The sequence below is a fragment of the Bos indicus genome, chromosome 7 (genome assembly GCF_029378745.1).
Source record: "Bos indicus isolate NIAB-ARS_2022 breed Sahiwal x Tharparkar chromosome 7, NIAB-ARS_B.indTharparkar_mat_pri_1.0, whole genome shotgun sequence".
In the NCBI taxonomy this organism is placed as follows: Eukaryota; Metazoa; Chordata; class Mammalia; order Artiodactyla; family Bovidae; genus Bos; species Bos indicus.
In genome coordinates this window covers 2,623,164-2,908,421 of record NC_091766.1, presented here as the reverse complement: position 1 = coordinate 2,908,421, position 285,258 = coordinate 2,623,164, and the positions used below count along the sequence as shown (strand labels likewise).

The 285,258-nt window shown below is 49.4% G+C and overlaps 1 protein-coding gene across 39 annotated transcripts; it reads left to right on the top strand.

The window, feature by feature from the left end:
• The first annotated feature begins 42,121 nt into the window (after positions 1 to 42,121).
• On the top strand, positions 42,122 to 272,276 carry OBSCN (obscurin, cytoskeletal calmodulin and titin-interacting RhoGEF). Of its 39 annotated transcripts, none has more exons than XM_070792345.1 (122): positions 42,122 to 42,278; positions 45,670 to 46,678; positions 47,780 to 48,049; positions 48,293 to 48,553; positions 49,319 to 49,627; positions 50,079 to 50,345; positions 50,851 to 51,135; positions 75,748 to 76,023; positions 83,164 to 83,439; positions 87,032 to 87,304; positions 91,234 to 91,509; positions 100,829 to 101,104; positions 104,767 to 105,042; positions 109,388 to 109,663; positions 122,783 to 123,058; positions 128,184 to 128,459; positions 132,162 to 132,437; positions 143,632 to 143,907; positions 149,975 to 150,250; positions 166,303 to 166,578; positions 171,596 to 171,871; positions 173,116 to 173,400; positions 173,554 to 173,820; positions 173,984 to 174,253; positions 175,297 to 175,563; positions 175,841 to 176,107; positions 176,297 to 176,409; positions 176,518 to 176,671; positions 176,855 to 177,016; positions 177,135 to 177,239; positions 177,989 to 178,255; positions 178,688 to 178,957; positions 179,076 to 179,342; positions 179,698 to 179,964; positions 180,072 to 180,338; positions 181,341 to 181,613; positions 182,322 to 182,588; positions 182,805 to 183,071; positions 186,975 to 187,247; positions 187,651 to 187,917; positions 188,823 to 189,089; positions 189,198 to 189,461; positions 189,777 to 190,040; positions 190,585 to 190,848; positions 191,174 to 191,437; positions 193,394 to 193,657; positions 194,823 to 195,086; positions 196,252 to 196,515; positions 196,835 to 197,098; positions 197,891 to 198,154; positions 198,475 to 198,738; positions 203,049 to 203,312; positions 203,636 to 203,899; positions 204,436 to 204,699; positions 205,023 to 205,286; positions 205,610 to 205,873; positions 206,193 to 206,456; positions 206,762 to 207,025; positions 207,706 to 207,972; positions 208,144 to 208,410; positions 208,571 to 208,843; positions 209,461 to 209,730; positions 210,039 to 210,235; positions 210,413 to 210,488; positions 212,684 to 212,956; positions 214,016 to 214,282; positions 216,538 to 216,810; positions 217,571 to 217,846; positions 218,144 to 218,431; positions 218,553 to 218,825; positions 219,636 to 220,009; positions 220,535 to 221,399; positions 222,193 to 222,471; positions 233,306 to 233,384; positions 233,626 to 233,750; positions 233,903 to 234,100; positions 234,995 to 235,027; positions 235,165 to 235,263; positions 235,375 to 235,593; positions 235,965 to 236,037; positions 236,310 to 236,377; positions 237,368 to 237,487; positions 237,638 to 237,777; positions 238,209 to 238,409; positions 238,518 to 238,600; positions 238,824 to 238,997; positions 239,701 to 239,857; positions 240,223 to 240,339; positions 240,423 to 240,587; positions 240,676 to 240,834; positions 240,986 to 241,163; positions 241,700 to 241,813; positions 247,613 to 247,780; positions 248,178 to 248,280; positions 248,628 to 248,757; positions 249,436 to 249,544; positions 258,879 to 259,091; positions 259,780 to 259,876; positions 260,205 to 260,320; positions 260,813 to 260,925; positions 261,082 to 261,250; positions 261,389 to 261,476; positions 261,950 to 262,150; positions 262,838 to 262,898; positions 263,338 to 263,415; positions 263,777 to 263,949; positions 264,101 to 264,127; positions 264,765 to 264,917; positions 265,003 to 265,048; positions 265,189 to 265,266; positions 265,597 to 267,607; positions 268,147 to 268,218; positions 268,537 to 268,647; positions 268,819 to 268,986; positions 269,671 to 269,793; positions 270,044 to 270,214; positions 270,442 to 270,526; positions 270,723 to 270,962; positions 271,205 to 271,428; positions 271,552 to 271,627; positions 271,766 to 271,915; positions 272,014 to 272,276. In XM_070792345.1, the coding sequence occupies exons 2-122, from the start codon at positions 45,694 to 45,696 to the stop codon at positions 272,189 to 272,191; spliced, it is 28,320 nt and encodes a 9,439-aa protein (XP_070648446.1). In that variant the 5' UTR covers positions 42,122 to 42,278; positions 45,670 to 45,693; the 3' UTR covers positions 272,192 to 272,276. The 39 variants fall into 39 exon arrangements, with proteins under 39 accessions (XP_070648446.1, XP_070648445.1, XP_070648444.1 ...); XM_070792344.1 differs by having other exon boundaries at positions 218,550 to 218,825; positions 237,371 to 237,487; XM_070792343.1 differs by having other exon boundaries at positions 218,550 to 218,825.
• Positions 272,277 to 285,258: the final 12,982 nt, after the last annotated feature.

The following is a 285,258-nucleotide window of genomic DNA, read 5'->3' as shown; positions in this document are numbered from 1 at the left end:
TCTCAGGGAAATGAGTGGCAGCAGGGACCCTGTTGATGGAAAAATCTGGAGATTGCTGAGTACTGATCCACGTTTCATTCATTCATTTCTTCAATAATTCAACAAATTATTGAGTGCCTACAAACCATAAAAGTAAAATGCCAAGTCTACTGGATTGCCATAGCTCTGTGGTCAAGAATGAAGCAGAGAATGGTATAGGATATGTGCAGAGATGGGGTGCACTGGGGGGATGGGCTGTCTATTGGTTTATGTGGTGGGGACAAGGCTGTTGGGGGCATGGGGCGTGTACAAGGGTGGGCTGCCTTGGGGGCACTGGGCTTGTGTGGGGTTTGGGTGCATGTGGAGATGGAGCAGGGTTGGGGCACTTAGCGGGCAGGATGAGGAGAGTCAGAATACACTGAGGGGACAGGGGATGCGTGGGGATGGTGCACACTGGGGGATGGAGTGTGGGGTCAGGGGGCATTGGGATGACAAGGAGAGTGTGCTTTTGTGGTACATGCGGATACAGGTGCGTTTGGGGGACAGGGCAAAGCCAGGGTGCATCATAAAAATGGAGTGTGTGTGAGGTTGGGTACATGCAGTGACTGGGTACATTGGCGGGGGATAGGGCAGGGCTGAGGTGCATGGAGAGATGGAGCACGTTGGGAGGACTGGGCACATGAAGGACAAGGGTAAGAGGGGCATGTGTGTTGTGCCAGGCAGAGGACACAGTGAGGAAAGGCCTTGAGACTACTGCACGTCTGGAATATCCTTCAGATAGTCGAGGCCAGTGCAGCTTGAGGCAGGATTACAGGAGACCACGTTGGGGAGAGCCCACAGGGGGTTTGCACGGGGCCTGCGCTATCCTAGGGCAGATGGGGGTTGAAGGAGCACCCTTGCCTCTGGGTGATGGGCGAGGGGGTGCCAGAAGAGTGGGCCGAACTGGGTTTATCTTAAAGCACATGGGGCTTGGAGGAACTGGGGGGTGTGCAGCAGCTGTCCCGATGTGTGTGGGGGCAGTTAGATGTTCAGTAGGGGTGGGTGGGGGTAGTCTGGAGGTCGTGAATGCAGAGGGGTTGCCGCCAAGCGGGAGCAGACTGATGCAGAGGAGCATCAGGGGGCAGGGCTGCTCACAGACACCCCTGGCCCAGGGCCTTGAGTCTGCAGCCTCTCCTGACCTGCCGCATCATCTTGGGCTGGGCTGCTTTATTCAGTGGAGGTTTTTATGGAGATCACTGTGGTTATAAGACATAATACAGAGAGGTGCCAGTACTTTTTACCCAGTTCCTCCCCATGATAACTTTAGCAAAAATGTGCTACTGTATCACACCATCCACTGGCCTTATTCTGACCTCACTCTTTTCTTTGTGCTCATTTGTGTATAGGTGTTGACTTCTGTGCTGTTTTATCACATTGGGAAGTTAGTGTGTCTCCACTAGAGTCAAGATACAGAACATTTCCGTCCCATGTTGACATGTTGACCTGTCCCTAACTCCTGACCACCAATCTTTCATTTCTTAAAATTCTGTCATTTCAAAAATATTATGTTAATGAACATTTCAGTTCAGTTCAGTTCAGTTGCTCAGTCGTGTCCGACTCTTTGCGACCCCATGAATCGCAGCACGCCAGGCCTCCCTGTCCATCACCAACTCCCAGAGTTCACTCAGACTCATGTCCATCGAGTCAGTGATGCCATCCAGCCATCTCATCCTCTGTCGTCCCCTTCTCCTCCTGCCCCCAATCCCTCCCAGCATCAGAGTCTTTTCCAATGAGTCAACTCTTCGCATGAGGTGGCCAAAGTACTGGAGTTTCAGCTTTAGCATCATTCCTTCCAAAGAAATCCCAGGGCTGATCTTCAGAATGGACTGGTTGGATCTCCTTGCAGTCCAGGGGACTCTCAAGAGTCTTCTCCAACACCACAGTTCAAAAGCATCAATTCTTCGGTGCTCAGCTTTCTTCACGGTCCAACTCTCACATCCATACATGACCACAGGAAAAACCATAGCCTTGACTAGATGGACCTTTGTTGGCAAAGTAACGTCTCTGCTTTTGAATATACTATCTAGGTTGGTAATAATTTTCCTTCCAAGGAGTAAGCGTCTTTTAATTTCATGGCTGCAGTCACCATCTGCAATGATTTTGGAGCCCCCCAAAAATAAAGTCTGACACTGTTTCCACTGTTTCCCCATCTATTTCCCATGAAGTGATGGGACCGGATGCCATGATCTTAGTTTTTTGAATGTTGAGCTTTAAGCCAACTTGAAGTAGTATACTAATAACGTATAGTAGGCACCTGTATATGTTGACTTCTCCCCCTCAGCATCAGTCCCTGGAGATCTGTCCAGGTTGCTGCTGTGTCAGTTGTTAATTCCTTTTTGTGGTTCAGTCTAATTCCATGGTATGAACCGCCATAGCCCGTTTAACCATCCACCTGTTCAAGGACATTTGCGTGGTCTCCAGTCAGGAGTGATAACAACTAGAGCTGCTATAAACGTTCGCGTGCTGGTTTCTTGTGAACACGGGTTTTATTTCTTTGGAATAAATGCCCAGGAGAGCAATGGCTGGGCCATTTCCTGTTTAGTTTTATAAGGAACTGCAGACTTTCCCAGAGTGGCTACACCACTTTGCAGCCCTACCAGCAATGTGTCAGAGATACAGTTTCTCTGTATCCTTGCTGGCGTTTGGAGTTTCCAGGGTTTTTAATTTTAGCTGACAGGCATGCAGAGGCATCTCACGGTATTTTTACTTTGAATTTCCTTGATGGCTAATGATGTTGAACCTCCTTTCAAACGCTTATTTGCCACCTGTGTATCCTCTTTGGTGACATGTCTTTTCATGAATTTTGTCTTTTTTCTCATTGAGGGGTTTAATTTTTACTGTTCAGTATATGTTTCAATAGCAGTCATTTGTCGGATGTGGTGGATTCTCATTTGCAGTAGTTATGTTTCATACCTTCCAGCAAACACTGAATTGGTGAATACTAAACCACTTCTTCTGCAGAAAGGATGGAGTTAGATTCCTGCCCATCTCTGGTTACGTTTTTGTCAACTGATCAATAGATATCTTTATTTTGTATGTGTTTCTTTTTGAAGACACCTTATTTCATGTGTATTGGTTCATGAACATTGAACTCACAGCCAACAGCATTATAACTTGGACTTGAATGAAGTTCATCTGATGTATTAACTTTACATCAGATTTTGCCTAACTTTGTAAGGCACATCGCAGCCTTCTCGTGCTCAGGATCATAGAAAACACTTCAGCTGTATGCTTGTCATTTGAAACAGTGAAAACAACAAAAAGTACAACAATTAAAAAAATGTGGCAATAAATCAATTATGAAGAGGATATTTGTTTTCAGCCTGAGCGCTGGGACACAAAGGCAGAGAATGTCTCGTTCTAGGAACATGGGCATTGGGAGAGTTGAGTTTTTACTGCTCTGGGCATGTCTGCAGACTGTGAAGGCACCTCAAGTATTGATTTTGGGGTCACAAGGAAACTTAGGGAGTAGGCAGATTTGAAAATAAGAGTACCAAGGGTAATAAAGTTCGAATGTGGTTTGAAATACAGTTGTTGTTTGGCCCTGGAGGGCTCGGTTCCAGAAAGCGAAACAGAAGGAAGTGAAGTCACTCAGTCGTGTCCAACTCGTTGCGACCCCATGGACTGTAGCCTCCCAGGCTGCTCCATCCATGGAATTTTCCCGGCAAGAGTACTGGAGTGGGTTGCCATTTCCTTCTCCAGGGGGAATCTTCCCGACCCAGGGATTGAACCTGGGTCTCCCACATTGCAGACAGATGTTTTACCTTCTGAGCTACCAGGGAAGCCCTCAAATAACTATCCTAGATTTCATATTGGGCTTCCATGGTGAAGTGAAAGTGAAAGTTGCTCAGTGTCCAACTCTTTGTGACCCCACAACTAAGTCCGTGGAATTCTCCAGGCAAGAATACTGGAGTGGGTAGCTTTTCCCTTCTCCCGGAGAATCTTCCCAACCCAGGGATTGAACCCAGGTCTCTTGCATTGCAGACAGATTCTTTACCAACTGAGCTATCAGGGAAGCCCTTACTTATAGGACCTCCTTGAATACCCACATCTGAGGATGTTCAAGTTCCTTAAATGAAATGCTGCATATAACCTATGCACATCCTCCTGTACTCTTAATTTATTTTCATTGAGGTGTAGTTGATTTGCAATATTATATTAGTTTAAGGTGTACAATATAATGATTCACAATTTCTGTAGATTATGCTCCATTTACAATTATGAACTGTTGGCTGTTTTCTTTGCGTTGTATGCGATATCCTTGTAGCTCATCTTGCACATAGCAGTTTCTGCTCCTTAATCCCCTGCTACTATATGTCTTTCCTCTTTCCTCTTCCCACTCATAACCACTGGCTTGTTCTTTCTATCTGTGAATCTGTTTCTCTTTGTTACGTTCATTCATTTTATTTTTTGTTTTCATACATGAGTTGTAGTGTATACAATATTCATCCTTTTCTCTCTGACTTACTTCACTGGGTATAATACCCTTAGGTCTATCCATGTTCTTGCAGATGGCAAAAATTTATTTCTTTATTTTTTTATGGCTGAGTAGTCTATTGTGTATATGGATGTCTTAGGTTGCTGTCTTACCTTCAGATCAGATCAGATCAGATTAGTCGCTCAGTCGTGTCCGACTCTTTGCGACCCCATGAACCGCAGCACGCCAGGCCTCCCTGTCCATCACCAACTCCCGGAGTTCACTCAAACTCACATCCATCGAGTCAGTGATGCCATCCAGCCATCTCATCCTCTGTCGTCCCCTTCTCCTCCTGCCCCCAATCCCTCCCAGCATCAGAGTCTTTTCCAGTGAGTCAACTCTTCGCATGAGGTGGCCAAAGTACTGGAGTTTCAGCTTTAGCATCATTCCTTCCAAAGAAATCCCAGGGCTGATCTCCTTCAGAATGGACTGGTTGGATCTCCTTGCAGTCCAAGGGACTCTCAAGAGTCTTCTCCAACACCACAGTTCAAAAGCATCAATTCTTCGGTGCTCAGCTTTCTTCACGGTCCAACTCTCACATCCATACATGACCACAGGAAAAACCATAGCCTTGACTAGACGGATCTTTGTTGGCAAAGTAATGTCTCTGCTTTTCAATATACTATCTAGGTTGGTCGTAACTTTCCTTCCAAGGAGTAAGCATCTTTTAATTTCATGGCTGCAGTCACCATCTGCAGTGATTTTGGAGCCCAGAAAAATAAAGTCTGACACTGTTTCCACCGTTTCCCCATCTATTTCCCATGAAGTGATGGGACCGGATGCCATGATCTTCGTTTTCTGCATGTTGAGCTTTAAGCCAACTTTTTCACTCTCCACTTTCACTTTCATCAAGAGGCTTTTGAGTTCCTCTTCACTTTCTGCCATGAGGGTGGTGTTATCTGCATATCTGAGGTTATTGATATTTCTCCCGGCAATCTTGATTCCAGCTATATATGGGCCTTATTTTTGTATCCAATCAGCCAACTTACATGTTTTGATTGAAGCATTTAGTCCATTTACATTTAAAGTAATCTAGTATATACTTACTGCCATTTTGTTAATTTTTTGGGAATTTTGTTTTTGTAGTTCTTTTTTGTTCCTTCCTGCTTTTGTTCTCTTCCCTTTTGATTTGATAACTATCTTTAGTGTTATATTTGGATTCCTTTCTGAACTTTTGTGTGTGAGTATCTATTATTGAGTTTTGGTTTGTAGTTACCATAAGGTTTATATATAGCAATCTAAAGACCTTGCATGTTTACTGCCCTTCCCCACAATCACTGCTTTTGACACCATATTTTACATCTGTTTGTTTAATGTATCTCATAACTACTTATTGGGATTCCCAGGTGGTGCAGTGGTAAAGAACCCACCTGCCCGTGCAGGAGAATCAGGAGATGATGGAGCAGTTTCTGGGTTGGGCCGATCCCCTGGAGTAGGAAATAACAACCCACTCATTATTCTTCCATGGACAGAGGAGCTTGGGGTCTCAAAGAGTTGAACATGACTTATACCACACATACACACACACACACACACACACAGAATTACTATTGTGGATATAGATGATTTTACTGCCCTAGTCTCTTAACCTTCTTACCAGCTTTATCTGTGGATTATTATTATTATTATTTTGGTCATGCCACACAGCTTCTGGGATCTTAGTTCCAGGGATTGAACACAGGCCCTTGGCAATGAAATTGCCTAGTTCTAACTGCTGGACAGCCAGGGACTTCCCAATGTATGTGACTGATTTAATTACTTTATATTTGTTTTTACCAGTGAGTTTTTCCTTTCACAGTTTTCATTTTTCTAAATATAGTCTTTCTTTTTTGTTTGTTTGTTTAGAGAGGTCCCTGTAGCAATTTTTGTAAAGCTGATTTGGTCGTATTGAACTCTTTTAGCTTTTGCTTATCTGTAAAACTTCTGATTTTGCTATTAAATCTGAATGAAAGCCTTGCCGTGTGTTCTTTTTCTTTTTAAGGAAAGTTTTGATTTTTGTCTCTTTTTTTAAAAAATTAGTTTATTCATTTATGTTTGTGGTAGGCCTTAGTTGCTGCACGCGGGCGTTCTCTAGCTGCAACAAGCAGGGGCAGCTCTCTAGTTTTGGTGCTCGGGCTTCCATCGTGGTGGCTTCTCTAGTTGCTGTGCATGGACTCTAGAGTGCACAGGCTCTAGGGTGCATGGGCTTCAGTGTTATGGCACAGAGGCCCTGTAGTTGCAGCTCATGGGCTCTAGAGTGCGGGCTCAATAGTTGTGCATGGGCTTAGCTGCCCCATGGCGTGTGGAGTCTTCCTGGACCATGGATTGGTTCTTGCATTGGCAATCAGATTGTTTACCACTGGACCAGGGGGCAAGTCCAGGGTGGAGTATTTTGGGTTGTAAGTTTTACCCTTTCCTCACTTTAAATAACCCTTCTGATCTGCACAGTTCCTGCTGAAAATTCAACTGATAGCCTTAAATGTGTCCTCTTATATGTAACTTGTTGCTTTCGCCTTGTTGCTTTTAATAGTCTGTTTTTAACTTTTCCCTTTTTAATTACAACGTGTCTTGGTGTTCTCCTCTTTGGGTTAATATTGTTTGGGACTCCTTGTGCTTCCTGGACCTGGATGTGTGTTTCCCTAGGTGAGGGAAGTTTTCAGCTGCTGCTGCTGCTGTTGCTGCTAAGTCGCTTCAGTCATGTCCAATTCTGTGAGACCCCATAGACGGCAGCCCACCAGTCTCCCCCGTCCCTGGGATTCTCCAGGCAAGAACACTGGAGTGGGGTGCCATTTCCTTCTCCAGTGCATGAAAGTGAAAAGTGAAAGTGAAGTCACTCAGTTGTATCTGACTCTTAGCGACCCCATGGACTGCAGCCTACCAGGCTCCTCGGTCCATGGGATTCTCCAGGCAAGAGTACTGGAGTGGGGTGCCATTGTTTTCAGTTATTGTCTTCAAATATGTTCCGTGCTCTTTTCTCTCTCTTCTTCTGTGACTCCTATGAGACAAATATTAGTATGCTTGATGTCTTTTCAGAGGTCTCTTAAACTGTCCTTATTTCTTTTTATTCTTTTTTTTTTTTTTCTCTTCAGCCTCAGTGATTTCCACCACTCATCTTCCATCTCTCTTATCTGTTCCTCTGTATCATTTAATCCATGGTTGATTCCTTCTAGTATATTTTTCATTTCAGGTATTGTATCTCCGTTTCATTCTTTATATTTTCTAAGTCTTTTTTAAAAATGCTGACTTCTCAGTCTTTTCATCCATTCTTCTTCTGAGTTCTTTGATCATTTTTGTGATCACTACCTTGAACTCTTTTTAAAAAGTATACTTTTATTTATTTATTTGGCTGTGCTGGGTCCTAGTTGTGGCATGTGGGATCTAGCTCCCTGAGCAGGGATTGAACCTGGGCCCCTGCATTGCAAGTGCAGTCATAGCCACTGGACCACAAGGGAAGGTCCCCCTTGAACTCTTATTTTTGGGTAGATCACCTATTTCCACTTTCAGTTCAGTTCAGTCGCTCAGTCGTGTCTGACTCTTTGTAACCCCATGAGTCCCAGCACTCCAGGCCTCCCTGTCCATCACCAACTCCTGGGAGTTCACTCAGACTCACGTCCACTGAGTCAGTGATGCCATCCAGCCATGTCATCCTCTGTCGTCCCCTTCTCCTGCCCCCAATCCCTCCCAGCATCAGAGTCTTTTCCAATGAGTCAACTCTTTACCTAGTTATTATTCTGGAGTTATCTTGTTCCTTCATTTAGAACATGTGCCTCTATTGCCTCATGTTGACTAATTTACTCTTTTTATTTCTATGTACCTGGTGTGCTGGCTGTGTTTCCTGACCTTGGATAACCTAGGGTGGTCCTTTGTAGGAGACATCCTATTCGTCCCAGCAGCGCACTCCACTCCGGTCACCAGAGCTGTGTTCTCTAGGGGTGCCCCTTCATGAGTGCTTCTGTTGTAGCAGACCCTTGTGTTGCAGGTGGTCTGATAAGTGTGGCTAGCCCCCAGTCGGGTTGATTGCCAGACTGCCTGTGAGGAGGCTGCTGACTGCTGGCTAGCGGAGCCTAGTCTACAGGTGGCTGGATGAGGAGCCCTGAGGCTTCTGAAGCTGGTGCTGGCTCAGTGGTGGGCACAGCTGGATTCTGGGGTGGGTTGTTCTGGGGTCAGTGTTCCTGGATCTAGTGTTGGCCTCCAGTGAGTGGGGCTGTTTCCTGACTCGGCTGACTGCAGGTTCTGGAATGTCATAAATCTGGTGCTAGCCTGTTGGTGAGTGGGGCTGTATCCTAGGCTGAGGAGTGCACAGTATCTCAGAGCTGGTATTTGCCTGCTGGTTGGTAGAGCTGGGACTTAGGGGCTCCTGTGGCTGGTGTCTGCCCGCTTCTGGGTGCAGCTGGGTCCTGCTGCTAGTGCCAGTCCACTGGTGGGCAGAACTGAGCCCTGAAGCCTCTGGCTGCAGGGGCCTGGTGGTCCTGGAGCTTATGTTGTCCTCCTAGTGGGCAGAGCTGGTTCCTGACACAGCTGCCTGTGGGGTCCAGGATTTCCTGAAACTTGAGTCAGCCTGCTTGTGGGTGGGACAAAATCCTTGGGCAGCTTGCTGATGGGTCCAATGTGTACCAGAGCTGGTATTAGCCTGCTGTGGGTGGGGGCAAAGGCTGCGACCTCTGGGGCTGGTTCCAGCCTGTTGGGGGGTGGTCTGTGCTCTGCTGTGGCAGGCTGCGGGGCTGATGTCTGCACACTGGTGTGTGAGGCTGCTCCTGGGGCTAGTGCTGTTCCTCTGGTGGGTGTGGCTAATGCTCAGGGTGTTCTGAGGCTAGTGCTAGCTCACTGATGTGTGGAGCTCGGTCCCGGCATGTCTGGCTGCAGGGCTGTAGGGGTTCTGGAGTTGGGGAGTGGGACTTGGGCCCAGAGGCTCCTGGGGCTGGTGCCTGCCCACTGGTGGGTGGAGCTGGGTCCTGTGGTCTCTGACTGGACTATTGCCTTTGCACTAGTATGTGGGATTGGGTCCTGGACCCTATGACAGGCAGGGTTGTGTTCCAGGGTAGCTGTGGGTTCAGGGCTCTTAAGACAACCTCCCTGCTAGTGGGTGAGGCTGTGTTCCTACCCAGCTAGTTGGTTGGCCTGAGGGATCCCAGTATTGGTGCTGACCTCCTGGTGGTTGGGGCTGGGTCCCAGTGCTAATGAGTTAGTGCCATTCCCAAATGGCACTTGGCAGCCCCAGTGTCTTCGTGGTAGAAGGAGCTTTCCAAAATGGCTGCCCACAGTGTCTGTGCCCTTCAGGTGAGCTCTGGTTGCCCCCTGTCTCCACAGGAGATGCCAGGGTCAGCTAGGAGGGTGACCAGGCTCCTTTCAAATTACTGCTTCTGCCCTGGGTCCTGGAGCGTGTCAGCTTTTCTGTTCTTCCTTTAGGAGTGGAGTCTCTATGCCCCGTAACCCTCTGGGTCTCCTGAAAGTAAGCCTCACTGGCCTTTCGTTTTTTAATTTATCTTTTTATCTTTTAATTTTTTTGGCCATGCCAAATGGCTTGCAGGATCTTAGTTACTGGACCAGGAATTGAACCTGTGTGCCCTACAGTGGAAGCACAGGGCTCTAACTACTGGACTGCCAGGGAATTCCCAACACTTGTAGATTTTTAAAATGTAGGAACGGGTGCATACACAGCAAGCATCAAACCACGTAACTCATCCAGGCTCTGTCCACTGGCAGAGAACAGGGACATAAATTCAGATCTAGTGCTGTCCGTTGAGATGTAATCATCGTGGGCAGAATCAAATCAGGTGCAAATGCTGAGGTCCGTGAGAGAGAGAGAGAAGGAGGGGGGCAGAGGCAGAGGGCACATGCACATGGTTGAGCTATGCAGGCTGTAGGTCAAGCATTCTAGAAAGAGAGAGTATGGGTGTGGGTGGTGGAAGGAGCATGAAGCGGGGGAAAGACACTGGAGAATTCAGGCAGCCAGCAGGTCAGCATCGGGCTGCTTTTGGCTTCAGGGAACAGATCTGCAGATCTGCAGCTCTTCTGAAAATCTTTATAGTTTCTAGACTTAGTTTTACCTAATTTAAGATCTGGCTGATCTCTATTTTGCTGGGGTTATGATAGGAATTACATTACACCTACAGAGCATCTTGGGGAAAACTAACCTGTCCTGTGAAGAAAAGTGATAGTCATGACCCCAGAGGTTCTGTGCGGCCACGGTAGCCCTGTCCACCCACCCTACGGTGGATCTTCTGTTCTTAGGATTTTTGTGCTGAAAGTGTGGATAAAGCACTTTAAAGTTCTCTCCAGGAATCCACGTCCTCTGGTCACAGTTTTGCTGACTTTCAGTAAGAAGATGACACCACGTGGGGTAAGCCTGGTCCACAGTTCCCGGGATGTCTCTGCATCCTGATTTACCCCGATGGCCCTGCTTGCCAAGTCGGTGTGGAACACACAGCTCCATTGTGCCCACCCTTGTGGGCTGTGAAGATGCTCAGTCTGGCAGTTGGTGGAGCTTTGGTCTGTCCTTGGTGCTTAGCTGCCCCTCTGAGGGTCCCGTCTGACTTTGGAGCCCTTGGGGAGCAGCCTGAGCAGGTGTGTACTGGTTGTCAAAGAACAGGCTACCTGGGAGGAGGGTGGAGGCTCTGCTAGGAATGTACTACCCAGGAGGGGGAGGCCCATAGTCACCACCAGACGGGAGATCACCAAAAGGTACCTGATAGGGGGTCTAAGCAGCTTGGACTCCACTACCTCCCATTCTCCTCCAGATCAGAAGTCGTGTTTCTTCACCAGGTACTTCTAGTATTTATTTTGCTCTCATGCAACCTAGGCATGGGGCAAGGGGCTAAGAAAGAGTGAACTGCATTGTTCTGTGAAGTTGAGGGTGGGGACCACATGGTCAGTGGCAACACTAGAAGGCACTTGGGAATAGGGGCTTGCCTGGGAAGCAGGGGTGGGCACTGGGGAGGTGGGGATAGGATTTTGGAGGCAGGAAATGGCATTTAGGATGGGAGGGGAATTTGGAGGGTGGGCATTGAGGTGGATGAGGGTAATAGAGGAGGGGCAGGGGCAGAGATCAACAGCATTTCCTAGTCTCTGGAAGAGTCGGAGAGTGAACCCAAGTGTGAGTCAGCTCTCAAGTAGGTAGGATCCCTTCAGGAGACGTTCTCAGCTCACCTGGCTGAGTGGATGAGGGTGCGGAAAGGGAGTGGTAGTAGGGTGATGACTAAGGGAGAGGGAGGCTGGAGGAATCAGGGAAAAATGGCAGTCATGTGTTTTTTTTAAACTTAAAAAAAATTGTGGTAAAATATAACAATTACCATTTAAACTATTTTAAAGCATAGATTCCAGTATTAATTACATGCACATTGTCATGCAAACTTTACCATCACCCATCTGCAGAACTTTTTCATCTTCCCAAACTGAAGCCCCGTTCACATTTAAGAATAACTCTCCATTCCCCTCACCCTCTAGTACCCGTGCTTCTACATTCTGTCTCAATGAATTCAACTCCTCTAGGTCACAATGTAAGTCGAATCATTCAGGATTCGTCCTTTCGTAACTGGCTAAGTTGGAATCAAGATTGCTCTGAGAAATATCAATAACCTCAGATATGCAGATGACACCACCCTTATGGCAGAAAGTGAAGAGGAATTGAAGAGCCTCTTGATGAAGGTGAAAGAGGCGAATGAAAAAGCTGGCTTAAAACTCAACATTCAGAAAACTAAGATCATGGCACCCGGTCCCATCACTTCATGGCAAATAGATGGGGAAACAGTGGAAACAGTGACAGACTTTATCTTTTTGATCCAAAATCACTACAGATGGTGACTGCAGCCATGAAATTAAAAGACACTTACTCCTTGGAAGGGAAGTTATGACCAACCTAGACAGGATATTAAAAAGCAGAGACATTTCTTTGCCAACAAAGGTCCGTCAAGTCAAAGCTATGGTTTTTCCAGTAGTCACGTATACATGTGAGAGTTGGACTATAAAGAAAGCTGAGTGCTGAAGAATTGGTGCTTTTGAACTGTGGTGTTGGAGAAGACTCTTGAGAGTCCCTTGGACTGCAAGGAGATCTAACCAGTCCATCCTAAAGAAAATCAGTCCTGAATATTCATGGGAAGACCAATGTTGAATCTGAAACTCCAATACTTTGGCCTCCTAGTGCGAAGAACTGACTCATTTGAAAAGACCCTGCTGCTAGGAAAGATTGAAGGCGGGAGGAGAAGGGGGTGACAGAGGATGAAATGGTTGGATAGCATCACCGGCTCAATAGACATGAGTTTGAGTAACCTCCGGGAGTTGGTGATGGACAGGGAGGCCTGGCGTGCTGCAGTCCATGGGGTTGCAAAGAGTTGGACATGACTGAGCGACTGAAATGAACTGAACTGAACTATTCCACTTAGCATAATGTCTTCATAGTCAATCCATGTCATAGCACATGTCAGAATTCCCTTTTTTTAAGACTCAACAATGTTCCGTTTTGTGTACGGACCACAATTTTTTTTATCTGTTCATCCATGAATGAACATGTGGGTTGCTTTCAACTTTCGGTTACTGTGAATAATGCTACTATGAACACAGGTATGTTAATATGCGAATTTAGTTTTCAGCACAATCCTAGACAGCATTCCATGTGACCCTCATCATCCGCATAGAAGAGGTGGAAATAATCAGCCTAGAATAGACCTGACCCCATAGCTGAAGGCACATGGTCAGGAACTGAGTCTGTGATCTTTCCACTGCAGGGAGTTGGGAGGTAGGAGTGTTTAGAAACTGTCTTTAGAGAAAGACAATACAAGTTTTTGCTCCTGCAGCTCAACACAAGTGCTGTGCTGGAGTGCACGCAGGGCACTTTGGGCCCGTAGTATAGGTGCGTCCTACCACAAGGAAGTTCTGGGTTGGCGGCTGGCAGATTGGAGTCAATGTTTCTTGAGTTTGACTTAATACCCCAGTTGGAAATGGTATTGTGTATCCTTTGCTGGTCAACTACCAGTGTTTCTTTTCTATACAGTGTCTCAAGTCCTTTGTTCTCTGTCTCTGGGAGCCTTTATCTTCTCCTAGATTTTATAGGGCTTATGTGTGAATTTTGAATATGAGTTCAGCAGTTGTATGCCTTACAGGTGTTTTCTCCCCATTTGGGACTTGTCTTTCACTTTCCTCCACCCCCCAATTTGTAACATGAACACGTGAAAATATAAAACACATCGGTAAAAGTAAGTGTATAGTCACATTTATGACACACTAATACTGTGGTCCTCTGGAGAAGGGATGGCAAGCCACTTCAGTATTCTTGTCTTGAGAACCCCATGAACAGTATGAAAAGGCAAAAAGATAGGACACTGGAAGATGAACTTGCCAGGTCAGTAGGTGCCCAATATGCTACTGGAGAAGAGTGGAGAAATAGCCCCAGAAAGAATGAAGAGGCTGAGCCAAAGTGAAACAATGCCCAGATGTGGATGAGACTGGTGATGGAATGCTGTTAAAGAACAATATTGCATAGGAACCTGGAATATTACGTCTGTGAATCAAGGTAAATTGGAAGTGGTCAAACAGGAGATGGCAAGAGTGGACACTGACGTTTTAGGAATCAGTGAACTGAAATGGACTGGAATGGTTGAATTTAATTCAGATACCCATTATGTCTACTACTGTGGGCAAGAATCCCTTAGAAGAAATGGAGTAGCCCTCACAGTCAACAAAAGAGTCCAAAATGCAGTACTTGGGTGCAATCTCAAAAGTGATAGGATGATCTCTGTTCAATTCAAAGGCAAACCATTCAGTATCACAGTAATCCAAGTCTATGCCACAACCACTAATGCCAAAAAAGCTGAAGTTGAACAATTCTATGATAACCTACAAGACCTTCTAGAACTAATACCTAAAAAGATGTCCTTTTCATCATAGGGGACTGGAATGCAAAACTAGGAAGTGAAGAGATGCCTGGAGTAACAGGCAAGTTTGGCCTTGGAGTACAAAATGAAGCAGAGCAAAAGCTAACTTTTGCCAAGAGAGCACACTGCAAACACCCTCTTCCAACAACACAACAGATGACTCTACACATGGAGATCACCAGATGGTCAATCCCGAAATCAGATTGATTGCATTCTTTGCAGCCGAAGATGGAGAAGCTCTATACAGTCAGCAAAAACAAGACTGGGAACTGACTGTGGCTCAGATCGTGAACTTGTTATAGCAAAATTCAGACTTAAATTGAAGAAAGTAGGGAAGACCACTAAACCATCCAGGTATGACCTAAATCAAATACCTTACAGTTATACAGTGGAAGTGACGAATATATTCAGGGGTTGAATCTGATAGAGTGCCTGAAGAACTATGGATGGAGGTTCATGAGTTTATACCGAAGGCAGGGATCAAGACCATCCCTAAGAAAAAGAAATACAAAAAGGCAAAATAGTTGTCTGAGAAGGCCTTATGAATAGCTGAGAAAAGAAGCTAAGGCAAAGGAGAAAAGGAAAGATATATCCATTCTGAATGCAGAGTTCCAAAGAATAGCAAGGAGAAATAAGAAAGCCTTCCGAAGTGATCAGTGCAAAGAAATAGACGAAAACAAGAGAAAGACTAGAGATCTCTTCAAGAAACCGAGAGATACCAAGGGAACATTTCATGCAAAGATGGGCGCAATAAAGGACAGAAATGGTATGAACCTAACAGAAGCAGAAGATATTAAGAAGAGGTGGCAAGAATACATAGAAGAACTATACAAAAAAGATCGTAATGACCCAGATAACTACAATGACGTGATCACTCACCTAGAGCCAGACAACTTGGGCCTTAGGAAGTCAAGTGGGCCTTAGGAAGCATCACTACGAACAAAGCTAGTGAAGATGATGGAATTCTGGTGTTAAAGTGCTGCACTCAATATGCCAGCGAATTTGAAAAACTCAGTGGCCACGGGACTGAAAAAGGTCAGTTTTCATTCCAATCCCAAAGAAAGGCAATGTCAAAGAATGTTCAAAGCACCGCACAATTGCATGCATCTCACATGCTAGTAAAGTAATGCTCAAAATTCTCCAAGCCAGGCTTCAGCAGTATGTGAACTGTGAACTTCCAGATGTCAAGCTGGATTTAGAAAACGAGGAAGAACCAGAGATCAAGTTGCCAACATCCATTGGATCATAGAAAAAGCAAGAGAATTCCAGAAAAACATCTGCTGTATTGACTACACTAAAGCCTTTGACTGTGTGGATCACAAAAAACTGTGGAAAATTCCTAAAGAGATAGGAATACCAGACCATCTTAGTGCCTCCTGAGAAATCTGTGTGCAGGTCAAGAAGCAGCAGTTAGAACCGGACTTGAAACAGTGGACTGGTTCAAAATTGAAAGGACTATATAAAGGCTGTATATTGTCACCCTGCTTATTTAACTTATATGTAGAGTACATTATGCAAAATACTGGGCTGGATGAAGCACAAGCTGGAATCAAGATTCCTGGGAGAAATATCAATAACCTCAGATATGCAGATGACACCACCCTTATGGCAGAAAATGAAGAGGAACTAAAGAGCCTCTTGATGAAAGTGAAAGAGGTGAGTGAAAAAGCTGGCTTAAAACTTCCAGAAAACTAAGATCATGGCATCTGGTCCCATCACTTCATGGCAAATAGATGGGAAAGCAATGGAAACAGTGACAGACTTTATTTTCTTGGACTCCAAAATAACTGCAGATGGTGACTGCATCCATAATATTAAAAAACCCTTGCTCCTTGAAAAAAAGCTCTGAGAAACCTAGATAGCATATTAAAAAGCAGAGACATTACTTTGCCAACAAAGGTCCATAAGGTTGAAGCTATGATTTTTCCAGTAGTCATGTATGGATGTGAGAGTTGGACTATAAAGAAATCTGAGCATCAAAGAATTGATGCTTTTGAATTGTGATGTTGGAGAAGACTCATGAGAGTCCCTTGGACTGCAAGGATATCAAACCAGTCAATCCTAAAGGAAATCAGTCCTGAATATTCATTGAAAGGACTGATGCTCAAGCTCCAATACTTTGGCCACCTGATGCGAAGAAATGACTCTTTGGAAAAGACCCTGATGCTGGGAGAGATTGAAGGCAGGAGGAGAAGGGGACAACAGAGGATGAGAAGGTTGGATAGCATCACCAACTCGATGGACATGAGTTTGAGCAAGCTCTGGGAGTTTCTAATGGACTGGGAAACCTGGCGTGCTGCAGTCCATGGGGTTGCAGAGTTGGGCATAACTGAGCAACTGAACTGAATACTGTAATGTAGTTTGTTAACAACTTAAGTCTAGAATAAATGTTAGAGGACAGAAATATTAAAAATAGCTATAGCTGTAATTGTTAATATATATGCAATATTAAAAAATAAATTATGACAACAAGAACAAAACAATGTGGTGCATGGATTAAAGGGTAGAAGTTTTGAATGTGGATGCGATTATGTTACCAGCTTTAAACAGATTTGTATCTTTAAGATGTTTTATATAAGCCTAGTTGTAACCATAAAGCAAATCCTACAGTAAATTCACAAAAGATAAATAAAAAAGGAAACTAAGCAAACTACTATAGAAAAATCAATTCACAAAAGAAGATAGTAAGATTGGAAGAAAGGTACAAGGAAACTACAAAACAGCTGGAAAACAAGATATTATCATCAGTAAGCCCTTACCTATCAATAAAAACTTTAACTGTAAATGGATTAAATTCTCTAATCAAAAGGCATAGAGTTAAACTATATGCTGCCTACAGTTCAGTTCAGTCGCTCAGTCATGTCCGACTCTTTGTGACCCCATGGACTGCAGCATACCAGGCATCCCTGTCTATCACCAACTTCCAGAAATTGCTCAAACTCATGTCCATCGAGTCGGTGCTGCCATCCAACCATCTCATCCTCTGTCATCCCCTCTCACCCTGCCTTCAATCTTTCCCAGCATCAGGGTCTTTTCCAATGAGTCATTTCTTCGCATCAGGTGGACAAAGTATTGGAGTTTCAGCTTCAACATCAGTCCTTCCAATGAATATTCAGGACTGATTCCCTTCAGGATTGACTGGTTTGATCTCCTTGCAGTCCAAGGGACTCTTAAGAGTCTTCTCCAATACCACAGTTCAAAAGCATCAATTCTTCGATGCTCAGCTTTCTTTATGGTCTAACTCTCACATCCATATATCAGATCAGATCAGTCGCTCAGTCGTGTCCGACTCTTTGCGACCCCATGAATCGCAGCACGCCAGGCCTCCCTGTCCATCACGAACTCCCGGGGTTCACTCAGACTCACGTCCATCGAGTCAGTGATGCCATCCAGCCATCTCATCCTCTGTCGTCCCCTTCTCCTCCTGCCCCCAATCCCTCCCAGCATCAGAGTCTTTTCCAATGAGTCAACTCTTCGCATGAGGTGGCCAAAGTACTGGAGTTTCAGCTTTAGCATCATTCTTTCCAAAGAAATCCCAGGGCTGATCTCCTTCAGAATGGACTGGTTGGATCTCCTTGCAGTCCAAGGGACTCTCAAGAGTCTTCTCCAACACCACAGTTCAAAAGCATCAATTCTTTGGCGCTCAGCCTTCTTCACAGTCCAACTCTCACATCCATACATGACCACAGGAAAAACCATAGCCTTGACTAGATGAACCTTTGTTGGCAAAGTAATGTCTCTGCTTTTGAATATGCTATCTAGGTTGGTCATAACTTTCCTTCCAAGAAGTAAGCATCTTTTAATTTCATGGCTGCAGTCACCATCTGTAGTGATTTTGGAGCCCAGAAAAATAAAGTCTGACACTGTTTCCACTGTTTCCCCATCTATTTCCCATGAAGTGGTGGGACTGGATGCCATGATATTCATTTTCTGAATGTTGAGCTTTAAGCCAACTTTTTCACTCTCCACTTTCACTTTCATCAAGAGGCTTTTGAGTTCCTCTTCACCTTCTGCCATAAGGGTGGTGTCATCTGCATATCTGAGGTTATTGATATTTCTCCCGACAATCTTGATTCCAGTTTGTGCTTCTTCCAGTCCAGTGTTTCTCATGATGTACTCTGCATATAAGTTAAATAAACAGGGTGACAATATACAGCCTTGACGAACTCCTTTTCCTATTTGGAACCAGTCTGTTGTTCCATGTCCAGTTCTAACTGTTGCTTCCTGACCTGCATATAGGTTTCTCAAGAGGCAGATCAGGTGGTCTGGTATTCCTATCTCTTTCAGAATTTTCCACAGTTTATTGTGATCAACACAGTCAAAGGCTTTGGCATAGTCAATAAAGCAGAAATAGATGTTTTTCTGGAACTCTCTTGCTTTTTCTATGATCCAGCGGATGTTGGCAATTTGATCTCTGGTTCCTCTGCCTTTTCTAAAACCAGCTTGAACATCAGGAAGTTCACGGTTCACATATTGCTGAAGCCTGGCTTGGAGAATTTTGAGCATTACTTTACTAGCGTGTGAGATGAGTGCAGTTGTGCGGTAGTTTGAGCATTCTTTGGCATTGCCTTTCTTTGGGATTGGAATGAAAACTGACCTTTTGCAGTCCTGTGGCCACTGCTGACTTTTCCAAATTGCTGGCATATTGAGTGCAGCACTTTCACAGCATCATCTTTCAGGATTTGGGATAGCTCAACTGGAATTCCATCACCTCCACTAGCTTTGTTCGTAGTGATGCTTTCTAAGGCCCACTTGACTTCACATTCCAGGATGTCTGGCTCTAGGTCAGTGATCACACCATTGTGATTATCTGGGTCATGAAGATCTTTTTTGTACAGTTCTTCTGTGTATTCTTGCCATCTCTTCTTAATATCTTCTGCTTCTGTTAGGTCCATACCATTTCTGTCCTTTATCGAGCTCATCTTTGCATGAAATGTTCCTTTGGTATCTCTGATTTTCTTGAAGAGATCCCTAGTCTTTCCCATTCTGTTATTTTCCTCTATTTCTTTGCATTGATCGCTGAAGAAGGCTTTCTTATCTCCTCTTGCTATTCTTTGGAACTCTGCATTCAGATGTTTATATCTTTCCTTTTCTCCTTTGCTTTTTGCTTCTCTTCTTTTCACAGCTATTTGTAAGGCCTCCCCTGACAGCCATTTTGCTTTTTTGCATTTCTTTTCTATTGGAAAAAGCATAGCTTTGACTAGATGGGCTTTTGTTGGCAAAGTAATGTCTCTGCTTTTTAATATGCTGTCCAGGTTGGTCATAGCTTTTCTTCCAAGGATTGGGCATCTTTTAATTTTATGGCTGCAATCACCATCTGCAGTGATTTTGGAGCCCAAGAAAATAAAGTCTTCACTGTTTCCATTTTTTCACCATCTATTTGCCATGAAGTGATGGGACCGTGTGCCATGATTTTAGTTTTTTGAATGTTGAGTTTTAAGCCAACTTTTTCACTCTCCTCTTTCACTTTCATCAAGAGGCTCTTTAGTTCTTCTTTGCTTTCTGCCACATGGGTGGTATCATCTGCATATCTGAGGTTATTGCTATTTCTCCCAGCAATCTTGATTCCAGCTTGTGCTTCATCCAGCCTGGCGTTTTGCATGATGTATTCTGCATATAAGTTAATTAAGCAGGGTGACAATATACAGCCTTCATGTACTCCTTTCCCCATCTGAAACCAGTCCATTGTTCCATGTCCAGTTCTAGCTGTTGCTTCTTGACCTGCATATAGATTTCTCAGGAGGTAGTTAAGGTAGTCTGGTATTCCCCTCTCTTTCAGAATTTTCCACAGTTTATTGTGATCCACACAGTCGAAGGCTTTGGCATAGTCAATAAAGGAAAAGTAGATGTTTTTCTGGAACTCTCTTGCTTTTTTGTTGATCCAGTAAAGACACCTACTGTATGTTTTTAATTTATTTATTTTAATTGGAGGCTAATTACTTTACAGTATTGTGCTGGTTTTTGCCATACAGTGACATGAATCAGCCACAGGTGTACATGTTACCCCCATCCTGAACCCCCTCTCACCTTCCTCCCCATCCCATCCCTCTCGGTTGTCCCAGTGCACTGGCTTTGAGTGCCCTGCTTCATGCATCGAACTTAGACTGGTCATCCTTTTCACATATGGTAATATACAGGTTTCAGTGCTCTTCTCTAATCATCCCACCCTCGCCTTCTCCCACAGAGTTCAGAAGTCTGTTCTTTAAATCTGTGTTTCTTTTGATGTCTCGTGTATAGGATTGTCATTATCATCTTTCTTAATTCCAAATATATGTGTTAATATACTGTATTGGTGTTTTCTTTCTGAGTTACTTCAGTCTGTATAATGGGCTCCAGTTTCATCCACCTCATTAGAACTGATTCAAATGCCCTCTATTTTATTTTTCACTTCCTATAGATTACTACTATACCTTTTTTAAAAAATTTATTTTAATTGGAGGCTAGTTACTTTGCAGTATTGTAGTGGTTTTGCCATACATGGACATGAATCACAGGACATGTACATGGGTGTACATGTGTTTTCCATCCTGAACCCCCCTCCCACCTCCCTCCCCATACCATCCCTCTGGGTCCTCCCAGTGCACCAGCCCTGAGCACCCTGTCTTATGCATCAAACCTGGACTGGCGATCTGATTCACATGTGATAATATACATGTTTCGATGCTATTCTCTCAGATCATCCCACCCTTGTCTTCTCCCATGGAGTCCAAAAGACTGTTATATACCTCTGTGTCTCTCTTGCTGTCTCGCATACAGGGTTATCGGTACCATCTTTCTAAATTCCATATATATGCGTTAATATACTGTATTGGTGTTTTTCTTTCTGACTTACTTCACTCTGTATAATAGGCTCCAGTTTCATCCACCTCATTAGGACTGATTCAAATGCATTCTTATTAATAGCTGAGTAATATTCCATTGTGTATATGTACAACAGCTTTCTTATCCATTCGTCTGCCAGTGGACATCTAGGTTGCTTCCATGTCCTGGCTATTATAAACAGTGCTGCGATGAACATTGGGGTCCACGTGTCTCTTTCAATTCTGGTTTCCTCGATGTGTATGCCCAGCAGTGGGTTTGCTGGGTCATATGACAGTTCTGTTTCCAATTTTTTAAAGGAATCTCCACACTGATCTCCATAGTGGCTTTACTAATTTGCATTCCCACCAACAGTGTAAGAGGGTTCCCTTTTCTCCGCACCCTTTCCAGCATTTATTGTTTGTAGACTTTTTGATGGTAACCATTCTGACCAGAGTGAAATGGTACCTCATCATGGTTTTGATTGGCATTTCTCTGATAATGAGTGATGTTGAGCATCTTTTCATGTGTTTGTTAGCCATCTGTATGTTTTCTTTGGAGAAATGTCTGTTTAGTTCTTTGGCCCATTTTTTGATTGGGTCGTTTATTTTTCTGGTATTGAGCTGCATGAGCTGCTTGTATATCTTCGAGATTATTTGTCAGTTGCTTAATTTGCTATTATTTTCTCCCATTCTGAAGGCTGTCTTTTCACCTTGCTTCCAGTTTCCTTGGCTGTACAAAAGTTTTAAAGCTTAATTACGTCCATTTGTTTATTTTTGTTTTACTTCTATTACTCTGGGAGGTGGGTCATAGAGGATCTTGCTGTGATTTATGTCGGAGAGTGTTTTGCCTATGTTTTCCTCTAGGAGTTTTATAGTTTCTGGGAAGATACCCACTTTAGATGTAAGGATACATACATAGATGTCTTCAATATTCCCATCAGTGTATGTGTTTTTTACTTTATTGGTTAAATTTATTCCCTTGTATTTTATTCTTTTTGATTCAGTACATGGAGTTGTTGTTCTTTTTTGGTTTTTTATTTTTATTTTTTGAAGGATAATTGCTTTACAGAATTTTTTTGCTTTCTGTCAGATCTCAACATGAATCGGCCATAGGTACACGTATCAGTTCAGTTCATTTCAGTCACTCAGTCGCTCAGTCGAGTCTGACTCTTTGCAACCTGATGGACTGCAGCACACCAGGCTTCCCTGTCCATCACCAACTCCCAGAGTTTCCTCAAACTCATGTCCACTGAGTCGGTGATGCCATCCAACAATCTCATGCTCTGTCGTCCCCTTCTCCTGCCTTCAATCTTTCCCAGAATCAGGGTCTTTTCAAATGAGTCAGTTCTTCGTATCAGGTGGCCAAAGTATTGGAGTTTCAGCTTCAACATCAGTCCTTCTAATGAACATTCAGGACAGATTTCCTTTAGGATGGTCTTGTTGGATCTACTTACAGTCCAAGGGACTCTCAAGAGTCTTCTCCAACACCACAGTTCAAAAGCATCAATTCTTCAGCGCTCAGTTTTCTTTATAGTCCAACTCTCACATCCATACATGACTACTGGAAAAACCATAGCCTTGACTAGATGGACCTTTGTTGGCAAAGTAATGTCTATGCTGTCTAGGTTGGTCATAACTTTTCTTCCAAGGAGTAAGCATCTTTTAATTTCATGGCTGCAGTCACCATCTGCAGTGATTTTGGAGCCCAGGAAAATAAAGTCAGCTACTGTTTCCCCATCTATTTGCCATGAAGTGATGGGACCAGATGCCATGATCTTCGTTTACTGAATGTTGAGCTTTAAGCCAACTTTTTTACTCTCCTCTTTCACTTTCTTCAAGAGGCTCTTTAGTTCTTCTTTGCTTTCTGCTATATGGGTGATATCATCTGCATATTTGAAGTTATTGATACTTCTTCTGGCAATCTTGATTCCAGCTTGTGCTTCATCCAGCCTGGCGTTTCACATGATGTACTCTGCATATAAGTTAAATAAGCAGGGTGACAATATACAGCCTTGATGAACTCCTTTTCCTATATTGAACCAGTCTATTGTTCCATGTCCAGTTCTAACTGTTGCTTCCTGACCTGCATACAGGTTTCTCAAGAGGCAGGTCAGGTGGTCTGGTATTCCCCTCTCTTTCAGAATTTTCCACAGTTTACTGTAATCCACATAGTCAAAGGCCTTGGCATAATCATTAAAGGAGAAATAGATGTTTTTCTGGAACTCTCTTGCTTTTTCGATGATCCAGCGAATGTTGGCAATTTGATCTCTGGTTCCTCTACCTTTTCTAAAACCAGCTTGAAATCTGCAAGTTCATGGTTCACATATTGTTGAAGCCTGGCTTGGAGAATTTTGAGCATTACTTTACTAGCGTGTGAGATGAGTGCAATTGTGTGGTAGTTTGAGCATTCTTTGGCATTGCCTTTCTTAGGGATTGGACCTTTTCCAGTCCTGTGGCCACTGTTGAGTTTTCCAAATTTGCTGGCATATTGAGTGCAGCACTTTCACAGCATCATCTTTCAGGATTTGAAATAGCTCAACTGGAATTGCATCACTTCCACTAGCTTTGTTCGTAATGATGCTTCCTAAGGCCCACTTGACTTCACATTGCAGGATGTCTGGCTCTAGGTAAGTGATCACACCCTCGTGATTATCTGAGTTGTGAAGATCTTTTTTGTACAGTTCTTCTGTGTATTCTTGCCACCTCTTCTTAATATCTTCTACTTCTGTTAGGTCCATATCATTTCTGTTTTTATTGAGCCCATCTTTGCATGAAATGTTCCCTTGGTATCTCTCATTTTCTTAAAGTGGTCTCTAGTCTTTCCCAGTCTGTTGTTTTCCTCTATTTCTTTGCACTGATTACTGAGAAAGGCTTTCTTATCTCTCCTTGCTATTCTTTGGGACTCTGCATTCAGATGCTTATATCTTTCCTTTTCTCCTTTGCTTTTTGGTTTGCTTCTCTTCTTTTCACAGCTATTTGTAAGGCCTCCTGAGACAGCCATTTTGCTTTTTTGCATTTCTTTTTCTTGGGGATGGTCTTGCTCCCTGTCTGCTGTACAGTGTCACAAACCTCATTCCATAGTTCATCAGGCACTCTGTCTATCAGATCTAGGCCCTTACATCTATTTCTCACTTCCACTGTATAATCATTAGGGATTTGATTTAGGTCATACCTGAATGGTCTGGTGGTTTTCCCTACTTTCTTCAATTTAAGTCTGAATTTGGCAATAAGGAATTCATGATCTGAACCACAGTCAGCTCCCGATCTTGTTTTTGCTGACTGTATAGAGCTTCTCCATCTTTGGCTGCAAATATATAATCAGTCTGATTTCAGTGTTGACCATCTGGTGATGTCCATGTTTGGAGTCTTTTCGTGTTGTTGGAAGAGGGTGTTTTCTATGATCAGTGCATTCTCTTGGCAGAACTCTATTAGCCTTTGCCCTGCCTCATTCTGTACTCCAAGGCCAAATTTGCCTGTTACTCCAGGTGTTTCTTGACTTCCTACTTTTGCATTCCAGCCCCCTATAATGAAAAGGACATCTTTTTTGGGTGTTAATTCTAGAAGGTCTTGTAGGTCTTCATAGAACCGTTCAACTTCAGCTTCTTCGGCATTACTGGTCAGGACATAGACTTGGGTTACTGTAATATTGGACGGTTTGCCTTGGAAACGAACAGAGATCATTCTGTAGTTTTTGAGATTGCATCCAAGTACTGCATTTCGGACTCTTTGGTTGACTATGAGGGCTATTCCATTTCTTCTGAGGGATTTCTGCCTACAGTAGTAGATATAATGATCATCTGAGTTAAATTCACCCATTCCAGTCTATCTTAGTTGGCTGATTCCTAGAATGTCGATATTCACTCTTGCCATCTCCTGTTTGACCACTTCCAATTTGCCTTGATTCATGGACCTGACATTCCAGGTTCCTATGCAATATTACTCTTTTCAGCATTAGGACCTTGCTTCTATAACCAGTCACATCCACAACTGGGTATTGTTTTTGCTTTGGCTCCATCCCTTCATTCTTTCTGGAGTTATTTCTCCACGGATCTCCAGTAGCATATTGGGTACCTACCGATCTGGGGAGTTCCTCTTTCAGTATCCTATCATTTTGCCTTTTCATACTGTTCATGGGTTCTCAAGGCAGGAATACTGAAGTGGTTTGCCATTCCCTTCTCCAGCGGACCACATTTTGTCAGAACTCTGCACCATGACCACCCGTCTTGTGTGGCCCTACACAGTATAAGGTGGCCCTTATAGGTATACATATAACCCTCCCTTTCGAACCTCCCTCCCATCTTCCACCCCATCCCACCCTTCTAGATTGATACAGAGCCCCTGTTTGAGTTTCCTGAGCCACACAGCAAATTCCCATTTGCTATCTATTATACACATGGTAATGTAAGTTTCCATGTTACTCTTTCCATACATCTCACCCTCTCCTCCCCTCTCCCCATGTCCATATATCTATTCTCTATGCCTGTTTCTCCATTTCTGCCCTGTAAATAAATTCTTCAGTACCATTTTTCTAGATTTTGTATATATGCATTAGAATACCATATTTATCTTTCACTTTCTGACTTACTTCACTCTGTATGATAGGTTCTAGGTTCATCCACCTCATTACAACTCATTTATATTAAAAAAAAAAAAAGTTTGTTGACAGTTGTTTGCTGCCATGAACGTCCTTGTATCTTTATTGCAGTGCATGTGTAAAAATTCCTGCAGTTCATGCATGTGGCAGGCATTCTTTCTGAATTTTTTTTTCTTTACTGAATTAAAAAATTATTTATGTGTCTTTGGCTGTGCTGGGCCTTTGTGGTCACGTGGGCTTTTCTCTATCTGTGGAGAGCAGAATCGACTCTCTAGTTGAGGTGCACGGGCTTCTCATCAACGTGGCTTTTCTTGTTGCAGAGCGTGGGCTCTGGGGTGTGCAGGCTTCAGCAGGTGTGGCTCCTGGGCTCAGTGCTTGTTCCTGGGCTCCACAGAACAGGCTCAAGAGTTGGGGCACACAGGCTTTGTTGCTCTGCAGCATTGGGATCTTCTGGGATCAGGGGTCAAATCTGTGTCTGCTGCACTGAAAGGTGAATTCTTTACCACTGAAGCATCAGTGAATCCCTGAAGTTTGTTTTTGGTGTCTTTTTTTGGGCAACCATCATGAATTTTATTTTATTATTTTTTTAGCTACACTGTGCAGCTTGCGGCATCTTACTTTCCTCACCAGGGACTGAACCCAGGCGACCACACTGAAAGCATGGAGTCCTAACCATTGGACCTCCAGGGAATTCCCCATCATGAATTTTAATATAGTCAAAACAATTATTTTCCTTTTATGATGTCTGTTGTCTTGTTTAAGAAATATTTGCATGTATGTGTTCTCAATTTTCTTCTAAAATTTTTTTGTTTTTGTTTTTTCGCTCTGCTGCTTGGCTTGCAGGATCTTAGTTCACTGACCAGAGATCAAACCTGGGCCCCAGCAGTGAAAGCACCAAGTCCTAACCACTGGACCACCAGGGAATTCCCATGTGTTGTTTTTTTAGCTAGGTTTTTAAGTTCATCTCAGCTTGATTTTTTTTTTAAATTGAAGTAACAATTGCACTCATCTCACACGCTAGTAAAGTAATGCTCAAAATTCTCCAAGCCAGGCCTCAGCAATATGTTGAACCGTGAACTTCCAGATGTTCAAGCTGATTTTAGAAAAGGCAGAGGAACCAGAGATCAAATTGCCAACATCTGCTGGATCATAGAAAAAGCAAGAGAGTTCCAGAAAAACACCTACTTCTGCTCTATTGACTGTGCCAAAGCCTTTGACTGTGTGCATTACAATAAACTGTGGAAAATTCTGAGAGATGGGAATACCAGACCACCTGACCTGCCTCTTGAGAAACCTATATGCAGGTCAGGAAGCAACAGTTAGAACTGGACATGGAACAACAGATTGGTTCCAAATAGGAAAAGGAGTACGTCAAGGCTGTATATTGTTACCCTGTTTATTTAACTTATATGCAGAGTACATCATGAGAAACGCTGGGCTGGAAGAAGCAAAAGCTGGAATCATGATTGCCAGGAGAAATATCAATAACCTCAGATATGCAGATGACACCACCCTTAGGGCAGAAAGTGAAGAGGAACTAAAAAGCCTCTTGATGAGAGTGAAAGAGGAGAGTGAAAAAGTTGGCTTAAAACTCAACAATTCAGAAACTAAGATCATGGCATCTGGTCCTATCACTTCATGGCAAATAGATGGGGAAACAGTGGAAACAGTGGCAGACTTTATTTTTTGGGCTCCAAAATCACTGCAGATGGTGATTGCAGCCATGAAATTAAAAGACGCTTACTCCTTGGAAGGAAAGTTATGACCAACCTAGATAGCATATTCAAAAGCAGCGACATTACTTTGCCAACAAAGGTCCATCTAGTCAAAGCTATGGTTTTTCCAGTGGTCATGTATGGGTGTGAGAGTTGGACTGTGAAGAAAGGTGAGCGCTGAAGAATTGATGCTTTTGAACTGTGGTATTGGAGAAGACTCTTGAGAGTCCCTTGGACTGCAAGGACATCCAACCAGTCCATCCTAAAGGAGATCAGTCCTGGGTATTCATTGGAAGGACTAATGTTGAAGCTGAAACTCCAGTACTTTGGCCACTAGATACGAAGAGCTGACTCATTTGGAAAGACCCTGATGCTTGGAAAGATTGCGGGCAGGAGAAGAAGGGAACGACAGAGGATGAGATGGCTTGATGGCATCACCAAGTTTATGGACATGAGTTTCAATGAACTCTGGGAGTTGGTGAGAGACAGGGAGGCCTGGCGTGCTGTGATTCATAGGGTCACAAAGAGTTGGACACGACTGAGCGACTGAACTGAACTGAAGATTTGTATAACATAAAATTAGTTATTTTAAAGTATACAATTTACAGGCATTTAATCCTTGGTGGCTCAGAGGTAAAGCATCCGCCTGCAGTGTGGGAGCTGCAGGAAATGTGGGTTCAGGTTGGGAAGCTCCCCTGGAGGAGGGCATGGCTATCCATTCCAGTATTGTTGCCTGGAGAATCCCATGGCCAGAGGAGCCTGGTGGGGTACACAGGGGAGTTGGACATGACTGAGGGACTGAGCACGATACATTCACAGTGTTGAACAACCATCACCTTTATGTGGATTCAGAACATTTTCATCACCTTGAAAGGAAACTCTGTACCCGTTTAACAGTCTCCTCCCCCAGATCCTGGTAACTACTGATCCACTTTCTGTTTCTGGATCTGCCTGTTTTGCACATTTCATATGAAGGAATCATATAGTATATGGCCTTTTGTGTCTCCCTTCTCTAACTGAGCATAATGTTTATAAAATCATCCACATTGTAACATGTATCAGTGTTCATTCCTCTTTATGACTGAATAACATCCAATCACAAGGACAGAGCACATTTTGTTCATCCACTCATCAGTTAATCAGTTAATGGACATTTGTGTTGTTTGACTTTCTAGATGCTGTGAATAGTTGCTGTGAAAGTTTTTGTGTGGGCATGCTTCAGTTCTCTTTAAGAATATCCTTTAATGGAATGGAATGGATGGGTCATAAGGTAATTCCATGTTTAATCAGCTTGAATTTTGTGTATAACATTATGTTAGTGTCCTACAGTTGCTGTAATCAATTACCACAACCTGGGTGGCTTTAAAACAGCAGAAATGTATTCTCCTACAGAACTACAAAATCAAAGTGCCAGCAGGTCAACCTCCCTCCAGAGGCTCTAGGGGAGGATCCTTTTTGCTTCTTTCAACTCCTGGTGCCTCAGGAGGTCTGGACTTGTGACTGCATCACTGCAGTCTCTGCCTTTGTCTTAAAGGGGCTTCTTCTTTTGTGTCCCTACACCATCTTCACTCTGTGCACGTATGCCTCTGTCTCTACCTTTCCCCTTATAAGGACACTAGTTATTATCGGGGCCCATCCTAATGACCTCATCTTAACTTGCTTGCACCTACAAAGACTCTACCTCTGAATAAGTTCCCATGCACAGATTCTGGGGGTGAGGACTTTGACATATGTTTCTTGGAGATGCCATTCATCCTATGATAGGTGCAAATTAGTGATCTCACTTCCATTTTTTTTCAGAGGAGAGCTGCTTGTCTAGAAAATTCTTTCCAGTCCTCTGTAGGGACATCACAGTGTCTGAATGTGTGTGTTTCCAGGCTCTCTCTTCTCTTCTGATCTATTCCTGAACCACTGTGTTAATCACTAGTTTCCTAATGGAGCTCTCAGCATATCCAAGAATCAGTGGTTAGAAAAATAGGGTCTGTTTCTTGTTTGGACAGATTTTTCTGTTCTTGTGACCCTTTTACATGTGCTAAACCTTGGCTCTGGCCATTGAAGATCCAACAGTGACCACATGGAGGCCCTGGAACAGCTTTGTGGTGTTCCCTGTAAATGACTTTGTCCAGAGCATCTCCAGTACAGCCTTGGGACAAGATGACAAGGATGTTGTATGAACTGATGCCCAGAATATAATGCCCAGGAGAAAATGAGCTGGGATCTTGAAGCTCTTCAGAAAGGCCAAGATCTAGGGTTGAATGGAAGCAGCTGAGTCACTTTGTAGCAAAACCATGGCCGTGAGAAGGGCCAGTTTCTAACCATGATAAAAGGGCGATTGCCAAATTAAGTCACCCAGTTAATTGTGGCCCTTAATTTCTACTCTAGGAATTTGTGCAACCCTAATATTAGCATTTGCAGGGAGGGAAGGCAGCTGTTGGGGGCAGGAGGTAGCTCCATGTTCCGTGGTGACTCCCAGGCCCCACAGGCTCTAATTTTAAACCATGAGAGGGGGAGGGAGGGCTCACAACTGTACTGCTGACACCAGTACAAGGGCATCCAGAAGTTCATTTTCCTTGGACATGTCAGAGAGATTTTCCATAAGTCTTTTCAAAGGTTTGTCAAATAGTTTTGAGCAAAACAATTTTTTTCATATGCATTTCTTGGCATTCATTTTAGTGGCGATAGAATATATTGTTAAAATCCTTGTGTTTAAGTTGTTTAAATTCTTACATCAGTGTTGCTTCCTGAAACACTCTCTCAAATTACAGCATCATTTTTGGATTTTCACCTGAGTTAGTCATCACACCTGAATTCCTCTCGAACACTGAAAAAACCTCAAGAACCGATGAGAGAATTTCTAGAATTTAACCAATAGCATGACAGTTCCCACTAGCAGGTGGTCTAAAGCATTGCTCAGGTTTGAAGTCAGTTTTAAAGATAGTTACTAATTTGATTAATACACCCCACTCCAGTATTCTTGCCTGGCAAATCCCATGGACGGAGGAGCCTGGTAGGCTGCAGTCCATGGGGTCGCCAGTAGTCGGACACGACTGAGCAACTTCACTTTCACTTTTCACTTTCATGCATTGGAGGAGGAAATGGCAGCCCACTCCAGCGTTCTTGCCTGGAGAATCCCAGGGGCGTTGGAGCCTGGTGGGCTGCCGTCTATGGGGTCACACAGAGTCGGACACGACTGAAGCGACTTGGCAGCAGCAGCAACATAATTTTAAACATGTTGTGTTTATTTTAATGTTCTGATTCAGCATTTTTAAAGATCCTGTTTTGTTTAATATACTGTTTTGGAGGCAGAGAATGATTTACCCAGGATTTACCCACTCTTTGCTACCTATCTCCACTGCCTTGTAGCATCCATTGTTTATGATGAGAAATAAACTATAAATCATATTAGGCTTCTCTTGTATATGATGAGTTGTTTTTATTGTGTGTGCATTGGTGCACTTAATGGTATCCCACATTTCTCCAAGAGTGTCTGTTTTTCTTCATTCTTTATTCTCCCTGTTCTTTGGATTGTGTAATCCCTATCAGTCTCTGTCTTCAAGTTCATCACAGACTCTTTCTTTTGCCGTTGACATCTGCCATTGGATCCCTCTAATGCATATTTCATTTTATATTAATAATTTCTGTCTTTTTATTGCTATTCTCTATGTAATGAGGCATCATCAGGAAACCTTCCTTTACTTCTTTCAGCGTGGCTTCCTTAAGTTCTTTGAACAGTTGTAACAGCTGCTGTGAAATTTTGTTTGCTAAGTACGACTTCTGGGCCCTCTCAAAGTTTCTGTTGTCTGCTTTTCTCCCCCGTGTGTATGGGTCACTTGGCTATTCTTTGCGGAGAAGGCAATGGCACCCCACTCCGGTACTCTTGCCTGGAAAATCCCATGGATGGAGAAGTCTGGTGGGCTATAGTCCATGGGGTTGCTAAGAGTCGGACACAACTGAGAGACTTCCCTTTCACTTTTCACTTTCATGCATTGGAGAAGGAAATGGCAACCCACTCCAGTGTTCTTGCCTGGAGAATCCCAGGGATGGGGGAGCCTGGTGGGCTGCCGTCTATGGGGTCCCACAGAGTCGGACACGACTGAAGCGACTTAGCAGCAGCAGCAGCAGCAGCAGCTGTTCTTTGCATGTTATAATTTTTTGGTTGAAAGCCAGATATTTTAGGTAATATATTTTAGCAACTCTGGATACTGATGCCCTCCTTTTCTCTGGGCGTGTTTTTACAGTTGTTCGTCTGTTTATTTGCTTAGTGATATGGCTAGACTGCTCTAGTGAGTCCGTTTCCCCTGCAGTGTGAAGTCCTTTGGTGTCAGTCTTCAGAGGGTGCACATTAAGCATGAGCAGAGTCACCTGGGCTTTCCAGGGGGCTCTCTGTCTCTTTCCAGATCCCTCCATTCAGCCGTTTCGGTTAATATCACACCCAGTTGTTGGGCTCCGCTAATTGTTGGCTGCCCGGTCTGCTGTTTTCAGCAATGCCCATAAACTGCTGCACAGTCTTCTGGCTACTGCTCAGCTTTGAGGCCAGTCACTGAGGTTTGTTCTTACGCCAGGAGGCTCTTCTTAGTAGTCTATTTCCTTGGTTCTCCCTGGTGAACTGACTTGGTTTAGGTTTTTGCTCTTAATTAATAGAAGAGCTGTCTTTTTTTTTTTTTTTCCCCAAGAGAACCCTGAGGCTTGAATGTCTGTTTCAAATGAGGTCATTTCCTTTGTGCAGAACTTTGCAGCCCTCTGTGAACTGCCTTTCTCCTGGGAAGAATCTTTGGGCCACTGCTCTGCAGTGGTAGCCTCTGCTTTTCGTGACTTGCTTCTCTTGGTATGGAACCTCTGCTCTATAAGTGATCAGCGGTAGGTACAGTCAGGACTCCCATATGCCATGCCTCCATTCAGGGGGTAGGCGCTGCTTGGAGGACGCGTGCCCCCAAGCTCTCAGCCACACTCACCAGGAATTTAGCTGCTTCAGCTTGGAGTTGGGAGGATGAGAAATGTTGGTGTCCTGTTCCATTGGTAAGATGCCATGTCCTTTGATCAGGAGCTGAAAGGAGAGGGAGCCCCATCTTCTTGGCCATACCCACCCCACATGGAGTCTGTCAAGTGGAGCTGGGGGTTGGCTGGGTAAGTTACTTCAGACTCTTACTGTTCTTACCAAGTTTTAGTAGATTTTCTTAAATCGACATCTCTTCTTTTGCTGTGCACACTGAGGACAATTTTCAGAGGTTTGTACTTTTTTTATTGGTAGTGTTCATCAGTTATATGTGTTTTGCTGTGAGGTCTATAGAGCTCCTTATGCTGCTGTCTCAGAAGTGGACCCTTTCAACCTTGTTTCTGAGCTGAGACTGATGAAACCTGTGGTTCCCAGGCCTGCAGGTGTGGGAAGAGGTTTAAAATCCCTGCTGCCTGCCTATTTCACATTGATGTGAAAATCATGGGGTAAGAAATGGGAGATGACAAGAGAGCCCCCTCTCTGTGAAGCCCCATAAGGCTTTGTAGACTTGTTCTGGAGAACTACGAACCTCAGTCTAACAGTTGGACATTTAGCATAGCTGCGGATGCCAATGCACCTTCCAGCATTATTTGTAAAAATATCTGATGGTTCTTTAGTCTTGTTTACAAAATCTTTTAAAGGGCACAAGAATTCTTCCAGAGACACGAGGTTCCAGGGATGTGTAGAGCCTTTTTGCACTAGGTAATTTCTGCAGGTGAAATATAGATATATATATATATTACTAAATTATAAGATTATATATAAATAGTATATATATATATTACTTGAGTCATCTGTATAATTTCATTGTGTAAAGTAAAAGTTTTGAGAATGGCGGCCATGTTTGCATTTTTAAAATACGGGGCTGTGTTGGGTCTCAGTTGTGGCATGCAGGGTCTTCACTGCAGCATGCAGGCTTCTCTAGTCGTGGTCCGCGGGGCTCTCTCTAGTCGTGGTCCGCGGGGCTCTCTCTAGTCGTGGTACGCGGGCTTCTCTCTAGTCATGGTCCGAGGGCTTCTCTCTAGTCGTGGTATGCGGGGCTCTCTCTAGTCGTGGTCCGCGGGGCTCTCTCTAGTCGTGGTCCGCGGGGCTCTCTCTAGTCGTGGTCCGCGGGGCTCTCTCTAGTCGTGGTCCGCGGGGTTCTCTCTAGTCGTGGTCCGCGGGCTTCTCTCTAGTCGTGGTCCGCGGGGCTCTCTCTAGTCGTGGTACACCGGCTCCAGAGCACATGGGCTTTGTGGCTGTGGTGCTTGGGCTAGTTGCCTTGAGGCATGTGACATCTTAGTTGCCCAACCAGGGATCAAACCCCTGTCTCCTGCATTAGAAGGTGAATTCCTAACCCATGAATGACCAGTGAAGTCCCAGCAGGTGACTAGTATTTTGCAAAGCAAAATAGCTAATTAATTTAAATGCTCAATATTTATAATTCTCCAGGCAAGAATACTGGATGGAGTGGGTAGCCATTCCCTTCTCCAGGGTATCTTCCCGACCCAGGGATCTAACCCAGGTCTCTTGCATTGCAGGCAGGTTCTTTATTGTCTGAGCCACAAGGGAGAGGTAGGCAACCTATAAACCTGGAAGCAAGCTCTCACCAGACATCACCATGCCAACACTTTGATCCCAGACTTCCAGCCTTCAGAATTTTGAGAAATATCTGTTGTTTATAAGACACTCAATCTATGGTATTTGGCTATAGCAACCCAAACTAAAGCACCAACTACAGAAGCAGTAGTAGTATTGGAAAGGCCATATCTGCATGCTCAAAATTGTAGTTTTTATATCCTCATGATTTTATAAAACGATTTTAATGGGTTAAACAACTTTAATCCATTAAAGTTGTGTTTTGTTCTGATGTAAAGAGTCTGCCTGCAACATGGGAGACCCAGGTTTGATCCCTGTGTCAGCAAGATCCCCTGGAGAATGAAATGGCTACCCACCCCAGTATTCTTGCCTGGAGAGTCCCATGGATGGAGGAGCCTGGCGGGTAACAGTCCATGGTGTCACAAAGAGTCAGACATGACTGGCAGACTAACACTTTTGTTCGATGAGGTGACTCTGGGTGGGTTCTTGGATGGTTTGGGGATGGAGGCTGGTCATCAGAAAAATCAAAGGAGCCGTGATCAATTATTAAATCCACTTCCAGCCTTTCATTCTTCTCTGGAGAATGGTGTTGGGGTGGAGTTGAAAATTTCAAGTTTCAAGCCATGATTAGAAAGCCATGATTAGAAACTTGAAAATTTCAACTCCACCCCATCCCCATTCTCCAGAGAAGAATGAAAGGCTGGAAGTGGCTTTAATAATTGATCATGCCTCCTTTGATCTCCTTTATTATATAACAAACCAGTAAATACACATAACTGTTTCCGGAGTTCTGTGAACCATTCTAGCAAATGACTGAGAAGCGGGGCGTGGAAACCCTGAATCATAGCCAGTAGGTCAGAAGTTTGGGTAGCTCTGGACTTGGAATTGGCATTTGAAATGGGGGTGGTTTTGTGGGACTGAGCCCTTAACCTGTGAGATCTGATGTTACTGCATCCAGATGGCTAACTCTAAAAATCAGGTACTGTCAAACTGTAGGGGTACCTAGCTTATATCAACCAAGAATGGGAGAATTGGTTGTGGTTGTTGGAAAACACCCCCTGGGTCTATCTATTTCTAAATCGGAAGGGCCATTGTAACAGTAACAGAAAACTTTACTGAGGATTTGGGCTCAGATGGCAAAGAGGCTGGTAAACGTTCAAGCTAAATTCAAGTAATTTAGTATTTCAAGCTCTAATTCTGTTAACATCCTGATTAAATGCTGTCATACAATGGAGGATTCCACGGACAGAGGAGCCTGGCAGACTACAGTCCATGGGGTCGTGGAGTCAGACATGACTGATGGACTAACACTTTCACTTAATTTTTCAACCTCTCACTATGTCCTTCTGTGGTGGAAGGGGCCAGGGCACTCTCTGGGGTTTCTTTCATAAGGACACTAATCCCATTCCTGAGAGCTCCATCTGCATGACCTAATCACCCCAAAGCCTCACCTCCTAATACCAACACATTGGGGGTTAGATTTCAGCATTTTTGGGGGACATGAATGTTAGTCTATGGCAGCTGATTTAGCTCCCAGTATCATGCCATGCTGCCCCTAGTTAATGGATCAACATTTGGTCTGAAACAAGCCCCCTTTGTGAGTCCATTAAGTCTGCACTGTGAGCTCAGAGCTTTCTCAGATTCCTTCTGGAATAAAGGGATCTCTAAGTGTCTCCCTGCCTGGGCTGCCAATGAAGAAAGGCACCAGATTGCTTGCCCCAAACACACGCCTGTTTGAATGGGAGTGGGCACAGCTGATTCCCATGGGAGGGACAGGTCAACTCCCCCCTCCAGGTGAAGGAGCCACCCTTTGTCAATTCATGAGACCACCAGACTATAGGCAGGAGGCTGGTAGGATTTTAAAATCAAGCCATCCACAAGGACAGAAATATAGATCAATGGAACAAAATAGCCCAGAGATAAATCCACGCACCTATGGTCACCTTATCTTCGGCAAAGGAGGCAAGAATATACAATGGAGAAAAGACAATCTCTTTAACAAGTGGTGCTGGGAAAACTGGTCAACGACTTGTAAAAAAATGAAACTAGAACACTTTCTAACACCATACACAAAAATAAACTCACAATGGATTAAAGATCTAAACGTAAGGCCAGAAACTATAAAACTCCTAGAGGAAGACCTAGGCAAAACACTCTCTGACATACATCACAGCAGGATCCTCTATGACCCACCTCCCATAATATTGGAAATAAAAGCAAAAATAAACAAATGGGACCTAATTAAAATTAAAGCTTTTGCACAACAAAGGAAATTATAAGCAAGGTGAAAAGACAGCCTTCAGAATGGGAGAAAATAATAGCAAATTAAGCAACTGACAAAGAATTAATCTCAAAAATATACAAGCAGCTCATGCAGCTCAATACCAGAAAAATAAACGACCCAATCAAAAAATGGGCCAAAGAACTAAACAGACATTTCTCCAAAGAAGACATACAGATGGCTAACAAACACATGGAAAGATGCTCAACATCACTCATTATCAGAGAAATGCAAATCAAAACCACTATGAAGTACCATTTCACGCCAGTCAGAATGGCTGCTATCAAAAAGTCTATAAGCAATAAATGCTGGAGAGGGTGTGGAGAAAAGGGAACCCTCTTACACTGTTGGTGGGAATGCAAACTAGTACAGCCACTATGGAGAACAGTGTGGAGATTCCTTAAAAAACTGGAAATAGAACTGCCATATGACCCAGCAATCCCACTGCTGGGCATACACACTGAGGAAACCAGAATTGAAAGAGACACATGTACCCCAATGTTCATCGCAGCACTGTTTATAATAGCCAGGACATGGAAGCAACCCAGATGTCCATCAGCAGATGAATGGATAAGAAAGCTGTGGTACATATATACACAATGGAGTATTACTCAGCCATTAAAAATAATACATTTGAATCAGTTCTAATGAGGTGGATGAAACTGGAGCCTATTATACAGAGTGAAGTAAGCCAGAAAAAAAAAACACCAATACAGTATACTAACGCATATATATGGAATTTAGAAAGATGGTACCAATAACCCTATATGTGAGGCAGCAAAAGAGATACAGATTTTATTGGAACAATCTTTTGGACTCTGTGGGAGAGGGCGAGGGTGGGATGATTTGGGAGAATGGCATTGAAACATATAAATTATCACATGTGAAGCAGATCGCCAGTCCAGGTTCGATGCATGAGACAGGGTGCTCAGGGCTGGTGCACTGGGATGACCCAGAGGGATGGGATGGGGAAGAAGGTGGGAGGGGGCTTCAGGATGGGGAACACATGTACACCCATGGCGAATTCATGTCAATGTATGGCAAAGCCAATACAATATTGTAAAGTAATTAGCCTCCAAAATATAAATATTTAAAAAATTCACAATTAAATAAACATCTTCAAAATTAAAAAAATAAACTCAAGCCATCACTTCTCCTGCACACTTATGATGAGGCGTGAGGAGACTCAGGAAACTCTCACAGCCACTCGGTTTCCTGGAACTAACGTTTGTCTTTCACTTCTTTTTTTTTGGCCATGCCATGCAGCGTGGAGGATCCTAGTTCCCTGACCAAGGATTGAACCCGTGCTCCCTGCAGTGGAGGTGTGGAGTCCTAATCAGTACTTCCAGGGGAGGCCTGTCTTTCACTTCTTTCCCTTGCAAAGGAAAACATGCTTAGTGTTCAGATTTTAAATCTTATACAAGTACATCCAGTTAAAACACCCCCACTTCTAATGATAACCACAGTTATCAGTTTACCGAGAGTTTTCTTCAGTCCTTTGGTGGTTTCCAACCTTAGAACTTGGGTGGTGGTGAGCTCCATTCCTGCCATGGGCAGGTATTTATTCCCTGGTGATTTTCAAGGCTTCTCTTAAAAGCAGTCTTACCTACACTGACCGTGAATGATGTTATGAACCACTTTATTTTTTTTTGTCTACTGTCAATTCTCGTAACATCTTTGGAGGGTATCAATCACTGAGACAGCCCTTTTGGGCTGTTGCTGAGGTCATCAGGTGCTTCATTTTCCAAGTAACTGTGGTTTCTTGTGTGTTTTCTCGAAAGCAAGTATGGGCTCCCGCTTTCTTATACTGGACATGGCGTGATTTTATAATAACCTTCTTTCAGAAGCACTTGTCTCTTGAGTTTTGCAACTGCCTTGCGGTGGGCCGGCTCCTGGGGAGCTCAGGTCCTCGGACTGGGGAAAGCAGTCCTCCGTCCTGGGACTCACTGTGTTCCTGGGAGGGATGCTGAGCTCAGGCCTGGGGGCGACTGGCATGTATCCTGGGGCAAGGTCCCCAGATAGGGGCCAGGACTGTTCCAGCTTTGGCATGGCGAGTACACTCAGATCTACAAAGAGTTCACTCACCACAGGGGTGGGGAGACAAGCAGGGTGCTGATAGGCCCCTCAGCCCTGTGGTCTCCCTCCTTTGGTTGTGAGTGCCCCTAAGGCTCTGGCTTGGCCTCTCAGCTCTCCTTGGACCCAGGGGCCCATGGATGCCTTCTCCCAGAGGCCTGTCCAGCCCAGAATGCCCAGAGCCCGCTCACTGTTCTTGGTGCCCCCTGCTTCCACTGAGGAGCAAAGGCATCCTCTGTGCGGAGCCAGGCCAGGCCACTCGCCTCTCCTGCTCCTGCGCAGCTGGTGGTCAGCCGTCAGCCCAGGGTCTCCCCTGGGGCCCTTTCTTCCTCCTGGCCCCTCATCCTGGGCCCCCTTCTGGCCCTGCCATGTGGAGGACACCCTGGAGCTGTTTCTAGGGTCTACATTTCTGAGCTTGGAGTCACAAAGGCCCCGTGGGCAGATGAAGACCCCAGGAGGAGTCTGCAGGTCCTGCCGTCCTCACCTAGGCTGTCCTACCTGGCAGAGTCTCCTTCCCTTGTCATTCTGGCACATTCTTCTTCCCTGCTTAGCTCTGGCCTCAGCTCCTTCCTGACTCACCTCCTGCCCCTTCTTCCCTTCCCTTAGCTTCCAGCTGTAGGTTTAGCCTCTTGTGGCCAAAGGGAGGTGGTGGGCACACCAGGAACCAGCAGAGACTCAAGGAAGTGGGAGCCCCCACCTTTCGATTGATTTTTTCCGTTTGAGTACCTACTTTATTTACTGACATTGTGGATACAGTTGCAGTTCACTTTTTAAACTGATGCGTAGCCCTCACTGCCCAACGGCACAGTCATTTCTTTATTTTAATATGGGTGGGCATTGAGGTTCTTCCCAAAGTTTCTCCATTAAAAGCAATTGTTGTTGTTTACAGCCACTCAGTTGTGTCCGACTCTTTTGCAGCCCCATAGACTCGTCTGCTAGGCTCCTCTGTCCGTGGAGTTTTCCAGGCAAGAATACTGGAGTAGCTTGCCATTTCCTTTTCCAGGGGATCTTCCTGACTCAGGAATCAAACCTGCATCTCCTGCATTGGCAGGTGGGTTCTTTACCACTGAGCCACCAAAGACGTCCCTGTTAAAAGCAATAGTATGATTTGAAAACCTTTATCTTCCCTGGTGGCTCAGATGGTAAAGCATCTGTCTACAATCTGGAAGACCTGGGTTCGATCCCTGGGTCAGGAAGATTCCCTGGAGAAGGAAATGGCACCCCACTCCAGTACTCTTGCCTAGAAAATCCCATGGACGGAGGAGCCTGGTGCAGGCTACTGCCCATGGGGTTGCAAAGAGTCGAACACGACTGAGCAACTTCACTTTATCTTATCTTTATCTACCTAAATACACACAGAACTTTGGTCATCTGTCCTCAAACCTTCTGCCTTTGCATCCTCCCCACCCCCAATCCCCTACCCCGTCCCACCCCCCACCCACCTCTCCACCAAGGAATTTTTAACCATTTACATATGTTTTCAAAGCCAAACTTCAGACTTTATTTGGATTTCACCAGCTTTCCCATTAATGTCCCCTTTTTGTTCCAGGATGTTATGCAGGCTGTGGTGATGCATCGAGCTGTTACATCTCCCTGGTTTTACAGACTTTGTCGTTTATTCTCAGGAGAAACTTGGTTAAGCACGGTCAGTTGTATAAACCTAAACAAAGTTCTAGCTTCTCTGAGCCTCAGGTTTCTGCTGTAAAATTAAAAAAAAATTTTTTTGGGGGGGAAGATCCAATAAACTCTTGATACGAAACACTAAGAAGTGTTATTATGTGTGTTTGTTTTCCATATGATGAGAGTTTGCATTTCCTTCATCTGTGTTATTCATAAGCTGATCAAACATCATAAATGTTTTCCCTTTAAAATGTTCAGAAGGGAAATAAAACCCTCTTTCTCCCCAGAATATACGACTTCCATCTTCACAACTGCACTGAAAGCACAGACTTTTGACATGATCACACAAGACTTGTACGTGGTAACATTGGAGACACCCGGGGGACCCACTTGGTTTCGCATTTATTCCTCTGCTCATGGGAACGTTGGTACAAGAGTCTCAGGCTAGCTGAAGAAGACAGGGTCCAGGATCCTTGAGGCATACGGTCCCTCCAGATCGATAGGTAGATGATTTAGTCAAAGAGGTCCTGGTGGGTGACAGTTATCCATTCTCTCTGCCAAAGATGATGAGGGTGACCGACGGGGGTTTCACGGGGTGCAACAAGTATGTGGATTGTTGAAAAATACATTGCTTGGGTGCTAGGCATCTTCCCTGCAGAGATGGAGAATACCCAGGAGAGAAGGCATCTTTCGAGTGCACAGCGGTGTATGGATCCGTTGATTGTAGCTGGTAACCAGGGACTTGTCTGCAAGCAGTGTGGAGTCAGGCTGGTCCTCAGAGCAGCTGAGGCATGGAGGTGGGTCACAGGACAGGGAGGAGGAGAGGGGGAGGAGGGGGAGCTTTGGAGGACCACAGGTAGGGAGGGGCACAGGTCTGGGTACAGAGGGCGTAGATGGGGCAAGGGCATGGATCCGACCCCAGGCTGCAGGTGCTGGGCAAGAGCATAATGCCTGGAGGAGGGTGAGCTGTGGAGGACCACAGGCAGGAGAGTATGAGAGTTGGGAAGACAGAGGGTGTGACGACTGGGGTTAGATGAAGTTAGCGGTGTGTCCCCACGGTGGGATTATTGCCCATGTGAGAAGCAGAGATATCAGAACTCTCTCTGCCAAGTTGGGAGACAGAGAGAATGTGCCATCTGTTTACCAGAAAGAAAGGCTGTTAGTGAACATGGAATCTGCCAATACCTTCATGTTGAACTTGTAGCATCTAGAACCGTAAAATAAATGTTAAGTCCCCTAATCTGTGATGATGGGCAGAGAGCAGCACCCCAGCCCTCCCCTGGTGGGTCAGCCTCTTCCCAGGAGAGGCCCCCGGACTTTTACCAGATCCCTGATTCCCAACCTCTCATTCTCCTAAAGGTAGCAAAACTGCTTTCTCTGGCTCTCCAGTAGACCCCTGCTAAGTGAAGCCCACCTTCTCACCTGGGTGGGCCCAGCATCCTGTTCACCCTTGACCCAGTGCCGGGGCCATGGGGATGGGGGGCAGCCATCCTGGGATGTGAAGTGGCTTGTGTCATCCACACCCCCTGCCGCTGTCCTGTCTGCCCACCTCCCGGGGCTGGGTCCCTGGTCCCTGGGAAGTGAAGGTCACGGGATGGGATGTTAGGGACCCTCACTCCCATGTAAAGATGCCACGGACACCCAGCCAGGCCAGGCGTGGCCGGCAGGGACCAGGGTTAATGAACCCACCCCAGTCACATGTGTGGTTAGGGTGGAGCGGGGGCTGACCTTGGGCACCTGTGCTAGGCTCACAGCTGCTCATCTCAACCTAAAGGTTGCAGCATTCTCTGGTGAGTGGTCATCTTGGGGTGGCTCTGCTCCCCTCTGGGTGGTGGTCCTGGGTGCTCCTATGAGTGGTCCTGGATCCCCCTTTTTCTGTCCCTCCCTGCGCTCCCGGATGCTGGTCTGAGGGGTCCCCACGAGCAGGGGGCACACATCACGGGCACACACAGGCCCCCCTCCCCCAGCAGCCCTGAGCCTCTGCCCGCTGCCTCCCTGGGGCCAGGGGTGAGACCCAATCTGGGGCAGTGACTCCCGGGCTATTTTGGAGCTGGGCTGGGCTGGGCGGGCTGGGGGCGGGGTGGGGGCGGGCCCAGTCCTCTTTAGCGGATAGGATCTGCCTGTCCTTTTGCCCCTGTCCAGTTTGAGGACCGGCAGGCGTGCGGGCTGCTGGGTGGGAAACTTGTCGGTCCTGGGCCCCCGGAGGGAGGTGAGGCCCAGCAGCCCCTGCCGCACCATCTGAGCACCTCGCCTGGGTGCTGCCTCGTGCCCCCGGGAGAGACAGGTGAGGAGGCAGAGCGCAGGAGGGGTGGGGGGCCAGCCAGGGCCCCTGAGGACGGCGGAGCTGAAGGTCACGGCTCTGGGGGATGGAGGGACCTGGGGTAGAATTTCAGCCAGGCTGTGCTGCTCCTGGGGTTGGGGCTGTGGATTGCAGCCCCTGGTGCCTTGCAGAATGGAGCCAGACCCATATGTGGGGAGACAGCAGCTGGGGCAGGTGGGGGGCGTCCGAAGCACCCACCTCCCCTCTGCCTAGTGCCCTGAGGGTCCGGCTGGCCCTGCCCCCAGCTCTGTTGAGATGGATGCCCGCTGACAGCTGGGGCTATTTTGGGCCTGTTGGCTCAGCGGAGGGGACAGCCAGAGGGGCAGTGACACCTGACTCCAGGAAAGAATTTCCCCTGGAGTTTGGGAAGCTGGAAGGCCCAGAGGTCTAGGGAGAAAGCACAGACTGCAGGAGCTGCCCTTTGAAGTCTTTTCTGGAAGGGTGTGGGGGCAACACAGCGGGGAGAGGAAAGCGGGGGAGACGGCCTCTGGGAGGGGGCCGGCCAAGGTTCTTCTGTGTGGCTGCGAACCACTTCTCACCCTGGGCTCATCTGGAAAATGGCCCAAGTCCCACCAGGACCCAAGAGTGGCCAAGTTCTGGAAAAGCGAGGGGCTGTAGGGGTGACATGGGTCAGCCGCAGGCTCCCTGGTAGGCTTGCAAGAGGGGAGGGTCTTGGCCTCAGGGGGAGGAGCCTGGCAATGCCAAGATGGGGGCCCCAAGGGACTGAGGAGCCCAAGCAGGGTCCACAGGTGGGCATCAGAGGGAGGAAGGGGCTTCCCTAAGACGCTGGGGTTCAGGTCCTGGCTTGGTCTCTCCTCCTGAAACTCCCGATTCTGCCCTTGTGGCTGCAGCTCCCATGGCCCCAGCTCCCAACGTGGCAGGGGGAGGAGGAGGAGACTGTGGATGAATCTGGGCCCAGAGGGGCCTTGGGTGGTCCCCACCCCACACGCAGCTTGAAGCAGGGTGGCTCCAGAGTCCTCTGGCATACCTCGGGCTACCTTGGCCCTGCTGCCCAGTGAGGGTGCCTGCCTGGTGTGGGGGTGTCAAGGGGGGGTCTTGTTTTAGACTTCAGTGTTTCTGCTGCATTGGGAGTGGGGCATGCAGGCCCTGGACAGAGGATTCATCTCCATGCCTTTAGAGGATCTTGGAGTCTCTGCCCACTCTTGAGCACCTGCTGAGAGCTGGCTCCCCCTAAGTATGTGCAGAGATGAGATTTCCTCATCCTTCTTTTCTAGGGTCCAAGGGGCTGCCAGCTGTGGAAGTGGCCCCCTGACCCTGCATAGACTTGCTCATGAGCTCAGAGCAGGTGTCTTCCGTCCCACACCTGCTCTGGGTGTAGTAGGGGCAGGGTGCCATGTCCTGCCTTGGGGAACCCACAGATTGACTGTATAATTCAGGAGGCAGTGGTGTGTTGGGAACAGATTGGAACTCAGGCCCCTGGGGAACTGGTGTCAAAGTAATTCTTCCACAGAGGGACGCTGAGGCCCAGGAGGTTGTTCATGGAGGTGGGTGGCCACCCGCCCAGGTCCTTCTCAGGCCAAGAGCCCAGCCAGGCCATGGGGGAGCAAATGAAGGGGGGGAAGTGGGCAGGGCAGAGGTGCTGACTGCACAGTGAGTCAGCAGGCTGGTCCCAGCTCATCTCCTTGAGGGGGATTAAGCGGATTAGGTCCCGAATCACAGGCTGGGGAGCTGGAGGGCCTGGGAACCTTGCCCTGTTTGTCCTACGGTGGGCAGCCCCATGCTGAAGGCCCAGCCCCCGGGGTGAAAAGAGTTAACCCACTTGGGGACAGCCCAGGGCCCATGGGCCCATCTGTGCTGGCTCTCTTACAGAAGCCCCTGTGTAGGCAAGGCCCAGTTTCACCTCACCCACTGGTGCTGGGGGCCAGCGGGATCCAGCCTGGAGTTGGCAGATGCCAGAGTCAGTCAGAGGCGTTTGGCATTGCTGGTGCCAAACCCACCCCTGCAAGGTGTCCAGTTGGCAGAGCCACAGCCAATGGAGCCTCAGCCAAGACCTGAAGTGGCTGGGCTACAGTCCCCCCACAGCCCCCTGGGTGGACCTGGCTAGCTGGCCCACCCATTCTCAGCCCTACTGGACTCTTGCAACATTCTCCATTGTCCTCCACAGACACACCAGTGACCTTCCCCATTTCAACTTCTGATGAAAGGAGGCAGGCACTCATAGCAAGAGCTCGTGGGTAGCCCTATGTGCTGGAGGGGTGCCCAGCCCTCCAGCTGTAGAATTTCCATTCTTTCCTCATTGATGAGCACCCCCCTTCAGGGGTCGAGGGGATGTGTGGCGGGACCCCAGGAGGGGTGAGATGTGACCCAGGACAGTGGCAGGAGGGACAGGCCCTGTGTACTGCACTCTCTGTTGGGCAGTGTCCAGTTAGGACGGCTGGACAGCCTGCAGGGCAGCCCAGTGCTTGAGTGGGGAAAGCCAGTGGAGAGAATGGGGAGCAAAGGGGGAAGGCCAAGCAGGGGGCTCAGAGGAGAGTCTGCTGGAGTAGAGAACACCTCTGGTGTGCCTTAGAGAGGACAGGCCAGCAGTGGGCACCTCATGAGCCTCCACGGCCAGGGCCTGTCAGGGTGCAGCGAGTTGCCTCTCTGTGACTGGGAGACACTAGGTAGATTGGAGTTTCAGGCCCCAGGAAGCACCAGTGTGTGGGGAGACAGGACACCCGATGGAACCTGGAGTGGCCAGGAGGGACGGGGAAGGTCCTGGTGGTGACATACAGCATGGCAGAGGCTGCACAGGGAGGAGGGCAAGCTTGCTGCTGGTGCAGTGTCTGGGGATAGGTGCTCAGCTGGATCTTGAGGTGCAGTGTCTGGGGATAGGCGCTCAGCTGGATCTTGAGGTGCAGTGTCTGGGGATAGGCGCTCAGCTGGATCTTGAGGTGCAGTGTCTGGGGATAGGCGCTCAGCTGGATCTTGAGGTGCAGTGTCTGGGGATAGGCGCTCAGCTGGATCTTGAGGTGCAGTGTCTGGGGATAGGCGCTCAGCTGGATCTTGAGTTGGGGCAGCAGGCCTGGAGCTAGGACAAGAGGGAGGAGATGCTCCAGCCAATTAAAAAGAGCCCATTTTGGGGGTGGAGTTGGGGCCAAACTCCAAGGCCCAGAAAGAGGCAAACTGGCACTTCTGGACCACCATACCAGCTGGTGATGCCACCTGCAGGGACGGGGTATGTGGGAGGAGATGGGAGCAGAATGGGGAGACGTTCACCCTGTATTAAGCTGAATTTTCCAGGCGGCACTGGGCCGGTGAAGTAGCCAAGAGGGACACAGGCAAAGTAGCCAAGTGGGGCTCTAAGCACACCAGGGACTCATCCCCACCATTCCCTCCCCTACTCCACTCACAGGTTCTCCCGCCTCTCCCACCCACCATGGATCACTCCTCCTTCAGCGGTGCACCCCGCTTCCTAACCCGGCCCAAGGCCTTCGTGGTATCGGTGGGCAAAGACGCCACGCTGAGCTGCCAGATTGTGGGCAACCCCACGCCGCAAGTGAGCTGGGAGAAAGACCGGCAGCTGGTGGAGGCGGGTGGTCGCTTCCGCCTGGCCCAGGACGGCGACCTGTACCGCCTGACCATCCTGGACCTGGCGCTGGGCGATAGTGGGCAATATGTGTGCCGTGCGCGCAACGCCATCGGCGAGGCCTTCGCGGCGGTCGGCCTGCAGGTGGACGCCGACGCCGCGTGCGCCGAGCAGGCGCCTCACTTCCTGCTGCGGCCCACCTCCATCCGCGTGCGCGAGGGCGCCGAGGCCACCTTCCGCTGCCGCGTGCGCGGTTCGCCGCCCATGTCGGTGAGCTGGGCCAAGGACGGGCGGCGCCTGGGTGTGCTGGACGCCCCCCGAGTGCGAGTGGAGGAGAGCGGCGAGGCGAGCGCTCTGCGCATCCGGGCTGCACAGCCGAGAGACAGCGGCACCTATACGGTGCACGCGGAGAACCCGCTGGGCGCCGCCAGCGCCGCCGCCGGGCTTACGGTGGACGCGGAGGCAGAGGCAGCCAACCCGCCGGGGGCCTCCACCGCCATGCTCCTGGCGCACCTGCAGCGGCGGCGCGAGGCCATGCGCGCCGGGGGCGCCCCGGCCTCGCCGCCGAGCGCCGGCACGCGCACCTGCACGGTGACAGAGGGCAAACACGCGCGCCTCAGCTGCTTCGTGACGGGCGAGCCCAAGCCTGAGATCGTGTGGAAGAAGGATGGACAGCTGGTGGTGGAGGGCCGGCGGCACGTGGTGTATGAGGACGAGCAGGAGAACTTCGTGCTGAAGATCCTCTTCTGCAAGCAGTCAGACTGTGGCCTCTACACCTGCACGGCATCCAACCTTGTGGGCCAGACGTACAGCTCGGTGCTGGTCGTCGTGAGAGGTGAGCTCCTGGTGGCTGGCACGGAGTCGCTGTGCGCAGTGAGCACAGGCGGAGGTTCTTCCCCAGGCCGCCCAACCCTTCCTTCTAGCGGCTGCTGCTGCCGCCATTTCCCTATCGTGTAGAGAAATCCGTGGCTGGAGGTCTTGGCGGCTCTTGCTGTGGTGTTTCATTGTCTTTGTGAAAGTAACACGCGTGTACAACCAAGTGCTTATCACTAACACCCCCTCCCTCGGGAGGTGGTTGCCCAGTGGCGGAGCCTGCCCTGTCCAGGCTGAGGGTGACCCAGGCTCTCCCCCTCTCCTACAGGATGCTAGGTGGGGGGTCTCCCCAGCTGAGCCGGAGGGAGGCAGGATCAAGGACAGACCTCGTGCTGTCAGAGGCCTCAGGCTGGGACTGCCCCAGGGCGCAGCCTGAACCTGCTTCTGGGTCAGTTTGCAGGTTCTGTCCCCAGCGCACGGGGCAGCTGTGGACAACACCGTCAGAACTTGTTCCTTCTTGTTTCCTAAGACCAGCCTCGATGTGGTCGGAGTCCCGTCTCCACTTTTTGCCAGCTGTGGGATCTCCAGCAGGGCGCTTCAACCTTTGTGTGCGTGTGTCTGCTTCCTCGTTTTTTTTTTTTTTTTGCAGGGAAGTGCGCTGGGGTTGAGCAGTTTTTCAGGCCAGTACTTGTCCAGTGGCCTCTCTGCTGTGTAATCCAGCCTCTCTTGGCTGTCCGGGACCACCAGCTTAGGGGGCTGCCCAGCCATGCTGCTTGCTAGGACTTCACCTGCGGCATTTCTCCTTTTTTGGTCCAGACTTCTCCCTGATTCTTGGGGGAAGGGACTCTTTCCTTTAAGTCCCTCTCCACTGTTCTCCTTCCTCTCCTTTCCCCCTACCTCCCTCTGTCCCCTCTCCCTGAAGCTCCTTACCCACACTCCAACCCCTACCCTGGCTCCCTGCCCCCACCCCAGCCTTATATCTACCTTTCCCTGTCTCCTTCCTTTCTTTCACCTGCCTCCCTGCCCCTCTGCACTGCCCCCTCTTCCCCCAGCCTCTGGCACCCCTCCAACCTGCCCCTCTTCCCTCTCCCCGAACCCGCTCATCTGAGCCCTTCTTCCGCAGAGCCCACAGTGCCCTTCAGAAAGCGCCTGCAGGACCTGGAGGTGCCGGAGAAGGCATCAGCCACGTTCCAGTGTGAAGTACCGGTGCCAGCCATGGAGTCTGCCTGGTATAAGGAGGAAACGCGGCTGTGGGCCAGCGCCAAGTACCTCATCGAGGAGGCGGGCGCCGAGCGTCGGCTGACCGTGCTGAACGTCTCCTCCGACGATGACGCCGTGTACATCTGTGAGACGGCAGAGGGCAGTCGCACGGTGGCTGAGCTGGCAGTGCGAGGTGAGTGGGCAGCGGGCCAAGAGACTGGGCAGGGTATGGGTCTCCCAGGAACTGGGCAAGTGACTGAGGTCCTGGGCGGCGGGGCAGGCTGGATCCCAGGACAAGGGGTGGGTCAGGGAGGGGTGGAGTGGGAGCTCTGGGTGCAGGGGCAGGAAGCAGGTGTGGGTGGGGCAGCCCCATGGGGGTCGCTCTGCCCAGCTCTACCCTCTTCCCCCTCACTCACTGCTCCTCTGCCCACCCCAGGCAACCTCCTTCGGAAGCTCCCAAGGAAGACAGCTGTACGAGTGGGAGACACCGCCATGTTCTGTGTGGAGCTGGCCAAGCCCGAGGGCCCCGTTCAGTGGCTGTGGAACCAGAAGGCGGTGGTGGCTGGGGGCCGGGTGGCCATCACTGCTGAGGGCACGTGCCACACGCTGACCATCTCCCAGTGCAGCCTGGAGGATGTGGGTGAGGTGGCCTTTGTGGCTGGGGACTGCCGGACGTCTACCCAGTTTTGCGTGTCAGGTAAGGGCCGTGAGAGCCCCTGTTGGACGGAGAGGGGGGGCCCCGTCCCTGCCCACTGTGCGTTGGGCCCTGCTCTGACTTTTCGCCTGCTGCGAGGAGCACTGTGCCTTGTAGACTGCCTAGGTTGTAGATCTGGTTCTGTGGGGGGTGTGATTTGTCTGACCCCCCTCCTCCACGATGGTCACACTAGGCGTCCGCAAAGTGGGAGTCCTAGTGGCCCCCCCGACCTGTGAACCAACTTAAACAGTGCAGGTGGTTCTAGAAGCACAGCGTGTAGGGGAACATTGCGTGTGTCCTCCTTCTCAGCCTTTGGTGCTGAGACCAGCTGGCACAGGGTCAGCCCTTTGCTGGGGTCAGGGGTGTGCGGGTCTCAGCACCCTTGGAAGGGTCCTTGTGCCTTGCCTTAACCATCATCCAGCCCAGGATCCCAATGCACAGAGGGGGTCAGGCTGAGAACTGGAAGGAGCTCCTTTCCAGGCCCCGTGGACAGCTCATGGTGGCCCTGGGCCAAGTGTGGCCTCTGAGGCCCGGGTGCTCTTTCCACTGCAGACAGAGAAACGGCCACAGAGCTGAGACCGGGGTGCTGGCCCACAGCACACTCGGGCTGGCAGCCCCTCGGGCTGTGGCCATTCCAGACCACCAGGGCAGTGCCCCCGCCACGGAGGGCTGGGAATTCTGTCACAAGAACTTCTCCCTCCTGTGATATTGGATCCAGGCTTGGGGAGGGGGTTTCCAGTTGGTGACGTGGGCCCATGCTCTGCTCAGCCCCCAGGAGGCCGCCCCTGCATGCTCCTGAAGCCCCCGTGGTGAAGGCCCAGACAGAGAGCTCCGTAACTCTTGGCTGGTCCCCGCCACCTGCTGGGGACCGCCCTGCTGCCATCGAGGGCTACCTGGTGGAGAAGAAGAGGCTGGGTGCCTATACCTGGAGCCGGTGCCATGAAGATGAGTGGGTGACCACGCCGGAGCTGACTGTGGCTGGCGTGGCCGAGGAGGGAGAGTTCCAGTTCAGGGTGTCAGCTGTGAACAGCTTTGGCCAGAGCCCCTACCTCGAGTTCCCAGGAACTGTACACCTGGGTAAGTGCCGAAGGCTCTCGTCTCCACGGCACCCTGACAGCAGTCTGTGGGGCCATCTGCCTCTGAATCGCCCAGACCTAGAGTGTAGCCCAGTGCTGGAGAGGCCAGCATGGCTCCTGCGTCCTCTTTGTGGTAGGGGGGTGCCCAGGATCCTGATGCTCTTGAAGACTCTTTGGTGGGAAGGCCAGGTGACCCCAACACAGGACTCAAGCCCCCAGGAACTGTCTATACCCACCAACCCCAGGGCACTGGGCTACTTACTGGGTCTGTGGGAGCTGAAGGGGATCTTGCGTAGCTCCAACTTGTTCTCACTCCACCCTGCGTCTGGCTTTCCCTCAGGGTCTCCATGTGCTTGCCCAGTGGACTTCCTAGAGGAGTGGTTATTTGGGGCTAGGCATTGGAGGAGAGGAGGGGAGGGGCCCAACTACTTCCTGAAGCTCTCACTCCACAGCTCCCCAGCTGGCTGTGAAAACACCTCTGAAGGCAGTGGAGGCAGTGGAAGGCGGCGAGGTGACCTTCTCTGTGGACCTCACTACGGCCTCATCAGGGGAGTGGTTCCTGGACGGGAGGGTCCTGAAGGCCAGCAGTGTGTATGTGATACAGCGGGATGGCACCCGCCACACTCTCACCATCCGCTCGGTGCCTGTCAGCCTACACGGGGCGGAGCTCAAGTTCGTGGCCAATGGCATCGAGAGCAGCATCCGCATGGAGGTCCGAGGTAGGGACCCTGTCTTGTGACCCCAGGGCTTCTCCAGGCCACGTTTCTTGAGGGATAGGGGTGGGACGGAGTCCCTGCAGTCGCAGGGATCCTGGGAAGTCTGTTGTGGCTCTCAGAGCAGCTGGATAATGTGGGGCCAGGTGGTGGGGTGTGCAAGGCCGTGCAAGGGTGTGAGTGGAGGAAGGTCTAAAGAGTCCGAGCTTCGGTTCTGTGTCTGTGCCCCACCACTTGCCTCCCCTCTCCCCTCCTCCCTTCTTGCTGATTCCTTCTCCTCCTCCACTTCTTGTCCTGTGTCTTCTTTTCTTGCCTCTCGGAGTCTGTTGCATGATATCCGGCTCTTCCTCCTCTGTCCGCTGTCTCTTTGTAACCTCCAACCCCTTCCTCACATCCACACCCTGTTGTCCACACCTTCATCCCACTTCCCCACCCTCCTCCTCTGATCACTCTCCTCCTCTCGCTGCCCTCTTCACTTACCCCCCCTTTGTCACCTGTATGTGACTTCCAGCGCCCCTGGAGCTGACGGCCAAGCGTCCGGCACCAGCAGCGGCTGCTCGGGAGGTGCTGGCCCGGCTGCACGAGGAGGCCCAGCTCCTGGCCGAGCTGTCGGACCAGGCGGCAGCCGTGACATGGCTCAAGGACGGACACACGCTGTCTCCCGGCCCCAAGTATGAGGTGCAGGCTTCAGCTGGGCAGCGGGCACTGCTCGTGCGGGACGTGAAGCGAGAAGACGCGGGCCTGTATGAGTGCGTCAGCCGTGGGAGCCGCATCGCCTACCAGCTGCTGGTGCAAGGTGACACGAGTGTGTGTGTGTGTGTCCCTCTCCCCCCTCAATTCTGGATAAGCCCTGAGTGGCAGGAGCCGCTGTCTTCGGTCCCCGTGGGGAGGGGTGGAGGAGCAGCTCTGCCAAGCCTGTGGGGAGGGGGGGTCAGATGGGCTCAGGTTACCCTGTGGGAGGTCAGAGGTGTGTTGGGGGGTGCTCGGCTCACCCCGTGGCGGCAGCAGGGGATGGGATGGTGTTGGGTGAGCACGTGCAGAGGGCAGAGGTCTGGGCAGCTCTGCTGACCTCCTGAGTAGGCTAGGCCGTCAGGTCACCCCTGAGGGTAGGGTGGGGAACCAGGAGCCCGGCCCACCCTGGTGGCAGGGTGGGGGCCGGACCTCTGCTCAGCAGGGGAGGGCGGCACTTGGTGGTCGAAAGTCAGCCGCGGGGCTGCTCGTCTCCAGGTCTGGGCTAGGGCTGCTGTCTGCTGTGATTCTGAAGCAGGAGCACCTTCGTTTACTAGCTGCGTGGGCATGTGTGTGCTGAGGGCTCTGTCAGCTCCCTGAGCTGCCTGTGTGCCCTTGTAGGCCTCACACCCTCCTTGCACAAGGACACGGCTGTGGGTGCCGTGGCGGGGAGGCCAGCCCACTTGGAACTCGAGACCTCAGACGCCCGTGTGCACGTTCCCGGGTACAAGGATGGCGTGGAGCTCGGTTGCTCCTGCCAGCACTTCTCCCGGGAGGATGTAGACACACGGCACTGCTTGGTGGCCACCTCAGGCACTGTGCAGGGTGAGGGCACCTGTCGGTGCTGAGCGGGTGAGGACTCTGGACTCCTGATCGTGTGTCTGTGGTGAGTGCACTGCCTCCTAGGCTTGGTTTGTAGGGAGCAGTTCTGGCTGCTCCCATGTTGCACTTGCAAGGCCAAGCTCTCTCACTTCATTTCTTCTGAGAATGCTTGGGAGTAGGGGTAGTTACTCCTGGATTTGGGTAAAGAAACTGCCTACAAAACATATGTATGTATGTATGTGTGTGTGTGTGTGTGTGTGTATATATATATATTGAAAGAACACAGGTTTGTAATATAAAAAATAAGGAGGAAATTAAAAACCCATGTCTTCTTTGTAAAGATGAGGAAATGAGGCAGAGCAGACCTGGAAAGTGTTGGAAGTGTCCTTGGAAGGTTAGATTTGGACCTTGGTAAGTCGGAGCCCCTGGCTTTTTCTCGAAGCCGTTGAGGTCTCTTGTCAGATTCTCCAAGTCAGCTCTGCCCCATCCTGGCTTTCAGGAGGGTCTCTGCCTTGTCCCTGATGTGTCCTTACCTCTGAACACAGGCCCTAGGACCATCTGCCCATCAGGGGCACTGAGACTGCTTCCCATCACACCTAGGAGGGCTTGGAGTACCTGGACCACCTGTGCCCATCGAGGGTCCATATGCAGCCACTAATCACAAAGGATTTTCATGGTGGATCTGAGACTGCCAGGGTCTAGAGCACAGCTCTGTCATGACTCCAGGACTTGGAAGACCTCTCCTGGACAGAATCTCTGACTGTGTATCCCTCCCTGTCCCTGGAGTCCTCAGTGGTGTTTCCAGGGAGCAGCCAGCACTCAGGGAGGTACAGGCTGAGGCGGGGGCCAGTGCCACGCTGAGCTGTGAGGTGGCCAGGGCCAGATGGAGATGATGTGGTACAAGGATGGGAAGAAGCTGAGCACAAGCTCAAAAGTGTGCCTGGAGGCCAAAGGCTGCCCCTAGAGTCTGGTAGTGCAGCAGGTAGGGAAGAGAGATGCTGAGGAGTACAGCTGTGAGACCAGGGCCAGAAGGTCTCCTTCCACCTGGGCGTCCCAAGTCAGTGGATGAAGCAGACATCTAGCCATTGAACAGCAACAGGCCTGGAGGAACCATTTCAGTGTGGGTGATGGCAGTGCCCAGCAGACTCAGCAGGTCTGTGTCAGTCAGTTATACAGGTAGCCCTAGAATTTAGTGGCCCAGTGGAACAATCCATGGGCAGGAATTCAAGCAGTGTCAGTATGAGAGGCTCATCTCTGCTCCACATGGTGTTGGCCAGGACAGGAGGATCCAGTCTGGCTTCATCTGTGTGTCTGATGTCCCAGGGGGGCTGGCTGGCATGGGGCCTCTCTCTTCTAGTAATGTCTGTCTGGGACCATGCTTTTCTCTCTCTCCTGAGGCCATGCTCTCCTTGTCACATCTCATTCTGAAGGCCTCTTTCTCCATGTGGGTGGCCTGAGCTCCTTCATATAGTGGCGGGGTTCCCGCCAGGGAGATGGAGATGCTGCAAGGTTTGTTAAGGGTGGTTTTCACCAGACCCAGAGTGTCACATTCTGCATGTTCTATTGCACAAAGCCAGACATAAGGTCAACCTAGTTCCGAGGGATTGGAAAAGAAGACTTTGCTGTTAATGAGGGGTCCCCGACTCATTCGGGACAGTTTCTTACAATCTGCTACAGGAACATGGCTCTATCTGTCTAGATCTTTCTTGAGCATGGGATAAAGATCTTTCTAATGCTTATTACCTCATGCTCACAAGATGGCTTCCACAGCTCCAGCCATCACGTTCAAGGTGGGAAGAACATGTGAGGATTGTATGTTTTTTTTTTTTTTTTTTTTTTTTTTACTTTTCACTACTATGTTGTAAATTATCACAAACTCAGCGGCTTAAATTCATGCCCATATGTTAGATCATAGTCCTATAAATCAGAATTCTATAGATCGGGATTCTCTTTTCAGGGTCTCAAGAGCTGGAATCCATGTGCCATCAGGCTGAATTCTCTCAGGGTCTTTTCCAAGCTCATCCAGGTTGCTAGCAGAATTCATTTCTTTGTGATTCTGGGCTGTTTTCTGGCTGGCTGGCCCCTAGGGGTTGTTTTTAGGTCCTTTCCCACATGGCATCTCATGTCCACTCACTCTTATGGTTAAAATCTCTTTGGCCAGGAAGAGCCCCCTCCCTTGTAAGGTCTCACCTGATTAGGCCAGTTCCAACCAGGAGGATCTCCTTGAGAGTGAGTGAACTCATAGTCAAATGATCTGGGACCTAACTTCCTTCTGCAGAGCTCCTTCACATTAGCACCTGGAGTGGTGTTTGGTGGAATAGCTTAGAGGGGACATGCACACTGAGGGGCAGGGATCTTGGAACAGTCCAGTCTAGCACAGGGTGTCACCTGCTCATTCCTTTCCTCAGAGAACAGATACTCTCTGAGGAACCCACAGCAGAGTTTCTCTATGTCTTCCAGTGTTGCCTGGGTCCGATAGCCATGCCTAGCTCAGGAGCCTGGGAAAGTGAGTCCCTAACCTTCCAGGTTCAGCAGTGTGACTCTGAGGGTGGTGTGGCTGGCCCGACTCTGCTGAGAGACCTGTCTTGCAGGACTGGCCCATGCCCACACCAGGGTGACTGTGCCTTGATTTTAGACACTGACTTCGAGGCAGGCTGTGGAGGGGTCAGGGTGTGGACAGGGTCAGACCTCACCCTGGCTTCTTAGGAGCCAAGTGACCTTAGGCAAGTTGTCAGTGTATATCCCCGTGAAGTTCATGTCATCCTAGAAACTCAGAATGGGGGCTTATCTGGAAATGGGGTCTATGCAGATGACATCAAAGAAGGCATCACAAGGTGAGATAACCGTGGATTAGGATGGGCCTTGAATCCAGTGACAGGTGTCCTTTGAGAGAAAGAAGAGGAATGTGTGCGATACAGAGACACGGAGAAATGGCCAGTGATAGTGAAGGCGGAGGTTGGAGTGATGCAGTCACAAACCCAGGGACGGCACCAGAAGCTGGAAGCACCTGGGGCCATCTGCCCATGTTGCCTCAGGAGGGAGCTCGGCCTGCCCACACCTTGATCTCAGACTTCTGGTGTCCAGAACTGAAGAGAACACATTCCTGTTGTCTTAAGCCCCCTGTCTGTGGTCATTTGTTCTGGCCATTCTAGGACCTCCCACAGTTGCCTCCCGCCCCCTTTTTCTCATCTTTTCGGTCGGTTCAGTCACTCAGTCGTGTCCGACTCTTTGCGACCCCATGGACTGCAGCACGCCAGGCTTCCCTGTCCATCACCAACTCCTGAAGCTTGCTCAGACTCGTGTCTATCGAGTTGGTGATGCCATCCAACCATCTCATCCTCTGCCATCCTCTTCTCCTGCATTCAATCTTTGCCAGCGTCAGGGTCTCTTCCAGTGAGTCAGTTCTTCGCATCAGGTGGCCAAAGTATCTGCGGTGAGGGGCAGTAATAGAACTCCTGGAGCTGTCCTGAGGGCACCCTCGAGGAGTGCTGAGGGCTGGCTCCCTCCCGCACTGCTGGACTGAGATTCTGGGAGTGCGGTAGGTCAAGGGAGGAGGGTGGAGCTTTCATGGTGGGCCAGAGGCCCAGGCATTAGGGCCCCGGGTCTGGTACTGGAGGCGAACCCAAGCATGTCAGGCAGGGTGGCACTCCACCAAACGTGCATCAGGGCCTCCAGAAAGTTCTGGACAGTGATGCGGGAACGTCTGGGCACGTACTTGGCCCCTGATCCTGTTGAATAGTGTGTGCTCCTGTGCCTGGGTCCTGATGCTCTTGCCTGCAGTGGGGCCCCAGGGAAGCCACATCAGTACCTTGTGTGGTATCAGTTTTTCACCTGGGCAGAATGAGGCCCACCCAGTTTGAGGGCTGTCCAGGGAATTAGGTTGAGATGGCGCTTGTCAAGGGGTGCACGCGGCACCCAGTCTGCACTAATGCTCCGTCTGTTCTGCCTGTCCCCAAATTATTCCTCTGGGATGCCCTACGCTAAATGTGAGACAAAAGCTGTGTGTCCACAGGCTTGCATGGCTTTGTCACATTTGTCCACTTGAGTGATAAGCTGTGATGCCCTTTTGCATGGGCCATGGGGGTCTTTGTGGCTGTGCAGAGGAAGCCAGAGCCCTGTAGGCCTCCGGAGTTTTATCCCAAGTTGGTGGTCATTGCATAAGACTTCTTTAAATCGACTCCTTGAAAAAGTTAATGTTGCCCATCTAAGCCCTCCTTAGCAATGGCATCTGTGCAGTTTGGATTTGTTGTTCAGCAGCTCAGTTGTGTCTGACTCTTTGTGACCCCCATAGACTGCAGCACGCCAGGCTTTCTTGTCCTTCACCATCTCCCAAAACTTGCTCAAGCTCATGTCCATTGAGTTGGTGATGCCATTGAAACAGTGACAGATTTTATTTTCTTGAGCTCCAAAATCACTGCAGATATTGACTGGGGCCATGAAATTAAAAGACACTTGCTCCTTGAAGAAAAGCTATGACCAACCTAGATAGCATATTAAAAAGCAGAGACATTACTTTGCCAACAAAGGTCCGTCTAGTAAAGCTATGGTTTATCCAATAGTCGTGTATGGATGTGAGAGTTGGACTATAAAGAAAGCTGAGTGCCAAAGAATTGATGCTTTTGAACTGTGGTGTTGGAGAAGACTCTTGAGAGTCCCTTGGACTTCAAGGAGATCCAACCAGTCAAATCTAAAGAAAATCAGTCCTGAATATTCATTAGAAGGACTGATGCTGAAACTCCAATACTTTGGCCACCTGATGTAAAGAACTGACTCATTTGAAAAGACCTTGATGCTGGGAAAGATTGAAGGCAGGAGGAGAAGGGGATGACAGAGGATGAGATGACAGGGGATGACAGATGGTTGGATGGCATCACTAACTCACTGGACATGAGTTTGAGCAGTCTCCGGGAGTTAGTGATGAACAGGGAAGCCTGGAGTGCTGCAGTCCATAGGGTTGCAAAGAGTTAGACATGGCTGAGCGACCAAACTGAACTGAGGTTTGTCATAGCTTTCCTTCCAAAGAGCAAGTATCTTTTAATTTCATGGCTGCAGTCAACATCTGCAATGATTTTGGAGCCCAAGAAAATAAAATCTGTCACTGTTTCTACTTCTTCTGCTTCTATTTGCCATGAAGTGATGGGACTGGATGCCATGATCTTATTTGTTTTTGATGTTGTTTTTTTTCTTTTTCTTTTTCTTTTAATTGAAGGAAAAATTACTTTACAGAATTTTGTTGTTTTCTATCAAACCTCAACATGAATCAGCCATAGGTATACATGTGTCCCCTCCCTCTTGAACCTCCCTCCCATCTCCCTCCCCATCCCACCCCTCTACGTTGATACAGAGCCCCTGTTTGAGTTTCCTGAGCCATATAGCAAATTCCCATTGGCTATCTATTTTACATATGGTAATGTAAGTTTCCATGTTACTCTTTCCATACATCTCACCCTTTCCTCATTCTCTCCCCATGTCCATCTATCTATTTTCTATGTCTGTCCTGTAAATAAGTTCTTCAGTACCATTTTTCTAGGTTCCGTATATATGTGTTAGAATATGATATTTATCTTTCTCTTTCTGACTTACTTCACTCTGTATAGTAGGTTCTAGGTTCACCCACCTCATTAGAACTGAGTCATATATGTTCCTTTTTATGGCTGAGTAATATTCCTCTTGAGAGTCCCATGGACTGCAAAGAGATCCAACCAGTCCATTCTAAAGGAGATCAGTCCTGGGTGTTCTTTGGAAGGAATGATGCTAAAGCTGAAACTCCAGTACTTTGGCTACCTCATGCAAAGAGTTGACTCATTGGAAAAGACTCTGATGCTGGGAGGGATTGGGGGCAGGAGGAGAAGGGGACGACAGAGGATGAGATGGCTGGATGGCATCACCGACTCGATGGACGTGAGTTTGAGTGAACTCCGGGAGTTGGTGATGGACAGGGAGACCTGGCATGCTGCGATTCATGGGGTCTCATAGAGTTGGACACGACTGAGCAACTGAACTGAACTGAACTGAATATTCCATTGTGTATATGTACCACAACTTCTTTATCCATTCATCTGTCAGTGGACATCTAGGTTGCTTCCATGTTCTAGCTATTGTAAACAGTGCTGCAATGAACAATGGGATACATGTGTCTCTTTCAATTTTGATTTCCTCATGGTATATGCCTAGGAGTGGGATGACTGGGTCATATGGTGGTTTTATTCCTAGTTTTTTAAGGGATCTCCATACCATTTTCCGTGGTATCAATTTACATTCCCACCAACAGTGCAAGAGGGCTCCCTTTTCTCCACACCCTCGCCAGCATTTATTGTTTGTAGACTTTTTGATGATGACCATTCTGACTGGTGTGAGGTGATATCTCATTGTGGTTTTGACTAGCATTTCTCTAATAATGAGCGATGTTGAGCATCTTTTCATGTGTTTGTTGGCCATCTGTATGTCTTCTTTGGAGGAATGTCTGTTTAGGTCTTTTTCCCACTTTTTGATTGGGTTGTTTGTTTTTCTGGCATTGAGTTGTATGAGTTGCTTGTATATTTTGGAAATTAATCCTTTGTCGGTTGTTTCATTTGCTATTTTTTCCCATTCTGAGGATTGTCTTTTCACCTTGCTTATAGTTTCCTTTGCTGTGCAAAAGCTGCTAAGTTTAATCAGGTCACACTTGTTTACTTTTATTTTCATTTCCATTTACTCTAGGAGGTGGGTCATAGAGGATCTTTCTTTGATTTATGTCATATAATATTCTGCCTGTGTTTTCCTCCAAGAGTTTTATAATTTCTGGTCTTACATTTAGGTCTTTAATCCATTTTGAGTTTATCTTTATGTATGGTGTTAGCAAGTGTTCTAATTTCATTCTTTTACATCTAGCTGTCCAGTTTTCCCATCACCCTTTAGAGAAGAGGCTGTCTTTGCCCCACTGTATATTCTTGCCTCCTTTGTCAAAAATAAGGTACCCATAGGTGCATGGGTTTATTAACATTGGGTTTTAAGTCAGCTTTTTCACTCTCCTCTTTTACTTTCATCAAGAGGCTCTTTAGTTCCTCTTCACTTACTGTGGTATCATCTGCATATCTGAGGTTGTTGATGTTTCTCTCAGCAATCTCTATTCCAGCTTGTGATTCATCCAGCCTGGCATTTCCCCTATGTACTCTGCATAGAAGTTAAATAAGCAGGGTGACAATATACAGCCTTGACATACTCCTTTCCCAATTTTGAACCAGTCCATTTTTTCATGTCCAGTTCTAACTGTTGCTTCTTGACCTGAATACAGGTTTCTCAGGAGGCAGGTCAGGTGGTCTGGTATTCCCATCTCTTTAAGAATTTTCCAGTTGTTGTGATCCACACAGTCAAAGGTTTCAGCACAATGAAGCAGAAGTAGATTTTTTTCTGAAATCCCCTTGGTTTCTCTGAGCCAATGAATTTTGGCAGTTTGATCTCTGGTTCCTCTGCCTTTTCTATATCCAGTGTGTACATCTGGAAGTCCTGTTCACATACTGCTAAAGCCTAGCTTGGAGGATTTTGAGTATAACCTTTCTAGCATGTGAAATGACTGCAGTTGTGTGGTAGTTTGAGCATTCTTTGGCATTGCCTTTCTTAGGGATTGGACTGAAAACTGACCTTTTCCAGTCCTGTGCCTACTGATTAGTTTTCCAATTTGCTGACATATTGAGTGCAGCACTTTCACAGCATCATCTTTTAGGATTTCAAATAGTTCAGCTGGAATTCCATCACCTTCATTAGCTTTGGTTATAGTGATGCTTCGTAAAGCCCCCTTGACTTCACATTCCAGGATGTCTGACTCTAGGCGAGTGATCACATCATCGGTTACCCAGGTCATTAAGACCTTTTTAATATAGTTCTTCTTGTGTTACTGCCACCTCTTGTTAATCTCGTCTGCTTCTGTTAAGTCCTTACCATTTTTGTTCTTTATCATGCCCATCCTTGCATGGAATGTTCCCTTGATATCTCCAGTTTTCAAGAAGAGATCTCTAATTTTTTACATTCTGTTGTTTTCCTCTGTTTCTTTGCATTGTTTGTTTGAGAAGTCCTTATCTCTCCTTGCTTTTCTCTCGAACTCTGCAATCAATGGATGTATCTTTTCCTTTCTACCTTGCCTTTCACGTCTCTTCTTTTCTAATAGCTTAGACAACCACTTTGCCTTCTAGCATTTCTTTTTCTTGGGGATGGTTTTGGTCACTGCCTCCTCTACAGTGTTAAGAACTTCTGTCCACAGTTCTTCAGGCACTCTGTCTACGAGATTTAATCCCTTGAATCTGTCACCTCCACTGTATAATCATAAGGGATTTGATTTAGGTCATACCTGAATGGCCTAGTGGTTTTCCTTACTTTCTTCTCCTGAATTTTGTAATAATGTACACAATGTCAAAATGTCAGTCTGAAAATCTCTACCCCTATCCTTTCTAAGGATGGAAGTCAACCAAGTATTTCCACTAAAGTTGCAGTTGCAACAGGAACAAGGAATGTTTAAAAGTCACACTGGCAGAGTGATTCAGATGAGAAGGGCCCCAGGGTTGGGTGGATGAATGGAAACATGGAATGTACTCCGGGAGCCAGCTCAACTCCGCTGCTTTTTCTTCTTGTGGGGAGTCTTTGCGTTCCAGTAGAAGAGTAGCTGAACAGCGATGAGGCTGTTACAGAGAGAAGAGACTACAAAGGTTCCAGACATGAAGGGGTTTCCAGTTTCCTGAATGGAGGTGAAGATTGGGGCCAGGGAATCCCTACAGAGCAGAAAGACTATGATGGCTGAGAGCTGTGCCCATGTGGTACTTCGTGGCTGCCTGGAGCAGCCCTCTCACCTCCACAGCAGGCATGTTGGAGGTCTGGAGCAGCGGAGCGACAGCCTGGGGCGTAGGCGGTGCAAGCAGCAGCAGCAGGGCCAGGGTGTGGCTCGCTAGGAGAGCAGCGCCTCTCACGTCTGCACTCCGTAGCGCAGGCCCAGGACCAGGGCCAGGTGGTTGTCTGGAGCATCAGGAACGGGGCTTCCCCTGAAGAATCTTCCCTGGTGGCTCAGTTGGTAAAGAATCTGCCTGCAATGCAGGAGACGTGGGTTCGATCCCTGGGTTGGGAAGATCCCCTGGAGGAGGGCATGGCAGCCGACTCCAGTATTTTTGCCTGGAGAATGTCATGGACAGAGGAGCCTGGCGGGCTGCAGTCCGTGGGCTCACAAAGAGTCAAACACAGCTGAGCAGCTAAGCACAGACCGTGGTCCCAGTCAGTGCCGCTGGCTCTAGCATTGCTGACCGAAGACTCACCTCTTTGACACTCTGCCCCCAAGATTTTAAACACTTGGAGCAGCTTTACCAGAAGTAGCCCAGCCACAGTGCCCAGCCCCGGGGCTTTGCTCAGGAGAATTCTGAGGCAGGCAACTTCCTTAACGTACAATGGGCCTCACCTGGAGACCACGTTTTTGGACACGCCCTTCCTGCTGCTCATATTTTTAAGCATGCTGAAGCTGTACACATGCTGAGTCCCATCTCTCCTGCCTTTGTTTATGCTTTGGCAGCAGAGTTTATCCTCCCACCCTTGCGCTCCTCCTCCTTGACAGCATCTTGTTTTTTCTGGACTCTTAATGTTACTCTATTGATGTGCATGTCTACTACAGTCCAGATCACTGTAACTTTGTGGTGAGTTTTGAAATTGGGACGTGTGAATCCTTTAAACTTTTTTTTTTCCCAGACAACATTGACTTGGCTATTTGAGGTCTCTTGCATTTGCACATAAATTTTAGGATCATCTTTTTTAAATTTTGCAAAAACAGCAGGTGGTATTTTGATTGGGATTGCATCCAGTGTATAGATCATTTTGGGGAATATTGACATCTTAACAGCATCAGTCTCCTAGTCTACAATATGAAATGACTTTCTATTTATTTTGGTGTTTAAACTTCCTTTCAATTATGGTACAGTTTTTAGTGTGCAGGAATTGTGCTTATTGTGTTAAGTTTGTTGCTAAATATTTTATTCTTTTTTATGTTGCTGTGAATGGAATTATTTTCTTAATTTCCTTTTGAATTACTCATTCCTAATACATAGAAATAGACTTGATCAAGAAGTAGAGTTGATCCAATACGTGCTTGAGCAATAGCAGTTGGTCTGCTGTCCTGCAGCCTTTCTGAATATTTACTGTTAGTTCTTTTGCGAATGCCGTAGGATTTTCCATGTGCAAATCATGTCCCCTGCAGATAGTTTTACTTCGTTTCCAGTCTGGATGCCTCTCATTTTGCTTTTGAATCCTGATTAAATCTCTTTACTTGTTATAGGTCCATTCAGAGTTTTTCTATTTATTCTTGTGTTAGTTTGATAGTTTATGTGTTTCTGGGAATTTCTCCATTTCATCTAGGTTATCTAGTTGGTATGCAGTAGTTTGTAGTATTCTGTTATAATCCTTCTAATTTTTACAAAGTCTTGATTGATGTCCCCTGTTTTTCCCCTGATTTTAATAATTTCAGTCTTCTGTGTTTTTCTTGATCAGCCTAGCTAATGTTTTGTCAATTTTGTTGATCTTTTCAGAAAACCACCTTTTGGTTTCCTCAGTTCTTTCTGTCGCTTTTGTATTCTCTATTTCGTTTATTTGTGCTCTAATCTTTATTTTTTTCATTCTTCTGAGCTTGGGTTTAATGCAGTCTTCTTTTTCTTGTTTCTTAAGGCATGAAGTTAGGTTATTGATTTGTAATTTTTTTTTAACATAGGCCTATAATTTATAGCTCTGGATGGCAGGAAACTCTGAACCCTGCTTTCACTGCATCTCGTGTGCTGTGCTTTATTTTCATTGGTCGCCAAATATTTTCTAATTTTCCTTGTAATTCTCTCTTGAGCGTATTGTTTAACTTTGACGTGTGATTGTGAATTTTCTAGTTTTCCTTCAATTACTGATTTTTAGTTTCATTCCATCGTAGTCAAAAAGACTTGCTATGCTTCCAGTCTTTTAAGATTTATTGAGACTTGTTTTATGGCTTAACATATATTAGAGAGTGTTCCATATACACTTGGGCAAAATATGTCTTTCATTGTTGGGTGGCGTGTCTGCTGTAATTCAGTTAGGTCTAGTTTCTTGGGTTGTGTTATTCATGTCGTATTTCTTTATCGACCTGTTGTTCTGTCCATTATTCAGAGTAGGTTACTGAAGTCTTCAGCTGTTCTTGGAGAACTGTTTATGTCTTTAATCCTCTAGTTTCCACTTCATATGTTTTGGAGCTCTCCTGCTGTGCTGCGGTTACTTGTGCTTATGTTTATAGCTGTGTTACTTCTTAATTAAGAGTCTTTTAATCAACATGTATCATCATTCATCTATGTGCTGTGCTGTGATTAGTTGCTCAGTCTTGTCAAACTCTTTGTGACCCCATGCACTGTAGCCCGCCAGGCTCCTCTGTCCATGGGATTCTTCAGGCAAGAATACCAGGGATCGTCCCACCCCAGAGACTGAACACAGGTCTCCCTCTTTGCAGGCGGATTCTGTACCTTCGGAGCTACCAGGGAAGCCCAGTCTAAAATTATATATATTATAATATAATGTCTTGTAATGTATTTTCTTTTTTTTTTTTGACAAGTATAGCCACCTCACATCTCTATTGACTGCTGTTTGCATGGAGTATCTTTTCACTTTCAACCTATTTGTTTGTATGTCTGGACCTAAAGTGAATCTCTCATAGACAGCACTTAAATTAATTTTGTGTTGTTAATTCTTAAAAAGAAGGGCTTACTTTTGCTATTTTGTTCTCTGTTTCTTGTCTGTCATATCTTTTTGCTGTTGCTTTCTGCATTAGTGTTATTAATGATTAATTGATTTTTTCTTGTGTGCCATTTTGTTCCTTTTTCATTTCTTTATGTATATATACATTCATTTTTTCTTAAGTGATTACCCTGGGGATTTGTCATTAGCATACAGCTTTATAATAATCAAGTTTGAAATTATATGATTTTAGTTTCAATAAAAACTCTGCATATTTACCGCTTGTGCCCCAAGCTGAATGTTCTTATTGTCACAACTTATGTCTTTATACATAGTGTATCCATTAACTTTGTAGTTTTATAATTTTTGTTTATACCTTTTTTAAAGTCATATAAAAAACAAGATGAATTACAGAATAAAAATGCTGCTGGCTTTTATAGTTACTTGTGTAGCTATGTTTACTGTCGTTCTTTGATTTTCATACGGTTTCAAGTTACTGTCTTGTATCTTCCTTTTGAGCTGAAAGATTACTTTAGAATTTTTTGTAGGACGTGGGCCGGCAAAGAGAGCCTTAGGTTTTGTTTATCTGGGACTGTATTAAGTTCTCTTTCACTTTTGAAGGACAGCTTTGGCAAATCTAAAACCATTGGTTGATGGTTTTTTAACAGTTTAAACACATCATCCCACAGCCTTCTGGCCTCTGTGGTTTCCGAGGAGAAATCAGCTATGTGTCTTATTGAGGAGCTCTGGTGTGTGACAGGTCACTTCTTGCAATTTTCAAGAGTCTCTCTTTTCTGACCTTTGACAATTTGACATACTTTGTCTCAATGTGAATCTCTTTTAGTTTATCTTCATGGAGTTTGAAGCTCAACAAACTTCTTAGGTGTATAGATTCATGTCTTGTATCAGTTTTGGAAGTTTTTGACCAGCTCTTCAAATGACCTCTTTGCCCCTTTCTCTCCCCTCCTGTGGACTCCCATTACGCATGTATTGGTACAATCTGTGTTGTCCCGCAGCTGTCTGAGGCTCTGTCCGTTTTCTTCATTGTTTTTTCTTTCTGATCCTCAGACTGGCCAATTTCAAGAGACCTGTCTTTAACTTGAACGATTCTTCTTTTGCCTGCTTAAATTGGCTGTTGAATACCTCATTAGTGAACTTTTCATTTCAATTATTATACTTTTTAAATTTAAGATTTCTATTTTAAAATGTATCTTTTAATGGACATTATTTATTTGCTGGGACATTGTCCTCATGTATTCCTTTATTTCATTGTAAATTGTTTCCTTTAATTTTTTAAAAGCATTCTTAAAATAGCTGATGTACAGACTTTTTCTAATAAGTCCAATATCTGGATTTCCTCAAGCACAGATTCTGTTGACTGTTTCTTTGCCTGCGTGTGGGCCATGCTTTCTTATTTCTTAGCATGGCATGTAATTCTTGGTTGATAACTGGAATATTACATGATAATCTGTGGAAACTCTGGAGTTCAGATTCTCCCATCCTCCCTGGTGTTTCTTGGTGTTGCTATTTGCTTTTGCTGCTGTTGTTTGGACGTTCAGTGACTTTCCTGAATGAATTCTGCAAAGTCTCTGTGTGTGTGTGTGTGTGTGTGTGTGTGTGTGTGTGTGTGTATAAGATACTGAAGTCTCTCTTCAGTTAGCTTATTGGTCAGCTAATGATTTCATAGTGATTTCCTTCGATGTCTGTAACCTGTAAGTCTCCCAGATTTTGCCAGGGGACTTTGCGTGGGAATTGTTAAATGCATATAACTCAAAGCCATATCCACCTTTGCCTTTACTTTGGGCTTTCATGAGGCAGATGTGTGAGTTTAGGACCTTCTCAGGTGTCTCCTGAGTATCATGGATGTATGGCCTTCTAGATGCCCAGGAAGAGGTCAGAGCTTTCCAGAGCCATCTACTAACATCTCATAATCCAGCTTTTCCTTTTAAGCCCATCGCTTAGCCTGTGGTCTGTCAGTTGGTATCCACAAACCCAGACAGCCATGTGTAGTAAGTGCCTGTAATTATTTTTTAACAAATACCCCTGGGGAAAAGCTGTTTTTACTTGGTGAACTTCTGTTCAGACTTGGATAATGAATAAATAAAGACAGCCTTGTGAGTGGGGTTTTGCAAGGAACCACTAGTCAGTTTAGTGAAGTGAAGTTGCTCAGTCGTGTCTGACTCCTTGCGACCCCGTGGACTATAGCCTACCAGGCTCCTCTGTCCATGGGATTTTCCAGGCAAGAGTACTGGAGTGGATTGTCATTTCCTTCTCCAGGGGATCTTCCCAACCCAGGGATTGAACCCGGGTTTCCTGCATTGTAGACAAATGCTTTACCATCTGAGCCACCAGGGAAGTCTACTAGTCAGCTTAAATAATGACTATTCCCTGGGAACGGAACTTTGAAAGAGCCCTCATTTCATTCTTTACCCTACCCAGTGGCTTCCAGGTTACTGGTTTTCATTGTGATAGTGGACTGTTGGTTTTCAGGGCTACGTCAGAACTGGGGAGAAGGGTATGAGGATTGGGCAACTTAAAATGCCACGCCTTGCTGTTCTTACCAAGATGTGGCTGTTTTTCTTGACTGTATGCTCCTCAGATTGCTAAGAAGCCTTTGGTTAATTTCCAGAGCTTTGAGAAAGTTTATCACAACAATTTTTGCAAATGTCTTAATTGATTTCATGGAAGAGAGTTTTTTTTTTTTTTTAAATGGTTATTATTTTGCCATTTTGCTAACGTGTCTTGGGATGATTTTAAAATGTTGAAACCAGCCTTGCATTTATGGATTATGCCCATTTGGTTGTTTGTGGTGTGTTGTTCTTTTTATATGTTCCTGGATTCAGTTTGAAAATATTTGGTTGAGTACTTTCGTATTTACGTGCATGAGGAATTTTGGTTTGTAACTTTCTTACACTGTCTTTGTCTGGCTTTGGTATCAGGATAATGCTGGAATCACAAAATGTGTTGAAAAGTATTCTCTTTGCTTCTGTTTTCTGAAAGAGATTGTGTAGAATCTATGTTGTTTCTATTCCTTCTTTAATTTCTCTTTTAGTTATTTCACTGGGTAAACCAGTGAAGTCATCCTGGCCCAAGGTTTCTTTTTTGGAGGTCTAAATAATAAAATGGAGAAGGCAATGGCACCTCACTCCAGTACTCTTGCCTGGAGAATCCCATGGACGGAGGAGCCTGGTGGGATGCAGTCCATGGGGTCGCTAAGAGTCGGACATGACTGAGAGACTTCACTTTCACTTTTCACTTTCATGCATTGGAGGAGGAAATGGCAACCCACTCCAGTGTTCTTGCCTGGAGAATCACAGGGACGGGGGAGCCTGGTGGGCTGCCATCTATGGTTCAGTCTAAAATATTTACTCATTTTGCTTGAAACTTCTTCGACTTCTGTATTATTCAGAGGTGTGTTGTTTAATTTCCAAGTGCTTAGAGATTTTACTCTTACTCTCTGTTGTTGATTTCTAATCTATACTTGGAGAAGGCAATGGCACCCCACTCCACTGTTCTTGCCTGGAGAATCCCAGGGGCAGGAGAGCCTGGTGGGCTGCCGTTTACGGGGTCACACAGAGTCAGACACGACTGAAGTGACTTAGCAGCAGTCTATACTAGCACATACTTTATGTGTTTTAGATTTTAGAAATGTTGAGAGCTTTCTTAGTAAACCACAGTACGGTAGATGTTGGTGACTGTTCCGTGTATACTTGAGAGGGATGCCTAGTCTGCCCTTGGGTGGAGTGTCTTACACGTGTCCGATCTGCTGGTTACTGGCTCAGCATCTAACGGTGATCTGTCTGCAAGTTCTGCCAGGTATTGTGTGGAGAGTGCTGACGTCTCCAGCTCTAACGGTGGCATTTCTGGCTTTGCTCTCCGTTCTGTCCGTCTTGGTTTCATGTATTTTGAAGCTCTGCTATTTGGTGCTTACTCATTTGGAACTGTTATGTCTTCTTTGTACGTTGACTGGTCTATCTTTAGGTAATACTCCTCTTTATTGCTGGTAATTTTTTTTGGCTCAGAAGTCTATTCTATTTGGTATTAATGTAGATATGCACGATTTGTCTTGATTAATGTTTTCATTGTGTATATTGTTTCATTCTTTTATCTGTACATATTTGATGTGAGTTTCTTGCAGACAGCATAATATTGGATCGTTTTTATACATCCCGACAATCTCTTTCTTATAATAGGTGTGTTTAGACTAGACTTGTTATGAATGCAGTAATTGTTTGAATTCTGGTCTACTGCCTTAATATTTATTTTTGTTTTTTCTCTTTTTACCTTTCCTATCTTTTGGGGTTATTTATGATGTTTTTAGTATTCCATTTTAATTTGTCTGTTGTGACACAGTAGTTAACCCTAGGGATTGCAATAAACATACTCTTCACCATCTGTTTAGAATCCCGAATTTTACTACTTCAGTTGACTTATAGAACTTATATATAAGTACTTTTGTCGTCTCTTCTTTATGTTACTAATTGTCTTATGCATCATCTGTGTGTACATTGTAAACTAATTCAGACAGTGTGATGATCTTTGGCTTTTAACTATCAAACATTTTAAAGAATTCAAGAGGAGAGGTATAGTGTATTTTATTTATCCAGTGTATTAGTCAGCTCAGGTTTTTATAGCAAAATACTACAGATTGTATGGCTTCAACAACAAAATATTTTTCCTTGCAGTTCTGGAGGTTGGAAGTCCAATATCAAGGTGCCATCATAATCAGTTCCTTGTGAGAGCTCTCTTCCTGTATATTCACGTGGCCTTTCCTTGTGGACAAAATGTAGCAAAGTTAGGTTAAGTTAATATCTGAACTGGCAGGGGAAAAAAAGGGAAATTTCTAGGTTGGAAGTGAAGACGGAATGAAAGACTAATGCAGTCAGTGATGAGCTGGTGCACTGATGTTGTTGTGGGGTTTTGGTTTCATGGATCTGGGTCTGACTTGCAAATACACAGAGGAACTTAGATCCAAGAGAGTTGGAGGAGTGGAACTGAGACAACTGTACGAATCTGAGAATCTTATAGAACCACGTATTTAAGGAAAAGTACTATTTTCTATTTTCCTTGGCTTGGGTGCGAAAATAAATGGATTGGAATGTGAATTTATCATATTTGGGACCCCAGAATAAGAAGTTAGGCTAAAAATGAAGCTTTAGGCCAAGGATACTCCTGGAACACCTGACAGGAGTAAATGTAAAGCATTCAGGAGGGATACCCTCCAGAATCAGGCCATACTTAATGAATCCCTGGGGAACTCCTTGGGGGTCCAGTGGTTGGGACTCCTCACTTTCACTTCCAAGGGCCTGAGTTCAATCTCTGGTTGGGGAATTAAGATCCTATAAGCCACGTGGCATGGCCAAATAAATAAATAAAAGTCTTTAAAAAAGAATCCCTGATAAATACGCTCTCACAATAAAAATCTAAGTATCAAAGGTATGATCCAGTATAAATGAGAGTTGGAACTTACAAACATAAGCAAGATTAGACCACCGAGGAACTTCAGATGCTAGAACAACAGTCTGAAAGAGAATATAAGTCTATTTAAAATGATTAAAAAGATGTATGGAGGACTTGAAAACGTAAGAAAGTGTAATATTAGGGAAAAGAACAGGCAGATTTAAAGGAACAAATGAAATTTCTTGGAAAGGAAACATAAAATTTATAATGAACAATTTAGAAGAGGGATAAACAGCAAATTAAACATAGATGAACATAAAATTACTGAGTTAGAAGATAGATCTGAGAAAGTTACTCAGAATGAATCACAAAGAAGTAAAAAATAAGAGTTAGTAACAGAATAGAGATGAGAAGCAGGCCGCATGTATGTCTAAAAAGACTTCTAGGAGAGACTGGAAATAATGAGGTAGATGAAATAAAGAAATAATTGGAGACATTTTAGAAATGGTAAAAGACATGAATCCTAAACTGTAAGATTCGTAAGTAATAATGGAAATTGTAAAAACAGTCACAGCTAGACACATCATAGTGAACTGCAGAAGGTCGAAAACCAAGAGGAGATCTTCAGTTCAGTTCAGTCGCTCAGTCGTGTCCGATTCTTTGAGACCCCATGGACTGCAGCACGCCAAGCCTCTCTGTCCCTCACCAACTCCCAGGGTTTACTCAAACTCACGTCCATCGAGTCGGTGATGCCATCCAACCATCTCATCCTCTGTCGTCCCCTCCTCCTCCTGCCCTCAATCTTTCCCAGCATCAGCGTCTTTTCTGAGTCAGTTCTTCTCATCAGGTAGCCAAAGTATTGGAGTTTCAGCTTTAGCATCATTCCTTCCAAAGAAATCCCAGGGCTGATCTTCTTTAGGATGGACTGGTTGGATCTCCTTGAAGTCCAAGGGACTCTCAAGAGTCTTCTCCAACAGCACAGTTCAAAAGCATCAATTCTTCAGCACTCAGCTTTATTTATAGTCTAACTCTCACATCCATATATAACTACTGGAAAAACCATAGCCTTGACTAGATGGAGCTTTGTTGGCATAGTAATGTCTCTGTTTTTTAATATGCTGTCTAGGTTGGTCATAACTTTCCTTCCAAGGAGTAAGCGTCTTTTAATTTCATGGCTGCAGTCACCATCTGCAGTGATTTTGGAGCCCAGGAAAATAAAATCTGACACTGTTTCCATTGTTTCTCCATCTGTTTCCAAAGAGAAAAAAGATTAATGGGATGATATTTATTCTTCTGTAGGTTTATCAACAGCAATGAAGAGCACAGAGTAAGTGGAAAGAATTTATCATTCACAAAATCTCACTGAAGGAATTACCAATGAATTTATTTTATAAAGAAGAAAATCAAATCTGGAGTAATAGAATGGGTTCTAGAGTAATGTGATATGAAGCAAATACAATAAGTTAATAAAAAAAGAACATCTGATTACAAGGCCAAGAATTTGATTACACGATTTGATTACCCCAATGGTGGTTGGCCTGCTAGAAGCTGTAGACTGTATTAGCATATTAATGTTCCTATGACAAGAGTATCTCCTGTTTTGGGTTATATGGTATAAGAAACTCTCCCTGAGAATGCCAGTTCTTTGATGTGCCAGCCTCAGATTATGCCTCCCTTTGTTAGAGTAATTATGGGATCACAGGTGATGAGTAAACCTGGGTTGTAGCATATATCAACCTGAACAGGATTGAACTGGGAGCATTCAGATTCCAAGACCTATCTTGTTCCCTGCTTTCTGCATCTTCTGCACGGGAAGTTCTCTGCATTGAGAGAGCTAGGAACAGGGCCAGCTTGGGGCCAAGGCATTCTAGTTTTGAGTGCCAGAAGGCGAGCCCTCATCCAGTTCTAGAAATTTGAGGTGGCGGCCGGCGCCACACTAAGCTGTAAGGTAGCCCAGACAGAGATTACATGATTCAGAGAGGGAAGAAGCTTGGAAGTGTATGTGGAGGCCAGGGTCTGCACCTGGAGCCTGGTGGTGCGGCAGGTGGGCAAGGCAGAGCCTGAGGAGTCTGATTGAAAAGTCAGGACTTGGAAGGTTTCCTTCCAACTCAGTGTCACAGGTGGGTTCCTTGAAGTCCTTCTCAATGTTCCTCAAGTTAATTATTAGGGAATGAGGAGTGTGTGATCATGCCACCTAGAAGCCCCTTTCCTCACAAAACTTAGGACACGGCAGCTGACAGGTATTAATTACATGCCTAGGGCCGGATTTTATGAGTGCTTCTTTCTGTTTACTTGTGTAAGCTTCACAGCCGCTTCAGGAAGGGGAATTCCCATTTTAAGATAAGGCACAAAAAAGAAACTCCAGAATTTGCCAAAGTTCATATAGCCAGAGAAATCAGAGCCAGAGTTCAGCCGAATATTCTGAGGGTTATTTTCTCTCAATATCAAATTACAGTTTAACAATCCACCCTTCAAACTATATTACATTTTTTTTTTTAAGAAACTATTTCACCATCTTCCAGATTCCATGTATTTTTTGGCACATCAACTGTCAGATTTATCTTCCCTCAAGGTCCCATTGTTCTTTCCCTTTGTTTTTAAGATACTGTTTTTGACTTTCAGCAGTTTATACTGATGCACCTAGGTATGGTTTTCTTAGTATTCATCTTGGTTAGAATTCCAGAGCATTTTGAGTGCAGAGTTTTGTCTTTGCTCAGTCATGGAGTGAGTTTTTCTCATGTGTCTCTCATGTATCTCTCTTTCTCTCGACCTCATTTCTTTTTTTCTCTCTTTCTCTCTGCCTCAGTTCTTTTTCTCTCTCTACTTTAGTCGGGATATTTTCTTTAGCTCTGTCTTCTAGTTCACTAGTTTTCTGTTCCTTTGTATCTAATCTGTTGTCAAATCCATTTATAGTGTGTTACTTTCAGTTGTATTGTCCCATTTTATAATTTATGTTTGTTTCATTTCTTATAGAGTCTATAGATTCTAGAGTTGGTAGTAAAATGTTTGTATTTGATCTATTTTCTTTTCTTTCATATTAAAGACATATGATCACGCTTATATATCAGCTTCCCCGGTGCAGGAGACACCAGAGACCTGGGTTCAGTCCCTGGGTTGGCAAGATCCCCTGGAGGAGGAAACGGCAACCCACTCCAGGGTTATTGCCTGGGAAGTCCTATGGATAGAGGAGCCTGGTGGGCTACAGTTCATGGAGTCGCTAAGAGTTGGACACAGCTTAGCAACTGAGCACGTGGACACATCATGGTTATATCCTGGTCTGATAGCCATAAAACTGATCGTCTAATATTGCCTTTTTAAAAATTCCTATTTACTCCTGTCCTTGGAATGCCAGTGAATTTTCAGTTGATGGTCAGATATTGGTTTTTTTGAACATGGATGATTTTATCTTACTTTATTTTATTTTTTTAAATTTTATTTTATTATTTAACTTTACAATATTGTATTGGTTTTGCCATATATCAGCATGAATCCACCACAGGTATACATGTGTTCCCCATCCTGAACCCTCCTCCCTCCCTGTACCATCCCTCTGGGTCGTCCCAGTGCACCAGCCCCAAGCATCCAGTATCGTGCATTGAACCTGGACTGGTGACTTGTTTCATATATGATATTATACATGTTTCAATGCCATTCTCCCAAATCATCCCACCCTCTCCCTCTCCCACAGAGTCCAAAAGACTGTTCTATACATCAGTGTCTCTTTTGCTGTCTCGTATACAGGGTTATTGTTACCATCATTCTAAATTCCATATATATGTGTTAGTGTACTGTATTGGTGTTTTTCTTTCTGGCTTACTTCACTCTGTATAATAGGCTCCAGTTTCATCCACCTCATTAGAACTGATGCAAATGTATTCTTTTTAATGGCTGAGTAATACTCCATTGTGTATATGTACCACAGCTTTCTTATCCATTCATCTGCTGCTGGACATCTAGGTTGCTTCCATGTCCTGGCTATTATAAACAGCGCTGCGATGAACATTGGGGTACACGTGTCTCTTTCCCTTCTGGTTTCCTCAGTGTGTATGCCCAGCAGTGGGATTGCTGGATCATAAGGCAGTTCTATTTCCAGTTTTTTAAGGAATCTCCACACCGTTCTCCATAGTGGCACCATGACCAAGTGGACTTTATCCCAGGGATGCAAGGATTCTTCAATATCTGCAAATCAATCAATGTAATACACCACATTAACAAATTGAAAAATAAAAACCATATGATTTTCTCAGTAGATGCAGAGAAAGCCTTTGACAAAATTCAACATCCATTTATGATAAAAACTCTCCAGAAAGCAGGAATAGAAGGAACATACCTCAACATAATAAAAGTTGTCTTACTTTAGAAAGAGGATCAGCATTTCTTTTGCTAGGGATAAAGGAAACAACTAAGAATTTTGGTCTGTCCCGGTACTGCACGGACTCAAAAGGCTGCATTGCAGTTTTGATCAGGGTCGTCTGCCTCTGGTTGGCTTCTAGTCCTGGGCATCCTCCAAGGATTCCTGCAGAGACTTGGGGCAGGGGTGAGGGTCTCTTTCGAAACAGAGGCTCAACCCTATCTTTGTCTCTCTGTTAATGCAAGGTGCTAACATGTCTGCTGTACTTTTCAGAGATCTTCTGCTTAGCTTCATAGCCCCCTGGGTCATGCAGCTGGGGAAATCATCAAACATCTTGGGGGAAATGTGACTGAGTGTGGGGCTCAATTCCTCAAAGTCTCTTTTCCCTGGAGGCTTGCCTCCTCAATCTCTAACTTCGTCTCTCTGTTCACACAAGGTGTCCACAGCATGGTCAGTATTCCTGTTTCATAGTAGTGACCCTGTGGCTTTTATTCTCATGCCGTACCAAGGAGCAGCAATGTCCACAGGAGAAAATCGGATGCCCATTGTGGTTCTAAAGTGCAGTTCCCTTTTACCTTCCTCACTCATTCCATATCTTTCCGTTTAGGAGAGCCCTGGCTCTAGGTCTCATCTCTGTTATAATGACCCTCTCAGTTTTCTTCAAGGCTGCCTCCCTTCTATCATTAAGCCTTCACCTGAACATCACTCCTTAGCAAGGTTTGCTCTGACGGCCATATCTAAGCCACCAATCAGTCCCTTTTCTCTAGCGTATCACTTACTTCATCACAGCACTCAACTTAGCATTACATCATTGTCAGGTTTTTATGTTTGTCTTTCCTCAATAGAAAGTAGGATCTGTAGGAACAGAGGCTGTGTTGTACACATTTCCAGCTGTGTTGCAGCATCCCAAGCCACCACCATAGAGCCTGCAGATAACAGAGCCTTTACTGACATTAGTCTCATCAGTGATTGATGAATAGGTGAATGACTGCATCTATAGCATGGAATCTCTGAGATCCTCTCTGTATTTATTTAAATTTAAGGGCATATGCACAGTTACTAAAATTGGGGATAGAAGCTGTTGGTAAGGATGTGGAGAACTGGAACTCCACACACTTATGTTGGCAGCATACATTGGTAAAACCGTTTTGGTAAACTGGAAATATCCGCGAAAGCCAAAAGCAGATGCTTCTGTGTTCCAACAGTTGTGGTGCTCTAAAAGGTACATGAAAGAATGTTCACAGCAGCTTCACACATCATCTCGCCACATTGGAAGCAACCCAAATGAACCATAAGAGAAAACGGAGAAAATAAATTGTGGTGCCTCCCCATACAACAGATCCTATACATCGGTATGAAAGAACAGGCTGCTGCCACGTGCATAGCATAGATAGGTCTTACAGACATTATGTTGAGTGAAAGAAAACAGACCCAAAGCACATATAATGTTTAATTCCATTCATGTGAAATCACGGAGAAGGCAGTGGCACCCCACTCCAGTACTCTTGCCTGGAAAATCCCATGGACGGAGGAGCCTGGTAGGCTGCAGTCCATGGGGTCGCTCAGAGTCGGACACGACTGACCGACTTCACTTTCACATTTCACTTTCATGCATTGGAGGAGGACATGGCAACCCACTCCAGTGTTCTTGCCTGGAGAATCCCAGGGACAGGGGAGCCTGGTGGGCTGCCGTCTATGGGGTCACAGAGTCGGACACGACTGAAGCGACTTAGCAGCAGCAGCAGCACCATGTGAAATCAAAGAAGAGATAAAAGTAGTTGATGGTGATAAAGGTCAAAAGGTGACTTTTGGGGAGTGGTCAGTAGTGAATGGGGAGCTGGAAGTGCTGTTTGTTGATGTGTTTTGGTCACATGGGATAGGTACACTCAAATTTGATTGAGCTGTAAATGAATTCGTGTACTTTACACGTGTGTTATACCTTGAAAAATGTGGACTAGCTTGTGGGGAATATACCATATGCCTGGTTCTGGGGATACAAGAGCACACAATTCGGTCTGTCCACCAGAGGTGACTGTCATGTGGGAAGGACAATGAACTAGCTGTGACAGATGCTGGGATAACCTTGGCCACCTTCTCCCAGCCTCAGGAATTACTTTTGAGTTAGAACATGACTATAATACACGTGAGGTTCTGACATAGGAGACGTATCAGACTTGTTACCTGTGCACCCTTCCGGGCTTAGGGCATCACTGGCTCCAGGGAGAAACTTTCCTGAACTCTGAGGTTTCGGTCTCATAAGCTGGTTTGAGCTTCCCAGGTGGCGCTAGAGGAAAAGAATCTGCCTGCCCATGCAGGAGACACCAGAGATGTGTATTCTATCCCTGGGTCAGGAAGATCCCCTGGAATAGGGTCCCATTTGTGTCTCTGACCTTGTGTATCCCTCTCTGTGCCCAGAGTCCTCTGCAGTGTTTATCAAGGGGCAGCCAGTGCATAAGGAGGTAAAGGCCGTGGCGGGGGCGAGTGCCACGCTGAGCTGCGAGGTGGCCCAGGCCCAGACGGAGGTGACGTGGTACAAGGACGGGAAGAAGCTGAGTTCCAGCTCGAAAGTGCGTGTGGAAGCCAAGGGCTGCACCAGGCGGCTGGTGGTGCAGCAGGCGGGCAAGGCGGACGCCGGGGAATACAGCTGCGAGGCCGGGGGCCAGAAGGTCTCCTTCCACCTGGACGTCACAGGTCAGTCCTGGAGGAGGACGCTGAGCTAGCCTGCATGCAGGTGATGAGGGGACCCGCTTCCAGCCTCACCAGACTTGTGTGCCTGTGACCTTCAATTCTTCAAGCCTCCCTGTCTTCCATGTCCTGCACGGATACCCATGTGGGCCTGGGGGGGATGATTGGGAAGGGTGTGCCTGGAGAAGTGGGGCTGTGTTTTTCCACTTGTTTGCATTCAGTAAGGCTCGGTCGCAGTGTCTTAGCATATGCCCTGAACCTTCCTGTTGTTCCTAGTGTCGAGACCCCAACTCTCCGTGATAATTTGGGACTGATGTAGACCTAGAGATATGTGACTTTCCTCCCATCATATGTCTTTCTTGACAGCCACCACATGCCCTAATCTGATACCTCGTATAGATTCTTGGTTTGCCTGAGGTGATACAATTTCATTGTTCCCGGATTAGGGGGGATATTGGTCACACAGTCCTGCTTGAAATTCTTCAGGAGTGAGCATTCGATGATCAATTTTTAAGTTTCTGGGTGGTCCTTCCTTCCTTTTCCCGGATATAGAGGCCCAGTTGCCTGTAGGTACCAAGAAATTGGTCCACGTTTTTCTTGTCACCCTTGCAAAGAGAAGAAAGGAAGGATTGGTGGAGAGTTACCGGTGCCATTTAGGGTGGTCTTCTTATATCAGATGTGATTTTGCATTTGTCTGCAAATGATTTGGACGTTCTGAGTCAGTATTCCCCTTGGCATTACATTGATGAATTTAGGAGTGGAAAGGAAAAATTTGCTTCTGCTATATTAGTAGGCTTTGCTAATGAGGAGTTACTGTCCTAGCAGCCTCTGACCAGCAAAGCAGTCTTTTATTTCATTCCATTTTCCTAATGGTGTTTTGCTGAAAGTTTTAGTTTTTGTTTCAGGTTTTAAGGATTTGTTAACAAAAGAAACCACTTGTTGTACACACATACACAATTTCGATATTTAATAGAGAATTATCTATTTTACTTTCAATAAGAAGAAGTGAAGTCGCTCAGTCGTGTCTGACTCTTTGAGACCCAATGGTTCCTCCATCCGTGGGATTTTCTAGGCAAGAGTACTGGAGTGGGTTGCCATTTCCTTCTCCAGGGGATCTTCCCAACCCAGATATCGAACCTGGATCTCCCGCACTGCAGGCAGACTCTTTACCATCTGAGTCACCAGGAAAGCTCAATAAACAACTTTCAATAAACAACCATTACAATAAAAGAGAAATAGAACAGTAAAGGAGGGTAACAGTACATACATCACCAAACTGTGTTTTTACTGACATCCAGATTCAAACAGTGCTAGGAAGTCCCATTTAACAGCGCTCTGGAGTCTCAGTTGGGAACATGTCTCAGGCAGCTCATCTGCTCCATGGGTGAGGCTTCAGATTACAGTTTGGGGGTTCCTGTTTATAATGCCTGGCTGCAAAGGAGTAAATTGCAGCTTTGGTTTTATGTTAATCGTGTTTTACAAAGCTGTTTGCTTTGCAAAGCTTGGAAAGTTGTTAAGCCTCAGGTATGGTTGGCCCGACACCCTCCAGGGCTCAAGAATCCCTCGATCTGCCCTCTTTCTTATCTATGGTGCTGCTGGGCTTGCACTCACATCTGGCACATAGTCAGGCCTATGTCTGGGCAGGTCAGAAGCAAGGTCAGAGGTCTACTTTGCTTTCTTGTCTTTGAAGCCTGAACTAAATTACTTTCATTTAATTTCCCTAACAGATGGTCAGTGAGTATCCCTGCTTCATGGCTGAAACATAGGGCTGTCTAAGAATTGGAAGAGAGCCTTCATGCCGAATAGGGGTGGGCTGCCATCCTCCATTGACTTGTAGGTCCGAACATCTAACACTTTGTGACCATGCCAGATAGGAGGATTTATGGGTGTGTGTATATACCCCAGATCCCACCATGCATCCTTGGAAGATGTGGTTTTCAGAGCATGTTAGAGTATTCTAAGGTAAAACCATTGAGAAGCTGTGAAATGTGGCTAAATCCTAGTAAACTATGAAAATAGGCGCAAGAAGATAGAGAAGAGTTGAAGAGTTGCATGACTTGTCAATCAGTGGGACCAATAATGATAAGTTTTCTCAGCCCCATAGTTCTCTGGTAAACTAATACAAAATGGGAAAAGTATTCTTCCTAGAGAGAGATAAAGGAGATATACTCTGTAACTCTCTCCGTGAACATAACATCAGTACCAAAATCACACAAGAAAGGCAGGAAGAATGAAATTTGAGACCAGTGTGGTATGAGTAACAAGGCCAAAATTGTAAATTAAATGTTAGCAGAAGGAATTCAGCAATGTATCCAAGGGTTAGAGATCGCTGATGGAAGTCCAAGTCCAGGATTGCACTTTGGAGTTAACCTTGACAACATTAATAGATAGAAAGCTTGACTTTAAGAGATTGAATGCAGAACGACGTGATCGTCTCCATGAGTACAGAGTCAGTCTTGGGAGATTGTTCCTGTCTAAGAATTTGTCCATCTGTTCCAAGCTGTTCATTTTATTGGCATACAGTTGCTTGTAGTAATCCCTTATGATCCTTTACATTTCTGTGGTGTCTGATGTAACTTCTTCATTTTCATTCTGATTTTATTGATGAGTTATCTCCCTTTTTTTCCTTGATGAATTCGGCTAAAGGTTTATCAATTTTCTTTATCTTTTCAAAGAACTAGGCTTTAGTTTCATTGATCTTTGCCATAATTTTCTTTGTCTCTGTTTCATTTATTTCTACTCTAATCTTTAGGACTGATTTCTTCTTTACTAAATTTAGATTTTGTTTGTTCTTCTTTCTCTAATTGTTTTAGGTATAGGGTTAGGTTGTTTATTTGAGATTTTTCTTGTTTCTTGAGGTAATATTGTATTGCTATAGACTTCCCTCTTAGAACTGCTTTTGCTGCACGCTTTAGGCTTTGGATCATTGTGCTTTCATTTTCATCTGTCTCTAGATATTTTTCGATTTCCTCTTTGATCTCTTTACTGATTCATTGGCTGTTCAGTAGCATATTGTTTAGCCTCCGTGTGTTTGTATTTTTTATAGTTTTTTTTTCCCTTGTAGTTTATTTCTAATCTCATAGCATCGCTATTGGAAAAGGTGCTTTCAGTTTTGAAATGCTTTCATTGAAAAGATTATTTCCGTTTTCTTAAATTCCCAAGGCTCATCTTGTGCCCCAGCGTGTGGTCAATCCTGGAGAAAGTTCTGAGTGCACTTGAGAAGAATGTGTAGTTTGAGAAGAATGTGTAGCTGTATTGCTACGCAGCTTTTGGATGAAATGCTCTGTAAATATCAATTAAGTCCATGTGGTCTAACGTGTGATTTAAGGCCCGTGTTTCCTATTAATTTTCTGCCTGGATGATCTGCCCATTGACAAAAGAGGTGTCTTAAGTCCCCCATTATTATTATGTTACTGTTGATTTCTCCCTTTATGGTTGTTAGTATTTGCCTTATATATTGATGTGCTCCTATGTTGGATGCATATATATTTACAATTGTTATATCTTCTTTTTAGATTGATCCTTTGATCACTAGATTAGATGAGATGGTTGGATGGCATCACTGACTTGATGGACATGAGTTTGAGTAAGCTCCGGGAGTTGGTGATGGACAGGGAAGCCTGGTGTGCTGCAGTCCATGGGGTTGCAAAGAGTCAAACACGACTGAGCGACTGAACTGAACTTTAATCATTATGTAGTTCCTTCTTTATCTCTTATAACAGTCTTTGTTTTAAAATCTGTTTTGTCTGAGCATTACCACTCCAGCTTTGTTATGATTTCCGTTTGCATGGAATATCTTTCTCCATCCCCTCACTTTCAGTCTGAGGTGGGTCTCTTGACAGCATATACATGGTCTTATTTCTATATCCACTCAGCCAGTGTATGTCTTTTGGCTGATGCATTTATTCCATGTACATTTAAGGCGTTTATCAATATGTATGCTCCTGTTACCATTTTCTTAATTGTTTTTATTTGTTTTGTAGGTCTTTTCCTTCTTTTGCATTTCCTGCCTAGAGAAGTTCCTTTAGCATTTACTATAAGGCTGATTTGGTGGTGCTGAATTCCCTTAACTTTTTCTTGACTGTAAAGCTTTTGATTTCTCCATGAAATCAGAAGTAGAGCCTCGCTGTGTAGAGTATTTTTGGTTATAGTTTCTTCTCTTCCATCACGTTAAGAATATTGTGCTTCTGCTGTCTACCCTCTGGTGGATGAGGCTATCTAAGAGGCTTGTGCAAACTTCCTGATGGTAGAGACTGACGGTGGGTAGAATTGGGTCTTGCTCTGGTTTGCAGGGCAGCGTTCAGTAACTTCAGTCTGCTTGTTTGCTGATGGGTGGGTCTGCACTCCCTGTTAGTTTTTTGACCTGAGGTGATTCTTGCCTGGTATCCATGGGCTCTAGGGTAAGGCTAATGGCAAAGACCTCCAGGAGGGCTCACGCCTACAGATACTTCCTTGGACAGCTGCTGTCAGTACTGTTATCTCTGTGATGAACCACTGCCAACCCACACCTCTGCAGGGGACCCTCTAATGCTAGCAGGCAGGTCTGGTTCAGTCTCCTGTGGGGTCACTGCTCCTTTCCCCCCGGGTCCTGATGTGCCCAGGATTTTGTGTGTGCCCTCCAGGAGTGGGGCTTCTGTTTCCCCAGGGCCTGTGGAAATCTGCAGTCACATCCTTCAGGTTCGATTCCCTGGGGATTACTAGTCTCTTTGGCAGATCCCAAGGGTGGGAAGCCTGATGTGGGGCTCAGCACCTTCACAACAGTGGGAGAACCTCTGTGGTATAATTGTTTTCTAGACCGTGGGTTGCCCTCCTGGTGGGTATGGGATTTTCTTTTATCATGACTGCACCCCTCCTGCCATCTTCTTGTGGCTTCTCCTTTGTCTTTGGACTTGGGGTATCTTTATTGGTGGGTTCAAGCCTAGTCCTGCTGATGGTTGTTCAACAGTTAGTTGTGATTTTGGTACTCTTCCAGGAGGAGGTGAGTGCACATCCACTCTGCTATTTTGACCTAATCTCCGTGAGTACAAATCAAATGGTTGATTAAACTTGAATGTTATACACTAAGAAAAAAATGTTGATAATACTGATCACCAGTTCCTGCCATAAAATTCTTAGCTTCCCTGGTGGCTCAGAGGTTAAAGCCTCTGCCTGTAATGCCGGAGACCTGGGTTCGATCCCTGGGTTGGGAAGATCCCTGGAGAAGGAAATGGTAACCCACTCCAGTATTCTTGCCTGGAGAATCCCATGGATGGAGAAGCCTGGTAGGCTGCAGTCCACGGGGTTGCAAAGAGTCAGACATGACTGAGCGACTTCACTTCACTTTCACATACCACACATAGTCAACTTTTAAAAATTAACATTATATAATTCATTCAACAACAACAAAAACAGCAAGGTGTGTCTGGAAATATTTGATGTGAGAGATGATAAATGTAGGGCTCTCCAACCACTGAGTTGAGTAACGAGGAAATAAAATCAACAGCAAACAGTTCTGAAAAACTCAAAGTGAAATTTGCTGATGACGTGATGATCAACTCAGACAATCTCAGAGATAAATTATTAGACTGTGTATAATTCTAGAGTAGAATTAGTATGTAAAAAATCAATATGCAGAAAACATTTCTACATACAAGTCCTGGCAAAGAATGCTTGGCAAGTGAAATTTGTGTGAAAGAGAGTAGTATAATTGTATCGTGAGTCTGATTTCAGGTCTGATAGAAGTTGCTAAGAGGATGTGTGTGGGGAAATTATTCAAGATTCTTGAGAGGCAGAGGTTGAAATAGATGGGTAGAAGTCTGAGGGAGAAATAAAAAATTATTATTAAAAATCAAGATGGAACAAAATATGTTTCTAATTGTCAGACGAAAGAATAGCAGGCAGATTCCAATGGTATGGTACAGTCAATATGCTGTTTTCTCAAAGAATGTTCAGAGGGAGCATTTACTGGTACCCAATGTTAGAAAATTATCATAAGGCTGCAGTTTTCAAGATAAGGGGATGCCAGTGCAGAGGAGCAGAATAGTGAGCTCAGAAACAGTTCCTTGCATGAATGGATTCCTGCACCAGCCATCCACCTTCTCGACCTTCCTCATGTTCCATTTGCTACTCTGTTGTCTATCAGAGAAGTTGAGAAAGGATATGGTCTTCAAATATTGTGGTTGCATCACTGAAAACTGTACAGAAAACTTAAATTGTAATAGCAATTCACACCACACACAAAAGTAAACTTGTAGTAAATTAGAAACCTCAGCATAAAAGGTAAAACCCCCAAAACCCTGATGATGATGATATTTTTAAAGATGATGATATTTTTAAATCTTTTTAAAGATGATGATAAAGATGATATTTTTAAAGATTTAAGGTAAGGAAAGATTTCTTAAATAGAACACAGTGCTCTACAATGAAAGAGATGAGAAGATGCGAAAACTATTGAAAAGGTGTGATTTATCAGAGGAATCGATCAAAGAGTAAAAATGGTAGTCACATAGTTGTAAAGATCCTTAAATCCTATGTCATTCTCTGGTGTTTCAATGGATAAAGAGCGGCCACAGGTGAAGCAAGAAAAGAGAGAGCCTACTATCGGTAGTTGTAAAAAGCTTTGAATAGTGTTGCTAGGAAGGAGAACACAGTCACAGTGAGTGAACCCAGTGCTAAGGGAAAAGGAGTTCAGCTTCCTCAGTTCTCATGCAGTGTAAAAAGAGCCACTAGGAGGTGTAAGCACTCCCAGCAGATTGCCATCAGCTGACAACAGTAAGAACAGGAAGGGATGCTGAACCAATTCCATGGACTGCAGGCGAAAAGTCCCTGCATAATAGTGGGGAGAAGACTGTGGGTCCATCTAGGAAGGTTAGGGAACAGTTGCCTCATGACCCTGCTGATGCCAGGAGCAGGGGATCTTTTGCAATGGCACCCCCTGGACCAGATCAAAAGGACCCATGGGAGAATGCTTAAATTGTAAGTCTTTTGGTGAGAAGCTCATGGGTCCTCTTCAGGGCACAGGGCTGGAGCCAAGTCAGCAGAAGTCTCCAGCCCCATTGCCCCTTCTCATCACCCCACACCCCTACCTCCCATTCAGGTCTTCTTTGCCCGGGGCTGCCGTCCTGACTGAGATGGGGTCTCTGACCCTGTGTATCCCTCTGTCCCCAGAGCCCTCGGTGGTGTTCGCCAAGGAGCAGCCGGCACGCAGTGAAGTGCAGGCCGTGGCGGGAACCAGTGCCACACTGAGCTGCGAGGTGGCCCAGGCCCAGACGGAGGTGATGTGGTACAAGGACGGCAAGAAGCTGAGTTCGAGCTCGAAAGTGCGTGTGGAGGCCACGGGCCGCGGGCGGCGGCTGGTGGTGCAGCAGGCGGGCAAGGCGGACGCAGGGGAGTACAGCTGCGAGGCCGGGGGCCAGAAGGTCTCCTTCCGCCTGGACGTCACAGGTCAGTCCTGGAGGAGGACGCTGAGCTAGCCTGTGTGCAGGTGATGAGGGCACTGGCTTCCAGCCTCACCAGATGTATGTGCGCTTGCCTGGTGCTTTTATCTCTTCATATCTCCCTGTCTCCCATGCCCCACCTGGACACCTGTCTGGGCTCAGGGGTGGGTGGATGGAGAGGAGGGTGGGGGTTGAAAGAAGAGGGGTTGTTTCTGTCTACCTGTTTCCAGGCAGTGGGGCTCAGTCACACGGTCTTAGCATCTGCCCAGAATGATCCTGTTGTTCCTGGTATCGGGACCCTGACTCTCCCTAGGCTTGGGGCTGAAGTAGATGTGGGGATGTGTGACTTTCTTCTCATTGGATGTCTTTTCTGACAGCCACCACTTGCCCTCACCCAGGACCTCGTGTAGATTTTTGGTTGGTCTGAGCTGTTTCAATTTGATGAATCCCAGATTCATCAAAAATTCATCATTTTGGGGGGGGGGGGTGGTGGAAATATTGGCCACATGATCTTGGAATTATCTCAGGAGTGAACTTTGAATGATCAAATATTAGGTTTCTGGGAGGCCTTTCCTTCCTTTTGCTGGATGTGGAGGCTCTTATTGGCTGTAGGTAGCAAGAAATTGGCCCATGTTTTCTTGTCACGTCCTTGAAAAGGGAATTAGAAAGGGTGATGTGTATAGTCATCAGTGCTATTCAGGGTGATCATCATAGATGAAATATGGTTTTTCCACTGGCTTCAGAAGGTTGGATGACCCAGGTCAGTATTCCCTTGGTGTTACTGATGGGTTTAGGAATGGAAAGCATAAAGGCACTCTTACTGCTCGTGAGGAGTCACTGTCCTCGCAGCCTCTGACTGGCAAAGCAGTCTTTATATATTTATTTTACTTTTTAAACGTTTTTTCCCCTCCAGTTTTATTTTTGTTCCATTTTCCAAATGGTCAGTGATCGTGTGTTCCTTGTGGCTACAACATGGGCCAGTCTAAGAAATCAGGTTATTCTTCTTCTGGAAAAAATGTCTTCATGGGAAATAGAGATGGGCTGCGATCCCACACTGACTCCTAGGTGCCAGCACACACCAGTTTGGGACCATGCCAGTGCAAAGTTTGTATATTCGCGGATTTGTACAGATACTTGTGATCTCACATGGTTAGTTGTTTTCAGAAAATGTCAGTGACTATTCTAAGATAAAAGTATTGGAATATTGTAAAATGTGGCTAGATCCCAGGAAACTTTGTGGAAGTGGACAAAAGAAGATCAAGAAAAGTCAAAGAGTTGTATAACTTGTCAGTCATTAAGACCGATAATGAACAGTCTTCTCAGCCTGTAGTTCTCTGGTACACTGTAAATAATTACCTGGAAAGCTGTTACTCCATTCTTGTGAAGATGGTCCTAGAAGGGAAAAAGAAAGTACTCTCTTCATGGACAAGAAAGCAACTGTCTTCATTTACAGGACATAACATCAATGAAAATCACACAGCGGAAGAAGAGAGAATGAAATTTCTGACCAGTGTACTGTGACTATTCTGGCCCAAATCATAAATTAAATGTCATCAAAATGGATTCAGTATTGAATCTGAGGGTAGAGATCAGCGATCCTAGTCCAGGGTTGCATTATGGGTTTAACTTTGGCCATGGTAATAGACAGAAAGCTTGACATTAAGAGATTGAATGAAAAAGATGTCATCATTTCCATGAATACAGAATCAAGTGGTTGATTCAATTGGAGAGATAAAACATTTGATAATATTGAACAAATAAATTCCTGCTTTAAAGTTCTTAGTGAGCTATGTAAAAGTGCTCTTTTTTTAATGTTGAAAACTTCCTACAAAACGACAACAGCGACAGCAACATCCCCCTTAGGACGTCCCGGGAGAGCTTTGGAGTGAGGGATGGAACGCTTAGGCCACTCTAACCGCCGAGTTCAGGAAGGAGGGGAATAAAGTCACTGGCAAACAGTTTTCAAAAATCAAAATCAAGGTGGAATTTGCTGATGACATGATAATCAGCTCAGATAATCTCCATGATAAACTACTAGACTGTGTATGATTCTTGAGTAGGATTAGTGTGTAAAAAAGTCAATATGCAGAAAACATGCCTACATCTGAGTCCTGGCAAGGAATGCTTGGAATAAGAAATTTGTGTGAAAGAGTTAGACGAGCACAGTTGTACCACATTTCTATTTTCGGGTCTGATAAAAGTTAGTAAGAGGCAGTATCTGGGGAAATTACGTAAGATTCTTGAGAGACGGGATAGCAAGAATTGGATAGAAATCTGAGGGGAAAAATCAAAGATGTTTATTAACAATTAGAATCAAACCAAATGTGTTTTTAGGGTGTTCTGAAGGAAGAATAACAGGCAGATTGCAAAGGCACTGTCCAGCCAATGCTTTGTTTTCTTGAAGAAATGCACAGTTGAGCATTTACTGTACCTAATGTCAGGGATTACCATAAGGCTGCGGTTTTAAAGATCGGGGATCCCAGTACAGGAATAGGTACCACATCAGAGGAACAGAACAGTGAGCTCAGAAAGAGCTCCTCACGAACGGACTCCTGTGCCACCCCTCCCTACGCCTGTGTCTTCCGTTGGTTACTGTGTTGTCTATAGGAGAGGTCGAGAAGGATGTTGTGTTAGTAAACGGTGCTTGGACCACTGAATCATATGGAAGATTAAATTATACTAGCAGTTCACATAACACACAAAGGTCAACTCATAGTGAGTTAGAAACCTTAGTGTAAAAGGTAAAAGCCCCCAAACCCTCAGATGATAACATGGTCTTCTTTGAAGACTTCGGGTAAGGAGAGATTTCTTAAATAGAACACAAATGATCTACGCTCCAAGGCCTATTGGACATTATGACACTGTTGGAAGGAATAGCTCTGGTTTATCAGAGGCCTGGATCAGAGAGTAAAAATGCCAACCACGCAGTTGGGAATATCCTTAAAACCTACCTGTCTCGTCATTCTGTTGTTTTTAAATGGAAAGGAGTGGCCAGAGCTGAATGGAGAAAAGAGAGAGCCTACTACAGGCAAGTGGGCAAAAGGCTTGACTGGTGTCACCAACAAGAAGAGAACAGTGATGGCAAAGCCAGCGCTAAGGGGAAGGGCGAGCCGCTTCTTTATTCCTCAGACAGTGACCCAGACGGCCACTGGAGGGTACAGGCGCTCCCAGCGGATTGCCACAAGTTAACAATAGTAAGAGTAGTGCCAAGCCTGAGACATCCTCTTTGTTGAGTGCAGGTGAAAACTTCCCTGCGTAACCACGTGGAGATCGCAGGGCACCATATAGGAAGGTTGGGGAACACTTGCTTCATGACTCTACACATGCCATAAGCAGAGGAGAAGTATTTTCCAGCAGTGCCCCCACCCTTAGACTAGCTTACAGGAATCCATGGGAGAACGTGTAAATTGTGCCACTCATTGCTGAAAAAGGCAGGGCGTCCTCTTCAGGGCATCAGGCTGGTGCAGAACCTGGAGAAGTCTCCAGTTCTGTGCTTCCTTCCCACCCGACCACCAGCTCCCCATCCAGGTCGTCTTTGCCCGGGGCTGCTGTCCTGACTGAGATGGTGTCTGTGACCCTGTGTATCCCTCTATCCTCAGAGCCCTCGGTGTTTGCCAAGGAGCAGCCAGCACGCAGTGAAGTGCAGGCCGTGGCGGGAACCAGTGCCACGCTGAGCTGCGAGGTGGCCCAGGCCCAGACGGAGGTGACGTGGTACAAGGATGGGAAGAAGCTGAGTTCGAGCTCGAAAGTGCGTGTGGAAGCCAAGGGCTGCACCCGGAAGCTGGTGGTGCAGCAGGCAGGCAAGGCGGATGCCGGGGAGTACAGCTGCGAGGCCGGGGGCCAGAAGGTCTCCTTCCGCCTGGACGTCACAGGTCAGTTTGGAGGCAGTAAGTTAGCCTCATGTGGAGGTGATGGGACGGGCTTGCACCCCTGACAGAGCTGATGATCTTTCCACTAGACTTCATCTCTTTTGGTCTTCTGTCCCCCCACCCCCATTTTCATACCCAAGGCTGGGCAAAGGGAGCTGGATGGGAGGGTGTGAGCAGAAGGGAGAACGGCGTCCTGTAAACCCAGAGTGGCATTTCCACACAGTGATGCACGGTCGTCAGTTCCCAGCATCTGCCCAGGGTTGTCTGGGTGTTCCCTGATGTCTGGGCCTCTGGTTCTGTCTTGCACTTGGAGTCTGATGTAAACCAGATGTCTTTCAACTGTGGGTATGTGACTTTGCTCCTCTTGGCTGTCCTGACAGCTCCTAGATGCCCCACCCAGCAATGCGTGTGGGTTCACACTAAGAGAGATGGTTGAATTTCATTAAAGTAGGTGCAACACTGTCGTACTTGATTTATCTCAATACTGAACTATGGATTACCAAAATTTTAGGTGTTCTGGATACTCTTTTTTCCTTATACATGGGATTAGAAGTTATCTGTGCAGCTACATATAACAAAATCTAGGTACATTTTCAAAGCAAATACTGATTTTATTATGTCTTCTGTAAGAACATTCTGAGTCAGAATTCTGCTTGAAGTCTGATTTATATATTTAGATTTGGACAGGAATGGTAGCTTCTCCTATACCAGCATGCATATATTTTTTTAAATGGTATTTTAGAAGAATAGACAATTTTTTCATGACGATGAATATGAATGGTTTTACAAATTGATTAGTTTCTTGGAAAACTCTATGAAAAGTGACTCAGGAAATATTCAACTACTTAAATAGTCCTAAAACCTTTAAAGTAATTGAAACCATAATGAAAAATCTTCTCATAGATCTAGTCCTAGTAGTTCCACTGGCATATTATATGGAATACTTTGGAAATAAAGTCTTGTTCATGGAGAATTTTTTAGAAAACAGTAAAAGATATAGGCTCTGTTTCTTGTTGATGATGTAACATTGATACTAGTATCTGACAGGGAAAGTAGTAAGAAATTAAAATTGTAGACCGATCTATTATGGATATCAAAGCCAAAATCTGGAACAAAATATCAAAATTAAAAATATAATAAGAGGAAAATTGGTAATATGCTGTGATGAAAGTCATACTCCAGAAATACAAAGTTCTTTACACGCTACAAATGTTGGCAAGCAATCTCGTCATGATATGCAGAATAAAATATTTGATAAGATTTGGCATTTTAAATACAGAAGAAATGTTTTATAAAGTTAGCATCAAATCATGCCATAAAGTTCGTTATGAATTATACAGAAAACAATTCTTTCTTAATTTGATAAACAATGCCGCAGGCAAATCAGCTGTCTGTACACAAAAAAAGTGAGTTTTAAAGCTTTGCCTATGAGATAGGAAACCAGACAAGGAAGCCAACTGTTACTGCTTTTGTCCAACATTCTAAAACACAGGACAAAAATAAAGTGAAAGATATAAAAGTGTGACAAAGCAAAAGTGGAATTCATGAATAATATGATTTATCCAAAAGATAAAACATGTGACATAATAAGATAGTTAAAAATAATTACCATGTAAAAAATCAGTATGGAAAAAAAAACATTTCCATGTCTAAGAGTAGCAGCAGACATCTCGAAAATGAAATTTTGAAAGTTACAATGGCATGAAAAGGATCAATATCTAATTCCAAGTCTAATAAATGTGCTGAGAGGCTCTGTAAGGGCAGGGAGAAGTTAAAAAAAAATTTAAGAGACAGTCAAGAAGTTCTAAGATGTTGGGTAGAAATCGATTGAAGAATAAAACATGTTCAATACCCATTAAAATTCAAATAAATGTTTGTTTAGTGGGACTTTGAAAATTGACACATAAATTTCAAAGACCATGTACAGTGAATTCACTCTTGAAGAACAAAAGGAGAGTTATCTGCTATACTAGATATCAATACTGTTAGAAAGCTACAGTAATGAACACAGTAGTGTCGTGTTCCAAGGACAGGTATTGAGACCCAAGGACCAGAATAGGGAGCTCAGACACAGACCGATGAGTGGATGACCACGTTCCCCTTCTTCTTAAAAGAAAACTGTGGAATAGTGCAAGGGGAAAGGCAGCATGTTCTTAATAAATGGTACTTAAACATTCAACTGTAGTAAATCAATAGAAAAAAAAAAGATCAGACTTGTAACTCATCCTACACATAGTCAACTCCCTTTTGGAGTTGAAGGGAATAGAAGGGAAAATCATACAATTCTTTTTTAAAAAATTATTTGGTTTTGGTTGGGTTGGGTCTTTGTTGCTAGATGTGGACTTTGTCTGTGGTCAGCAGGGGCCATTCTTCACTGCTGGGCACAGGCTTCTCATTGAGTCACTTTTCTTGTTGTAGAGCCCAGGCTCTGGGCACACAGGCTCCAGTAGATGCAGGAGGCGGGCGCGGAAGTTGCAGCTCTCAGGCTCGGTAGTTGCAGCTCGGGGGCCCTAGAGTGCACATGTTTCCGTGGTCGTGGCCCACGGGCTCGGTAGTTGCAGCTTCTGGGCCCTAGAGTTTGAGCTCAGTAGTTGTGGCACATGGGCTTGGTTGCTCTTAGAGCTCACATGTGAACTCTTCCTGTGTCCCCTGCGTTGGCAGGCAGATTCCTCTCCACTGTGCCACAAAGGAAGTCCTCATAAAACTCTTAGATGAAAACATAGATGATTTTAATTATTTAAAGGTAGAGAATGATTTCTCAGACTGTTCACCAACCATAATGAGTGGGGTGCCCTTTCCTTCTCCAGAGGATCTTCCCGACCCAGGTACTGAACCCCGGTCTCTTGCATCTCCTGCATTGGCAGGCGGATACCTTGTCACTTGCACCACTTGGAAGCTCTCAACCATACTGAAACAAATTTAAAATACTTGACTACATTAAAACTAAACATGAAGATTCACCAGAAGATAGCATAAGTTCGTAAAAGGCAAACCACACAGATATGGAAGATACTTAGAACACACAGACTTGTCAGTGCCTAGCATTTAAATATATATAAATAAACAGGTCCTTCAAATGAACAAATAATCGACAGACGCCGCTATTGAAAATAAGGCAAAACCTTTGAACAGGGACAATACAGAAGAGCAAACACTGTTGAGCGAAAACATCAGAAAGGGTTTTTTACTTTGACTCATCAGAAAAAATGCAAAAGAGCGTCACAGGAGGTGCACTCAATCCCATCATTTTGCCAACAGTGAGAGTAGGTGAGGGTGGAGCCTCAGCAAGTCTCACTCACTGCAGATGAGAACATGGCTTACACAGTACTGTGGGGAAGGCTCTGGCCTCATAGAGGAAGGCTAGGAATGCACCCATGACGACCCATCTGTTTCGGTTTGAATAGTGTCACCAGGAAGAAAACAGTAATGGTGAACCCAGTCCTAATGGTAAAGGTGGTCAGTATCTCCACTCCTCAGACAGTGAAAGGGAAGACCATGGGGAGGTGCAAGCGTGCACGTTGGCAATAGAACTTATAGGCGTGGGTGCTGAGCCTAAGGCATCTCTGTGGACTGCAGGTGAAACATTCCCTGCATAACCATATGGGGAAGACTGGGGCACCATCTAGGAAGGTTGGGGAACACTTGCCTCGTGAACCTGTGGATGCCATGCACAACAGACCAGTCTTTTCCAACGGCCCCCCTGACAACTGAGCCAGCTTACATGGAGAATGCATAAATTGTGTGACTTTTGCTGAGAGAGGCAGGGGACCTCTGCAGAGCACAGGGCTGGTGCAGAGCCTGAGAAGTCTCAAGCTGTGTGCCTCCTTCCCACCACCCCAAATCCCAGCTCCCCATCCAGGTCTTCTTTGCCCGGGGCTGCCGTCCTGACTGAGCTTGGGTCTCTGACCCCATGTATCCTCCTCTGTCCCCAGAGCCCTCGGTGGTGTTCGCCAAGGAGCAGCCGGCACACAGTGAAGTGCAGGCCGTGGCGGGGGCGAGTGCCACGCTGAGCTGCGAGGTGGCCCAGGCCCAGACGGAGGTGACGTGGTACAAGGATGGCAAGAAGCTGAGTTCGAGCTCGAAAGTGCGTGTGGAGGCCACGGGCCGCGGGCGGCGGCTGGTGGTGCAGCAGGCGGGCAAGGCGGACGCAGGGGAGTACAGCTGCGAGGCCGGGGGCCAGAAGGTCTCCTTCCGCCTGGACGTCACAGGTCAGTCCTGGAGGAGGACGCTGAGCTAGCCTGTGTGCAGGTGTGAGGGAACTGGCTTTTGGTCTCATCACACTATGTGTGCATTCGCCTATAACCTTCATCTCTTCTTGCCTCTCAGTCTTCGTGTCCCATCTTGATACCCATTTTGGCCTGGAGGAGGATGAATGGCAAGCGTGCATTGGAAAGAGGCGCAGCCGTTTCCGCCACCTGTTTCCAGGCGGTTAGGCTCAGTCCCACTGTCTTCTCACCTGCCCAGAAGCTTTTTGTTTTCCCTGGTGTCAAAACCCATTTTACCAAAAGTTTTACTTTCAGTTCCGGTTCAAAGAATTTGTTTTCAAAAGAAACAGCTCATTACACACAAATAAGCAATTTAAATATTTAATAGAGGTTTATTTAACTTAATTTCAATATAATCATTAAAAGAAACAAACAATAGAAAAGAGTAACAGAGTGTTGGTGGGAATGCAAACTGGTACAGCCTCTAGGAGTACAGTGAAAATTCCTTAAAAAATTGGAAATAGAACTGCGATATAACCCAGCAATGCCACTGCTGGGCATACACACCAAGGAAACCAGAATTGAAAGAGACACATGTACCCCAGTGTTCATTGCTGCACTGTTTATGATAGCTAGGACATGGAAGCAACCTGGATGTCCATCAGCAGATGAATGGATAAGGAGTTGGAATACAATGGAGTATTTAGTTCAGCTCAGTCATGTCCGACTCTTTGTGACCGCATGGACTGAAGCATGCCAGGCTTTCCTGTCCATCACCAACTCTTGGAGCTTGCTCAAACTCATGTCCATCGAGTCAGTGATGACATCCAACCATTTCATCCTCTGTCATCACCTTCTCCTCCTGCCTTCAATCTTTCCCAGCATCAGGGTCTCTTCTAGTGAGTCAGTTCTTCACATTATGTGGCCAAAGTACTGGAGTTTCAGCTTTAGTATCAGTCCTTCCAATAAACATTCAGGACTGATTTCCTTTAGGATTGTTTGGTTGGATCTCCTTGCAGTCCAAGGGATTCTCAAGAGTCTTATCCATGTCCACAGTTCAAAAGCACCAGTTCTTCAACACTCAGCTTTCTTTATGGTCCAGTGCTCACATCCGTACATGACTACTGGAAAAACCATAGCTTTGACTAAGATGGACCTTTGGTCAGCAAAGTAATGTCTCTGCTTTTTAATATGCTGTCTAGGTTGGTCATAGCTTTTCTTCCAAGGAGCAAGCACCTTTTAATTTCATGGCTGCAGTCACCATCTGCAATGATTTTGGAGCCCAAGAAAATAAGTCTCTGCTGTTTCCACTGTTTCCCCATCTGTTTGCCATGAAGTGATGGGACTGGATGCCATGATCTTAGTTTTCTGAATGTTGAGTTTTAAGCCAGCTTTTTCACTCTCCTCTTTCACTTTCATCAAGAAGCTCTTTAGTTCTTCGCTTTCTGCCATAAGGGTGGTGTCATCTGCATAACTGAGGTTATTGATATTTCTCCCTGCAAGCTTGATTCCAGCTTGTGCTTCATCCAGTCCAGCATTTTGCATGATGTATTCTGCATGTAAGTTAAATAAGCAGTGTGACAATATACAGCCTTGACACACACCTTTCTCAATTTAGAACCAGTATGTTGTTCCATGTTCAGTTCTAACTGCTGCTTCTTGACCTGCATAGAGATTTCTCAGGAGGCAGTTAAGGTGGACTGGTATTCCCATCTCTTTAATAATTTTCCACAGTTTGTTGTGATCCATATAGTCAAAGGCTTTGGCATAGTCAATAAAGCAGAAGAAGATGTTTTTCTGGAACTCTCTTGCTTTTTTGATGATCCAACAGATGTTGGCAATTTGATCTCTGGTTCCTCTACCTTTTCTAAATCCAGCTTGAACATCTGGAAGTTCACGGTTCACGTACTGTTGAAGCCTGGCTTGGAGGATTTTGAACATTACTTTTCTAGCGTGTGAGATGAGTGCAATTGTGCGGTAGTTTGAACATTCTTTGGCATTGCCTTTCTTTGGGATTAGAATGAAAACGGACCTTTTCCAGTCCTGTGGCTACTGCTAAGTTTTCCAAATTTGCTGGCATATTAAGTGCACACTTTCACAGCATCATCATCATTCTGATTTGAAATAGCTCAACTGGAATTCCATCATCTTCACTAGCTTTGTTCATAGTGATGCTTCCTAAGGCCCACTTGACTTTGCATTCCAGGATATCTGGCTCTAGGTGAGTGATCACACCATTGTGGTTATCTGAGTCATGAATATCATTTTGTATAGTTCTTCTGTGTATTCTTGCCACCTCTTCTTAATGTCTTCTGCTTCTGTTAGATCCATACCATTTCTGTCCTTTATTGTGCCCATCTTTGCATGAAATATTCCCTTGGTATCTCTAGTTTTCTTGAAGAGATCTCTAGTCTTTCCCATTCTATTGTTTTCCTCTATTTCTTTGCACTGATCACTGAGGAAGGCTTTCTTATCTCTCTTTGCTATTTTTTTTGGAACTCTGCATTCAATTGGGTATATCCTTCCTTTTCTCCTTTGCCTTTAGCCTATTTTCTTTTGTCAGCTATTTGTAAAACCTCCTCAGACAACCATTTTGCCTTTTTGCACTTCTTCTTGGGGATGGTCTTTATTCCTGCCTTCTGTACAGTCTCATGAACCTCCATCCATAGTTCTTCAGGCACTCTGTCTATCAAATCTAGTCCCTTAAATCTATTTCTCACTTCTACTGTATAACTGTAAGGGATTTGATTTACGTCATACCTGGATGGTCTAGTGGTTTTCCCTACTTTCTCCAATTTAAGTCTGAATTTTGCCATAAGGGGTTCATGATCTGAGCCACAGTCAGCTCCCAGTCTTGTTTTTGCTGACTGTATAGAGCTTCTCCATCTTTGGCTGAAAAGAATATAATCAATCTGATTTCAGGATTGACCATCTGGTGATGTCCATGTGTAAAGTCTTCTCTTGTGTTGTTGGAAGAGGTAAGCTAAAAAAAATCCAGGCTTAAACAGGACGCTGTGAAGTCTTTCGTTAACAGCAATCTGGAGTCCCAATTGGGAAGAGGGCCTCAGCGGCAGTGCACTCCACAGATGAGACTTCAAATTGCAGTTTGAAGTTTACCTCTTCCAACAACACAAGAGAAGACATATACACAATGGAGTATTACTCAGCTGTAGAAAGGAACGCATTTGAATCCGTTCTAATGAGGTGGATGAAACTAGAGCCTATTATACAGAGTGAAGTAAGTCAGAAAAAAAAACACCAATACAGTATATTAATGTGTATATAGATGGAATTTAGAAAGATGGTATCAATGATCCTATATGCAAGGCAGCATAAGAGACACAGATGTAAAGAACAGACTTTTGGACTCTGTGGGAAAAGGCAAGGGTGGGAAATTGTGAGAGAATAGCATTGAAGCATGTATATTACCGTATGTAAAATAGATGACCAGTGCAAGTTTGATGCATGAAGCAGGGCACTCAGAGCTAGTGCTCTGGGACAACCCAAAGGGATAGGGTGGGGAGGGAGGTGGAAGCGGGCTTCAGATGGGGGGACACATGTGTACCTGTGGTTTATTTGTGTTAATGTATGGCAAAAGCCACCACAATCTTGTAAAGTAATTATCCTCCAATGAAAATGATTAAGCAAAAGCAAAGAGTAACAGCACATATATCACCAAATTGGGCTGACCAACATCCAGACTTAAACATCATGCTGAGAAGTCTCTTGTTAACAGCAATCTGGAGTCCCAGTTGGGAAGAGGGCCTCAGCGGCAGTCCACTCCACTGATGAGACTTCGGATTGCAGTTTGGGGGGCCCCCGTAACCCCAGGCTGCATCAGTTTGCATGCAAAAATGCAGCTGTGATTTTAGTTTAACATTTTTATGGTGCTGTTTGCTTTATCTTGTGAGTCATAGGATTTCATTAAACTCAGGCATGAATCCAGGGGCTCAAGAATTCCAAGACCCACTCCCTTTCTTGTCTAAAGTGCCACCTAACTTGCTGTGCTTGCAGACAGGCAGGAAATGCGGGCAGTGTCCTAGCAGGTCAGAAGGAAGGTCAAGGGCCTGCTCTCCTGCTTCTGAAGCCTGAACAATACTTCCTCCATTGTAATATCCCTAAGGGGACCCTGGCACTCCCTGATGCTTGGAGGGCTAAGGCAGGCCTGTGGATACCTGACTTTCCTCCCATCATATGTCTTACCTGAGAGCAATCGCATGCCCTCATCTGAAACCTAGTACTGGTTCTTGGTTGGCTAGAGGTGTTTCAATATGATAGATCCCAGATTAGGGTACATGTTGGCCACAAAATCTTACTTAGAGTTTTTTCAGGAGTGAACTTTGGGTGATGAAATTTGAGATTTCTGGGAGGCCTTCCTTCCTTTTCCTGGATTTAAACGCTCGGGTTGCCCAAAGGTAGCAAAAAATAGAGCTGTGTTATGTTGTCATGTCCTGGCAAAGGGAAGAAAGAATGATTAGTGGAGAAACACCTGTGCTGTTTAGGGAGATCTTCTTAGATCAAATATGAGTTTGTTTTCGTCTTCAAAGAGTTTGGATGTTGTAGGTAAGTATTCCCCTTGGCATTACATTGTTGAATTTAGAAGTGGAAAGGAAAAAGTGGCTTCTGTCACACCATTGCTGCTGCTGCTACTAAGTCACTTCAGTCGTGTCCGACTCTGTGCGACCCCATAGAGGGCAGCCCACCAGGCTCCCCCGTCCCTGGGATTCTCCAGGCAAGAACACTGGAGTGGGTTGCCATTTCCTCCTCCAATGCATGAAAGTGAAAAGTGAAAGTGAAGTCGCTCAGTCGTGTCCGACTCCTAGCGACCCCATGGACTGCAGCCTACTAGGCTCCTCCGTCCATGGGATTTTCCAGGCAAGAGTACTGGAGTGGGGTGCCATTGCCTTCTCCAGTCACACCATTAGGCATGGCTAATGAAGAGCTACTGTCCTAGCAGCCTCTAACTGGGGAAGCAATCTTTTAAAAAAATTTTTTTAATTGGTGGAAAATTGCTTTACAGTTTTGTATTGGTTTATGCCATAATACAACATGAATCAATCAGTACTCTTTCCTAGAAAATCCCATGGACAGAGGAGCCTGGTGTCCACGGGGTTGCAAACAGTTGGACACGACTGAGCGACTTCACGTTCACGTTAAGTCTTTAATCCATTTTGAGTTTATTTTTGTGTCTGGTTTTAGGAAGTATTCTAGTTTCACTCTTTTACATGTAGCAATCCAGTTTTCTCAGCACCACTTACTGAAGAGGCTGTCTTTTCTCGTTGTATATTCTTGCCTCCTTTGTCAAAGATAAGGTGCTCATAGGTGTGTGGGTTTATCTCTTCGCTTTATATCTTGTCCCATTGATCTATATTTCTGTTTCTGATCCAGTACGGTACTGTCTTGATGACTATTAGCTTTGTAGTATAGTCTGAAGTCAAGAAAGTTGAATTTTCCAGCTCTGTTTTTCTTTCTCAAGATTGCTTAGGGATTTTGTGTTTCCATACAAATAATGAAACTTTTTTGTTCTGGTTCTATGGGTGTACCATTGGTAGCTTGATAGAGATTACATTGAATCTGTAGCTGGCTTTGGGTGGTATGGTAACTTTCAAAATATCGATTCTTCTAATCTAAGAACATAGTATATCTCTCCATCTGTTTATGTTGTCTTTGATTTCCTTGATCTGTGTCTTATAGTTTTCAGCATACAGGTCTTATGTTTCTTTAAATAGGTTTATTCCTAGATATTTTATTCTTTTTGTTGCAATGATGAATGGAACTGTTTCCTTAATTTCTCTTTCTGAATTTTCATTGTTAGTATATAGTAATGCAAGGAATTTCTGTGTATTAATTTTATATCCTGTGACTTTACTAAATTCATTGATTAGCTCTGGTAGATTTTTAGTGGTCCTCTTAGGGTTTTATATGTATAGTATCATGCCATCTGCAAACAGTGAGTTTTACTTCTTCTTTTCCAATCTGCATTTCTTTTATTTCTTTTTCTTCTTTGTTGCCATGGCTAGGACTTCCAAAACTATATTGAATAATAGTGGTGAGAGTGGGCACCCTTGTCTTGTTCCCAATCTTAAAGGAAAAGCGTTCAGTTTCTCATCATTGAGAATAATGTTTGCTGTGGGTTTGTCATATATGGCCTTTATTATGTTGAGGTGTATTCCTTCTATGCCAATTTCCTGGATGGTTTTTTTTTCCTATCATAAATGGATGGTGAATTTTGTCAAAAGTTTTCTCTGCATCTATTGAGATGATCATGTTTTTTCTTTCAATTTGTTAACATGGTGTATCACACTGATTGATTTGCATATATTGAAGAATCTTTGTATCTCTGGGATAAATCTCACTTGATCATGATGTATAATTCTTTTAATGTGTTGCTGGATTCTGTTTGCTAGAACTTTGTTGATGACTTTTGCATCTATGCTCATTAGTGATATTGGCCTTTAATTTCCCTTTTTTGTGATATCTTTGTCTGGCTTTGGTATCAAGCTGATGGTGGCCTCATAGAATCAGTTCAGGAGTTTTTGTCCCTCAAGCAGTCTTTATTTTGTTGCATTTTCTTAACGGTCTGTTTCTTGTGGCTGGAACTTAAGGCAGCCCAAGAAATCAGGTTATTCTTCTGGGAAGAGAGTCTTCACGCCAAATAGGGCTGGGCTACCATGCCATTGACTCCTAGGTGGCAATACCTATCAGGGTAGGATGATTTATGGGTGTGTATAGACATCCCAGGTCTCACCATGCATCTCTGTAGAATGTGGTTTTCTGAGAATAGGAGAGAGTGTTCTAAGATAAAACCATTGAAAAATCGTGAAATTTGGCTAAATTCTAGTAAACTATATGAAAGAGGACAGAAAAAAGTAGAAGTCAGAGTTGTATGACTTGTCAATCAGTAGGACTAATAATGAAAAGTCAGCCCTGTAGGTCTCTGGTACGGTATACAAAATTTCCTGAAAAACTCTTCTTCCTTATTTGTGGAGATGATCTTAGAGACAGAAAAAGGAGATACCATCCATAACTCTCTTCATGTACAGAACATAGCATCAACACCATAATCACACAAGAAAGGCAGGGAGAATGAAATCCAGACAAATCTACTGCAAATATCAAGGTCAAAATAATAAATTATAACATTTGCTAACAAAATGAATTCAGCAATGTATCCACAGTTAGAGACCTGTGATGAAATTCCAGGATTGCACGTTGAATTTAATGTTGGCAGTGTGAATAAATAGAAAGCTGGACAGTAAGAGATTGAGTACAGAAAGATGTGACCATCTTCATGAGTTCAGAATCAAATGGTTGATTAAACTTGAAGGTCATACATTGAGACAAAAAGTTTTCTAAATTGAGTATCAGTTCCTGCCATAAAACTATTGGCGAACTGTATAAAAGTGTTCTTAATTATTAACGTAAAATTCCTGCAGAATTACAGCAACGTCTCACTTGAGATGGGCAAGGAAATCTTTGACATGAGGCACAATACAGATTGGCGACTAACCCCTGAGTTGCATAAGGAGGAAAATAAAATTACTTGCCAACAGTTTTGGCAAAAACCAAAGGTAGAATTTGCTGATGATGGGATGATCAACTCAGACAATCGCAAAGATAAATGATTAGACTGAATAGGATTCTTGAATAGGATCAGTGTGCAAAAAAATTAACACGCAGAAAACATTTCTATGTCTTAAGGGGGCAAGGAATGCTTGGAAAATGAAATACGTGTGAAAGAGTTAGACCAGCGAAAGTTGTTTTTTTTTTTTTTTTTTTGTAATTTCAATCTGATAAAAGTTGCTAAGAGACTGTGAGTGGGGAAAGGATTCAAATTCTTGAGAGACAGTCAGAGGTTGCAATAAAGGGGTAGAAATCTGGGGGGAAAAATCAAAGGTGTTTTATTAGCAATCAAAATGGAACCAAATTTGTTTTGTGAGTGGTCAGATGGACGAATAGAGAAGGAAATGGCAACCCACTCCAGAACTCTTGCCTGGAAAATCCCATGGACGGAGGAGCCTGGTAGGCTACTGTCCATGGGGTCGCAAAGAGTCAGACACGACTGAGCGACTTCACTTTTCAAAGGCAAGATGCAGCCAATACACTGCTTTCTTCAAGAAAATCATGGTGGGGGTATATACTGGGACCTGATGTCAGGGATTATCATAAGGCTGCAGTTTTCAAGATAAGGGGATCCCAGTGCAGGAATAGTTACCACATCAGAGGAATAGAAGACTGAGTTCAGAAGGAGTTCATGGCATAAATGGGTTCTCACCACCCATTCCCTCTCAAGCCCCTGTGTCCTCCTTTTGTTATTGTGTTGTGTGTCAGAAAAGTCAAGGAAGGATGTTGTCTTCATAAATGGTGCTTGGACCATTGAACCATAGGGAAAAAATAAATTGTAACAGTTCACACCACACACAGAAGTAAACATGTAGTAGGTTAGAAACCTCAGTGTAAAAAGTAAAACCCCCAAAAACTCTCAGATAAGAGTGTGGTTTCTTTAAAGACGAAGGTTAAAAAAAAATTTCTTAAATAGAACAGAAATACTTTACACTCAAAGGGATGGAAGGACAATGTGACCCTGTTGAAAGGAAAAACTTTGATTTATCACAGGTTTTGATCAGAAAGTGAAACTGCGAGTCACACAGTTGGTAATATCCTTAAAACTTACCTATGTGTCATTCTTTGGTATTTAAACCATAAAGAGTGGCCAGAGGTGAATCAAGAAAAGAGAGAGTCTACCAAGGGTAAGTGGGCAAAAGATTTGAATAGTGTTACTGGGAAGAAGAAAACCGTAATAATGAACCCAGTCCTGAGGAAAGGTGCTCAGCTTCTCCATTCCTCAAACAATGACAAAGAAAGCCATGGGGAGGTGCAGGCACTCCCAGCAGATTGCCACAAGTTGACGAGAGTAAGAGTAGGCATGGGTGCTGAGCCTAAGACATCTCCATTGATTGCAGATGAAAAGTTACTTGCATAACCATATGGAGAAGACTGGGGCACTATCTCAGAAGGTTGGCAGACATTTGCATTGTGAACCTGCAGATGTCATGAGCAGGGGTGATGTCTTTTTCAAAAGCCCCTTTCCCAGGCCAGTTGACATGGATCTGTGGGAGAATGCATGTCTTGTGTGACTTGCTGCTGAGAAAGAGTTTTCCTCTGCAGGGCACAGGGCTGGTGCAGAACCTGAAGAAGTCTCCAGCTCCATCACTCTTTCCCACCACCCTGCTTCCCAGCTCCCCATCCAGGTCTTCTTTGCCCGGGGCTGCCATCCTGACTGAGATGGGGTCTCTGACCCTGTGTATCCCTCTATCCTCAGAGCCCTCAGTGGTGTTCGCCAAGGAGCAGCCAGCACGCAGTGAAGTGCAGGCCGTGGCGGGGGCGAGTGCCACGCTGAACTGCGAGGTGGCCCAGGCCCAGACGGAGGTGACGTGGTACAAAGACGGGAAGAAGCTGAGTTCAAGCTCGAAAGTGCGTTTGGAAGCCAAAGGCTGCACCCGGCAGCTGGTGGTGCAGCAGGCGGGCAAGGCGGACGCCGGGGAGTACAGCTGCGAGGCCGGGGGCCAGAAGGTCTCCTTCCACCTGGACGTCACAGGTCAGTTTGGAGGTAGTAAGTTAGCCTCATGTGGAGGTGATGGGATGGGCTTGCACCCCTGACAGACCCGATGATCTTTCCACTAGACTTCATCTCTTTTGGTGTTCTGTCCTCCCACCCCCATTTTCATACCCAAGGCTGGGCAAAGGGAGCTGGATGGGAGGGTATGAACAGAAGGGAGAAAGGCATGCTGTAAACCCAGAGTGGCGTTTCCACACAGTGATGCACGGTCGTCAGTTCCCAGCATCTGCCCAGGGTCGTCTGGGTGTTCCCTGGTGTCTGGGCCTCTGGTTCTGTCTTGCACTTGGAGTCTGCTGTAAACCAGATGCCTTTCAACTGTGGGTATGTGAATTTGCTCCTCTTGGCTGTCCTGACAGCTCCTAGATGCCCCACCCAGCAATCCATGTGGGTTCACACTAGGAGAGAGGTTTGGATTTCATTAAACCAGGTCCAGGGGGAGTTTCTACCACACTGTTGTGCTTGCTTTATCTCAGGAACGAGCTGTGGATTTACCAGAGTTTCAGTTGTTCTGGACACTCTTTCTCCTTGCACTGGATATTGAAAATATCTGTGTATCTACATGGCTTCTGAGGTGGCTTAGTGGGTAAAGAATCTGCCTGCAATGCAGGAGACGCAGGTTCCATCCCTGGGTCAGGAGGAGGGCATGGCAACCCACTCCAGTGTTCTTGCCTGGAGAATCCCAGGGGCAGAGGAGCTTGACGGGTTATAGTCCATGGTGTCACAAAGAGGCGGCTGAAGGGACTGAGCCCACACGCGCATACACACATCTAGGTCTGTTTTTCTTGAAATATGTGTGCAAAGTAAACAGGGAGCAGAGGATTGGTTGATGTGTGCCTGAAATATGCACATGTGAGATCTGGAATTCTCTTTTCAGAGCAAATATTGATTTCCTTTGTCTTCTGTTGGAACATTCCATGTCAGAATTCTAATTGGACTCTGATTTATTGATTTAGACTTGAAGAGGAATAGTCACTTCTCCTATACCGATATGCATGTATCTTTAAAAAATGATATTTTAGGAGAATATGGCAATTTTTTTCATTGCAATACATATGAAAGGCTTGACAAATTAATCAAGTTCTTAGAAAATTATATACCAAGTGACACAGAAACACTGGACAACTCAAATAGTCTTAAAACCTTTTAAGTAATTGGAATCACAATGAAAACTCTTCCCATAGAGAAATATTTAATTCCTGTAGTTCCACTGGTAAATTATATGAGCTACTTTAAAAAGAAAAACCGTGTTCGTGGAGGTTATTCTGGAGAATAGAAAAATGAGATACAGTCTCTGATTTGTTTCACGTAGATAGTGTAACACTGATACCAGTATCTGACAAGGAAAGGGGTAAGGATTGAAATTATTATCCATCTATTATGGATAGCAAGGCCAAAATCTGAAAGAAAACATTATCAGAATAAGTTTAATAATATATTAAGAGGATAACTGGTGATACGCTGTGATGAAAGTCATAGTCCAGAAGTGCAAGCTTGTTGAAATACTAGAAATGTTAGCAAAACATTCTGTTCATGACATGCAGAGTAAAGTATTGGATGAGATTTGGCATTATAAATAAAGAAAAAATGTTTAATGAAGTTTGCATCAGTTTTTGCCATAAAATTCTTAACGATTTATAAATAAAACAATTCTTTCTTAATTTGATCAACAACTCTGCAGGCAATTCAGCTAATTGCACACAAAAAAGTGAAAGTTTGAAAGCGTTGCTGTGAGATAGAGAACCAGACAAGGAAACCCACTGTTACTGCTTTTATCCAACATTTTACAGCACAGTTAGGGAAAAAATAAAGTAATATAAAAGTGTGAATAAACAAAAGTGGAATTTACAGATAATATGATTTACCCAAAGATAAGTTATGAGACAATAGGATAGTTAAGAATGATTACCATGGAAAAAGTTAGTAGGAAGAAAACAAACTTCTGTGTCTAATAGTAGCAACACATGTGTTGAAAATGAAATTTTAAAAGAGTTAAAATAGCATCACAGCAATCATTTTTTAATTATAAGTCTAATAAAAGGTTCTGAGAGGCTCTGTGGTGGGGAGGATTATTGGAATTTTTTTGAGAGACAGTCAAGAAGTTCTAAATAGTTTGGTAGAAATCTACAGAAGAATCAAAAATGTTCAATACAAATTAAAATCCAAAAAAAAGTTTGTTTAGAGGGGACTTTGAAAATTGACAAGTAAATTGCAAAGACCATATACACAGTCAATGCACTCTTGAAGAGAGCAAATATTTGGTGGTATTACCAAATATCAAGACTACTATAAAGCTACAGTAATGAACACAATAGTGTCTTGTCGCAAAGATAGACACACAGGCCAAAGCATCTGAAGAGTGGTTTCAGACACAGACCTGAATGACATTTCCCTTCTGCTTTTTAGGAATTATGCAATGGTGCAAGACATAGAGGCAACGTAGTTTTCATAGATGATACTTGAACCATTCAACCACGTAGAGAAGAGATTAGACCAGTAAGTCATACCACACACAGTCAGCTCCTGTTGGGAAGAGACCGCAGAATAGAAGGGAAAATCATAGACGTAAATTACTGTAGGATAAAGAATGACTTCTTAGAATACAAGTGTTCGAGCGACGGAGCAGGAGCAGGAGCCATAATGAAACAAATTTGAAATACTTAACTAAAACGAACCATGAAAATTCATCAGAAGTTAGTATAAGTGACTAAAGGGCAAGCCACACAGACGTGGAAGACATTTAGAACACACATACTTCTCCGCGCCTTGCATTTAAATATATAAAAATGTCCTCAATATGACAGAAGATGCTATTGAAAACAGGGCAAAATCTTTGAACAATGACGATGCAGAAGAGCAAATACCAGTGAGCAAAAATATCACAAAGGTTCTTTTCTTTGTGTCATGAGAAAAATGGCGAAGAACGCCACAGGAGGCACGCTCACTCCCACCAGATGCCCAACGTGAGAGTGGGCAGGAGTGGAGCCTCAGCAAGTCCTGGTCACTGAGATGAGAACATGCACATTTCTGTGGGGAAGATGGGGCTTCATCTAGGAACGCCCCCATCATGACCCCACAGTTCCCATCCTATTAGTAAGTGGGTAAAAGATCTGAATAGTGTCACCAGGAAGAAAAAACAGTAATGCTGACCCCAGTGCTCAGGGGAAAAGGTGCTTGCTTACTCGTTCCTCAGACAATGACAGAGAAAGCCGCAGGGAGGTGTAAGCACTCTCCCCAGGTTGCCACCAGTTGGCAATGGTAAAAGTAGGCAAAGGTGCCAGCCTCAGACATCTAAACAGATTGCAGGTGAAAAGTTCCAGGGATAATGTTATGGAAAGGACTGACACCATCTGGGAGGACACAAGCCAGGCATGAGCAGGGAACAAGTCTGTTCCAGTGGCCACCCCTTCCTCCAATAGCTCACATGGATGGACCCAGAGGAGAATTCATAAATCATGCTACTTGCTGCTGAGAAACTTGGGTGACCTGGGCAGAACACAGGGCTGGTGTAGAGCCTGAGAAGTCTCTAGCTCTGTTGCTCCTTCTTACCCCACCCACAACTAACTCCCCATCCTATTCTTTGCCCAGGGCTGCCGTCCTGACTGAGATGGTATCTCTGACCCTGTGTATCCCTCTGTCCCCAGAGCCCTCAGTGGTGTTCGCCAAGGAGCAGCCGGCACGCAGTGAAGTGCAGGCCGTGGCGGGGGCGAGTGCCACGCTGAGCTGTGAGGTGGCCCAGGCCCAGACGGAGGTGACGTGGTACAAGGACGGGAAGAAGCTGAGTTCCAGCTCAAAAGTGCGTGTGGAGGCCACGGGCCGCGGGCGGCGGCTGGTGGTGCAGCAGGCGGGCAAGGCGGATGCTGGGGAGTACATCTGTGAGGCCGGGGGCCAGAAGGTCTCCTTCCGCCTGGACGTCACAGGTCAGTCGTGGAGGAGGACGCTGAGCTAGCCTGTGTGCAGGTGTGAGGGCACTGGCTTCCAGCCTCACCAGACTTGTGTAGTCGCCTGTAACCTTTAGGACTTCACACCTTCCGATCATCTATGTCCCATCTTGATACCCATTTTGGCTCCAGGGAAGGCTGCATGGGGAGGGTTCTCGTGGAAAGAGGAGGGCCTGTTTGTGTCCCTCTGTTTCCTGCTGATGAGGCTCAGTCACACTGTCTTATTAGCACCTGCCCAGAACCTTCCTGTTGTTCCTGGTGTTAGGACCCTGGCTCTCCCTGATGTTTGAGGGCTGAGGTGGGCCTGGGGTATGATTGTCTCCTCCCATCATATGTCTTTACTGAGAACTAGTACTCACCCTCATCTATAACCTCATGCTGGTCTCAGCTGGCCAGGGGTGTTTCAGTTTGGTCGATCCTGGATTAAGGAAAATATGGGCCACACAATCCTACTTGGAATTCTCTTAGGAGTAAACTTTGGATGATGACATTTGAGGTTTCTGGGAGCCCTGCCATTCCTTTTCCTCTGTAGAGAAGGTCTGGTTGCTGGTAGATACCAAGAAATAGGCTGCTTTTCGTTGTCACTGCCTTGTGAAAGGAAGAAAGAAATGATGATGGTAGAGGGTCACCTGTGCTATTTAGGGTGATCTTCTTAGATAAAATATGATTTTCCCTTGTTTTGAAAAAGGTTGCATGTTTTAGATCAGTATTCCTCTTGGCATGACACTGAAGAATTTAGGAATGGAAAGGAAAAAGTCATTTCTACCTCATCAGTGTGGACTGTTAAGAAGAAATTACTGTCCTGCAAGCCTCTGACTGGCAAAGCAGTGTTTATTTCCTTGCATTTTCCTCGTGGTCACTGAGTGTCTCTTTCTCATGGCCGAAACATCGGGCAGTCTAAGAAATCAGGTTATTCTTCTTCTGGGAACAAAGGCTTCATGCAGAATAGGGGTGGGCTTCCGTGCCACATTGACTCCTAGGTGGCAACCCCTAAGGGTTTGAGACCGTGCCAGTGCAGCAGGATGTATGGGTGTGTATGTACCCCAGATTCCACCATGCGTCTTTGTAGATTGTGGTTTTTGAAGCACATTGAAGAGTACTTTAAGGTAAAAGCCTTTGAAAAATTGTAAAATGTGTCTGCTGCTGCTGCTGCTAAGTTGCTTCAGTCGTGTCTGACTGTGCAACCCCATAGACGGCAGCCCACCAGGCTTTCCCATCCCTGGGATTCTCCAGACAAGAATACTGGAATGGGTTGCCATTTCCTTCACCAGTGCATGAATCTAAAACCTAGTAAAATATCTAAAAATCAGACATGCAAAGATAGAGAAAACTCAAAGAGGTGGAGGACTTGTAATCAATAGGACAAATAATGAAAGGCTTGTCAGCCTTGTAGTTCTCTGGTAAACTGTATAAAATATTCAGGAAATTGTTATTCCATACTTGGAGATGGTCCTAGAGAGAGAAGAATGAGATACCCTCCATAAATGTTCGGTACAGAAGATAACATTGATACCGAAATCACTCCAGAAAGCCAAAGGGAGGATGACATACCAGACCAATCTACTAAGAGTATCAAAATAATGAATTACATGTTAACAAAATGAACTCACCAGTGTATCCAGGGGTAGAGATTAGTGCTGAAAGTCTTAGTTCAGGATTGCATGTTGTATTTTTTTTTTTTTTTTTTTTTTTATTCTTCCAATTTTATTTTATTTTTAAACTTTACATAATTGTATTAGTTTTGCCAAATATCAAAATGAATCCGCCACAGGTATACATGTGTTCCCCATCCCGAACCCTCCTCCCTCCTCCCTCCCCATACCATCCCTCTGGGCCGTCCCAGTGCACCAGCCCCAAGCATCCAGCATCATGCATCGAACCTGGACTGGCAATTCGTTTCCTACATGATATTTTACTGTTGACAGTGTTGATAGAAAGCTTGACGTTGGATTGAATGCACAAAGATCATCTCGTGAGTACAGAATCAAATGGTTGATTACACTTGCATGTCTTACACTGAGACAAAATGTTTGATAAAATTGAGCATCAGTTTCTGTCGTAAAATTCTTAGTAGACTATATAAAAGATATCTTCTTTTTAATGTTATTGCATTCTGGCAAAAACAACAACAACATCCCACTTATGGTATACCTGGCAATCTTTGATGTGAGGGACGGCACACTCAGGCCACTCTACCCACTGAGTTCAGTAAGGAGGAGAATAAAATCATTGGCAAGGAGTTTTGAAAAAGTAAAGATGGGATTTGGTGTGATGATCAACTCAGACAATCCCAGAGATAAGTGATTAGGTTGCATCTGTTTCTTGTTTTTAATATGAATTTATTTATTTTAATTGGAGGCTAATTCCAATATTGTGTTGGTTTTGCCATACATTGACATGAATCTGCCACGGGTGTACATGTGTTCCCCATCCTGAATGCCCCTCCCACATCCCTCCCCATCCCCTCTGTTTCTTGAGTAAGCTAAGTGTGGAACAAAATCAGTATGCAGAAATTGTTTCTACATCTGAGTCCTGGCAGGGACCACTTGGAAAATGAAATGTGTGTGAAAGAGTTAGACTAGCACAGTTGTATCATGTTTCCAATTCCCAGGCCTGACGAGAGTTGCTAAGGGTCTGTGTGTGAGACATGATTCAAGATTCTTGAGAGGCAGTGAGAGGTTGAAATCGATGGATAGAAATTCAAGGGGAAAAAATCAAAGATGTTTATTAACAATCAAAATCGAAACTGGTTTTTTGGGGGTTGGGTCAGATGACAGAAAAACAGGCAGATTCGAAGGTAAGGCACAGCCAATGTGTTGTTTTCTTGCAGAAAATCAGAGTGGGAGTCTTTACTGGGACGTGATGTCAAGAATTATCATAAGGCTGCAATTCTCAAGACAAGAGGGTCCCAGTGCAGGGATGGTTACCACATTGGAGGAACAGAAAACTGAGTTCAGAAACAGTTCATAAATGACTTCCCGGCACCACCGTCCCTCCCTTGCCCAACACCTTTCGATTGTTCCTGTGTTGTATGTTCAGGAATTCCAGGGTGAATGTTGTAGAAAGAAAGGGTGGCTGGATCACTGAACCACACAGAACACTTAAATTGTACCAACAATTCACACCATACACAGAAGTCAACTCAGGGTGGGTTAGAAACCTCAGAGTAAAGAGTAGCACCAAAAAAAAAAAACAACCCTCAGATAATATCATGGTTTCTTCAAAGACTTAGGGTAAGGAAAGATTTCTTAAGTAGAACACAAATGCTCTAAACTCAAAGGGAAGAAATGGACATTGTCACACTATTGGAAGAATAAACTTTGACTTAACAGAGGACTGGACAGAGAGTGAATATACGAGTCACACGGTTGGGAATATCCTTAAAGTTTACCTGTTTGTCATTCTCTGGCACATAAATGTGTAAAAATTGGCGGGAGTTGAATCAACAAAAGAGAGCGCCTCCTATTGGCAAGTGGGCAAAAGATTTGACTCATGTCGCCAGGAAGAAGAAAACAGTAATGGCAAGCCCAGTCCTAAGGGGAAGGTGCTCCGCTTCTTCATTCCTCAGACAGTGACAAAGAGAGCCACGGGCAGGTGCAAGCACTCCCCCAGATTGCCCCAGCTGACAGTACTAAGAGTAAGCAAGGGCGCGAGCCTCAGCCATCTCCATGGGCTGCGGGTGAAAAGTTCCCGCATAATCGTATGGAGAAGACTGGGGCACCATCTAGAAAGGATGGGGAGTCGTAGCCTTGAGACTTGCAGATGTCATGAGCAGAGAACAAGTCCATTCTCAGGACCTCCCACCCGGGACCTGCTCTCAGGGACCTGTGGGAGAATGTGTGAATTGCGTCACTTGCTGAGAAAGGCAGGGAGACCTCTGCAGGGCACAGGGCTGGTGCAGAGCCTGAGAAGTCTCCAGCTCCACCATCCTCCTGCCCAGCCCCCTCCCACCTCCCCATCCAGGTCTTCTTTGCCCGGGGCTGCCGTCCTGACTGGAGAAGGCAATGGCACCCCACTCCAGTACTCTTGCCTGGAAAGTCCCATGGATGGAGGAGCCTGGTAGGCTGCAGTCCATGGTGTCGCGAAGAGTCAAACATGACTGAGAGACTTCACTTTCACTTTTCACTTTCATGCATGGGAGAAGGAAATGGCAACCCACTCCAGCATTCTTGCCTGGAGAATCCCAAGGACGGAGAAGCCTGGTAGGCTGCCATCTACGGGGTCGCACAGAGTTGGACACAACTGAAGCGATTTAGCAGCAGCAGCAGCAGCTGTCCTGACTGAGATGGGGTCTCTGACCCTGTGTATCCCCCTCTGTCCCCAGAGCCCTCGGTGGTGTTCGCCAAGGAGCAGCAGGCACGCAGTGAAGTGCAGGCCGTGGCGGGGGCAAGTGCCACGCTGAGCTGCGAGGTGGCCCAGGCCCAGACGGAGGTGACGTGGTACAAGGACGGGAAGAAGCTGAGTTCCAGCTCGAAAGTGCGTGTGGAGGCCAAGGGCCGCACCCGGCAGCTGGTGGTGCAGCAGGCGGGCAAGGCGGATGCCGGGGAGTACAGCTGCGAGGCCGGGGGCCAGAAGGTCTCCTTCCGCCTGGACGTCACAGGTCAGTCCTGGAGGAGGACGCTGAGCTAGCCTCTGTGCAGGTGATGAGGGGACTCGCTTCCAGCCTCACCAGACTTGTGTGCCCTTGCCTGGATCCTCCATCTCTTCAATCCTCCCTGTCTTTCGTGTCCCAGCGTGGTCCCCATTTTGGCTGGGGAAGCATGTAAAGGGAGGGTGCACTTGCAGAGAGGAGGGATTGTCTCTGTCCACCTGTTTCCAGGCAGTGAGGCTCAATCGCAGTGTCTTAGCACCTGCCCGGAACCTTTCTCGTGTCCTGCCTTTCCCTGATGCCTGGGGGCTGAGGTAGGCCTGGAGATGACTTACTTTCCTCCCATCATCTGTCTTTTCTGAAAACTAGCACACGCCCTCATCCATCCCCACATGCTGGTCCCGGTTGAGCAGTGGGGTTTCAGTTTGAAGGATCTTGGATTGGGGAAAGATTGGCCACACAGTCCTCGTTGGCCTTCTCCCAGAAGTGAACTTTGAATTATGAAATTTGAGGTTTCTGGGAGCCCCTTCCTTCCTTTTCCTGGGTGTAGAAGCTCCAGTTGGCCATAGATAAGAAAAAAAATAGACATGTTTTAGTGTCCCTTCCTTGCAAAGGGAAGAAATGGGGGATGATTGATAGAAGTCGCTTGTGCTATGATGGGTGATCTTCTTAGATCAAAGATGATGTTGCCTTTGTCTCCCAGCAGACTCTGTTCCATGTCAGTATTCCTGTCGGTGTTACATAGATGAATTTAGAAATGGAAAGGAAAAAGTCACAGCTGCCACGTCAGTTGGCATCGCTAACGAGGAGTTAGTGCCCTAGCAGCCTCTGACTGGCAAAGCAGTCCTTACTCTGTTGCATTTTCGTAGTGGTCAGGAAGAGCCTCTCCCTGTCCCTTTAGACAGGACAGTCTAAAAAATCAGGTTACTCTTCTGGGAAGAGGGTCTTCCTGCCAATATAGAGATGGCCTGCCATCCCACATTTTTTTTTCCTTTTTAAAAAAAATGTTAATTTTTAATGGAAAGATAATTGCTTTATAGAGTTTCGTTGTTTTCTGTCAGACATCAACATGAATCAGCCATAGGTATACATGTGTCGCCTCCCTCCTGAACCTCCCTCCTATCTCCCGCCCCATCCCACCCCTCTAGGTTGATACAGAGCCCCTGTTTGAGTTCCCTGAGACACACAGAAAATTCCCGTTGGCTATGTATTTTACATATGGTGATGTAAGTTTCCGTGTTACTCTCTCCATACATCTCACCCTCTCCTCCCCTCTCCCTGTGCCCTTAAGTCTGTTCTCTGTCTGTGCCTCCATTGTTACCCTGCAAATAGGTTCATCAGCACCATCTTTCTAGATTCCATACATATACATTAGTGTACGATATTTATCTTTCTCTTTCTGACTTACTTTACTCTATAGTAGGCTCTAGGTTCATTCACCTCATTAGAACTGACTCAAATGCGTTTCTTTCTATGGCTGAGTAGTATTCCATTGTGTGTATGTACCACAACTTCTTTATCCATTCATCTGTCAATGGACATCTAGGTTGCTTCCATGTTCTAGCAATTGTAAATGGTGCTGCAATGAACACTGGAGTATATGTGTCTTTTTCAGTTTTGGTTTCCTCAGGGTATATGCCTAAGATTGCTGGGTCATATGGTGATTTTTTTTATTCCTAGTTTTTTTAAGGACTCTCTATTACCATCCTCCATAGTGGCTGTATCAATTTACATTCCCACCAACAGTGCAAGAGCATTCCCTTTTCTCCACACCTTCTCCAGCATTTATTGTTTGTAGACTTTTTGATGATGGCCATTCTGATTGGTGTGAGGTGATATCTTACTGTAGTTTTTATTTGATTTCTCTAAGAATGAGCGATGTTGAGCATCTTTTCATGTGTTTGTTAGCCATCTGTATGTCTCCTTTGGAGAAATGTCTGTTTAGGTCTTTTTCCCACTTTTTGATTGGGTTGGTTGTTTTTCTGGCATTGAGTTGTATGAGCTGCTTGTATATTTTGGAAATTAACCCTTTGTCAGTTGTTTCATTTGCTGTTATTTTCTCCTATTCTGAGGGATGTCTTTTCTCCTTGCTTATAATTTCCTTTGCTGTGCAAGAGCTTTTAAGTTTAACACGGTCACACTTGTTTACTTTTGTTTTTATTTCCATTACTCCAGGAGGTGGGTCATAGAAGATCTTGCTTTGATTTATGTCATCGAGTGTTCTGCCTATGCTTTCCTCTAAGAGTTTTATAGTTTCTGATATTGCATTTAGGTCTTTAATCCATTTTGAGTTTATTTTTGTGTATGGTGTTAGAAAGTGTTCTAATTTCATTCTTTTACACGTAACTGTCCAGTTTCCCAGCACTACTTACTGAAAGAACTGCTACATTTGTACCATTGTATATTCTTGCCTCCTTTGTCAAAAATAAGGTACCCGTAGGTGCATGGGTTTATTTATGGGCTTTCTTGTTCCATTGGTCTATACTTCTGTTTTTGTGCCAGTACCGTACTGTCTTGATGACTGTAGCTTTGTAGTATAATCTGAAGTCAGGAAGGTTGATTCCTCCAGCTCCATTCATCTTTCTCAAGACTGTTTTGGCTGTTTGGGGTCTTTTGTGTTTCCATATGAATTGTGAAATATTTTGTTCTAGTTCTGTGAAAAAATGCCATTGGTATGACAGGGATCACATTGAATCTGTAGATTGCATTTGGTAGTATAGTCATTTTCACAATACTGATTCTTTCTATCCAGGAACATGGACTGTCTCCCCATCTGTTTATGTTGCCTTTGATTTCTTTCATCAGTGTCTTATGATTTTCTCTATACAGTTCTTTTGTCGCCTTAGGTAGGTTTATTCCTAGATATTTTATAATTTTTGTTGCAATGGTGAATGGGATTGATTCCTTAATTTCTCTTTCTGGTTTTTAATTGTTAGTATATATGAATGCACGTGATTTCTGTATATTGAGTTTGTATCCTACGACTTTGCTAAATTCACTGATTGGCTTTAGTAATTTTCTGATAGTATCTTTAGGGTTTTCTATGTGTAGTAGCATGTCATCTGCAAACAGTGACAGATTTACTTCTTTTTTTTCTGATTTGAATTCCTTTTATTTCTTTTTCTTCTCTGATTTTATAGCTAGGACTTCCAGAACTGTGTTGAGTAATAGTGGTGAAAGTGGACACCCTTGCCTTGTTCCTGATCTTAGGGGGATGCTTTTAGTTTTTCACCATTGAAAATAATGTTTGCTGTAGGCTTATCATATATGGCCTTTACTGTGGTGAGGTAGGTTCCTTCTATGCCCTTTTTTTGAAGAGTTCTAACCATAAATGGGTGCTGAATTTTGTCAAAGGCTTTTTCTGCATCTATTGAGATTATCATGTGGTTTTTATCTTGCAGTTTGTTAATATGGTGTATCACATTGATTTGTGTATACTGAAGAATCCTTGCATCCCTGGAATAAACCCAGCTTGATCATGGTTATGAGCTTTTTAATGTGTTGTTGAATTTTGTTTGCTAGAATTTGTTGAGGATTTTTTTATCTATTTTCATCAGTGATATTGGCCTGTATTTTCTTTGTCTGGTTTTGGTATCAGGGTGATGGTGGCCTCATAGAATGAGTTTGGAAGTGTTCCTTCCTCTGCAGTTTTTTGAAAGAGTTTTAGAAGAATAGGTATTAGCTCTTCTCTATGTGTTTGATTAGAATTCACCTGTGAAGCCATCTGGTCCTGGGCTTTGTTTTTTTGGGAGATTTTTGATTACCGTTTTGATTTCAGTGCTTGTAATTGGGTTGTTTGTTATTTCTATTTCTTCCTGGTTCAGTCTTGAAAGATTTAACTTTTCTAAGAATCTGTCCGTTTCTTCCAGTTTATCCATTTTATTGCCATAAAGTTGCTCATAACAGTCTCTCATAATCCTTTGTATTTCTGCATTGTTGGAACCTCTCCTTTTTCATTTCTAATTTTGTTGATTTGTCTCTTCTCTCTTTTTTCTTGATGAGTCTGGTGAAAGGTTTATCAATTTTGTTTATCTCCTCAAAGAATGAGCTTTTAGTGTTATTAATTTTTACTATTGTTCTTTCATTTCTTTTTCATTTATTTCTGCTCTGATCTTTGTGATTTCTTTCCTTCTGCTAATTTGGGAGTTTTTTTGTTCTTCTTTTCCCAGTTGTTTTAGGTGTAAAATTAGGTTGTCTATTCAAAGTTTTTCTTGTTTCTTGAGGTAGGATTGTCTTGCTATAAACTTCCCTCTTAGAACTGCTTTTGCTACATGCCTTAGGTTTTGAGTTGTCATGTTTTCATTGTTATTTATTTCTAGGAATTTTTTGATTTCCCTTTTGATTTCTTCCGTAACCTGTTCATTATTTAGAAGCATATTGTTTAATCTCCATGTGTTTGTGTTTTTTGCAGTCTTTTTCTTATAATTGATATCTAGTCTCATAGAGTTGTGCTCAGAAAAGATGCTTGATATGATTTCAATTTTCTTAAATTCCTGAGGTTTGATTTGTGACCCAAGATGTGGTCTGTCCTGGAGAATGTTCCATGGACACTTGAGAAGAAGGTGTATTCTTCTGAATTTGGATGGACTGTCCTGAAGACATCGATGAGATCCATCTCATCTAATGTATTGTGTTTCCTTATTAATTTTCTGTTTTGATGATCTGTCCATTGGTGTAAGTGGGGGTGTTAGAGTCTCCTGCTATTATTGTGTTACTGTCAGTTTCTTCTTTTATGTCTTTTAGTGTTTGTCTTGTGTATTGAGGTGCTCCTGGAGCATAGATATTTATCATTGTTATATCTTCCTCTTGGATTGATCACTTGATCATAATGTAGCATGCTTCCTTATCTCTTGTAATATTCTTTATTTCAAGGTCTATTTTGTCTGATATGAAGATTGCTATTCCAGCTTTCTTTTGCTTCCCATTTGCATGGAATATATTTTTCCATCCTCTCACTTTCAGTCTATATGTCTTTAGGTGTGAAATGGGTTTCTTATAGACAGCATATGTTTGGTTCTTGATTTTGTATCCATTCAGCCAGTCTGTGTCTTTTAGTTGGACCATTTAATCCATTTACATTTAAAGTAATTATTGATATATATGTTCCTATTTCCATTTTCTTAATTATTTGTGGTTTGTTTCTGCAGATCTTTTTCTTATTTTGTGTTTCCTGACTATTTAAGTCCCTTTAACATTTCTTGTAAAGCTGATTTAGTGGTGCTGAATTCTCTTAACTTTTGCTTGTCTGTAAAGCTTTTGATTTCTCCATCAATTTTGAATGAAATTCTTGCCAGGCAGAATAATCTTGGTTGCAGATTTTTCCCTTTTAGTACTTTAAATATATCCTGCCATTCCCTTTTGGCCTGCAGAGTTTCTGCTGAAAGATCAACTCTTAAACGTATGGGGTTTCCCTTGTATGTTACTTGTTGCTTTTCCCTTGCTGCTTTTATTTATTTTTTTTTCTTTTAGAAAATATATTTATTTGCCCTTATTTTTGATAGTCTTTATTTATTTATTTTTTTCTAATTTTATTTTATTTTTAAACTTTACATAATTGTATTAGTTTTGCCAAATATCAAAATGAATCCATCACAGGTATACATGTGTTCCCCCTTGCTGCTTTTAATATTCTTCCTTTGTGTTTAGTCTTTGTTAGTTTGATTAGTATGTGTCCTGGCATGTTTCTCTCTGGGTTTATCCTGTATGGGAGTCTTTGTACCTCTTGGACTTGATTGACTATTTCCTTTTCAATGTTGCGGAAATTTTCAACTATAATCTCTTAAAATTTTTTCTCATACTCTTTCTTTTTCTCTTCTTCTTCTGGGATCCCTATAATTCAAATTTTGACACCTTTAACATTGTCCCAGAGATCTCTGAGACTGTCCTCAGTTCTTTTCATTCTTTTTACTTTATTCTGCTCTTCAGCAGTTATTTCCACCATTTTATGTTCCAGCTCACTGATCCATTCTTCTGTTTCAGATATTCTGCTATTGATTCCTTCTAGAGTATTTTTAATTTCAAGAATTGTGTTGTTTGTGTCTGTACGTTTATTCTTTAATTCCTCTAGGTCTTTGTTAACTGATTCTTGCATTTTCTCCATTTTATTTTCAAGGTTTTGTATTATCTTTATGATCAATATTCTGAATTCTTTTTCAGGTAGTTTGCTTATTTCCTCTTCATTTATTTGGACTTGTGTGTTTCTGGTTTGTTCCTTCATTTGTGCAGTACTTCTGTCTTTTTATTATTGTTTTAAACTTATTATGTTTGAGGTCTCCTTTTTCCAGGCTTCAGGGTTGAACTCTTTCTTTCTTTTGGTTTCTGCCCTCATAAGGTTGGTCCAGTGGTTTGTGTCAGCTTTGTGTAGAGTGTGACTCGTGCTTGCATTTGGTGGGAGGCAGTGAGTTTTTTTTTTTTTTTTTCCTTCCTCTGATGGGCAGGACTGAGTAAGGTGGTAATCCTGTCTGCTGACGATTGGTTTGTATTTTCGTCTTGTTCGTTGTTGGGGTGAGGCACCCCGCACAGGGTGCTACTGGTGGTTGGGTGATGTCGGGTCTTGTATACAAGTGGTTGCCTTTGTGGGAGTTCTCGCTACTGGATACTCCCTAGGGCTAGTTCTCTGGCAGTCTAGCCTCTTGGAGTCAGCACTCCCACTCCAAAGGCTTGGGGCTTGATCTCTGGCCAGGAACTGAGATTCTACAGGTGGGTGGTTATGGCATTAAATGGGATTAAAACAAATACCCCAAAAGGAGAAAACAAAGATGAACCCCAGACAAATGGCAATTACAAAATCAGGCAAATAATCATTAAAATAATGGACAATACACACATACATAAACACCCATGAGCAAAATCAAAACAGTCCAACAAAAATAGAGCACAGCAGACTGGCCCAGTGAACAGAGGAATCCAAAAATGATACCCACCAGCTGAGAACAAAACGAACTGAAGCACAAACCGGAAAACAGAACTAAAGCAAGGTACCAACTGGGCGATAAAGCAATGAAAACAAACATAACAAATATGGTGAGAAAAAGAAAAGAAAGAATAGAAATGCAAAGTTAAATAGAGGTAGATACGGATTTATATCTATTAAAGATTAACTGCAAGGGGGAAAGAACAGGAGGAAAAGCAAACAAATAAATGTAGAAAAAATCATAAGTTTAAAAAAATTTAAAAATTGAAATTGAAGAAAAAAAAAAGAAAACTGCAGAACTGCAAAAGGCCAAAGTTCTGCAAAAGGCAGAAGTTTATAACAGAAATAAAAAGAGTGGTTGAAAAAGAAAATCTCATAAGCTTAAATAGATTTCATAGTGCTAATAAAATGGACAACTACAGCAAGGTGGGGGAGGTAGGGAAAATAAGAGAAAAAGAAAAAAAAATCCAGAAGCAACTATAGAGCAAGTCAAAATATAAGAATAATAAATGTTTTTCTTGAGTCCCTGCTGCCAGCGTTCTTTCCCTCACTGTGAGTCACAGCCCACGTTGCCTCCCAAGGATGCTCTCTAATATGAGGCTGGTCTCTGGACCTGCTGTGGGGGCAGCTCAGACTCTAATCTGGTCCTACTCCTGTATGTTCTTGCCTCCAATGTCCACAGCTGTCAGAACTAGTGGGTTTTCTTTTGTGGAAGCTCTCAGTGTCCTTTTATATATATTCCATAGAGACAGAGTCTGCCTAGTTGATCGTGTGGATTTAATCTGCAGCTTGTACAGCTGGTGGGAAGGTTTTGGGTCTTCTTCCTTAGCCACACTGCCCCTGGGTTTCAGCTGTGGCTTTATTTCCACCTCTGCATGTGGGTCGTTCACTGGGGTTTGTTCTTGAGGCTGCCCTGGAGGGCTTGGGTTTGCCCCAGTGAGAGCCAGGAGTGGAAGTGGTGCAGCTGCTTGGTTCGCAGGGAATCTGACAGTACCAGGTATTCAGGGGAGTTGGTGGCTAGGGCAGCAGGAAATATAGTGCTCTAAAAGGATATAGCGCTCTAGAAGAAAATAAATGCAAAAAGGCAAAATGGTTGTCTAAGGAGGCCTTACAAATAGCTGAGAAAAAAACCACTACAATATTGTAAAGTAATTAGCCTCCAATTAAAATAAGTAATTAAAAAAAAAAAATCCAAAGAAAAGAGAAGAAAAGCCAAAGGCAAAGGAGAAAAGGAAAGATATACCCACCTGGAGAAAAGTTCCAAAGAAAAGCAAGGAGAGATAAGAAAGCCTTCCTCAGTGATCAGTGCAAAGAAATACGGGAAAACAACAGAATGGGAAAGACTGGAGATCTCTTCAAGAAAATTAGAGATACCAAGGGAACATTTCATGCGAAGATGGGCACAATAAAGGACAGAAGTGGTAGGGACCCAACAGAAGCAGAAGATATTAGGAAGAGGTGGCAGGAGCACACAGAAGAGCTGTACAAAAAAGATCTTCACGACCAAGATAACCACGATGGTGTGATCACTCACCTAGAGCCAGACACCCTGGAGTGTGAAGTCAAGTGGGCCTTAGGAAGCAGCACTACGAACAAAGCTAGTGGAGGTGATGGAATTCCAACTGAGCTATTTCAAATCCGAAAAGATGATGCTGTGAAAGTGCTGCACTCAATATGCCAGCAAATTTGGAAAACAGCAATGGCCACACGACTGGAAACGGTCAGTTTTCATTTCAATCCCAAGAAAGGCAATGGCAAAGAATGTTCAAACTACAACACAATTGCACTCATCTAACACGCTAGCAAAGTAATACTCAAAATTCTTTTGAAGAAATCTTCAACAGTATGTGAACACTGAACTTCCAGATGTTCAAGCTGGATTTAGAAAAGGCAGAGGAACCAGAGATCAAATTGCCAACATCCGCTGGATCATAAAAAAGTAAGAGAATTCCAGAAAAACATCTACTTCTGCTTTGTTGACTACACCAAAGCCTTTGACTGTGTGGATCACAACAAACTGTGGAACATTCTGAAAGAGATGGGAGTACCAGACCACCTGACCTGCCTCCTGAGAAATCTGCATGCAGGTCAAGAAGCAACAGTTAGAACTGGACATGGAACAACAGACTGGTTCCAAACAGGAAAAAGAGTACCTCAAGGCTATATACTGTCATCCTGCTTATTTAACTTATATGCAGAGTACATCATGCGAAATGCCTGGCTGGATGAAGCACAAGCTGGAATCAAGATTGCCAGGAGAAATATCAATAACCTCAGATATGCAGATGACACCATCCTTATGGCAGAAAGCAAAGAGGAACTGAAGAGCCTCTTGATGAAAGTGAAAGAGGAGAGTGAAAAAGCTGGCTTGAAATTAAACATTCAAAAAATTAAGATCATGGCATCTGGTCCAATCACTTCATGGCAAATAGATGGGGAAACAATGAAAACAGTGACAGACTTTATTTTCTTGGGTTCAAAAACCACTGCAGATGGTGCCTGCAGTCATGAAATTAAGACACTTGCTCCTTGGAAGAAAAGCTGTGACAAACCTAGACAGCATATTAAAAAGCAGAGACATTACTTTGCTGACAAAGGTCCATTTGGTCAAGGCTATGGTTTTTCCAGTAGTCATGTATGGATGTGAGCGTTGGACCATAAAGAATTGATGCTTTTGAACTGTGGTGTTGGAGAAGACTCTTGAGAGTCCCTTGGACAGCAAGGAGATCCAACCAGTCAGTCCTAAAGGAAATCAGCCCTGAATATTCATTGGAAGGACTGATGCTGAAACTGAAGCTCCAGTACTTTGGCCACCTGATCCAAAGTCGTGACTCACTGGAAAAGGCCCTGATGCTGGGAAAGATTAAAGGCAGGAGGAGAAGGGGACGACAGAGGAGACAGTTGGATATCATCACCGACTTGATGGACATGAGTTTGAGCAAATTCTAGCAGTTGTTGATAGACAGGGAAGTCTGGCGTGCTGCAGTCCATGGGGTCACAAAGAGTTGAACACAACTCAGCAACTGAACTGAACTGAGAAGGGTCTGGCAGCCCACTCCAGCTTTCTTGCCTGGAGAACCCCTGTGACAGAGAAGCCTGCCAGGCCACAGTCCACAGGGTTGCAGAACTGGACAGGACTGAAGCACTCTGCGTGCATAGATGCAAGCCTTTTTTTTTTTTTTTGCCTGTGGCAGTTCTGCCCCAGTGGGGTTGAGCGTGAAGGTGGCGCAGCTGCTTGGGTCCTGAGGACCCTGGCAGCGCCAAATGCACAGGGACATGGACTGTGTTGGCCATAGGAGTTATGGCCCTATCGGTGTTTTTCTAGCCCCAAATGGCAACCCACTCCAGTGTTCTTGCCTGGAGAATCCCAGAGACGGGGGAGCCTGGTGGGCTGCCATCTATGGGGTCGCACAGAGTGGGACATGACTGAAGCGACGCAGCAGCAGCAGCAGCAGCTGGCAATCAAAAGACCTCTTTGTCTAGTCTTTCTGCACTGCTATGCCCATTCGGGGTCCTCCTCTAGATGGGTACATCAGGCACATAAAGGGGCACCCTCGGTGGGGTCCTACTCTGTAACTTGGTGCGTCAGGCGTTTGATGGGCCAGCCTCTCTATTGTTCAGCTGCCAGTGCTTGCGTGTGCGGGGAGAGAGGTTGTGGTGATGGCTCCACCCCCTATGCATGACTCAGTAGTGTCACCTTGCTTCCGTGGCTGCCCGGCTTTCCTCCACAGGCATTTCCCACAGTCTCCTCCCTCACATGCCCTCGGTCCGTCTCTCTCTGCAGTCCACAGCTGCCCTCGACCTGGGATTGCGCCACAAGCCCTGCTCTCCAGTTCCCAGCTGCTGCGCCTTCCAGGAGACGCGTGTCCCTGTCCAGGGTCTGTATGGCTGCAGCAGGGACTGTCTGATTCTCATTCCATTTAGGCTGTCACAGATCAGCTGTTTCACTCTTAGCCTCAAATGTTTCTCCTCTGGCTCAGACAGTTGCCCCGATGTGGGGATCGGACCCCGCTTCAGTTCTCCCACCCGCTGAGGGCAGGTCCACTCCTTCTAATGCTCCTGTTTTTCCCTAGTTCCTTCCTCCTACTGAGTTTTGTGTGTTCCATGTATTCTTTCCCGGTGGTCAGGCACTCGTGCCTGCTCTCAGCTGGTGTTCCGCATGCACTTCTGTGTCTGTTGGTGCATTTCTGATGTATCTGTGGAGGAAGATGCACTCCACATCCACCTGCTCCTCTGCCACCCCACATCAACCACCAGGTGCCAACCTCTGACATTCTGTGATCATGCCAGGGCAGGCTGGTTTGTAGGTGTGTGTGTTCCCCAGATCCCACCACGCAACTTTGTTAAATGGTTTTTGGAGCATGTTAGTGAGTATTCTAAGGTAAAACCATTTAAAAATAGTGAAATGTGGCTAAATCTTAGTAATCTCTATGAAAACCAGATACAGGAAGATAAAGAAAATCAGAGATATGGCATGTGAATCAGCAGGCCTACTGATGAAAATCTTCTCAGCCCGGTAGTTCTCTGGTACACTGTACAAAATATCTGGAAACTGCTATTCCGCTGGACATGGTTTCAAAAAACTAAAGGTGGATTTGCTGATAATAGGATGATCAACTCGGACCATCCTAAAGATAAACTATTAGAATGCATATAATTCTTGCATAGGATTAGTGTGTAAAAAATTAACGTGGAAAAACACATTTCTGTGTCTAAGTCCCTGCAAGGTGTGCTCGGAAAACGAAATTTGTGTGAAAGAGTTAGACTAGGTCAGTTGTATCATGTCTCTAACTCCAGGTCTGATCAATGTTGCCAAGAGACGGTGTGTGGGGAATTATTCTGGATTCTTGAGAGACAGTTAAAGGTTGGAAGAGATGGATAGAAATCCCACGGGAAAAAAATCAAAAGATGTTTATTAACAATCAAAATGGAAGAAAATTTGTTTTTTGAGTGGTGTGATGGAAGAATGACAGGCAGATTGCAAAGGCAAGATACAGCCAGGACGTCATTTTCATAAAGAGCATGGTAGGAGCATTTACTGTTACCCAATGTCAAAAATTATTACAAGGCTACAGTTTTCAAGATAAGGGGATCCCAGTGCTGGGGTGGTTACCACATCCAAAGAACAGAATGGTGAACTCAGAAACGGTTCTTGCAGAAGTGGAATCTTGCATCACCCATTCCTGCCGACCCTCCGCATCTTCCGTTTGTTTTTGTGTTGTCTATTGAGAACTAGGGGAAGGATGTTGTCCTCAAAAAACGGTGGGTGGACCACTGCACCATACAGAAAAATTAACTCGTACTCGCAGTTCACACCGCACTCATAAGTCAGCTTGAGGCGGGTTAGACACCTCAGTGTCAAAGATAAAACCCCAAAATCCACAGATGCTAATGTGGTTTCTTCAAGACTTAAGGTAAAAAGATTTCTTAAATAGACACATATGCTCTATGCTTTAAGCGGGACAAAGTGGCTGTTGTGACACTATTGGAGGAAAAACTATTGCAGACCTGGATCAGAGTGAAAATGTCAGTCACACAATTGAGAATGTCCTTAAATCCTACCTATGTGTCTGTCTCTGGTATTTAAATTGACAAAGAGTGGCCAGATGTGAATTGAGAGAAGACAGAGCCTGTTGGTAAGTGGGCAAGGGATTTGATTGAGTACTGTCATCAATGAGGAAAAAACAGTAATGGCAAACCCAGTCCTAAGGGGAAGGTGCTCCGTTTCTTCATTCCTCAGACAATGACAAAGAAAGCCACGGGGAGGTGCGAGCACTCCTGCAGATTGCCACCCGCTGACAATACTGAGAGTAGGCAAGGGCGCCGAGCCTCAGCCATCTCTGTGGACTGCAGGTGAAAAGTTCCTGCATAGTAGTGTGGAGAAGACGGGGGCACCATCTGGGAATGTTGGGGAACAGTTGCCTTGAGACCTTGCAGATGTCATGAGCAGGGGACAAATCTGTTCCAATGACCGCCCACCCCAAGGTTTACTCCCAAGGACCCATGCGAGAATGCATAAATTGTGTCCCTGTTGCTGAGAAAGGCAGGGGAACCTCTGCAGGGCACAGGGCTGGTGCAGAGCCTGAGAAGTCTCCAGCTCCACCATCCCCTTTCCTGACTGCCCCCCCACCACCTCCCCATCCAGGTTGTCTTTGCGCAGGGCTGCCGTCCTGACTGAGATGCGGTCTCTGATCCTGTGTATCCCCCTCTGTGCCCAGAGCCCTCGGTGGTGTTCGCCAAGGAGCAGCCGGCACGCAGTGAAGTGCAGGCCGTGGCGGGGGCGAGTGCCACGCTGAGCTGCGAGGTGGCCCAGGCCCAGACGGAGGTGACGTGGTACAAGGATGGGAAGAAGCTGAGTTCCAGCTCGAAAGTGCGTGTGGAGGCCACGGGCTGCGGGCGGCGGCTGGTGGTGCAGCAGGCGGGCAAGGCGGACGCCGGGGAGTACAGCTGCGAGGCCGGGGGCCAGAAGGTCTCCTTCCGCCTGGACGTCACAGGTCAGTCCTTGAGGAGGATGCTGAGCTAGGCCACGCAGGCGATCAGAGGCCGGCTATCTGCCTCCCCAAACTTGTGTGCCTTTGCCTGTGTCCTTCGTCTCTTCAAGCCTCCCTGTCTTGCATGTCCCATCTTAGTCCCTGCAGGAGGGTGATTGGGGAAGGTGTGCTTGCAGCGAAGCGGGGCCGTTTCTGTCCACATCTTTTCCTGGCAGTGAGGCTCAATCACACTGGCTTAGCACCTGCCCAGAACCTGCTGGTTATTCCCGGTGTTGAGACCCTGGGTCTCTTTGGGGTTGGGGGCTGAGGTAGACCTGGAGATACGTGACTCTCCTCCCATCATAAGTCTCTCCTCAACACCCAGCACATTCCCTCGTATTGCCCCTCATGCCAGTTCTCAGTTGTCAAGAGGTGTTTCAGTTTGGTGGATCCCTGATCATGAGAAATATTGGCCACACAATCCTACTTGAAATTCTCTTAGTGGTGAACTTTGGATGATGAAATGTGAGGTTTCTGGGAGGCCTTTTCTTCCTTTTCCTGGATATAGAAGCTCCAGTTGCCTAGAGGTGGCAGGAAATATGCGCATGTTTGTTGTCACAGATTCAAAGAGAAGAAAAAAGGCTGGTTGGTAGAGAGTCATCTGTGCTATTTAGGCTGATCTTAGATAAAAGATGCTTTTGCCTCTGTCTTCAAACAGGTTGGATTTTCCCGTCGGTGCTCCTTTTTGTGCTCTGCTGAGGGAGTTAGGAACAGAAAGGAGCACGCTCACTTCTGCCATGTCAGTAGTCTTTCCTAAGGAGGAGTTGCTGTCCTAGCGACCTCTGACTGCAAAGCGCTGCTTATCTCCTTGCAGTTTCCTGATGGTCAGTGAGTGTCTCTGTCTTTCTAAGACAGGGCAGTCTTAGAAATCAGCTTATTCTTCTTCCAGGAAGAGAGTCTCGTGCCAGAGAGGGATGGGCTGCCGTGTCACATTGACTCCTGGGTGCTGACACGTGATTGGCGACTGTGCCGATCTAGAATGATTTGTGGGTGTGAAGAGACACCTCAGATCCCACAGTTCATCTTTATAGAATGTGTTTTTTGGAGCACATTAGAGAGTACTTGAAAGTAAAACTTTTAAAACCTTGTGAAATGTGGCTAAATCATTGTAAGCTCTATGAACACAAGAAGAGAGAAGTCAACGTGCTGTAAGACTTGCCAATCAGTAGGACCAATGATGAAAGTCTTCTCGGCCCTGTAGTTCTCTGATTGTTTTTGTTTATTGGCAAGTCACGTCTAACTCTTTGGTGACCCTGTGGACTGTAGTCTGCCCCGCTTCTCTGTCCATGGGATTTCCCAGGTAAGAATACTACAGTGGGTTGCCATTTCCTTCTCTAGGGGATCTTCCTGGCCCAGGGATCAAACTTGCATCTCCTGCATTGAAGGCAGATTCTTTATTGCCCAACCACCAGGGAAACCAGTTCTCTGGTACACTGTGCAAAATGTCCTGGAAAACTGTTACTCTGTGCTTGTGGAGGTGATCCTAGAGAGAGAAAAAGGAGATAGACTCTGTAACTTTCTTCATATACAAAACATAGCATCGATACCAAAATGACCTAGAAATGGCAGGGAGAATCAAACTTCAGGCCACTCTACTGCGAATATCAAGGCCAAAATAAAAAATCATAATAATTGTTACCAAAATGAATTAATCAATGTATACAGGAGTAGGGATCCGTGATCAAAGTCATATTCTAGGGTTGCACAATGAGCTTAACGTTGGATATGTTAATAGATAGAAAGTAGAAAGCTGGATATTAAGAAATAGAGTGCAAGGACTTCCCTGGTGGTCCAGAATGCTAATGCCAAGGACAAGGGTTTGATCCTTGTTCTATGAAGATCCCAAATGTGATTATCTCCATGAGTACAGAATCAAATGGTTAATTAAATTCAAACATCATACATCAAGACAAAATATTTGATAACATCAAGCATCTGTCCCTGCCATAAAATACTTGGGAAACTATATAAGATATTTTTTCTTTTAACATAGCAAAATTCCTGCGAAAAGAACAACAGTGATAACATCATCCCGCTTAAGGTGTACCTGCAAATCTTTAAGTGAGGGATAACAGACTGGTTCCAAATAGGAAAAGGAGTACGTCAAGGCTGTATATTGTCACCCTACTTATTTAACTTATATGCAGAGTACATCATGAGAAACGCTGGGCTGGAGGAAGCACAAGCTGGAATCAAGATTGCCGGGAGAAATATCAATAACCTCAGATATGCAGATGACACCACCCTTATGGCAGAAAATGAAGAGGAAATAAAGAGCCTCTTGATGAAAGTGAAAGAGGAGAGTGAAAAAGTTGGCTTAAAGCTCAACATTCAGAAAACTAAAATCATGGCATCTGGTCCCATCACTTCATGGCAAATATATGGGGAAACAGTGGAAACAGTGGCTGACTTTATTTTTCTGGGCTCCAAAATCACTGCAGATGGTGACTGCAGCCATAAAATTAAAAGACGCTTGCTCCTTGGAAGGAAAGTTATGACCAATCTAGACAGCATATTGAAAAGCAGAGACATTACTTTGTCAACAAAGGTCTGTCTAGTCAAGGCTATGGTTTTTCCAGTGGTCATGTATGGATGTGAAAGTTGGACTGTGAAGAAAGCTGACTGCTGAAGAATTGATGCTTTTGAACTGTGGTGTTGGAGAAGACTCTTGAGAGTTCCTTGGACTGCAAGGAGATTCAACCAGTCCATCCTAAAGGAGATCAGTCCTGGGTGTTCATTGGAAGGACGGATGCTAAAGCTGAAACTCCAATACTTTGGCCACCTGATGCGAAGAGCTGACTCATTTGAAAAGACTCTGATGCTGGGAAAGGTTGAGGGCAGGAGGAGAAGGGGATGACAGGATGAGATGTTAGATGGCATCACCGACTTGATGGACATGGTTTGGGTGGACTCCAGGAGTTGGTGATGGACAGGGAGGCCTGGCGTGCTGCAGTTCATGGGGTCGCAAAGGGTTAGACATGACTGAGTGACTGAACTGACTGAATACATGGAGGCCACTGCAACCCATGAGTCAAGCAAAGAGGAGAATAAAATCACCAGCAGATAGTTTTGAAAAACTAGAGGTGAAATTTGCTGATGATGTGATTATCAACTCAGAAAATCTGAAGATAAATTATTAGACTGTGAATGATTTTTGAGGAAAAAAAATCAACAAGTAAATCAACAATAATTCCTACATCTAAGTCATGGTTAGGAATGCTTGAAGAATGAAATTTGTGTTAAGAGTTGGACTAGCACAATTATCATGTTTCTAATTCCAGGTGTGATCAAAGTCACCAAGAGGCTGTGCATGGGCAAATTATATTCAAGATTCTTGAGAGACAGTGGGAGGTTGCATTAGATAGAGCAATCTGAGAAAAAAAGTCAAAGATGTTTATTAACAATCAAAATGGAATTTTCTTTTTGGGGTGGTCTGATAGAAGAATAGTAGTCCGATTTCAAAGGCAAGGTACATCCAATACACTGTTTTCTTGAAGAAAAGCATGGTGGGGACATTTACTGGGACCTGTGTTAGGCTAAGTCACTTCAGTAGTGTCAGACTCTTTGCAACCTTGTGGACTATAGCTTACCAGGCAGGCTTCTCTGTCCATGGGATTCTCCAGGCAAGAATACTGGAGTGGGTTGCCCTTTCCTCCTCCAGCGGATCTTCCTAACCCAGGGATCAAACCCACATTTCTTATGTCTCCTGCATTGGCAGGTGGACTTTTTACCACTAACGCCACCTGGGAAGCCCTCTGAAACCACAGAGTATCTACAAAAGCAGGCTCCTGCTCAGGACACTCTTGGCTGCAGAAGCAGACACACACGCAGGCGCACCAGCTCTGCACACGGCTGCAAGGCCACACGTGTGGGCGCGTGATCCCTGCTCCGCGGGGGACCAGCCTGACTGGTTCCCATGTATCAGGAATGATCCTAAAGCTGTAGTTTTCGAGATAAGGGGATCCCGGGGCAGTGATAATTTCCACATCAGGGGAGCCGAATGGTGAGCTCAGAAGCAGTTGCTTGCATAAATGGCTTCCCACACCACCCATCCCCTGTCCCCCTACACCTTTCCACTGTTACTGTGTTGTCTATTGAGAACTCAAGGAAGGATGTTGTCTAATAAATGGAGTTGGACCACTGAACCATACGGAAAAATTAAATTGTGCTAGCAGTTCACACCACACACAAAAGTCAGCCCAGCGTGGGTTAGAAAACTCAGGGTAAAAGGCACAACCCCAAAAAACCCTCAGACGATAATGTGGTTTCTTTAAAGACAACATAAGGAGAAATTTCTTAAATGGAACACAAATGATCTATGCCTGAAAGGGCTGAAATGGACATAGTGAAACTATTGGAAGGAAAATCTTTGATATATCAAAGAACTGGATCTGAGAGTGAAAATGCCAGTCATGCAGTTGGAAATATCCTTAAATCCTAAGTATGTGTCATTCCCTGGTATATAAATGTATAAAGAGTGGCCAAAGTTGAATTGAAAAAAGAGCCTACTATTTGTAGATGGGCAAAAGATTTGAGTTGTGTCACCATGAAGAAGAAAATAGGAATGGTGAACCCAGTGCTAAGAGGAAAGGTGCTCAGCTTCTTTATTGCTCAATGACAAAGAAAGCCATGGAGAGGGGTGGGAGCGCTCCTCCCAGATGGCCGCCAGCCGACAGCAGTTAACAGTCACAAGGGCACTGAGCCTCAGCCATCTCCATGGACTTTAGGTGAAAAGTTCCTGCATAACCACATGGAGAAGACTAGGGCACCGTCTAGCAAGTGTCGGGGACATTGCCTCGTGACCCTGCAGATGCCGTGAGCACGGGAGAAGTCTTTCCCAGTGGCCACCCTGCCACCTGGCCCAGCTCACGTGGACTCAGACGAGAATGCACAAACTGTGTGACTTGTTGCTGAGAAAGGCCGGGGACCTCTGCAGAGCACAGGGCTGGTGCAGAGCCTGAGAAGTCTCCAGCTCCACCATCCTCCTGCCCAGCCCCCTCCCACCTCCCCATCCAGGTCTTCTTTGTCTGGGGCTGCCGTCCTGACTGAGTTGGTGTCTCTGACCCCATGTATCCCCCTCTATCCCCAGAGCCCTCGGTGGTGTTCGCCAAGGAGCAGCCGGCACGCAGTGAAGTGCAGGCCGTGGCGGGGGCGAGTGCCACGCTGAGCTGCGAGGTGGCCCAGGCCCAGACGGAGGTGACGTGGTACAAGGACGGCAAGAAGCTGAGTTCGAGCTCAAAAGTGCGTGTGGAGGCCACGGGCCGCGGGCGGCGGCTGGTGGTGCAGCAGGCGGGCAAGGCGGACGCCGGGGAGTACAGCTGCGAGGCCGGGGGCCAGAAGGTCTCCTTCCGCCTGGACGTCACAGGTCAGTCCTGGAGGACGCTGAGCTAGGCTGTGTGCAGAGGATGAAGGGATTGGCTTTTGGTCTCAACAGATGTGTGTACTCACCTGTAGCTTTATTTCTCCGCATCTCCATGTCTCATCTTCATATCATCTTGGCCCTAAGGAAGGGTGGATGGGGAGGATGCACCTTCAGTGAAGAAGGCCCATTTTTGTCCGCCTCATTGGAGGCAGTGAGACTCAGTCACACTGTCTTACTACCTGCCCAGAACCTTCCTTGTGTTCTTGGTGTCGGGACCCTGACTCTCCCTGATGCTTGGGGGCTGAGGTAGACTTGGGAATATGTGACTTTCCTCCCATCATCTGTCTTTCCTGAGAGCTAGCACATGCCCTCATCTGGTACCTCATGCAAGTTCTTGGGTGTTTCAATTTGATGGATTCCAGGTTAGGGGAAATACTGGTCACACAATCCTACTTGGAATTCTTGCAGGAGTGAGCTTCGGATGATTGAATTCGAGGTTTCTTGGATGCCACTCCTTCCTTTCTCAGGATATAGAAGCTTTATAGCCTGTACATTGCAAGAAAAAAAAAACCATGTTTTGCTGTCAGGTCCTTACAAAGTGGGGCTTCCCTGGTGGCTCAGCAGTGAAGAATCTGCTTGCACTGTAGGAGTCACAGGAGACACGGGTTTGATCCCTGGGTTGGGAAGATCCCCCAGAGGAGGACATGGCAGCTCACTCCAGTATTCTTGCCTGGAGAATCCCATGGACAGAGGAGCCTGATGCGCTACAGTCCAAAGGGTCACAGAGAGTTAGACACCAGTGAAGCGGCTTAGCATGCACACACGCCTTACAAAGGGAGGGAAGAAAGGATGATTGATAGTCACCTGTGCTATTTAGGGTGATCTTCTTAGATCAAATATGATTTTGCGTTTGTCTTCGAACAAGTTTGTATGTTGCAGGTCAGTATTCCCCTTGGCATTGGTTGATGAATTTAGAAATGGAAAGGAAAAAATCTCTTCTGCCACATCAGTAGGTGTTGCTAATAAGCAGTTACTGTCCTAGCAGCCTCTGACTGGCAAAGCAGCCTTTATTTCCTTGCATTTTCCTCATGGTCATCGAGTGTCTCTTTCTCGTGGCTGAAATGTCAGGCAGTCTAAGGAATCAGGTTATGCTTTTTCTGGGAAGAGAGTCTTCATGCTGAATAGGGGTGGCTACCATGCCACCTTGACTCCTAGGTGCCAGCATGTGAGGGTTTGAGACCATGCCAGTGTAGCAGGATATGTGGGTGTATATATACTCCAGATCCCACCGTGCATCTCTTAGAGTGTATTTTTTTGGGAGCACATTAGAAAGTATTTTATGGTAAAACCTTTGAAAAATTATGATATATGGCTAAATCCTAGGAGATTGTGAGATAATCAGACACATGAAGACAGAGTAAATTTAGTGTGTGACTTGTGAATCAGTAGGACCAATAATGAAAAATCTTCTCGGCCCTGTAGTTTTGTAGTGAGGTATGGAAAATATTTGGAAAATTGTTATTCCATGTTTATGGAGATGGTCCTAGAGAGAGAAGAATGAGATATCCTCCATAACTCCTTCATGTCCAGAATATACCATCAATACCAAAATCGCACTAGAAAGGCAGGGAGATGAAATTCCAGAAAATCTACTGCAAGTGTCAAGGTCAAAATCACATATTAAAGGTTAATAGAAAGAATTCAGCAGTGTATCCACGGGTAGAGATGAGTGGTGGAAGTCGTACTTCAGGATTGCACGTTGTGTCAACGTTGGCATCGTTGATAGGTAGAAAGCTTGACATGGGATTGAATGCAGAAAGATGTGATCGTCTCCATGAGTACAGAATCAAATAGTTGACTGAACTTGAAGGTCATACATTGGCCCAAAATGTTTGATAAGATTGAGCATCAGTTTGTGCCATAAAATTCTTAGCCAACTATATTAAAGAGTTCTTTTTAATGGTATCACACTCCTGCAAAAACAAGAACAACCCCAACAACAGCATCCCACTTAAGGAGTACAAGGAGATCTTTGACATGAGGAACAGCACTCAGGCCAACTCTAACCTCTGAGTTCAGTAAAGAGGAGAATAAAATCACTGGAAAACTAAAGGTGGAATTTGCTGATGATGGAATGATCAACTCAGACAATCCCGGAGATAAATGGTTAGATTGCATCCGATTCTTGAGTAAGATTAGTGTGTAAAAAAAATTAATATGCAGAAATTATTTCTACATCTAAGTCCTGGCAAGGAATGCTTGCAAAATGAAATTTGTGTGAAGAGTTAGACTGGCAAAATTGTATCATGTTTCTAATTCCAGAACTGATAAAAGTTACTCAGAGGCTGTGTGGGGGACATTATTCAAGATTCTTGAAATATAGTTAGAGTTTGCAGTATGTGGATAGAAATTTGAGGGAAAAATCAAAGATGTTTATTAACAATCAAAATCGAAACCCAATTTCTTTTTTGGGTGGTAGATGGAGGAATAACAGGCAGATCAAAGGCAAGGTACAGGCAATATGTTGTTTTCTTGAAGGAAACACAGTGGGAGCGTTTACTGGGACCTGAAGTCAGGAATTATTGTAAGGCTACAGCTTTTTCAAGATAGTGGGGTCCCAGTGCAGGATAGTTATCACGTCAGAGGAACAGAATAGTGAGCTCAGAAACAGTTCTTGCATAAAAGGATTCCTGCACCCACCATCCCCACAGATCCTCTTTATCTTCTGTTTGTTATTGTGTTGTCTGTTTGAGAAGTCGAGGAAGGATGTTCTAGTCAAAAATAGTTGCTGAACCAGTGAACCATGTGGAAAACTTAGAATGTCCTAGCAATTCACACCACACACAAAAGTCAACTCATGTTGGGTTAGAAACCTCAGGGTATAAAAGACCTCAGATGAGAAAGTGGTTTCTTTAAAAACTCAAGATAAGGAAATATTTCTTAAATTGAACGCAAGTGCTCTAAACTCACAGGGCAGAGATGGGCCTTGTGAGACTATTGGAAGGAGAGAGTTTGGTTTATCAGAGGCCTGGACCTGAGAGTGAAAATGCAGTCACACAGTTGGGAATATCCTTCAAACCTCCGTGTTTATCATTCTCTAAATGTTTGGAGAGTGGCCAGAGTTGCAAGAAAAGTCTGAGCCTACTGTTGATAAGTGGGCAAAAGATTTGACTAGTGTCACCAGGAAGAAGAAAACAGTAACGGTGAGCCCAGTCCTAAGGGGAAAGGCGCTCGGATTCTTCGTTCCTCAGACACTGATGAAGAAAGCCGCAGGGAGGTGCGAGCACTCCCCCAGATTGCCGTCAGCTGGCGATGCTAAGAGTGGACTAGGGCACTGAGCCTCAGGCATCTCCACAGACCACAGATGAAAACTTCCCTGCTGTTAAACAGTATGGAGAAGACTAGGACACCACTGAGGAAGGATGGGGACATTTGCCTCGAGATCTGGCAGTTGTCATGAGCAGGGGGCAAGTCTGTTCCATTTGTCCTGTGCCATGGACCTGCTCGCAGGGACCTGAGGGAGAATGCATAAATTGTGTCACTTGCTGAGAAAGGCAGGGGACCGCCGCAGAGCACAGGGCTGGTGCAGAGTCTTGAGAAGTCTCCAGCTCTACTGCCCCAAGCCCCTGTCCAGGTCGTCTTTGTGCAGGGCTGCCCTCCTGACTGAGATGGTGTCTCTGACCCTGTGTATCCCTCTGTCCCCAGAGCCCTCGGTGGTGTTCGCCAAGGAGCAGCCGGCACGCAGTGAAGTGCAGGCCGTGGCGGGGGCGAGTGCCACGCTGAGCTGCGAGGTGGCCCAGGCCCAGACAGAGGTGACGTGGTACAAGGACGGGAAGAAGCTGAGTTCGAGCTCAAAAGTGCATGTGGAGGCCACGGGCCGCGGGCGGCGGCTGGTGGTGCAGCAGGCGGGCAAGGCAGACGCAGGGGAGTACAGCTGCGAGGCCGGGGGCCAGAAGGTCTCCTTCCGCCTGGACGTCACAGGTCAGTCCTGGAGGAGGACGCTGAGCTAGCCTGCGTGCAGGTGATGAGGAGACCCGCTTCCAGCCTTGCCAGACTATGCGTGCCCTTGCCGGTGACCTTCATCTCTTCATGCCTTCCAGTCTTCCGTGTCCCATCTTGGTACCCATTTTGGCTGGGGGAGCATGCGTGGGGCGGGTGTCCATGGAGAGAAGAGGGGCTTTTTGGTCCATGTGTTTTCAGGCAGTGAGGCTCAGTCACACTGTCTCAGCACCTGCTCACAATCTGCCTGTTGTTCCTGGTGTGGAGACCCCGCCTCTCCTGATGCTTGGGGGCCAAGGTAGGCCTGGGAATAACTGACCTTCCTCCCATCATCTCTTTCCTGAGAGCTACCATAGGCCTTCACCCAGTACCTCTTGCTGGTCTCGGTTGGCCAGAAGTGTTTGAATTTGATGGATCCCAGTTTAGGAGACATATTGACCACACAGTCCTACTTGGAATTCTCTTCGGAATGAAGTTTGGATGGTGAAATTTGAGGCTTCTGGGATGCCCTTCCTTCCTGTTCCTGCTCTGGTTGTCTGTAGGTAGCCAGAATAGGCCCATGTTATGTTTCAGGTCCTTAAGGATGATTGGTAGAGCTTCACGTGTGCCATTTAGGGTGATCTTAGATTGCAAAATATGATTTTTGCCTTTGTCTTCAAACAGGTTGGATGTACAGGTTGTATTCCCCTTGGTGTGCTGCTGGTGAATTTAGGAATTGAAAGGGAAAAGTCACTTCTGCCACATCACTAGGCTCTGCTAATGAGGAGTTGCTGTCCTACTAGCCTCTGACTGGCAAAGCAGTCTTTATTTCATTGCGTTTTCCTGATGGTGAAAGAGTCTCTGCCTTGTGCCTGGAACACAGGACATTCTAAGAAACCAGATTATTCTTCTTCTGGCAGGAAGTCTTCATGCTGAATGGAGTTGGGCTGCCATCCTACCCTGGCTTCTAGGTGCCAACACCTAACAGGTTTTGACTGTACTAATAACGTGGGATGATTTGTGGATGTGTACAGATATCCCAGATCTCAGCATGCATCTTTCTGGAATGTTTTTTGTCTTTGAGAATGTTAGAGTGTATTCTAAGAAATATCATAGGAAAGTTGGGAAATGTGGCTAAATAGTTGTTGTTCAGTCATGTCTGACTCCTTGAGACCCCATGGACTGCAGTACCCCAGGCTTCCCTGTCTTGTACTATCTCCTGGAGTTTGCTCCAATTGATGGCCATTGAGTCATCCACCCATCTCATCGTCTGTCGACCCCTTCTCCTCCTGCCCTCAATCTTTCCCAGCATCAGGGTGTTTTCCAGTGAGTCAGTACTTCACGTCGGTTGCCAAAGTATTGGAGCTTCAGTTTCAGCATCAGTCCGTCCAATGAATATTCAGAGTTGAGTTCTTTTAGGATTGACTGGTTTAATCTCCTTGCTACCAAGGGACTCTTAAGAGTCTTCTCCAGCACCACAGTTCAAAAGCATCAATTGTTTGGTGCTCAGCCTTCTTTATGGTACAACTCTCACATCCATAAATGACTGCTGGAAAAACCATAGCTTTGACTAGATTGAACTTTGTTGGCAAAGTGATGTCTGCTTTTAAATATGCTGATATGCTGTCTACGTTTGTCATAGCTTTTCTTCCAAGGAGCAAACATCTTTTAAAAAATTTCATGGCTGCAGTCACTGTCTGCAGTGATTTTGGAGCCCAAGAAAATAAAGTCTGTCACTGTTTCCACTGTTTCCCCATCTATTTGCCATGAACTAATGGGACCGGATGCCATGATCTTAATTTTTTAAATGTTGAGTTTTAACCCAGCTTTTTCACTCTCCTCTTTCACCTTCATCAAGAAGCTCTTGAGTTGCTCTTCACTTTCTGCCTTTAGGGTGTAGTCATCTGCATATCTGAGGGTATTGATATTTCTCCCTGTGATCTTGATTCCAGCTGGAGCTTCCTCCAGCCCGGCATTTCACATGATGTACTCTGCATAGAAGTTAAATAAGCAGGGTGACAGTATACAGCCTTGATGTACTCCTTTTCCAATTTGGACCAGTACACTCTTCCTTGTCTTGTTCTAACTGTTGCTTCTTGACCTGCCTACAGGTTTCGCAAAAGGCGGGCAAGGTGGTCTGGTGTTCCCATCTTTTTAAGAGTTTTCCACAGTTTGTTGCAATCCACACAGTCAAAGACTTTAGCATAGTCAGTGAAGCAGTAGAACTTTTTTGGAATTCCCTTGGATTTCCTATGATCCAACGGATGTTGGCAGTTTGATCTCTGGTTCCTCTGCCTTTTATAAATCCAGCTTGTACATCTGGAAGTTCTCAGTTCATGTACTGTTGGAGCCTAGCTTGAAGGATTTTGAGCATTACCTTGCTAGCATTTGAAATGAGTGCAAATGTGTGGCAGTTTGAACTTTCTTTGGCATTGCCCTTCTTTGGGATTGGAATGAAAACTGACTTTTCCCAGTCCTGTGGCCTTGGCTGAGTTTTCCAAATTTGCTAGCATATTGAGTGCAGCACTTTCACAGCATCATCTTTTGGGATTTGAAATAGCTCAGCTGGAATTCCATCACCTCTACTAGCTTTATTAGTAGTAATGCTTCTTAAGGCCCACTTGACTTCACACTCCAAGATATCTGGCTCTAGGTGAGTGATCACACTATTGAGTTGTCCAGGTCATTAAGACCTTTTTTTGTACAGTTCTTCTGTGCATTCCTGCCACTTCTTAATATCTTCTGCTTCTGTTAGGTCCATTCCATTTCTGTCCTTTATTGTGCCCATTTTTGCATGAAATGTTCCCTTGATTTCTCTAATTTTCTTGAAGAGATATTTAGTCTTCCCCATTCTATTGTTTTCCTCTTTTTCTTCGCATTGTTCACTTAGGAATGCTTTCTTACCTTTCTTTGCTCTTCTCTGGAACTCTGGATTCCAATGGGTATATCCTTTCCTTTTCTCCCTTACATTTTGCTTCTGAACTACATGAAAATGGAAAAAAGAATATAGACGTTAAAGACTGTGTAACTTGTCCTCAGTAGGAGCAATAATGAAAAGTCTTCTCAGCACCTGTACTTCTCTGGTACACTGTGCAAAATGTACAGTTCCAGAAACAGATGCTGCACGCTCATGGAGACAGTCCTAGAGAGAGAAGAATGAGATACATTCTATAACTCTCTTCACATACAGAACATAACGTCAGTACCAGAATTGCACTAGAAATACAGGGAGAATGAAATTCCAGACCAATCTTCTCCGAGTGTCAAGGCCAAAATCATAAATTAAATGTTAGCAAAATGAGTTCACCAGTGTATCTGTTGTTAGAGATTAGTGATGAAAGTCAGAGTCCAGAATTGCACATTGTTTTTAAGGTTAGCATGTTAATAGGTAGAAAGCTTAACAGTAAGTGATTGCACATATATAAGCAAGAGAGTGAAGAAGTGTAATCCCCCCATTTGCCCAAAACTAACTAAATAAACTGGAGAAGGCAATGGCACCCCACTCCAGTACTCTTGCCTGGAAAATCCCATGGATGGAGGAGCCTAGTAGGCTGCAGTCCATGGGGTCGCTAAGAGTCGGACACGACTGAGTGACTTCACTTTCCCTTTTCACTTTCATGCATTGGAGAAGGAAATGGCAACCCACTCCAGTGTTCTTGCCTGGAGAATCCCAGGGACGGCAGAGCCTGGTGGGCTGCCGTCTCTGGGGTCGCAGAGTCGGACACGACTGAAGTGACTTAGCAGCAGTAGCAGCAGCAACTAACTAAACACTTATAACAACCCTAATGAGAACCAGACCAACCTCAGTGAACCTTCTGGTTGGACTGAATAAGTGAAAGGCCCCAGTGTGGAATGAAGTGATTCGGGAGCCTCTAACAGGCCAAACTACCCCTTATGACATCTTGAAATTTGTGTTTGTTGTGCCTAGAACTGCACTTCTGAAGACATTATGTGTTTTGGGAAATTTTTTTCTTCCTAAATATCGCTTAAGACCTCTGCTCTGAAAACCGTTGTTGTTTCTTGCAACATATGATTCAAGACGGTTTTTGGAGGTGAGTTGCTGACTATAAACAAAGCATCTTGTCTTGTGCAAGAAGGATCCTAACGCGGGCTGCATTGTGCATGCCCAGATTTACCCACCACCTTTCTTCTGCTCTATAACCTGTTGTCAGATTATTGGGTAGTGATGGCTTGTTGAACATGTTCAAGCTCTGGCTATACGCCTTTCATCGGCTTTTACAACCCCATGTCCTGCTGGATTTCTTTCTACCTACCTGAATATTTTTTCTTGGCATCATTTGCTGGCTTAAGGCCCTCCTTCATTCTCATTCCACACCCTGTCCTTAGTAGATCAGGAACCTAGGAGTTTTAACTTCTACCCACATCCAACTAAGTGCTAACTTCTGGCAGTTCTACCTTAGCTTTAAACATCTGTTTATTTTGCTGTCTACCTGAAGTGTCCTGTACCAGGGCCCCACCATCTTCCCTGGGAGGCATAACAACATACTATCTGGATTCCTTATTCTGCTTTGTACCCAGCATCCTTCCAAACACCCCGTACATCAGACAGCATGAACATCTGAAAGTACAACATGGATAATGTCAAACACCCCATTTCTCTGGCTGGTCCCACTCTAACAGATGACAATCTTTTCAGTTATCCTTACAGTAGTTAGGACTGCCAGTGTCTGCCACATTCCACTCTTGCTAATCTCACCACCCTTATCTTCTCCCACTTGCCCTCTTTTTCTCCAACTTCAGTCACTGTGGCTTTTTTTCAGTCACCCGCCCAGGAACCAGCTCTCCTCTTCCCTTGCACAGACTGTGTTCTCTGCCAGCAGTGGTCTCCCCCACCACCCTCTTTTCTCTTCAACTGGTGCTTCATAACATAGCTCGCATCTCATCTCCTCATGAAAAACTTTTTGACCCTCAGGCTAAGGTGGGCCCCTTGTAATATGCCTCTTTCCCAGGAGACTTGTCACAAATTATAATTGAATATTAATTGAATTAACCCTTGAAGAGCTGTCTGTCCCTCTTAAATGTCCAGCCGAACATCTCCCATTCCCTTCCTTTGTATTCCCAGCATCTAATAGTACCTTGTACGAAACAGAGCCTTAATATCTATTTGTCGAATGTTTTAATACAAGACATGATTAATTAACAATTAATAAAGGAGGTGTGAATGGCTATTACAGTGGTCAAGAGTCCTGGACAAAGAGAGCTCTAGGAACAGAAGTATTCAAGGAGAGATAATGGACCTAGAGTTTGGGGGGCTCAGGACTCAAATGTGTGTTGGTAAAGGTATGTACCCAAGCTTGGTAGACAGGCAGGAAGCAGGTCTCCCAATCCTCTCCCACCCCTACCTGCTGAGTCAAAGTAGAGGGAACAACGTAACGTGAGTGAGAACAGGGGCTCAACTCCTCCCTGCTAGCCAGCAGCATGGGAGGAGGCCCATCATGGACAGGAAGACCACGCTGGGAACAAGACAAAGCACTGAAGCGCCCAATACACTTGAAAGAAGGAATTGGAAATACTTGAAAGAGAAAGCTAGACGTGGCTGGGGATAGACTTAATTTTATTTTTCTTCTGTTAGAATCAGTCTTTGTCAAAAGGAAAATGTTTTTCATGAAGAGGACAAGGAGAAGCAGAACTACTCTGCAATACTCTTTTTCTAATAAGTTCAAAGTAAGCTAGAAACTTACTTATGAAGTCTAATTAGAAGATCAGTTGGAGTTTATCTCAAGCTCATTTTTAGAATACTGTTTTACCTTCAGTGCTTTTGTTTTATTTATATTAACAATTTTAGTCTATATTAACTAGGCCAGCAACTCGATTGCTAAAACCCTTGGTTTATCAGTATGGCGCACGAGCCCCAGATGAACAATTATGACAAATTCCTGTTTATTGGCACTGTTTTTTTTTGGTAGTTTTATATTTTAATTAGTTAATTTTAATTGGAGGATACTTACTTTACAGTGTTGTGGTGGTTTTGCCATGCACTGACATGAATCAGCCACGGGTGCACATGTGTCCCCCATCCTGAGCCCCCTCCCCCCTCCCTCCCCACCCCATCCCTCTGGGTTGTCCCAGAGCACCAGCTTTGGTTGCCCTGCTTCAGGCATCAAACTTGCACTGGTCATCTATTTTATATATAGTAATATACGTGTTTCAGTGCTGTTCTCTCAAATCACCCCACGCTCACCTTCTCCCACAGAGTCCGAAAGTCTGTTCTTTACATCTGTGTCTCTTTTGCTGTCTTGCATATAGGGTCATTGTTACCATCCATATAAATTCCATATAAATTCCATATATAAATTCCATATATATAAATTCCATATATAAATTCCATATATAAATTCCATATATATATATGCCTTAATATACTGTAATGGTATTTCTCTTTCTGATTTACTTCATTCTGTATAATGGGCTCCAGTTTCATCCACCTCATTAGAATTGACTGAAATGCATTCCTTTTTATAGCTGAGTAATATTCCATTGTGTATATGGATCACAGCTTCCTTACAGCTTCCATCCGTCTGCCAGTGGACATCTAGGTTGCTTCCATGTCCTGGCTGTTGTAAACAGTGCAGATAAATGTACTTTTATTACTTTTTGGAATATTAAAAAAGACAAACTGCAAAAAGATGTCATCATTTCCAAGAGTACAGTATCAAATGGTTGAGTAAATTTGAATATCATACATTAAGACAAAAAGTTTGATAACATCAGTTCCTGCCATAAAGTTCTTGGCAAACAGTATAAAAGTGTTCTTTTTAAAAAATATTATAAAATGTCTGCAATAGCGTCAACAACAGCAACATCCCACCTAAGGTGAACCTGGAAATCTTGACCTGAGGGACAGCACACTTAGGCCACCCTGAGCACTGAGTCAGGTAGAGAGGAGAATAAAATCACTGGCAAACAATTTTAGGAAAAAAAAAAAAAAAAACCTCGAGGTAGAATTTACTAATGATAGGATGATCAACTCAGACAGTCTCAAAGATAAATTATTAGAATGTGTAGATTCTTGAGTAGGATTAGTGTGTAAAAAAAATTATACAGAAAGCATTTCTTTGCCTATGTCTTGGCAAAGAATACTTGGAAAATTAAATTTTATGTTAGAGTTCAGTTCAGTTCAGTCACTCAGTCATGTCCAACTCTTTGTGACCCATGGCAGCACGCCAGGCCTCCCTGTCCATCATCAATTCCCGGAGTTCACTCAAACTCATGTCCATCGAGTCGGTGATGCCATCCAACCATCTCATCCTCTGTCGTCCCCTTCTCCTTTTGCCCCCAGTCCCTCCCAACATCAGAGTCTTTTCCAATGAGTCAACTCTTTGCATGAGGTGGCCAAAGTACTGGAGTTTCAGCTTTAGCATCATTCCTTTCAAAGAACACCCAGGACTGATCTCCTTTAGAATGGACTGGTTGGATCTCCTTGCAGTCCAAGGGACTCTCGAGAGTCTTCTCCAACACCACAGTTCAAAAGCATCAATTCTTCGGTGCTCAGCTTTCTTCACAGTCCAACTCTCACATCCATACATGACTATTGGAAAAACCATAGCCTTGATAAGACGGACCTTTGTTGGCAAAGTAATGTCTCTGCTTTTGAATATGCTATCTACGTTGGTCATAACTTTCCTTCCAAGGAGTAAGTGTCTTTTAATTTCATGGCTGCAGTCACCATCTACAGTGATTTTGGAGCTCCGCCCAAAAAAGTCTGACATTGTTTCCACTGTTTCCCCATCTATTTGCCATGAAGTGATGGGACCAGATGCCATAATCTTTGTTTTCTGAATGTTGAGCTTTAAGCCAAGTTTTTCACTCTGGTCTTTCACTTTCATCAAGAGGCTTTTTAGTTCCTCTTCACTTTCTGCCATAGGGTGGTGTCATCTGCATATCTGAGGTTATTGGTATTTCTCCCGGCAGTCTTGATTCTAGCTTGTTCTTCTTCCAGCCCAGCGTTTCTCATGATGTACTCTGCATAGAAGTTAAATAAGCAGGGTGACAATATACAGGCTTGACGTACTCCTTTTCCTATTTGGAACCCGTCTGTTGTTCCAGGTCCAATTCTAACTATTGCTTCCTGACCTGCATACAGATTTCTCAAGAGGCAGGTCAGGTGGTCTGGTATTCCCATCTTTTTAAGAATGTTCCACAGTTTGCTGTGATCCACACAGTCAAAAGGCTTTGGCATAGTCAATAAAGCAGTAGATGTTTTTCTGGAACTCTCTTGGTTTTTTGATGATCTAGTGGATGTTGAGAGTTTGATCTCTGGTTCCTCTCCCTTTTCTAAATCCAGCTTGAACATCTGGAAGTTCACGGTTCACATACTGCTGAAGCCTGGCTTGGAGAATTTTGAGCATCACTTTACTAGCATGTGAGATGAGTGCAGTTGTGCGGTAGTTTGAGCATTCTTTGGCATTGCCTTTCTTTGGGATTGGAATGAAAACTGACCTTTTCCAGTCCTGTGGCCACTGCTGAGTTTTCCAAATTTGCTGGCATATTGAGTGCAGCACTTTCACAGCGTCATCTTTCAGGATTTGAAATAGCTCAACTGGAATTCCATCACCTCCACTAGCTTTGTTCGTAGTGATGCTTCCTAAGGCCCACTTGACTTCACATTTCAGGATGTCTGGTTCTAGGTGAATGATCACACCATCGTGATTATCTTGGTCATGAAGATCTTTTTTGTACAGTTCTTCTGCGTATTCTTGCCACCTCTTCTTAAACTCTTCTGCTTCTGTTAGGTCCATAGCATTTCTGTCCTTTATTGAGCCCATCTTTGCATGAAATGTTCCCTTGGTATCTCTAATTTTCTTGAAGAGATCTCTAGTCTTTCCCATTCTGTTGTTTTCCTCTCTTTCTTTGCATTGATCACTGAAGAAGGCTTTCTTATCTCTTCTTGCTATTCTTTGGAACTCTGCATTCAGATGTTTATATCTTTCCTTTTCTCCTTTGCTTTTCGCTTCTCTTCTTTACACAGCTATTTGTAAGTCCTCCCCAGACAGCCATTTTGCATTTTTGCATTTCTTTTCCATGGGGATGGTCTTGATCCCTGTCTCCTGTACAGTGCCACGAACCTCCATCCATAGTTCATCAGGCACTCTATCTATCAGATCTAGTTCCTTAAATCTATTTCTCACTTCCACTGTATAATCATAAGGGATTTGATTTAGGTCATACCTGAATGGTATAGTGGTTTTCCCTACTTTCTTCAATTTAAGTCTGAATTTTGCAATAAGGAGTTTATGATCTGAGCCACAGTCAGCTCCTGGTCTTGTTTTTACTGACTGTATAGAGCTTCTCCATCTTTGGCTGCAAAGAGTATAATCATTCTGATTTTGATGTTGACCATCTGGTGATGTCCATGTGTAGAGTCTTCTCCTGTGTTGCTGGAAGAGGGTGTTTGCTATGACCAGTGCGTTCTCTTGGCAAAACTCTATTAGCCTTTGCCCTGCTTCATTCCTTACTCCAAGTCCAAATTTGCTTGTTACTCCAGGTGTTTCTTGACTTCCTATTTTTGCATTCCAGTCCCCTTTAATGAAAAGGACGTCTTTTTGGGGTGTTAGTTATAAAAGGTCTTGTAGGTCTTCATAGAGCCATTCAACTTCAGCTGCTTCAGCGTTACTGGTTGGGGCATAGACTTGGATTACTGTGATATTGAATGGTTTGCCTTGGAAACGAACAGAGATCATTTTGTCGTTTAGAGTTAGACTAGCACAATTATAGTATGTTTCTAATTCCAGGTCTGATAAAAATTGCTAGGTGGCTGTGTGTGGGAAAATTATTTAAGATTCTTGAGAGACAGTAAGAATTTGGAATAGAGAGAAAGGAATCAGAGAGAAAAAAATCAAAGATTAGCAATCAGAATTGAAACCAAATTTCTGTTTGGGTGGTCTGATGGAAGAATAACAGGCAGATTCCAAAGGCCAGGTGCCATCAATACACTGTTTTCTTGAAGGAAAGCATGGTGGGAGCATTCACTGGGACCTGATGTCACAAAGCTACAATTTTGAAGATAAGAGGATCCCAGTGCAGGGATAGTTATCACATCAGAGGGACAGAAGTGAGCTCAGAAATAGTTCCTTGCATAAATGGATTTTTGCACCACCCATTTACCCACCCTCACCTTCCACTTGATACTGTGGCGTCTATTGGAGAAGTTGAGGAAAGTGCTGTCTTCATAAATGGTACTTGGACTGTTTGACCATTCTGAAAACTTAAATTGTACCAGCAGTTCACACCACACACAAAAGTCAACTCAGGATGGGTTAGAACCTCAGTGTAAATGGTAAAACCCAAAATTCCCTTGGATGATAATATGATTTCTTTAAAGACTTAAGTAAGGAAACATTTCTTAAGTACAAACACAAATGCTCCAAACTCATGGGGCTTTGAAATGGACATTTGACACTATTGGAAGGAAAAAGTTTGATTTAACAGAGGACTAAATCAGAGAGTGGAAATGCAAGTCACATAGTTGGGAACATCCTTAAAACCTACCTATGTATCATTCTCTGGTATTTCAATGGATAAAGAGTGGCCAGAGGTGAATCTTGAGAACAGAGAGCCTACTATTAGTAGGTGGAGAAAAGATTGGAATGGTTTCACTAGAAAGAAGAGAACAGTAATGGGGAACCCAGTTCTAAGGGGGAAGGTACTTCCTCATTCCTCAGATGATGACAAAGAAAGCCACAAGGAGGTGGAAATACTCCTCCCAGATTGCTACCAGTTGACAATAGTGAGAGTAGGCAAGGGCACCGAGCCTCAGCCATCTCCATGGACTTCAGGTGAAAAGTTCCCTGCATAAGCCCGGGAAGCCTGGAGAAGACTGGGGCATCATGTAGGAAGGTTGGGGGACACTTGCCTTGTTATCCTGCAGATGTCACAAACAGGGAGATGTCTTCTCCAACGACCTCCAAAGGTCTTCTCCAAAGGTCCAATGACCCTTCCCGTGTGGGACCAGCTCAAACAGGTGGACCTGTGGGAAAATGCATAGACTGTGTCACTTGTTCCTGAGAATGTCTGAAGGACCTCTGTAGGGCACAGGACTGGTGCAGAGCCTGGAAAAGTCTCCAGCTTCACTACCTGCATCTGGACCCTCCCAGCTCCCCATCCGGGTCTTCTTTGCCCGTAGCTGCCCTCCTGACTGAGATGGTGTCTCTGACCATGTGTATCCCTCTGTCCCCAGAGCCCTCGGTGGTGTTTGCCAAGGAGCAGCCGGCACGCAGTGAAGTGCAGGCCGTGGCGGGGGCAAGTGCCACGCTGAGCTGTGAGGTGGCCCAGGCCCAGACGGAGGTGACGTGGTACAAGGACGGCAAGAAGCTGAGTTCCAGCTCGAAAGTGCGTGTGGAGGCCACAGGCCGCGGACGGCGGCTGGTGGTGCAGCAGGCGGGCAAGGCGGATGCCGGGGAGTACAGCTGTGAGGCCGGGGGCCAGAAGGTCTCCTTCCACCTGGACGTCACAGGTCAGTCCTGGAGGAGGACGCTGAGCTAGCCTGTTTGTATGTGATGAGGGGACTGGCTTTCAGACATGAGTGCCTTGAACCTTCATCTCTTCAGCCTCCCTGCCTTCTGCATCCCATATGGAGGCCCATTTTGAGCTGGAAGAGGATGGATGGGGAGAGTGCATGTGGAAAGAAGAGGGGTTGTTTCTGTCCCCTGTTGCCAGGCAGTGGGGCCCAGTCACACTGTCTTAGCACCTGCCCAGAGCCTTCCTCTTTTTCCTGGTGTCAGGACCCTGGCTCTCCCTGATGCCTGGGGGCTGAGGTAGGCCTGGGGATGTGTGATTTTCCTCCCACCATGCGTTCTTCCGGAGAGCCAGCACATGTCCTCATCAGGCACCTTATGCGAGTTCCCAGTGGGTCAGCTGTTTCAGTTTGGTGTATCCCTGACAATCTTCTTTCGCATTCTCTCAGGAGTAAAGTTTGAATGCTCAAACTTGAGGTTTCTGGGAGGTCTTCCGTCCATTTTCCTAGATACAGGAGGTCAGTGGGAGAATGTTGCTTGCTACTGAGATGGGCAGAGGGAGCTCTGCAGCACAGAGGGCTGGTAGAACGCCTGTAGAAGTTCCCTTTCCCTGGCACCATCCCGGCCTTGTGCTCATTGCCTGTCTCAGTCTCATGGTGTCTTTTGTCCTGTGTATCAGTCCTCTGGCTTAGTCCTCAGTGGTGTTCGAGGAGCATCTGGCATATAGAGTGCTGTGGGTCAAAGTGGTGCTTTTTCCTGCTGAAATGTGGGGTAGTGCATAACTAGGTTGAGTGGGTGGTATAAGGATGGGAAGAAGCTGAGTCGAGTTTGAAAGTGTGTATGGAGTTAAGGCCTTTGGGATGTAGCTGTCTGTACATCACTTTGGCAAGATTGACATCAGGTAATACTCTGTTTTTTCCTAGGACCTGAATGTATTTTTTCATCTATCTAAGTGAGTTTTCTGGGGATACAAATTATCATAGTTTGCAATGAGGATCGGACAGCTGTATAGCCAAGAGATTCTGTGCTCTTTTTTTTTTTTTTTAATTGATTTCCTGAATTCTCTTATCCTGTATTCTTCCATCTTTAGTGTCAGTGTTGAGCCAAGAAAGCATGGGTGAGTGAGTGTATTCTGGAGGGAGAAAGGCAGTTCTTTTATACCGTCCATGTAATAATGCTCAGTCACATTTTCCCAACAAGTGTTCAGACTCCATTGGTGATCCTGGGTGTCTATTACTCGGGCTCTACCTGATCTACAGGGCTGAGATAGACAAGATATCTTTCCCCTGGGGTTTTCCTGGCAGATTCTTACCCAGAACACTTGAGAGTTCCTGTTAGCAAGAGATAGCTGAATTCACTGAACCAGAATAAGAGAAAATTTTGGCCACACAGTAATGCATGGAATTATTTTATGGCAGAATTTTGGCTTATAAATCTTTAGATATTCTGGGTTAGCAATTTTCACATGGATAAGTAAACTCCCTGAACACAGATGTAGCAAAATCTAGTCCATGTTTTGTTGTAATGTGTGCACAAAATTTATGAAAATAGAGAAGATTGCAAATTGATCAGTTCCTAGAAAACTATGTCAAAACTCACAAAATGGAAAACAAGCAAGTTGTAAAGACCCCAGAATTTTAAATAAATGGAACCATAATAAACAATCTTCTCACAGCAGAATGTCTAATCCTACTTGCTCTGTTGTTAAATTGTACTGAGTATTCTGGTAAGAAATTATCCCATGTTCACAGAGATTCTTCTGTAGTATTGAAAAATGGAATGCATTCTCTAATTTATCTTACATAGAGAACATATCATTGATACCAAAATCTGACAAGGTAACTATGAAGAAGTAACACAGTTTAATCTGTTGATGATATTAAGGCTAATATCTTCCACAAAATAATAGTAAACTGAATTCAGCAGTTTATTAAGAGGAAAATACAGTACAGCAACAGCTATATTCCAGGAGTGCGAGGTTGGTTTAAAACAAGAATCAGTAGAAAATTTGATGGAAAGCTTAATGCCAATAAAATAAAAGAAAAATGATATGATTTCCCCAATAAATGGAGAATAAAAATACTCAGTAAAATATAGCTACATATATCCAAGAGAAATACTTGATAAAATTGAGCATTAATTCCTGCCATAAAATTCTTACCAAAGTATAAGGATTCTTCTTTTATTTAATAATTGGCAGTATAGAGAAAAACTGGCTATCCTCATCCATAAAGTGAAACCTTGAAGGCACTGCCTTTGCAGTAGGAAACAAGATAAGAAAGCCAGTTGTCACCACTTTGATGCTGCATTCATAACACACTAAGGAGGGAAATAAAAGATTAAAAGTTAGAAAAATAAAAATGAAACATGCAGATGATATGATTAGCAATTTAGAAAATCTAGAAACGTTGATTACTATACTTAGTAAGAGAATTGGTAAACATCACTGCATACAAAAACAATTTACAGAAAACAATTCTATATCTATATATCAGAGACAAACAACTGGAAAATGAAATTTAAAAGAATGGCAATAAAAGGTCTTGAGGACTTTGTGAAAGTATTAATATTAAGCATTGCATAGAGGCAGGAAACAGATATAAATAAATGTATACCAATCTATGGAACTCAGAGACATTCACTTCCCATTAAATGCCAAATCACAGTTCTTTGGGGTATTAGAATATTGACAACTTGATTGCAACGGCCAAAGAGAACCAAGTGAGTTTTAACAAAATGAGGATATTTGCTCCAACCTAATCATGACTTAAAAAAAAAAAGTTACAGCAATTTAGACAAGTGGGTCTCAATGCAGATAAATAGCCCAAAGGAATGGAATGGTGAACTCACACTGAAGTGTAGAGAAGGCAGGATCTTATCATCATTGATGGTAAGGCCAATAACCATATGGAAAAATAAAATAACATTGGAATCTACCTCCTACCACACAAAGAACTAACTCCAGGCAGGTTAGAGACCTCTGTGTGAAAGGTAAAACAAGTTTTTATCTGATAATAAAGATTATTTAATGACCGCTGGATAATGAAAGATTTTTAAACAGATCATATATGCAGAAACCACCAAGGACAAACTGATATATTTGCCTTAATTAAATAACTTAATCTCACCAGAAACATTATTAAAAAATGAAAAAAATAGAGCACAAAAGTGGGAGGACAGATAAACACAACAACACGTTTTCACTCTCCTCTTTCACTTTCATCAAGAGGCTCTTTAGTTCCTCTTCACTTTCTGCCATAAGGGTGGTGTCATCTGCATATCTGAGGTTATTGATATTTCTCCCAGCAATCTTGATTCCAGCTTGTACTTCATCTAGCCCAGAGTTTCTCATGATGTACTCTGCGGGGTGACAATATACAGCCTTGACGTACTCCTTTTCTTGTTTGGAATCAATCTGAGATTCCATGTCCAATTCTAACTGTTGCTTCCTGACCTGCATACAGATTTCTCAAGAGGCAGGTCAAGTGGTCTAGAATTCCCATGTCTTTCAGAATTTTCCACAGTTTATTGTGATCCACACAGTCAAAGGTTTTGGCATAGTCAATAAAGCAGAAATAGATGTTTTACTGGAACTCTCTTGCTTTTGCGATGATCCAGCGGATGTTGGCAATTTAATCTCTGGTTCCTCTGCCTTTTCTAACACCAGCTTGAACATCTGGAAGTTCACGGTTCACATACTGCTGAAGCCTGGCTTGGAGAATTTTGAGCATTACTTTACTAGCGTGTGCGATGAGTGCAATTGTGCGGTAGTTTGAGCATTCTTTGGCATTGCCTTTCTTTGGGATTGGAATGAAAAGTGACCTCTTCCAGTCCTGTGGCCACTGCTGAGTTTTCCAAATTTGCTGGCATATTGAGTGCAGCACTTTCACAGCATCATCTTTCAGGATTTGAAATAGCTCAACTGGAATTCCATCACCTCCACTAGCTTTGTTCGTAGTGATGCTTTCTAAGGCCCACTTGACTTCACATTGCAGGATGTCTGGCTCTAGGTGAGTGATCACACCACCGTGATTATTTTGGTCGTGAAGATCTTTTTTGTACAGTTCTTCTGTATATTCTTGCCACCTCTTCTTAAGCTCTTCTGCTTCTGTTATGTCCATACCATTTCTGTCCTTTATTGAGCCCATCTGCGTGAAATATTTCTTTGGTATCTCTAATTTTCTTGAAGAGCTCTCTTGTCTTTCCCATTCTATTGTTTTCCTCTATTTCTTTGCACTGATCACTGAGGTAGGTTTTCTTAACTCTCCTTGCTATTCTTTGGAACTCTGCATTCAGTTGCTTATATCTTTCCTTTTCTCCTTAGCTTTTCACTTCTCTTTTCACAGCTATTTGTAAGGCCTCCTCAGACAGCCATTTTGCTTTTTTGCGTTTATTTTCCATGGGGATAGTCTTGATCCCTGTCTCCTGTACAATGTCATGAACCTCCATCTGTAGTTCATCAGGCACTCTGTCTATCAGATCTAGTTCTTTAAATCTATTTCTCACTTCTACTGTATAATTTTACGGGATTTGATTTAGGTCATACCTGAATGGTCTAGTGGTTTTCCCTACTTTCTTTAAGTCTGAATTTTGCAATAATGAGTTCATGATCTGAGCCACAGTCAGCTCCCGGTCTTATTTTTGCTGACTGTATAGAGCTAATTCATCTTTGGCTGCAAACAATATAATCAGTCTGATTTCGGTGTTGACCATCTGGTGATGTCCATGTGTAGTCTTCTCTTAAAGAGGAGAGCCAAAAAGTTGGCTTAAAGCTCAACATTCAGAAAACTAAGATCATGGCATCTGGTCCCATCACTTCATGGCAAATAGATGGGGAAACAGTGGAAATAGTGGCTGACTTTATTTTGAGGGGCTCCAAAATCACTGCAGATGCTGACTGTAGCCATGAAATTAAAAGACGCTTACTCCTTGGAAGAAAAGTTATGACCAACCTAGACAGCATATTAAAAAGCAGAGACATTACTTTGCCAACAAAGGTCTGTCTAGTCAGAGCTATGGTTTTTCCAGTACTCATGCATGGATGTGAGAATTGGACTATAAAGAAAGCTGAGCACCAAAGAATTGATGCTTTTGAACTGTGGTGTTGGAGAAGACTCTTGAGAGTCCCTTGGACCACAAGGAGATCCAACCAGTCCATCCTAAAGGAAATCAGTCCTAAGTGTTCATTGGAAGGACTGATATTGAAACTGAAACTCCAGTACTTTGGCCACCTGATGTGAAGAGCTGATTCATTTGAAAAGACCCTGATGCTGGGAATAAGATTGAAGGCAGGAATAGGGGATGACAGAGGATGAGATGGTTGGATGGCATCACTGACTCAATGGACATGAGTTTGGGTAAACTCCAGGAGTTGATGATGGACAGGGAGGCCTGGCGTGCTGCAGTCCATGGGGTCACAAAGAGTTGGACATGACTGAGCAACTGAACTGAACTGCACTGAACCATCAACACAATATAACATTTAATTATATAAAGAGCTCCTAAATGAATCTGGAAAAAACAGACTGCAAATTTTGAAAATTGTACAAAACTTGAACCACAGAAGGTTAAACTACAGAATAACTGTAAAACTCATATTCTTCAGTTTGTGAATCATTAGGACCATGCAACAGATAGCCACAGTGGTGTAGCTTCACTCCCATCAGGTTGCTAACAGCTGACAGCACTGAGAGTGTGGTTAGGGTGGAGCCTCAGGAGCTCTCATTCACTGCAGATGAGAACGTGCCCTGTACAGCTGTATGGGAAGGACTCTGGCCTCCCATAGGAAGGTTGAGGACTCTGCAGTTCTTCTTCTAGAAGATTTGCGTGAGAGAATTCTTTCGCAGCTTCTCAATGGAACAGCCTCCACAGATCAGGGGTGGAATATAGAAATAAATTGTGTTGCTTGTTGCTGAGAAGGTGGTGGAGTTTCTCTAGGTCACAGAACTGGTGCAAAGCCTGGAGAAGTTTCCTGTCTTCTTGCCCCCTGTTTAATCATTCTTTCCTTAGTGTTGCATCTTGACATAGATGGGGTCTCTGACCTTGTGTATCCGCCTCTGTCCCCAGAGCCCTCGGTGGTGTTCGCCAAGGAGCAGCCGGCATGCAGTGAAGTGCAGGCCGTGGCGGGGGCGAGTGCCACGCTGAACTGCGAGGTGGCCCAGGCCCAGATGGAGGTGACGTGGTACAAGGACGGCAAGAAGCTGAGTTCCAGCTCGAAAGTGCGTGTGGAAGCCAAGGGCTGCACCAGGCGGCTGGTGGTGCAACAGGCAGGCAAGGCAGACGCTGGGGAGTACAGCTGCGAGGCCGGGGGTCAGAAGGTCTCCTTCCGCCTGGACGTCACAGGTCAGTCCTTTGTGGTACTTAGTCTTGTTCGGAGATGGTGGTTGAATTGCATTAGGCCCTGATGCTGTCTCATTAGACGTCATCTCTTCAGACCTCCCATCCTCCTCCCTCCTATTTTCATGCCCGTGACTGGGCCAAGGAAGACAAAGTAGAAAGGGTGTGTATGACAAGAAGAGGGCTGTTCTTGAACACCTTGTGGTGTTTCCATAGAGTCGTGTTTAATCACACATCCTGAGCGTGATTAAACCTGCCCAAAACCCCTGTCATGTTTCTTGGTGTCCAGGACTGTGGCTCTGTTGGATGCTTGAATTCTGAAATAGACTAGTCATCTCACACCTGAGTTATGTGACTGCTTTTTTGGATATCTGGGTATGCCCTCTCTTAGAACCATACTGGGGTTCTCACTAGTCAGAGACACTTGCATCTCTTTGTATAAGGTTGACTAAACTTTGGGTTATTCATATTTTCTTTAAGACCCTCATGTACATTTATGTATAGGAATGCCTAGGAGATATTGTGGATTTGGTTCCAGGTCACTGTAATAAAGTGAACATGCAACCCACTCCAGTATTCTTGCCAGGAGAACCCCATGGACAGAGGAGCCTGGTGGGCTGCTGTCCATGGGGGTTGCACAGAGTCGGACACCACTGAAGCGACTTAGCATGCATGCATGATTGCAATAAAGTGACCTAACAGATTTTTTGTTTTTCCAGTGCATATAAAAGTTATATTTACGCTATACTGTAGTCTGTTAAGTGTGCAATAGAATAATGTTTAAAAATGTACATACTTGAGGCAAAAAATGCTTTATTGCTAAAAATTGTTAACCATCATATGAGCCTTCAGTGAGTAGTAGTAACATCAGAGACCATTGATCAAAGATTACCATAGCATATATCTGTTCAGTTCAGTTTCTCAGTCATGTCCGACTCTGCAGCCCCATGGACTGCAGCACACCAGGCTTCCCTGTCCATCACCAACTCCTGGAGCTTACTCAGACTCATATCCGTAGAATCGGTAATGCATCCAACCATCTCATCCTCTGTTGTCCCCTTCTCCTCCTGCCTTCAGTCTTTCCCAGCATCAGAGTCTTTTCAAATGAGTCAGTTCTTTGCATCAGGTGGCCAAAGTATTGGAGTTTCAGCTTCAGCATCAGTCCTTCCAATGAATATTCAGGACTGGTTTCCTTTAAGATGGTAATGAAAAAGGTTGAAATATTGCAAAGATTACCAAAATATGCCACACAGACATGAAGTGAATAGATGCTGTTGGGAAAATGGCAGTGAAAGCTTTGTTTGATGCAGGGTTGTCAAAAACCTTCGATTTGTACAAAATGCAAGAATATCTGCCAACCTCAACAAAGTGCAATAAAACAAGGTGTGGCTGTAGAAGTTGTCTGTGCTCCCATTTGTAACAAAATCTAGATATGTTTTCCTGCAGTGTTTGTGGGAAATAAAAAAGACCAGAGAACTGGTAGGTATGTATCTGAGACATGCACATGTGAGGTCTGGAATTCATATCTTGTTGTTAGACCATTCTGTGTCAGAATTCTTCTTGGAGTTTGATTTATAAATTTAGAAATGGAAAGAAATAAGTAGCCTAAGCTATATCAGTACACTTTGTTAAAGATGAGTCCTTATAGTAGCAGCCATTTACTGATAAGTTGGCATTTATTCTACAGCACATCCTGAGGAGTGTGTGTCTGTACCACTCTGGCAGGTTCATGGAGAAGTCTGATAACAATTTATTTCCTTTTGTTAAGTGGATGTCAACATTAGAGAGATGTGGGTGATGGTATTATATTACGTACATGTAACAGTTTGGTTGTATGCTGGTATATTAATGATTTGTGGGTGAGTACAGATAACTAAAATATTTATGTATCTTCCTAAAATGGTTTTTAAGAGACTAAGTTATTTTATGGTAATAATTCTGAAATTTTCAACAACTTGATCAAATGTTAGAAAACCATATGAAAAAGTCACACAAGAAGAAATAGATAATTGAAATAGTCCTATGGAAATTTTAAAATTGGGTTATAACTGCTTTACAGTGTTGTCTTGGTTTCTGCCATTCCAGTTCAGTTCAGTTGCCAGTCATGTCCGACTCTTTGCAACTCCATGGACTGCTGCACACCAGGCTTCCCTGTCCATCACCAACTTCTGGAGCTCGCTCAAACTCATGTTCATTCAGTCAGTGATGCCATCCAACCATCTCATCCTCTGTCATCCCCTTTTCTTCCTGGCTTCAATCTTTCCCAGCATGAGGGCCTTTTCCAATGAGTCAGCTCTTCACATCAGGTGGCCAAAGTATTGGAGCTTCAACTTCAGCATCAGTCCTTCCAATGAATATTCAGGACTAATCTCCTTTAGGATGGACTGGCTGGATCTCCTTGCAGTCCAAGGGACTCTCAAGAGTCTTCTCCAACACCACAGTTCAAAAGCATCAATTCTTGGGTGCTCAGCTTTCTTTATAGTCCAACTCTCATATCCATATATGACTACTGGAAAACCATAGCTTTGACTAGATGGACCTTTGTTGGCAAAGTAATGTCTCTGCTTTTTAGTATGCTGTCTGGGTTGGTCATAGCTTTTCTTCCAGGGTCATGGAAGCTTTTCTTCCTTAGCATTTCTGCCATAAAACAGTGCAAATCAGCCATAAGCGTGTGTATATATATCCCCTTCCTCTTGAGACTGCCTCCCACTGCCCCCTCCCATTGCTCCCCTTAGATCATCACAGAGCACCAAGCTGGCTCCCTGTACTGGACAGCAGCTTCCTGCCAGCTCTCTATCTCACACATGCTAGGGCATATACATTGGTGTTACTCTCTCAGTTAGCCCCTCTCCTCCCCCTCACCCCCCCACAAGTCCATTCTCTGTGTCTGCATCTCTGTTCCTGCCATGCAAATAGGTTCATCACTATCATTTGTCTAGAGTCCATAGATGTGTTACTATATAATATTTGTTTTTCTCTTTTTGACTGACTTCATGCTGTATGTCAGGCTCTAGGTTCACCCACGTTACTACAAATGACTCAATTTTATTCCTTTTTATGCCTAAGTAATATTCCATTGTGTATATGTACCACATCTTCTTTATCCAGTCATCCGTCTATGGATATCTAGGTTGCTTCCATGTTTTGGGTATTGTATACAGTACTGCAGTGAACACTGTGGTATATATGTCTTTTTAAGTTATGGTTTTCTCAGGTATATGCCCAGAGAAGGCAATGGCAACCCACTCCAGTACTCTTGCCTGGAACATCCCATGGGTGGAGGAGCCTGGTGGGCTGCAGTCCATGGGGTCGCAAAGAGTTGGACACGACTGAGTGACTTCACTTTCACTTTTCACTTTCATGCATTGGAGAAGGAAATGGCAACCCACTCCAGTGTTCTTGCCTGGAGAATCCCAGGCACGGGGGAGCCTGGTGGGCTGCCGTCTATGGGGTCGCAGAGAGTCAGACACGACTGAAGCGACTTAGCAGCAGCAGCAGGTATATGCCCAGTAGTGGGATTGCTGGGTCATATGGTAGTTTAATATTTAGTTTTTAATGAACCTCCATACTGTTCTTCAAAGTGGTTGTATCAATTTATATTCCCACCAGTAGTGTAAGAGGCTTCCCTTTTCCCCACACCCTTTCCAGCATTTATTGATGTGGAGAATTTTTTTGATGCTGGCCATTCTGACTGGTGTGAGATGATACCTCATTGTAGTTTTAATTTGCATTTTTCTAATAGTGATGTTGAGCATCTTTTCATATGCCTCTTGGCCATCTGTATGTCTTTTTTGAAGAGATGTCTATTTAGGTCTTCTGCCCATGTTTTGCTTAGGTGGTTTGTTTTTTGAGCTCCGTGAGTTGCCTGTATATTTTGGAAATTAATCCTTTGTCTGTTGCTTTGTTTGCAAATATTTTCTCCCATTCTGAGGGTTGTCTTTTTGTCTTATTTATGACTTCCTTTGGTGTACAAAAGCTTTTAAGTTTAATTATATAGCATTTGATTTTTTTTTCTTTTTCTTTTCATTGCTCTAGGAGGTGTGTCAAAAAAGATCTTGCTGTGGCTTATGTCAAAGAGTGTTTCTCCTGTGTTTTCCTCTAAGAATTTTTTTTTTTTTGCAGTTTTATTTTATTTTATTTTTTTAATTAATTTTATTTTATTTTTAAACTTTACATAATTGTATTAGTTTTGCCAAATATCAAAATGAATCCACCACAGGTATACATGTGTTCCCCATTCTGAACCCTCCTCCCTCCTCCCTCCCCATACCATCCCTCTGGGTCGTCCCAGTGCACCAGCCCCAAGCATCCAGTATCGTGCATTGAACCTGGACTTTTATAGTGTCCAGTCTTACATTTAGGTCTTTAATTCATTTTGAGTTTATTTTTGTGCATGGTGTTAGGGATTGTTCTGATTTCATTCTTTTACATGTAGCTTTCCCAGCACCACTTATTGAAGAAGCTATGTTTTCTCCATATTCTCAATATCTCCCAGGTATATTCTTGCCTCCTTTGTCAAAGATGAGGTGCCCATATCTTACCTCTGGGATTTGTATCTTGTCCTGTTGGTCTATATTTCTGTTTTTGTGTCAGTACCATGCTGTCTTGGTGACGGTAGCTTTGTATTATAGTTTGAAGTCAGAGAGCCAGCTCCATTTTCCTGTCTCAAGATTGCTTTGACTCTTTGGGGTCTTTTGTGTTTCCATACAAATTATACAATTTTTTGTTCTAATTCAGTAAAGAATGCCATTAGTAATTTGATAGGAATTGCACTGCAGTTGTAGATTGCTTTGCATAATGTGGTCATTTTCACTGTAAATTGATTCTTCCACTCCAAGAACATGGTCTGTTTCTTCATCTGTTTGTGTCCTCTTGGATCTCTTTCATCAGTGTTTTATAGTTTTGTGAGTACAGATCTTCTGCTCCTTAGGTAGGTTTATTCCTGGATATTTTATTCTTTTTGTCTTGATGGTAACCAGGATTGTTTTCTTAATTTCTCTTTCTGCTCTTTCATTGTTAGTATAAAGGAATGCAAGAGATTTCTGTGTATTAATTTTGTATCCTGCAACTTTACTAAATTCATTGATCAGGTCCAGCAGTTTTTCTAGTGGCATCTTTCAAATTTTCTGTGTGTGATAACCTGTCGTCTGCGTACACTGACACTTTTACTTCTTTTCCAATTTGGATTTCTTTTGTTTCTTCTACTTCTGTGATTGCCATAGTGAGGACTTCCAAACCTATGTTGAATAAGAGTGGTGAGAGTGGGCATCCTTGTCTTGTTCCTAATCTTAAGGGAAGTGCTTTCAGTTTTTCACCATTGAAAATGATGGCTTGCTGTGGGTTTGTTGTATACGGCCTTTATTATGTTGAGGTAGGTTCCCTCTATGCCAATTTTCTGGAGAATTTTTATCATAAATGGTTATTGCATTTTGTCACAAGCTTTTTCTGCCTCTATTGAGATGATCGTATGGTTTTTATTCTTTAATTTGTTAATATGGACATTGATTGATTTGCATATATTGAAGAATCCTTGCATCCCTGGGATAACCGCTTGATCATGATGTATAATTCTTTTAATATATTGTTGGCTTCTGTTCGTTAGTAGTTTGTTAAGGATATTTGTGTCTTTGTTCATCAGTGATATTGGTCTGTAATTTTCTTTTTTTGTGTGATATCTTTTCTGGTTTTGGTATCAGGGTGATAGTGGCCTTATAGAATGAATTTATAAGTGTTTGTGATTCTGAGACTTTTGGGGAAGAGTTTGAGAAGGATAGATGTTATCTCTTCTCTAAAAGTTGGTTCAAATTGCCTGGGAAGCTGTCTGGTCCTCGACTTTTGTTTGTTGGAATATTTTTAATCACATTTTCAATTTCACTACTTGTGATTGGCCTGTTTATATTTTCTAATTCTTCCTGGTTCAGTCTTGAAAGCATGTATCTTTCCAAGAATTTATCTATTTTTTCCAGGTTGTCTTTTTATTAGATTACAGTTGTTTATAGCAGTCTCTATGATCCTCTGTATATCTGTGGTGTCAATGCTAATGTCTTCTTTTTCATTTCTAATTTTACTGAGTCCTCGCTCTTTTTTCTTGAGGAGTCTGGTTGAAGGTTTATCAGTTTTGTTTACCTTCTCAAGGAACCAACTTTTACTTTTATTGACCTTTGCTCTTGTTGTCTTGTTTCCTATTTCATTTATTTCTGGTCTGATCTTTGTGATTTCGTTTCTTCTATTGACTTTGGGTTTTCTTTCTCCTCTTTCTCCCGTAGGTTAGATTGTTAGTTCGAGACTTTTTCTTGTTTCTTGAGGTGAGAGTGCGCTGCTGTGCGCTTCCCTTTCAGAACTGCTTTTACTGTGTCTGATAGGTTTTGTGCTGTCATTTCAGCATCGTTTCTTTCTGTGCATTTTTAAATTTCCTCTTTAATTTCTTCAGTGATCTCTTGGTTATTTAGCAGTGCACTGTTTAGCTTCCATGTATTTGTGTGTGTGTGTGTGTGTGTGTGTGTTTTGCATTTTTACCCCTGTAATTGATTTCTAATCTCATAGCATTGTGGTAGGAAAAAATGCTGATACGATTTCAATTTTCTCAAATTTTCCGAGGCTTGATATATGATCCAAGATGTGGTTTATCCTGGAGAATGTTCCATGTGCGCTTGAGAAAAAAAAATTGTTCTCCTGCTTTCAGGTGGAATGTCGTATAAATATCAATTAACTCTTTTTGGTCTGTTGTGTCCTTGAAAGCTTGTGTTTGCTTAGTTATGTTCTGTTTGGATGATGTTTCCACTGGTATAAGTAGGGAGCTGAAGTCCCCCAATACTAATTGTGTTATGGTTGATTTCCCCTTTTATGGTTGTTAGTGTTTGCCTTATGTATTGAGGTACTCCTATTTCTATGCATAACTATTTGTAATTGTTTTATCTTCTTCCTGGATTGAGTCTTTGATTATTATGTAGTGTCCTTCCTTACCTCTTTAACAGTTTGTGTTTTAAAGTCTATTTTATCTGATATGAGTATTGCTACTCCAGCTTTCTTTTGATTTCCATTTGCATGGAATATCTTTTTCCATCTCTCACTTGCAGTCTGCATGTGTCCTTAGGTCTGAAATGGATCTCTCGTAGGCAGCAGATACACGGGTCTTGTTTTTGTATCCATTCAGTGTGTCTTTTGGTTGAGGCATTTAATCCACTTACATTTATGTATGATTCATATTTCCTATTACCATTTTCTCTACTGTTTTCTTAATTGGTGTTGAATTCTCTTTGCTTTTCTTATCTGTAAAGCTTTTTATTTATCTGCCAAATCTGAATAAGATCTTTGCTCTATAGTCTTGGCTGTGGGCTTTTTTCCTTTCATCACTTTACGTATATCCTGTCACTCCATTCTGGCTGGCAGAGTTTCTGCTGAAAAATCAGCTGATGGCCATATGGGGACTCCCTTGTATGTTATTTTTTGCTTTTCCACTGCTGCTTTTCATAGTTTTTCTTTGTATTTAATTTTTATTAGTTTGATTATTATGTGTCTTGGTATGTTTCTCTTATCCTATATGGGACTCTCTACACTTCCTGGATTCTGGTTGAGTCTTTCCTTTCCTATGTTAAGGAAGTTCTCAACTATAATCTCTTCAAATATTTTCTCAGACTCTTTTTCTTTCTCTTTTGCTGGGACCCCTATAATTCAAATGTTGGTACATTTAATATAATATTGTCCCAGAGAACTCTGAGACTATCTTCAGTTCTCTTCATTTTTTCCTTTATGCTGCTCCTTGGAAGTTATTTCCATCATTTTATCTTCAGTTCACTTATTTGTTTTTCTGCCTCAGTTATTCTGCTATTGATTCCTTCTAGCATATTTTTAATTTTAGTTACTGCATTTTTCATCACCGTTTGTTCATTCTTTTGTTCTTCTAGGTGTTTGTTTAATACATTTTCTTCTATTTCTGCGATTTTGGATCATCTTTACTATCACTACTCTGAATTATTTTTCAGATAGTTACATATTTCCTCCTCATTTATTTGATCTTGTAGGTTTTTACCTTGCTCCTTTGTCTGTAACATATATTTTTGTCATCCTATATTTTTTTTTTTTTTTTTTTATGAGTAGGAATGTGTTCCTATCTACTGTTTGTTTGGCCTGAGGTTTCTGGCAGTGGAGTTTGCAGGCAGTTGGGTCGAGCTGGGTCTTGGTGTTGAGATGTGGACCTCTGGGAGACCTTACTCTGATTAGTATTCCCTGGGGTCTGAGGTTCTCTATTGGTTCAGTGGTTCAGACTCGGTACTCCCACCACTAGAGCTCATTTCTAATCTCGCCCATGAACTGAGATCCCACAAGCCACAGAACACGGCAAAAAAAAAAAAAAAAAAAAAGAGCAGAACAAAAACAAAGAATAAAAATTACAATTTAGAAAACCAGCAGATATATTAGAAAAAATAAGAATATATATGAAACAAACACCAGAAGGTAAAACAGAACTCCAGTAGCAAAGGAGAAAACCAAAAAGCAAACCAAACCAAAACAAAAAGGACCCGAAAAAGCCTTGGCTGTGGAAGGCAGGGCTTAGGCAGGGCAGCCTTAGGCAGGGTGGGGTTTAGGCGTAGGACCCAGGCCAGGAAAGGCCCTAGGTGGGTGTCAGGGTGGCGCCCGGGCTCAGCCTGGCCGGTAGGGGCCCTCTGGAGAGCCTCTGGCCTCACGGTTTAGAGGCCCAGGGCCTCAGCAAGCTCCCTGGAGCTGAGTGACCAGGGATGGAGAATGCTAGATGTGTTTCCCCAGTCCTCCAACCCCTCAGGTCCCTCCTAGTCCCTGCTGATCCCCAGAAGGTAAATGTGTCTCTTAAGGTGTGTAAACCCCTCCCTTTACACAGCCGCCCCGCGGGTATACCTGCCACGTCCAGCCTCCACTTCTCCTCCCCCATCGCTACCCACCCCCACCATCCTACCCAGTTGCTCAGGGGTTCCTCTGGTCTTCCTGGGTGTCCAAGGTCCTCCACCAGCATCTGGTAAATATCCTGTTGGTGAGGAGACATGGACTCTGCATCTTCTCTCCCCATCATCTGGGCCCCACTTCCCCTAAAACTTAAATAAATGGGACCAGTAATAAAAAAAAAAATCATAAAGATCTAAGCCCATTGGTTTGTCGATGAAGTGAAAATGTTAGTCATTCAGCCGTTTCCAACTTTTTGTGACCCCCCTGGACTGTAGCCTGCCTGGCTCCTTTGGCCATGGAATTCTCTTGGCAAAAATACCGGAATGGGTAGCCATTCCCTTCTCCAGGGGATAGTCCTGACCCACGGATTGAGCCCAGGTCTCCTGCATTGCAGGCAGATTCTTTACCATCTAAGTCACCAGGGGAACCCTGTTCTATTGATAAAATTATGCCAAATTTCTGTTAAGTAATTATTCCATGTTCACAGAGATTCTAGAGAATAAAACAAGGAGATATACCCTCTAGTTTGATTCGTGTAACTATGGGATAACATAGATACCAAAATATGACAAGGAATGTAAGGAGAATTAAAATTATGGGCCAATATCTTGTGGAGGAAAAGGCGGCAACAGGATGAGATGGGTGGCTGGCATCACTGACTCAATGAACATGAGTTTGTGCAAACTCCGGAAGATAGTGAAGGACAGGGAAGTCTCGTGTGCTGCAGTCTATGGGTCACAAAAACTTGGACACGACTGAGCAACTGAGCAGTAACAACAAATCCTGTGGATGTTGAGGCCCGTATCTTCAACAAAATACTGGCAAAGTCACTGAACAATATATGAAGGTGAGAACGGATTAGGATGAAACACATGGTCCAGGCGTGCAACATTGATTTAAAATTCTGACCATTAGAAAACCAGTATAATGCATGACATTAACTGATTGGAAGTGAGAAATGATGTGATTTTTCTCAGTAAATGCAGAATAAAAGTTTGATCAATTTTAACACCATAATTTTGTCATCAACTTAGGCCATAAAATTCTATCAATAAACAGATTTTCCCTTACCTTGATAAATGGCACTCTAGAAAACACCAGGCGATGTCACAGTTAAAGTAAAACCTTGAAGGTTTTAATTTGAGTTCACAAACAAGAGAAGGAGGCCAACTGTCACCACTTCTGTCCAACGCTGCACAAAACAGAAGGGAGGCCAATGAAGTGCAGAAATGCAAAAACATGGTGGGATTCAAAGATGACATGGTTATGGATATTGAAATTTCAAGGATAAGTGATTTGACTTAGAGCATTTGGAAATATAAATGCACACAAATATTAACATGCAGAAAACACTACTATATTTATATACTAATTACAAACAGTTATTTTAAAACAGAATTTTAAAACATTAATAATAGCATCAGAGGTATCATGTTTCTAATTCCGAATATAATGCAAGGTGCTTAATGGCTGTGGGGGAGGGGCGCAGTGGGAATAACATTTTTAAGAGATGATAAAGAAGGTCCTAAATAAATGGATAGAAATCCATGAAAGAATCTAGGATGTTCAATAACAGTCTATATCCAAGCAGATGTTCTTTGGGAGGGGAGTACTGAGAATTGACAGTCAAATTCAGTGTGAGCATTTGCTCTATCAATATTAAAAACTATTATAAAACTACAGTAATGTAGAAAGATGGGTCAGTGAAGGGACAGTTATCAGACCAGAGGAACAGAAGAGAGAGTTTAGCGAAAGACCTGTCCACAGACAGACCTTTGTTCCACCCCCACTTTTTTTTTTTAAGTATGGTGGCTGTGCAAGGAGTGGGAAATGATGGTCTTTTTGTAAGAATTTGTTTTTCCATTTGACCATGTAAGGAAAAAAAGTTCATCTGATAACACAAACCACACGGAACCAACTCCAGGTTGGTAAGAGACCTCAGGGTAAGAGATAAAACCATGAAAACTCATAGATGATGACTTAGATTGCCTTGTGGCTTTTGGGTAAGGGGAGATTCCTGACATGGAACAAGAATGACACATTTGACTGCATTAAAGCTAAAAGCTTTACAATAATAATAAATAAAAAAAAAACTAAAAGCTTTCAGTAGATTCATTTGGTTCAGTTCAGTCACTCAGTCATGTCCAGCTCTTTGTGACCCCATGGACTGCAGCACGCCAGGCCTCCCTGTCCTTCACCATCTCCCAGAGCATGCTCAAACTCATGTCCGTTGAGTCAGTGATGCCATCCAACCATCTCGATTCATCAGAAGACACCATAAAAGAGTGGCATGCAAGTCACACAGATATGGGAGAGGAAAGCTTTAACATGCAAATAGAAGTCCTAAAAATGAATATGAAAAAGGCAGACAGTGCTGTTGAAAATCAGGCAAGTTCTTTAACTGTGACACCACAAAAGAGCAAATGATGAAAAAAATGACCATAATGACAAAAAAGATTAATAAAGCTGCTCCACTTTGTGGGTCACCAGAACCATACAGGAGACAGCCACAAGAAGTACCACCTCACTTCCACCAGATTGGCAGCAGTTGACATGCTGAGAATAGGCAAGAGGGTGGAGCATCAGTAATTTTCATGCACTGTGGGTAGGACCGCTCTCCACACAGTTGAGTGGGAGAGACTGGCTTCATCTAGGAAGGGTGAGGCTTTATCTAGGAAGGAGAGTCTGGCTTCATCTAGAAAGGTTGCATAGATCATGACTCCGCCCCCCTCCCGCCCCCCACAGATCCTATATACAGAGAAGTCTTTTGCAATGTTCTTACTTAGAACTGCCCACTTGGAGCTGTGGCCAAATGGATAGATAAATTGTGTCACCACTGCTGATAGGGTATGGGGCCTCTTGGGCACATATCTAGTGCAGAGCTTAGAGAAGTTTCTAGCCCTCCTACTTCCCTATTTAGTCCCTTCCGCCCCACCTCCCCCCCGCCACTGTTGCTTTCCTGCCTTAGATGATCGCGTCTTTGACTTTGTACTTCCCTCCTTGTCCCCAGAATCCATGGCTGTACATCATTTGCCAGGGAACAGCCAGTGTTGAGTGAAGGGCATACTGATTGGGGGGACAGCCATGCTGAGCTGCAAGGTGGCCCAGACCCAGAAGGAGGTGAGATGGTTCAAGGATGAGAAGAAGCTGAGTGCCAGTTCAGAAGTGCAGGAAGAGACCCAGGGCCATGCCCAGCGGCTGGTGGTGCAGCAGGCGGGGAAAGCAGACACTGGGAAGTACAGCTCTGAGGCTGGAGGCCGGAAGGTCTCCTTGTGTGTGGATATCACAGGGGGTTCTAACTGAGAGCATTTGGAGGAGACGATGGGACTGACTAATAGACTCACTGCACCCTAGTGCTCTCTACATTAGACTTCTTCTCTTCAAGTCTTCCGTCCCTCCACGTCCTAGTATTATGCCCATGGCTGAGCCAAGGGAATTTAAATTGGAGGGGCATGTATATGGAAGAGAGTTTGGCCATTCTTGTAAACTTCAAGTACTGTTTGATGTAACACTTATTCACATGTCCCAGCAGCTGTGTAGAATCTTCCCCATATTGAGGACTCTGGAATCCACCTGGTACTTGAGGTTTGAAGTACATGAGATGTCTCTTACCTGGGAATATGTGCATATCCTTCTGCTGAATGTATTAGCTGTTCTCACATCCCTCATCTAACATCACATGAGAGTTCTTACTAGTGAGACCTGTTTGAATTTCACTGAACCAAAATTAAGGGGATTTTTTTTTTCAGCACATAATCATGCTTGGAATTTTCTCAAAACTAAAATTTGGTTCATGATAGTTTAGGTGTTCTGGGAGGCTCTTTTCTCTTTCACTTCGTGTACCAAATTCTAGATCCAGGTTTTGTCTCAGTGCCTGTGAACAGTGAAAAAGGAGCTGACTGTTGGTAGGTATGCACCTGTGATATACGCCTGAGGTTTAGAGTGCTCTTTTCAAACAGCATATTGTTTTCCTTTGTCTTCAGTTAGAACATTTGTGTCAGTATTCTTGGAGTTTGATTTGTAAGCTTAGAAATGGAAACAAATAAATAGCTAATACTATACCACTACACTAAAAGATGAGTTTTTATAGTAGCAGCAGCCATGGTCTCATAAACCAGTATTTACTTTATAGAATTTCCCTCATGGTTAGTGTGTTTGTGCCTCCCTGGCTGGTTCATAGAGAAGTCTGAGATCTAAATTTCTTTTCCTTTCATTAGGAGTTTGTTACAGGTAGATAACTGATTGGGAATGTATTAGTTCTTGAGTGGGTAGTGGATTCAGTGTTCATTATACTATTAAAAGCGTAAGCACTTTAAAAAAAGAGGGTGTTAATATCAAATAACTAAGGCTGTGATCCTACACTGGCCTCTGGTTGCCAATCCCTAACAGTGTCGGACTGTACCTGTACATAATAGTTTGTGGGTACGTATAGATACCAGAAACCTCAAAGGTCCGTCTAGTCAAGGCTATGGTTTTTCCAGTGGTCATGTATGGATGTGAGAGTTGGACTGTGAAGAAAGCTGAGCGCCGAAGAATTGATGCTTTTGAACTGTGGTGTTGGAGAAGACTCTTGAGAGTCCCTTGGACTGCAAGGAGATCCAACCAGTGCATTCTGAAGGAGATCAGCCCTGGGTGTTCTTTGGAAGGAATGATGCTAAAGCTGAAACTCCAGTACTTTGGCCACCTCATGCGAAGAGTTGACTCATTGGAAAAGGCTCTGATGCTGGGAGGGATTGGGGGCAGGAGGAGAAAGGGACGACAGAGGATGAGATGGCTGGATGGCATCACTGACTCAATGGACATGAGTCTGAGTGAACTCCGGGAGTTGGTGATGGACAGGGAGGCCTGGCGTACTGCAATTCATGGGGTCGCAAAGAGTCGGACATGACTGAGCGACTGAACTGAACTGACAGATACCAGAAACCTCACTCTGTACCTTTGTCAAATGTTATTAATATTTTAAGAGAATATGACACATTACTTTATGGTAGTCAATTTGAAAAATTTTGACAATTTGGCCAGTTCCTAGAAAACTATTATCAAAAGTAACACAGGAGAATTAGACAACTCCAACAGTTCTAAACCTTTTAAGTAAGTTGAACCACAGTAAATCATTTTTCTCAGAAAGATCTAAGCCCAGTGACTTTCCTGGTAAATTATATTAAATATTTTAGAAATAAATTAATCCATGTTCATGGGGATTCTTCTAGAGAATAGAAGGAGAAACACTCTGCAGATGGTTTTCTGTAGGTAACATATCATGGACACCAAAATATGACAAGGACTGTACCAAGAATTAAAATTACAGGTCAGTTTATTATAGCTGTCAAAGGAAAACCCTAGACAAAATATTAGCAAACTGAATTTAGCAATATATCCAGAAGATAATACACTGTGATAAGGTTGTACTCCCGTATTGCAGGGCTTATGTAGCTTCAGAAACAAAGCAGATCAATGCAAAGCATGAAACGTAAGAAGGAATAACAGATTACGTGGATATCAACTCAGAAAATCTAAAAGATCAGTTAGACTTAGTATAAGAATTGAGAAAATTGCCATGTAAAAAGTCAATATGTGAAAAACATATATTTCCATATAGTAGCAGCATAGTTGGAAAATGAAATTATAAAAGATTTACAGCATGGTGAAAAGTATGATCTTTCCATTTCCAAGTAAAATAAAGATGTTTAAGACATTAGTGGGGGGAAATGGTTAAACATTTTTGAGAGAGAGAGTAAAAAATGCCTAAAGAAATAGATGGAAATGTATGGAAGACTCAGATATATTCACATCCAGTCAAAATCTAACAAATGTTTTTCTTTGGATAGTTGAAAATTGAGCAGCAGATTCCAAAGGTCAAGGAGAGCCAACATGCTCTTGAAAAAGAATTATCATAAAGATACTGGGGTTACAATACAGGGATAGTTATCAGATCAAAGGAACAGAATAGTGAACTCACAATCAGACCTGTGAATAAATGAACTTCCAACTCTGCCGCCATCCCCACCACTTTTGTTTTTAAACCGGTGAGCTTGTATAGGCAATGGAGAAAGGATGGTCTTTTTAATATGTTTTCAACATTTAATCATAAAAAAAATTGCATAGGTAACTGGAACAGCACTTAAAAAGAAACTCCAGGTGGGTTAGAGACCAGAGTATGAAAGGAAAACCATAAAACCTCAGATGATGACATAGATTATCTAATGGCTTCAGGGTAAAGGAAGTCTTAAACAGAACAACTGAACGATATCCTGTATTCGACTGCATTAAAACTAAATTTGGGGGCTTCCCTGGCGGTCCAGTGGTTAAGAATCTGTGCTTCCACTGCAAGGGGCACAGGTTTGACCCGTTGTTGGGGAACTAAGATCCTACAAGCTGTGTGGTGAAACCAAATAAACAAACAGATTTAAAACAAAAACTTGAGTGAAAAGGCAAGTGATGAAGATGGGCACAGTATTCGCAAGCTGCATCATTTGTCAGATCTCTAGCACTCGAGCACATAAAGAGATCTGGGTAATAAATAAAGGGCAGACAGAAAACGCTATTGAAAATCAGCTGAAACACTTAAGAGTACCACCACAGGAGTGCAAACAGTAATGGCCGAAAGACTGAAAACGCTGCTCCACTTTCTGAGTCCTGAGTGCCATGCAAGAGGGAGCCAAGGGGATACGACTTCCCTCCCACCTGACTGGCCACAGTTGGCACGCTGGGCATAGACCAGAGGGTGGAGGCTCAAGATCGCTTCTGCACTGCAGGTGGGAGGGCACCCCTCCCCGAGCGGGCCTGTGGAGAGCGTTAATGTCAGATAACTGTGGCTGGGGTCCTGCACTGCCATTTGGGTGCCCACCTAGACAGGCTGAGGAACCAATGCCTCAGGACCCTGAAGTTCTCCCAGAGTAGTGTGTACACTGAAGTCTCTGGCAACGTCTTCTCCTGGAACAACAGGCATGGATCAGTGGGAGAATATATAGGTAAACTGCGGTCACTCGGTGAGAAGGAGGTAGGGTTTTCCAGGCCACATAGCTAGCCAGGATCTAGAGAAATTTCCAGTTCTCTTGCTTCACCATTTAGTCCTTCCTCCCCAGTGCTGCATCTTGACTTAGATAGCATCTCTGACCCTGTGTATCCCCCTCTGTCCCCAGAGCCCTCGGTGGTGTTCGCCAAGGAGCAGCCGGCACACAGTGAAGTGCAGGCCGTGGCAGGGTCGAGTGCCACGCTGAGCTGCGAGGTGGCCCAGGCCCAGACGGAGGTGACGTGGTACAAGGACGGGAAGAAGCTGAGTTCGAGCTCGAAAGTGCGTGTGGAAGCCAAGGGCTGCACCCGGAAGCTGGTGGTGCAGCAGGCGGGCAAGGCGGACGCCGGGGAGTACAGCTGCGAGGCCGGGGGCCAGAAGGTCTCCTTCCGCCTGGACGTCGCAGGTCAGTTATTTGAGAGGATCTTTTGGAGACGATGTGACTGACTTACAGCCATGACAGGATCTTTTCATTGCATTTAACCTCTTCGTATCTCCCATCTTCCCACCTCCCATTCTCGTGCTCATGGCTGATCCCAGGGACGCTGGGTGGGAATGGTGTGTGTGTGAGGAGGGGGGGCCTCTCTTGTGCACCCCAAGTGGTGTTTCCGTGTTGTAATGTTCCAGCTGATCTTTGGTGCCCAGGACCCTGGCTCCATCTGGCCCTTGGGGTCTCAAGTGGGCCACATGTCTCTCACCTTGGGAAATGTGAAAGTACTTTTTGGATGTTTTAGCAATGTCCAAATTCTCTCACCCAGCGTTGTATGAGGATTCTCCCTAATCAGAGATGTGTGTAGTTTTTTGAACCTGATAAGAGGATTTCAGCCACATAATCATGCTTGGCATTACCTCAAGTCTGAATTTATGTTAGTTGTTATGGGACACACTTTCTTTCTTGCACATTGTTGTAGAAGTTATCTATCTAAATGTTGCAAAATCTAGGTTTCTGTTCTGTTGCAACGTCTGTGCAAAGTAAACCAAGAGAAGAGGATTGGTGCCTTTGACATGCGCCTCTGAGATATGGTACATTCTTTTAAAAGCAAATTTTGGTTTTCTTTTGCCTCCAGTTAGTACATTCTGTGTCAGGATTCCCTTTGGAGCTTGATTTATAAATTTAGAAATGGAGAGTAGTAAGGAGCTTTCCCTACACCAATAGGCTTTCCTAAAGATGAGGCACTGTAGTAGCAGTACTGACTGGTAGAGCAGCATTTGTTTCATAGCATTTCCTAAGGACGCGTGTCTTTCTGTACCTTCTGAGCTGGTTCACAGAGATGTCTGCAGACTACCTTTAGTTTCCTTTTGTTAAGAGAGGTTAACTTCAAACAGAGGTGGGCTGTGGCTCTGTCTTGACTCCTAAGTGCCACCACATAACAGTTTGATATTGTATTAGTATATACTGATTCATAGGTATATTATCAGTTCAGTTAGTATAAGTTCAGTCACTCAGTTGTGTCCGACTCTTTGCGACCCCATGAATCGCAGCACGCCAGGCCTCCCTGTCCATCACCAACTCCTGGAGTTCACTCAGACTCACGTCCATTGAGTCGGTAATGCCATCCAGCCATCTCATCCTCTGTCGTCCCCTTCTCCTCTGCCCCCAATCCCTCCCAGCATCAGAGTCTTTTCCAATGAGTCAACTTAGATACCAAGAAATCCACTGTGAATCATTTTGACATTATTATAATCAAAACCTGATATTATTTCACACAAGTAAATTTGAAAAGTTTTGAAATATTGGCCAATTCTTAGAAAACTATATCAAAACTTACACAAGAAGAAATAAACTTGAACAGTCTTATAATCTTTTAGATAAATGGAACCATAATAAAATAATCTCATAGAACAAGATTAAGCTCAGTGGCTCTACTGGCAAATTATATGAAATATTCTGGAAAACTATTTCCTATTCACGGAGATTCTTTAAGAGAATGGAAAAGGGATATATATGTGTGTGTGTCTATTTATATGTGTGTGTGTGTGTATAACACTCTTCAACTCATTTTATGTAGCTACCGTAGTATTGATACCCAAATCTGACAAAGTATAAAGAATTGAAATTACAGGTCAATCTTTTATCGATGTCAATGTCAAAATCCTATACAAAATATTGGCAAAGTGAATGGAGCAATACACGAAGATCTTAATCCAGGAATGCAATTGTTCAACATCAGAACATTAGAAAAATCAATCTATAACATTAAGAAGCTAAAAGAGAAAAAGCATATTCCTGCCTTTAAAAGTACAGAATAAAAGTACTTGAAAAAATGTTTACATCATATCTAGATTGAGTTTTATAAAATACAGCATACATTCATTTTGATAACTTCTTACTGAACTAGTAATAAACGGATAGATCCTTAATTTGATACAGAGTACTAAAGAAAACGACATCAAACATCACACTTGCAGAGAAACCTTGAAAGCTTTCCTTTTCATTGGGGCATTTCAAGTGGCTCCACTATCACAACTTATGTCCAATATTGTAGAGACTGTCAGGAAAAATATAAAGTAAAATTTAGGTAAAGCAAAAAGTGGAGTTCCTAGATGATAACATTATTAATGCAGAGAGTAGAAAGAATTTTTAAAGTTAGTAAGAAAGTTAAGAATAATCGCCACATACAAAATACACAGAAAACGCCTCTAAGTTGATGTACTAGCAACTGAGAGTCAGAAAATAATATTTTAAGACAGTTACAATAGCATCAAAAGTATCATGCTTCTAATTCCATGTCTAGTAAAATTTGTTTAAGGCTTCCAAGAGAGGATATTAAACATTTTAGGGAGGCAGTGAAGATCTAAATGAATGGTGAGCTATGCATGGAAGGCATGAAGGTGTCCATTCCCACTCAAAACCCTGGAGGAGGAAATGGCATCCCAGTCCAGGCATTCTTGCCTGGAGAACTCCATGGGCAGAGGAGCCTGGCCAGCTACAGTCCTTGGGGTTGCAAGAGTTGGACACAACTGAACACGTACCACCAATCAAAATCCAAAGGGAAGTTCTTCTGTGTGTCTGTCAAAACTGACAAGTTGATTCCGAGGGCCAGGTGGAACGGAAGCACTCGTAAAATGAGAGCCTTTGATCTGCAAGATATCAAACATTATAAAATTACAGTAGTGAACAGCTGGGTTTCAGTGCAGGAATAAATACAAAGAAATAGAATAGTGAGCTCTGAAACAGCCCTGCATTTAACCAAACTCTCCCATCCCTTTTCTGTTTTCTATGTAGTGCTAGTGTGTAGTGTAGAGAGTAATTTTTTCATAAACTGTGCAAATGCCATATAACCATATATATATGTGTGTGTGTATATATATTTATATCTGTTCCTCTATAATAAAAATTGACGTCTCTCTCACAGCACACATGGACACCAACTCCCGGTGGGTTAGAGACTCCAATATAGAAGTTTGGAGAAGGCAATGGCACCCCACTCCAGTACTCTTGCCTGGAAAATCCCATGGATGGAGGAGCCTGGTGGGCTGCAGTCCATGGGGTCGATAGAGTCGGACACAACTGAGCGACTTCACTTTCACTTTTCACTTTCATGCACTGGAGGAGGAAATGGCAACCCACTCCAGTGTTCTTGCCTGGAGAATCCCAGGAACAGGGCAGCCTGGTGGGCTGCCATCTGTGGGGTCGCACAGAGTCGGACACAACTGAAGTGACTTAGCAGCAATGACCTGATGGTAATAAAAGATTTAAGCAGTATATAAATGTATTAATCACAAAGGATACATTTTTAAAAATTAATTAGTTTTAATTGGAGTATACTTCCTTTACAATATTGTGGTGGTTTTGCCATACATCGACATGAATCAGCCACGGGTGCACATGTGTCTCCCCATCCTGAACCACACTCCCACCTCCCTCCCCACCCCGTCTCTCTGGGTTGTCCCAGAGCCGTCGGCTTTGAGTGCCCTGCTTCATGCATCCAACTTGCACTGGTTATCTGTTTTACATATGGTAATGTACGTGTTTCAATGCTGTTCTCTCAAATCTTCCCACCCTCACCTTCTCCCACTGAGTCCAAAAGTCTTTACTTTACATCCGTGTCTTTTGCTGCCTTGCATATAGGATCGTTGCTATCATCTTTGTAAATTCCACATACATGCATCAATATACTGTATTGGTGTTTCTCTTTCTGACTTACTTCCACTCTGTGTAACAGGCTCCAGTTTCATCCACCTAATTAGAACTGACTCAAATGCGTTCCTTTTTATAGCTGAATAATATTCCACTGTGTGTATGTACCACATCTTCCTTATCTGTTCATCTGCCAGTGGAGATCTAGGTTGCTTCCATGTCCTCGGTTCAGTTCAGTCACTCAGCTGTGTCCAATTCTTTGTGACCCCATGGACTGCAGCACTCCAGGCTTCCCTGTCCATCACCAGTTCCCAGACCTTGCTCAATCTCATGTCCATCGAGTCGGTGATGCCATCCAACCATCTCAACCTCTGTCGTCCCCTTCTCATCCTGGCTTCAATCTTTCCCAGCATCAGGGTCTTTTCCAGTGAGTCAGTTCTTTGCATCAGGTGTCCTGGCTGTTGTAAACAGTGCTTCAGTGAACACTGGGGTACACATATCTCTTTCAGTTCTGGTTTCCTCAGTGTGTATGCCCAGCAGTGGGATTGCTAGGTCATATGGCAGTTCTATTCCCAGTTTTTTAAGGAATCTTCATACTTTTCTCCATAGTGGCTGTACTAGTTTGCATTCCCACCAACAGTGTAAGAGGGTTCCACAAAGGACATTTGACATACTTGCCCGTGTTAAAACTGAGAACTTTATGTCAACAGAAGACACGCAAAAGATAAGGAAGCAAGTGACAAAGATGGAGAAAATATTTACACAGCCATAACTGTGAAGGTTCTAATATAAATATATGAAGAGCTCCTGAAAATGAAGAAGGAAAAGACAGACAATGCTACTGATAACTCGGTAAATGTCTGGCAGTGATCCTGAAGAAGGGCAGACTCCAAAAGCCAAAAAGATGAGAAATGGTGCTTCACTTTGTAAGCCGTTAGGACTGTGCAAAGGAAAGCTCAGGAAGTACAACCATGCTCCCTACTGGCTTGCCACCAGTTGATGACACTGAGAGGATGGAGCCTCAGGAACGCACATGCACTGTGGGTGGGAGAGTTCTCTGTGTGAGAAAGACTGCATTATCTAGGAAGGTTGAAGGGCACGTGCATCCTGATCCCACATTTCCTTTCCTAGAGGAATCTGTGCAGGGAAGAAATCTTTCCCAGAGCCCCCACTTGGAGCAGGACGCACGGAATGTATAGATCAATTGTGGGCACTTATGGGACAACACAGAGCCTGGAGCAGGGCCCAGCCCCCTTCCTACCTGCCCAGCCCTTCTTTCCATACTGCTGCATTCCTGACTTAGATGGCGTCTCTGAGCCTGTGCATCCTTCCTTGTCTGCAGAGCCTATGGTGGTGTTTGCCAAGGAGCAGCCGGCATGCAGTGAAGTGCAGGCCAAGGCAGGCGCCCGCACCACACTGAGCTGCGAGGTGGCCCAGGCCCAGACGGAGGTGACGTGGTACAAGGATGGGAAGAAGCTGAGTTCGAGCTCGAAAGTGCATGTGGAGGCCAAGGGCTGCACCCGGCAGCTGGTGGTGCAGCAGGCGGGCAAGGCAGACGCCGGGGAGTACAGCTGCGAGGCCGGGGGCCAGAAGGTCTCCTTCCACCTGGATGTCACAGGTGGGTGCCAAGGCTGGGTGGGGGGGTGTGAGTGCGGGGGATGCTGGGTCCTCTGCTGGGTTCTCCACGGATGCAGTCAGCTCCAGGGCTCTGTCTCCCCGCAAGGCCCTTGAGTGGCAGGACGCCTGCCAGAGCCCCGAGTCCAGGACACTCTTGACATCTGCTCCCCCAGATTCCCGCTTCTCTCCGCCACATCCATACCTTTCCCAGTGTGAAACCTGCCACAGAGGCTTTCTCAGCCATCTGCAGGCTGCTGAAATGGCCATTCTCTGTCTGTGGTCAGCAGGGGGCACTATTCCCATATTAAGTCTTCCTGGGCAGCTGTGGAGCCCTGCTCTGGGGCACTTCTGGCCTTGAACGCCCCTGCCTTCACTGGGTCTGGCGCCCCGTCTCGGCTCGGGCCCCTGACGGTCCAGCTGTATTTAGGTCAGCCTGTTGTGTTGGCCTCTGCTCAGATGCCCATTCTGTCCTGGGCCTGAGCCAAGCCGGTATATTGCCTGCTTGCTCCTGTCCCTCCTGCTCCTGGTGACATCACTGGGTTTCGGAGTCCTGAGCTCAATGACCCTGTCTCTGTCCCCAGCTGTGGTCCTGGCATCTGATCCTGCAGCCAGCATGGTCTTTCCAGGTGGTCCCCTGGATCAGCCCTCACAGGGACCCTCTTAGGCCCCCTCCCAGGGCCTCCCTCTCCCCCTTCTCGGCCCTGGCCTTTCCCCTGCTGCTGGAGGCACTCAGGCTATTTCACAGTCTCAGTCTTTGCCTGGCCTCTCCCCTCCCCACAGGGGGTTCCTCTACTGAGCTTGTCCTCCTCTGCTGCCCTTCCTGGCCCCGCTCCCTCCTGCCCTTCTGGAATGCTGGCCCAGCCCCAGGCTGCATCAGGGTCATTATGTGCCCCGCTTTCCCTGCCTTAGCTGCTCGTGGGGCCCAGCGCCCCTTGGGGTGGGGCAGGGATCCTGGACTCTGAGCTCTTGGTGGACAGAACTTGTGGCCCCCAGGCCTGTGGTCCCAGGTGGCTCCTCCTCACTGCCCTGTGCTGCCCCTGGGAGCCTGGATGGTGCCTGGCAGGCGGAGTGTGGCCCTGAGGCGTTCCTCGCTGGCTTGCTCAGAAGAGAGGCCGGGGTGGAGAGGCGGACAGCCTAGGCAGTTTAATTTCAAGTCTCCCACCGCGTGGCCTGGAGGGGGCTGGTATTCAGGTCAAGGGTGAGAGGGTCCCCTGTCTAATGCTCCTTTGTTATCCCCCTGCCCAGAGCCGGAGTTTGAGACCCCGGCCCCAGAGAAACCCAGACGCAGGGAACCGCTGGTGGTCAGGGAACACGAGGACATCATCCTGACAGCCACTCTGGCCACGCCGTCTGTGGCCACGGTGACGTGGTTCAAAGATGGTGTGGAGATTCGCCGCAGCAAGCGGCACGAGATGGCCAGCCTAGGGGACACCCACACCCTGACCATGCGTGGGGCACAGACCCTGGACAGCGCTGTCTACAGCTGCCGCGTGGGCACAGAGGGGCAGGACTTCCCGGTACAGGTGGAAGGTGAGCAGCTCCATGGGGTGGTCCTCTGGGAACCCCTTGTTGGCAGCATCCTGGAGTGGAGACTGGGTGCGGCTCCGGGCGTGCAACCAGGCGGCTCGGAGCTGGTTCTGCGGCCTGAACCCTGCCAGGCTGACGTCCCCTCCCCTCCCCTAGAGGTGGCTGCCAAGTTTTGCCGCCCCCTGGAGCCCGTGAGCGGGGATCTGGGCGGCACGGTGACGCTGGTCTGTGAGCTGAGCCCTGCGCAGGCTGAGGTGGTGTGGCGCCGCGGAAGCACGCAACTCCGGGCCGGCAAACGCTTCCAGATGGCGGCTGCGGGGCCTCGGCGCTCGCTCACGGTGTCGGGCCTGCGGGCAGAGGATGCAGGGGAGTACGTGTGTGAGAGCCGCGACGACCACACCAGCGCCATGCTCACTGTTATCGGTATGCGTGTGCCAGGTCTGCGGGCTGAGTCGCCGGGGAGGGTGGGTAGCTCGGCGGAGCATTCTTGGGAGGCTTCCGGAAAGAGGTGTCCTTCCGCGGAGTCTGCAAGAGGGGGAGGCCCCGCCTATCCTGTCTGTATCTCAAGTGGAGCCCCTGTCCACAGTACCCCGTGTGGTCAAGTTCACGTCTGGGCTGAGTGCGGTGGTTGCGGAGGAGGGGAGCGAGGCCACTTTCCAGTGCGTGGTGACCCCCAGCGACGTGGCAGTCACATGGTTCCGAGACGGTGTCCAACTACAGTCCAGCGAGAAGTTTCTCATCTCGCAGAAGGGTGCCAGCCACAGCCTGACCATCTTAAGCCTGGCCCTGGAGGATGCCGGCCAGGTCACTGCGCAGGCTGAGGGCATCCAGTCCACAGCTGCCCTCCGGGTCCGAGGTGAGCTTGTGGGGCGGCAGGGAGGGCGCCACAGCTTCTTATACCAGCTTCTCCTAGTGAGCTGGTTCCCAGGTGGCTGTACTGATACACCCTGCTGCCAGCCTGGATCCAGAGCCTTGGGCTGACTTCAGAGGATGTGGGTTTATCAGCTGCAGAGTGGGACCATGGGGCCAGGCACCTGCTCTGAAGGGGAGATGGTAAACTCTTGCAGTGCACACCTGGAGGGAGAGTGGGCAGAGGTCGTGATCCAGGGGGTCTTCCTAGGGAAAGGACCCTTGCTGAGCCCAGAGGTGGGAGAGGTGGCAAGGTGGGCAAGCATATGCAGGGGATGGGGATGCGCTTGGCTCACTGAAGCCAGGTTGTGTGGGGAGAACCAGAACTTTACCCCAGGGGAGCCAAGCCATCTCATGCGGAAGGGAGTTAAATGGGCAGATTCACTTCTGCCCATGGCACAACCTGAGTCTGGGAGGAGGACTCAAACATTTCTCTTCCTTAATGTGGTGCACCAAGGGCCTAGTTGAACAGGGTGCAGCTGGTCTGGGGGCTCGGAGTCTGCCTGTCTCAAGAGCTCTCTGTGTCCCTATGCTTCTGCTCACCAGCCACACTGAGGAGTTTCAGGCTCTTATGGGCGTGGCAGGAGGGTGTTCAGAAGAGGGGAGCAGTATGTGGGAGGGGGACTGGGCAAGAAGAAGCCCTCCTGAAGTGTGGTTGTGTGTGTGCTCAGTCGCTCAGTCGTGTCCGACTCCCTGTGACCCCGTGGACGGTAGCCTGTCAGGCTTCTTTGTCCATGGGATTCTCCAGGCAAAAATGCTGGAGTGGGTTGCCATGCCTTCCTCCAGCTGAAGGGCTCTTATCCACCCATAAAATCATACCTGCGCACACGTGCAGCTGAGCGCTGAGAATGGCCAAGGTCTTCCCTAGCTCGGAATCAGAATGTGGTGGAGGGCAGGTCTGCTGGCTAGGGGTCAGGGGCCGGGTCCCTCTGCCTTGCTTTTCCGAGAGTAAACAGTGGCTCTGGTGATCTCCTTCTCTCATGACTGCAGAGGCTCCAGTGTTGTTCAGAAAGAAGCTGGAGCCACAGACCATGGAGGAGCGGAGCTCAGTGACCATGGAGGTGGAGCTGACTCGGCCGTGGCCGGAGGTCAAGTGGACACGCAATGCTGTAGCACTCGCGTCGGGCGAGAAAGTGGAGATCCACGCCGAGGGTGCACGCCACCGTCTGGTTCTCCACGGTGTGGGTTTCGCTGACCGTGGCTTCTACGGCTGCGAGACACCAGACGACAAGACACAGGCCAAGCTGACTGTGGAAAGTGAGCAGCTAGGCGAGCTTGGTCCAAGGGTTGAGCATTGAGGAGGTAGAGAGGGTAGGAGGAGAGGGACCTCCGTCTGGGGGCAGAGCCTTGGGAAAGGGGGAAAAGGGAAGAAGACCCTGCACTTGGCAGGGGCCGGGGAGGAGGGGAAGGGAGTGAGGGGCGGGGAGGCCTCCCCCACAGGGCACCGTGAGGCTCCCTGGGGTCATGACAAGGGCTGGCCCGAGGGTCAGGGTCTTGCTGCAGTGGCTCATCCTTCCCCTTATTTGTCCCGTAGTGCGCCAGGTCCGGCTCGTGCGGGGCCTGCAGGCCGTGGAGGCGCAGGAGCAGGGCATGGCCACTATGGAAGTAGAGCTGTCCCACGCTGACGTGGAGGGCAACTGGACTCGAGACGGTCTTCGGCTCCAGCCAGGACCCAACTGCCAGCTGGCGGTGCACGGCCCCACACACACCCTCACGCTGTCACGGCTGCAGCGGCAGGACGGTGGCTTGGTGGCCTTCAGGGCGGAGGGCGTGCACACCTCTGCTCATCTGGTGGTCACTGGTGGGTGCTTATGGGTGGGGCAGCACTCACTCCAAGGTGTCTGCCCCTGTCCCTACGGTGCCAGGGAGGCAGGTGGGGCATCGTAGGGGAGGGGACTCGTTCCTAAAACCAGCTGAGTGACTCCAGCCAGTTCAGACTCTGCCCTGCACGGAGGCCCTGCTTCTCAGCACTTCCCTCTTGTCTTCCCAGAGCTGCCTGTGAAGTTCGTCCGCCCTCTGCAGGACGTGGTGGCCACAGAGAAGGAAAAGGTGGCCCTGGACTGTGAGCTCTCACGCCCCAATGTGGATGTGCGCTGGTTGAAGGTGCCCGCAAACTCCTCTGCCCCCTCTTGCCTCTCACCGGGGGTGGGCAAGTGTCAGACCGCTCTGCTGGGCAGTACCAGCCCTTGACTCGGCCTCGTTCCTTCACAGGACAACGTGGAGCTGCGGGTAAGCAAGACCATGGGCATGATGGCCCAGGGGGCCTGCAGGAGTCTCGTCATTTACCGATGTGAGCTCGGAGACCAGGGCGTGTATGTGTGCGATGCCCACGATGCTCAGAGCTCGGCCTCCCTGAAGGTGCAAGGTGAGGGCTGGGCGGGTGGCTGCAAGGACCTTCTGGCCCCCTACTGCGACCCCCAGCAAGTGCTTGGCCCTCTAGTTCTGCCCTTGTGCCCAGCCTGTACCCCGTCAGCAAGCTGGGCCAGGGGTGGCGGTCAGATAGGACGCCTGTGCCTCGGGGTGTAGCAGGGCCTGCTCTGTGCCCCAGGCCGGAATGTGCAGATCGTGAGGCCTCTGGAGGATGTGGAAGTGGTGGAGAAAGAGGGCGCCACCTTCTCCTGTGAGGTCTCCCACGATGAGGTGCCTGCGCAGTGGTTCTGGGAGGGCAGTAAGCTGCGGCCCAGTGACAACGTGAGGATCCGCCAGGAAGGTGAGACGGGGACAGTGGGGGGCCAAAGCAGGGGTCCTCCCCACTTCCTGCCCCCAGGCCACCCCTCCCCATCCCCGGGCCACCCTGCCCTTTAGTCCTGAGTGGGCTTTGTCCCCAGGAAGGACATACACTCTCATCTATCGGAGAGTCCTGGTGGAAGATGCAGGGGAAATCAAGTTTGTAGCGGAAAATGCAGAATCGCGAGCCCAGCTCCGAGTAAAAGGTAATGGGAGCCCCGAACAAGGCATGGGCTGGACAGTGTCTGTGTGGACAAGTACATGTGCTGAGTCTTACGGGGCTGGAAGGCCCGCTGTCTTTGTCCTGGGGTCCCTCCCGGAATGAGGTTAGAAATGACCCAGGAGGAGGGAAATGGGTATTCCCTCCTCAGCAGGAAGAAAGTGGACTAGAGGAGGCAGTCTTGCGGTCTCCTTCTTTGTTGAACATGTAGTTACCAGTAAATTCTCCCTCCTGGGACCTCAGCAAATGCTGGAGAGAAAGGGTGTGAGGCCCGGCAGGAGGTGAGCGTACAAGCCTTTTGTCTGGTGAACTTGGTGACAGTCAAGGTGACGGTGGGGCAGGAGGGAGAAAGGGCCTGGGAACAGGCTGCAGGTAGGGGCCCGGGTATTGGATACGTATGGAGGGGACAGGGTGCAGAGGATTCGGGGTGTGCAGGGTGAGGGTAAGGCCGTGTGGCGAGGGGATGGATGGGATGTCTGGGTGGGGCAGGCACGCACATGCCAAGGGCCCCCTGGATAAGTCCTTGTGGTCAGAGGTGAGCAGCACGTCCCAGGCCAGCCTGAGGGTGAGACTCTGCTGCGCTGCCCGCTAGCTCTGGTGGGCGGGTCGCTGGGCTCTTTTTAGCCTGAGCATGGGGTCCCAGGTTGGCTGGTGGGAAGATGCACAGCCCAAGCACCCCGTCCTGGGGGTTTGGGCTCACTGTGCCCACTCTGACCCCGCGGGCTATACTCCCAGAGCTGCCTGTGTCCATCCTCCGCCCGCTGCGGGATAAGATTGCCATGGAGAAGCACCGCGGCGTGCTTGAGTGCCAGATGTCCAGGGCCAGTGCCCAGGTGCGGTGGTTCAAGGGTAGCGTGGAGCTCCATCCCGGAGCCAAGTACGAGATGGTCAGTGACGGCCTCTACCGCAAGCTGGTCATCAACGCCGTCCAGCCCGAGGACGAGGACACCTACACGTGTGATGCCGGCGATGTGAAGACCAGTGCACAGTTCTTCGTAGAAGGTTTGGGCGGGGCCAGGTGGAAGCTGTTCCTTTTTTCCCCAGGAGAAGGGTTGTGGCCTTTGGCACTTGGAGGCTCGGGCTTCCCAGGTCGCGCTAGTGGTAAAGAACCGCCTGCCAGTGCAGGAGACATAAGAGGCCTGGGTTCGGTCCCTGGGTGGGGAAGATCCCCTGGAGGAGGGCAGGGCAACCCACTCCAGTATTCCTGCCTGGAGAATACCATGGACGGAGGAGCCTGGTAGGCTACAGTCCATAGGGTTGCATAAAGCTGAACACAACTCTGAGAAGGGCCTGATTGGTGGCCTCAGGGTGCTCCCAAGAGGATGTGACTGTGCTTGAGAGAGTCTGTTCCCAGGAGCAGGGCCTGCAGAGGTGCAGGGGCGGGGCTCACGACCCTCCCGTGGGACTGCCCCACTGACTGGCCCTCATCCACAGAGCAGTCCATCGTGGTCGTGCGGGGCCTGCAGGATGTGACGGTGATGGAGCCGGCGCCCGCCTGGTTCGAGTGTGAGACCTCCATCCCCTCAGTGCGGCCCGCCAAGTGGCTCCTGGGGAAGACGGTGCTGCAGGCGGGGCCTGACGTGGGGATAGAGCAGGAGGGCACGGTGCATCGGCTGACGCTGCGGCGCACCTACTCCACCATGACGGGGCCGGTGCACTTCACCATCGGCAAATCGCACTCCACCGCCTCCTTGGTGGTCTCTGGTGAGAGGGTGCTGCCCAGTGGCTCGGCTGAGGGTGGACAGGGCCTGGGGGGCGGGGGTTCCGGCCTCGTGGTCTGGCCCACTTTATGCCTGCTTCCCTCTTTGCTTTCCCACGGCAGACATTCCTGTGGTGCTCACACGGCCCCTGGAGCCCAAGGTGGGGCGGGAGATGCAGTCCGTCGTCCTGTCCTGTGACTTCAAGCCTCCCCCCAAGGCTGTGCAGTGGTACAAGGAGGAGACGCCCCTGGCGCCATCCAGCAAGTTCAAGATGAGGCTGGAGGGCCACATGGCGGAGCTGCGTGTCCTGCGGCTCACCCCTGACGACGCTGGGGTCTACCGGTGCCAGGCTGGCAGCGCCCAGAGCAGCGCGGAGGTCACTGTGGAAGGTAGAGAGAGGGGGCGTGGGCCCCAGAGGGTCTCTAGGAGGTCACTGTGGAAAGTAGAGAGAGAGGGGCGTGGGCCCCGTGGGGTCTCTAGGAGGTCACTGTGGAAGGTAGAGAGAGGGGGCGTGGGCCCCAGAGGGTCTCTAGGAGGTCACTGTGGAAGGTAGAGAGAGAGGGGCGTGGGCCCCAGAGGGTCTCTAGGAGGTCACTGTGGAAGGTAGAGAGAGAGGGGCGTGGGCCCCGGGGGGTCTCTAGGAGGTCACTGTGGAAGGTAGAGAGAGAGGGGCGTGGGCCCCAGGGGGTCTCTAGAGGAAGCAGCAGAGGCGATCATGCTGACGCCGCCTCATGCTCCCGGCAGAACGGAAGGTGACGGTGACGCAGCCGCTGGAGGACGTGGAGGTCGCGGAGGAGGGCCGTGCCTGCTTCTCCTGCGAGCTGTCCCACGAGGACGAAGAAGTGGACTGGTTGCTCAACGGGACACCGGTCTTTAACGACAGCTTCCATGAGATCACCCACGAGGGCCGCCGCCACACACTGGTGCTGAAGCGGGTCCGGCAGGCTGACAGGGGCACCGTGAGCATCTCCTCCCCCAAGGTTGCGGCCTCCGCCCACCTGGCGGTCAGAGGTGAGGTGGCTGTGTGTGGTCCGTGGGGACCCTTGGGACACGCACCCTTTACCCAGGGGGCCAGAGGCGGCAGTTGGTCCCCTGAGTCGCCCACGCTCTTCCTGCAGGGAAGCCGGTGGTGTTCCTGAAGGCGTTGGACGATGTGTCTGCAGAGGAGCGGGGCAGACTGACCTTGCAGTGCGAGGTTTCTGACCACCAAGCCCACGTGGTGTGGCGGAAGGACGGTGTGGAGTTGGGTCCCAGTGACAAGTACGACTTCCTGCACACGGCGGGCACGCGAGGCCTCGTGGTGCACAGCCTGACTCGGGAGGATGCTGGCCTGTACACCTGCCACGTGGGCACTGATGAGACCCGTGCCCGTGTCAGCGTGCATGGTGCGTGCTGCGGCCAGCTGCAGATGTGGGGCCAGGGCACCGGGGCGTGGCTCTGGGCGTGCCTGTGCTCAGGGCACCCACCCACTTCAGAGGCCAGGGTCTGCTCTGCTGAGCCTGGGGAGATCAGGGCAGGCTCCTGAAGGAGTGGCCTCGACAGGGTCTTAGAAGGCCCAGGTGCAGGCAGGTGGGCCAGGGGTAACAGGCAACAGAGCAAAGCCTGGGAGATAGACTGGCCCTGCTTGATCAAGTCCCAGGGGCTAAAGGATTCAGCGGAGGCTGGAAGCTTCCCTCTGCACCTGGGGATGTGTGGGCAGGCACAGGAGCCCCAGAGGGAGGCGTCAGGAGGGTGGTGCATGGGAGAGGCTGTGATGTCAGGCAGAGGATGCCCCCGGAGGACGCCCAGGCCATGGCACCGCCTGGTGAAGGTGGCTGTGGGCAGGTCACCTTTCTCTTCCCAGGCTCCTTCCCGTCTGGGCATGGTTCTGGCGGGTCCCCGAGGTCCCGTGTATGTCTGTCCTGACTCCACTCCCTGAGTCCTTTCCCCTCTCATGTGTTTGGCAGGCGTGTTGCCCAGTGACCCCCTGGCTGGTCCCTGATGGTCTGGCCAGTTTGTGATGAGACAGGAAGGGGAAGGGTGGTGTGGTGGGTTTGTCTTAGAGCTGGATTCCCCTGCATTTGGGGGAGCTGTTCTTTTTAATGGAGCGTGTAAGCTGGTGGCAACTGGGTGGTGCTTATTCTCGCCACGTTATTCTCTAGCAAATGTGAAGGGAGTCATCCTGGTTGCCACTCACAGCCATCAGCCATCTGACTTCCAGGGTGTGGCCAGCGGGAGGCCGAGAGAACCCTTGCTGAGAGAGGCAGGAGGCCTCCTGGGAGCGGGGCTGGAGAGGGGGGTATGCGGGTCATCCAGGGGCGTGCCCCCTCCTGGGGTCTGCCTGAGGCTGCTGTCGGTTGATGGTGCCTGTCTCGTGGGGCGTGACAGCTGTCTCCCGTGGCCCGCAGAGCTGCATGTGGGCATCACCAAGAGGCTGAAGACAGTGGAGGTGCTGGAGGGCGAGAGCTGCAGCTTCGAGTGCATCCTGTCCCATGAGGACACTGGCGACGTGGCTGAGTGGACAGTGAGCGGGAAAACAGTGGGCAGCTCTGGCCGCTTCTGTGCCACGCGCCAGGGCCGCAAGTACACTCTAGCTATCCGAGATGCCGTGCCAAGTGACGCTGGGGAGGTGGTCTTCTCTGTGCGGGGCCTCACCTCCAAGGCCTCGCTCATCGTCAAAGGTGGGTGAGTGGTGGCAACGGGGACTGACTGGCTGGGGCAGGTCAAGGGGGTGTGTCCAGGGGCTGCTTTGGGAGCTCCTGAGCCTGGGCTCTTCCCAGGAAGCCTGGAGCCGGGGTCCTGGGCTTGGAAGCTGCAAGGGTTTGTGTCTAGGCACTGCCTCCCCAGGCCCTGCTGAGCACCTAGAGGTATCTGTTGGAGTACTGGGGGGTTCTGGTCATCCAGAACTGCGTGGACGACCAGGATTACCCTTTAGGATGAGGTTCTGGAGCCTTTGGGCAGGAGCAGGGTTTGTAATCTTCAGTCCGTGGTTCAAATGCTGTGGTAGCTTCCAAGGTGTATGGCTCATGTTGGTAGTGAAATTGCCACTGAAATTTATGAGCTGCTACTTCCAGCATAAATACTTGGTGACAGTGGGTGAAGCTCAGCTCATGGCCATGCTTTGAGTTACAGAGCTCTGAACAGTGATGATTCTATAGTCTAACAGCTCTTTTTCCCAGGGTCCTCCCCTGGCATTCCAGGGCTCTGAGGTCCCTGGGCCTGAGGTTCCAGAGTTGGAAGTTTTAGAGCTGTGGGTTCTGTGGTCTCAACATCCAGAGCTTGATAGCTCTTGAATGCTTGCCTTGTCTTAACCCCAGCCATGGCTAGGGCCATGGTCATGGGTGGAGCTATGGCCAGGCCTTATCAGGCACCGTATCTGTTCTTTTCAGAGAAGTCAGTTGACATTATGAAGCCACTGGAAGACCAGCAGGCCATGCTGGGTGAGGATGTGGTGCTGAGGTGTGAGCTGTCACGGGAGGGGACCCCGGTGCGCTGGTTGAAGGATGGGAAGGCCATCCGCAAGAGTCAGAAGTATGACCTGCTCACTGAAGGCACTCGGGCCTCGCTGGTCATCCATGCAGCCACACTCAAAGACTCGGGCAAATACACATGTGAGACGGAGTCTTCCAAAAGCACAGCCAGTCTCCAAGTGGAAGGTAAACCCCGTGAGAGCCTGGGGCTGCCCCCTGGGAGCCGTTCTGTCCCAGTTAGGAAGGGAGAGGCACCCAGCAGATAAGGGACTCACCCAGGTCCCTGAGGGTCTGTGGGTGGGCCAGGAGAACCACCTGTGATGGGAATGATTTCCCGTCCTGAGGGCCTGCATGGCATCTGCACAGGCCTCACCCTCGCATTCATTCTTACCCCTCCACCAGAAAAGGCAAACCGGTTCACGGAGCCGTTGGCTGACCTGCACGTGGAGGAGAAGGGCACAGCCACGTTCACCTGCAAGACGGAGCGCCCCGCGGTCTCCGTGGCCTGGCGCAAGGGCCTCACGGAGCTGCAGGCCTCGGGGAAGCACGCGCCCAGCCAGGAGGGCCTGACCTTGCGGCTCACCATCAGCGCCCTGGAGAAGGCAGACAGTGACACCTACACCTGCGACATTGGCCAGGCCCAGTCCCAGGCGCGGCTCCTGGTGAAAGGTTAGGCCTGGGCACCGTGCTGTTGCTCGCATTTGCCCACTGATTTCAAGGCCTGTGGTGTGCCCAGGTGTAAGCTATGTCTAAAGTAGATTTGTAGGTGGGCAGTCAATGGCACCCCACTCCAGTACTGTTGCCTGGAAAATCCCACGGATGGAGGAGCCTGGTGGGATGCAGTCCATGGGGTCGCTGAGAGTCGGACATGACTGAGCGACTTCACTTTCACTTTTCACTTTCATGCATGGGAGAAATGGCAACCCACTCCAGTGTTCTTGCCTGGAGAATCCCAGGCACGGGGGAGCCTGGTGGGCTGCCGTCTATGGGGTCGCACAGAGTCGGACACGACTGAAGCACCTTAGCAGCAGCAGCAGCAGAGATCAGAGCTCTGCCTGGCCCTGGACTAACTCAGCCTCGGTTTCCCCTCTCCAGGAGGCTTGCCCTGGGTGGTCTTGTCGCTGGGCCTGGTATCAGTGAGCTGGCAGCCCTCGTCTACGTGTGCATTTGTTTGCCGGGTGAATGTTTCTGGAGCCCTTCCGGCATGTGTTCACACATGGGCTCTGCACGTACTTACACATGAATGTACCTCCTCCACCCCTGTGGAGAGTCACTGGCTCAGGGATGTCTTCAGGTTTGAACAGCAGTTTTCACCGGGCCGGCAGGATGAGGGTTGTCATTCTCCTACTTCACTGATAAGGAAACCGGGGCTTCACTGCGGCTTATTGGCTGCTCCAGGGTTGCAGGGCAAGTAGGCATCAGGGCCGGGTTGAGCCTAGCCCTTCTGATCCCAGGGCTGGCGTCAGGGTGAAGTCAGCTGTAGGTCCTTCCCGGGATCTATCCATAGAAAATAACAAAGAAGCCCCACTCTGGAATTTTTTCCTCTTTTTCAGTGAAATACAGTGAATCCACTGAGCTCAGTGAAAACATTTCATTGGTGCAATGGAATCACAGCTGTCTAATCTAAAGGGAATGTTAATGCTTAAAAAGGGCAATTAAAGCAAGTGTCCAGACTTCCTTGGTGGTACAGTGGTTGAGAATCTGCCTTGCAGTGCAGGGAATGTGGGTTCAATCCCTGCTCAGGGAACTAAAATCCCACATGCCTTGGAGCAGCTAAGTCTGCCTGCCACAATTACTGAAGCCCCCATGCTAAGACCTAATGTAGCTAAATAGATGGTAAATAAATAAACATATGCGTTATAAAAGTGGGGCTTCCCTGGTAGCTCAGTCTGTAAAGAATCTGCCTGCAGTATAGGAGACCTGGGTTTGATCCCTGGGTTAGGAAGATCCCCTTGAGAGGGAAATGGCAACCCATTCCAGTATCCTTGCTTGGAAAGTCCCATGGACAGAGAAGCCTGCCTGGCGGGCTGCGGTCCTTGGGGTCGCAAAGAGTAGGGCACGACTGAGCGACTAACACAGTTATACAAGTGAGTGTACTGTAATAGCAACATATAGTCTTTGGACAAATCCAGAACACAGGCTGTGCCAGGCTGATGCTTCCTGCCAAAGCCTCCTCCTTGTGTGTCAGTTCATGAATCACAACTGACACACAAAGATAAGGAGGTCAGTGCCTGTCTCCTTTTGAATAAATCACCCTCCGGATGCGCCATCTCATGTTGCCAAAGTGCTATGCTCAGTAGGCCAGCAAATTTGGAAAACTCAGCAGTGGGCACAAGACTAGAAAAGATCAGTTTTCATTCCAATCCCAAAGAAGAGCAATGCCAAAGAATGTTCAAACTACTATACAGTTGCCCTCATTTCACACTGGGCTCCCCTGGTGCCTCAATGGTAAAGAATCTGCCTGCAATGCAGGAGACCTGGGTTCGATCCCTGGGTCACAAAGATCCCCTGGAGGAGGGCAAGGCAACCCTCTCTAGTACTCTTGCCTGGAGAATCCCCATAGACAGAGGAGCCTGGCGGGATGCAGTCCATAGAGTCGCACGGAGTCAGACACAACTGAAGCGACTAAACAGCAGAAGCAGTAAGGTTATGCTCAAAGTCCTTCAAGCCAGGCTTCAGCAGTATGTGAACTAAGAACTTCCAGATGTACAATCTGGGTTTAGAAAAGGCACAGGAACCAGAGATCAAATTGCCAACATTTGCTGAATCATAGAGAAAGCAAGGAAATTACAGAAAAACATCTGCTTCATTGACTACGCTAAAGCCTTTGATTATGTGGATCACAACAAACTGTGGAAAATTCTTTAAGAGATGGGAATACCAGACAACCATACCTGTCTCCTGAGAAACCTGTATGCAGGTCAAGAAGCTGCAGTTAAAACGGGACATGGAACAATGAACTGGTACAAAATTGGGAAAGGAGTGCATTGGATATTGTCACCCTGCTTATTTAGCTTATATGCAGAGTACATCATGTGCAATTCCAGGCTGGAAGAAGCACAAGCTGGAATCAAGATTGCTGGGAGAAGTATCGATAAGCTCAGATATGCAGATGACACCCCTCTAATGGCAGAAAGGGAAGAGGAACTAAAGAGCCTCTTGATAAGGGTGAAAGAGGAGTTTGAAAAATCTGGCTTAGAACTCAACATTCAAAACTAAGATCATGGCATCAGGTCCCATCACTTCATGGCAAATAATAGAATGGGGAAAAGTGATAGATTTTCTTTTCTTGGGCTCCAAAACCACTGTGGACAGTGACTTCAGCCATGAGATTAAAAGACGCTTGCTCCTTGGAAGGAAAGCTATGAGAAACCTGTTGCTGCTACTGCTGCTAAGTCGCTTCAGTCGTGTCCAACTCTGTGCGACCCCATAGACGGCAGCCCACCAGGCTCCCGTCCCTGGGATTCTCTAGGTAAGAACACTGGAGTGGGTTGCCATTGCCTTCTCCAATGACAAACGTAGACAGCATATTAAAAAGCAGAGACATCACTTTGCTGCCAAAGTCCACACAGTCAGAGCTATGTTTCTCCAGTGGTCATGTACGGATGTGAGAGCTGGACCATTAAGATGGGTGAGCGCTGGAGAATGGTGCTTTTTAATTGTGCTGAAGAAGACTCCTGAGAGTCCCTTGGACCGCAGGAAGATCAAACCAATCCATCCTAAAGGAAATCAACTCTAAATATTCATTGGAAGGACTGATGCTGAAGCCAAAGCTCTAGTATTTGGCCACTTGATTTGAAGAGCCGACTCACTGGAAAAGACCCTGATGCTGAGAAAGATTGAAGGCTAAAGGAGAAGGCGGTGGCAGAAGATGAAATGGTTAGATAGCGTCACTGACTCAATGGATGTGAATTTGAGCAAACTCAGGAAGACGGTGGAGGACAGAGGAGCCTGCTGTGCTGCGGTCCACGGGGTCACAAAGAGTCAGACGTGACTTAGGGACTGAACAACAGCAAGAACCGATGTGCCATCTATGGTTTCTGGTATGCAATAGCTTCAAGACACCTGTGAATGCAGAAGGAATCTGGCAGCCAATCAGTACTTAGGACTTCTTAAGCTTTCATTATGCCTAAGACAGCAGCAAAAGAAATTTTTTTTTCTAGAAATTCATGTTGTCAGTCCTCCAAATCATTCAATTTAAATGTTATCGTAGCCGCATGGCTCTTTTTTCCCCCCACACATCTGTTAATACAAAATTGAATGGCATTAAGTGATTTCTGTGGCAGGGACCACGGGTGTAGACGTTACGGAGCACAGCTTGATGGAGGGGCCGTGCTGTGGGTCAGCGTGTGTGCTCTGCAGAAAGCCCCAAGAGGTGGATTAAGGGCTCACTGCTGGGCCTAAAACAAATGCTTTTGGGCCGTTCAGCTCAGACCCACTTAATGTTTTTTTTGTTAGAGTCATTTGCTCGCTCTCTGCTGAGAGCCTACCCCAGATCTGGCCTTGGGGAGCACCCCGTTTCCCTTGGCAGTGATCCAGGGGTCCCTGACATGCCTGTCTGTGTCTCTGCAGGCCAGAAAGTGCTCATCATAGAGGACTTGGAGGACGCGGAGGTGCAGGAGGGCTCCTCGGCCACCTTCTGCTGCCGTATCTCCCCTGCTGACTACAAGCCTGTCCACTGGTTCTTGGACAAAACGCCCCTGTCTGCCAATGAACTCAATGAGATTGAGGCTCAGCCCGGTGGATACCATGTGCTCACCCTGCGGCAGCTGGCGCTCAAGGACTCGGGCACCGTCCATTTTGAGGCAGGTGACCAGCGAACCTCAGCTGCCTTGCAGGTCACAGGTAGGTTGCAGGGCCAGGCCCAGTGCATGGTGGGGACCAGTCCATATGGCTGAGCGTGCAACCTCAGGGCAGTGGCTTGGCCATCTCCTGGGTGAGGCCCTGGGGCTCCCAGAGAAGGAAGGCACCGTAGGCTTCCCTTGGGCTGGAGCCTTGGATCCCAGGGCTGAGTGGTGCTGTCTGAAGACATGTTGTTGTCCATGGTATGCAGAGGTGAACCCAAGGTCAGTGTGGGGGCGGGGCCACACAGAGCCCATCCTGTTCTCCCAGCAGTCCTGTCTGCAGCCCAGAATGGGGGCGTAGCGGCAGGTGGGCACTGACTAGGAGTGCTGCTGGTGTATAGCAAGACCTGGGGCTTCTCCTGCAGGAGCCCCCAACAGTCTTACGCATCCCTCTCTCTCTGCAGAGAAGCCAAGTGTTTTCTCCCAGGGGCTCACGGATGCCACAGTCACGGAGGGGGAGGATCTGACCCTGGTCTGTGAGACTTCCGTCTCAGACAGCCCTGTGTGCTGGACCAAGGATGGGAAGCCCCTGCGGCCATCGGCCCGGTGCCGGCTGACCTATGAGGGCCGCCGGGCCCAGCTGGTCATCACTGAGACCACCCTGCAGGACAGCGGGCGCTACAAGTGTGAGGCTGCGGGCGCCTGGAGCAGCTCCATTGTCAGGGTCCACGGTGAGCCCCGGGAGAGGGGCGCTGGGCAGCCTCCAGCCACCCCTGACACGTCTCTCGCCTCGCTCGGGGCAAGGGGGACTCCAGGACACGCTCTGTCCTCTTTGTGTGGGTGCGGGGTGTCCTAAGGCTCCTTCCGTCCACCTGTATCTTCAGCAGTTCATCCATCTCACTCTGCCCACTGTCTGCCCTGTCTCTGGGTTTCTTCTGCTCCTGAAAGTCTCTCTCACCCTCTCTTGGTCTTCTGACCAGCAGTCTTTTTTTCTCTTTTTTTTAACTTCATTGCTGACTCTCTTGTGTGCTTACACTGCCGTGTCTGCCTTCTCTTGACTTGGCTCATCTCCATCTCAGTTGGCTTGGCCTGGCTACCAAATATCACAGACTGGGTGGCTTAAAAGACAGACATTTGTTGTCTCCTAGGTTTGGAGACCAGAAGTCTGAGATCAAGGTGTTGCAGGCCTGGTTTCCCTCAAGGCCTTTCTGCTTGGCGTATCGATGGCCATCTTTTCCCTGTGTCTTCACCTGGTCATCCCTCTATGTGTGTCTCTGTGCTAATTTCCATTGCTTGTAAGGACACCGATAATATGGGAGTAAGACCCATTCTACTGACCTCATTTAACTCAATCATCTCTTTCAAGACCCCTATCTCCAAATATGGCTCCATTCTTTGGTCCTGAGGGTTAGGGCGCCAACAGGTGAATTCGGGGCATTAAATGTACCCCATAATGCCCCACCCTTCTCTGCTCCATGCGGTTCGGCTCACCCTCCTGGACAGGTAGCATTCTCGGGGCCCCATCCCCAGCCCCCAGTGCAGACAGCGAGGTGGGCCTGCCTGCCTCTGCCGGTTGCTGCCCTCCACCATCCTCAGCCGTGCGGGCTGTGCTGACGGAGCTCATGCCCGTCCGCAGCTCGGCCAGTGCAATTCCGAGAGGGCCTGAAGGACGTGGAGGTGCTGGAGGGGGGCGCTGCCACGCTGCGCTGCGTGCTGTCGTCTGTGGTCAGGCCTGTGGAGTGGCGGCGTGGGGATGAGCTCCTGCAGCCTGGAGGCAAGTACAGCTTGCGGCAGGACGGGACCGTGCTGGAGCTGGTGGTCCGAGACCTGCGGCCTCAGGACAGCGGGCAGTACTTCTGCAGTTTCGGGGACCAGAGGACGTCGGCCAGGCTCACCGTCAAGGGTAAGCATCTCAGCCACCCTGCCCACGTGACACTCCGCAGTCCCACACCACCCCTTTCATCCTTCCGGGGGAGGATGAAGGTGATGTGTCCATTGGACCTTGTTGCAGCTCTGCCTGCTGAGTTCATAGGAAGACTGAGAAGCAAGGAGGTCACGGAAGGGACCACATCCACATTCCGCTGTGAGCTCAGCAAGGAAGCCCCCGTAGAGTGGAAGAAGGGGCCCGAAACCCTCAGAGCCGGGGACAGAGTGAGCCTGAGGCAGGACGGGGCCGTGTGTGAGCTGGAGATCCGTGAGCTGACCGCCGAGGATGCTGGAGAATATTCATGTGTGTGTGGGCAGGAGAAAACCTCAGCCACGCTCACCGTCAGGGGTAAAGACCGCATGTGGCCAGGCAGAGCTGGGTTTGGTGTCCAGTCACTGACTTCGTGTCGTCTCCCTGCAGTCATCCCACCTTCCCTCCTCGTCTCAGCGTCACCCTCTTCCCATAACTCCCCAGAACTCCTTCCTCCTCCCTGGGCTGTTGTATGGACCACAAGAAACCAGCCTCTGAGCTGCTTCCCACCTCTCGGGTCACTGCAGGTTCTGTCCTGTGTCCTGTGGGAGCTTATGCCTTTTTCTCTGTCTTGTCACATCCTGCCTTCAGAGTTCTCCCAAGACTCTGATATTCGTGTCTCTCTGTCCTCAGCTTTGCCTGCTGAGTTCACAAGAAGACTGAGAAGCAAGGAGGCCACAGAAGGGACCACAGTCACGCTGCACTGTGAGCTGAGCAAGGCGGCCCCCGTGGAGTGGAGGAAGGGGCCCGAGACCCTCAGAGCTGGGGACAGAGTGAGCCTGAGGCAGGAGGGAGCCGTGTGTGAGCTGGAGATCCGTGACCTGACCGCCGAGGATGCTGGGGAGTACTTGTGTGTGTGCGGGCAGGAGAGGACCTCGGCCACACTCAGCATCAGGGGTAAGGACCATGTGTGGCCAAGCAGAGCTGAGTTTTGGTGTCCAGTTATTAACTTCATGACATCTCCCTGCATTCATCCCACCTTCCCTCCTCATCTCAGCCTTACCCTCTTCCCATAACTTCGTGGATTTCCTTCCTCCTTTCTGGGCTGTTGTGTGAACCACGAGAAACACGCCTCTGAGCTGCTTCCCACCCCTCGTGTCACTGCCGGTTCTGTCCTGTGTCCCGTTGGCGTCTGCATCTTCCAGTCCATCCTGTCACGTCCTGTCCCCCAGTGACCTCGGGAGGATTGAATGTCCTCCAACCTTCTAACCTCTCCTGCCCTGCCACCAGATGCGCAGACGTGAGGCCTGAGGAGTCTGTGGAAGGGGTCCCAGGCATGCTGAACGGACTGGGCTGAGGGGCCACAGTCCAGTGTGTGAGCCTGGGGCACCAGCCTGTGACCTGTGTCCAGTTGGGTGTTGCGTCTTTTCTGTGATGTCCAGGACCTATCTACCCTGTGGGTTCAGAGAGCATTATAGTGTTTGTGTCTTTCTATTTCCAGCCCTGCCTGCCAAGTTCACAAAGGGTCTGAAGAAGGAAGAGGCCGTGGAAGGGGCCACAGCCATACTGCGCTGTGAGCTGAGCAAGGCAGCCCCCGTGGAGTGGAGGAAGGGGCCCGAGACCCTCAGAGCCGGGGCCAGAGTGAGCCTGAGGCAGGAGGGAGCCGTGTGTGAGCTGGAGATCCGTGAGCTGACCGTGGAGGATGCTGGAGAATATTCATGTGTGTGCAGGCAGGAGAAGACCTCAGCCACACTCGCCGTCAGGGGTAAAGACCGCGTGTGACCACATGGACTGGCATTTGGCGGCTGCCCTTCATCTCTCTGGTCTCAGTTCCCTTTCCTACGTTGCTGACTCACTATCCTGCTCCTTTTCTTTCCATGATTATTCCGTTCTCCCTGTCATGTCCCGTGTCTGTTCCGTGGCACATGTACCGCTGGACCTTTTAAGGTCACAGTCGCAGTGTGTGCTGGCACCCCAGCAGGTGGGCCAGGTCCAGTTGGGTTTTATGTCTTCTGTGCACTGTTCACATCCTGTTGCTTCTGTGTGTTCAGAAAGTGTGATAGTGTTTGTGTCTTTCTGACCATCTCCAGCCCTGCCTGCCAGCTTCACAAAAGGTCTGAAGAAGGAAGAGGCCACAGAAGGGGCCACAGTCACGCTGTGCTGTGAGCTGAGCAAGGCGGCCCCCGTGGAGTGGAGGAAGGGGCCGGAGACCCTCAGAGCCGGGGACAGAGTGAGCCTGAGGCAGGAGGGAGCCGTGTGTGAGCTGGAGATCCGTGACCTGACCGTGGAGGATGCTGGGGAGTACTCGTGCATGTGTGGGCAGGAGAAGACCTCAGCCACGCTCGCCGTCAGGGGTAAAGACCGCGTGTGGCCTGTGGAGCAGCGGCTTCGTGTCTGCGGGCTTTAGCGTGTCCTCCAGCTCTGCCCTGTCTGTCTGCAGTCCTTCATGTCTCTGCACATCTCCCGCATTCTTGCGGCAGGAGTCTCCACAGTCTCCCTCCCTTCTCTGAGGCCCACCTCAGATAACGAGCAGAGGTTGAGGTCCTCACTGTCCTCAGCGGCTCGTGTCTGAGAAAGAGGAGGCGGACAGCCACATAGGGAGAGAACAGAATTATAGTCCCCTCTCGAGGGAGCATGACAGGAGAGAAGCTGGGAAGTAGATGAGAGCGTGGCCCTTGAGGGTGGGATGTTGAAGGGGTGGTGAGAGGGTAGTCTGTGAGCGAGCGTGATGGGAGGGCCTCGGGGCTTCCGTCCAGCGTCTGGTTGTTATGGGAAGTGAGCTTGGGGTGTGGGGGAGGTGGAGACGTGCTGGAGGTGGTGTGGAGGTGGTGTGGAGGTGACACCTCGGTGTGGAGGTGCGGCGGCGTTTGAAGCAAAAATGAAGTGAGTGTGAAGTGGCTGCTGTGGAGGGTGAGGTGGAGGTAAGCCAGGAGGTGAGGTCTGGGTGGAGAGTGGAGTGGAGGAGAACTAGGTGTGGACAGTGCTTGACCACGGCGGGCAGAGGAAGCAGGGACGGGAAGCTACACTGGGGAGCAGAGCCAGGTCCAGGAGGGCAGCTGGGCACCCATGCTGGACTGGGGTCAGTGTCTGGCATCTGTGGTGGGTGAGCTGACTGTAGACAGCGGCCACAGGAGGGGTTCTGTCAAGGTGTGACGTGCCCTCCCAGAGCTCTGCAGGTGCTCAGAGGCCTCACATCCTGGGCCCTGTTGGGCTGTACTCATGAGACAAGGTGGGACAGTAAAGAAGAGGATCCAGAGGCTGGCAGGGCCGTTGTGAACACACATGCTCAGATCTCTGGGGAGAGGTCAGGCCACGATGCCATCTTCATGGATGAACTTCGTGAGTGAAGCATAGCATTTCTAGCACAGAGACGCTGGTACCCATGCTGTTCAGACTCACCAGGAGACCACAAGGGGTGTGGGCTCGGAGGCTGTCACACAGTCAGGAGCAGCTTCCATTGCAGGGAGGAAGCATCGCCAAGGGCCGAGGACCAGAGAGCCCAATGGCGCTCGTGGTAAAGAATCTGCCTGCCAGTGCTGGAGACATGAGACTCAGGTTTGATCCCACCCACTCCAGTATTCTTCCCTTGGAAATGCCACGGACAAGGAGCCCAGCGGGCCATAGTCCATGGGGTCGCAAACAGTCGGACACGACTGAAGCAACTGGGCACGCCTGCAGAGCGCTCAAGCTGACCAGCTACAAGCAGTCCAAGAGAGCGGCTTCTCAGAACGTGCAGATCCCAGGGACACCTACTCCAGGGCGACAGGGCAGGAGTGGGGTGGCTGTGCTCCCCTTCTGGCCGTGGTGCTCCAGGCCCTGTCAGCCCTGGGCTCTGGCCCCAGCAGCAGTAGGAGCTGACAAGGCGGGTATCCTGGGGTAGACACGTGGGATAGTTTAGATAGCTCTCTTTGTGTCTCCGTTCCCAGCTATACCCCTCAAGATCATAAAGTCACTAAAGAATGAAGCCTGGAGGGGGCCATGGCCATGGTGTGGTGTAAGCTGGGCCATGGAAGATGCTGGAGGACATCCGTTCCAATTTATCATCACTTTCTGCGGGCACTGTGGCCATTTCCACGTTCTGTCCATGGCGTGAGGTCCTCCCTGAGGACTGTTTCCTTGCTGGTTTGTCTGTGCTCTGCACACACTGCCCCTCCCCAAGCACTGCTATCTGCCCATGTGTCTACGGGTCTAGGCTTTTATTCCTCATTTGCTCCAACGTGTGACTGTTGCATTGTCAAGTGTCCACATTCTGACCCCTCTACATTTTCCAGAGAGTCTGATGTTTCCCTTGTCACTCTGACCCTGCCCAGCCCTGCCCGCCAAGTTCGCAAAGGGCCTGAGGAAGGAGGAGGCCACAGAAGGGACCACGGTCACGCTGCGCTGTGAGCTGAGCAAGGCGGCCCCCGTGGAGTGGAGGAAGGGGCCCGAGACCCTCAGAGCCGGGGCCAGAGTGAGCCTGAAGCAGGATGGAGCCGTGTGTGAGCTGGAGATCCGTGAGCTGACCATGGAGGATGCTGGGGAGTACTCCTGCGTGTGCGGGCAGGAGAGGACCTCAGCCACGCTCACCGTCAGGGGTAAAGACCGTGAGAGGCCCCAGGGACCTGTGGCTTCGTGTTTGCGTGTGGTCTCTGTGTCACTGGCTCCACTGTAGGATTCTGTGCCTTTTTGAATCTTTGCACCTGGGTCCCTGCAGATGACTGTTGGCTCCGGGTTCCTCGTTCAGTAGATGTCAGTGTCCAGTGCTGTGTCTGCTGTTCCCTCCGGGACATTTGTCTCCCTCACCATCTGTGCATCTCTTTACTTGTTCGTGCTGTGGTCTTTTGCAGTTTGTGGGGTTTTGTGTCCTGGAGAGAGTTACCCTGAGAGTCTGATGTTCTCAGGGACTTTGTAGCCCTCCTCAGCCCTGCCTGCCAAGCTCACAAAGGGTCTGAACCATGCAGAGCCCGTGGAAGGGAGCACGGCCATACTGTGCTGTGAGCTGAGCAAGATGGTCCACGAGGACTGGAGGATTGGACCGAAGCCCTTGAGATGGAAATAAGACTGCCTGGGGCAGGACGGGGCAGCGTGTGAGCTGGAGATCATGGCTCGCCTATAATGGTTGCAGGGGAGAGTGTGGGGGCAGGAGAGGTCTTTGGCCAGGCTCGTTGTCAGGAGTGAGGACTGCATGTGACCACATGGACTGGCGTTTGGTGGCTGCCCATCTGAGGCTCCAGCACTTTGGCCACCTGATGCAAAGAGCGGACTCGTTGGAAAAGACCCTGATGCGGGAAATATGAAAGGCAGGAGGAGAGAGGGATGACAGAGGATGAGATGGTTGGATGGCCTCACCCACTCAATGGACATGAATTTGAGAAAACTCCAGGAGATGGGGAAGGACAGGGCTGCCTGGCGTGCTGCAGTCCACGCGAGTGCAAAGAGTTGGACACAATTTAATCACTGAACAACAACATAAGCATCTCTCTGCTCTCAATTCCCGTTTCTACCTTGATGACTCACTAGTCTGCTCCTTATCTTTCCATGATTATTCCGTTCTCCCTGTCATGTCCCGTGTCTGTCCCATGTCTGTCCCATGGCACATGTACCGCTGGACCTTTTAAAGTCACAGTCACAGTGTGTGCTGGCACCCCAGCAGGTGGGCCAGGTCCTGTTGGGTTTTGTGTCCCTGTGTACTCTCTGTATCCTGTTGCTTCTGTGAGTTCAGGACGCGTGATATGCTTGTGTCTTTCTGACCACCTCCAGCCCTGCCTGCCAAGTTCATGAAGGGTCTAAAGAAGGAAGAGGCCGTGGAAGGGGCCACAGCCAAGCTGCGCTGTGAGCTGAGCAAGGCGGCCCCCGTGGAGTGGAGGAAGGGGCCCGAGACCCTCAGAGCCGGGGCCAGAGTGAGCCTGAGGCAGGACGGGGCCGTGTGTGAGCTGGAGATCCGTGAACTGACCGTGGAGGATGCTGGGGAGTACTCCTGCGTGTGCGGGCAGGAGAGGACCTCAGCCACGCTCACCGTCAGGGGTAAAGACCGTGAGAGGCCCCAGGGACCTGTGGCTTCGTGTTTGCGTGTGGTCTCTGTGTCACTGGCTCCACTGTAGGATTCTGTGCCTTTTTGAATCTTTGCACCTGGGTCCCTGCAGACGTCTGTTGGCTCCGGGTTCCTCGTTCAGTAGATGTCAGTGTCCAGCGCTGTGTCTGCTGTTCCCTCCGGGACATTTGCCTCCCTCACCATCTGTGCATCTCTTTACTTGTTCGTGCTGTGGTCTTTTGCAGTTTGTGGGGTTTTGTGTCCTGGAGCGAGTTACCCTGAGAGTCTGATGTTCTCAGGGACTTCATAGCCCTCCTCAGCCCTGCCTGCCAAGCCTACAAAGGGTCTGAACCATGCAGAGGCCACAGAAGGGAGCATGGCCATACTGTGCTGTGAGCTGAGCAAGATGGTCCATGAGGACTGGAGGATTGGACCGAAGCCCTTGAGATGGAAATAAGACTGTGCCTGGGTCAGGACGGGGCAGCGTGTGAGCTAGAGATTATGGCTCGCCTATAATGGTTGCAGGGGAGAGTGTGGGGGCAGGAGAGGTCTTTGGCCAGGCTCGTTGTCAGGAGTGAGGACTGCATGTGACTACATGGACTGGCGTTTGGTGGCTGCCCATCTGAGGCTCCAGCACTTTGGCCACCTGATGCAAAGAGCGGACTCGTTGGAAAAGACCCTGATGCCGGAAATATGAAAGGCAGGAGGAGAGGGATGACAGAGGATGAGATGGTTGGATGGCCTCACCCACTCAATGGACATGAATTTGAGAAAACTCCAGGAGATGGGGAAGGACAGGGCTGCCTGGCATGCTGCAGTCCACGCGAGTGCAAAGAGTTGGACACAATTTAATCACTGAAGAATAACGTAATCATCTCTCTGCTCTCAATTCCCGTTTCTACCTTGATGACTCACTAGTCTGCTCCTTATCTTTCCACTATTATTCCGTTCTCCCTGTCATGTCCCGTGTCTGTCCCGTGTCTGTTCCGTGGCACATGTACAGCTGGACCTTTTAAAGCGATAGTCACAGTGTGTGCTGGCACCCCAGCAGGTGGGTCAGGTCCAGTTGGGTTTTGTGTCTCTGTGTACTCTCTGTATCCTGTTGCTTCTGTGAGTTCAGGACGCGTGATATGCTTGTGTCTTTCTGACCACCTCCAGCCCTGCCTGCCAAGTTCACAAAATGTCTGAAGAAGGAAGAGGCTGTGGAAGGGGCCACAGCCAACCTGCGCTGTGAGCTGAGCAAGGCGGCCCCTGTGGAGTGGAGGAAGGGGCCCGAGACCCTCAGAGCCGGGGCCAGAGTGCGCCTGAGGCAGGAGGGAGCCGTGTGTGAGCTGGAGATCCATGGGCTGACTGTGGAGGATGCTGGGGAGTACTCCTGCATGTGCGGGCAGGAGAAGACCTCAGCCACAGTCGCCGTCAGGGGTAAAGACCACGTGTGACCACATGGACTGGCATTTGGCGTCTGCCCTTTGTCTCTGCTCTCAGTTCCCTTTCCTACCTTGCTGACTCACTAGTCTGCTCCTTTTCCTCCCATAATTGTTCTGTTCTCCCATGTCCTGTGTCTGTTCCGTGGCACATGTACAGCTGGACCTTTTAAAGTCACAGTCGCTGTGTGTGCTGGCACCCCAGCAGGTGGGCCAGGTCCAGTTGGGTTTTATGTCTTCTGTGTACTGTTCACATCCTGTTGAATGTGTGTGTTCAGAAAGTGTGATAGTGTTTGTGTCTTTCTGACCACCTCCAGCCCTGCCTGCTAAGTTCATCAAGGGTCTAAAGAAGGAAGAGGCCGTGGAAGGGGCCACAGCCAAGCTGCTCTGTGAGCTGAGCAAGGCAGCTGCCGTGGAGTGGAAGAAGGGGCCCGAGACCCTCAGAGCCGGGGACAGAGTGAGCCTGAGGCAGGAGGGAGCCCTGTGTGAGCTGGAGATCCGTGACCTGACCGTGGAGGATGCTGGGGAGTATTCCTGCGTGTGTGGGCAGGAGAAGACCTCAGCCACGCTCGCCATCAGGGGTAAAGACCACGTGTGGCTAAGCAGAGCTGGGTTTGGTGTCCAGTTACTGACTCAGGCATCTTGCACTCACCCCACCTTCCCTCCTTGTCTCAGCATCACCGTTTCCCCACGTGCAGTGCTGTGCTGGGCTTAGTCACTTCAGTTGTGTCTCTTTAGTGATCCTTTAGTGATCCTATGGACCTTAGCCCAGCAGGCTCCTCTGTCCATGTGATCCTCAAGGCAAGAATACTGGAGTGGGTTGCCATGCCCTCCTCCAGGGAATCTTCCCGACCCAGGGATCAAACCTGTGTCTCCTGTGTCTCCTGCATGGCAGGCTTATTTTTTACCATTGAGCCACCGGGGAAGCCCCCTTCTTCCCATAACTCCGTGGATTTCCTTCCTCCTTCCTGGGCTATTGTGTGAATCACAAGGAACCAACCTCTGAGCTGCTTCCCACCCCTCGTGTCACTGCCGGTTCCGTCCTGTGTCCCGTTGGCATCTGCGTCTTCCAGTCCATCCTGTCACGTCCTGTCCCCCAGTGACCTCTGGAGGATCGGATGTCCTCCAACCTTCTAACCTCTCCTGCCCTGCCACCAGATTCACAGACGTGAGGCCTGAGGAGTCTGTGGAAGGGGTCCCAGGCACACTGAACGGACTGGGCTGAGGGGCCGCAGTCCAGTGTGTGAGCCTGGGGCACCAGCCTGTGACCTGTGTCCAGTTGGGTGTTGTGTCTTCTCTGTGATGTCCAGGACCTATCTAACCTGTGGGTTCAGAGAGCATTATAGTGTTTGTGTGTTTCTGACCACCTCCAGCCCTGCCTGCCAAGTTCACAAAAGGTCTGAAGAAGGAAGAAGCCGTGGAAGGGGCCACAGCCAAGCTGCGCTGTGAGCTGAGCAAGGCGGCCCCCGTGGAGTGGAGGAAGGGGCCTGAGACCCTCAGAGCCGGGGCCAGAGTGAGCCTGAGGCAGGAGGGAGCCGTGTGTGAGCTGGAGATCCGTGACCTGACCGTGGAGGATGCTGGGGAGTACTTGTGCATGTGTGGGCATGAGAAGACCTCAGCCACGCTGGCCATCAGGGGTAAAGACCACGTGTGATCATGTGGACTGGCATTTGGTGGCTACCCTTCGTCTCTCTGCTCTCAGTTCCCTTTCCTACCTCGCTAATGCACTATCCTGCTCCTTTTCCTCCCATAATTGTTCTGTTCTCCCTGTCATGTCCCGTGTCTGTTCCGTGGCACATGTACCGCTGGACCTTTTAAAGTCACAGTCGCTGTGTGTGCTGGCACCCCAGCGGGTGGGCCAAGTCCAGTTGGGTTTTGTCTTCTGTGCACTGTTCACGTCTGTTGACTCTGTGTTCAGAAAGTGTGACAGTGTTTGTGTCTTTCTGACCATCTCCAGCCCTGCCTGCCAAGTTCACAAAAGGTTTGAAGAAGGAAGAGGCCACGGAAGGGGCCACAGCCAAGCTGCGCTGTGAGCTGAGCAAGGCGGCCCCCGTGGAGTGGAAGAAGGGGCCCGAGACCCTCAGAGCCGGGGACAGAGTGAGCCTGAGGCAGGAGGGAGCCGTGTGTGAGCTGGAGATCCGTGACCTGACCGTGGAGGATGCTGGGGAGTACTTGTGCATGTGCGGGCAGGAGAAGACCTCAGCCATGCTGGCCGTCAGGGGTAAAGACCGCGTGTGGCCACGCAGAGCTGTGTTTGGTGTCTGGGTACTGACTCACGGCGTCCTTCGTACTCCCTCTGTGTTCCCTCCCTGTCTCAACACCGCCTGTTTCCAGAAGACTGTGGAACCTCTTTGGCCTTCCTGTGCTGATGTGTGAACCACAGGAAACCAGCAGTTAATCCACTTCCCCCCATTTGTGTCAGCACTGACGCTGTTCTCTCGTCCTGTTGGCGTCCGTGTCGTTTGCTCCATCTTGTCACTTCCTTCCCAGCAGTTCTCCAGAGAATCTCATGGTGTCCATGTCACTGGTGCTCCCAGCCCTGCCTGTCAGTTGGATGCCAAGGCAGGGGCCTGGGAAGTCCACTGAAGGGCTGCGCTGGGGGCAGCCCCAGGCACGGCGTGTCCTCGGCCCAGCCTGTGTGCGGCCTGTGTCCTCTTGGGTGTTGTGTTCCCGCTGCTCTCTTCACCTCGTGTCTTCTCTGTGTGTTCACCCCGTGTGATGGCCTGTCTATCTTTGTGACCAGTCCTGCCCACCAGTTTCACAAAACACCTGAGGAACAAAAAAGCCACAGAAGGGGCCACAGCCACCCTGCATTGTGAGCTGAGCAAGGCAGCCCCTGTGGAGTGGAGGAAGGGGCCTGAGCTCCTCAAATACACAGACATAGTGAGCCCGGGACAGAACGGGGCCGCGTGTGAGCTGGAGATCTGTGACCTGGGGGGCGTGGACTCTGTGGTGTGTGTGTGGGCAGGAGGGCACCTCGGCCACACTGATGTCCAGGGTGAAGACTGCACGTGGCCGCGTTCGTGACTCCTCTCTGCCATGTGTGATGTGCTCTCCCCGTGTTACTGCTGTCTCAGAGTTAGAACCCACTTCACAGAGACACTGGCCAACTGTGTCTAGGCCTTGTGGGTACAGACCCCAGGGGTGCCCAGTGCAAGGACACCCTCAGGGAGGCACCGGCAAACAGGCAGTATGGTTTAGAGCGCTGCCCTCAGCCACGGCTGAGGCTGAGGGTGTGTGTGGGCTCTGGAGCCCAGGTGTGCAGCGGGGCCGTTCATGCGGGTGACAGAGCTGCCCCGAGGACTGAGGCGCAGTGTTTGGGAGTGCAGCGAGCAGGTGGCGGCCAGCCCAAGCCCTCCGGTGCTGCGCTAATCAGACAGCATTTGACTGACCTTGGAGCCTTTGTGAAGCCTCTAAAGAGCTCTGTCTCAGAAAACCTGGGCTGCGTAACGAATACCACATACGGGTGACTCACAACACACATTCGTTGTTTCGTAGTCGTGGAGGCTGGAAGTCCAAGATCCAGGTGTCTGCGGGAGACCTCCCCCTTTGGCTTGTAGATAGCCACGCTCGCTCTTTGTCTGCACCTGGTCACCCTTCTGCGTCTGCTGTATTCTAATCTTCTCTTCTTATAACAATACTTATAAGTCAAATTGAATTAGTCACTCTCCTGGTAACTCCATTCTACCCTAATTACCTCTACAAAAACCTTACTTCCAAATAAATTCACATTCTTAGTTCCTGAGACTAAGACTTCAGTGTATAAATTTGAGGGGAGACATGATTCAGTCCATAAAGATTTGGACCATAAAGAAAGCTGAGCACCGGAGAGTTAATGCTTTTGAACTGTAGTTTTGGAGGAGATTCTTGAGAGCCCCTTGAACTGCAAGGAGATTAAACCAGTCAGTCCTAAAGGAAATCACTCCTGAATGTCCATTGGAAGGACTGATGCTGAAGCTGAAGTTCCAATACTTTGGCCACCTGATGCGAAGAGCTGACTCATTGGAAAAGACCCTGATGCTGGGAGAGTTTGAGGCCAGGAGGAGAAGGGGGCAACAGAGGATGAGATGGTTGGATGGCATCACTGACTTGATGAACATGAGTTTGAGCAAGCTCTGAGAGTTGGTGATGGACAGGGAAGACTGCTATAGTTCATGGAGTCACAAAGAGTTGGACATGACTGAGCGACTGAAAAGCAAAATGATTCAGTCCATAATACTCGTTTTCTTGCTCTAAAAATGCATGTTCTGACGTGCAGAGTACATTTACCCCAAACCCCAAAATTTTAGCCTATTTTAAGGTCAGGCTAAATCCAAAGTCTAATCTAAATCTCATCTAAATCAAGTGTGTGTGAGATTGGAGGTATGATTCATCCTGAGGCAGAATTCCTCTGCAGTTGTAAACTTGAAACATCAGACAAGTTGTGTGCTTCCAAAATACTTCAGTGAAACAGGCATGGGGTAGATGTCCCCATTGCAAAAGAAAGAAGTAGGAAAGAAGAAAGAGGCCCCTGGTTCCACAGAGATCTGGCACCTACTAGAGACAAATTCTGGGAGATTTTCAAGATTGGAGAATGATCCTCTGGCTCAAAGCCCTGTCTTCTGGGCCCTGCACAGAGGTGGCCCCCTGGGACCATGGATGCTGTGGCAGCCTTGCTGACTTCTGATTGCCTTTGGGGTTATTCCCAACTGTGAAGGATAGTACATGTCCCAGCTGCATAGCTATATTGGCCCACCCGGTAGACATCCCATCTTCCATCCTGTCCCTTCTGAGTCTGATTGTCACGGCTGGCATTGTTTCTGCTGATACAAAGTTCTCAGAAGCCTTGTTGGTCTCCTTTATAATTCACAGCAGTCCAAGATTTCAGACAAGAGAGTCTTGCACACAGCCTCCTGAGTGATTCCATTTCTGTTCCTGGCTTTTCTAAGATGGCCGATTGGATCCGAGACACACTTAAAAATCTCTTTACCAGATGGTTTCCAGCCACACAGTATTCTCTCTAGAACAGGTGTTCTCTCTCTCTTTTTTTTTTTTGAAATTTCAATGGGCTGAAAAATTTCTAAAGTATCCATGTTAGGTTTCTCTTTGTTTAAATACTTCCTTCTTCAATATAACTCTTTTGTCTTACATTTTACCATGAACAAGGAGCTGTCATTCTGCCTGCAATGCTTGACTTACGAATTACCTCAGCTGAAAATACCCAAGTTCACTTGTAAGTTCTGCCTTCCATAAAACTCTGGGACACACAATTCAGCCAAATCCTTCACTGCTTTATAGAAGGATTGCCTTTCTTCCAGTTTTCAACAACACATTTCCATATGAGGACTCGCCAGGAGCACCTTTAGAATCCATATTTCTACTGGAAATCTCTTCAAGTGATCTAGATTTATCTAACGTGCACCTCAGAACTCTCCCAGTTTCCACCCATCACCAGTTCCAAAGAGAATTCCATAATTTTAGGTATTTGTTACAGTAGCAGCCCACTCCTGGCACCAAAATCTAAATGACTTAACAGTATCGTAGTGGCTTAAACCTCAGAAAATGGTTTTCTCCTAGCCCTAGAAGCGGGAGTCTGAGGTCAGGATGTGGCAGGGCTGGTTTCTCTTGAGACCTCTCTCCTTGGCGTGTAGACGGCTGTCTTCTTTCCATGCCCTCACATGGTCATCCCTCTCTGTGCATCTGTGTCATAATATCTTCTTTTTATAAGGAAACCAGTCATGTTGGGTTAGGTTCCACCCCATTGAGCTTGTTCACCTCAGTTACCTCTTCAGATACATCTCCATTCTGTGCCCTGGGGTTAGGGCTCCAACGTATGAATTTTTGAGGGATGTGATTCAGGCCACAGCAGGGTGTAATCAGGATGAGCCGTGATCAGCTGTAACTTGTGAAGCTCGTGCTCTGCCTGGAATTGGGATGGAAGAGTGGACTGCAGGTTGGAGGGCTAGGGGGCAGGGTTAGAAGGCCAAGGCTGGAATCCACTGGGGTCTAAGAGATGTGAGTCAGGAGAGTGGGGTCCAGTGGGGTCAGGACAGGAATGTGTAAGGTGAATGAGGTGGGACCTGGTGAAGGCAGGGAAGGCCTGCAGTGTGCCCAGATGTGGGCAACACGTGATTGATGCCTTACCTGGGATGGGAAGCACAAATGAGGGGTGTCAGTGGGGCATTGGTTGTCATGGCTGGAAGGTGCCTCCTGGCCATTCTCCCAGGAGAGTTGTCTATTGCGTTGTTGCGTGTAAGTTGTGAGCTGGGAGAGCATGGTTTGGACTCTGGGTGTAGATGAGTAGGCCATTAGACAACAGGAAAAGGTGTAAGTAGGACAGATGAACTCTGAGAAGAAAAGAGGCCTGGATGGAACCAGTCTCTTGCAACCTGCAACTTAGCAATATGGAGAGGATTGCACTGTCACACATGCTCTGGTCTGCATCATGGCACGTCCTCCACCCATCCTGCATCTACCCCATCCTGAATGTTCAGGTGAGACCCCCAGTCCTTTATGGGGGTTGATGGCTTCTGTCCATCTAACTCTCTGCAGCCATGCCTGCTCGGTTCATCAAAGAACTGAAGACCAAGGAGGCCACGGAAGGGGCCACAGCCACACTGCGCTGTGAGCTGAGCAAGGCGGCCCCCGTGGAGTGGAGGAAGGGGCCTGAGCCCGTCAGAGCCGGGGACAGAGTGATCCAAAGGCAGGAGGGAGCCGTGTGTGAGCTGGCGATCCGTGAGCTGACCGTGGAGGATGCTGGGGAGTACTCGTGTGTGTGCGGGCAGGAGAAGACCTCAGCCACGCTCGCCGTCAGGGGTAAAGACTGCGTGTGACCACGTGGACTGGCATTGGGCGGCTGCCCTTCATCTCTGCTCTCAGTTCCCCTTTCTACCCTGCTAACTTACTGTCCCGTTCCTTTTGCTTTCATAATTATTTTTGTCCGTGTCACGTTTGCTGTCTGTTCTGTGGTGCATGTACAGATGAGCACTTTTAAAGTCACAGTCACAGTGTGTGCTGGGCACAACCCGCGGGTGGTCCGATCCATCTGGGTTTTGTGTCTTCAGTGTACTGCTCATGTCCTGCTGCTTCTGTGTATACACAAAGTGTGATAGTCCTTGTGTCTTTCCGACCATCTCCAGCCCTGCCTGCCAAGTTTGCAAAAGGTTTGGGAAAGGAAGAGGCCATGGAAGGGGCCACAGCCATACTGTGCTGTGAGCTGAGCAAAGCAGCCCCTGTGGAGTGGAGGAAGGGGCCCAAGACCCTCAGAGCTGGAGGCAGAGTGAGCCTGAGGCAGGAGGGAGCCGTGTGTGAGCTGGAGATCCGTGACCTGACTGTGGAGGATGCTGGAGAATATTCATGTGTATGCGGGCAGGAGAAGACCTCAGCCACGCTCGCCGTCAGGGGTAAAGACCATGTGTGGCCAAGCGGAGCTGTGTTTCGGTGTCCAGTTATTGACTCATGGCATCTTGCACTCGTCCCTCCTCATCTCAGCCTTATCCTCTTCCCATAACTTCGTGGATTTCCTTCCTCCTTCCTGGGCTGTTGTGTGAACCATGAGAAACACGCCTCTGAGCTGCTTCCCACCCCTCGTGTCACTGCCGGTTCTGTCCTGTGTCCCGTTGGCATCTGCGTCTTCCAGTCCATCCTGTCACATCCTGTCCCCCAGTGACCTCTGGAGGATCGGATGTCCTCCACACCTTCTAACCTCTCCTGCCCTGCCACCAGATACACAGACGTGAGGCCTGAGGAGTTTGTGGAAGGGGTCCCAGGCACACTGAACAGACTAGGCTGAGGGGCCACAGTCCAGTGTGTGAGCCTGGGGCACCAGCCTGTGACCTGTGTCTAGTTGGGTGTTGCGTCTTTTCTGTGATGTCCAGGACCTATCTAACCTGTGGGTTCAGAGAGCATTATAGTGTTGGTGTGTTTCTGACCTTTCTAGCTCTTCCCACCAAGTTCACAAAGGGTCTGAAGAAGGAAGAGGCTGTGGAAGGGGCCACAGTCATGCTGCGCTGTGAGCTGAGCAAGGCGGCCCCCGTGGAGTGGAGGAAGGGGCCCGAGACCCTAAGAGCTAGGGACAGACTGCGGGTGAGGCAGGACGGGGCCGTGTGTGAGCTGGAAATCCATGACCTGACCATGGAGGATGCTGGGGAGTACTCATGCATATGTGGGCAGGAGAAAACCTCAGCCACGCTCGCCGTCAGGGGTAAAGACCACGTGTGGCCACATGGGCTGGCGTTTGGCGGCTGCCCTTTGTCTCTCTGCTCTCAGTTCCCTTTCCCACCCTGCTAGTTGGCTAGTCTGCTCCTTATCTTTCCATGATTATTCTGTTCTCCCTGTCATGTCCCGTGTCTGTTCCGTGGCACATGTACCGCTGGACCTTTTAAAGTCACAGTCACAGTGTGTGCTGGCACCCCAGCAGGTGGGCCAGGTCCAGTTGGGTTTTGTGTCCCTGTGTACTCTCTGTATCCTGTTGCTTCTGTGAGTTCAGGACGCGTGATATGCTTGTGTCTTTCTGACCACCTGCAGCCCTGCCTGCCAAGTTCACAAAAGGTCTGAAGAAGGAAGAGGCCACAGAAGGGGCCACAGCCATACTGCGCTGTGAGCTGAGCAAGGCGGCCCCCGTGGAGTGGAGGAAGGGGCCCGAGACCCTCAGAGCCGGGGACAGAGTGCGGGTGAAGCAGGAGGGAGCCGTGTGTGAGCTGGAGATCCGTGGGCTGACCGTGGAGGATGCTGGGGAGTACTCGTGCATGTGCGGGCAGGAGAAGACCTCAGCCACAGTCGCCGTCAGGGGTAAAGACCGCGTGTGGCCATGTGGGCTGGCGTTTGGTGGCTGCTGTTGCCTCTCTGCTCTCAGTTCCCTCTCCTGCCCTGTTCACTCACTGCCCGGCTGCTTTTCCTTTCATAACCATTCTGTTCTCCTTGTCACGTTCCCCGTCTGTTCTTCGGCACGTGTACAGGTGGGACCTTTTAAAGTCGCACTCACGGTGTGTGCTGGCAGGCCCAGCACACCTGTGTCCAGTTGGGTGTTGTGTCTTCTGTGTACTCTTCGTTTCCTACTTCATGTGTGTGTACAGAGAGCCTAAGAGTCTTTGTGTCTTTCTGCCCACCTCCAGCCCTGCCTGCCAAGTTCCTGAAGGGTCTCAGGAAGGAGGAGGCCACGGAAGGGGCCACAGCCAAGCTGCGCTGTGAGCTGAGCAAGGCGGCCCCCGTGGAGTGGAGGAAGGGGCCCGAGACCCTCAGAGCCGGGGACAGACTGCGGGTGAGGCAGGACGGGGCCGTGTGTGAGCTGGAGATCCGTGAGCTGACCACGGATGATGCTGGAGAATATTCATGTGTGTGCGGGCAGGAGAAGACCTCAGCCACACTCGCCGTCAGGGGTAAAACCCATGTGTGGCCAGGCGGAGCTGGGTTTGATGTCCAGTCACTGACTTCATGTCGTCTCCCTGCACTCATCCCACCTTCCCTCCTCATCTCAGCATCACCCTCTTCCCGTAACTCCCCAGAACTCATTCCTCTTCCCTGGGCTGTTGCGTGGACCATGAGAAGCCAGCCTCCAAGCTGCTTCCCACCTCTTGTGTCACTGCAGGTTCTGTCCTGTGTCCTGTGGGCATCTGTGTCTTTTCCTCTGTCTTGTCATGTCCTGCTTCCAAAATTCCCCCAAGACTCTGATGCTTGCATCTGTCTTATTGCATTCAGCTTTGCCTGCTGAGTTCATAGGAAGACTGAGAAGCAAGGAGGCCACAGAAGGGGCCACAGTCACACTGTGCTGTGAGCTGAGCAAGGCGGCCCCCGTGGAGTGGAGGAAGGGGCCCGAAACCCTCAGAGCCGGGGACAGAGTGAGCCTGAGGCAGGAGGGAGCCGTGTGTGAGCTGGAGATCCGTGAGCTGACCGCGGATGATGCTGGAGAATATTCATGTGTGTGTGGGCAGGAGAAGACCTCAGCCATACTCGCCATCAGGGGTAAAGACCGCGTGTGGCCAGGCAGAGCTGGGTTTGGTGTCACTGACTTCGTGTTGTCTCCCTGCACTCATCCCACCTTCCCTCCTCATCTCAGCATCACCCTCTTCCCGTAACTCCCCAGAACTCCTTCCTCCTTCCTGGCCTGTTGTGTGGACCATGAGAAGCCAGCCTCCAAGCTGCTTCCCACCTCTCGTGTCACTGCAGGTTCTGTCCTGTGGGCATCTGTGTCTTTTCCTCTGTCTTGTCATGTCCTGCTTCCAAAATTCCCCCAAGACTGATGCTTGCATCTGTCTTATTGCATTCAGCTTTGCCTGCTGAGTTCATAGGAAGACTGAGAAGCAAGGAGGCCACAGAAGGGGCCACAGTCACGCTGTGCTGTGAGCTGAGCAAGGCGGCCCCCGTGGAGTGGAGGAAGGGATCTGAGACCCTCAGAGCCGGGGACAGAGTGAGCCTGAGGCAGGACGGGGCCGTGTGTGAGCTGGAGATCCGTGAGCTGGTTTCGACGGACGCTGGGGAGTACTCGTGTGTGTGCGGGCAGGAGAGGACTTCGGCCTCGCTGATGGTCACGGGTAAGGATGGGCTTGCAGGCTCGTCTGGGAGCCTGTGTGTGTGCCCCTGTCTCCTGTGCCCACGTCAGCCCCGGTGGGCACCCGTCTCCTCTGTGTCTTGTGCAGCTTCTGTCTGTCGCCCACGTGCTCACCTGCCAAACTCTCTGTTCAGTGTCCCCATGTCTGGGTTCTGCTCTCCAGTCAGGTGACCTCCGCGGTTAGCCTCATGTGTGGATGGAATTTCCACCTTGTTCCCCTCCCCTGCCTGTCCTAATGCAGTCCACACTTCCCCCATACTCCATAGCCTCTAGTCAGGATCTGGGGGTCGTGGCCCTGCCCTGGGAGTCTAAGCAGATCCCTGCTTTCCCACCTCAGTGGCTGGAGGGACACGGGCTTGCCTGTGGGCTTCCTGGGTGGAAGTCAGCATGCGAATCCCCTGGGTCAGATCCAGGGTCCCTTTTGCAGCCCCCACTGCATTCCCTCCTCTACCTTAGAGTAGACCCCGGCCCATGACCCTACTCCCACTCCGATCCTCCAGAGGAGCCTGAGGCAGTGGGTCCTGTGGGCAGGTGAGGCAGGCCTGGTTAAGGCCCTCAGGGGGTCTGACTGGGTTTGGGGTGCCAGTCTCCTGTCTGGGTGACTGGGCCTCAGGCTTGGGGATGGCCTTCCCTCTCCCCTTCACCCCGATCCCCGCTCCGCAGCCCCACAGGTGGTGTTCCGGAAGCCGCTGCAGAGCCTGCAGGCTGAGGAGGGTACCTCGGCCAGCCTGCGGTGTGAGCTTTCCGAGCCTGGGGCCGCCGTTGTCTGGAGTAAGGGGGGCCTGGAGGTGCAGGCCGATGGGCGCCGGGAGCCGCGGCAGCAGGGCCACGTGGCAGAGCTGGTGCTGAGGGGCCTGCGCCGGGAGGACACGGGAGAGTACACCTGCAGCTGCGGCTCCCAGGCCACTAGCGCCACCCTGTCCGTCACAGGTGGGCGCCCAGCGGCCCCACACACGGGGGGTGACCCTGGCTCCCACGGGGTGGGCAGGCCTGGGGTGACGCCCCCCGCCCCCTGCCCGCTGCCGCCCCCTGAGAGCTGCGTCCCTGTGGACCCCTGCCCCCATAGCTGCTCCCGCCCTCACGTTCTGCCTCCCCCTGTAGCTGCGCCTGTGAGGTTCCTTCGAGAGCTGCAGGCCCAGGAGGTAGACGAGGGCACGACGGCACGCCTGCGCTGTGAGCTGAGCCGGGCGGGCAGCAGTGTGGAGTGGCGCAAGGGCTCCCTGCAGCTCTTCCCGTGTGCCAAGTACCAGATGGTGCTGGAAGGCACAGCCGCTGAACTGCTGGTGCACAGGGCCGAGCAGGAGGATGCTGGCCTCTACACCTGTGACACGGGCCACGCGCAGAGCACCGCCAGCCTCTCTGTCCGGGGTGAGCCTCCCACTGGCCCCTGCCCCCCCCCAGTCCCTGGGCCCCCCTAAAACCAGCAGGCCCCTTGATTATCAGCTCTGAGCGCCCCTCCGTGGTCCACCCTGCCCGCCCTCAGGCCCCTTGCTCAGCAGCTCTGAGCACCCCTCCCTGCTTCCCCCAGCCCCCAGGCCTGTATTTAAGACAGAGCTGCAGAGTGCTGAGCAGGAGGTGGGCGGCGTGGCCAGGCTGTGCTGCCAGCTGAGTGATTCCGAGGCTGGGGCCCCCGTGCTCTGGCTCAAGGAGGGTGTGGAGCTGCACATGAGTCCCAAGTATGAGATGCAGCGCCAGGGAGCCACGTGTGAGCTGCTGATCCATGGGCTTGAGGCCAAGGACATGGGCGAGTACAGCTGCATGGTGGGCAGCCAGAAGACCTTGGCCTTCCTCAAAGTCAAAGGTGAGCGCCCCCTGCCTCACCCGCTGCCCTTGAAGCTGCCGCGGGGGCACCCCGGTTCCCTCAGCAGCCCCTCTCACCAGCTGCTGTTCCGGGGTGCCTCTCAGGCCTTTGGGGTGCCGGCTTTCTGTGCTCACCTCTGCACTGCTCTGTGCTGGTGTCCCTACAGAAGAGTGTCGCCTGAGGGGATTGTTGCCCCCACTCACTGCCCTGCCTCCCACCCCCACCCCCCGCCTGCAGGTGGGGCAGCCAGGCCTGGGCCACTCTCTCTGCACTCCTGTCTGTCCTGAAGATCTCGCTTCCATCATGTCCCAGCCGGGGCAGGGTTGGCCACAGGCTGGGAAGGGACACGAGCAGTCCCCCACCCCACAGCCGCCTGCTTCCTCCCAGCAGAGGTGCCCCCAGCCCAGCCCCTATCCCAAGGAGCTCAGTGTCACGAGAGGGAGCTGTGTTTGTGAGCACAGTGGGTGCTGAATCCCCCACGGGGCAGGCAGAGGCTGTGGCAGGAGACGAGTGTGAGAGTGCCTAGGAGGCTTCCTGGGGAGGAGTTGGGGTCGGGGACATGGGAGCTTGGCTTGGGTGCTCTGACCTGTCTGGTGAAAGCCCCCTTCACCCGCCAGAGCCTGAGGTGACCATCGTGCGGGGCCTGGTTGACACCGAGGTCCAGGCTGATGGGGAAGCAGAGTTCAGCTGCGAGGTGTCACAGGCTGGCGTGGACGTGGAGTGGCGCCTGCAGGGCCTGCCGCTGCAGAGCAACGAGGTGACCGAAGTGGCGGTGCAGGGTGGCCGCACCCACATACTGAGGCTGAAGAGCGTGACCCCGGAGGACGCCGGCACTGTCTCCTTCCACGTGGGCCGCCACACGTCCTCTGCCCAACTCACCGTCCGAGGTAGCAGGAGCCAGGCTTCACTGCACTTGGGGGCCGGAACGCCCCCTCAGTTAAGACCTTGTCAGGGGACAGTAATAGATGGCAAGGCTTCCTGCCTTTGAGGGTGGGAGCTGGTGCTGAATGACTGATTCTGGGGTGACCCAAGATGTTGCAGTAGAGCGGCCCCCAGTGTGCCTGTCTTCAGGAGTTGGGGCTGGGATGCTGGGGGCAGGCCCAGGGGCCTGGGAGGTGGCTCTGATGGTGCGGGGAGGGGCATCTCTGACACAGAGGCTGATACCGTGCCTCTACCCCGCCCCCACCCCGTGCAGTTCCTGAGGTGACCATCCTGGAGCCCCTGCAGGACGCTCAGCTCAGCGAAGGCCAGGACGCCCACTTCCGGTGCCGACTGTCGAGGGCTTTGGGCCAGGAGGCCCACTGGGCCCTGGGAGGCGTGCCCCTGCAGGCCAACGAGATGAACGACATCACCGTGGAACATGGCACACTCCACTCGCTCACCCTGCACAAGGTGGTGTTCCCCAGACCTTCTGTGCCCTGCAGTGCTTCCAGGGGCCTCCCACCTGCTCCCCCAGAAGCTGGGAGAGAGGGAAGGTTCCAACTCCAGTGCAATTGGGCTGGGGACTTGCAAAGTCGGGGTGGTTGAAATGGCAGTGCCAGCCTGACACGTGCATCTCTGTTCCATCAGGTCACCCTTGAGGACGCTGGAACCATCAGTTTCCAAGTGGGCTCGTGTCGCTCAGAGGCCCAGCTGAAGGTCACAGGTGGGCAGCCCCCTCCTACAGCCAGCCTCCCACTTGTGCATGTCCATGTGTCCCTACTTAAGGGACTGTTGGCAGGTGCTGAGGCCAGGAATCTGAGCCTTCCAGCAGTGGTCTTGCTGTGGGCTGGCAATTTTGCACCCTTGACCACTAAAGCCACGGGAGGTGGGCTAGTGAAGATAATAAGCTTGAGAAATTCTGGTGTGTGAGGGAGTCCTCACGTAGGATCAGGGCTGTGTGTAGGGGGAAGGTGGGGAGGCTGGTTGCTGGGGACTTGGGCCCTGAGGTCGAGGCAGGGTTTTCTGGGCTTCTACCCTCCACATAGCTACTCCTGTGATTTAGGTCCTGTGCTCTCATTTATACACACCTGCGTACCTGACAGCTCTCGGATGTTGGTCCAGTAGCTCACCTGTGGCACGTGAATGCTTTGGAAGATGGTGTGCCAGGCGTGGGAAATAAGATTTAAGGACCTTCAACTTGTTATACTTTGTCCCCAGAATTGGTCATCTCTGATCGCCTCCCCCTCGCCTGCTGGCCTGCTCCTGGTTTTTGTACTGGTTCCATCCATCTGCCATCTCTTGACCATCAGCCCGTCCACCACTTATCCATTCATCTATCTGCGCATGCATCCATGCATCCATCCATCCCTCCCTCTATTCCATCTGTCCATCCATTTGTCCCGCATCCATTATTCAACGACCCATCCATTCATCCACCACCCATTCTCTATCCATTTATCCAGCCACCATCTGTTATCTATCATGCACGCGTTTATCCACCCGCCATCGTCTATTCATCATTATCCATACATCCATGCACCATCTACCCATCTGTCTACCATCCACCCACCATCAGTCATCAGTCCATCCATCTAACCATCGTTCTACTGCTGTCCTTCATTACGTCCGTCTGGCCACCCATCCATATGTCTCCCATCTACCTGTTCATCCACCTATCCATCCACTATCCATTCTTCCATCCACCATCCACCCATTATCTGTCCATCATATGTTTATTATTACCTTGAGAGGGGCCAGATGCAGCTCTGCCCTCAGGGAGCCCCCAGTCTGCTGGGGGAGTGGGGCAGGAAGACAGTGTGCCCTGAGTCCCAGCTGTCCCCACCGTGAGTCTTCATGTGCCAGCTCTGTGGCCTCTAGGGCTGGGGAAGGCTCCAGAGTGCAGCATCCTCAAGCTGGACGCAAGGAGAGGGCCGTATCCTGGGTGTCCTGAGCAGAGCCGGGTGGGAAGGGCCTTGTGTGTCGTCAGAGTGGGCATCTGTGAGGGGCAGCATGGAGTGGGGTTGGGTCTTGCAGGCCCCACTGAGGGTCGTACTTTGGCCCTGCCCGTTTGTGGTGAGCTGGCTCACATGCAGACCCGAGCTGCGGCTTCAGACAGAGCTGTGAGCCTAGGGTGGCGAGGATGGGCAGACTCGGGAACCGTGTTGGAGATGGAATAGGGAGCTGGCGGACAGGTTAGGGGTGTGGTTAGATGTGCACACCTGTGAGAACACGGAGTGACTGGTGTGGGCCTGGGACAGGCATGTCGATGTGCACGCCTGGGAGGGACATGGGGTGCTCTGGGGAAGGGCCTGGCTGGGGTGGGTGTGCCAGCACAGAACACGGTCTGGGAAGCCCCCTGAACTCACACCCTGTGTAGCAGGTCAGGGAAGGATGCCATTCTGCACTAGGGCCCCAGAACCTTAGGAGACCTTAGGGGACATCTGGACACATGGCCCTCTGAGGATGGGAGAAGCATCTGCTTCCAAAGCCCCAGGAAGTAGGGCTCACTTCCCTAGCAGACCCCCTCCCTCTCAGAGAGGTGGGCCCCATGACTTCACCTTTCTGTCCTGCCCCAAACCCCTTAAGGATCGCGTCCATGGGACTCGAGGCTTGTCAGTTCTCCCTTACTGAAAAGGGTGTAGATGCGGGACATTGGTCTCCTTTGATGGAGTCAAACATGTCATGAAGGGCGCTGTGGGGTGTAGGGGGGCTGAGATGGCTCTCCACAGACTCACTGTGGGCGGTTTCCTTGTCTCATCCCGTGAGCCCCAGGTGCCAGCTGGCCAGGGTTGATCTCTACACCCCATCCCCAGGCTGCCTCCAGCATGGTGGACCCAGGTTAGCCCCAAATGGTAGACCCTGGTGTGGCCCCACAGACCCAGGGCACCCCATCTCCCCTCCTTTTGCCCTCTTGCACAGAGGCAGCACCGTGCCTGGTACGTGGCTTACAGAATGTGGACGTCTTTGCGGGGGAGGTGGCCACGTTCTCCTGCGAGGTGTCCCGTGCTGGTGGGCCGGAGGCCCACTGGTGGCTGGATGGGACCCTGCTGCAGGACGGCCCCCAGAGTGCCATCTCCGTGCGTGATGGGACCGTCCACTCCCTCACGCTCTCAGGCCTGGGGGTGGCTGACTCAGGCACCGTCACCTACCGAGCAGGGTCCCTGGTCTCCAGGGCCAAGTTGTTGGTCAAAGGTACCAGCCAATGGAACCCTGCCCTGTGCTAGAACTTCTGCTCTGCTGCCCCTGCACGCTTCCTGCGGGCTTCCTGGGTGGGAGTTTGGGGACTGACCCCCAGGATGCAGGGGGCATCTTTCCATGTGTGCCAGGGGTGGGCGCTGTGAGCAGGTAGCAGTCCTAGCTGGTGGATGAGAAAGAAGGTCGGACTCAGCAGTGATGCTGGAGGCCGACCCCGTTCCCACCTGCTCACAGGGCCCTGGGCCTGGCTGCCCACCCAGCTCCCACTCTGTGGCTGCCCCTTCCTCAGGCACGTATCCAGAGAGCAGCCTGGAGGTGACGGCAGCCTTCCCAGCCCCGGGCTTGGCCTGCACTGTCCCTGCTTGTAGCTGCTTCCGCTGCTGTGGGTTTGGTCAGGGTCTTGTGCCCTTCTGGGAGAAAGGTAGCCATTGGAGAGGGTAGCGGACTTCCAGGAAGCTCCCTCAGCCCGCTCTCAGTAGCGGTATTGGGCATTCTTGGCACGAGAGCCCAGTGTGGTTTCAACCACTTGGGGCCCAGTTTCTCAACTGGCCTCCTCTGTGCTTTTGCACAGTAAGCGTGGGCACTTGCCCAGATCCCGGGGCAGCCCATTTGTTGAATGGGATGTCAGCAAGTGGAGGTGGGGTGGGCTCCCCGAGGGGGCGGGTGACAAGGCCCCTGGAGAAGGGGTGAGTTGGACTGGGGAGGCCCCGTGCCCAGCAGAGCTTTGGATCCTGAACAGGCCCAAGGGCTTTCAGATGTGGGTTTTGTGTCCTGTTGGGGCACCACGTGTCCCGGGCTAGAGGAAGTTGGGGCTCAGAGGGACCAGTGGTAGGGAGGGCCCAGCAGATAGAGACTGAACCAACAGTCTGCTACAAGCGGGGGCCCGTGGGGGCAAGGTTGGCCCCACGCGGAGGGCCCTGGGTCACGGTGCTGGGTCCCCCTTGCCCCACAGCCCTGCTTCTGCTTGCCTCTGAGTCGCTGACGCTGACTGCAGAGGGTGGGTGGGCCGCAGCCACGCGGCTCCGGCTGACACGTGCCTGGCCTGTCGGCCGACAGATCCCACAGTGGAAGTGGTCAGTGCCATGCGGGACCTGGCAGTGGAGGAGGGCGGCCCGGCCGAGCTCCTCTGCCAGTACTCACGGCCCGTGCAGGCCACGTGGAAGATGGACGAGCATGCGGTGTGTGCGGACGGGCACCGTGTCGTCATAGAGCAGGACTGGACCGTGGCCAGGCTGTCTTTCAGGCCGGCCTTGCCCTGTGACAGCGGCATCTATTCTTGCGAGGCCGCGGGCACCCGCGTGGTGGCCCTGCTGCAAGTGCAAGGTGAGGCCGCCTGGCGGGCAGCCCCGGGCCCAGGACAGCTGCGCTGAGGCCCACGCCAAGCCGTGCTGGCCGAGTGGCAGGCAGTGACAGGATGCGCAAAAGAGGGGCTCCCAGGAAGCAGATCCTAGGCCCTGAGCCCACCCACCCAGACCCCTTCTCGTCCCCAAGCAGTATGATGGAACAGCCGGGAAACACGGGGCAGAGGCTGCTTGAAGGATCTGCATCCCAAACACCCTCTCGGGGAGGGATGGAGGCCGAGGCTGGAAGGTCTGGGGCCTTTGGGAACATAGACTCTGGGGCTGGGTCCTAGAGCAGAGGAGGGCCACTGGGCTGAGCTCCCTGAGTCCCGGATTCAGACCCCAGCGCTGCCCCTTCCTGGGCTGGTCACTCAGAGGACACTCTGAGCCCCACATCCCCGTTTGCAGCACAGCAGGGATACCCCGTGGGGGACACGGAGCAGCCCCGCAGGGGAGGGGGTGTCATTTGGCCACAGCCACGTTAGGTTGGGAAAACCTGAAATGTTCCCAGTGGTGAGAGCTGGCAGTTGTCAGGGTCCTTCCAAAACAGGAAGAGCAGGTGGGGCCTGGTCTGGGCCACAGTCCCCCTGAGGTCACTCGGATTCCATTCACAGACTACTTCAACAGCTACATTGTTAAACACTTTTTGTTTGGCCCCTGGGGGCCCAACAGTGGACAGACAAAGCTCCCTCCCTCCACTGGTGGCTTTGCTGTGGGAGGTGAAGGAACGTGATGGGAGCTGTGGGAGGTGAAGGAACGTGATAGGAGCTGTGGGAAGGAGCTGCAGTGTGAGCTGGTCTGAAGGAGGCAGCTGGGGCGGGGGCTTGGGGACATCTGGGGCAGAGCCTTTGGGTCCCAGGCGGGGAGTAGAGAAGGAAATGCAGGAGACGGCAGGAGGGAGGCCTCAGGGGCTCACCTCTGCTCCTGTAAGATCTGGGATTGTGTAGAAATAGGAGTTAAGGAGGGTGAGCTCCAGCAGTGACTGTAGGCCCAACCTTCCCCCTCCCCCCACCCCCACCCCAACCATCTCATCGCTGCCGAGAGCAGCCGCAGCCTTGATCTGGCTGGGCGCAGCCATCCAAGCACAGCGCGATGTGGGACACATGCATCCCTAAGTCCCTATTGGTTCTGTCAGTTCTGACTCAGGGAATAAAGGAGCCAGGGATGTGGGGGAGTCTGGTCTATGACGTGAGCAGACCTGGGCCAGGAGGGCAGCAAGAGAAGGATGTGGATGGGCGCTGTGGGGCCTCTGCTCTGGGGAGGTCCCTCCCCAGCATCCTGTGCAGCCTTGGGTGCCGTTGTGCTCCGTTCCTGCCCGACTCCACTCGTCACCTTGTTTTGTGTCCTTCGCTCCACTGGCCTGGCTCCCTGCTGCCCCCCACCCATCCCTCTTCATTCCCACCGCAGTGTCCCCTCCAGGTGCTTCTGCTTCCTGGACACCTCCCCTTCCTGGCTCAGTCATGCCCATCCTCAGAGATCTGCCTCCTCCAAGAAGCCCCCCGGAGCTTGAAGGCACCGGTGTTGGTACCAGGGGCCCATCATGGGAATGGGCTCTCGGAGGTGGCAAGCCCTTGGGGCCCAGGTGCTGAGCTGAATCTGGGGTCTGGCATGCCCAGGCCTGACACCCTGGCTTCCGCAGAACATGCATAGCTTCTCGTCACTGACTCCTGGCCTCTGTGTACGGGAGAACTGGAGCAGGCTGAGAATGAGGGCAGAGATATGTCTGGTCCGAGTGAGTGAGGGGAGCAGCCCAGTGGGTCTGTTAGCCCTGGCTGGGGGAGGAAAGGAAGGGAACAGTTTTCCGGAGGCCTGTGCTGCAGCAGACCTGAGAGGCAGAAGCCTCTGTCTGCGTTTGAGCCTGGCCGCAGCCTCGGGTGAGTTTTCAGTCTGAACATTTTTGAGGCTTCTTACCTGTTAGGTGGATCGTACTCTCCTTCCTAACCAAGGCCTGGTGACGGCGTGGGGATGGCCAGGGCCTTAGGACGTCCCTGTGTGGGGATGGCCAGGGCCTTAGGACGTCCCTGTGTGGGGATGGCCAGGGCCTTAGGGCGTCCCTGTGTGGGGATGGCCAGGGCCTTAGGGCGTCCCTGTGCGGCTCCTCCTGGTGGACACCCAGACACCCTCCCCCTGGCCGCATCCTCTGAGGCCCATCGTCCTGAGGGGGGCTCTCCCACACGACTCCTGGGGTGCTGGGTAGGAAAAGCCCTGAGCACACCTTGAGCCACTGTTTTTCTGCAGCCAAGAACACGGTGGTGAGGGGCCTGGAAAACGTGGAAGCGCCCGAGGGCGGCGAGGCGCTGTTCGAGTGCGTCCTGTCCCAGCCGGAGGTGGCCGCCCACACCTGGCTGCTGGACGATGAGCCCGTGCACACCTCTGACAATGCCGAGGTGGTCTACTTCGAGAACGGCCTGCGGCACCTCCTGCTGCTCAAAAACCTGCGGCCACAAGACAGCTGCCGCGTGACCTTCCTGGTGGGGGACATGGTGACGTCTGCCTTCCTCACCGTCAGAGGTCAGACTTGTGGGCTCAGGAGGGCGGTTCTCTGGGGTCCCTCAGCTGATGTCCCCCTGTGGGAGTGTGGGAGGGTAGGGGTGGAGGGGGCTGGTCTGAGACCCCTCCCACGGGATAACCCGCATCAGGGGTGCTGGGGCTGATGCTGGGACCACAATGGTGCGTTTTCTCAGACCTATCCCCCTAAATACTGCACGCTGCCGCGGGGTGGGACAGGGTGGGCTAGAGCCCCTGTGTGAGGACTCGGGACTCTTCACCTCTCTCACCAGATCCCACGCTGCTCGGGCGCAGGGTTGGTGATGAGGCTGGGGACACAGGGCACATGAGCCTCTCAGAGCCCTCCCAGGAGATGTCACCTTGTGGGGGTATGGGGTCAGGGGTCACAGGAGAGGGCCTAGGTTCCTGAGACCCCCCCTCCCCGTTGGATATTTGGCTGGGGGTCATAGGCAAGGGCTGGGGCAGCAGGGGTCATAGGGACTCCTCCACTGGGCACCTGGCTGCTTGGTGGGGGGTGGAGGGAGCTGGGGGAGCTGGGGCCTCTGGGAAGGGCATTGATTTCTGAGACAGGAGAGCACGGGGTGGTCGTGCTGGGGACGTTGATCTCTGAGGCTGCTCCCAGAGGTGGGAGGAGTGGGAGGCTAGGCGCCCTCCTCTGCTCTGGGGCTGTGGGACGAGGGTGGCATGGGTGTCTCTGAGTGCCCCCAGGACCCCCCCCCCCCCAGCCCTGTGCTCACACTACCACCCTACCCCGCCCCCACAGGCTGGCGTCTGGAGGTCTTGGAGGCGCCCCAGGACGTGACCGTGCGTGCCGGGGGGCAGGCCAGCTTCAGCTGCACCCTTAGCGAGACGGTGCCTGTGGGCGAGGCGACCTGGTACATAAACGGAGCCTCCGTGCAGCCCGATGACGCGGACTGGACCGTCACGGCCGACGGCAGCCACCACGCCCTGCTGCTGCACCGGGCCCAGCCGCAGCACGCCGGCGAGGTCACCTTTGCTGCTCGCGATGCTGTCGCCTCTGCGAGGCTCACTGTGCTGGGTGGGTGGCTTGGGCCTGCCTGCCGCAGCTCGGGTCCAGGGCTCTGGGGGAGGTGGGTGGGGGGACGAGGCATTTCCGTTTCAGAAGCTGTTGGGGGCTGTCTGTGGCCCCACACATGGAGTGGGCTCGGGGCACACGCCCTTCCTGTGACTCCAGTGCACCTTTGCAGCCCCGCAGAAAGACGGGGCTGAGGGGCACAGCTGCTCATAGGACTCAGGGGAGCAGACACCAGCGTGGGCGGGTCTGCGGGTGCAGGCTGCCCGCTGCTGCACTGACTGCCTCCTCCCTGCCCCACAGGCCTCCCCGACCCCCCAGAGGACGCAGAGGTGGTGGGGCGCAGCGGCAGCTCCGTGACGTTGTCCTGGGTGGCTCCCACGAGCGATGGTGGAGGGGGTCTCCGTGGCTACCGGGTGGAGATGAAGGCAGCAGCCACGGGAGAGTGGCAGCTGTGCCACGATCTGGTGCCCGGGCCCGAGTGTGTGGTGGCTGGCCTGGCCCCCGGGGAGACCTACCGCTTCCGCGTGGCTGCAGTGGGCCCGGCGGGCGCTGGGGAGCCCGTTTACCTGCCCCAGATGGTGAAGCTCGGTGAGTGGCTGCCTTAGTCTTGGTTGGCGAGGGTGGGGGTCCAGCTTGCAGCCCTCAAAGCCTCTCTCAGCTGAGGGTCCCCGCCCGCACCCTTGCTGACCCTGATCCCTGTTCCCAGCAGAGCCCCTGGAGCCCAGGCCTGCGGCCCCCGCCCCCGAGAGCCGGCAGGTGGCGGCCGGGGAGGACGTGTGTCTGGAGTGCGAGGTGGCCGAGGCGGGTGAGGTCGTCTGGCTGAAGGGGACGGAGCGCGTCCAGCCGAGCGGGCGCTTCCAGCTGCTCCAGCAGGGCCAGCGGCAGATGCTGCTGATCCGGGGCTTCTCCACGGAGGACCAGGGCGAGTACCGCTGCGCCCCTGCACGGGACTCAGCCTCTGGGTCAGCTGCTGCTTTCCAGGGTATGTCCCCCGGGGCCCGCTGTGTGGAGGGGAGGAAGGAGCCCTGGGGTGTGGAGTGGGCCAACCCGCTTCCTCACTGGCCCTCTCTTGAGAAACTGCTGGACGGACATCCCTCACATTAAGGACTGAGGCCTGGGCTGGGGAGATGCAGCAATCGGTGTAGCTCAGCCTCCTGTCAGACCCTGGGGCGATGCAACAATCGGTGTGGCTCAGCCTCCTGTCAGACCCATATCACTGACACCTGAGGTCACGTTGTCCCCTGGTCGATGCCCCTCCTTGGTGCCCACTGCTAGCTCTTTGAATCCTTGCTTGCCTGCTGTCTGAGCCCCCTGCACCTGCTCTGCCCCTGGCCTGGGGTTTCCTGTGTGGGAGAATGAGGCCTAGAGAGGGCCGTTCAGAGCCCCTAAAACCTTGTCAAGATTGTGCATCAGAGCTCTCGGGGCCCAGGCAGGCAGCTGCTGCTGCTGCTAAGTCGCTTCAGTCGTGTCCTCCTCTGTGTGACCTCATAGACAGCAGCCCACCAGGCTCCCCTGTCCCTGGGATTCTCCAGGCAAGAACACTAGAGTAGGTTACCATTTCCTTCTCCGATGCATGAAAGTGAAAAGTGAAAGTGAAGTCACTCAGTTGTGTCTGACTCTTCGCGACCCCATGGACTGCAGCCTACCAGGCTCCTCTGTCCATGGGATTTTCCAAGCAAGAGTACTGGAGCAGGCAGGCAGCAGAGGCTTCTAAAGGGAACTGTGGTCAGTAGCCAAGGCTGGCCTGGGGTTGCTGTGCTTGTCTAACTGACCAGTCTCCTGCCCTCCTCAGTGGTGCTGACCCCAGAATCCGGGGAGGAGGTCCCTGCTCAGCCCAGCCTGCCCCCTGAGGCAGCCCAGGAGGGCGACCTACACCTGCTGTGGGAGGCGCTGGCCCGGAAGCGCCGCATGAGCCGCGAGCCCACGCTGGACTCCATCAGCGAGCTGCCCGAGGAGGACGGCCGCCCACAGGGCCCGAGGCAGGAGGCCGAGGAGGCCGTGCCTGACCTCTCAGAGGAGTACTCCACGGCTGACGAGCTGGCGCGCACGGGCGAGGCCGACCTTTCGCACACCAGCTCTGACGACGAGTCCCGTGCAGGCACGCCTTCGCTGGTTTCCTACCTCAAGAAGGCTGGGAGGCCCAGCCCCTCGCCACTGGCCAGCAAGGTGAGTCTGCTTGACCTGCAAGGAGAGGCCCATGCTTCTTAGATTTTTGCCACTCCATCATGCATCCGATACGTGTCATCTATCCACTGTCTGACTATCGGTCCATCCAGCACTCATTTATCCAGTCCTTTTCCCATTCACCATCTGCCCATCTATTGGTCATCCAGCTGCCGATCCAGCTGCGATTCACCTACCCATCCATCCATCCATGTGGCTGTTAAAACGCTTTTCCTGAAGAGCTGGAACCCGTCTTTCTGTGGTATTCCTCACAGCTCTGTCTCCCTCTGCGGAACGCAGTTTCAGGGAGGGTAGACTTGCTTTTTGGCAGCAGCAGAAGCCCTCGGGCACTTGGCCTCAGTGAAGGGAGTGTGGTTGACAGCAGGCAGCAGGCACGAGGCATGCTGGAGCAAGGCCTAGAGCTGGGGCGGGAGACCCGGGCTCTGCTTCTCCCTGCCCTGTGTATGTCCCCGCCACATCCTTTGCCTGCCCTGGGCCTCAGGTACCCTACCTTACCTGTGCACACAGGTTGGGGCCCCAGCAGCCCCCTCAGGGAAGCCACAGGAGAAGCAGCAGGAGAAGCCACCTGCAGTATACCCACCACCAGGAGACCTGAGCGCTGGGGACCTGAGTGACCCGACCTTGGACCAGGCCGCAGTGAAGATCCAGGCGGCCTTCAAGGGTTATAAGGTCCGGAAGGAGATGCAGCAGCAGGAGGGGCCCGTGCTCCGCTGCACATTTGGGGACACTGTGGCACAGGTGGGAGACGTCCTGCATCTGGAGTGTGTCGTGTCCAGCAAGACAGATGTGCGCGCCCGCTGGCTGAAGGATGGTGTGGAACTGACGGACAGCCGGCACCACCACATTGACCAGCTTGCGGACGGCACCTGTTCTCTGCTGGTCACTAGCCTGGGGCGGGCCGACGCTGGCCGTTACACCTGTCAGGTGAGCAACAAGTTTGGCCACGTGGCCCACAGTGCCACCGTGGTGGTCAGTGGCACGGAGAGCGAGAACGAGAGCTCCTCCGGGGGTGAGCTGGATGACACCTTCCGCCGGGCCGCCCGGCGGCTGCACCGCCTCTTCCGCACGAAAGGCCCAGAGGAGGTCTCGGACGAGGAGATCTTCTTCAGCGCTGACGAGGGCAAGGCAGAGCCTGAGGAGCCTGGGGACTGGCAGACGTACCGCGAAGATGAGCACTCCATCTGCATCTGCTTTGAGACGCTGGCGGAAGCCCGCCAGGCAGCCAGCCGCTTCCAGGAAATGTTTGGCGTGTTGGGCATCAGTGTGGACGTCAGCCTGTCCGAGCTGGGACCACGCAGGGTGGAGATGCGCATTGGCAAGGTGGCACCCGCCCCTTCAGCCCCGCTGGAGCCAGTGCTGGCGGCAGAGGCTGGTGAGTCTGCAAGCTGTATGCGGGGAGGACGAGCAAAGCCAGGCTGGTGATCCAGCGTCAGCTGAAGACTCAAGGAGGTGGCTGGGCTTTAGCTTCTGGCTGTGCACAGATGCGGCCCACTGAGCTGGAAAGAGCCCTGACTTTGGGGTGAGACAAAGCTCAATTTAAATTCCAGCTCTGCCTCTTTGAGCCTCAGAGTCCTATTCTATGAAATATGTTCAGGAATACTGACTTCCTAGAGTTTAGGGATTTATTTTTTCCCCCATGAGGGTTTGAGATGTAATCTGTATAAAAGGTAGGGTCGCACATAGTCCAGTCTGAACCCTATTTCCCACTCCAGCAACTAAAGTTAATTGAAAAGTCATTTCGCTGTTTACTTCTGTCTCCCTAACAGGCAACATCATTACCGTCATAATGATTACCATCATGATGATACCCTAAAGGGGGTGTCGTAAACAACCACAGCATCATTTTTCCTCTTTAATTCCGAGCTGCTTGTGTGCTTCCAATCCCAGACTGCCAGCCTTGGTCTTCCCTTTACCTCCCCTTCCTCCCCATTTCTTGTCTGCTATCTCTCTGACCTCATGGGAGCTTGGGAGGCTGGCAAAGAGAGGATTCTTGTAAGGCATGGGGAGGAGGGGATAGCTCAGTTGACAGAGACAGAATTCTGTTTGGCCACCAGTCTATGAGCACTCACGTGAATGGGTGCCGTGCAGCATTGAACTTCTGGCAGCTGGGGTAGCTGAGGGGAGCCCAGGGCTGACGTGCTGTATGCCCTGCCCTTCTCTTCTAGCCCCGGTGTTCCTGACCGAGCTACAGAATCAGGAGGTGCTGGATGGGTACCCTGTGAGCTTTGACTGTGTGGTGACAGGCCAGCCTGTGCCCACCGTGCGGTGGTTCAAGGATGGGAGGATGCTGGAGGAGGATGACCACTACATGATCAGTGAGGATCAACAAGGTGGCCACCAGCTCATCATCACGGCTGTGGTGCCAGCAGACATGGGTGTCTACCGCTGCCTGGCCGAGAACAGTGTGGGTGTGTCCTCTACAAAGGCCGAGCTCCGTGTGGACCGTGAGTGCACATTTGGGTGTGAAGATTCAGGCAGGGCAGGGATCCTGGCAGTGAGAGGCAGTGCTGAGCTGGAGGATTCCCAGCCCAGCATTGGTCTCAGGTCAGGCAGAATTTGGGGCCGAAAAGTCTTGTGGCAGATAGAGAGTTCCCTTGGAGCCCCCCCTTGGGAGGTAAATGGGATGGGGAAGAACCTGGGAAGATTTGGAGGTACCCCATGGGCACAGTGGGTGGTTAATGGCACTGTGGCAAAATAAGAAATATATATATTTGATCTTTGTTCCTGATTCCTGGTGGGCCCCTAGATAGCTTCAGTACGAATAAATCCATCTGATTTTTGACAAAAATCCAAAAACAAATAGAGGAAACACAGAATTTCAGATTCAAGGATGGAATTTCAAATAGTGCTGGCGTAATTTGAGCAATTGTAGGCACGACTGAGCGACTTCACTTTCACTTTTCACTTTCATGCATTGGAGACGGAAATGGCAACCCACTCCAGTGTTCTTGCCTGGAGAATCCCAGGGACGGGGGAGCCTGGTGGGCTGCCGTCTATGGGGTCGCACAGAGTCAGACAACGACTGAAGCGACTTAGCAGCAGCAGCAGCAGGCAAAAATATGAACACACCAAGGAAACCAGAATTGAAAGAGACACATGTACCCTAACGTTCATTGCAGCATTGTTTACGATAGCTGGGACATGGATGCAACCTAGATGTCCATCGGCAGATGAATGGATAAGGAAGTTGTGGTACATACACACAATAGAATACTACTCAGCTATAAAAAGGAACATATTTGAGTCAGTTCTGATGAGGTGGATGAACCTAGAACCTGTTATACAGAGTAAAGTCAGTCAGAAAGAGAAACACCAATATTAACGCATATATATGGAATTTAGAAAGACAGTAACGATGATCCTATATGCAGGACAGCAAAAGAGACACAGATGTAAAGAACACTTTTGGACTCTGTGGGGAAAGGCGAGGGTGGGATGATTTGAGAAAACAGCATTGAAACATGTATATTACCAAATGTGAAATAGATGACCAGTGCAAGTTTGATGCATGAAGCGGGGCACCCAAAGCCAGTGCTCTGGGACAACCCAGAGGGAGGGAGGGGGTGTTCAGGATGGGGGAAACATGTGCACCCGTGGCTGATTCACGTTGAGGTATAAAAACCATCACAATATTGTAAGTATCCTCCAATTAAAATTTACTAATTAAAAAAATAAACCAAAAATAGGAAGTTCAACCTTGTATGAAAATTACCTTAGAATGGATTACATACTTAAATGTAAAATATGAACCTATCAAACTTTTAGGGAAAACGTGGGGAGAAATCCTCAGGATCAAGGGCTAGGAAAAGACTACTTTAAGACTTCGCCCTAAAACGAAAAATTGGTAAAGTGGACCTCCTCAGACTTAAAACCATTTGCTCTGAAAACTCAAGTGTTGAGGATGAAAAGCCATGGGCTGGGGAAAAGTACCTGTATCATTTGTTGTAAAGAATATTTTCCCTTATGACATCGTCTTGGAACTCTTTTTGCCAGAAATGAATTTCCATTAAATGTATAGATTTATTTCTGACTTTCATTTCTCTTCCATTCGTCCAGATGTCTGTCATTATGCCATTACTACACTGCTTTGACTATTGTAGCTTTGTATTAAGTTTTGAAACTGTGAGTCTGCCAACTTGATTGTTTTGACCATTCTGAGTCTCTTGTATTTTTTAATGCATATTAGAATCAGCTTGTCAATTCCTGCAAACATAATCTCTGGGTACTTTTTATTATTTCCTTTTTATCAATGATTTTTGAGTAATCATATTTTTTGGTGCACTTGTCTTTAAGTTCCTTATCTTGCAGTTAATTGAGCTTCTTGAGTTAATGGGGCTTCCCTGGGGGCTCAGATGGTAAAGAATTTGCCTACAATGCAGGAAACCCAGGTTTGATCCCTGGGTCAAGATGATCTCCTACAGAATGGAAGGGCTACTCACTCCAGCATTCTTGGCTGGGGAATTCCATGGACAGAGGAGCCTGGTGGGCTGTACAATCCATGGGCTCGCAAAAGAGTTGGACACAACTTAGCAACTAACACTTTTAATATTTTTCATTAAGTTTGAAATTTGTGAGGCATTATTTCTTGAAATATTTTTCCTTTCCCCCTTCATTTGGGGACTTACAAATAATCGAGGCACTTGAAGTTGCACCTGTTGTTCAGTCGCTCAGTCACGTCCAACTCTTTGTAACCCCATGGACTGCAACATGCCAGGCTTCCCTGTCCTTCAGTATCTCCTGGAGTTTTCTCAGACTCATGTCCATTGAGTCAGTGATGCCATCCAACCATCTCAACCTCTGTCATCCCCTTCTCCTCCTGCCATCAATCTTTTCCAGCATCAGGGTCTTTTCCAATGAGTTGGCCCTTCGCATCAGGTGGCCACAGTATTGGAGCTTCAGCTTCAGCATCAGTCCTTCCAATGAATATTCAGGGTTGATTTCTTTTAAGATTGATGATTTGATCTCCTTGCAGTCCAAGGGACTCTGAAGAATCTTCTCCAGCAGCACAGTTCAAAAGCATCAATTCTTCTGCGCTCAGCCTTCTTTATGGTCCAACATTCACACCCATACTTGATTACTGGAGAAACTATACCTTTGACTATATGGACCTTTGTTAGCAAAATGATGTCTGCTTTTTAATATGCTGTCTAGGTTTGTCATAGTTTTTCTTCCAAGGAGCAAGCGTTTTTTAATTTCATGGCTGCAGTCACTCTCTGCAGTGATTTTGAAGCCCAAGAAAATAAAGTGTGTCACTGTTTCCATTGTTTCCCCATCTATTTGCCATGAATTGATGGGACCAGATGCCATAATCTTAAGTTTTTGAATGTTGAGTTTTAAGCCAGCTTTTTCACTCTCTTCTTTCACCTTCATCAAGAGGCTCTTTAGTTCCTCATCACTTTCTGCATATCAAAGGTTATTGATATTTTTCCTGGCAATCTTGATTCCAGTTTGTGAGTCATCCAGCCTGGCATTCCTCATGATGTACTCTGCATATATGTTAAAAAAGCAGGGTGACAATATACAGCCTTGACGTACTCCTTTCCCAATTTTGAATCATTCCGTTGTTCCATGTCCAGATCTAACTGTTGCTTCTTGACATACATACAGATTTCTCAGAAGACAGGTAAGGTGGTCTGGTATTCCCATCTTTGTAAGAATTTTCCACCATTTTTTGTGATCCACACAGTCAAAGTCTTTGACCTAGTCAGTGAGGCAGAAGTAGATGTTTTTCTGTAATTATCTTGCAGAATCTTGTGATGAATCAGCCTGGCAATGCAGGAGATGCAAGAGATGCAGGTTCACTCCCTGGGTCGGGAAAATCCCCTGGAGAAGGAAGTGGCAACACACTCCAGTTTTCTTGCCTGGGAAATGCTATGGACAGAGGAGCCTGGTGGGCTACAGTCCATGGGTTCACAAAGAGTCATACATGACTGAGAACTGAGCACAGCTGAAGTTGTACCACAGCTTACTAATAATCCTTTTAAATTTTAAAACTCTTGTTTTCTGTGCATTTCATTTTTCATAGTTTCTATTGCTATGCTTTTACATTCACTATCTTTTTTTCTATAGTATCTAATTTGCTGTCAATCCTATCCATTGTATTGTTTATCCCTAAAAGTTCCACTTGAATCATTTTTCTTAAAAATGACTTATTTGTTTACCTTTTAGTTTTTGACTGCGCTGGGCTGTCACTGCATGTGAGCTTTCTCTGGTTGCGTGGAGCGGGAGCTGCTCTTTGTTTTGGTGTGGTGGTTTCTCTTGTTGTGGCCCACAGGCTCGAGAAGGCTGGCTCAGGAGTTGTGATGCGTAGTTTAGTTGCTCTGCAGAATGTGGGAGCTTCCTGTATCAGGGATCAAACCCATGTCTGCTGCATTGGTGGGTAGATTCTTAAGCACTAGACCACTGTGGAAGCCACCCTACTTGAATCTTTTTGATATGTTCTAGAGAGGAGCCCAGCAGGCTCCAGTCCATAGGGTCGCTAAGAGTCGGGCTCGATTGATCGACTTCACTTTCACTTTTCACTTTCATGCATTGGAGAAGGAAATGGCAACCCACTCCAATGTTCTTGCCTGAAGAATCCCAGGGACAGAGGAGCCTAGTGGGCTGCCGTCTATGGGGTCGCACAGAGTCAGACACGACTGAAGCGACTTAGCAGTAGCAGCAGCAGATCTCATCTTAACTTCTTGAACACATGGAATACAGTTCTATTGCTTGGTGAATCTCCTTCTCTCTCAGTTCTAACATCTGTGTCAAGTCTGAGTTGGTTTCAACTGACAGATTATTCTACATGTTATAGGTTGTGTGTTTTCTGACTCCTTGCATGTCTTGACAGTCTTGCCTGAATGCCTGACAGTGTGAATTTAACCCCATTGGGAGGTGAGTATTTTGTGTTTCTGCATGTCTTCTTGAGTAATACAATGAGTCACTTGGAAGCAGCTGGATCCTTTTGGATATGCCTTGTGTGATTTGTTAGGTGGGGCCAAGGCAGTGCTCAGTCCAAGGCTGACTGTCTTTGTCTGCTGAAGTAAGTTTTCCTGAGCACTCTACCTGATGCCTATGAATTATGAAAGTGCCCAATCTGCCTGTAGACAGACATTATTTCAGCCCTTGTGCTCCTGTGGCCCTGTCTTCTCTGGCCCTTTCAGATGGCTCTCCTGTATGCATGTACCAATTGGTGCTCTGGAGGGGGCCCTCTCTCTGCACAGCTTTCTCTTCTCTGATTTTCTGTTCCATAGACAAAGACTGCCTTTGTCTCTCAGGACATCAGCTCTTGTTTCCTCTACTCAGGATCTGCTTGGCTCTGCCTCAGTTTCCCCTTCATGTAAACTTCAGGCAGTAAGCTGGGGCAATTATAGGGCCCACTGTTGTTTCCTGAGGCTTCCCTCATAGCTCAGTTAGTAAAGAATCTGCCTGCATTCCTGTCTCTAACAGATCACTGTCCTTCACTTGCATAATTCCTGTGATTTGAAAACCATTCTGCTCATTCTGTACCCAGTTCTAACCTGTGGGTATTTTCTCTCCCACAAAAAGAAATTCTCTGAGACACCAGATGAGTGTCCTATCAGTTCAGTTCAGTTCAGTCACTCAGTCGTGTCCGACTCTTTGCGACCCCATGAGTCGCAGCACACCAGGCCTCCCTATCCATCACCAACTTCCAGAGTTCACTCAGACTCACGTCCATCGAGTCAGTGATGCCATCCAACCATCTCATCCTCTGTCATCCCCTTCTCCTCCTGCCCCCAATCCCTCCCAGCATCAGAGTCTTTTCCAATGAGTCAACTCTTTGCATGAGGTGGCCAAAGTACTGGAGTTTCAGCTTTAGCATCATTCCTTCCAAAGAAATCCCAGGGCTGATCTCCTTCAGAATGGACTGGTTGGATCTCCTTGCAGTCCAAGGGACTCTCAAGAGTCTTCTCCAATACCACAGTTCAAAAGCATCAATTCTTCGGCGCTCAGCTTTCTTCACAGTCCAACTTTCACATCCATACATGACTACTGGAAAAACCATAGCCTTGATAAGACAGACCTTTGTTGGCAAAGTAATGTCTCTGCTTTTGAATATGCTATCCAGGTTGGTCATAACTTTCCTTCCAAGGAGTAAGCGTCTTTTAATTTCATGGCTGCAGTCACCATCTGCAGTGATTTTGGAGCCCCAAAAAGTAAAGTCTGACACTGTTTCCACTGTTTCCCCATCTATTTGCCATGAAGTGAAGGGACTGGATGCCATGATCTTAGTTTTTTGAATGCTGAGTTTTAAACCAGTTTTTTTCACTCTCCTCGCTCACCTTCATCAAGAAGCTCTTTAGTTCTTCTTCACTTTCTGCCATAAGGGTGGTGTCATCTGCATATCTGAGGTTATTGATATTTCTCTCGGCAATCTTGATTCCAGCTTGTGCTTCTTCCAGCCCAGCATTTCTCAAGATGTACTCTGCATGTAAGTTAAATAAGCAGAGTGACAATATACAGCCTTGACGTACTCCTTTTCCTATTTGGAACCAGTCTGTTGTTGCATGTCCAGTTCTAACTGTTGCTTCCTGACCTGCATACAAATTTCTCAAGAGGCAGGTCAGGTGGTCTGGAGTGTCCTATAGTTTAACTCAATTCTGATCCCATCTTCCCAGAGATAGCATCAGATCCCGTAGGCTAAGGGCTCACTCCCACAAAGCTGCCTCTCACCACTTCAGATATCAGCTGCAAGTCCAGGTTCTCACCTGTGCTTCTGGCCAATATGCTATAAATTAGAGATTCCGGTGATTCGTTCCTTGGATTTGATTAATTTACTAAAGTGGTTCACAGAACTCAGAGAAGGATGTTACTTACTATGTTAGCAGTGTATTATAAAAGGATATAACTTAGAAACAGCCAGATGGAAGAGATGTGTAGGCCAGGCAGGAGGGAAGGGCCCAGGTCGAGCTTGCCACTCTCCCCTGATCGTGTGCTCACCAACTGGAAAGCTCTCTGAACCCTATTCTCTTGGGTTTTTATGGAGGTTTCATTATACAGACACACTGATTACATCATTGACCATTGGTGATTGAATTAAATCTCCAGCCCTTCTCTCCTTCCTGACGGTCAGAGGTTCCCAAACTTCTAATCCTGTGGTTGGTTACCCTGGCTTATGGAAGAATCACCACATCCTTAGGGGCTTTCAGAAAAAAAATCACATCATTAATGTAAAATCCAAATCTACCTAAAGAAAAAAAAGACCTATATATAAAAACTATAAAACACTGATGAAAGAAATAAAAAATGACACAAATAGATGGAGAAATATACCATGTTCATGGATCAGAAGAATCAATATAGTGAAAATGAGTATACTACCCAAAGCAATCTATAGATTCAGTGCAATCCCTATCAAGCTACCAACGGTATTTTTCAGAGAACTAGAACAAATAATTTCACAATTTGTATGGAAATACAAAAAACCTTGAATAGCCAAAGCAATCTTGAGAAAGAAGAGTGGAACTGGAGGAATCAACCTGCCTGACTTCAGGCTATACTACAAAGCCACAGTTATCAAGACAGTATGGTACTGGCACAAAGACAGAAATATAGATCAATGGAACAAAATAGAAAGCCCAGAGATAAACCCACGCACTTATGGACACCTTATCTTTGACAAAGGAGGCAAGAATATACAATGGAGAAAAGACAATCTCTTTAACAAGTGGTGCTGGGAAAACTGGTCAACCACTTGTAAAAGAGTGAAACTACAACACTTTCTAACACCATACACAAAAATAAACTCAAAATGGATTAAAGATCTAAATGTAAGACCAGAAACTATAAAACTCCTAGAGGAGAACATAGGCAAAACACTCTCCGACATAAATCACAGCAGGATCCTCTATGACCTACCTCCTAGAGTAATGGAAATAAAAGGAAAAATAAACAGATGGGACCTAATTCAAGTTAAAAACTTTTGCACAATGAAGGGAACTATAAGCAAGGTGAAAAGACAGCCTTCAGAATGGGAGAAAATAATAGCAAATGAAGCAACTGACAAATAATTTCAAAAATATTCAAGCAGTTCCTGCAGCTCAATTCCAGAAAAGTAAATGACCCAATCAAAAAATGGGCCAAAGAACTAAACAGACATTTCTCCAAAAAAAACATGCAGATGGCTAACAAACACATGAAAAGATGCTCAACATCATTCATTATCAGAGAAGTGCAAATCAAAACCACAGTGAGGTACCGTCTCATGCCAGTCAGAATGGCTGCTATCAAAAAGTCTACAAACAATAAATGCTGGAGAGGGTGCAGAGAAAAGGGAACCCTCTTACACTGTTGGTGGGAATGAAAACTGGTACAGCTACTATGGAGAACAGTGTGGAGATTCCTTTAAAAAAAGTGGAAATAGAACTGCCATATGACCCAGCAATCCCACTTCTGGGACTTCTGGGCATACACACCGAGGAAACCATAACTGAAAGAGACACATGTACCCCAATGTTCATCGCAGCACTGTTTACAGTAGCCAGAACATGGAAGCAATGTAGATAGATGTCCATCAGCAGACAAATGGATAAGAAAGCTGTGGTTCATAATGGAATATTACAGCTATTTAAAAGAATGCATTTGAATCAGTTCTAATGAGGTGGATGTAACTGGAGCCTATTATACAGAGTGAAGTAAGTCAGAAAGAAAAACACCAATACAGTATACTACCGCATATATATGGAATTTAGAAAGATGGTAACGATGACCCTATATGCGAGACAGCAAAAGAGACACAGATGTAAACAGACTTTTGGACTCTGTGGGAGAGGGTGAGGGTGGGATGATTTGAGAGAATAGCATTGAAACATGTATTAATATATGTTATGTAATGATATGTGAAACAGATCGCCAGTCCAGGTTCAATGCATGAGACAGGGTGCTCAGGGCTGGTGCACTGGGATGACCCTGAGGGATGGGATGGGGAGGGAGGTGGGGGGAGGGTCAGGAGGGGAACACATGTACACCCATGGCTGATTCATGTCAATGTATGGCAAAAACCACCACAATATTGTAAAGTAATTAGCCTCCAATTAAAATAAATTAGAAAAAAAAATCCCCACCTCTATGCCTGTCCAGTTAGGAAATTCCAAGTGTGTAGGAACTCTGAGTCAGGAACAGGAGGAAGACCAAACTTCTGTTTCTTATTATAAATCACTGCATCGTGGCCATTATTTTCTTTATTGTGTTTGTTTTCCTTTGGTTGTTTTGGGGGTGGGTATCTTATTTCAGGCTGTTATAACAAAGTCCCATAGACGGGGCAGCACTGCCTGAAGTTATGGAAACGGAAGGGTGCTGGTGACAGTCCTCTTCCAAGTGGCCAACAGCTGTCTTCTCTCTGTGTTCTCACGTGGGGGAAGGGAGAAGGCTGCTGGGGACCAGCCCCGGCTGATCCAGGGTATTTGAAGCGGGGACGGCGTCGGCGACCTATTTATTTAAATATTTTATCAAAGATATAAAGAGTAATAGGATGAGGATAGCTCAGTAGGAAAATTCAGTGGAGAAAAGAGGCTGAGTAGCTTGGTTTATGCGGGAGACCAATAAAACTTCAAGACAAGAAGTTTGCACCACTTGCGTAGGCCGCAGGCATCCTTCCATTCTCCCAAAAGAGAGGAGACACTGAGGCCTCCCCGGTCGGATCTTAGAAGCCCAGGCATAATTAGCAAGCATGGCAGGTTCTGCGCTCCAGATGGAGACTCAGCCAGAATTTGAGAGAGAGCGCGACATGGGGAGACCAAGTTTCAGTGAACAAGGCCCGCACTTTATTTTCCAAAGTAGATTTTATACCTTAAGTTATGCATAGAGGATAATGGGGGAAGGGGTGGAGTCAGGCAGCAAGCCAGGCTTTCTTCCTGCAAACTTATCATATGCAAAAGCTTAGGTGATTTACATCATCTTCTGGCCCGGAGGCCTGTTAACATTTTAAGACCCTTTCTTCAGAAAACTTATTTTTCTTTAAAGGTGATTGGTCAGGAGCCACCCTCCAAAAGCATTAGATAAAGTTGCATTCCTACAGAGCAAAGGTGTGGTGGGCTATAACAAGAAAAAGAATTAACTCAAGGGTCCCAGGTTACAAACATTAAAGCTACTACTTACACCAATTATATTAATCAATACACTGCCAGGGACACAGCAGGTAAGGGATATGGAGACTTAGCAGCAAACATTGGCCCAACAAGTGAAAATCCCTTCACCAATACAATTTCTAATTAATCTTTTAACTACTCAAAAGAATCTGTGTTTAGACAGTTTAGAACATCTCCTGCCTCTCACAGTTGGGAGGCTCTGAACAATCACGTGTCCGGAAAAACCTATTCAGGCAGGCTAGAGGATTTCCAAAGGAGTTTGTAGGTTAAACACTGTCACACCCAGGAATTATTAACTGGAGCTGTAAGCTAACTCATTTTTTCAGAGAGAGGTAGTGGGGGACAGCCCCCCGTAAAGTCAGAGGTGTAGGTGAGAGCACAAAGCAGAAAGTAGGCAGACTCTGGTTTTGGGGGTAGATGGGGGACTCCTGAGGCTCGATCCCGCCTTTGCGTGTGCCAAGCCTCCTTCCTCATGACCTTTGTCATGGGCGGAGTTCCTCACGCTGGCTCCTGGCAGTGATAGAATTCCAGTTGAGCTATTCCAGATCCTGAAAGATGATGCTGTGGAAAGTGCTGCACTCAATATGCAATATGCACTCAATATGCAATATGCCGGCTCCCGGCAGAAGGCGTCCCTTCTTATTAGGGCACTAATCCTATTCATGAGGCTCCACCCTTATGACCTCATCTAAGCCTGATCACCTTGAAAAGGTCCCAACTTCAGACACCATCCTGGTAGGAGTATGGACTTGAACATATGAATCTGGGGGGCGGATACAGCACTCAGGCTTCAGCAGAGGATAAATTTAGCCCTTATTCTCCATTGTGGCTCTAAGAGAAAACCAGCTGCTGGTTTTGAGACCTGGGTCACCCTTGTTCCTTAGTTGGTTGGAACTAAGGAGTGAACTGTTAATTGCCACTGTCTGCTATTATGAAGCCCAGTATTGATAATTTGTTGGGTCTTGAAGTCAGTTTCAGGCCTGGAAACATGGGCTGGTAAGTAGCCTGGGGACAGGGAGGGGCCGCAGGTAGCCGCATCCCCGGTTCCTTCTGACTCAGAAGTGCAGAAGTGTGAGTGTCCCCGGGGAGTGGCTGCACAGTGAGAATTGGGTGCCCTCTGGGGGTGGGGCTCGTGCCTGGGAAGAAGATGAGGCTCAGGCCTTGCTTCAGCCCCACCCTTCACCCGCAGTGACCAGCACCGACTATGACACTGCTGCAGACGCCACGGAGACCTCGTCCTACTTCAGTGCCCAGGGCTACCTGTCCAGGTAGAGGGCCAGGAAGAGGCGGGCAGCGCCCAGTGGGCTGGTGGTCCCGGGTCCTTGCGGGGGTGGCAGTGGTGGCTTGGACTGACAGCATCCCAGGTGTGGTGGCTTCAGCCAGCCCACCGTACCCTCCACCAGCACAGAGGAGAACTCAGGACTGACCCACCCCAACCCCACACCCCTCCTGTCCCGGAGCCCTCACTCGTCCTCCTCACAGCTTCCACTTTTTTGTTCTCCCCGCCAGCCGGGAACAAGAGGGTACAGAGTCTACCTCAGAGGAGGGGCAGCTGCCCCAGGTGGTGGAGGAGCTGAAGGACCTGCAGGTGGCCCCAGGCACGCGGCTGGCCAAGTTCCAGCTCAAGGTGAAAGGTGAGCGGGAGAGGGACGGAGGGCATGGCGCTGTCTCCTGCCAAGTCACGGTTGCATGGTCACCGATGACCCCGGGCTCTCTGAGGATCTGTGGAGGGCACGGTGCCCACTGGGCTGGGGCCCTGCACTCACCACTCCCCTTGTGGCCTCAGGCTACCCCACACCTCGACTCTACTGGTTCAAAGACGGGCAGCCCCTGACCGCATCTGCGCACATACGTATGGCAGACAGGAAGATGCTCCACACCCTAGAGGTTGTCTCTGTCACCAGCGAGGATGCAGGGCAGTACTCGGCCTACATCAGCAACGCCGTGGGTGCTGCTTACTCCTCTGCTCGGCTCCTGGTCCGAGGTGGGTGCCCAGTGATGTGGCAGGGCCTGGCGTCCACACCTGGGTTGCTGTGGCAGGCCTGAAGCCAGGACCCAGTGGTCACTGCCCCTGTGTACAGAAGTCACAGGTGCCCAGAAACTGCTTCCCAGAGAGTGTGTGCCCCTAAGAGTTGAAGTGTGTGTATGTGAAAGTGCTAGTCCTTCAGTCATGTCCGACCCTCTGTGACCCCACGGACTGCAGTCCACCAGGCTCCTCTGGCCGTGGAAGTTCCATTCAAGAATACTGGAGGGGGTAGCCTTTCCCTTCTACAGGGGATCTTTTCAACCCAGGGATTGAACCCAGGTCTCTTGCATTGCAGGCAGATTCTTTACTGTCTGAGCCGCCAGGGAAGCTGAGAGGGCAAGGGGCCCATGAAATCTGACTAGCTAGAAGGCTAGTTAGCTGGTGGAGTTGTCCCAGGCGAGCGTGGGGCCTTCAGTAGACTCTGGGGAGGAAGAGGCACATAGTAATTTTAGAAGTAGAAGTCTGAACTTCCTTACTTTTCCAAGTTGTGAGCACTGAAAGGTGATTCCCGGGCTTACCCAAGTCTGCACTGGTCTAGGGAGCCAACATTGCCTGTGGCTTGGCTTCAGTGTGACTTTTTGAGCAGACCTCATCCTGTGTTGGTTTCAGTGCCGTGCCCCAGACCCCTGGGCTGACATGGGGTAGCATTGCATCTGGTCCGTGGGGCCTGAGTGCGAATCCCAGGTCTGCATGGCCAGCCAGGTTTAGGAAAGGTGCTGTGTGTGGTGTGTGGAAGTGGGTGGGGCCCCCCCTGGGTGAGGCTCCCCCTTGAGACTCCCACCCTGATAGGCAGGCTTGTTCAGGGGAGCGGGCACCTTGGTGCTATAGATCTGACTTGTGTGCTTTTTTCAGGCCCCGATGAACCAGAAGAGAAGCCAGCATTAGGTGAGCTGAATCCAGAGGGCAGAGAGAGGGAGGCCCTGGGCATAGATTCAGTGAGGGAGTGTGAGGGGGAATTGTGGAATTCCCATGCGGAACTAGGGATCTGTGTTGTTGACCACCAGTGCCCTGTGTCTTTCCAGATGCACGCCAGCAGCTGGTCCCACCCCGGTTCCTGGAGAAATTCACCTCCAAGAAGGTGAAAAAAGGTTCCAGCATCACTTTCTCCGTGAAGGTGGAAGGTAGGCGGTCCCGCTTCCCTGCCCCCACACACAACCCTTCTAGAGAGGCTGGGAGGTGAGCCGCCCTCCTGGTGTGGGGAAGGGCCGTCCACCGTGCACTCCTGCCCACAGGAAGCCCACCGCCGGCTGTGCACTGGCTGCGAGAGGAAGCGGAGCAGGGTGTGCTGTGGATCAGCCGCCACACGCCAGGCTACACGGTGGCCAGCTCTGCCCAGCAGCACAGCCTGGTCCTGCTGGACGTGGGCCGACAGCACCAGGGCACCTACACCTGCATCGCCTCCAACGCCGCCGGCCAGGCCCTCTGCTCCGCAGGCTTGCACGTCTCTGGCCGTGAGTGGGCATGGGAACCGGGGCAGAGTGGGCAGCGTGCCGCCTCCGAGCTCCTGGGCCAGTCCCTACCCGCTATCCCTTGGGCTCTGCTCAGCTAGACCCTCCTAGAAGCCCCCACCACCCCGAGTGGTTTCTTCCCGGGCCTCTCAGCTCCTCCGAGGGCTGGTGAATCAAGTGCACACTGCTTCCATTTCCTGCCACTGGTGGGGTGACTGTGGACAAGTTGGGGCAGCGGGCACAGGCTTCCTTGGGGCCCCAGGGGACAGGGCCCCTGGTGGGTGGTCCAGGCATCACTGGCAGGGGTGCTGGCCAGAATCCGCACTCAAGGGTGTGTGGTGTCATTCCGGGGGCTCACCCTGTTCTCCCGACAGTGCCTAAGGAGGCGGGGGCCACGGAGGAGCAGCCCGAGGTGAAGGAGGCCCTCATCTCCACCTTCCTGCAGGGGTGAGTGAGGGGCTGCTCCAGAGCCAGGGTCAGCAGAGAGGGCCCGAGAATGTGGGCCCTAAGGGTGCAGGTCCTGGGAGTGGGGGGTGGTGCCACCACTGGGGAGGAGCCCCATCCTGCACCCCCACCCAGCTCTGTTCTGCTGGGGTCGTGGGGCTCGGCTCCCCACTGGAGAGGAGTCCTTCCCCAGGACCCTGACCGTGGTGTCTAGCCCCACGGTCCCCAGACCCTCCTTTCTGTCAGGCTCCTCAGGGTATCTCCTCCCCGTCTAGGACCCAAGCTGTTGCTGCACAGATGTCAGAACCTGCAACTTTCACAGACCTTGCTGGGCAGAAGAAAGGTATGAGCAGGGTGGGCACACATCTGTGCAGGGGGGGCGGGGGCATGCAGGAGGCTGCTCGGCGGGCCGCCCCCGGACTGTGGGGCTCCTCCGGACTGTGTGGCCCTAGGAACACCGCTGGCCCAGTGAGGCCGGGGCTCCCTGCCCTCTTGTGGACCCAATTCTGACCTGCGCAGGGCTCCAGCACCTTGGCGTGTTTTAAACTTGTATTTTATGGAAAATACTGAGTCTGCACAGAAGTCGGGAGGAAGGAGCCCTGCATCCCACACGCCCACTGCCTGTAGGATCACTCTTCACTGACCTGCTTCGTTAATCTACCCACTCCTCCCTTTCCTGTGCTGCCTACCATTGGTCATCCTCATTGCCCCTTAACCCCAACACCTCTGCTGACCCATCAGCCCCGCAAAGGATCCCATGTCCATCAAGGTCAACCTGAACCTGCCAGGGTTCTGGCCCCCCAGCCCTTGAACCCACTGCCTTTAGTGTCCAGAACCTGTCCTCATATTATACTGCCTGGTGGGGCTCCCTCTGACCACTGTCCCTCCCGAGCCCCTTCCCAGACCAAAGGCCAAGTGGACAACAGGAGTAAAAGTGGCACGGACACCCCCGGGGAACCCCTCAGCTCCAAGCTCCAAGCCTAGCCTGACCACTTGCTCAGCTTTGCGCTCAGCTCCCCTGCACCCACCGCCCTCCACTTTGCAGGCTGCCTGCTGCCCTCTGAATGCCTGCTCTCCCTCCAGCCACCTACTGCCTCAACTGACCAGACCCTGCTTCCCCAAGTTCATGGTCCCCTAAATCACACCTTGGCTCAGATGCTTTTGAGCCAAAGAGACCCCTAGTCATGGTCAGAATTTCTTGCTTCTGGCAGTGCTGGCCCAGCTCTGTGTGTCTGTCGGCACTTCTGACCCCAAGCCCAGGATGGGTCTGGGGGCAGGTGTTCAGGCACGTCTGTGGAGCACACAGCTGGCTGAGCCAGGCTCTGGCCCCCAACAGAGCTCCTGGCAGCAGAGGCCCGTAGCCACCTGTCCTTGGCCGAGGTGGGCACGGAGGAGTTCCTGAAGAAGCTCACTTCGCAGATCACAGAGATGGTGTCGGCCAAGATCACACAGGGTAAGGCTGGCTGATGATGGAGCAAGCTCCAGGGGAGGCCGAGACCGCACCCCCAGGCTGGGCCCTCCCCACCCGCATGCCCTGGAGACCCGGGGGAGACGGCCGGTTGGGCAGGCCCTTTGAGGGCCTCACGTGTCTTGTGTCCCTCAGCGAAGCTGCAGGTGCCTGGAGTTGACAGTGACGAGGAATCGAAGACGCCATCCGCATCCCCCCGGCACGGCCGTTCACGCCCGTCTTCCAGTGTCCAGGAGTCGTCCTCAGAGTCCGAGGACGGGGACTCCCGAGGAGAGGTGTGTGGGCAGGCGAGGGGTGGGGGAAGGGGAGGTGAGAGCCTGGGGCAGGGTACAGGTCCAAGCTGGTACAGGGGGAAAGGAGGTGTGGGGAACACCTGTGCATGGCCAGCATCGCCACCCTGACTCAGGACATGCCCAGAACCCCGCAGACTCCTCCTGATCCCTTTGGAGCAGGCTGCCTGCACCCCTGAAAGGAGTTCCCTACCCGGACCTGGGTCAGGCCTGTTCTAGAGCTTCGGAGAATCTCAGGATGGCTGTGTCTTCTCCACTGAATCCTCGGGGCCTTGTAGCCTGAGGCCTTGGGAGGCCCATCGGGCCTCTCCCAGCCCCGCTCCCCTCTGCTGTCTGCACGGGATCCCTGGGGCCTTGGGAGACATGGCTGGCCCCAGCGCAGGCCCAACACAGCAGCTCCTCCCTCTCACCTGCAGATCTTTGACATCTATGTGGTCACTGCTGACTACCTGCCCCTGGGGGCTGAGCAGGATGCCATCTTGCTGCGGGAGGGCCAGTACGTGGAGGTCCTGGACTCTGCCCACCCTCTGCGCTGGCTCGTGCGCACCAAACCCACCAAAAACAGCCCCTCTCGGCAGGGCTGGGTGTCCCCTGCCTACCTGGACAAGCGGCTCAAGGTAACTAGGTGGCTGGAGGGGTGGTCCTGGGGTCGCAGGCAGGAGCCTGACCCTCGAAGGGCAGGCCAGTGCTCAGGCTGCCTGTGACTCCACCCTGTTTCGCACCAGCTGTCTCCTGAGTGGGGGCCAGCAGAGGCCCCTGAGTTCCCTGGTGAAGCTTTGTCAGAGGACGAGTACAAGACGAGGCTGAGGTGAGGGCCCCCAGACAGGTGCTGTGGGAAGGTGGGTTTCTATGGAGGAGCTCTGAGATGCTAATTTCCTATGGTGGGGCTGTCGGGTGGGGGTGGGGGTGCCTTCCTTCCGTTGTCTGGCCTGGCCCATTCTGAAAGCGGTCAGCACAGTGCATGCGACTTGGAAGTGCCCTGTTGAGCAGCTGACTCCTGGGTCTCCCCTTCACGGCTGTCGCCCTGCCAGTGCCATCATCCGGGACCTGCTGAGCTCAGAGCAGTCCTTCGTGGGCGAGCTGCAGTTCCTGCAGAGCCACCACATGCAGTACCTGGACCGCTGCCCCCATGTGCCCGCAGCCGTGGCCAGCCAGAAGGCAGTCATCTTCAGAAACGTGCAGGACATCGGCCACTTCCACAGCAGGTGGGCCTGGAGGCGTTTCCTTTGGTCTGTATGTGTGTACGTGCGTGTACATGTGTGCGTGCTCAGACACAGATACATGTGTGCACACAGCAGTCACGCGTGCACAAGACACACTCACGTGGATGCTCACACTTGCACACATGTGTACTGGCAGGCCTGGGCCTCAGGGGAGTGGGCAGGGGTTGAAAAGAGACAGAACCTTGGATGACTTGATTGACCCATTGGTGCACCATAGCCATGCCCAAGGACACACATGTCCCCAGGAACACAGGCACATGTGCCCGGCTTACCCCCAGAAGTGCCTGCAGTGCACCTAGGCACTGCAACCCAAGAGCACAGGCATGCCCCAGAAGTGTGCACACATATGTACGTGGGCACATACAAGTACATGTGCATACCTGCACACACACACACCCTTTCATGTGTGGGCATGCATGTGCATGGTACACACACATACACATGTACACCCACAGACATGTCATTCCTTACATATTTACACGCCCACAAACACACGTGTACATGCAGGACACGTGCAAACATGTGTGGCCATCACAGCCTAGAGCACTGACTTTCAGCCATAGGAGCTCGGGCCTCGGTAGCAGCCTGTTCCTTCCCAAACCCTCAGGTTTGGGGCTGGATTGTGGGTCCTGGGTGGGGGCCCCGATGGCAGCCCTCACCTGACCACGGTTCCCCTCTGTGGCAGCTTCTTACAGGAGTTGCGTAGCTGTGACACAGATGACGACGTGGCCATGTGCTTCATCAAGAACCAGGCAGCCTTTGAGAAGTATCTGGAGTTCCTGGTGGGCCGAGTGCAAGCCGAGTCGGTGATGGTCAGCACGGCCGTGCAGGAGTTCTACAAGGTGACTCCCTTCCCATCAGCCCTGCCTCCACTCCCCAGGCTTGATGCTGGCTCCTGGCTTTTAGATCATCTTCCCTGACCCTACTCAGGCTCCGCTTCACCTTCCCAGGACCCCTGACCTCCAGGTTAGAAAAGCAGGCAGGGTCTCCCTGCCAACCGTGCTCTCCCAGCAACCCTGCTCACATGTTAGGCAGTGACACCGACCACCCCCTGGGGCAGCAGTGGGACCCACCTGGGGAGGAGGGTCTGTGGGTACGCATGCAAGCTCCCCTGGGCCCCCGGTCCACCAGCTTTCAGACTCTGGGGACACAGGCCCTCTGGAGTCTGCACACTCCTGCCCTGAGCCCAGCCCTGTGGTTCCCACAGAAATACACTGAGGAGGTGCTGTCAGCCGCGGACCCCTCGCAGCCACCGCCCCCACCGCTGCAGCACTTCCTGGAGCAGCCGGTAGAGCGGGTGCAGCAGTACCAGGCCCTGCTCAAGGTAGGCAGTACGGCCCAGGGGCTGTGGGGCCGCCCCCGTGCCCAGCCACCCCAGGCCTTGCCTTGACCTGCAGTCTTCCACAGGAGCTGATCCGCAACAAGGCGCGGAATGGCCAGAACTGCGCGCTGCTCGAGCAAGCCTACGCGGTGGTGTCGGCCCTGCCGCAGCGAGCGGAGAACCAGCTGCACGTGTCGCTCATGGAGAACTACCCTGGCACCCTGGAGGCCCTGGGCGAGCCCATCCGCCAGGTGGGGCTGAGGGTGCGGGGAGGGCCCTGGGCGGCGGAGGGTGGACACCAGGCTGGGCCTGGCTGACCGCGGCCAACCGTGCTCCCAGGGCCACTTCATCGTGTGGGAGGGGGCGCCAGGCGCTCGGATGCCGTGGAAAGGCCACCACCGGCACGTCTTCCTGTTCCGGAACCACCTGGTGGTCTGCAAGCCCCGGCGGGACTCCCGCACCGACACCTTCAGTTACGTCTTCCGGAACATGATGAAGGTTTGCAGGGTGCCGGTGGAGCCTGGGTGGGCAGGGAAGGCCCTGCAGGGTGTGCAGGCCAGGAATCCCAGGGGTCAGTCCTGCCATCCCGGCCTTGGTGACCACGGCTTGGTCTGCGGCCCGGCAGTCAGCCTGTGCCCTCCTCCCACAGCTGAGCAGCATCGACCTGAACGACCAGGTGGAGGGCGATGACCGAGCCTTTGAGATCTGGCACGAGCGGGAGGACTCCGTGCGCAAGTACCTGCTGCAGGCACGGACGGTCATCACCAAGAACTCCTGGGTGAAGGAGATCTGTGGCATCCAGCAGCGCCTGGCCTTGCCCATCTGGCGTGAGTGCCTGGGCTCCTGGGGCAAGGCTGGGAGGGAGACTGAACCTTTGCCTGGGTGCCTGGCTTGACGAGGCACACGAGTCAGCAGGTCCTGAGCTCTGGGCCCTTGTCCCCACCTGGGCACACACAAGGGAAGATGCTCAATTCTAGGGCAAGTGGCACGCTCTACCCTTGGTTAGCCAGATTTGGTGGGGGCCTCGGGGTCCACGCTTGGCTGCCCAGCGCAGGGCAGGCAGGCTGTGTTAGGGATGTGAAGGGCCCAGCAGTCTTGGTTTTGCTTCCTCACTTAGAATGGGAGAGAAGATCCCATTTCAACATACCCTTCTTTCCCGCAGTCCCTACCGGGCTCCCCGACACATCCTGGGCCTGTGTCCCATCCCCTGAGTCCCGTCCAGCTCCCAGTTTGGTACTGCGGATAAAGGCTCCTAAGGGGTGGTGTCTGTTGGAACCGTTTGTTGGTCTTGGGGCTCTGGTCCTGCCACATGGACACCTGAGGGAGGGAGGGAGTGATCAAGGCCCTGTGTTTGTATCCCCAGGCCCCCCCGATTTTGAAGAAGAGCTGGCTGACTGCACAGCTGAGCTGGGTGAGACAGTCAAGCTGGCCTGCCGTGTGACGGGCACACCCAAGCCCATTGTCAGCTGGTACAAAGGTAAGCCTTTGGGTGCTAATCCTGCAACAGGCAAGAGCCACCCAGAGGGAATCAGGCTGGGCAGGGGGCCAGGGGTCCAGGGTGGCGTCTGACGGAGGGGCTGGGCACAAGAGACAGGCCTCCTGTTCTGGTTGCCTGCTCCTGAATCAAAGCCAGGCTGGCGGGTGCACAGCGGGGTGAGGTGGGGCAGAGGCGGAGCTTGCTCCCATGAGTGTCATGCTTTTGACACAGTGACTCTGCCCACCCCTGAATCTCGCTCATTCGTTCCCTCATTTGATCATGTTTGTGCTGAGTGCCCAGAACCATTCCAGGTGTGTGGGAAATAGCAGTGAACAGGCAGGTCATCCTTGTCCGTGGACAGAGGCTGGCCTTCTTGGAGAGGAGACAGATGACAAGCACGTAGACACATATGCAATATCAAGTCCAAAGTGGCATGACCAGCCAGAGACATACGGCAGGACGAAGGGCAGACCGGTTGGGGGAACTCCCAGTGGGCAGCGAGGCTCCAGAGGAACAGCAGGCAGAGGGGAGCCGAGGCGGGCGTGGTGGGGCATGAGGCTGGAGAACGCTGGGCCTTGAGGGCTGCCGTGTGGTTCTCAGGTTTGACTCCCCTGTGTGGTGGGAGCTGCAAACTCTGGGGGTCCCCAGGAACACCTTCACTTCTGACATCAACTTCAGGATCCCAAGACCATTCTCACTGGGTACCAACTGCACGCTTGGGTGTCCCCAACCACCTTCAGGCTCAGTGACTGACTAAATCTCAGGGACTCAGCGGAACTCAGCACAACCATCCCAGTCAGGGTTCTGGTTTACTGCAGTAAAAGGGGAGCGGTACGTGGGGTGGGATCCATTTGAGGGTCCAGGCGTGGCCCAGATGTCCCCACAATAGAGTGGTGTGGACGTGCCTGTTTCCGTCACCTCTCATGTGTCCCAGCACAGGTAGTGTGGCCACCCAGGGACACTCCCTTGTTGAGCCTCGTTGCTCAGGTCTCTGCCGGGGCGCTCACACAGACTGCCTGCCTGCACGACTGGCCTCCATCTGTGGCCCCTCTGAGGCCCAGCTGATGCCATATGACCTAAAGCCCCCCACCCCACCAAGTCACAGTGTAGCCTAGACCATCTGGTGAGTCTCAAAGTCTCAGGTAAACCATGATGCTCTCACTAGGTCTCATCTGGGCTGAAAGGTAAGTCCTGAGTTCTAGTTGGGTCCCAATAGCCTGGTTTTGGGGGACGGTCCCAGGGAAGTCCGCCCTCCCATCCTGCTTGTCCACAACCAGTCAGGCGCATGTGTCCATCACAGATGGCAGAGAATGGGGCTGGAGCAGATATGCAGGCCACTTTGCTGGGACATGCAAGAAGGGCCATCCCAGCCCAGGGTTAGGGCTTCAGAGCAGAGTCAGTGGATAAGTGACTGGTTCCCCCAGCACCGTCTTCCTTCCAGAGTCTGTGGGGTCCTGAAGTCTTCAGAGTTCCCTGCCACCTCACAGAACCCGGGCAGTGCAACCCCACTTCCCCGCCATCCCTTCTCATACCAGACCTCTCACCTGTGAGGGTGGGTTCAGAGAGACAAGCCCAGTCAGTAAAAGTAATTGAGAAGAACACGCCTGTCAGCCCCACCCCTTCAGCTAGGCTGCCCTCAGGAGCGTGTGCCAGCGGGGCTGTGTCTGAGGGAAAGGAGGGTTGCACCATGCCCAGGAACAGTCAGGGTGGGATCCCGGGTTCCCAACTGTCTCCAGACCATCCACTGTCTTTTTCATCTGGACCTTTACCCGGTGAGCAGCTTACAGGCTTAGACTCCTCTGAGGACAGCTGTGTCTGGGGAGTGGAGGAAGCAGTAGCCAGCTGGTGGTCAGTTCATGTTGGGCAGCCCCCACGACAGACAGGTCCTCAGACTGCTGGTGGGCCGGGCGGCACACACAGCCCCGTGGTGTGGCCAGAGCCGGCGGTTCACTGACCTAAAGCACCCTCACAGTTGGAGACACCTGAGAGATGTCTCCTGAGGGACACCCATCTGCCAGGTGAGAGCGTCATCCTTGGCAGTCCCGGGTGGCATGCACTGGAACTTGGCCCCACACGCAGGGCAGCAACTCTACACAGGGACTCTGCTGGTCTGGAGCCCGGTCTTGCTCCCGTCTTGTCTCCATGGTTCATGGACCAAGGAGGAGTGTCTTCAGCCCACCCATCTGTAGTTACGTGTCAAACTGAATAGCCAGAGTGTTCACAACATCTCACATAACCTTTGCCAGGAAAAATAGCATCTGGCAGGAGAAGTCAGACTCACCCACCAGCAAAAGATCATTCATCGGGTGGAAGTTTAAGTGTCGGGGGCAGAAGGCCAACTTCTAATTCACCCCTGGGGCAGGGAGCCCCAGTGATGCTCTGGTCTCGGTCCCTGCATGCCAGCAGGAAGGAAAAGCAGTTGGCTGCAATGCCCAGGATTCCTGCCAGGAGCTGTTCGCCTGTACAGAAGACCCCATTGTGGCTGTCCTGTCCTCGCCAGCTGGAGCCACAGGGGCAGTGACTGGACTGGGCTGGTGGTGGTCTCCCGCCAGCTTCCACTCTCTGTGGCTGTACATGGCTGTTGATTTTGGACTCGGCCTCTCCTCTTACCTGGCTGCTTTCACGTCTCCCAAGAGGCCTGCAACTTCCTTTCTCCCGCTGGGGTTCTGCTGGCGGTCTTGGCCAGTGACACGTTGCTGGGCTGGAGCTGGTTACATGCTCCATAGCCTCTCCACATGTAGGGCCTCGCCACCCTCATGTGGAGCAGGGTGTTCCAAGCAGCAGACACCAGGGTCCAGAGGTGGAAGCCACAGTCACAGCACCCTGACTTGGCCCCAGGGTGACAGTTTTCTTCTTGCTCCGTGGGAACCTTGCTCAGATCCCATCAGTGGAATCCAGACACCTGTATCCAGCAGAGCCATCAAAATCTAAGCCCTCCCCCTGGCTGCATGCCTGGCGTATCAGAGGGGCATGGTGGGTCCCTCTGAGCCCAGGGAGACCAAGGCCCACTTCTGATGATTTTTCTCTTAAAGCAGTGGTAAGGGTGGAGGATGAGGAAGGGCTCAGGGATGGAAGGAGACATACTTCTGTAGCTCAGTAATACCTAGTGTTTTGGGCTCACTCAGATGAGGCGGCAGGATTGTCACTACAGATATGACCTGTTTTAGCTTCAGGGGCCCCTTGACTTAACAGCCACATCACTTTGTTCTCAGGGGCTCTGTGTCCCTTGCCTGGCATGATGGTGACATTTTGGGTGGGGTCCACTTAGCAGAGGTTCCCAGTGGCCCAGAGCCATCGTAACATCTCCCGTCCCCTTTCTGGTTCTTCCCATGAGGGCTGAGTGAGGTGTCCAAGGAGGCAGGACCACCTGTCAGGAGGCACTCATATCTCTGGATCAGCTTCTCCAGAGTGTTACCAGGTGCCACGAATCCACGTGCCAGCTGTTGACAGTTCCCCATAGAGGTTTGTCTATGTCAGGGAGTTGTCCCAAGCCAGGGTTCACAGCAAACACCAGGGTCCTTTCCTGTTATCTCTAAAAGAATCCTTCATTTTTTGGTGCCCGTGCCTCTCATCCCTGAGTTCTAGCCCTGCTCCTGCCTGCCTTCTGCCCCCCAGGGTTGGCGATGGCTTTCCCTTTGCACCCAGTGTGGGTGTGTATGTCTGTGACTGGACTCAGAAATGCCTCCTGGGATTCAGCATGGGCTCTGATGTTTGTTGGGAAGTGGGGCTGAACAGCAGCGTCCCCGCTGTAGAGAGAGAGAGTGTGTCAACCAAGGCACCATCCAGGAGACTTTGAACCCACTTCTCAGTGCTCGGCTTGGAGCTGCCTGCTCGGTTTCCCTCCATTCACAGGAAATAGCTGTTTCTTGCACAGCCGACCGTGACGTTTGGGCAGTATGTCCACCACTGATTCTTATGGACATCCCTTCCCTCCAGTCTATTAACTGGTCCACAGGCCGACACCTTTCTCTTGTGGAATGGTGTGTCTCTTACAGTGTCCCTTCCTTGTTGCCAAAATTGCAAATCAGAAACTGTTAAGGACCTGAGCTATTTCTTGGCTTGCAACCCAGCAAGCAGTCAGCCAGCCAGATTACAAATACAAGACCCCAAGTCAGAGACAAAGGTTGTTTGTCACAGCAAAAGCAGCAGCATTTTGCACGGGCTTCCCATACCTTGATCTCCACATCCAGGCACCAGATGTCAGCTTCATGCAGTGAACTGTTCCACAAGAGAGGAACCTTGAGTTTTAGGAGATACTGAACTTTCATGGGGCTGCTGGCACATCTTCCCTTCCTTCCCTCCAAAGAGAAAAGTGACTTACAGCCCTAGAAGGCAGTCACATGTCTCACAGGGAAGGAAGCTGAGGGCTTTGCCTCTGCTGACGTGGATGGCTCCTGGGGGAGGTTTCCAATGAGGCAGGACCACCTGTCAGGAAGCACCGACACCTCTCTGGATCACTTTCTGCAGCGTGTCATCAGCACCCTAGACACCATCCAGGTGCCACGAGCCCACGTGCCAGCTGTTGACAGTCCCCCTAGAGGTTTGTCCATGTCAGGGAGTAGGTGACAGGGAACACCTAGCTGTAGGTGTCTTTGCCCAAAGGGTCTGACTGTGCAGGAATGCCGGAAGTCCAAGGAGAAGTGTTTTCTGACAGCAAGATGAAGGCTGAGAATTGACCACAGGTTGACAGTGGGTCTCCCTGATAGCTCAGTTGGTAAAGAAAGAATCCACCTGCAATGCAGGAGACCCTGGTTCGATTCCTGGGTCAGGAAGATCCGCTGGAGAAGGGATAGGCTACCCACTCCAGTATTCTTTGGCTTCCCTTGTGGCTCGGCCGGTAAAGAAATCGCCTGCAATTTGGGAAACCTGGGTTCGATCCCTGCGTTGGGAAGATCACCTGGAGAAGGGAAAGACTACCTATTTCAATATTCTGGCCTGGAGAATTCCATGGACTGTCTAGTCCATGGAGTTGCAAAGAGCACACGACTGAGCGACTCACTTTGACTGACAGGGTCACTGGTGTCCTTGCCAAGGGCTGTGTTGTGTGAGGTGAAAGCCAAGAGGTGTGGTTTGGGAAAAGATGGAAAGGGAAGCTCCTGGAGACAGAGAATGAGAAGAGCTCTTTCTTGGAATTACCATACAGGGATGCAGGGAAATAGGGTGACAGCTGGAAGCTTTTTTTGGGGGGGGGTTATGTTTTTAAATTGTTAAGTTTCTCTGTGAATCAGATGTCAAGATGTTTTAACTTAAACAACCTTGTTCAGAACGTACAGAGCTATTAGAAATCTATGAAATTTTACATATTTATGGAGGAAAGATTTATTCATAATGAAAGATGCATAGCTCCCCACCCCTCTCACAGGAAGGAAACGTGGTACAGCTGGAGATGTTAGTCAGGTGGGCATTTGGGTGAGGATGATAAAGAGACAGTGCTGTCCAAGTATCTGCTAGGTGGGGTCAGTACCTTGGGGGAGTTGCAGAACCACTGGCAAGGTAGTTGAGGGTCTTATTATCAGAGGAGACGTCCCCCAGCCTGGCCCCTGCCTCCAGCTAAGAGCTGGCCTTTTGGAGGCCACACTGCACAGTGAGGTCTGGGGGAGTAGACGGTGCGGGTCAGTACCACCGCTCCACCCAGGGCTCCAGGTCAGCTTGGCCAGCTAGACCCTTGGCAGGGAGTCCACTGGCTCTTGTGCGATAGGGGTAGCTTCCTCCGTCAGATCCTGTGACTGTGACCCCCAGACAGGTCCGGCCTTTTGTCCCTGCTGGTGTTGCCCCTGATGGCCCTCCCCTCCTTTCCAGATGGGAAGCCAGTGGAGGTGGACCCTCACCACATCCTCATTGAAGACCCCGATGGCTCGTGCGCGCTTATCCTGGACAACTTGACTGGTGCCGACTCTGGCCAGTATATGTGCTTTGCAGCCAGTGCTGCTGGCAATGCCAGCACCCTGGGCAAAATATTGGTGCAAGGTGAGCCCTGAGGGGAAGGCCAGGGTATACGTGCCCAAGCCCCACCCTACGGGCATTATAAAGGTATCAGCCCTGGTTGGGGGCACATGGATGGAGCTGCAGGGATGGTTGTGCATATCTGACAAGTCTGGGAGGCTCACTGGTGGGGGTGGGGTCCTGGTGCATCATGGTGTCTCTCTCTGTATCTCTGTGTCTCTGTCTGCATCTCTGCCTCCACCTCCTTTTCTATTTCTTTCTCTGTATCCATCTCTGTTTATCTGTTTCTGTCTCTCTTTTTGTCCCTCTGTCTCCATCTCTGTGTCTCTGGTTTTCTTTCTGTGTTGTCTCTGTGTCTCTGTTTCTTTTCCTCCATCTCTCAATCTCTCTCTTGTCTCCCCACATTCCCTGGGCCCCGCAGTCCCGCCTCGGTTTGTGAACAAGGTCCGGGCAATGCCCTTTGTGGATGGAGAAGATGCCCAGATCACCTGCACCATCGAAGGTGCCCCATATCCTCAGATCAGGTGGGCCACCAGCTGGCTTGGGGGTGGGGCAGCAGAGGGCACACGGGCCTGCCCTGGGGCTGTCCTGCCTGCCTGAGAGGTGCGGGTGGGCAGCCTGTTAGCTGGGTCAGGGCCAGCTAGGCACAGAACTGCCACCTGTCCTGTGAGGAGTGGGCGTGAGAGGGCTGCGGCACATTCTGAACACGGCTCTAGCTGCCGTGACAAGGACATGGAACCGGCTGTTCGTTGGGTGGGTGGCGTCCAGGAGGGTGGGCTCTGTGAGGATACTTGGAACTATGGGATAGGTGAGGAGAGGGTCCTGAGCATGGGCGGGAGACCCACCTGACTGCCCTTGGGGCTGGCTGCAGGTGGTACAAGGATGGGGCCCTGCTGACCCCTGGGGGCAAATACCAGACCCTGAGTGAGCCCCGCAGCGGCCTTCTGGTGCTGGAGATCCGGGCAGCTGGCACGGAGGATCTGGGCATCTATGAGTGTGAGGTGAGGTGGGTGGGGCTCGGGGAGGGGGTTGGGGGCCTTGCCTGGGGAATCCCGCCTGGTGACTATCACCCTTGACCACAGTGAGAGAGGGGACCCTAGGCCACTGTGGCCCACTGTCCATGTGGAGAAGATAGGGACTGAGGAGCAGGCCCTGGGCGGAGCCCCCTTGGTCCTCATGGTCTGGGGGCACTGGTGGGGGTCAGGGGGAAGGTATGTGCTAGCCTTGGCGCTTCCTGACCGCCAGCCTCCTCTGTGCTGTTGCTCCGGGCAGCCTGCAGGGGACATTGCGGTGCCTGCTCCCAAAGGCAATTCTCAGAGAAAAAAACAGACCCCCAGTCAGCTCTGGACCTATGCTGGCCACACACGGTGATTTAAATGTAAATCAGTTAAAGCTAACATTTAAGTAAAGATTCACTTCTAATTCACGTACTCAGAGCCCACGTGGCCACTGTGCTAGACAGAGCAGGTGGAGAGTGTTCCGCCTGTCTCAGGGAGCTCCTGGTCATGGGACTCGGTAGCTGGCCTGGTACCCTTACCCATGTGGCCAGGCTCTGCGGCTCTTGAAATAGCTGCGGTGGGCCCTGCATGCCACCGCTGGCCTGTGTGGCCTCACAGAGACTGCCCAGGCCCCCTGGGGAGCCACAGGCTGGAGGTGAGCCCCTGCTCTATGCCCTGCAGTTGGTGAACCGGCTGGGCTCCAAGCGGAGCCGTGCGGAGCTGCTCATGCAGAGCCCCGTGCTGCAGGCCCGGGAACAGCACCGTGTGGAGCGGCTTGCGGCCGTGGAAGGTGAGTGCCTCTGCGTGCGGTCCAGCCTGAGCTGAACCCCCACAGGCTGGGGCAGGGCCAGGAGGGGTAGAACCCTCAACCCTTCTCGTCAGAGCACACTTCCAGGAGGAGGGGAAGCACGATCGGAGGAGGGGACTCGGAATGGGGGCCAAGCGCTGGCGGCCCATGCCTGACTGGAGCCACATATGTGGGGGCCAGAGAAGGGTGGGCTGTGAACCAGAGCCTGGGAAAGGCTGATGGGGTTGTCTGAAGGGTCAGGGGACCCCCTAAGCCTGCTAATAACCATTCCTGGGGGGAATAACAAGTGCATATGCAAGCCAGACCTGGGCCTGGAGCTGCCTGCCAGGCAGTGTTCAGAGAGGTCTTACAGGATGGGTGGCAGGGGCAGCTACACAGAAGCAGGCTGATGGGTCCCAGCTTGGCTCCTGGGAGAAGGAACAGTGTCAGGGGCACGATCCTTCTGCAGCAGGCGGCCCTGGCTAAGGAAAGGACAGGGTGCTGTGGCTTGGCCTGGGCCAGGCTGGGAGGGGTCTGGGCTGCAGAATGGGCCTCACTAGGGAGCAGCATGCTCCCAGGCAGGTGGTGAAGGATGACAGGACATCTCCCTCCGTGGCTCCAGGGTCCCAACCAGGATGGCTGGGATGGCGAGGAGGGCAGTTGGTGTCTGTTCAGTTCAGAGAGTGGCCTTACAGAGCTTGCAGGGTGGGTGACAGCCTCAGGGAGAGTTTCTCCTGGTCTGAGCTGACTTACCTGGAAGGGGCTGCCAGGACAGAGATTGAGCCTCCCATCCTCGGGGGCATGCAAGCAGAAGCTACACTGAAACACCTGGGGGAGCTCCAGCTCTCACAGTAGGGCTGGGTTGGGATCTGTGTCCTCCCAAGTCCTGAAAGTTGGCTCCTCTGATGCCTTGAGCCCCCAGACCCAGTGCCTCCCAGGGTCCAGCGTGCGGGGCTTGCTGTCTGTCTAGACTCTCACTGAGTCAGCCATCTGGTGCCAGAAGGGCGGGCCTGGGACCTCTCCCACTCTGTAGGGCCCGCCCAGAGACCCTTCCTCCCTCGTGGGCAGGGGTCCTGTTCATCAAGCCCCAAAGGGCACTGGTCAAGCTGGCTCCCACTGGAGGCCCCCACGGCGTCTGCTGGCACCTCTGCTGTGCCCCTGGTGGTCTTACGTGGCGCACGGCAGGGCTCAGCACCCTGTCTCGGCGGCGACAAGTGCATCCCACAGAGCTCTCAGTCCACCGTCACAACGGGCCTCTGTCTGGGCCCTGTGGATGGAGGGTCTGGAGGAGGGCGGCGCACCCACGCCAGGAATGGCCTTGGCGCCTCACAAGGCGAGGCCAGTCTTCACAGCCCCTGGGACTGGAGCCTGCCGCCTCCTGCTTCCTAATCCTGACCTGCTGCTTCATCATTAACCCGGTGGCTCTGCAGCCAGGACGGGCCCTGGCTGGCCCCGTGGGGTGGGGCGCTGCCCCCTCGCTTGTGAAACTGCGCCGGGCCGAGAGCCCCGCTTGGCATGGCTGTACCCCTTCCATAATCACCAATACACACTGGATCCCAGAGCCCCCCCGGATGGCAGGTTAGATGAGGAACAAGGTGCCAGGAGAGTAGCAGCCCACGGGGGCCCTGGTCACCACCCCCAGAAGCAACAGAATGAGTCCCGCGTCAGGGAGGAGCAGGGAAAAGGCCCTGGATCGCTCACTGTTGTGTGCGCAGGGGGCGGCCTCCAGGCCACAGACAGGTTGGTGTTCTCTGGGCCCAACTTCGTCTAGATACAGGGCATTGTGGCTGCCTCCCATTCTCTCTCCCAGTAGGCTGCCCTCTCTCCAGGAGGCCGCTTGCACAAGCACATGCAGGCACACACACAGTCACACACATGTACATGCACACACATGCATTATGGACACACATGTGCACGCATGCACAGTAAATGCGGCACCCAAGTGCCATACAGACACAGCTGGGACATTTAACTCATGTTCATTGGGAACAAGGCTAAAATAGTCACGGTCATCTAAAGAAGTCCTTTTGCACGTGGCACAAAGTCCCACAGACCGCAGACTAGGAGGCTGTGTGCCCTGGGCCACGTCACCCCCTCAGCTTTCCCCCAGTCTGGTGAGAGGGACGTTGAGATGTATGGGTGCTGGTAGCTGGCGGGCTGCCTGCTCGCCCGCTGACGAGGCTGGGAGGGAGCATATCTGTGCCAAGCTTGGCCCTGCCCAGAAGCTACAGAGGAAGAGGCCTCCAGATGGTGGGGAGTAGGTGCTGCCGGGTCCTGGATGCGTCCCGTGCTATCTCTGGGATGTGGGTCCCTGTCAGCAACATGGGAGCCACAGGGCTTATCCTGTTGGCTCCGGGGAGGAGGACAGCCAGGACAATCAAGAAATAGTTGAGTGTGTGGGATGCTCCTGGCTCGCTCAGAGCTCAGGACGCTGCTCAGACATCCTCAGGTTGCTCCCAGAGGGCCTTCTGTGGCCTGACGCCCAGCACTCAGACGGGCTACCTCTAGGACTCCAGAGTCACTCTGCCCTGGAGAGAGGTCCTTTGGTCTTAGAATTCTTTGTGAACTAGGCACCAGCCCTCCACCTCCCGGTTTGGCTGCCAGACACAGGCCGTTCCTTTCCCCTTTCTAGGCCTTGGTTTCTATGAAAAGAGGAACTTCAGGGCCTGCCAAATACCCAGGGCTCCCTGGGTACATGGACTAAAGGAAGAGCTTGGATTTCTGTGTGGGCAGCCTGAACAAGGCACTTATTCTCATGAAGCTCCTGCAAGACCCCTCAAGGGGGACAGGGCTTCTCGCCCCACGTGGGACGCATGGTCACCGCAGCGCCTCATCCCCAGACCCCCGGAGGAGGCACTGTCACCGTTTCAAAGGTGAAGGGCCTGGGGCTCTACGCCGAGACATTCCTCCTGGGGGATCACACAGTCCAGCAGGGTTTGGAGCCAGTGTCCTAAGCTGAGCGAGTTACCACACTGCCGGCCCACTCGGATAGCTCAGCCCCCAGCGCTGGCTGATCTGTAACCCTCGCTATTCCGACTGTTTTCTTTGTAGTCACTGAGCAGGAGACTAAGGTCCCCAAGAAAACCGTCATCATGTAAGTGCAGGCGTGTTCCTAACCCTCCCTCTGACTGCAGTGCTCCCTGCATGCCCACTAACCTCCCCGGATCTTGCCTGTGTAGCCTGGCCCCTGGCTTGCCTGACTGCTTGCTCCCGAGGTCTTTGTTCACCACACAGACTGCCAGCACTTTGCAGACACTCCCAGAGCATTCACCTCCCCTTGAGACCTTGCCTACCACATTTCAAAGCTGTCTGTCCTAGGGTCTAGGTACCCTCTCCATGGCTCTGTTGTCTCAGCAGGGTCGACTTATTCTGCACATCCCAGGGCTCACCCAGGGCTTGGACTCAGAGTCATACTAGTCAGGGAAGAGCAAAGCCTGAAAGTTTCTTCTCCAGTGTGCTGGAGGCAGAATGCTGCCATCTAGTATCCTAGGATCTAGAGCATTGTCCAAGGGAACTTTCCGTGATGACAGAAGTGATCTATGTTTACACTCCACTCCAGCGGCCACTAGCTGCGTGTGGCTACTGAGCATTTGTCTAGTGTGGCTGAAGAACTGGATTTTAAAATTTATTTTAGTTAATTTGATTTTAATTAAAATAGTGTAACCTTAGTGAACAGTACAGCTCTAGGGTCCTTAGGGGTTTCCGCACTCAGCCCTCACACTGAGAAGGTGGGGAAACTGAGGTTCAGGGAAGAGAGAAGCCTTGCTCGGGGTGCCTCCCAGTCGGAAGCTGGCTGAGAACTCATTCCCTGGATGCCACAGCCACTGTCCCCTTCCCCACGCTTCAGTGCCTCCAAGGCTGAGGAAACACCATACATGTTGATAATTGAAGAATACAAGAGGCCCAGAGCAGTCCAGGGCTAGGTGAACGGGCAGAAGGCAGGTCTGGTTTTGACCTGGATGATCTGGAAGGACTTGCAGTAGGAGGTGAATGAAGTGGAAGGGTGGAAGAGCTTGCAAAAGCTAGGAGGCAGTCAAAACTATGATTTCCTAAAGCCAGATGTCTGGGAGGCTCTAAGATGGGGAACCTCTTAATTCCCCCGAGGCAGAAGACCTCCTGTAGGGGCCTGCAGCTGGTGATGTTGCTGCAGAACCCATCTTCAGACATTGGATATGTCCTGGATTAATCCTTCCCTGATTTTCTCCCTTCTCCCCCAGAGCATAGTGCAGCCTCACAGTAGATGGGGCTGCCTGGGGCAGAAAGACGTCCCATCCCTGGAGGTATGCAGCCATGCCAGAGTTTTTCACAGATCAGCTCTACATTTCATCTGTGAGGGGAGCATTGTTATCTATGTTTTATGAGTGAAAACATGAAGGAGCAGAGATGGGGCCAGGCTGCCCACTGGGGACTCATGCATGTGGGAGCCTAGACTAGGTAACTCACAAGGCACCCTCACGACCAATCTGTCCCAGGCTTAAGGAGGCAGTAACCCTCCCCCTGCAAGGACATGTACCCCCTCACATGAGGAATGGAGAGAGGCAGCTGCCTGGCACCGCATCCCCCAAGGGCACACCACACAGTGAGGAGCTCTGGGGAGCCAAGGGGTACCAGAAGGAGACCGGGCTTGGAGAGAGGCTCCTGCCACCTGGCAGCCTCAAGTGGTGTGCCACTGGCCTCAGGGCAGGGGGCCTCCATGTCCTCATGGGGGCAGCAGTGAGCCGAGCAGGGGGTTGCATTTAGGAGGCGTGGACTCACTGTCCTGCCTCAGCAAATCAGGCCACTTGAGGCCAGAAGATGGGTCCTTGCCCAGGTTCCCCTGACATGTGGGCAGTCTCTGACTCAGGAACAAGCCTTGCGCCACTGAGCCTTGTGTGAAGCAGGAAGGCAGGCCTGCGGCCCTGAACAGACCACATCTCCATGCCTCGGCTTCCCCACCAGTTAAGGGGGCACAGCGTTTCCCCTGTACCAGGGGAGGGCCAGTGGAGGCAGGGTCTGTCATCGCTGTGCACCCCGAGGTGTGGCCACACAGCTCTGTGCCCATGCCCACGAGTAACGGCTCCCAGTTGGAGCTGTGGGTTAGCCAGAAGTAAAGCTGAACAAGAAAGACAGAGTCCTAGTCATTGCAGGCAGCTGGTAGCAGCACTGAGTTGTCACCACATGCATGCCAGATCCCTCTTCCTGAGCCCAAGAGGAAGAAATGCAGGTCTAGGGCCCAGGAGAGCTGTGTTCCTGGACGTGTTCCTGCTCCCTGCCTGTTACTCATTTCACCCTCAGTACCTGGCAGAGTTAGGGTGCTGGTTGGCGGAGGAGGGCCTGGGCTGACGGGGGGACTTCTGACTCTTGGCTCTGGGAAAGTCTCAAGCCCTTTTCCAAATCTGTCTGCACATGTCTGCGAGGCCCCTGGCCAGAGCCCCATGCATACTCACTCACGTGCACACGGACTTGAGTTCTCGCCCCTCATCCCCCTGCGGCCCCACCGGACCTCGTGGGCTGAGCTCACACCGCCCACGTCGGCAAGGCCGTGCCCAGAGCCAGGAGTCTTTGCCAGGCCTCATATCCCAGACCCGGAGGCCCAAAGCACGGGCTGCATGTCCCAACTCTGGCGTCCCCCTGCTCCGCAGTCCCTGACTGGCAATCTCTGAGGCACCTGCCCTCTGAGAAGCCACCCAAACCCCCACCGCCTCCTGCCATGATACAGAGCACAGAGCAAGCGTGAGACTGACAAGGAAGGCGATGTGGCTTGTCCCTCAGCTCTGTAAGGAGGGCTGGTGTCTCTAGAACGGGACAGCCACGCACAGGAAGGGATACCGGCGCATACGTTACAGACCCGCTGAGTGACACTGCACGCGCCCCCCCATGCCTCACCTCTCTCTCTGAGGTCTGCACACTGGGTCCCAAGTGTACACAGATGGCCAGATGGAACTCTGTGCTTCGGTGCTTTGGTTCTCTGGGTGGGCATCTGGGGCCTGGGCTCAGGCGCATGCGTAGGAGTTTGTCTATGCGGTTTCGCCACTTGCCTGCTTGGACACTAACCTGATCTCCCTTGCTGGCCCGCGAATGTGCTGACGGCAAGGGCACCGGGTGAGGCTGTGGGGCTCTGTGCCCATCTCCTCTCGGCCCTCTCCCCACAGAGAGGAGACCATTACCACTGTGGTGAAGAGCCCCCGTGGCCGACGCCAGTCCCCCAGCAAGTCTCCCTCCCGCTACGGTCACACCGCCAGCCTGCCCAGGCCAGGCCTGCTGGCCCCTGAGCTGCCACCCTCGCCAGAGGCCAGCAGACCCTCCAGGCCTGAGGCGGAGCCAGGCTGGCGGCCCGCCGTGCCCACTCTGTTCGTGACGGAGCCTGAGACCCACACAGCAGGCCCGCCGGGGGGCACTAGGCCCCCGCCCAAATGGGTGGAGGTTGAGGAGACCATTGAGGTCCGGGTGAAGAAGACCGGCTCAAAGGGTGCGTCTCTGGCCAGAGAGACGCCTGGCAGCTCTGAGCAGCTTCACTTCACGCTGCCTGGAAGGGTGTCTGGAAGAGACCCCAATACAAACAACTCCAATAACAAGCTGCTGACCCAGGAGCCCCCGGCCGCGGTCACCGTTGGAGAGCCCCTAATTGTCTGCGTGGAAACGGGGCCAGAGAGCCCTGAGCCGTCCCCTCCCTGGGGTGCTGAAGAGGGAGCCCTGCTGGAGGAGGGGGAGAGAGATGCCTACGAGGTGGAGGAGCCGCTGGGTGCTGATGGTCTGCAGGGCCGTGATCCCAAGATCCTCACACACCACGGCCGTGCCCTCACCCTGGCCGACCTGGAGGATTACGTGCCCCGGGAAGGGGAGACCTTTGGCTGCAGTGGCCCCAGGCCGAGTGCCGCTGATGACCCGCCCTGCGAGATCTCGGTGCTGCAAAGAGAGATCAGCGAGCCCACCGTGGGCCAGCCCGTCCTGCTGAACGTGGGGCGCCCCCCAGACTCCCGGGCCCCCCCTGGCTGCTTCGGCCGCATGCCCAGGTCCCGGGAGGCATTTCCATCGGGGCCGCAGGGCCGGGGCCCCACGGGCGTCTCCTTCTGCTTTCGGGAGGCCCAGGCCGGAGGCGCCGCGACCCAGAAGCCTTCCTTCTGCACTCAGGTTCAGCGGTCTGCGGACAGCGGCCAGAGCAGCTTCAAAACCGAGGTTTCAACCCAAACGGTCAGCTTTGGGACTGTGGGGGAGACTGTCACCCTACACATTCGCCCAGACAGGGACATGGACCCCAGCCCCTCCCAGGGCTGAGGCCAAGACCCTCAGGGACGGGATGGCTGGGGCTGAGATGAGAGACTCTTGGACCTGGGACCCCCTGACGAAGCTGCCGTGCTTGCACGGGGCAGCAGGAAGAGGAAAGCGGCGTTGGGACCCCGCCCGGCACCAGCATCAACTCACCACACATCCACCTTGGGTTTTCAATCAGGAGAGTCCCAAAGCTGGCACGCCTCGGACACGGGTGCTCTGACCTCCCCTGGCTGTCCACCAGCTCAGGACTCCAGCCTGCCCTCCCGTTCCAAACCAGGCGATTCCTACCTCACAGGATTGGTCGTCAGCTGAGGACGGTGCATGCATCCGTGATCTCAGAGGCTCCTCAAGCTGCTCTGAGAGCATGGGGCAGATTGACTCGCAGGCTGCCACTCCAGGCTCGGGGCTGCAGACACAGGGAAGGTGCTTGGGCATCCTTCCTGCTCCATTCACCAGGCAGGGGCCGCACGGGCCTTGTGTGTGCCAGCTTAGGCCCCCATCCCAGTGTCCAGGCCTGGCCCAGCCCTGGCTCTCACCCAGGCTGGGGGTCCCAGGCTCCTGCTCAGCAGGGGCTCCCCCCCCAAAACCACATCTTAGCCCTGAACACCTTTCTTGGCCTCCAGGAGGCCTGTGTGGGGCCCAGCTCTACAGGCCCTCCTAGGCCTTCTCAGCAGGTTGGACCAGGGTCTGTGCATGGGAAGCAGTCCCATCCGTCAACCCTGATGATGCTAATAAACCGGTTCCTTGCACTGCCTCTGCTTTTCTCATTTTTGCTTCTCCACCTGGTGGTTCCAGCATCTCAGGAGGGAGGGACCCTCCTGGCCCTGGAGACCAACAATGGACAGCCCAGGCCCCTTCCATTGGCAGCCGGGGTGGGCACCCAGCATCAGCCTGTGGGTGCTGGCCAGTCCCACGGATCCTGGGTGGAGGCGTGATGATTTGCCTGTCCAGCTTGCTCACATGTGGGCTCAGGGGCTGTCACAGCGTGGCTGCGGCGTCCACAGTAGTTGCCCCCAGTCTGCTGGGGGTCAAGCAGGTCATCCTGTGTCCTGTGAGCCTGAGTCCTTTGTCAGGACAGCCATGGGGGCATGATGGGTCGGGGTCCTGACAACCTCCTTGGAGTGGGGGCAGCACAGGATGGTCGCCCCAGCGCCACAGACTGCAGACAGACAGCACCCTGCCCAGTGGCCTCTTCAGCCTGGGGGGCCCAAGAATACAGCAGATCACCAGGAGGGAGGCTCTGGAGCATGGGAGCGAGCTCCATAGAGGGGGCCTTTTTGGAAATGGAGCGGTGGGTGTCCCAGAACAGCCACAGGGGGACTGGCAGTCAGGTGGAAGAGGAACTGAATTGGGGGCTGAGGGCAGGAAGCCAAGGGCCTGGAGGGTCGAAGGTTCCCTTGGGGAGTTGTGTCGGGGGCTGGGCAGGGACCAGGTGAGAGTGTGGTGGTCTGTGTTGGGCTGGGTGGGGAATGGGGGCTTCCCTGGGAGGCAGGAAGGCAGGGTCTCTCGGCTCCTGATCGGGCATCAGGCTGTGCTTAGCTTTCCTAGAACGTGGGGCTGGACCCTCCTGAGCCTGGGTGACCCAGTACCCTCAAATCCAGAGTGGGCTACAGAGCAAGGCGAGCCCCAGGATGATGGGATGGGACTGAGACCGAGGGGCCACCCAAAGTGGACGGTGGGGGTCCAGGCCCTGCTGTCCCCGTGGGAACTGACGTTCTCATGAGGGCATCTGGGAGACACCCTGGGGGTGGACCAGTCTAGCACTTGCTGGAGTGCCATCTCTGGCACAGACCCCTTCTTCTCTCAGGGGCCTCCACCTTTGGCGCTTCCTGAACCCAGCGGGTGGCTGGAGCGGGGAGGGGTGGAAAGGGTGGCCTCATCTGGGCAGTGTCCCACTCCCCTGAACCCAGCAGGTGGCAGGAGCGGGAGGGTGAGGAGGGTGGCCTCATCTGGGCAGTGTCCCCCTCCCCTGAACCCAGCGGGTGGCTGGAGCGGGAGGGTGGGCAGGGTGGCCTCATCTGGGCAGTGTCCCTCTCCCGGGCCCCGGCCCCCCTCACTCCTGTGCGTCGACCTGCCTCTCCTACAGATGCTGCCGTCCCAGCCCCAGCTGCCCCAGGGCAGGAAAGCACGTCCATCCAGAGGACACAGACGTGCCCTGAGGCTCCAGGACCTTCCACAGGGGATCACAGCAGCCCCAGCCCCAGCCCTGGGGGGCTACCTGCACTCCAGGGGGCCAGCCCGGAGCCCCCAGCTGTGGAGGCTGGGGCCGCATCCAGTGAGGCCTGGCAGCAGGTTGAAGGCAAAGTACCCCTGCTTCCGGGACCCCTGTCCCCACCCATAACCGCCCCTCCTTTCTGACCCCACTTTGGTTACTTTGGGTGCCCATCCCACGGGGGTGAACTGGCAGAGCCTGAGACCCCTAACATTCTGTTGGCTCTACATGTCGGGGGTCCTGGACAAGGCCTGCCCCTCGCTCAGCCTGTGGAACTAGTTGCCGGGATGGGCTCCGGGAGGTCCTTCCCACTCTTGGCATGTGGCCTCCTGTGGTCAGCCCTCAGCCGCCAGCTTGGAGTGCTCCTGGGGAGGTGGGGAGGAAGGGAGAGAGGAGAGAAAGGGTGTGGGAATGGGGAGACTAGGGAAGAGCAGGGAGAGGGATGGGGGGCAAGGAGGAGGAGGGGGGGACCAGGAGGAGGGGAAGAGGGGGGGACGTGGAGGGAAAGGAGGATAGGAAGGGGCAGAAGTGAGCCGTACCTGGGTGGACCAGACCCTGGGGGTGTGCTGCGGGGCCCTAGCCCCAGTCCGGGGGCAAGGTGCCCACACGCAGTTGGAGTGCTGAATCTGTTCTCGAGGACCCTGTGCACTCAGAGCCCCTGCTCTGTCTGTGCTCCTATCTGCTGGGCCTCAGGCTGATGCAGCGGCCTGTCCTGGGGAGTTGTCCCCAGCCCTGTCCTGGGCTCCATCTCACCGGGCCCCTTGCCTCCCACCAGGCGAGCCTCCGAAGGCACCTCAGCCTCTCTCCCATGAGGGCCTCAAGCAGACGGCTCAGGCACGCACTGAGGTCCTGGAACGCACAGTGCCCATTCGGTAACCTCCCAAGCTGGCTGGGGGGTGAGGGGACGTGCTGGGGGCAGGCTGGGGCGTGGGAGAAGGAGAGCAAGGGGTGGGATCACAGCAGCCTGCACTCTCCTTACCAGCCCCACCCTTAAGCTCAGGGCAGGGGGAGGCCACCTGGGGCAAGGAAAGCGGGGGAGCTCCCTTCTTCACCTAGGACTGGGGCCTCGGGCTGTATGTCCCCTCCCAAAGAGTCTGCTGCAGCCCCCTGAGTAGGCGGGGAGCAAGAACCCAATCGCGGCCTCCCACACCCCAAGAGTGGAAGGGTGAGGCAGACAGCTAATTCCACTCCATGCCCCAGGATGGAGGGCGCTGCCTGGCCAGGAGCAGGTGAGCTCTGGGACGTCCACAGCCACGTGTTCACGGAGACCACACACAGGACATACGTGTACCAGACCAGCGACACGCCTGCTGCAAGTAGGTGGGGGCCTGGCGGGTCACACGTGTGCCTTCCATGCCCCAGGCTAAGGAGGGATTTCCGGGGCGGGGCCGGCACAGCCACCTGGCACACCCCAGCCTTACTGTGGCCAGGGCCCCGGCTGCCTCTCTCCCTGCGTGCCCTCAGAAGGCAGCAGTGACCAGGACGTCAGGGCCCTTTACCCCACGCAGAGTTGGCATGTTCTTGTGCCCACAGAGAGCTGAGGCTGAAGCAGCAAAGACAGGGGGTGCATTTCTGGACCATCAGGGGTGGGATCCCTTCCCTTGGAGGCAGCTGGGCTCTTTCACCCTGGAGTATGTCTCAGGGCCTTCCTGCCCAGCTCGGGCAGCAAGACACACGTGGCGTTGCTGCCATTCCACCCAGGTCTGGGTGTCTGTGCATGGAGGCCAGGCATGAGAAGATTTCAGCGCAGAGTAGGCTGTGGCGAGCACAGCCTGGCTTCTGCCCACCGGCTCCTTCCCCCACCCCAGGCCCCCCGTCCATGCAGGTCACCATCGAGGACGTGCAGGCCCAGAGGGGCAGTACGGCACAGTTCCAGGCTGTCATCGAGGGCAACCCACAGCCCACAGTGATCTGGTACAAGGTAGGGGCAGGCCTGGGTGAGGGCCTGCCTGCGGGAGGGGCAGTGTGTGGTGCCCCCGCTGGCCTGGGCACAGGGCTCACGGAAGGTCAGGCTGGGCCGTGGCACTGGGGTCCCCCAGGGTGTATTGATGGCCTCCCCGCGCTCCCGTGTCTCCAGGACGGCACCCAGCTGGGAGCTGACCCCCGGCTCAGCCAGCAGCAGGAAGGGACCACCTACTCCCTGGTGCTTAGGGACGTGACCCAGCACGATGCGGGCGTCTACACCTGCCTGGCCCACAACCCTGGCGGCCAGGTGCTGTGCAAGGCAGAACTGCTGATCCACGGGGGTGAGTGGGGGACCCCTTCCATGCTGGTGTGGGGGTCCCCTGAGCTCTCACAGGTTCAGGCACAGGAATCTGCTCCAGCAGATACTGTGAAGTTGGGGGACAGAGGCGCTGGGTGATCATCTTTACTCATTCTTACAGCTTCCCCTTCTCTGGCTACACGGGACAGTGAGCACAGCTCTAGGAGGAAACTGCACTCCTTTTATGAGGTCCTGGAGGAAATTGGAAGGTACCGCCTCCATCCCAGCCCCAGGAGCCTCCTCCGCTGGAGCCCCACCTCCTAAGACCCTCAGCCTCAGCCTCCCAGAGTTCCTATGTGCAAGTTTCCGACCAGGAGCCCCCAGCCCTCCCGCCCATTGCACCCCTACCATCCCCCGCTTAGAGCTCGCTGAACTCCCTCAACCCAGAGCCCTGCCCCCACCGAAGACCTGCTTCTCCAGCCCTCACCCTCTGGAGCCCCTGCCTCCTGCAAACCCCCATGTACAGAGTACCTGCTGGCCTTGCCAACTTGGCCTCCTCCAGTGCCCACTCCCACAGCTCCTGCTCTCCTGGCACCTCTCCTCTCAGGAAACCGCCTCCCCCAGGAACCCCGCCCCCAAGCTCTGCCCCCCAGGGGCCCCGCCCCCAAGCTTCTGTCCCCCAGGAACCCCGCCCCCAAGCTTCTGCCTCCAGGGCCCCCAGCACGCTGTCCCCTCCCCCCAGGGGTGTGTTCGGCTTCGTGAAGAGGGTGCAGCACAAGGGCAACCAGATGGCCTGTGCTGCCAAGTTCATTCCACTGCGGAGCAGGACGCGTGCCCAGGCTTATCGGGAGCGGGACATCCTAGCAGGCCTGAGCCACCCGCTGGTCACCGCACTGCTGGACCAGTTTGAGACGCGGAAGACCCTGATCCTCATCCTGGAGCTGTATCCCACCTCACTCTGAGGGTGTCAGGTGGTGGGGCGGGAGGTGGGGGGGAGTGCCCCCGGCAGACAGTGGTCTGCAGGGCTGGGTGGAGTCTGCGGTGCTGATGGTCCCAGGCCCAACTGCCTGATGGGGGCAGCCCGTGCCGCTGGCATTGCGATGCTTCCGGACTATCTGCACGACCCCGGCCCCTCCACCCCCACTTACTGCCACTGCACATAGCTCCCAGCTCCCAGTCCCTTGGGTAAGGAATTTAGGCAGGGCTTCATCCAAAAGTCTGTCTCCTCCTGCTCCCCCATTGGCCTCCAGCAGGAAACTTGGGCTTCTTACCTGACTTTGGCATGCCCCAGGCACTGATGCGTCTTTGCATGCCAACACACGCTCCAGGGAGGGGCACACGCCCCACCCGACCCATCCTGGGTCCTGTATGCCTACCACACCCCCACACCCCGTCAGCATCCCCTGCAGGAGTCGGGGTCGGGGGGGAGGTGGCATGCCACTCCCACTCTGCTGCCTCCCACTGTCCTCTGTCCCTCTACTTGGGGGGCTTTGTCCCTCCCATCCTCCTCAACTGCAAGCACCAGCCTCCCCAGCATAGCCCCCACCCCCACCTGGAGATAAGACTGCCCCCAGGCGGCGCGAGGCTTCGAGGGTTCCAGAGCCTAGAGCTTTCCTTGACGGACTCCCAGGTGTTCGTCGGAAGAGCTGCTAGACCGCCTGTTCAAGAAGAGTGTGGTGACCGAGGCCGAGGTGACTGCTGCCCGGCTGCCCACCCGGGCGCAGGGCTGCGCGTGGGCCTGGCCAGGCCTCCTGTCCCTCAGACTAGCTTCCCAACAGAGCACTCCCCCTCAGAGACCCTCACGGGCTGCTTCAGCTCCTGTCGGCTGGCCGGGTCTCCCTGCTTCTCCACCCCCGACGGCACTGACCGAGCCACCCAGCCCTTGCCTGCTCCCCTGGCCCCTTCCCGCTTTGCTCAAGCTGCTCCACACACCCAAACCCATCCACCTGGGTGCCCAGAGGAATCTCCCAGCTACAGGGCTCCCTGGGGCTTTGCGTGGAACCTGTCCTGCAGGAGCCCCCCAACCCCCAGGCTCAGATCTGGAAGGAAGTGGAGGTCCTGTTGGTGGGAGCAGGCAGGGAGGTGAGGAGAGGGGTTCTGGAGGCTGGCTGAGCACCAGCTCTGCCACAGGTCAAGATCTACATCCAGCAGCTGGTGGAGGGGCTGCAGTACCTGCACGGTCAAGGCATCCTTCACCTGGACATAAAGGTACGTGGCTCCCTGCTGCCCCGAGCCCAGGGAGGAGCTGCTGGAAGCCTGGGGCCTAGGGCTGAGGGCGAGAAGGCCCAACACTCCCAGTTCCCTCTGAGGGCTTCCTCATCTCTGGGGACAGGGAGCTCACCGCCTTATAGCAGCCCCTTCACCTTCAGGTGGGGGGCAGCTCTGATGGAGCAGAAGCTATCCCCAAGGGCGCCAAAACCTGCTCCCGGGGCTGCCTGTGGCCTCATGCTGGCCTCACCCTCCTGCGGGGGCAGCCCCTCAGAGACCCCTGAGTGTCCTCCCCAGGCCTGGGAGCCCTGGGGGTTCCTTCCTCAAGGTGTGCTCAGCCACTCCCGACTCTGCCTGACAGCCCCCCAACATCCTGATGGTGCATCCTGCTCGGGAAGACATTAAAATCTGTGATTTTGGCTTTGCCCAAAAAATCACCCCGGGAGAGCCACAGTACAGCAAGTACGGCTCCCCTGAGTTTGTGGCCCCCGAGATCATCGAACAGACCCCCGTGAACGAGGCTTCCGACATCTGGTGAGTGGGTGGGTGGGGGTGGGTGAGGGTAGGGGTGGGGGTGGGGTGGGTGAGGGTAGGGGTTGGGGGGGGTGGGCCCGCCCGCCCTCTGCCTCCTCCTTCTCATCGGACCAGGTCTGGAGAGACTCACGGCTGTGATTTTGTTCTGCAGGGCCATGGGGGTCATCACCTACCTCAGGTGAGCAGACCCCTGCTCCTGTCAGCTCTCTCTTCTAAAACCAGCCCAGACCCCTCCTCAGCAGGCCAACGGGAAGCTGTTGAATCGCTGACTGCTCCTTAGCTCAGAGACGCAAGACCCAGGGGGCAGCTATGTTGGGAACATGCCGTCAGCCAGTTCTGATATGGGGTTTCTGCCAAGCACTGCTCACTCACACCCTGTCACAGAGGACCTCTGCTAGGTCATGGGGCAGAGCACGGAGCTCTTCCCCTAAAGGGTCCCAGCTGTTGCTGCCCCGAGGGCATCAGTGGTGTAGACTGAGCCTGGATTCACTGTCTCAGGCTAAGTCCCGGTGCCCACTCAAGATGACGCTTGATCCCTTATCCCAGGCCAAGACTGGATCCTCACCCCAGCCTAAGACCAGATACCCACTCCAGGCTTAGCCTGGATCCCAGCTCCAAGCTAGATCTCTGAGCAAATCTGAGACGCATGCTGGGATTCTCAGGGCTGAAGGCGAGAGGTGTCAGGAGGCATCTCCAGTCAGGGCTGGGGGCCCCCAGTCACTACATCCCCATGAGACCCCTGTCCTGGCAACCTGCCTCCCATGGGCCCAGAAATTCAGGTCACAGCTGAAGGCTAGCCATGTTTCTGCTTCCAGCCTGACCTGTTCATCCCCATTTGCTGGAGAGAGTGACCGAGCAACCCTTCTGAATGTCCTGGAAGGGCGGGTGTCCTGGAGTAACCCCATGGCCACCCACCTCAGTGAGGACGCCCAGGACTTTATCAAGGCTGCTCTGCAGAAGGCTGTGGGGTGAGTATATACATCTGAGGTCCTGCGCCTGCCTCAGTGACCAGCTGACCTCTTGGCCTGACCTGGACCTTCCTCCCCCACCCAGGGCTCGGCCCAGTGCTGCCAAGTGCCTCGCCCACCCCTGGTTCCGGGTAAGTAGGCTGAACATGGGCTGGCCTGGCTCAGAGGGAGGGAGAGTGAGGCCAAGAGGAGTGGGGGCCTGCCTGGGCTGCAGGGTGCCCCGGGGGCTCCCCCCACCCGCAACGTGGCTCTCTCACCTGGGCGCCCCCAGAAGTCTGTGCCCGCGGAGGAGGCCCACTTCATCAACACCAAGCAGCTGAAGTTCCTCCTGGCCCGCAGTCGCTGGCAGGTGGGCTGCACTGCCTCATGGAGGGGTGAGGGGCTGGGTGCAGAAGCGGCCGGAGGCCAGAGAGGGAAATGAGGCCCAGAGGGCTGGCTCTGTGTCCCTTCTGGGTCTGCAGAGCAAGGGAGTGGGGCCGGGCACCCTTCATTTCAAGTCTTTGCTCCCTGAGCCAGCGGGGTGAGGCGGGGCAGCATGCAACATTTCTGCCAAGGTGGGGACAAGATGACAGAACCCTGGGGACCATGTGTTTTAAGGCCCACTGTTTCCTGAGATCCCCTCTGGCCTGGGAAGGCAGCGGGTCCCCTGCTGACAGGCCCCTGTCCTCCACGCCCCCAGCGCTCCCTGATGAGCTACAAGTCCATCCTGGTGATGCGTTCCATCCCAGAGCTGCTCCAGGGCCCGCCCGATAGCCCATCCCTCGGGATTGCCCGGCATCTGCGTGGCGACGCCAGCGCCTCCTCCAGCAGCTCCTCCTCCTCCGACAACGAGTTGGCCCCGTTCGCCCGGGCCAAGTCGCTGCCATCCTCCCCGGTGACCCACTCCCCACTGCTGCACCCCCGGGGCTTCCTGAGGCCTTCGGCCAGCCTGCCTGAGGAGGCCGAGGCCTGTCCACCTGCTGCAGCCTCGGCTCTGCCTGCATCGCTGCAGGGCGAGGAGCCAGCAGCGGCCCTGGGTTGTGTGCCCCGGCAGAGCATCATCCGGAGCCTATTCTACCAGCAGGTGGGCGAAGGCCCAGAGCTCGGGGGCCCGTCCACAGGGGGCAGGCGGCACCCTGCCCGCCGGCGGCACCTTCTCAAGGGTGGCTACTTCTCGGGCGTCCTGCCGGGACTTCGAGAGCCACTGCTGGAGCACCGGGCACTGGAGGAGGCGGCTGCCATGGAAGAGCAGGCTGCCCAGCAGGCCACAGCAGCCTCCTTGGAGACGGCCGTGCAGATGCCCAGAGCAAGCACCCAGGAGGCCTCTGGCTCCAGCCACTCCCGGGACCGTGACCCACCAAACACTGCCAGTTCCTCCACCAAGGCCTGCAGCAAGGGGCAGTGTCCCGCTCCGGCTCCCCTGAGTCCTCAGGATGCCCAAGGAGAGGGCACGCCTGGAGGAGGTGCACGTGCCAGGGAGAAGGAGCATCCAGAGGGGACCCCGCGGGGGCTGAGACTGCCCTCCGCCAGTAGTGATGGGTGCTCCATTCAGCCACAGGAGTCGTCCCAGGACCGCTGTGGAGGGCAGGCTGCCCCTTTCTCTAAGCCCCAGTGGGTCCCGGCCCCCCAGGATACTGTCCCCCCTGCGTCCTTGGCACCACAACCTTCTGGCTCCTTCCCTTCAGGGCCCTGCACAGAGGCCCTCTTGTCATCCCCTAGCCCTTCCTTCCCAGGAAAGCCACAGGCGTGTCTGCCCCCTGCCCAAGCGAGCCCCCAGGTAGACTCTCAGAGCGGGCTGAAGGCCGTCCCTCTCACCAAGAGGCCTGGATCACCCAGACCCCCAGAGCCAGCCTCCCAGATGGGCACGGAGCCTAGCCCCTCCCTGGATGCTGAAGGCCTGGTCCAGGAGACAGAGGACCTGTCCCCGTCGTCACCCAGCCTACAGCGGCCTCAGGAGCAGGCGACCACACGGAAGTTCTCCCTGGGGTGCCGTGGGGGCTACGCAGGGGTGGCGGGCTACGGTACCTTTGCCTTTGGGGGGGACGCCGGTGGCATGCTGGGGCAGGGCCCCATGTGGGCCAAGATGACCTGGGCCGTCTCTCAGTCCTCAGAGGAGCAGGATGAGGCAGCGACCGAGAGCCCACCGCCCCAGGCCAGCACAGCGCCTGCACCCGAGGGCGACGGAACCCTCCGGAGGGCCTCCCAGGAGCTGAGCTCGTGGGAAGACATCGGTGGGAGCTCTCAGGTGTCGCTCGTACAGATCCAGGACCTGTCCAGGGACCCAGAAGCAGCAGACACCGTGTCCCTGGACATCTCAGAGGTGGATCCTGCCTACCTCAATCTGTCTGATCTGTATGACATCAAGTATCTCCCATTTGAGTTCATGATCTTTAGGAAGATCCCCAAGCCGGTGGAGCCAGAGCGTCCATCCTCCCCTGAGTCTGAGGCTGGGGAGGAGCTGGCTGAGCTCCCAGAGGCTGCGTGGCCCTCGCCAGCCAGCCTGGAGATCACAGAGGAGCCAGAGGACATGGAGGCCCTGCTCGGGAAAGCTGCCGGCGGCAGGAAGCGCAAGTGGTCACCCCCTTCGGGCAGTCTCTTCCACTTCCCTGGAAGGCACTCACTTCTGGAGGAGCCCACAGAGCTGGGGCTACGCCAGAGGGTGAAGGCCTCGGTAGCCCACATCTCCCGCCTCCTGAGGGGCAGGCCTGAAGGTTACTACCCCTACCCTACCCTGGAACTGGGCACATCCATGTTTCCCGCTCTGCACTGTGGGGCTCCTTGGCCAAAAGGATAGCTCCAGAGCTCTCCTGGGTGATGCAGGAAGCCCCCCATCCTATGCTCCTTCCCTGACCCGGTGCTGCCCACACCTCCCAGGACACATTGGCTTGTTTCTGAGGTCACCTTTGCGGCCTCCAGTCCCTCCCCATGTGCATCTGAAGCCCAGCGGTAATGCAGCTGCAGTTACACCCCCACGGAGATAGGAACTGGCCCGGCCCTCCTTGATCCTGATCCCAGAGCCCTCAGCTGGCCCGGTGGCCCCTGAGCTGCTGGCCTAGCTGCCTGCAGTGGCTGACACATGGGGTAGGGAGGGGTGGTGCCCTCTGCCGTGGATTTAGCTCATCGCCAATAAGACCCCCTGGGACTGGGCTTTTCTGCCACATGGGGATCCCCAGAGCCTTCCCCTCATGCTCCCAGAGAAGCCAGGCCCCCAGAGTATGACCTCCCTCTCGTGGCCACTTCCTTACTGCAGGTCTGGAGAAGGAGAGTCCTCCCCGGAAGAAGGCAGGCCTTGCTTCCTTCCGCCTGAAGAGCAAGGACCGAGGTGGGTACACTGCCCAGAGGCGAGGCCCCTCACTGCAGCCCAAGGGACCTGACTGTGGGGAAGGGGAACCCTGTCAAGACCAGTGCAGGGTGGCGAGGGGGAGCTCACATCCACAGGGGCTCAAGTGCACACGGGGGGACTCTGGTGCCCCTGCAGTCAGGAGCCGGCAGTCCTGGAAGCCTTCCTGGAGGAGGCGCTGGTGTTGGAGATGAGCCGGGTGGGGATGGGGCTCATCTCCTGTATCCCTGCAGTGGGGGTCGGGCCTTGCTCTCAGGCCTAAGGCCACCTCTGAAGGCTCACGTCCCCTCCGTTCCCCAGCACCGTCGTTCCTAAGGGAGCTCTCGGATGAGACGGTGGTTCTGGGCCAGTCTGTGACTCTGGCCTGCCAGGTGGTGGCCCAACCAGCTGCACAGGCCACCTGGAGTAAAGGTAAAGAGGTCTCCTGAGGCTGAGGGCCAGGGAGGCAGGGTACTCCTTCCGGGCATTCCTCTCACTGTATAGACGGAAACTGAGGTTCAAGAGGGTGTGGGTCCTGGGCGTGACCCCTAGGCAGGGCACCTGCTGGGAGCTTATCTTGAGGCTCACTCTCTGCTGCTGCAGATGGGGCTCTTCTTGAGAGCAGCAGCCGCCTCCTCATCTCCTCTACGCTCAAGAACTTCCAGCTTTTGACCATCCTGGTGGTGACTGCTGAGGACCTCGGCATGTACACGTGCAGTGTGAGCAATGCGCTGGGGACGGCGGCCACTACGGCCATCCTCCGGAAGGCAGGTGGGTCGGCCGTGAAGGGCCCAGGTAACGTGAGGCTCAGCGCCCGGGCACCCACAGCCTGCCCCTACCAGGGTCTGGAGGCATTGGGAGGGGACGTGGGAGAGGGTGACACAGCTGGCCAGGCTCCCTCCCTGACCCCTCTTTGGGGGCTCTCCTCCTTGCATTCCCACAGTACCTCCCTGTCTCTCCAGTAGTGCAGGAGGCGGTGACTTCCCTTTTTGTATCTCTATTACAGTCCAACCATGCTCTCAGAACACAGCACCAGGGTGTGTTTCTGGGAGACCCAAAGCAGAGGCTGCGAGCCTAGCTTTCAGACCTCTGACCTGATCCCCAGCCCCTACCTGCCCTGCACCACAGTCTGGCAAAGCAGAGGCCCCCCTGACTAGAGCCTAGGGTTGGTGGGGGGCTGTGAGCAGGGGCCATTCCATGGGGCTCCTGGGTGGGCACTAGTGGGAGGGGAGCCTGGTGGGGTTGGGCAGGGCAGACACCTCCCAAGGCCCCTCATAGGAGAGGCACTGGGCTCTTCCTACCAGTCAGCCTTGGAGAGGACCCCGAGAGAACTGGACCAGGGGCGGGTGGGCCTGATAGTAGGGTGAGGAGGATGAGGCAGGCTGGCTGGGGCTCAGAGCTTCCATGGAGAGGTCCTGCAGGCCCACCCCGGACTGCTGACTGTGGGCCCTGCAGAGCGCCCCTCTTCCTCGCCACGGCCGGACATTGGGGAGGTACATGCGGACGGGGTGCTGCTGGTCTGGAAGCCTGTGGAGTCATACGGCCCTGTGACGTACATTGTGCAGTGCAGCCTGGAAGGTATGGGGCCACTCCCGAACCCGCCCCTCCTGTGGGAGGTGTGGGGCCGCTCCTGAATCCATAGCTCCTGGGGGAGGTGTGGGGCCGCTCCTGAACCCGCCCCTGCTGGGGGGTCCCAGAGTCACTGTGGGTGGGGGCAGGGGGCTGGGGATGCGCCTGGCCGCTCTCTGCCCCTGTCGGGCCTCTCCACCCTGACAGGGAGTGGGCGGCCGTGGCTGGGCTGCCTCTCACTCGCTCCCGTGTGGTCCAGGCGGCAGCTGGAGCACGCTGGCCTCGGACGTCTTTGACTGCTGCTACCTCACAGGAAAGCTTTCTCGGGGTGGGGCGTACACCTTCCGGACGGCCTGCGTCAGCAAGGCGGGCATGGGCCCCTACAGCAGCCCCTCGGAGCAGGTCCTCCTGGGAGGGCCCAGCCGCCTGGGTGAGCCCCTGGGCAGGCCTGTGTGGGAATGCACTTGCCACCTCCACCAGTCACACACTCACTTGAGGTGGTTCGTTCTGCCCACTAGGCCCCCCACCCACAACAGCCTGAGGAATGAGAGGGCAGAGTGTTGGGGGTTCAAAGAGGGCCTTCCTGTCAGGTTGGGAAGGGGTGATGGGAGAAGAGACTGGGGGAGATGGCGGTGCAGGGTTGCCCTCTTCCTACAGCCTCTGAAGAGGAGAGTGGTGCCACGGGGCCGGCCCGGCCCCTGCCCAGCATGCAGACCTTCGCCTTCCAGACGCAGATGAGAAGGTGCAGGGCCTCCACCCCGCTGGCTCTTCGCGCTCTCACCCCAACCCCGTGCTTTCGCCCCTCTGATCACTTGCGTCCACATTGCCTCAGCGTCTGCCACCCTCTCCCCGACCTCCCTGCTGGGCTTGCTTCTCCAGACTGGGGGGGAGGGCGGGGTCTGGCCTGAGCCACCAGCCTGGCCTGCGCTCCTCCCCAGGGGCCGCTTCAGCGTGGTGCGGCAGTGCCGGGAGAAGGCCAGTGGGCGCATGCTGGCTGCCAAGATCGTGCCCTACCACCCCGCGGACAGGGCTGCTGTGCTGCGGGAGTACGAGGCCCTCAAGAGCCTGCGCCACCCACACCTGGCGCAGCTGCAGGCTGCCTACCTCAGCCCCAGGCACCTGGTCCTCATCTTGGAGCTGTGCTCCGGGCCTGAGCTTCTCCCCTGTCTGGCCGAGAGGTGAGGGCCACCCTGGCCTGGATTCCAGGCTCAGGACCTGGCTGGAGCACTGTGGTCTGCCTCCTCACCCACCTCCTTGCCCCGCCTCCGCCCGTCAGCCCACCAGAGTCACTCAGTAGATCTGGGACCTCCTTCCTAAGCCCACAGGGAAGGCTGGTGCTTCCTGATTGCCCTGGGGCTGGCTGTGGACAGAGCCTGGGTGCCCCTCCCCATGTGCCCCCTAACTGGCCCTCTGCCCCCAGGGCCTCCTACTCGGAATCAGAGGTGAAGGACTATCTGTGGCAGATACTAAGCGCCACCCAGTACCTGCATGCCCAGGGTATCCTGCATCTAGACCTCAGGTCGGAGAACATGATTGTCACAGAGTATAACCTGCTCAAGGTCATCGACTTCGGAAACGCCCAGAGTTTGGCCCAGGAGAGGGTCCTGCCCTCAGAGAGATTCAAGGACTACATGGAGACCATGGGTGCGCAGGGCGCAGACACCAGGCCTGATCTGGGGGAGGGGTGTGCCGGGAGCAAGCCCCAGTCCTGTCCCCCTGCCTCGTCTACCGCAAACAGCCCGTGACCCCCACCTGTGCCGTCCCCAGCTCCGGAGCTCCTGGAGGGCCAGGGCGCTGTCGCGCAGACTGACATCTGGGCCATAGGTGTTACAGCCTTCATCATGTGAGTCTCCACGTGTGCTCTGCGGGGTGGGCGGGCAGGAAGGAAGGGCGGGCCTGGAGTCTGTTGGTGGTGACCCCAGGTCTCTGTGACTCCCGTCCATTGAGGGTAACGTCAGTCACGTGACCACCACGCACACAGGTTGAGCGCTGAGTACCCGGTGAACGGTGAGGGAACGCGAGACACGCAGAAGGGCCTGCGCAAGGGGCTCATCCAGCTGAGCCGCTGCTATGCCGGGCTGTCTGGGGGCGCTGTGGCCTTCCTCCGAAGCACACTGTGTGTGCACCCCTGGTAAGCAGCTCCACAGCTCTGCCTGGCCCATGCCCCTGTGCGCTAACCTGCCCGTCGCGGGGGGAGCGCGGTAAACGCTGCCCTTCCGTGTGCTCCAGGGTCCGGCCGTGTGCATCCAGCTGCCTGCAGAGCCCGTGGCTGACGGAGGAGGGCCCAGCCAGCTCCCAGCCCGCGGCGGTGACCTTCCCGACCACTGGTCTGCGCGTCTTTGTGCGAGAGCGCGAAAAGAGGCGGGCACTGCTGTACAAGAAACACAACCTGGCCCAAGTGCGCTGAACCCCTGGCCCTTCAGGGCCCCGCCTCCCGGTCTTTCAGGACTCCCTGCGTATGCACGCACACGTCAATAAAAAGCAGCACTCGATGAAGTGTCCTCTGTTTCATTGTTTTGTGTTGCGGAGAGGGTGAGGGCCCTGCCACCTTTCTGGTGTTTGGGGGAGAGCAGGGCTGTCCTGGGCTATGTGCCTGCAAAGGCAGCATTAGAACCAGAGCGCTCTGAGCCAGTGCGGTGTGCAGGCAGCTCCATACTCTCACGGGTGGGTGTGTTTTTTTTTCTGTGTCAGTGTTGCTTCAGACATGGACACACGCCCAGGTAATTTGCAGAGAAATGACTGTGGGCAGGTATCCAGGATTCCAGCTTGTTCTACCACAGCATCGTTCCTGGCAGTGTGGGGGTGAGGGGCTCAGGCTGGAGCAGGTGGATAGCAGACACTGCCCTCTTTTCTCAGCAAGTCTCATGGAACGGGCAACCGAGACAGGCTGGCGAATCCAGCCCTCCTCGCTTTCCCCGTCTCCAGAGAACGGTGTCTGCACACTGGACATCCACCACTTAGCTCTTACTTGGACCCAAGAGCCCTCATCGAAAAACCAAACATTTCCAAAAGTGAACTGACACCTCCCCACCCCCACCCAGCCACTAACTTTCCCTTCCCCCTGCTGTGTGAGCTGCCACCTGGCTCCTGGGCACTGACACCTTACGTTGCCACATCAGCTGCTCCCCCCACCCCACCCCCTCACTGGCTCACTTGGCAAGGCGGGAAGGGAGCCAAGGTGGGCACAGGCCCTGCGCTTTCTTGGACTGGCAGGGTTCTGCTGTGACCAGAGAGGCTTCACCATCGTGCTCCTGCCTTACCCCCGGCGTGGCCCTGAACTGGCCCGTCAGCAGCTGCATACCACTCTCCTGTCGTGTGGAGTGGTACCACTGCTGGAAGAATCCTCTGTGCTCTACCTATTATCCCTCCCTCTCTTAACTCCTGAAAACCGCTGAAAGGATTTTTATTTTATTTTTTTACTATCTCCATAGTTTTGCCTTATCCAGAATGTCATATAGTTGGAATGATATGGTATATAGACTTTTCAGATTGACTTTTTCACTTAGTAATTATTTCATTGTCTTCCATGTAGTTTTGTGGCTTGATGGAAAATGTTTCTTCAACTTTACTTTTGTAGTAATAAAAACTAATCATTTTAAGTATTTTAAGAGTATAGTTCAGTAGTTATAGATTTGTACTATTTACAACCATCACCACCACTCATCCCCAGAAGTCTCTTCATCTCGTAAAACTGAGTTTATAACCATTAAACACCAACTCCTCAGTCTGCCCTCTCCTCAGTCCCTGCACCTGCCATTCTACTTTCTATATCTATGAATTTGACTAATCTTTGTTGTTTAGTCACTTAAGTCATGTCTGACTCTTTTATGACCCCATGGACTGTAACCCTGCCAGGCTTCTTTATCCATGGGATTTCCCAGGCAGGAATACTGGAGTGGGTTGCTGTCTCCTTCTCCGGGGTATCTTCCTGACCCAGGGATTGAACTTGCATCTCCTGCACCAATCCACTTGGGAAGGCCCATGACTATTCTCTGGAGAAGGAAATGGCAGCCCACTCCAGTACTATTGCCTGGAAAATCCCATGGACAGAGGAGCCTGGTAGGCTACAGTCCATTGGGTCGCAAAGAGTCGCACACGACTGAGCGAGATAAGTGGAGTCATACATTATTTGTCCTTCTGTAACTGGCTTAGTCACTTAGCATGATGTCCTCAAGATCCATCCATGTTATAGCATATTGCAGAATTTCTTTCCTTATAAAGGTTGAATAATATTCCACTGCATGCACATATCACATTTCACTTATCTATTCATCAATGTACACTTCAGCTGCTTCCATCTTTCAGCTAGTGTGGATATTGCTGCTATGAACATGGGTGTCCTTCCTCTTCCAGACCTTGCTTTCAATCTTATTGATTACATATCCAGAAGAAGAATTTCTGGGTCATATGGCTATTACATTTTTAATTTTTTGAGGAAATTCCCTTGATTTTCTACATGGGCTGTACCATTTTACCTTCTTTCAAACACCACAGAATTTTTCAGCTTCTTTACATCCTCATCAACATCTGTTGTTTTCTGTTTTTTGTTTGTTGTGTTTTTTGTTTTCGACAGTAAGTCATTCTAATGGGTATTAGGTGGTATCTCATAGCTTTGATTTGCATTTCCCTAGTGATCAGTAATGGAGAAGGCAATGGCACCCCACTCCAGTACTCTTGCCTGGAAAATCCCATGGATGGAGAAGTCTGGTGGGCTGCAGTCCATGGGGTTGCTGAGAGTCAGACACGACTGAGCGACTTCACTTTCACTTTTCACTTTCATGCATTGGAGGAGGAAATGGCAACCCACTCCAGTGTTCTTGCCTGGAGAATCCCAGGGACGGCGGAACCTGGTGGGCTGCCGTCTATGGGATCACACAGAGTCGGACACGACTGAAGGGACTTCGCAGCAGCAGTGATCAGTAATATTGAGAACCTTTTCATGAATTTGCTGGCTGTTTAAATATCTTCTTTGGAGAAATGTCTATGCAAGATTTTTGCCCACGTTTGAATCACGTGGTTTGTATTGCTGTTGAGTTTTAGGAATTTTTAATATATTTTGGCTATTAATTCTTTAGATATGTGATTTGCAAATATTCTCTTCCTTCTGTGAGTTGCCAGTTTACTTTGTTGATATTGCCATTTGGTGCACAAGTCTTTAAGCTTTCTCCTAAAGTCCAGTTTGTCTCTATCATCTTTTGTTGCTTACACTTTTTGTACCATATGCAATAAATCATTACCAAGTTCAATGACAGAAGATTTTACCCTAAATATTTTCTCCTAAGAGATTAATAGTTTCAAATTTTATCCGTAGTTCTTGGGTCCATTTTGAGTTAATTTTTGTTTATGGTATTAGCTAAGGGTCCTACTTCATTCTTTTCCATGAGGATATCCAGTTTTCCCAGCATTATTGTTGAAAAGACTGTTCTTTCCCCATTGAACAGTTTTGGCACCCTTGTCAAAAATCATTTGACTATATATGCAAGAGTCTGTTTCTGGGATCTCTAGTCTTTTCTGTTGGTGTGTCTGTCTTTACGAAAGTACTACATTGTTCAGATTACTATAGATTTTCAGGAAGTTTAGAAACCAGGAAATGTGAATCCTCTAGTTTTGTTTTTTCCAGATTGCTATACCTATTGGGCTCCCTTAAGATGTCACTGGATTTTAGGATAGGTTTTTCTATTTTTTGCAAAAAAAAATGTCATTAGAATACTGATAGGGATTCAATCGAATCTATGGATTGCTTTGGGTATTATTGACATTTTAAAAATATTAGATCTTTCAATCGATGAACATGGAATATGTTTCCATTTGTTTATGTCTTCCTTATTTCAACAAGATTTTTGAGTTTTCATTGTCAAGTCTTCCACTTCCTTTGGAAAGTTTATGAAAGTGAAAGTGAAAGTCACTGAGTCATGTCCGACTCTTTGTGACCCCATGGACTATACATACAATCCATGAAATTCTCCAGGCCAGAATACTGGAGTGGGCAGCCTTTCCATTCTCCAGGGGATCTGCCCAACCCAGGGATCGAACCCAGGTCTCCCACATTGCAGGCAGATACTTTACCAGCTGAGCCACCAGGGAAACTCTTGTAAAGTTTACACCTAAGTGTTGATGCCATTGTAAATTGAATGTTTCCATTATTTTCTTTTCAGACTGTTCATTGTTACTGTATAGAAATGCAAATGATTTTTGTGTGTTGACTTTGTATACTGATACTTTGCTGAATTCATGTATGAGCTCTCACAGATTTTTTGGTGGAATCTTTAGGGCTTCTTACATATAAGATCTTCCCCTTCATGGATCACAGCCTTGTTGTGGGGAAGCGGCTTCCTTAACTCAATGAAGCTATGAGCCATGCTGTGCAGGGCCACCCAAGATGGGCAGGTCATAGTGAAGAGTTCTAAGAAAACAGTGTCCACTGGAGAAAGAACCAGCAACCTACTCTAATATTCTTGCCTGGAGAAGCCCACGGATAGTATGAAAAGGCAAAAAGATTTGACACTGGAAGATGAGCCCCCAGGTCAGAAGGTCTTCAGTATGCTCCTGGGGAAGAGCAGAGGGCAATTACTAATAGCTCCAGAAAGAATGAAGCAGCTGGGCTGTGGGAGACAGCAAATGGGCAAGATGACGTGTTCAGGCTCTCTCACTCCATGTTTTGTAAATAATGTCTATGGAACAGCTGAGATCATTTGTAGCACTGCACATGAGCCTTACGAGGTGTTCATTTGGTCACGGGTTGTGTGCGGTTCGCATATATAAGCTTCACCTGGACAAGCAGCAGCATTTACTACTATGTCACGGCTATGTCCATTGGGTCAGCCACAAGAGGAGAGAGTTGAGCTGCTGCGTCAGCCAGGAGAGAGGCTGTGTTGTGTTAGGTTATGCTATGGCTGCTGCACCAGCCAGGAGAGAATAAACGTGTCTGCAGTTCCTACAGCTCCTTGCGTCTCGTTCCAGCCTCTTAGCTTGAGCCTTGCCTACCCTGGGTTCGGCGAACAGTGTGAACAGCAAAACAATTGGCATCATGAACAGGATGAAGAGCTATACCTGGGCCAAACCAAAGAGGACACTCAGTTGTGATGTACCTGGTGGTGAAAGTCAAGTCTGATGCTGTAGAAATGTTAGTCATGATCTCAAATGGCCTCAGCCTGCAATGACTTGGAGTGGGGCCTGGGTTCCCAACCAGAGACTGGGCTGGGTCATGGCAGTGAAAGCACCAGACCCTAACCAGTAGACCACTGGTCAGGACAAGGGCCCTGGTCATTCAGCTTTGCAGAAAAGAATTTCCACAAAGACAGAAAGTAGTGAAACAAGTAAAGTATTAGGAGGGAAAAAAGTACAGTACGTGTGGATAGACACATGGGCAGACTCAACAGGAGAGTCCCTGAGTTGCTGAGTCATGCCTGCGTGGCAATTTGAATTACTTTTACGGGGTATTTCTTCGAGCTTTCCTTTGGCCAATCATTATGATTTGCCTGGTTTACAATCCATATCTCAGTATCTTTCCATGTGTGTGTACGCATTGCTTAGCCAAAATGGATTCTACCAAAAAGGCACCTGGATGTGACCCCTCTTTGGCCTTCAAGGAGTCTTTTCTGTACATGTGTGGTCAGAGAGGTCTCCTGATTTCCCCAATGAGAAATATGTGGTCTCTGCAGAGTCCAGCCTCCTCAATTGCCCTGCTATTCTTGTCTTCGAATTTTGGTCAATAATGAATCTCCAGTTGATCTACCCTGGGGGCGCCCATCTGCCCACTCCCTTAGGCTCTTGAACCAAGGTAAATTGATTGGATGTGGTCAAGCAGGAGATGGCAAGATTAAACACCCACATTTTGGGAATCAGTGAACTAAAATGGGTTGTTGTTGTTCAGTTCTCATTTGCATCCAACTCTTTGCAACCCCATGGACTGCAGCACACCAGGCTTCCCTGTCCTTCACCATCTCCTGGAGCTTGCTCAAACTCATGTCCATTGAGGTGGTGATGCCATCCAACCATCTCATCCTTTGTTGTCCCCTTCTCCTCTTGCCTTCAATCTTTTCCAGCAACAGGGACTTTTCTAATGAGTCAGCTCTTCCCATCAGGTGGCCAAAGTATTGGGTGGGAATGGGCAATTTAACTCAGTTGTTACTGTTCATCGGCTAAGTACTGTCCGACTTAGGGAGGGATGGTGGGTGGGGGTTGCTGGCCTCAGGCTGGGGCCCTGCATGTCTATGTGGGCTGCAGTGACCCCACTGCAGGCGGAGGTGGCGCTTGGGCGCCTGGTCCCAACTCCCCAGTCCAGCAGCCGCCAGGAGCCAGTCAGGCGTGCCTTCCTCCCCAGTTTTAGCTGATGGCAGAGTGCAGGTAGGTACAGGTAGGTACAGGTAGGTACAGGTTGGGCCACCTCGCTGGGGAGCGTTTCCCGGACGTGAGCCCCAGGGTCGGGCTAGATGAAGAGCGACCTGCCGAGGACGAGGACGGATGGATGATGGATGGCCCGGGTGGCGGGGCCAGGTGGCAGGAGGCCCCCGTGTAGGGTGGGGCCGCGCGCTTGTCTCCCTGGGGGCCCGCGCCTGAGCCCCTGCCTCACGGCCCTCCCTGTGTGCGCGCTGCCTTTCCCGGTGGCCGCCAGCCCTCGCCTGCCTGCATGGGTGACCAGCCATCGTCCCCTGTCTGGGAGCTAACTGGCTCTGCCCCGTGCGGGTGTCACTCCCCGGCCGCCATGGCCGGCGTCACCGGACAGAGCGCTCTCCCGGCCTGAGGGGGCAGCTGGGCGCCGCGCATGCGCGTGACCAGCGCGAGGGCGCAGGGACACGTGTCACAGAGTATTCTCGCTGGCCAGTGGTCAAGAGCCCCGCGAGGCGCCCTCCCCGGCCAAGGAGGACCCTGTGCTGGCGGCCTCTGGTGAGACCCCACCTCATTCCCTGGCGGACCACTCACATCTGGATCTCGCGGTGCACGGCCACCCGCTCCACCTCCGCTTCTGAGGTCTTTATGGTGACCAGACCCCATCCTGAAGCTATCTAGGGCCCACTGTAGCTCTCAATAGCCCTCATTAACATAATAGGCAATATATACATATATATGTATAAAGTATGAAAATATAGCCTACAATGCTAAGAACTGTTCAAGGCAGTAGAGATACAGAGATAAGAATATCTACCCCAAACCACTAACTTCATACTGGTTATATTTCCTTTTTCTTTTAAATTTGGTTTTGTTTCTGTCATTGAAAGATACAAAGGTTGAGACCCCGAGAGACTGATGCGGTTTTTCCTTGACCTGAGTAAGAATGCTGGGCATTTCTCACGAGAAAGAGGTGGAAATGGTTGGCTGCATCGAGTAAGCAGCACCCAGGTGAGTAAGTGAGACTTGAAATTAAAAGGAGGACTTGGCCTCCAAGCAGGTGGATTTGGAGATGTGGAAAATAACTTTCCAAGAATAGCTGCCGACTAGTGAGAGTGACTCTCAAATGTAGGAGGAATTGAGGAAGGGAGGAAGGGCTCAGTATCTGCACAGCATTAAGCGTTCTGCATCTGCCTGGGGCTTCATACCTGTGGTATTGTAAATGTCCTTGCCCTCAGTTCCTGGCACAAAGTTTCAAAATCTGAAATTTCCCAACTGACAGAAGCATCTTGTGATGCTAATGAGTGACCCTGAGGTCTCTGAATAACTTAGAATGGGGGCTGGTTTCCAGAAAGACAGGAATGTGACTAGAGGCTTGGAACTTTGATCCCCCAACCCCAACATCTTGGGAGGGGAGGAGGCTGGAGACAGTTTAATGATGAGGCAGTGATTTAATCAATTGTGCCTATTTGATGAGACCCCAATAAAAATACTCGACCCCAGGGCTAGATGAAGCTTCCTGGTACCACACTGATATGCTTTGATGCTGGGAGAGGGCTGTGCCTGATTCCATGTGAGGGCGTGGAAGCTCTGCTTCTCCCTGCATGCTGGCCGCCTGCACCTTGTCCTGTGCATCTCTTCCATCTGGCTGTATCCTTGCTGGTATGTATCATAAGTATAGCACTTTCCTGAGTTTCGTGAGTCATTTTAGCAAATTTTTGAACCTAAAGGTGTCATAGGAACTCCTGAATTTATAACCAGTTCATCATAAGTGCAGGTGGCCCCTGAGATTTGAGACTAGTGTCACAATGCAACTCCTCTTATGGGACCGATCCTCTTCCCTGTAGGGTCTGTGCTAACTCCAGGTAGTGAGGGTCAGACTTGTCCAGCTGCTGTGGAAGATAACTCTCACAGGAGTATGGGGATAACTCCCATTAGGAGTCCACAGCTTTGGAATTTCAGAAGGTTGAGCCCCCAATGTTGACTCCTCAAATTTCCTGATTGCCATTGGCATTGCTCATCCCATTTATCCCAATAATCTTGTAAACATACATTTTCCAATACTGGATGTGTTTATGCTTTAAAACTAGAGAGTAGTTGGTTATTTGGTTGAATCTTGAATGACACTGTGTCTTCTTCAGAAGATCTTCCTGATGCTTGAGATAAACAATGACAGACACAGTTGGACATCTACTGACGCACACACTTGCCCCGTAGCCTCTTTCTGGCAAAACCTTAGTGTCTCTTCACATCCTCCTGCATCCACAGTGGGAGGCTCCTAGCTCTGCATTTGGTCCTTAGCCCAAATGTATTGGTGGCTGGTTCACTTGATTACTAGTGGAAAGAAATGACCTGCCTGAACCAGAGCAGAGATCATAGGTGTGAGAGTGGGCTGCCACAGGAATTACTGTTGAAATATATGAGATCTGAATCTGAGGGCTCTCAGTGATCATAGCATTTGCTATGTTTAGAGAATGGAGTAGGTCCAGACTCCTGTCCCCAGTAACTTTTCAATAAGAATCAGTATAACATTGTCTGGGCACCAGTGGGCCAAAATGACGATAAGTGACAGCAAATAACCTTAAAGATGGTGATTTACACCTTTACAGCATCTCATATGGTTAAGTGCAAAACTAATACAATTATGTAAAGTTTAAAAATAAAATAAAATTAAAAAAAAAATAAATGTGATACATCATAACTTCTTATAAAGGAAGAAGAAAATTATGAAAATCAAAGGCAAAATTGATGCACTGGTATTCACGGTAGAAGATTTTAATATACTATGTTTAGAAACCATAGATCAGATGTGTAAAATACTTAAATTTGTAGAAGTTTTGATATCACAACTGGAAACATTTATGAGTTAGAAAGATGGACACATCGGTGGCATTTTGTATTCATGAAATGGAGCAGCCATATTATTTTCAGATGCCTACGTGCCATCCTAAAAAATGAGAAGCCACTCGGTCACAAACCCCTCAAAGCAGAAATGATGCAGGCCATATTTTCTAACCACTGTAAAATGACACTGCTGACTGTTGATGAAAGGATAAACAAGTTATAGATAACCACCTGGAAGTCTTAGAAATCATCCTAAATAATTTCTGCATTAAATGGAAAGCTGAAATGATGATTAAGGCATGAAGGTAGCAAGAAAGGATGCCCCTTTGTTCCCCCAACTCTCAGAATTCTCAGGCAAATATGGGAAAATAATTCATTCTGGTCATATTCAGGTTCTCTTCACTAAAATGGGGGTGAGATTACTGCAGAACACAAAATTTTAAATGAGAAGTTAACTTCTCATATGCTCACACTATACAAACTGTTGTTACCAGATGGTACCTTAGAAAAAATAGCATTCAGAATGCACACTCTTTGGGGTTTCTTCTAAGACCCCATTCTCTGCAGCCATGAGTCAATGTACCTTCAATACAGGTTTTCCCATGCTCCTCTGCATGTAAGGTTGCTGGCCCCTTGGCAGCTTGGTCAACAGATATGACAGCTAGCTAGCAGATGGTGATTGCCACCATGAAATTAGAAGACAAGTTGTTTCTTGGCAGGAAAGCTATGACAAACCCAGACAGTGTATGAAAAAGCAAAGACATCACTTTGCCAACAAAGATCTGTATAGTCAAGGTTATGGGCTTTCCAGTAGTCATGTACAGAAGTGAGAGATGGACCGTAAAGAAAACAGAGCACTGAAGAATTGATCCTTTCGAACTGTGTTGCTGGAGAAAACTCTTGAGAGTCCCTTGGACAGCAAGGAGATCAAACCAGTCAATCCTAAAGGAAAATCAACCCTGAATACTTATTGGAAGGACTGATGCTGAATACTTTGGCTACCTGATGCAAAGAGCTAGCTCAATGGAAAAGACCCTGATGCTGGTAAAGATTGAAGCCAGAAGAAGAGAGTGACAAAGGATGAGATGGTTGGATGGCATTACCAATTCAATGGACATGAACTTGGGCAAACTCCGGGAGATGGATGGTGTGGTATAGGGAGGCCTGGTGTGCTGCAGCCCATGGGATCACAAAGAGTTGGACACGACTTGGCAACTGAACAACAAGATTAGATAGATCTATCAATAGATAGATTATATTGATTGATGGGTTGGTAGATTAAGTAGATAGATATATAGATGATAACAGAATTATAGATAAATAGAAAAATAAAGCTATAGATAGATGGATACATAGATAAATCGATTAGATAAATGGGGGATAGATGAATGAGTGGGTAGATGAATGAGATGATATTAGGGATATATAGATAGATGAAAGATATGTAGATATGACAGATGGTAGAAAGATTACAGATAGACTAGGTCTGTTTATCAATAGATTAGATTGATTGATCAGTCAATAGATATTCTGAAAACTCCTTCTGATTCAGAAAACTGAAATCCTGAAGCAAATTACAGCAGGCCCACTCTATCACAGTTCCCAAGGAAGTCAGGGGATTCCCAGGGCAGAAGCAAAGACAGAGGAGACCAGGGCTGAACACGGCATCTGGACATCTGTGTTTCAACAATGGTCACAGCTTGAAGCAGGGCAAGTGGGCAGTGAGACAGGGATGTCCCGCTGAAATGGGAACACTCAGTTTTGCCCTATCTGCAGAGGGTTGGGCAGCCACAAACCAAGGCCAAACAGGAGCATCCAATCTGAAATCATGAGGCACGAAAGGAAGGTGGCCACTGGGTAAAGTGCAGAGACCGCAAATCGATGGACTCCTGATGTTGGAATTATGAGTGTGTCAATACATAAAAAGTAGAACTAAAGATAAAATAAAAATCATGTGCAGAGAGGAAGATACCATAAAGCTGGCCAGACAATTTTGGAAATAGCCAATAAGTAATTCTAAAACAAAGCTATAATAGCTGAAATTAAAACTCAAAGTGTGGTGTGATTTAAACATTCACTTAGACTGGGCTAAAAAAGAATTAGTGAACTAGAAAATTAAGGTGCATTGCTGCTGCTGCTGCTAAGTCGCTTCAGTCATGTGACCCCATAGACGGCAGCACACCAGGCTCCCCCATCCCTGGGATTCTCCAGGCAAGAACACTGGAGTGGGCTGCCATTGCCTTCTCCCATGGACATGAGTTTGATTAAATTCCAGGAGATGATGAAGGATAGAGAAGCCTGGCATGCTGCAGTCCATGGAGTTGCAAAGAATCGGACACGACTGAGCAACTGAACAACAAAAACAACCATCTTGTGGCTCCTCATCATTTTTTTTTTGATGTAAGTTTCCTTTTTTGGTAAGTTCCTGCAGTTTGTTGGTCAATGGTTGTTCAGCAGATATTTTGGTATTTTCTAAGAAGGGATGTCAGAGCTGTCCATATAGTCAGAGCTATGATTTTTCCAGTAGTCATGTATGGATCGGAGAAAGCAATGGCAGCCCGCTCCAGTACTCTTGCCTGGAAAATTCCATGGACAGAGGAGCCTGGTAGGCTGCAGTCCATGAGGTCGCTAAGAGTCGGACATGACTGAGCGACTTCACTTTGACTTTTCACTTTCATGCATTGAAGAAGGAAATGGCAACCCACTCCAGTGTTCTTGCCTGGAGAATCCCAGGGATGGGGGAGCCTGGTGGGCTGCCGTCTACGGGTTGCACAGAGTCGGACACGACTGAAGTGACTTAGCAGCAGCAGCAGCAGCATGTATGGATGTGAGAGTTGAACCATAAAGAAAACTGAGCACTGAAGAATTGATGCTTTTGAACTGTGGCCCTGGAGAAGACTCTTGAGAGTCCCTTGGACTGCAAGGAGATCAAACCTGTCAATCCTAAAGAAAATCAGTCCTGAATATTCATTGGAAGGACAGATGCTGAAGCTGAAGCTCCGATACTTTGGCCACCTGATGCGAAGAACCGACTCAATGGAAAATACCCTGATGCTGGAAAGATTGAAGGCAGGAGGAGAAGGGGATGACAGAGGATGAAATGGTTGGATGGCATCACCGACTCAATGGACATGAGTTTGAGCAAGCTCCAGGAGTTGGTGATGGACAGGGAAGCCTGGCATGCTGCAGTCCATCGGGTCGCAAAGAGTTGGATACAACTGAGCAACTGAACTGAAGAAGGGATGAGTACATGTCCTTCTGCTCTGCCATCTTGAGCTTATCTCCTTCCTGTGCGTGCATGTTTGTGTGAAGATAAGTTTTTGTTTCTCTGAGATAATATACAAGAGTGCAAACGCTGGGTTTTGTAATAGTGTGTGTTTTGTTTTTTAAGAAACTGCCCAGTGTGTTCCGGAGTGGCTGCGCTAGTTTGCATTCTGACCAGCAGTGCCTGTGGTATTGTCTCTCTTTGTCCTCACTGCATTTGGTGTTGTTATTTTTGTAAAAAATAATGAAAATAAACTTCAATTTAAATAAGAATTGAAATGCCAGAAGGGGGACTTATTCTCATGGCCTATGATGATAGCAGAGCCCAACAGAGGAAGAAATATTTGCTCTTCTTGACTGGCAAGGGTTCAGCCAATAAGACACAATCACAACTCAGCCAATGAAAAGCCACTGCACTTTGAACTCCAGTTCTTCTACGAATAGTTTGTTTGCTGTAGCCCTCTCGATATATTTTTCTCCCCTAAAGAGTTCTTTCCTTCTTGTTGCAAGGGAGTTATACATGGTTTGTGATGGCTGAGGACCCCAAATTGGAATTCTTTGCTGACCCTGAATAAGCCCATTTTTTACTTTTCTTTCTTTCTTTTTTTTTGATGCTTTTGAACTGTGGTGTTGGGGAGGACTTTTAAAAAATTTATTTATTTTAACTGGAGGCTAATTACTTTACAATATTGTAGTGGTTTTTGCCATACATTGACATGAGTCAGACATGGGTGTACATGTGTTCCCCATCCTGAAACCCCCTCCCACCTCTCTCCCCATCCCATCCCTCTGGGTCATCCCAGTGCACCAGCCCTGAGCACCCTGTCTCATGCACTGAACCTGGACTGGCAATCTACTTCACATACAATAATATACATGTTTCAATGCTATTATCTCAAATCATCCCACCCTCGCCTTCTTCCACAGAGTCCAAAAGTCTGTTCTTTACATCTGTGTCTCTTTTGCTGTCTCACATATAGGGTCATCATTATCATCTTTCTAAATTCCATATATATGCATTAATATACTGTATTTGTG

What these genes read in the sequence shown, in the direction of transcription:
- OBSCN (XM_070792343.1), top strand. Translation starts at nt 45,694, where the DNA reads ATGGATCACTCCTCCTTCAGCGGTGCACCCCGCTTCCTAACCCGGCCC. An exon ending in TGCCCAACTCACCGTCCGAG is followed by an intron (nt 209,731 to 210,038) that starts GTAGCAGGAGCC and finishes CACCCCGTGCAG; the next exon opens with TTCCTGAGGTGACCATCCTG. An exon ending in ACCTGGACAAGCGGCTCAAG is followed by an intron (nt 238,410 to 238,517) that starts GTAACTAGGTGG and finishes GTTTCGCACCAG; the next exon opens with CTGTCTCCTGAGTGGGGGCC.